General features: G+C 42.9%; 3 protein-coding genes and 2 pseudogenes across 8 annotated transcripts; 3 read left to right on the plus strand and 2 right to left on the minus strand.

Moving 5' to 3' along the window:
* Nucleotides 1-27501: 27501 nt before the first annotated feature.
* On the plus strand, nucleotides 27502-70699 carry FAM20B (FAM20B glycosaminoglycan xylosylkinase). Its single transcript, XM_080825131.1, has 9 exons — nucleotides 27502-27629; nucleotides 41347-41856; nucleotides 47177-47263; nucleotides 50414-50523; nucleotides 61517-61688; nucleotides 61997-62188; nucleotides 63907-63966; nucleotides 66921-67444; nucleotides 70153-70699. Exons 2-8 carry the CDS (start codon nucleotides 41480-41482, stop codon nucleotides 67150-67152), a joined length of 1230 nt encoding a protein of 409 aa, XP_080681257.1. The 5' UTR covers nucleotides 27502-27629; nucleotides 41347-41479; the 3' UTR covers nucleotides 67153-67444; nucleotides 70153-70699.
* A 3025-nt stretch (nucleotides 70700-73724) lies between these two features.
* Nucleotides 73725-91083, plus strand: TOR3A (torsin family 3 member A). The gene is made up of 6 exons (XM_080824657.1): nucleotides 73725-74257; nucleotides 75896-76009; nucleotides 76867-77132; nucleotides 78794-78972; nucleotides 89374-89498; nucleotides 89956-91083. Exons 1-6 carry the CDS (start codon nucleotides 74020-74022, stop codon nucleotides 90204-90206), a joined length of 1173 nt encoding a protein of 390 aa, XP_080680783.1. The 5' UTR covers nucleotides 73725-74019; the 3' UTR covers nucleotides 90207-91083.
* Nucleotides 91084-97661: 6578 nt separating this feature from the next.
* ABL2 (ABL proto-oncogene 2, non-receptor tyrosine kinase) lies at nucleotides 97662-212176 on the minus strand. 4 transcript variants are annotated; one of them, XM_080824188.1, is made up of 13 exons: nucleotides 211743-212176; nucleotides 122613-122675; nucleotides 121013-121183; nucleotides 115894-116189; nucleotides 112927-113199; nucleotides 111738-111822; nucleotides 110194-110371; nucleotides 109385-109569; nucleotides 108034-108186; nucleotides 106925-107014; nucleotides 104056-104229; nucleotides 103078-103311; nucleotides 97662-102768 (listed from the first exon to the last, which is right to left on the minus strand). In XM_080824188.1, exons 1-13 carry the CDS (start codon nucleotides 211897-211899, stop codon nucleotides 101588-101590), a joined length of 3240 nt encoding a protein of 1079 aa, XP_080680314.1. In that variant the 5' UTR covers nucleotides 211900-212176; the 3' UTR covers nucleotides 97662-101587. The 4 variants fall into 4 exon arrangements, with proteins under 4 accessions (XP_080680314.1, XP_080680316.1, XP_080680313.1 ...); XM_080824190.1 differs by lacking the exon at nucleotides 211743-212176 and adding an exon at nucleotides 128157-128289; XM_080824187.1 differs by having other exon boundaries at nucleotides 97662-103311; nucleotides 211743-212174.
* LOC308355747 (small ribosomal subunit protein eS24-like) lies at nucleotides 134978-135364 on the plus strand (annotated as a pseudogene). Its single transcript has one exon. The product of its transcript is annotated as a small ribosomal subunit protein eS24-like (transcript).
* Nucleotides 173330-174177, minus strand: LOC308355562 (small ribosomal subunit protein uS5-like; annotated as a pseudogene). The gene is made up of 2 exons: nucleotides 174144-174177; nucleotides 173330-174057 (listed from the first exon to the last, which is right to left on the minus strand). The product of its transcript is annotated as a small ribosomal subunit protein uS5-like (transcript).
* Nucleotides 212177-288358: the final 76182 nt, after the last annotated feature.

Consider the following 288358-nt stretch of genomic DNA (forward strand, 5'->3'; position numbering starts at 1 on the left):
TTGGCTGGGTTGTGAGTCTCTCATTGGCTGGGCTGTTGCCAGGGGAGGAGAAAAACCTTCCTCTTGCTGGGATGGTAAAGTAACAGCGTAAGTATTATCAATTTATAAGGCACCTCTCTTTTCACTGGGGCCGCAATTGATGAGTTGTAGGGTGCGAGAGTTCCCCCTTTTGGCCTCCCGCCTTCATTATAAATGAGGTTCCCTTTTATTAATTTTCACAGTTCAAAGTTGATGTAAGGCTTTTTTTTCCCCCCATAAAAAACAAGGCTTTCAACACTCAGCACAGACTCCTAGCAGATAAGAATAATTCTACTTGTTCAGTACAGGGGTGGTTGTTTTTAAATATAGTATTTTCTCGGCATTTCCCCTACAAGTTGAACTCAAGGCAAAGCTTGTGTTTGTTTGGCCCACCCACAATTTTCTCCCACCTTGATGACCCTGGGCTGTCTGTGGGTGGTTGTACGGGGGCATCTCTGAGCACAAGGACAGGGCGTGGGGACTGCATGCAGAGCTTCTCTACAGAGTGACCTGTTTGAGACTTGGGTTTTTTGATGGCAGGACCCAAACTTCAGTCGCTATAGGTCTCTTCTCTCAGGCTGGTCAGTTTTTTCCAGAGAAGAATCCTCCAGCTGCCCACCTGGAAGGTAGCAGCCGGCCTTGCTCAGATCAGAGTAGAGTCGAGTCCCCGGGGCCCCAGGACACAGGCTGGGGACTCGCACTCCATCGTCCTGACCTCAGCGTGTACCTTTCTCCCCCATCTGCTGGGCCTGGTGGCCTGGAATCTGGGTCTGGCTGGTCTGTCTCTGCAGAGTGAACTTCCTGTCTCCTTACCAGGGTGAGGGGAAGAAAGAAAGATGGGGTTTTAGGGTCCCTGTGTTCTCTGTGCCCCCTCTTCCCTGACCCCCTGAGGAAGCCGAAGCCCACGGCAGCCTCTTTGTCCCTGACTGGCCCGTTCCAATTATTTAGTCTACCAAGCAGCTGTGGACATCTCTTATCTTTGTCCTTGGTAGTGTACATGGTTGTGTTCCTTAAGAAAACCTCTTACATGCAGCGTGGGGATGGAAGGGAGATGTACAGACGTTTCCCATCCATTTGATTTAACTGAAAGTTTTCATTTTTCTTTTGTGACCTCCAGAGATTGTGCCTAGTAGGCACCAGCCCCCTTCCCCAATGCATTCTCGACTACCCAGTCACTTGCCTATCTAGTTATCTGACCGGGTTGGTTGGTTGGTTGGTTTCAGGACCTCACCCCAGCCGCGGAGCCTGGGGGACTACTCCTGTAAACAGACCAGTTAGAGGCCAGGGTGATAGAGCTCGTCGCTGACAGATGCGGGACTCAAATCTGGGTTTTGGGATCAGACCCAGAGCTCTTTCCACGCAGGAAGCCAAGTAACATATTCCTGAACAGACTTCCAAAACTCTGACCTGGGCAGGACACAAGAAACGTTATTTCCCGCAGGGAGAAGATGAGCACAGCCCTCCGCAGGGCCGGGAGCCGTGGGGAACATGGGGGTCGGGTAAGGAGACAAGGGTGAGTCGTTGCCCTTCATGGGTGTTCCACCAGCGTGAGGTCGCTGGAGAGCCCCTCAGATGCCTTCCAATCCCCGATTCCATGCCATCCACCAAGCCAAACACAAACAGGGCTGAGATCTCCCCCTGGAGCGATATGGACCCAAGAGACATTGACATAAACTTAACAGTTCCCCCACCAGTGTCCTGGCTCCCAAACCGTGACTCTCTCTCAGTCCCCTAGCTTGAAACTGGATCCTCACTGAGGCTGGAGTAGCGTTCACAAATTTTTGAACAGATGGTTAACGTCAGAACACAGGAATAAGAAATTGGAATCCCTGGGAATTCTTGGAAATTCCCCAAATCCCAATTTATTCTTCAAACACCTCCAACACTCTTCATACTCTTTACTCGTATGTATATCTTCACATTTTTGTTTAACACCTAAAAATCGCTAAAGTTCGTGGTACTCATGAAACACCACTGCCTAAGGCCGATATTCAAACCCTGGGAAGCCCCAGGGCACGTCGTTGGGGAGAATCTGGACATGCAACGGTCAGATCTTTTTTTTTTTTTTTTAAGATTTTATTTATTTATTTGACAGAGAGAGAGAGAGATCACAAGTAGGCAGAGAGGCAGACAGAGAGACAGGGGGAAGCAGGCTCCTTGCTGAGCAGAGAGCCTGATGTGGGGCTGGATCCCAGGACCCTGAGATCATGACCTGAGCCGAAGGCAGAGGCTTAACCCACTGAGCCACCCAGGTGCCTCAATGGTCAGATCTTTTAACAAAGCTAATAACACTACACACAATTGTGTGTTAAAATCTGCCAATTTAGGGATCTATTTTTGCTTTCAAATCTCGTTGGTTTTTTTTCTTGGAACACCGCTCATAAGATTTGTAAAGGGTATACTAAGTGTATAAACCTATTAATATTTATTTTGTTGACAATACAACTCAGCACCAGAACAGGGACACACACAGACACACACAGACACACACTACTAAAACAGCTACAAGCAAGACCGATGATATGATGAGCACATCTCTCCCATGTGTTCTTGTTCCTGTCCTCCAAACATCAACCTTAACCTTCAACTTGGCGTTGTTAGCACTTTCCACTCCTGGTTTCACTTGACGTCAATGGAATCCTTCAAACCTGTCATGTCTCTATGTTGATTGTTAAGCTTCAGTTCTCACAGGAGAATTATAGTATTTTTCCTGTTTTCCCAGTTGATTTTTCTCAGGACTCGTGGTTTGGAAAAACATGCGAATTTCCCAAGAAACTCTCAGAAGAAATCCCTGCAAAAAACAAAAATGCCAGGCCGTAAGTTGGTCTTTGCCTGATTTCTAAAGGAAGAACCTAGTTAAACAAAATAGCATCATAAATGAGAGCAGGCACCAAAGGAGGGGATGCAGAGGGCTTGGCCTGCTTACCTAGTTGCTGCCAGGTATGGGCAGTCCCCTGGCCTTCACAGACCCGTGGCCACTCACACCAGTGCAGTCTTTCTTATTGCCTCTGGGGCCACGTGGGAGCAGTCAGATCACGCAGCCCCACTTCGCTCTTCAAATTCAGCATTCATTGAGCACCAACTATGTACCAAGAACCATGCTAGGAGTAGGAGACGCAGCCTCTGCCCTCAGGAAGCCTGGTGTCATCCAGGGAACAGCTCAGGATGGGGTCTGATGGAGCCAAGTGGGGAGGTGGCCATGACCCCAGCCTTGGCCACCAGTTGCCCCGGCCTCTATCCTATTTGTCTACCTACAGAGCTTCAATCCTAACTCCAGGGATAAAAGCCCCGGGAGATCCTCAATCTGTTTTGCTTAGAAATATGGTTACTGACTTCATGCCTCCAATCACAGCTGGGGGTGCAGTGTAACACCTGTGTGTGACTTTGTCTCTCAGGGGCACGTTCGAAGAATCTGCTTTATTCCCTATGTCGATGGTCTCTAGCTATCAACTCAGTGGAAAGCTTAGAAGGGCTGTATGTTTAGTGGAAGGAAGGACAAGGCCCCAGAGAGGCTGGGGAGTGAGACCGGCTCTGCCTTCCACCTGGAAGGAAACGAATTCCTCCACCAGAAACAACACGAGTTGGGTGGAGAGAAAAAAGAAGACAAGGAGGAAAGTGTGATGGGTTCCAGACAAGGGTGAGTTTAGCTAATGAAGCTTAAGCTTTAAGACCCCTCATTTGCAAGGACCTCTTCCAAGTTCCTGGGCGAGACCCTTAGCAACGGCTTACAATTTAGAAAAGTGTGGTATATATGAACCATCATCAATTAAGACTCCAGTGTCCTCCCACTCTGACGTTCTTTGCTCACGCTTCCTTTCATGTTGGGTGGGGTTTGGAGTGGCTGTGACATTATTAAGTGTCCGGCTAAGGGGAAACTGAGTGAAGAGTGCATTTATATATATGATTTTCATCACTTCCTAGTACAGTTCAATGATTTCTAGCATCTTCCCCTGAGGTGAGAGTGGTTTCCAGAATATTCCTACTGTCTGCTGTACTGGCTCATGGTTGGTCACATGGCAGCAGGAATGTGACCTGGGGCCCCTGGCATCCGAAGCAGGTGGGAAGTGTAAGAGAAACAAGGCTCAGAACACCCAGGGTCAGAAGCGAGTTTGTGGGGAATTCTTTCAGTCATCATAAATGTAGAAGCAGGGTTTGTGCTCATTGATGCTTTGTCAAAGTTGTCTTCTGCCAGGAGGTTCTCCTCTCAGGAACAGGCTTCATAATGCAGCATATACAATTATAAACATGTCACATTTTTTTCCTCCTTGTTGGGATTGACAAAACAGAATGTACCAACGTCCTGAGTTTGTAAGCACAAACCTGTAACAATATTACACCAAATTTTGACCAACCACACCAGAGGAAAAGCTGGACTATCTTTCTATTCTCCGTATAGAAAATGATGTTACCAGGTTATTGGCAAATGAAGTGCTTATCAAAGAGCATGCAGCCAGGCACACCTGGAAAAATATCCTAGAAGTCCGTCAGGCAGTTAACAGAAATGAGATTTTTCTGGATTTTGTGATATCTGCACTACTTGCCCCCTTATAAAAATTTATATAATTTGATGTGATCTATTTTCTCATTCTAACTAAATATTTGCTTTTAGGCCAATTTAACAGTTGTAGTGTAGGGTTATATTATTTTTCTTGAAAAGATCCTCAGATGGCATAAGCTTCAGGCCCCTATAAAGCCTAGCTCTGGGCCTGGGCCTAGGTTTGGGGTTCAGGGGTTTATACCAGCCAGTCCTGGCCCTCAGAGTTCCTGGGGAGCCCTACCCCCCTCCAGCCCTGCCTCCAAGTCTCCACCCACACCTTCATCTCTTAGGTCCTGGGAGCCATCAGCAACCTGATGCCAAGGAACCCCTAGTCCGTCTGGGGAGTGGGAGGGTCCAGGAGTCAGTGAGATATGCATGTGCTGGCTTTGCTCTCCGGGGGCTTCCCCCCAGCAAAGCCCTGCCCAGCAGGATGGTTGGCCACCTGCCTGGTGTAGGGTGAGCCTCCTGGGTCTGTAGTCCTGAAACCCAGGACCAGCAGAGGTGCTCTGCAGAGGACAGGAACCACCAGATGTTCCTGAGTGGTGTGACCCCCTGTCTCTCCAAAGTCATATAACTCAGCCATCTCCCTGCTCTGGTAGATCTTCCTGCCCACCCCACACCCGTCCAGATGAGCGCTCACTGTTGGTGAATCAGAGAGCAGGGGCCAACGTGTGCAGGGCATCTGGGCAGGGCCCCATGCTGCCTCTTGGTGAAACAAGGTGACTGTGGAACTAATTTGCTGCTCTTCCTCCTCACCCAGACCGTGGGGTCCCTCTCCCCTCAGGGCCCACGTTGCTTCCAGGCTCAGTGAAGTTTTCTCCGTTTGCCAGAATTCTGCAGAACAGACTGTAGGGAGGCCACGGCCCAGCCTGGCTGCGCCAACCCAAGCATGAAAGCACAGTGACCCCGTGTGGCCACTTGTGGAGGTGCAGCACCCCAGGAGAACCCGTGGGGAGAGTTGGCACCAACGTGGTCCTCTGGCTCTTTGACCTCAGCGAGGACCCCTTCATGGCCTCGGTGATCAACCCAACTCTGTCCCTACTCACAGCACAGGACCCCCAAGGAGGGATCCGGCTTCCTCAGGACCTACTAACTGTCCCCCTCTGGTGACATGTCCCCGTGAGGCACTCAGCTTTGCGCTGTGTTGGGCCGTCACTCCACTGTCGACCCGAGCTCCTCTTGGGGGAGAGACGGTGTGCCACGGAGGGGTCGGGCATGAGCCCATAGAACAGGGAACATTTTGACAGGGGGAGGGGAGCAAAGTTCTGTATCTCACTCATGCTCGGGCCCCAAGGCGCGAGAGAACGGGCCTGAGCAGAGGCAGGCATGTTGGAACACACACGACGGCTGGCCAGCAAGCTGCCTCTCCATGAAGGCTCCGGGTGGCCGAGGGCCTGAGTGCTGCGGCCTGCGGAGGGGGACACATGGGTGTGGGACCCGGCAGCTGTAGCATTTCTGATTCCATTTGCATTCCTAATAGATCGAAATCAGGTTCTACTTCTAGATATTCATTCTTCATTGACACTGTGATCAAAGACCCCTAAAAAGAAGGTGCCATGCTTGGGGCAGCCAGGGGAGAGGCTCAGAAAATTTAAATACTTTGTCTCAAGGCAAAGCCACTCTGTAAGCGGCCACACCAGGGTTTGAACAACACTATAAAAATGCAGTACAGGCAAGGCTGTTGGGCTCCTGGGTCCATGCCCAGCCCCCACTGGCACCCTGTAGCTTCTAAGGGAACAAAAGCCTAACTAGGTAGTGTCTAGGGCTTCCATCCCCTGCCCCCAACCACCACTCCACTTTCTCCAGCCATAAAAAAGAATGAAATGTTGCCATCTGCAATGACATGGACAGAACTAGAAAGTATAACGCTAAGCCAAGTAAGTCTGTTAGAGAAAGACAAACACCGTATGATTGCACTCATATGTGGAATTTAAGAAATAAAACAGGGGCACCCAGGTGGCTCAGTTGGTTAAGCGTCCAACTCTTAATTTCAGCTCAGGTCATGATCTCAGGATCGTGAGATCGCGCCCCGTGTCAGGATCCACACTCGGTGTCTCCTTGTCCCTCTCTCTCTCCGCTCCTCCCCCTCCAGGCTCACTCAGGCTCTCTCTCTCAAATAATTTTTTAAAAAGAAACAAAACAAACAAGCAAAGGGGGGGGGGGAAGAAAGAGACAAACCAAGAAACAAACTCTTAACTGTAGAGAACAAACTGATGGTCACGGGCGGAGTGGGGGGGCGTGAAGCCGGTGATGGGGATGAAGGAGGACACTTGTCGTGATGAGGACTAGGTGATGTATGAAAGTCCGAATCACTATATTATACACCTGAAACTCATAGAAGATTGTATGCTAACTGGAATTAAAATTAAAACTTAAAAAAAAAAAACCACTCTCCCCATAGCCGCAGGTTTGCTGTCTAAAAGGCACATGTGATCACACCAGTCCCTGCTCAGAACATTCTGCAGCCCCTCTTGGAGCATTTGTCTTCACTCCTCACCTTGCCCCCCGCTCTGGCCACAGCTCTCCATCCTTCTCTCCTGCTGCAGGAGCCCTCAGGCTTCCCTATAACCCAGGGCCTCTCAGACCTCGATGTGCAAACCAGTCACCTGGAGATTTTGATTAAAATGCAGATTCTGATTCCTAGGCCTGAGTTGGGGCTCCGGCTCCTAAATTTCTAGCAAGCACCCAGGTCATGCCGCATCCGCTTGTTGACAGACCATAGGTGAGTGACGGGGGCTAAACACACCCTCTCCCCCTAACTTTTGACCTCTTACCTTTGACCTCTGCACAAACTGTTTTTTGGTCTCAAACCTTTCCCCCTTGCCCCCTCTCCTCCCCACTGTCACTTTGGACTGGCTGCTACTTCTCTTCCTTCTCCAGGCCTCAGTTTAGAGGCCACCTCCTCCAGGAAGCTTTCGAGCCTCCTCTGAGACTGGGTAGGGGCATGCCTCATTCTTTCTTTCTTTTTTTTTTTTTTAAAGATTTTATTTATTTATTTGACAGACAGAGATCACAAGTAGGCAGAGAGGCAGGCAGAGAGAGAGGAGGAAGCAGGGCTTGATTCCAGGACCCTGAGATCACGACCTGAGCTGAAGGCAGAGGCTTTAAACCACTGAGCCACCCAGGCGCCCCATGCCTCATTCTTTCAAGCAACAAACAGAAATCTGAAATAAGTGAATGATAGAGTATCTGGGATGGGTTTTTAAATACTCAAGAAAAAAAGTAGGGGCAAGAAATGAAATAAGAATGACAGAATATTGATAGTTGTTGAAACCAGGAGATGGATGGATATGTAAGGAGTCATTATACTGTTCTCTCAACATTTGCATATGTTTGGAAGTTTCCAAAAGAAAAGATTTTTAAAAAAACAAAACAAGGCCTGGGGCAGGAGTCTCTGCCACATGCCACCCCCATCCCCAGCCCAGTGCCTACCTCACTGCATGGGGTGTGTTCAAGGGCTGAGCCTGGCTGTGTTTTGTTCACTTTTGTACAATGGCCTCTAGCACATGAACTGGCACAGAGTCCATTTTCAATGTCTTTTTGTTGAATGAATGAAAATCCTGCCAGTTTGGACTCGTTGGCAGCAAAGAAGCAAATCCTTAAAAATACATGTAGCGACAAAACAATGCAACTTGCTCTGCCTACTTCGGGCCACGCTGCCTCTGCTCCCAGAATCCTCTGTGAAGGCCAGGAAAGGCACAAGAGCACTTGAGAGAAGCGATCTAAATGGTGACGAAGAAAGCAAATGTGGACACCAGACCCTTCAGCGTGGGTATGTGTTTCAGAGCTGCTGGAACATGAATAGCACAGATTCATCCGTTCAATCCCAGATACGAATTCAATGTCAGCGTGTCTGCATGTTGGACGCACCTTTTCTCCAAAGTACTTACTTGCATGAGTTTATATGAACGTAAGTATATATATATTTTTTTCAGCTGAGTAACTTTTGAAGATCTTCTTGGCATTATTCAGTGGTTCATGAGTCAGGCCGCATCTAACCCAGCAGATAGAAAGGAACTCCAAGGAGCTATACAACAGGAAAGGCTGTTAAAGGCAGGAGGGAGCAGGAATAAGGAAGTGACACTGGACAAAAAAGTGGATTGGTTATCTGGATGGCAGGGGTCTATCGGGCAGATTGCCCAAGTAGCACTGATCAGGCGAGTCCTGGTTGATTGAGTTAAGGTTCCATTTCTGGGAGAGCTGAAACCGTAGTCAAGTCTCAGTTTGAGACCTAGGGCTTGGCATGAGCAACTCCATTTTGAACCTGTTGTCTTGTGTTGTTTTTTTTTTAATTTTTTTTTAAGATTTATTTATTTACTTATTTGACAGAGATCACAAGTAGGCAGAGAAGCAGGTAGAGAGAGAGAGAGGAGGAAGCAGGCTCCCCGCTGAGTAGAGAGCCCAATGTGGGGCTCGATCCCCACATTGAGATCATGACTTGAGCTGAACGCAGAGGTTTAACCCACTGAGCCACCCAGGCGCCCCTGTTGTCTTGTTTTTAACAGAAGCTGGTGTTTAGGCCAAAAGAAAGAGGCAGAAGTGGGGGAGGTTTTGGAAGGCGGAGGGGTGTTTTGTGCAGGGGAACCTAAAAAGAAAGAAAAAGAAATGGGACAATGGCGGGGATGGTGAGACCTCTGGGCCACATTCCAGTTGAACGAAAGGAGTAAGTTAGGGCCAGAGATTAAAGACCCATCTTTGTAGGACCCGGGTGGTGCCACAGCTGATGAACCACTCTCCTCCACTCCATTTCTTATACCCACATGCTCAGACCCATGCTACTTTAATACTCGTGATTTCTGGCTTGAACAACAGGGTGAATAGTGATACCATTCAAAAGCACAAGAAACACAGTGGGAAGAGCGAGCTTGAAGGAAACATGGCAAGTTCATACATGGAGACCGTTTACCAGATGATCCCCCTTTCTGTGGGTGAGGGCAAAACTCAGGAGTTTGCCCAGTTCCATGACTCATCACCCTAAGAGGCAGGATCAGAGGCTGGAGCTACACACAGATTCACAAAAGGTGGTTAAGTCCAAGAGTCAGGGAGACGGAGCTCAGGGAAATTAGGAGGCTTCATGGCAAACTACAAACTTCTGAAGCAGACAGTAAGAAAGACACCAGAAAAGAAGACATCCAGTGGGCCAACACAGGTAGGACGAGACGCTCCACATCACTCGTCATCAGGGAAATGCAAATGAAAACCACAACGAGATATCACCTCACACCTGCAGAATGACTAGAATCAAAAAAAGATAAGAAATAACCATTGTTGATGAAGATGTGGAGAAAAGGAGAGCCTCATGCATTGTTGGTGGGAATGTAAATTGTACATCCACTTTGGGGAGAAGTATGCAAGATCCTAAAAAATTAAAAATAGAAATACCATGTGACTTAGTAACTCCACCACTGTTATTTACCCAAGGAAAATGAAGAACATTCATTCAAAAAGATACATGCACCCCTATGTTTATTGCAGCATTATTTACAAAAGCCAAGATACGGAAACAGCCTCCCTGTCCATTGAAAGATGAATGGACAAAGATGTTGTAGACACACACACACAGACTCATGCACATACACACTGGAATATTACTCAGTCATAAAAAAGATGAGATCTCACCATTTGTGACAACATAGATGTAACTAGAAGGTATTATGTTAAGCGAAATAAGTCAGAGAATGACAAACACCATATGATTTCACTTACGTGTAGAATCTAAAAAACAAAGCAAGTGAACAAATAAATAAAAACCAGAAACAGACCCATAAACACAGAGACAAACTGATGGTTGCCAGAGGAGGGGGGTGGGGGATGGGCAACCTGAGAGAAGAGGACTGGGAAGCACAGGCTTACCGCTACGGAATAAGTAAGTCACAGGGATGAATGGTGCAGCAGAGGGAATATGGTCAGTGGTATTGCACAATGTGTGGGGACAGATGACAGGTACACTTGCGATGAGCATGACATCAGGTATAGACTTGTCCAATCACTGTGTTGTATACCTGAAACTAATGTACATTGTGTGTCAACTATAATTCACTTGAAAAATGTATGTATTACATAAGTCATACAAAAAGAAGAAAGTGAACGGAGCCCTTTGACAGCGCCTCTTTGTCCCGGAGTGGCAAGACTTACACACTTAAGGGTCTCGTGTTCAGAAGCTGGCTGGCTTCCACAAAACCATGCAATTTTGAGGACGGTCCCAACGTCTTAGCCATTTCTGTACGACAAGCCCTCGCACGATGTCGACCTCAAAGGAGGTGCTGAGTCAACGTGAAAAATTAGCCAATGACCTGAGCGCGCTTGGCATGGTGTTGACTTTAGCTCCACCTCCAAGCTGGAAAGCTTCCTCGAGCTCCTATTCCTCGTTGTTGTTATTATCTTGGCTGCTGTGTTTGCACAGCATCGAACAACTGCCTTGGTCTCCCAAACTTCAGGGACATTGACGCGTCAGGAATGAGAGAAATCTTCACTTGATGGTTTCCTGTGGGAAGTCAGCCCAGCTCACGTCTGCTGGCCTGCGTGAATTCTCACTGCCAGTGGGGTTTTTGCGTTTGTCCTTCGGCCTCCTAGATCAAACCTTAAAGAAACAGACCGTCGTCTTTCCATTAAGAGGAAGTTTCGTCCCATCTAGACTCTGTCTTGCTTAGGGCCTGATTTTAGGTAGGCAGAGCAGAGAGAGGCACCTGCAGTTGGGGTCGGGCTGCTCCAGGGGGAGGGGAGGCCCGGAGGCTAGAAGGAGGAGTGGCCTTCACCTTGGAGACCCCACCTGTCTGGGTGGGGCTCTCAGATGTGGGCGTGGCTCCAGCCTCCCCAGCGGCTCCATTCTCTCTGCGTGTTCCCTGCTGGTCCTGATTTGCCCCCGTTCTTTGTTCTTCTCCGGACGTCTCTGCTGCTCGCTCATCTAGCTCCCAAGCACGTTCCTTCACTCTGCATCCGGGTTATGGACTTCAAATTTAGGAGCAGTTGCGACTCCTGCCCTTTGAACATTGTTCATTCATTCAACAACTACGTATTGAGACCCCAATGCGTACTGCTCTAGCAAGCACTGGGAATATAGCAGTAAACAGGGCAGATACATTCCCGCCCTCATGCGGTTTATATTCCAGTGGGGGGAATGCTATGTTATTGCTGAGCAAATGAACACGCCCCAAGCTTTCTGAAATGGGATGTGCTGAGAGGTGCATCCCTAAAAGGCGATCATTGACTCCACCCCCCCTTGCCAGCCACATTTAAATAGGTAAAGCCTGATCCACGTGAACCACTATGACAATGACCACCACAGCCACGGCTCACATTTGGCAGAGCTGGGATTTGAACCCAAGCAGTCTGGAGGCAGCACTCATGTGTTTGCCTTTCTGCTATACTTCCCAGGGGCAGGAAAGGAAAAGGAAAATGATCTCATCAAGAGACAATGCGCAATGCAGAAATGGCGAAAGAAAGGCTTTGGGGTCAGAGGAAAGTGAGAGGGTACAGATGGCCTGATTCCCTTCCATCCTAAACCACTGGTGTGTGTGTGTGTGTGTGTGTGTGCAGAAGCACAGATGTGCACACACATTCCTTGACTTACACCTAGAACTCACGGTCAGCACCATCTCCTTCACCATGGCCTTGGCTAATCCTTCTTCCTAAAGCTGGGAAGAAAACAGGGCACTCAGGTAACTGACTGATGAACAGGTCATTGAAACTAGTCTGCTTAGTGACACGTGTAGGGCTAGTGTTAGCTACTTGAAGCAACTATCGTATCCCTTCTAGAGTAATTTAAGTTGCTGTTTGTACTACTGGAAACCAACACTGAGCATTTACCATGTCCAAATCACTGGGCTGGGACACTTTAAATATGAATTATGTATTGCCTTCAGAAAAGGCCAACCTGACTTGAAAAGGTTCAAGAGAGCCTGCCAAGTCCTCAATCCAACTTCTTTAGCTATGTTCCTTGTAGCTGTGCTAAATTTATAAATTAAATTACAATTTCAAGGCCAGCACCCATTGGTAGGTGGAATTGCTAGATGATACCTAATTCAGGTGAGGTCGACCATGCCACAACTTTTGCATGGTGGAGAGAAGAGACCCAAGAAGATGAGGACCATGGGAGTGGCTTCTGAAATAGCTCCAGCCACCTTCCCCTGAGCCCCACCCCCACCTTCAGGAACCCTGTGTTGATGGAACTGGGTTGGTGTTCTGACACCTTCCCCCCACTAGTTGTCACAATTGCAATGTTTAAAAACCAGGATTCCCACCAGAATGGCTAAAGATTGGAAACTGACCACAGCAAGAGGATTGATAGGAACCCTCCTGAACTGCTGCTGACCGGAGTGGAAATGAGGACCGCCATTGTAACACTCTCGGGCAATCTTCACTAGGAATGGTGTTGGTGAGCATGGGTACACCTTATGAGCCAGCGATTCCACACCTCGGTCTACAGCCACACGGAGTGCATGAAATATGTGCCTCACGTGACATGCTCAAGAAGGTTCAGAATAGCACTTTCTGTAAGAACTCAACTGGAAACAACCCCCATGTCTGGCTACAGGAGGATAACGGCTCTGTGGCATAGTCCCTCCATGGAGGCTCTACAGCAAGAAGAAGAAACGGTCTACAACCGCACGCAATCACGTGGATGACTCAGTCAATGTCACGTTGAGTGAAAAGGTCGGACAGAAGAGAAACACAACTGCGTGATTCCACTTACCTATCCCTGCATATAAGGTTCAAAAACAGGCAAAATTCATCTATGCTGTTAAAAGCCAGGATAGTGGTTACTTTTGAGGAAGACCAAGGAGAGACAGGGAGACCCAGCCCCTGGGATGCTGGAAATGACCTGAGTGGTTGTTACCTGGGTGTGTTCAATTTGTGCTCTTTTTTTTTTTTTTTTAATCGTAAGCTTATGATTCTTAAACTTCTGGAAACATACTTCATTTCAATAAAAAAAAGTTTTCATGATTAGACTATATTCCTAAAAAGACAGATGATGTACATATAACTTACACAGTCAGATAGGGTCACAGGCCCAAGGGCATAAGCAAGTGAAGTCTTCCGGCTCTCCCGTAAGCCCCCTTGGACACAGGGCTAGAGGCCCCGGATGTTACAACTCGCTCAGGGGTGTCTCACTGCATTAGAGAAGCAATTATGTCACTGGATAGCAACCTGTCTCATTCTGCCCACCAGAGAGGTCCTTCCTCAATAAAGAGCTTGGCGGGTTGTGAAGAGCAGTCAGCACTGTGATCCAGGAGGAAAGGCCAGTCCCTCCCCAAATCCTACTCTCCCAGGATTTACCAAAGGGGTTTGCGGGAAAGGGACTCTGAGGACCTTTGAGGTGGGTAGGTCAACTATGCAGAACCTGCCAGTCCGTGCAAGTTTTCAGAGAGGACAGCTCCCCTCTCTCTTCTTCCCACTCACACCCCAAAAAGCACCATTTGCCCCTGGGCCAATGTCCATTTTCTCTCCGAGGAGATCACTAGCCAAGTTGACATACTTCCTACCGCTACCATTCTCCTGCGAAGAAAGGCCAACAGAAATAACTTAATTTTTATTTTTTCAAGATTTTGTTTATTTATTTGAGATAGAGCGAGGGAGAGAGAGAGCAGGAGGAGCAGAGGGAGGGGGAGAAGCAGACTCCCCACTGAACAGGGAGACCAATGCAGGACTCGATCCCGGACCCTGGGATCATGACCTGAACCGAAGGCAGACACTTAATGACTGAGCCAGCCCGGTGTCCGCAGGTAACTTAATTTTTCAAGTAGAGAAAATATCTAAACAGGCACCTCATGAAAGGGGAAAACATATCGAGGTGCTCAGCGTCACCAGGCATCAGGATAATGAGAATTAAAACCACGGTGAGATCCTGCTATCCCTGCCCCACAAAGTCTACAGTGAAGACCTAACAATGCCCAGTGTCAGGATGCAGACCATTCTTCCACATTCCTGCTGAGACCACAAACAGGTCCGCCCTTTGGAAGACAATTTGGCCTTTTCCACCAATACTACACACACCCAGTCATTCTACTCCTGGGTATTTACCCATCGGAAATGAGTGCTTGTGTCCACCAGAAATACAAAAATGTATAGACAAGAATATTCAGAGCAGCTTTATTCCTACCAGCCAAAACCTGGATCTGACCCAAGTGTCCGACACAGGAGAGTGTATAAAGGTGTTGAGGCATAGTCCTATAATGCAAATTACTCAGCAATATAAACAAGCTTGAGATGTTGCCCCACACATGGACCCCGGTGAATTTCACACAATGTTCAGCGAAGAGAAGGCAGACACCAGCATACACACCGTATGATCCCGTGTAAATGCAGTTGTCACACAAGCAGCGCTCACCTGTGGGGATGGAAGTCAGGAGAGCAATTCCTTTGTGGGACTGGGGGGCATTTACAGGGAGGAGGTGTTGGAAATGTTCCCTATGATCACCCAGGTGGTAGTTACGTGCGTGTAACCCTTTGTCTAGTTTTATACTGAAGATAGCACGTAAGTTCTGCTCCAGTGAAAATGTGAAAGAAAGAAAAGGCAAAGGAAGAAAGGAAGGTGAGTGGGAAAGAAGGGATGAATGAAGGAAGGGTCATCTGGACTCTGAAGGAACATCTGAACTCAACTGCAAAATGGTACAACCATTCTGGAACACAGTCACGTCCTTAATAAGTTAAACCGTTACCTCTCATGGGGCCCAACATCTCGCTTTCAGGCATTTATCCTAGAGAAATGGGAATTTATTTCACATCAAGCCCTATATGTGAATCTTTATAGCAGCATTATTCACGATGGCCAAATATTGGGGACAACAGAATCTCTCTCAGAGATGAGCGGGCAAACCGTTAGATCCCTACAACAAAATACTTCTCAGCAACGCAGAGAAACGGGCTACTGAGCACACAGCAACACGGGTGACTCTCCAGTGTCATGCTGAGGGAAAACCCAGCCTCAAGGATTCCATACTACTTGATTCCATTCACAGAACTTTCCGGAAAGACAAAAATGTAGGAATAGAGAACAGATCAGTCAGTACTTGTCAGAGTTTAGTTAGTTGTCAGAGTTTAAGGACAGGGGAAAGTTCTGACTACAAAAGGGGCAGCAGTGAGAGAAATCTCTAGGGTATTGGAAATGATCTGTATCCTGTCTGAGGTAGCAGTTATGAGAATCTGTATGTGGATAAAAATGCACAGACTGCACATCCCCATAAAAGTGACTTTGATTATTCACAAAGAAAACATGTTAGGAAAAGCCAAAAACAAACAGGAAAAGCCCACGACAAAACTCTGACCTCTCCTCATGGACCCTGGCCTTCACTCCCAGCTCAAAGAACAAGATGGCAGAGGCCTTCAGGGACTAGGGCAGGGCCTGACACAGAGCAGACAGACATTCACAAGCTTAATTTCCTTTCCTATACCATTCATACAGCTTAGGAATTACCACTGTCCTTTGAAATGCCATTAGCTCCCCGTCCATCCCCATGTGTTTCCTTTGTAATCCTTAGACCTGACCCCCCAGAAACAGCTAAGCTGCTGCCATGACTCCCTTGGGGAATTTCTTCTCTGAGATCATGGCGAACACAGAGTCCTTTTGGAGACACAGAGGAAAACATATCACCCTCTAGATCCACCTTACTCACAACGCAGGCCCCCTCCCAGCTGGGGGGGCCAGGCCATGAGCTGTTGTTACTTCTCCACACGGAGAGAACTGTGGGGCGGTTAGCCTTGGTCATCGGGCCTTCCCGCCATTCCCCTGAGGGCATGTCGTGTCACCCCCTCAGCGCTTGCCCTTCTGTCAGACCCCACCACAATGCCACCTCCCCCAGGAGGCCTCCCCTGACCACCATGCCCGCCTTCCATCTCCCAGGAACATTTCCTTGATTCAGCAAGTAGTGGCCACACACCCCTTTACTGGGCTTTAGGCCAGTGACCAGGCTGGATAAGGACCCTGCCCCTGGGTGATGACACAGACACGCACACCGTGGTTTCAGAATAACTGAGGTGCGGGGCTAGAGGATGGTCGCGGAGGCCTCACTGGGAGATGCCTCCTGGGCAGAAGCAGGGGCCCCAAGGAAGCCCTTCCCCCACTCCGTGCTCCTGAGCACTTTGCCTTCTTTATGGCCTCTCCTTGGGAGAGCTGCCAGACTTAGCAAATCAAATTACTGCATGGGACACACTTACACTAAAAGTGTGTGATTTGTTCATCTGAAATTCAAATGTAACTGGCTTCCCTGTCTTGTGTCAGGCAACCCAATGTCTAGGGTCTCGTACCCTCAGGACCCAGTCCTGGGGCCGGCTCACAGTGAGGACTCAGTAAACAATGAAAAAATGATCCAGCAAATGGATTCATGAGCAGCACTCGTTACCCAGTGTTGCATTTTTTATTTGCATAGTGGCTCCCCAGGACAAGGTAACCTCCTCCAGGGGGATGCGGCAGGGGACGGAGTGGGTGGGCACACAGTGTCAGATGGCATTCTCTGTTTCTAATGCAGGGCCTGGAGACCGGTAGCCCAAGGGGTGGCTTGTGCCTGCCTCCTGCAATCCCACCGATGCCTCCTCTACTTCCCCGCATAATAATAAGGAGGATATTCTTAAATGTGGTGACCTGTGTAATATGGAAAACTAACATTTTTTTCAGTCTGAGGCACATGAAAGCATCTTTGGAAATCTTTGCTCTATTTATTAGTGTCTGATCTAAGAAGACACTGTTCCATCCAGTTCCCTGGCTACCAGCTTCCAACCCCAGGGGCTCCCCCAAGCCCCTCCGCTGTGTGGAGAGTGTGCCGCTCGCAGAAATAGCTTGTGGGTAGATGTTTGTTCAAGGAGCAGGCAGCACGAACAGACCGTCTTGTGAGTCTGGGGGTCGAGGTCTGTCTCCCCACCGGACTGGTGCCCTCTGTCATTCCCAGGTCCAGCATATGGCAGCAGCTCAGGAAATGTGGGTTGAAAGGCTGACTCTCATGAGCCACAGATGAAAGGCAGCCACATTAAATCTTCCACCTCCGTGGGCGGCCACAGAGGAAGGTTACTTCACAAGCAAACCCCACGTTGCCCTCTGGAGGTCAGCGATCCTATCAAGGCCCAGCCTCAGCCCTGGGTACAGAGCAGCAGCCCACAAGGGTGTGGTCTAACTGCCCAGCATGTTCTATGTATGAATAAGCCCAGTCTTCACTCCTACTTCATGAAAGGGGCACTGTCCCAGTGCAGCCTCAGCCCCCGTTGGTTTCAACTCAGAAGGAGAATGTTGTTGCTTGAGCCTCTTCTGGGTTTTAGAAAGGACAAGGAGAGGCACTGTATAAAATGTTTTACTTCTGACTTTTTTCTTCACTACTCCAACCTGTTGGACGTTGAAAACCTTGCATTTACTTGTGAATTGCTGGTCTGTGTTTGTGTATGGAGGAGGGTAAGGACTGGAAGGGACAAACTTATTTTCATTTTTCTTGGAAGTTTCTCCATAACTTAAACTTTTAACTGAGCAGTCTATATTTATTTCTGCATAATTATGTCATTATTTGGTGCATTTTATACCTGGAGATGCTGAGAGCTGCTCTCCCCCACATGATGTGCTCGAGTCCGATGGGCCAAGATGGCGGGCGGCCCAGAAGTTAGAAGGGCCCGATTCATCCGTGGAAGACCATCCTGGATAAGCACAGTGATTTAGCCAGGAGAATGAGCACAGAAACATTGCACGGGATAGTGTCAACGACTAACTCAAAAACATTAACTTATTAGCACACCGTTTACTTGTGTGCAGGGAAGACAGTAATATATTTATTTCACATATTGAAGGCAAAATTAGGAGTTAAATGAGAAATAGAGTAGTAAGGGGAGAAGGAAAAACTGAAAACAAGTTGGAAATAAGGAACTCTGCCTTTTCTCAGGTACAGGCACCTAACTAAGAAGGCATTCGGGATGTTCTACCCTTGGTAGGTGGATGGGCCATTAAAGAAAATTCTAGTTGTTGGGCACCTGGGTGGCTCAGTGGGTTAAGCCACTGCCTTCGGCTCAGGTCATGATCTCAGGGTCCTGGGATCGAGTCCCGCATTGGGCTCTCTGCTCAGCAGGGAGCCTGCTTCCCTCTCTCTCTCTCTGCCTGCCTCTCTGCCTACTTGTGATCTCTCTGTCAAATAAATAAATAAAATCTTAAAAAAAAAAAAAAAAGAAAATTCTGGTTGTTTATGGATTCTCTGGAGCCCCAGGGAGTGTAATTGTACTGTGTGCGTGACAAGCTGCCTCTATGTTATCTGTCAGGGTCCTGGGTGAGCACCTCCATCTCTGTTATGCTCCACAACCCTCATAAAAGTTTCTCAGAACAATGCAAACAGCCCAAATATCCAACAAAGGTACTACCCTCTGCAGGGAATGCCAAAGACCTTTTAAAATATTACAATAATTTAAGGAAATGTTGTAGTAAAAGAATATGTAATAATGTGGGAAGCAGGTGGTGATATATTGATAAGTTAAAAATTTTAAAAAGTTGGGGCACCTGGGTGGCTCCGTGGGTTAAAGCCTCTGCCAGGGTCCTGGGATCAAGCCCCAAATCGGGCTCTCTGCTCAGCGGTGAGCCTGCTTCCCACTCTGCCTACTTGTGATCTCTGCCAAATAAATAAAATCTTAAAAAAAAATTTTTTTTTTAAGTTGACTTCAAAAATACATATACAAGGAATTCTGGGTAAAGACGGCACAAAAAACACACGCATGTGCTTTTTTTGGTTCCTCCCCAAACCCTACTAAATTAACAATATAAGGATTTTTCCCTAGATATAATAAGCTCTTTATCAGAACCTTAGCAATGAGATTAATAAACATAGATTCTATACAAAGGATAACAAGTAAGTGAAACTTTGCTTTAAAACAAGGCCAAAGGGGCACCTGGGTGGCTCAGTGGTTTAAAGCCTCTGCCTTCGGCTCAGGTCATGATCCCAGGGTCCTGGGATTGAGCCCCATATCGGGCTCTCTGCTCAGCAGGGAGCCTGCTTCCTCCTCTCTCTCTGCCTGCTTCTCTGTGATCTCCGTCTGTCAAATAAATAAATAAAATCTTTAAAAATAATAATAATAAACAAGGCCAAAGAAGCATAAATGTGGGTGTGTAAGGAAAGCCCCAAAGGGTATTTTGAAAAACATACATCTGTAAAGACAGGGATGAAGAAATAGACAAAAAAGATAAAATCTGGAAGCGTGTACATGAGTGCCCACACGGCAGGGAGATGCCCAACATGATGTGGAAGGCAGACCAGGGAAAGGGGGCAAAAAGGTGGTGTGGGAATGCACCCAAGAACTCCAAGAAAAGGTTTCTTAAGGCGAAAATGAGAATAACTAATATGCTTGTGTTTACAGAGATATGCTTGTGTTTACAGAGAGGAGATACAGTTTACTGGCTGACATATTTGGATTAAAATAATAATAGTAGGGAAAACTCAACAAAATGAAAAAATATATATCATTAACTCCCAAACCAAACCAAACCAAACAAAAAACAAAACCAGAAGCACACTCAGAAGAGGGTATATCCATCAGGGTCCAACCAGGGAGTAGAAACTTAGTAATTTGAACAGAGAAAGTCGGAGGCAAAGAATTATTCACTGCAGGAGTGGGTTAGAGTAAGGAGGGACTGGCTTGTAAGAAGCGAACAGAACTCTACAGAATACAAGAGAAGCAGCTACAAAGGGAAGCCGCCATCCTGCCCCGCGGAGCTAGAGCTCCAGGACAGCCCCTCCCCTCCCGAGGCTGGGATCCAGACTGCTGCAGAGGGCATAGCTGGGGCTCATTGGGGAGCAGCGGACAGACTATGGTGGTGCTGCAATGGAGGACTTGCTAGAAATCTCTAAACTTGTTGGAAACCCACACTCTCGGATGCTCAGGAAAGCCACTCATGCAGGCACCAGGAGGGGTACTGGGTGAAGCAGCAGGCCCCTGGGCTCTTTTGGAGTCTGGCTGTCGGAAGGCGATAGTGCCTCGCCAGCGCCCTCTACTGACAAAACTCAACACAGGGCAGGCAATGAAGGCTGTGGCTTGGAGCTGAGAGGCCACACGTTGATAATTGGCGCAAAGATCTCGAGATTGTTGTGAGGACAAAATGAGGTAATAGAGGTGCTGCTTTTAGCACAGGACTTGGCAAACAAAATGAGTTCTCAGTCAACGGTAGTTACTGTACTGGGTGATTCTGTGGCTGTTGGTAAAGAAGCCATTCAGTATACTCGGGCAGACAAATGAGTTATCAAAGAAAGAATTTCGGTTGTTTTGGGATTATCCAGAAGCCTCCAGAAGTTCAACTGAGAGGTGTATATGGCAGTTAATACTGCGAGTGTATGAGGGATAGACTGGAGTGGGAGAGCCCCAGAGGAGAACACCCAGGCGCAGAGCAAGCAATCGTCCAGGACAGAAATGAGGAAGACCTGGACAAGAGCTGGCAGGGGTAATGACAAGGAAGGAACCTATGTGCCACTCCCCAAGGAGACACGAAATCCCCGGCTCCGGAGAGGGTGGGTGAGACACATGTCAGAAAATGGTTGGCCTTTATTTCTGTTTTTATTTTTTTTTAAGATTTTATTTATTTATTTGACAGACAGAGATCACAAGTAGGCAGAGAGGCAGGCAGAGAGAGAGGGGGAAGCAGGCTCCCTGCTGAGCAGAGAACCCGATGCAGGGCTCGGACCCAGGACCCTGGGATCATGACCTGAGCTGAAGGCAGAGGCTTTAACCCACTGAACCACCCAGGTGCCCCAATGGTTGGCCTTTAAAGAGAAGATGCCTTTCAGGGCAAGTCTCCTGACTTGCCCTTGTAGAGTGCCTTAGCCAGGAAGCTCTGGGCTGCGCATAACAGAAACCAGCCATTGCTTGAACACTCAGGTTGGAAGTACACCGTTCCGGGTTCGGTTAATGCCGTGGCTTGGAGAGCACTGAGGGGGCAAGAATGTGGGACTACTGCCATTTGTACGCTGCTGATAGGGGTGTAAATTGGTTCCACTTTTTGGAAAACTGGCACTTTCTACTAATGCTGAACATGAGCATCCCCAGGGACCTAGCCCCTCCACTCCTAAGTAAACCCAAACATTCTTCATGGCAGAAAGAATGCTTAGGGCAACACCATTTGTAACAGCCAAAATCTGGAAACTACCCACATCTCTAATGAGAGTAAAAGTGGATAAATAAATTGTGACATATTCTCCCAACGGAATTTTCTTCAGCTGTAAGAATGATCTATAACTCTACAACAGGGATGGCCGGGAGGTGTTGGATCCTTTCTCCCTGGGCTCAGAGTCCTACTGTGTCAAATATCTTGTCCTCCCCTGTTCTGAGCCACCTCTCTGTGCCATGAACAGCCACCTTCTAGGACAAGGTCACAAGCTGCGGGCCCGAGTGCCAGGCTTCCTCCATCCATGTGATTTATTTGGCCTGCCTTATATTTAAGATTTATGCATTCATCAACGTACATGCCTATGAAAGAGGGACCAGACTCTCTTCGTCATATTCCCTCAAAACTTCTTGTCTCCCCCGTGGCCTGCTCCTCCCATTTCCCTCCCTGCACGGCAGCCACGGGCTGCTGAATGTTTCAGCTGCACTGGAAGGAGAGATGCAGGGGGGTCTGGTCCACGGAGCTGAAGCATCTTGACCATGTAGGTCATTGGCCTCCCAGTCCCATCTTTCTCACCCTCACACACTGCAGAGCAGGATTTTGGGGAGAAATGACTGGTTTCCTATGGAATACGTTCCAAAAGACCAACCTTTCCTCCCACCCAAAAATATAAACCAATTGCCTGAATATTAGATTGAATCATATGAAATTACCAATATTCAACCGGTTTTGCCCTCCAAAGATGGCAATTTCACATGGTTCAACATGATCTTGCCCTAGTGTCTGGTAGAACAGCGGTCCTCAGCCTGGGTTGCAAATGAGAATAAGCTGGGAGCTTTGTAAAAAAACAAAAAACCTGGCTAGGCCCTCCCCCTAAGACAATTAAACTCAAATCTTTGGGGGAGGGCAGGCATAGGGATCCAGACTGAAGACTGCAGCTTTAGCATATCCCCGGATCAGTCATGGGAGAGGCTCAAAGAGCCCTCAGCTTAACTCCTTGCACATTACTTGTGGGTGAGGGGAGCTGAATTTGAGGAACCCAGAACCTCCAGGTGGCTGTAATTACCTCATGCAGTAATTAATGCAATTACTTCATGCATTAAATTGAGCTAATAAAAATTAAACGGCTTCCATCACAACAAAAAGAAAAAAAGATGTGTATTAAATACCCATGTGCATGTGCTACTATGCCGAGCATATTACAAAATGACTGCCTGGTGGGAATTAGCAATCTGGAGTCGGCAATATTGTCTCTGCCAAACCCACTGAAGAGCCCATTGGCATGAGAGAAAGGCACAACAGACTGGAGTATGTTCCAAGACGTGGCCCCAGACGCTCACCCAGGAGCATATACCACAACAAAGTGTACATCTTGGAGTGGTTAATTAAATGACTACAGCCAGGCAACGGCAGCGAAGGGAAACAGCTTGGAGAGCTAGGATTCCTTTGCATTCTTCGTCATTCTAGGAGTTTCACTGTCCCCTTGAGGTATTTTTCTTCTTGGCTCTAATAAGCAAATTAAAAACAACAACAACAACACTAAACAAACAGATATATTTTCAGAAGAAAAGAAAATAGCTCAAATTACTTTTTTGGGGTGAGGGACACGTTCGAGACTCTGGTGATAATTGCTCAACTCCATACTTATACGAAAAACCACCAGACTGTCCAATTTAAACAGGTGAGTTTTATGGTATGTAAGTTATATCTCAATAAGGCTGCTTAAAAAAAATACTAGGATGGAGAGAAATATGAAGGATTGGCACCACTTTCAGATATATGCCTCCTGAACAACTCCTTGGCAGAGAGGCGGGGGTAGGAGGGTCTCCGGGGCTCGAGAGGCTCGCTCAGATGACAGACATGCCCCGCCGTGAAGGGTTAAGTGGGCAGTCCCAGTGCTGCAAGCAAGGGGTGGGCTAGCAGTAGCTCTGTAGAACCGGTGGCAAAGGGAGAGAGATAGGAGTTTGACCAGCTGGGAAAGAAATGCAAAAGCAGCAGTCCACAGAGAGCCCCATGCAGAGAACAATCCCGCTGCGAGGCAGAGGAGGCAGAGGACGAACTCCTGCTCCTGCTTCTGCAAGGGACACCTGCGTTCCTTCACTCAGTAATCCTTCCATTCCCGTCTCCCTCTCCCCGGCTCCTAGCACCCTGGACTGGCAAGAACTGGCCTCCAGCTCTCTTGGACTTTCCTGATGTAGTATTAATTCGTTTCAGTAGGACCCACCGTTGTGGGGGTATTCTCTTAAAAGGGGTGTGTGTGTGTGTGTGTGTTCTATTGGTGCTGCTGTATACAGGCACCTTCAGACACTACTCCCCTTATACCTTGGGATTGCTGGACTGTTATTTGAGTCCTGGGGCTTGACAAATTGGCAGAGACCTGGAAATTCTGAAGCCAGTTAAGGAAAACACAATGGTGAAGAGGCCAAGAAAGAAATCTCCCATGCTTCTGATGGCCCATGTCTATAAGGACCTGTTCTAAAACTTCTTTTCCAAGGGTTGCGTGTTCACCATGGCTCACGGACCCTGTTAGTGCTAAGAAAGATACAGATGGGAATAAAACACTGTCCTTGGCCCTGAAGGGTTTACAATGCAGTGGAAGGGGTCAGAAACATCCCCAAAGATACCAACAAACCATACTCCAAAAGAGGCAGGATGGACTGAGTCTTAGAAGGCCAGGAGTGCACGGACAGTTGCAAAGGTCAGGAAAGGCTTCATGGGCAAATGGTATTTGAAAGATGTATAACATTTCCACAAGAGGCCATGGGGGTGGGGTGCGGGTGGAGATCCAGAGGAAGATCTGTATGATCACAACTGTGGGTGCAGAAAAGGGGATGTTTCCAGAGCAAGTGAGTCCTTTAGGGTGGAAGGTAAGAAATTAGCAGAGTATGGGCCTGGAAAGGTGCCCTGGGCCTGGACATGCCAAGCAGAGGAGTTGCTGTTGAATTCTGCAGGCCATGGACAAGGCCCTGGAGGATTCTGCCCTGGGCTACTAACCAAGATTCTTCTACTAAGGACATATGTGCACCGCCCTTGGCTGGAGGGGGTCCCGCCAAGTTCCGGCTCTGATTTCAACTCAGGGCACCTCAACACATCAGGGAGGGGAAAGTACTCCACAAATGGAAATAAAGATGAAATAAAGTCAGTTTGTATCTTTAAGAGCCTTGCAGTTTGGAGAGAGGGAAGAGAGAGGCAAAGGGGGGAGATCAGACAAGGAGAGCTAGAACTACATTACAAGTTCTGAAAGAAGCATCCCAGCAGCTTTCGCAAAGTCGCAGGCCTTCCTAATGGGGGTTCTGCCTGACCTTCTGTTCTATTTCCCAAGACTAAACTGTCAGCTTGCCAAGGATGAGAACCAGGCTTTCTTTGGCCTTTCCATGGATGGGACCCAGCTCAGTATCTGGCACTGAGTAGACATTCACTGAAGGATGGAAGGAAGGAAGAAAATTCCCCCAGTCTCTATCATCAGATAAGGATGTCTGTCTTTAAGTTCACACGGCATGACCTAACTTCGGTTCACACTGTCCCTCTCTTCTCCCACCCGTATTTTGCTCACCTTAATCCTCCCTCACTGGTGACACCAGCCCACATTATCTTCCTGGACCCTGCTTCTTTCAGTGATCACAGCGTCTGTGCTGCAAAATTCAAGTCCCCTGTATCCCTTGCAGCTGCTTCCTGTGCGCCTGTCACGTAAACTCTTTGAAGGCAACATCCCCTTCTTAAAAGACTGCATCCCCCACAGTATCTAGAATATACTGACTGTCGATTGGTTGGGAAACAAGGCGCATTCCAGGAGGAGAAGGCAGAAAAGAACATGGTGGAGGGTCAGGACCGTGTTGGTGCTGCGTACACGTTCACAGAGAGCAGGAATCACGTGGCCCAGTGACGAGAAAACTGGGGGGACAGAAATTTTGCTGTCTGAAAGCAGGAAGGTCCTGAATCCCCAGCTTGCCATCTATAAAGACAGAAGAGGAGACAGAGTGACTCTTCTGCAGCCTGTGGGGTGGAAGGAAGGATCTGATGGATGTGAAATTAAGCCCTGGAATGGATTGCCCAGAGAAGCCGTGAACCCACCTCTCTCAATGTCCCTAGTGCCAGAAGGGGTCACCAGAAAGCTGACGCTGCAGACTATGCTGGCCTTCTCCTGAGCAGTGACTGTTCAACAGTCAACTACCCGTCAGAGTTCCAGGCAAGAAAAGAGGAGAGTCCCCCTTTCAGATAAAGGATCTTAGAGGAACTGGCCTTGCGCTGTTGGTTTACGATCTGATGTTGCGAACGAGCTTCAGGGAGATAAACCGATGGCAGTCAGACCAACGCTCCTATGCAGAGAAATCAGGTAGACTCTCATAGCTATCCAGCTTATTTTCCTAAACATTATGTATGCATGGTCCGAAAATGACCCCCAAGCCCCTTCAACTACATCCAGTAAAAAGCTGATACAACTCCTGTGTTTGACAGTGGACTCCTTCCAGGGACTGTTTTCTGCAGAGGGCTGCCTCCCTAACCAGACCGTCTGGGAATGGTATCAAGTCCAGTTATTTCTCTAGGTTCTTCCGATGGTAGGTGCTCAGTAAACACACATGTGCAAAATAACTCATGTATTATACAATAGGGCGAAAGTACTTTCCCCATGCATTTCCTAATTTGGACCTCACAACAACCCTGTGAAACAGGGACTATGATTAACTCTCATTTTGCAGATAAGGAAACCGATACTCTGAGTGGTTGGGTGGCACACCCAATATCACGCCACCAGTAAGGAGGCGTTCTATCCACTACACCCTACTGCTTAAATGAACTACGCAGCCTGAACAAAGTGTCAGCTCAGTCCACCACCCCCCCATCTTATCCCACAAAACAACGTGCGTTATATTTCAGGCATACACTAAGTCCAAGCTTAATATATGGTGCATTATACAGCAGTTGGGAGAAAGGAAGGAACTTCAGGGAAGGGAGACTTTCATGCAAACGGTTTACAGGGAGTCTACTGGGTGTGGGGCATTGGAGACTGGGACACGACTGTCCTGCCCTCCTGGGGCTTACAGTCCACTGCAAGAGACAGACATTAAAAAACTAAGAGTACAGGAGCGCCTGGGTGGCTCAGGGGGTTAAAGCCTCTGCCTTCCGCTCAGGTCATGATCCTGGGATCAAGCCCCACATCAGGCTCTCTGCTCCGCGGGGAGCCTGCTTCCTCCTCTCTCTGCCTGCCTCTCTGCCTACTTGTGATCTCTGTCAAATAAATAAATAAAATATTTAAAAAAAAAAACTAAGAGTACAGCAAACTAATCACAGTTTTGCGAAATGCTACTAATTGTAGCGGGGAGTTTGCTCTGGTCCCAAGGAAGAGCGACTTGTGCGCGCTGTAGGAAGGTTGGCCTCTTTTGGGTAAGGGAGATACACTTTGAAAGGCAGAAGCATCAGTCGAGGCAAATTAAGCGGACAGAAGGAGTAAGAAAATTGCTTCTAACGAGTAGACTTGGACCTAAAGAACCCCAACTCTCCAGTCCCGCTGCCTGGTCTCCTACCTGCTTACGAAAATCAGGAAAGGAAAAGCGAAAACAAGAGAGAAGTTCGAGGTCAGTTTCTGCAAGCGGGGAGGGCGTCAGGGAAGAGGAGGAGGAGCGACGGGAGCCGGCACCCAGGGAGTTAAACGGGGCCTGCCCGGGACGGGAAGGGTTAAGGGGGGCCGTCCAGAGCGAGGCGGGTAGGCCCGCCCACCGGAGGGCGGGGGCGGGGCCTCGCAGAGTGAGCCCTGGGATTGGTCGCGGGGAAGGCGTTACGCTAGGACGGTACCAACAGTGGGGCGCCGCGGAGGCGGGGGGGGGTGGGTGTGGGACCTCCGGCTCTGCGCGGGGAGAGTGGCCAGGGAATGGCCGGGCCGGGGGTGGGCGGGAGCCGCAGTGGCGGCGGCAGCGGCTGGGGGCGGTGAGCGCGGCGTGGGGCTGCCCCTCCCCGGAGGCGGCGGGGGCGGCCGGGCCGCGCCGCACCGCACCGCGCGGGCGGCCATGGAGCGAGCCTAGGGCCCAGCAGGTGAGCGGCGTGGGGGCGGGGAGGGCGCGCGACCCCCGCCCCCGGCGCGGCGGGCGGGAAAGTGCGGGCCGGCCCGCGGGCGGGGCGCGGTGCGTGGCGCGCGCCGGGCGGGGCGCCTCCCCGAGGGGCCGGGCGCCCGTACCCCGAGCGGTCCCCGAGCGGCCGCGGGCGGGTCCGGGATCCAGTCCGGCTGCCGCCTTGGAGACCGGCCCGAGCCGCGCGCCCCGCCTCGCTGGCCCCCCGGCGGGCTCCTGCGGGCGGGCGCGGCTGGAGGGGCGCCTCCTCGGCCCGCCTGAGGCGCGGCCTTACCTGGGGCCGCCCGGGGTCCTTCTAGTGAGCGCCCCTCGCGCCCAGGCGGCGTCTCCAGAGGCGACTGGCCCCGGTGCCGCCCTCGAGTCCCGCGGAGCGCCCGTTGCGGCGGCCCAGGGAGGATTGCGCGCCGGCGGGCCCACCTCGTGGCCGAGAAGCGCAAGTGACCACCAGGCCCGAGGCGGGAGGCGGGGTAACCGTGCCCGGGGTCCACGGTCTCTCGGGGTCGTGGACCCCGTACTTGCAGTCGGGCACAACTTAAGGAAGTGATACGGTAGTCCAAAGTGGGTTGCGCTTGAGATTTCATTTCCGGGTGTGATAGCCCCGCGATTAAAAGCGAGCCGAATCGTTGCCATTAATGATGAATGTGAGCACTTGTCAAGCTGCGCCCTTGATTGTGGGATCTGATTAGAGTTTCCTCCTAATCAGGCTTCTGTTGTCCTCAGGTCTTCTGGTAGGAAAACAAGGGGTGGAAGGATGTTGGAGGGAAAGTGGAGAGGACAGGGCATGATTGGTCGTTATGGAATTTTAGTCCTTTAAATGGCTCTATCATCGCTCGAATGGGTGAGGAGTTTATAATTTGGGAAAATTAGAGATGCTTGGTACCGCAACTTGTGGTTAGCTAGAACCAGGTATCAGGGTCCTCCCCTCCCCACACAGCCAGTTTCCCTCTGGAGATTGGATTTCTCACCTTGAAAAGAGGGAATAGAATGTGAGATCTTCTAGCTTTTAAACTGTAGGACTTTATACATTTGTACTTTGGTGATTAAGATTGATGTTTACTAACTATTCCCATTTTCCTGGTGTTATAAATTAATACATAAATTTCATTGGGGTTAATTTTTAAAATTGAGGTAGAGACCTCAGTGTGCCTTTTCCTTGAGTTTATGCAGGACTTTTGAGCAAAGCCTTAGAGACATATATTATTGATCATCAAGACGTGGCTTTGGGAAACTGTGGTACAGGTGTTAAGGATACTAAATTATTCCCCTAGACTCAGAGCGAAGGTAGATTTAAAATTAACGTTCTTTTTGAAGTTAATAACTTTTCTGAAGCTTATGAAGTCGTTGAACTTCAGTCCCTAGAACCCTGCAGTGGAATCAGTCAACAGGAGTGGATTCTGCATTTGAAAGTGCTTACCAAAGGAAAATAAAAAGGCACAAGCAAGTAATTGGGATTCTCAGCCTCACTCACAAGAAAGTGTGTGATAGAATGGATTGGACAAAAAATGGTCAGATCTTGGAGCCCACAGCTTCTCTTCAGTGTGGTTGGTGAAAATGCGGTGTGGATTTGTTCTGCTGTTTCTCTGAAGCCAATAGGCAATTAACTAAGATTTGGTTGAAGAGTGAAAACTTGAAAACACTTGCCCTGCTCGTCTTTCTGGGTACTTTGAATTAGGGAACAAACAAACAAATCACTGTCTGTACCGTCTAACCTGGTACGTCCTAGAATTATTTTATGTTGAGTTGATAACTCTTTGACTTTCAGTCCATTCTCTTCATTTCCATTTGTGGGCTCCAGCTCTCTCACAGAGCCTGAAAGCTTCTGCTTTCTGTCTTTTCTGAATTGTGAATTTCTAAATGAAGTTTGTTTGTTTACTTGCAGGGCAAACTTCAGCTTCCTACACTTTGTGTGACCATCATTTCCGCGGTGTGAGCCCTGAAGCCAGACACTTCAGGTCTTGAATTGATAACTTTTTAAAATAGCAGCCACAGTGGTTGTCTCATCCTTGGTGCTGTCTCATCATAGAGACAGAGGCCGCTCCCTCTATCCTGTGGCCGCAGTTGGAAGCAATAAAAAGGAGACAGTCTTCTGAAGCTGATGTCAGGTCACCCTGGGACTAAGTGCCATGTGGTTTTGTAGATTGAGGTAGGAAGTGTACTTCATGATAAGGCACTACAGTATGTTTTAATAGTGATGATAATTGGCCTGCTTTTCTCTCTGCACCTGAAATGCGGAGTGCATAGTAGGTGTGCAGGAAATGTTTGGTGGTTGAACGAATGAATGGAACACAGTATGAGGGAAGGGGAAATACTCTACTGCATGAATTGGCTAGTTCCTCTCTTCGTTAAGAAAAAAAAGGACAGGAAAACGTGTTGCAGATTACTGTTGAAAGTTGCCGTTGAGCTGGGTATCTGTATATTGCTTAAAGGGTAGAGTTGAAAGCTTACCAAATATTAATAATCAGATTCGATTTCATGCAAAAGCAGATATGATCCGGTGCTTTCCGTTTACTATAAAGTCTTTAAGAGTTAGAGCTATGTGCTGTTGTAACAGCCCCTTTGAACTGAAAACAATCTTGAAAATAGAAACATATAAAACATATAATGTAATAGAACAAAATAGCTAAATAGTCCTTAAAAAAAAAAAGGGGGTGGGCATCTGTCAAGGGTGTTCCATACTGGAGCTGCCTTGTGCTTTGATTCTGTGACTGTTTGGTATTCTAGCTGTCTGGGGGCAGCTCGTGGTGCCCTGGTCAGGCACAGCTTCACAGACTTGGCTCCTGGAGCCTTTTCTGCCTAGACTAATTGAGCAGTTGGATTGGTAGTCAATATTTTTGCCTTAAGAAAAGAACTGGAGTTCTTGGTAATGGCCACGCCATTATCACTGACCCCGATAGTGCATCTTTTCATCCCTTCTGTGGTGGGATGCGAAGGGAGAGCTGTCCCTCCCCGAAGTGCTGCTCTAGCAGCTCCTCATTCCAAACCTGTATAATCTCTCTCCCTCTTTTCCGTACTTGAGCTGCCTCTGTGACCCCCACCAAGGACTAATGAATTCACTCACCCACACCTAGGGTCCAGGAGACCTTACTTTGCAACTGACCAACTTAAAATATCACTGTGACTGCTTGAGCCATCTCGGAGAGAACATGATGCGGAGATCTCACTTGCGATTTTGTCTTGACTATTTAAAAGCAAAAGAGGGGGACGCCTGAGTGGCTCATTTGGTTAAGCGGCTGCCTTCGGCTCAGGTCATGATCCCAGCATCCTGGGATCGCGTCCCACATCGGGCTCCTTGCTTGGCAGGGAGCCTGCTTCTCCCTCTGCCTCTGCCTACCACTCTGTCTGCCTGTGCTCACTCTCTCTCTCTCTAACAAATTTTAAAAGCAAAAGAGGAAAGAAAGGCCTTGCTCCAGGCTTGATGAGTCTTGGGGGTGCATCTGTCATCCCGGGAGGAGATAAGAAATGGAGCTTGCTGCAGAAAAGAGCTTTGGTGTGTGTTTGGAGGTTTGTACTTTCTGACAAGGAAACAGCCCTAGAGAGGGGAGGGTGTATCATGTATCATGGGTACATGATAAAAGGAGGTCAAGGAATATGAAATGGCGAGTGTGTAACAGGGCATGTACAGGGCCAGCCTGTCCTACCATGCCCTCAAATACTTTCCACCCTCTGTCTGTGGCAGTGCCATCCCTCTTCTGTTTTTAGGGAGTAAGGTGTTAACGTGTGGAAATTCTTGTTTTGGCTATACTATTGTGGGAAAAAATTTCACAATGTATTCCGTGATTTGTTTGCTTCTCAAATAGTAGGGTTTCACCTTTCGCTCGTTGACTTGAGGCGGTGCTACTAGTTTCCGTTAGTGACTGTAATCGAGTAAAGCTTTGAAGCAATCGAAACATGCAGGCTGTGTGCCCCCTCTGCGTTTTGAATTCTTGAATCCGCTTTTAGTAGTCGGGCTCTTTTTCAGAGGTGGGAAAGCTGGACTTCTGCTGTTGGTAGTGTCCCTGCTGCCCTCTTTTAAATTGGCAGCGTCTGATCTTCGGTGGAGTAGCTGCCCAGATGACTGCTCCCCGCTCGAACGTAGAACAGGCAGGTGCGCTGGGCGAGGGTCTGCTGCCCTTCCCCATCAGCGGATGCGCTTGGTGACCACAGCTTTGGCTGCCCGAGAGCTTTTTCTTATTGGTTCCTCGTTTCTTATCCTTGGTTTAGATAGCGACCTTGCGCTCTGGGTACATTTGTGTTCCTGTGGGTCTTCTGTAGAACAGAGAAAATTATATAGAAGTACTAAGTGTCAGTTCGCATTTCAGAAAGCGTGGCCAGATTGAAGATCTGTTTCCAGCCCCGTCTTGTGTCATTCTTGGGCAGCGTCTTGGACCATCTCCAATCATCTTAGCATTTGCAGATCGTCTTCACTCCCAGTCCCAGTCAGCGGCAGGAACAAGGTTGGCAGTAGTCGCTGCTTTGAAGGGTGGAAGCAGGGTATACAGAGGCAGCAGTTTAAAATTGGATGAATAACATTGGTATATATGTTTGATATTTCTACGTGGTTTTTTTTTACTGTACCGTATATCTGAATTCATTACAGGACTTCGTTTCTCTTTGTAAAAGAGACCATCCTTAGACCAAGGAGCCGAAGAAACTTTTCTGACCTTAAAGCTTTCTCTCCCTTACTCTTCCCTCCTTTTCTTTAGTAGCATGTATCAAGCACTTCTCCTGCACCTTGCACTGTGCCAGCTTCTGTGGAGGTACGAAGAGAGTAAAATATATCCCCTGTCCTTGAGGAAGTCACGGAAGAGTAGAGGAGACAGGCATGCCCAAAACTGTATGTGTGTGTGTATTTTACATTCATATTTTAACAAAGGGATCATGCCTGGAGCCACTCAGCCTCAATTCAGCCCAGACCTGCGTAGGGCTTCTGCTGTTGCCGTTCCTAGAGTGACCTGTGGCCTGTCAGCTCGAGACACCTGGAACGTGAGGTTAATAATGTCAGGTGTTACTGTTGCATAAAGCTAATACACCTTTCCAAAAACTCTAGTAAACTGAAAAGTAAAGATGGCAAATAGGAAAATCTGAAGGAAAATGTTACATTTTTTGAAATTCTAATTTCTGCACTATATGGGAATTACATTCTATGCTACAGTCTTCCTTGGGGGTTATAAAGTGATGATTGAGCAGTGACATACCTAGAATGTGGGAAGGTTCCTTTTACCTGGCCCATTTGAAACAGAATGCAAATTCTTAGGCATTCCCACAGGGTTTCTAGATCAGTGACCACGGCCTCTGTTGGTTTTTTAGAACAAACCTCACTAGCAGTATGAGCTAAAGATTTTTCTTTTCATTTTTCAAGGAATAGGGTTAGAGAGTTGCCCTAAATCAAGGTTTAAATGGGACAGGTTGGGGCCTGGGTGGCTCCATTGGTTAAGCAACAGCCTTCGGCTCAGGTCACGATCCCAGGGTCGCTGGATCCAGTCCCACATAAGGCTCCCAGCTCTGTGGGAGTCTGCTTCTCCCTCTGACCTCTCTCTTCTCATGCGTGCTCTCTTTCTCGCTCTCAAATAAACAAATAAATAAATCTTTAAATGGGACAGGTTGCAGGAATTGAATTTTTTCAGAGGAAGCAAACACTCTTTATTGCCTGTTTCGTTTTTGCTCTCACACCCAGGAAGAAAGGCTACCTTAATGCCTCGTTAATGCCTAGTGATCATTTAGTTGGCCTCCTTCACAAGAAACTGTTAGAGGATTTCATGTAAGGCATTGTGAGTTTACAGATATGAATAAATGTTTAAGTGGAAGTGAAAACAATGAGGAACATGTAACACTTGGGGTAATTTGGACTATGGGAACTCAATTTTCTATACCTGTAGCTTTAAGTTACTCTTAAGGCATACCTTAAGAACTTTAGGACGGGGTGCCTGGGGGGCTCAGTCAGTTAAGCCTCCAACTCTTGGTTTCGGCACAGGTCATGATTTCACGGTCGTGGGAGTGAACCCCATGGAGGCTCTGTGATGAGTGGGGAGTCTGCTTGAAGATTCTCCCTCTTCTTATGCCCCTCCCCCACTTCCGTGCACACACATGCTTTCTCAAATAAATCTTTAAAGAGAGAGCTTTAGGACATGCAGTGCTGTCATCTTTAAGACAGCTAATTTTCCAAACTGAAGAAGGCATTTTATTTCAGCCTTTTTCATGGAATAGAAGAACCTAATGCTTTTCATCGTTGACGGCGATAGACTTGAACTTTGTAGAGAAGAGAAATAGGTTGGTCCAATTAGTGACATAGCCTCCCAGTGTTCTGCTTCACATGGTACCCATTTTGAAGATACCTACTGGCCTGCAGTCTTAGCTAGTCTTCTAGTTGAGGAAAGGATTGGTTCAGGAATAGAAGACCATGGAAACTTTCTGTAATGTGACTTGGGAATTTATCCCCTCACTCTGCACCCCAAAAGACAACATGACTGGGGAGGGTTATTTTCTTTGTCATTCTTTCTCCTTTCAGATGGTCGTCCTCTATGGGTTTGTGACCTGGTAATAATGACTGACAAGGGATCACTATGGGTTGTCCAGGCACTAATTTTAGCACAGTGTATATGGTAATGTCATTCATGTTTAGCAGCTCTGTGAGTTAGATGATAGTGTTCTTATTTTACTTTTCATATGAAAGAACTGAGGGTCAGGGAGGTTACACATTAAGTCACTTTTCCAAGTCCCACCGTAGGTGATAAAGTAGGCATTCTGAATCCAGAGCGCCCCTCTTAATGCTTCTGCCTTGGAAGAGTTTATATTTGGAATAAGCAGGTGAATTAACCTATTTCTTTTTTTTTTTTATTTTGATTCCAGTGTAGTTAATGTACAGTGTTATATTAGTTTCAAGTGTACAGCGTAGTGATTCAACAATTCTATACATTGCTCATTCCTCATCTTGGTAAGTGTACTCTTAATCCCCTCCACCCATGCTCCCGTCCACCTCCCCTCTGGTAACCACTAGTTTTCTATAGTTAAGAGTGTGTGGTTTTTTGGGTTTTTTTGGTTTGTTTCTTCCCCGCCCTTTGTTCTTTTGTTTTGTTTCTTAAATTCCACATATGAGTGAATCTTATGGTATTTGTCTTTAAGAAGCTATTTCTTTTTTTTTTTTTTAAGATTTTATTTATTTATTTGACAGAGATCACAAGTAGGCAGAGGCAGGCAGAGAGAGAGAGAGGGAGGGAGGCAGGCTCCCTGCCGAGCAGAGAACCAGACGCAGGGCTTGATCCCAGGACTCCAGGACCACGACCCAAGCCGAAGGCAGAGTCTTTTTTTTTTTTTTTAAAGATTTTATTTATTTATTTGACAGACAGAGATCACAAGTAGGTAGAGAGAGAGGAGGAAGCACGCTCCCCACTGAGCAGAGAGCCCGATGTGGGGTTTGATCCCAGGATCCTGGGATCATGACCTGAGCTGAAAGCAGAGGCTTTAACCCACTGAGCCACCCAGGAGCCCCTTTAAGAAGCTATTTCTTAAGCAAAGAATTAGCACAGAGGGAAAATTAATTAATATGGTATTTTTGTTTTAGTTGAAGACTCCTATTTGAAGATGAAAAAGAATGTGCTCTTGTGGTAGCAGTGGGCAGCAGTGCAGGAATGGGCTGGTTTTCTGGGCATACTCAGGATTTATTCAGGTGCTAAACACTTGATGCCCTTTGGTATTGGTGCTTTGACTTCTTATAAAGGAGAAGCATACAGTGCTAAGTGGGAAGATTTCTGAATGCTCTGATTTTAGAATTGCCAGTAACCATCAGGAGAAACTGCATTTATTTCTAGGGAACAGTTAATAATAATGTAGCATAATGTTCTGATGTCACTTCCAATTAAAAAACAAAAGGGCATTGTAACAGACTCAGCCCAGGGTAAAAGTATATGTTTCTCACTTTTTTTGTACTGAAAGGTTGTGATATTTGCTACTATTTATGCTTTGGCTAAAGGGTGAATGGTAGGTTTTATAAATCGGACGTGTGTATTTGTGTGAGGGTGCCGGGTTAGCCTTGATTGTTCTGAAGTATGTAAATGGACTTTGGTAAATGATCCAGGTGAGTATATTTTTTCATTGTGCTACCTTAAAAAGACCTTAATTATGTATCTTCCTAAGCATCTGCAATGAAGACAAAAAAGGTAGAAATGGTGTATAACTTTCATAATGAGCTTATCGCTCTGTAGAAGGCATTAATAATCATTTACAAATATAATCTAACAATTTATAATCCAATGTTTATTTATAGTTAATGGTTACTTTAACATTTCCCTTCTTCCTGAGAGAATTGTTTTCAGTGACATGACTTATTTCCCTGTGTCTTTTCCCTCAATATTTTTAATGTCTCCAAAATAGTTAATAAGGACAGACTAGACGTGAGAATGTTGGATTTTACAAGCCACCCCAAAATTTAGTAGCTTAAAATAGTGACTTGTTTTTTCTTACCATCATGTGGGTCAGCTGGGCTCAGCCTGTTGGTTCTTCTGCCCACATGGTTTATAGACTGGGATCACATGTATGACCTCATTCAACTGGGACCTCCGGTGGAACTGGGATGGCTTCTCTTCTGTGTCTGGCACCTCAGCTGGGGTTGGCCAGGCCTCTCTCTCCATCTAGGTCCCTCATCATTCAGTAGTCTAGCCCAAGCTGCTTTACGTAGTGGCTGGGTCCCAGCAGGAAGCTGCCAGGTCTTTTAAGGAGTAGGCCCAGACTTGGCACACAGTTGCTTCCACTGCATTCTGTTGGCCAAAGTCAGTTACAGAGACAGCCCAGGTTCCAGGGGAGGAAAAATAGATTCTACTTTTTTTTCTTTTTTCCTTAAGATTTTAACTATTTCTTCATTTGAGAGAGAAAGAGTGAGCACATGAGTGGGGAGAGGGGCAGAGAGAGTGAGAAGCAGACTCTCCACTGAGCAGGGAACCTGATGTGGGACTCGATCCCAGGACCTTGAGATCATGACCTGAGCCAAAGGCAGACGCTCAACCAACTGAGCCACCCAGGCACCCCTAGATTCTACCTCTTGATGGGAGGAATTGTTGGTGTCTGTCTTTGTAGATAATCAGCCAAAAACTCTTTTTTTTAAAATTTTATTTTATTTTTTTTTGACAGATAGAGATCGCAAGTAGGCAGAGAGGCAGGCAGAGAGAGGAGGAAGCAGGCTCCCTGCTGAGCAGAGAGCCCGATGTGGGGCTCGATCCCAGGACCCTGGGATCATGACCTGAGCCCAAGGCAGAGGCTTTAACCCACTGAGCCACCCAGGTGCCCCCAGCCAAAAACTCTTAAGTAAATTCGGGCATTACCTCTTCTTATACTCACCAGACCATCAGAGCTTTGCTGAAACCAATTGTTACTAAAGAAAGAAGTTTATAAAAGGGTCCTTGTGACTCCTATGCAAGATCAAGGGCACGGAGGTTATGTGAGCAAATGGGATTATATACTAGTTAAATAATAAATTCTACCTGCTGTGCCCCAAATCTCCTCTCTTAATAGCCTTCTGCATGGAGTATTTCCTCGTGGTACTTTATAGTCACAGACATCTACGTTCCATTTATGTGGAAAGAACTTGATTTTTCCATTGAACTGAAAGCACAAGAAAGGGTTAGTCCTGAAGCTTTCACTTTCAGTTAAACTCTGCAGAAAGGTGGGGATTTCTTCTCCATGACCTGAGGAGAAATTGTGTGAGGATGTCGCTTGATCAGAGGGAGAGTCAAGGGAGTACTGCTGCCAGCAAGACCCAGAACGTCACTGGTAGCTTGTGGGAGTCCCTAGTAAGGTAGTAAGTAAGGGGCCTGGTGTTCTCGTGTTCCTTGGCAGCCACAGGCGTTGTATTTTGTCACACAGTCACACAGACACAGACGTCGTATTTTGTCACACAGTGACTTAACCTGTGCACCGACAGGTTAAGGACTGAATGGAGGACTTCATACTAAGACCTCACTTTTGTTCTGTGGAATCTGTAGCTCTTCTCCCCAAGCAACGTAATAGTCCTAAGTTTGTCCTCATAAAACAACTGTCAGATGTGTAGGATGGTGTGTGTGTGTGAGAGAGAGAGAGTGTGAGTGTGAAGAATGAGCCGCCGTAGCAAGCCTCATTGAGCTGATGGAGCTGCGGGTGAAACCAGGGCTCAGGAGGAAAATTCTTCATAAAGAACTCCAACGTGAGAGCTTCTGCCAGCTTTTAGTACGAAAACTATCATCATTTGCATTGCCTTTTTTTGAGCTTGACATTTTTTGACTTGTCTTATCACCTTGAGTCTATTTGTTCTTTGAGGTAGGCTGTGTTCCACATAACAGAACCATTAAAATAAATGACCATAATATAAACTGGACAGTGTTAACACTGTTGGAAACATTTATGGGAGGAGGTGAAGACATGAAATAGAGCAGGCAGAGTCCTCTGGGAATGCAAGTGAAATTTTCCTGAAGAATTTGGAATATACTGAGTGTCCTGCTTTAATTTGCTTAGTGTCTGTAATGGGGTATCTTCTTAGAAACCCAGTTTGCAGAGTATATAACATGTATGCTGCTCTTTCCAACAATACAAGACTGTAACGCAGCGTGGAAACCGCATCCTGGGTATCCTCCCTTCTCGGGCATACAGGAGTGAAGGGGATCGTGATAGGGAGTAAGAAGTATACCATCACTGATATGATTCCGTATCATGCATCTCATACATTTTTCAGGAATAGAAGAGACTTTTTGCTAGAAATTCTACTATAATCTCTACAATGCTGATTTCTTAAAAATCTTTGTGCTTGCCCTGTGGGCTGAAGGAATAGCAGCTTTCCAGCTGAAAGAAAACCTCTTTTCTGAACTGGCAGTGTTTCTTCAGAAAAGGAGACTATACTCTGCACTAAACCGAGTAGTCAGAGCATCGGTAGAGAAGTAGACTGCCAAACGAAAGAAGACAGCTGATAAAGGAGAGCCAGCATGAAGATGCCACATGCTCGTGATCCTGCATATTGGAGGAAGTAAACACGAGTCCCAAAATACTTGTAGTGGTTTCTTCAGTTCTCTGCTGGGTACTGTAGGGATCGTGAAGACAGTTGAGATCACCAAGGAGCCAGGTTTCGGAGAGGGCAGTTGAAAACTACATACAAGAAGATACTTGGACAAGGCAGAATGTAGTTAAGCGCTGGTCTGAAGGATAAAGGCTACTGAAGGGTGTGGAGAGGGTACAGAAATGGCTTTGGGGATGGCCCTCAAAAAATAAATTAGGCTTTAAACAGGAGACAGTGGGGAAAAAAGGGTAGGAGCAAGAGGAATTTTGAGGACGTCCCAGGATGAAGACTGTCAAGGGCAGAGCTCAGCCCCACATATGACGGGGAGGGGAGTCGCCGTCCACTTGGTTGGCGCTGAGAAGACGGACGCCTGGGGAAGCAAAGCCATTTAGGGTAGGGCTTTTCCTGTCTTGCTGAGGAGTCTAGAAATCAGAAGTTGTGTGCGATCAGAACAGTGAGTGTGGTGTGTCATCTGGTCCACGGTGGAGAACCTGGAGGTCCAGAAGGCAGATCTTTTAGTGACTCAGTAGAAGGGCACTAAATGAAGTTGGTGGCTGTGGGAATGAAGGGCAGTTGTAGAGAACGATGCCAAATGGCTGTCTTCCTTGTTCTCCCAGGATGTGGTGACTAGTCACAAAAGACAACTTCTTTCGTCTCTTGCAACCTGCGCTCACTCCTAACCTACAGAGGTAAACAGTAAGATAATGCAACAGCTGAACTCTTCAGCTGACATCGTATTTGAGCGGGTGCATCGTTTGCAGCCCTGAATTGAGAAATGTGTTCTTCGGGGACCTAGTCAGAAGGTGGTGAGGTTTCGGAACTTAAAAGACTGCTGAATCAGACAGTGTGTTTTGTTTGAATTTTGGAGTTGCTGGAACTTCCTATTGCATTAGTGAAAAAAAAAAAACAAAAAAACCCTCAATCTCCCTAGCGTTTATGGTGAGTGTTAGGTATGATACGTTTCTGTAGCACAGGGGAGGAATTTATGCTAAACTATAGGTTAACCACACTTCAGTCCTGAAGAATGCTTTACAGGAGGAGGAGGGCCGCTCACCCTGCTTACCCCTCGGCTGCAGAATTGTCCCACTCCTGTCGCTCTCTGCAGCTGGAGGGGCTGAGAAAGGGACCACTGATACTGCGGCCACAGCCTGTCTGTTCAAACAGATTGTTGGAGGAGCTGTGTGGTTGAGATCGGGCTGGGATGAGCAGAAGCCTCTGAGATCCACTCTCCTAGCACGGCTCGTCCCTGTAATCGCACAGAACCCTTGTGCTGAGTTTCACACCAAACTCGCTACCCTCACGGTTACATTCTAGATGCGCTGGAATTACCATGGCTTCAGCTAAAAGTGTTATGTACTCCCTGGGAGATGAGGATGACACAAAACAGGTGGCTGGAGACCATTAGAATTCAAACTGGACTCTGACCTTCCGCCTCTTCCCGCAAATGGGGAAAGCGATGGATGAAGGATGAAGGGCCCGGCAGCACGCTCTCGGCCTAGAGGTGTTGCCCTTGGAACACGCGGTTGCCCTGGTCCTCTGGGTTTCCATGTGTTTCCAGCTGTTACCAGGAGAGCGGTCTCCATTTGGGCTGGGAGTCTGCCCTGTCGTTCGTAGTGGTGTTGTGTCTTCAGTTAATGGTTTGAGTTTTTAAAGGAATTGGGGAGTGAAGCTGCTCCCTCTTATTGTGCTGTCCCCTTTGTCTCGGCCCTGTGCTATGTCGTTGGTAGGCATACAGCACAGCAGGCTCGTGCGCGGAGCGGAAAGCCACCTGGCAGCATGCAAATGAGACTGAACCGTGTGTTCCTAATAGCCTTGCAGAAATCTTGTGTTTGAAATCTGTGAGCTTGAGATCTGACCGGAGTGTGGCCCGCTCCACACCGGAAGCAGGTGCTGCTTGACGTCTGTGGCATCGGTCCCTTTGTCATGTGCCCCACCAGTCCAGACTCCGTAGTGTTGCTACAGTACCAGGTTTCTTTCATTTCCTGGTCATATTCTACTAATAGCCAGGGGGGTAGGGCTAGGTTTTTCCTTTACTTAATTTATCCAGATTTGATTATCCCTATTTTACAGGGATTTTAATTTTGAAGAGTAATTAGTGGAAAACTGATGAAGTAGAGCTGTGCATGTGGGTGTTGCATTTAAATATGTGCACAGCACGCAAGACGCTTCCGGGGTGGCTGGGGATTGGGATTCGGAGGAGTTACTGCTGTCCTCTGGATCCTCCGTGGCATTTTTAGAAGTTCCTGACTTACAACGTGACATAAAACTTACATTTAGAGAAGATAAGAACTGGAAAGTTTCCAAATACTGGTGATTTTAGATGGTCAAAAGTCCTATATGGATTTTGAAAGGTAAAAATGAAAGTGAAGGAGTTAGGCGTCTCCTCGCATTGCTTTTGTCATGCTCTTTCTCCTGTGTTGGTGTTCTGTTCTGGAATTTGTAGCCAGTCCAGTGCCTCCTGGCTGACTCTGCACCCTATTAAAACAGGAGTATTTGCTTTAAATTTTTCCTTGTACCTGGTTCTTACCTATGAAGTCCTTCCCCACGCTGGTTTGTTTTAAACTATTGGGTCCTCTCAAGCATGGGATTAACAAGGATAAAAGAGTGAGTCAGATGTTGGAGGTTTGCAGAAGATTCGGGGTGGAAGGGACGGAATCTCTGACTGAACATTGCTCTGTCCTTGGGCTTGCAGGCGTTGTGGGAGGCGCTCCAGTGAAGAAATGGACCAGTGTGCGTAAGCATGGACTCTCCTTGCTGACCGTCACCACCTGCTCTCCTTGCTAAGTGAGAGACAGTGGGTCAGGGGAGAAGGAAAAGAGGTCAACATGAAGCTAAAGCAGCGAGTCGTGCTGTTAGCAATTCTTCTTGTCATCTTTATCTTCACCAAAGTTTTCCTGATTGACAACCTGGACACATCAGCTGCAAACCGAGAGGATCAGAGGGCTTTCCACAGAATGATGGCTGGCTTGAGGGTGGAGCTCGTGCCCAAGCTGGACCACACCTTGCAGTCCCCCTGGGAGATTGCTGCCCAGTGGGTGGTTCCCCGGGAAGTGTACCCAGAAGAGACACCAGAGCTGGGGGCAATCATGCATGCCATGGCCACCAAGAAAATCATTAAAGCTGACGTGGGTTATAAAGGGACACAACTGAAAGCCTTACTGATACTTGAAGGAGGACAGAAAGTCGTCTTCAAGCCTAAGCGGTAAGTCTTCATCTTGGGAATCCTCTGGGCGAGTTGGTTGATTCACGTAGCTTGTAATTTATATAAGACCGTTCCTCTCCTTCTCTTGGTATTCTCTTCAGTAAAATGAGAGGAGTAAACCACAAGATCTCTGAAGTCTTTTCTAGCTCCTGCTGTTCCATGATTCTTCGAGTAGGGGAAATTTATAGGAACGTGTCTTGGTTCTGTACAAGACTGAACAGAGCTCTCCTTGCTTTCTAAATGTATCACACTTGTGCTTTGTGCCAGTTGTAAGAGATTCAAAATGAATTGGTTGGGAAATAAGTGACTTGTCACCAAAAGTGTGCAGTTGGAGGCTGGATAAGTAACCACATGCCAGGGATAGAGCAGGAGCTCGCCAGAGCAGGAGTGGGTTCGGACAGTGACTGAAGTCCCTTTGAAGTACTAAAGCTGCGATTCTTTCACACGGGTTTTGTTCTAATTAATAAACTTTATTTTTTGGAGCAGTTTTAGGTTTCCAGAAAAATTGAGAGGAAAGTATAGAGTTCCCCCCATCTACCCCCAGGGTCCCCGTTATTAACATCTTCTGTTAGTGTGGCACATTTGTTACAGTTGATGGGCCAGTACTAGTTTATTAACTAAATTTCATTGTTTGCAGTAAGGGTCATGCTTTGTTTGGTACATTCTGTGGATTTTGATAAACATGTAATGACAAGTATCTACCATTACGATATCCTACAGAACAGCTTCCCTGCCCTAAAAATACCCCGTGTTCCACTTCCTGATCCCTCCGTCCCTCCCCTAAACCGCTGGCAACCACTGATCTTTTACTGTCTCCATAGTTTAGCCTTCTCCAGAGTGCTGTATAATTGGAATCATACCTCCCTGGCCTCTTCGGATTGGCTTCTCTCAGTTAGCAATAATGCATTTACGTTTCCTCCATGTCTTTTTCTGGATTGAGGCTCATTTCTTTTTATTACTGAATAATATTCCATTGTCTGGATGTACCACATTTTGTTTATCCATTTACCTGCTGAAGGACATCTTGGTTGCTTCCACATTTGGGCAATTATGAATAAAGCTGCTATAAACATTCAGGTGCACATTTTTTGTAGATGAAAGTTTTCAGCTCATTTGGTTAAATACCAAGCAGCATGATTGCTGGATCATATGGTGAGAGTATACTTAATTTTGAAAGAAGTTGCCAAACTGTCTTCCAGAGTAGCTGTACTGTTTTACATTCCCACCAGCAGTGAATGGGAGTTTCCGTTATTCCACATCCTCACCAGCATTTGGTGTTGTCAGTGTTTTGGATTTTAGCCATTCTGATAGATGCATAGTGATGCCTCATTGTTGTTCTACCTGTTTTGAGGAGAAAACTGAACCATTTTAGTTACCTCAGTCCAAAATCCGAGAAAATGAGCTGAATTGTATGTTGTTAGACAGTGATCCCTTGGGGACTTCTCTAAGGCTCTACAGAGATCATTTGTTTGGCAATTTTTTAAATAGTTTTCTGTGAGTGTATGAATTTGAAATAGGTTAACATGATGGTGATTCGTATTCTTTTGCCAGGAATTATTTACCAGTGAATTTTCTCAAAGTTGGAAATGTGTGTGAAATTTTCTGTGTACTAAACATTTTTTTCATTCCCTAATAGAGCTTTTGAGAGAATTATAGCACATACCTTTGGGTCTCTTGCTGGGGTGGGAGAAGAAATATGGGGTAAAGATGTACAAAATTCAGCTGTGATGAAAGTGGTTAGCTGTCTTCACAGCCCTACCATCAGTAGATAATAGGCAGCCGGAAAACAAATCTGTTGGGATCCTAGAAAGGGAAGAAGTCTGCATTTGCCTGGAACTGGGAGGTGTGATGTACGGAAGATACGGAAATTAGGAAAGTTAAATATACAGTATGCTTTTGGAGAATAGAAAAGTCTGATTGGCAGGTGATGTGGAAAAAGTGTGGTTATTTGGGCCTTGCGATACATTTTCCACTGGACACACACCGTTTGCCAGGCACCACACTAAGTGCTTTGTCTCTGTCCGTGCTTTCAGCCTCCATCACAGGTGTGGGCAGTTATACCTCTTGTGTCTAGAGTAAGAAACTGAGGCTGAGGGAGAATAACCAACTAGACAGGGTCATCCTGCCATAAGTGGCATTGGGATCTGAGTCTGAGCAGCCGGTGTTCTGCCACACACGTGTAATTCTCTTCGGTTTATCTACCTTCCCGTAAGTGTGAGGACATGCAGCACCCATCATCAGAAGTCGCTAGTTTAGTCTTGAAATGTAGCCCTTGACCTTGGTTGGTGGGCCTGGGTGAGCAGCAGTGTGAGCAGAGTGATGGAAAGAAGGCAAACGAGAAACAGAAATTAAACTCACGTACAGAGATGAGTTGTGGGCATTTGTTTCAAGAAGAGGATATCCCCTGCATAAGCACCATCTCTGCAGTGGGTCTGGGGGACAACTGGGCCAGCAGGAGGTGTCAGAAGGCAGGTACTCCGGGTAGTGCACCCTGTCAGGCCTAATCCAGGCACTTTGCAGGTGGCGCGGGGTCTTCGGACCAGGTAGAGGTAGAGGGCGGGGAGGCCCAGGAGGTGGAGAGCAGTGCAGCAGAGAACCGTACAGACCAACCCGGTCACTGTAGCTTCATCTCCTGTCTCTTTCCACCACCACATCCGTCCCCGTACCTTCCTCTCCCACACCCTCCTGTGGACCCCTTTTGTTCCCCCTCCATGTGCCCATGTGAGCCCTGGGTTCCCAGCTTGAAAACATCCAGGGACCTCGTGTTGCTCACCGGACAGAACCCAGCCTCCACAGCCTCATGGTCCAACCCTGGCAGTCTGGTCCTCCGTTCCACACCCTGCTCTTGATTCCTGTCCCACTGGTCCCTGCTCCCCCCATCCCCATGTCACTCCCAGCTCCAGGGGACTGTCCTGCCCCACCACCACCCCCCCAGCTGCAGGGGCCCTGCGGTGGGGGATCGCCCTCTTGGTCACGGCCCCTGGTGACCTGCGCTGGATACAGCCGGCACCGTCACTGGCTGTAGAGGCGGGGGGTCCACGTTTCAGTGCTTGTAGAAATTGACTCTGGCCCCGAGACGCCTAGCAAATTGCTATTCTGACCCTGGGGGCTTCCGAGGCTATTTAGTTCCAGTGTAAGCACAAATTAATGTCCTTGGTCAGATGCTGATGTCCTTCACCAGAAGGATAGGAGTGATTTATTGGCAGTTACTATATGAATTTTCCTGCTCTGTCAGTGACTTAAGATGGATCGCTCTCTGCTGAGAGGAGGCTCTGCGCCCCAGCTGCTGAGACGGCACGTGCACCCCTCTCTACGAGCCGCTCATGGTTTCTGGGCTTTGGAGCCCCAATGGCCGTGTCCTCCTGTCAGAGATAGGAGACGTGCATGGTGGGTGGAATTTATGGGCAGACAGTGATGCTTTTATTTGCATGTTTTTGCCTTAACATTAGAGAAGTGATTTTTTTTCCCCCTCAGTGTAGCTGTCGGCGTTCTGGAGGTAGATGGGTTTTCACAGGCCAAGACTAGTTACGGTGGGAAGACAACAAGATAGCAGTTTAGGCCTCAGAGGGGGAGAAGTAAGGGAGTGATCCTAGGATGTGCTAGAAGGGACCTTGGAGATTTGTCCGGCCGAGCCAGCTGCTCCTTTGAGCAGTGAGACACAGAGCTGGGGCTCGCCGCAGTTCACACTGTCCACAGGGAGCCAGGGAGGCCGCAGCTCTTTGGTTCTTATTCCTTCCCTCTTCTTTCCCTCCCTCCCCCTCCAGGCCACCCCCAACATCCCTGGATTCCTGTAGGGTTTAACATTTTACCCCGAGCTGCCTTTCGGGGTATTGGAAAGCTCTCAAACATTTCACTGGGTGGAGCGGACTGCACAGTGCACACATGTCCGTGTGGCTCCGCTGGAGCCCTGGCACAGAAAGTGTTCCAGGACTGTCCCCCAGCTCTACGGACAGCCCATAGCTGTGTTGGACAGAGACGCGCTCGAGTGGTGTCTGCTTTTACTGCAGTTCTATTTAAAAATTGAGGCTTTATCAGGAGGCAGCCAGTGGAATCCTAGGTAGTCTGAATAATGCTTTGACACTAGAAACGAGAAACGTCGTTGGAGTGTACTGACCATGCTAAGAAGAAACTGGCCTCTCAACCAGGGGGTGACGCACAGCTGTCTTCCGACAGAAGTGTTCTGTCACTTTGCCTTGATGATGTGTTTTGTGGGCATGGTTTGTTTCACTTTTGACTCCAGGGTCATTTACAGCGAAGCTCACAGCCTTTGACAGCACCGTCGCCCACTTCCTCGGTCCACGTGTCCCCAGTGGAGCAGCTCCTCTTCCCTCCAGCTTCTGTTCATTTCTATTTTACACTTGCCTGGAAAGCGTAATAGGTCTTCTGATTCAGGGAAATGCAGGCAAACAGTAGCGGGCATAGGCAGCTTTAGTGTCTTCTTTCTTCCCAATTAACCATTAAATGGTATCTTTCTTTATGATTGGTAGAAAGAAATATGCCAGTTTTGATTATCTTTTGTTGATGTCATGCATGTGATGGAAAAATCATCAGAGTAGAGTTCAAGAGGAAAGAGATCTTGGAAATTGCCCCCTAGTCCAGCCCCTAGTATGTTACAGAAGAAGAATCTAAGACCCAGAGAAGAAAACTGTTTTGCTCAAGGTTACCCAGACAGGTGATGACAGAACTATATGCCTAGCTCCCGTGCCAGTCCAGTATCCCTGCCACTATAGCATCATAAATGTAAACAGAGAAAAAGAGGGTGGTTTATCAAACAGCTTTTTTCAAATGCACCTTTGCCTACTCATTAAACAAACACTGAGGCATATCAAGACCGTTTATTTCCAAGAAATTTAAACTTCTCTTATAAGCCTTGCCATAGCCATTCTGGTAACAGAGACATTTTGATTATAGGATTCCCTTCATTTCTTCAGTTCAGTCTAATAAAAATGGTAGCAAACATTCATTAAGCACGAGCTGTAGGCTTAACATCATGATAGAGATACAGAGATAGTCCTTGTCTTCCAGAAAATGACCTTTGAGTTTTACTTAAACTACATGGAAAGTCTTTTAGAGGGGTAGAAATAATGTCTTGCGTGTTTTATTCATAGAGTGATTGCTGAGGCAGATAGAGAAATCTAGGTTCCTTCTCCACTTCATCTTTACCCCCTCTTCCAGATTCGTCCAAATCCACAGCCGTGCTCGGCTTTGGCAGGGAAGGCGTCCATAGGGCGGAGTCAGGCGTGCTTACGTTCTGTTGTGCTGTCACGTGTGGTGCCGATGTAATTCACGTCTCCATCTGTGCTTCCCGTTCACTCTGCAGGTATAACCGAGACTATGTGGTAGAAGGGGAGCCATATGCTGGTTATGATAGACACAATGCAGAGGTAGCAGCCTTTCATTTGGACAGGTATGTGTCATCCCGGAGGGTTACTTTGCTTTGTTTCCATTTAAAAACATCTTGGAGAGGATTTGTGGACTCCTTCCAAAGGGAGCAACACTAATAACTTTGACTTGGTACCTACTCGAGGTAGCTGATTGACGGATTCCATTAAAATTGCACAAGTCCTTCGTAATCTGGGTGGTTCTCGGAAAACCTGAGTAAATATCTTCACTCTATACTTTTTAAGATCATTTCCTTCTGGTATGCCCTCTGGCACCATGAGTGAAGATATTCTTGGTAAAGAAAATGGCAGGATGAAAACCAGAGCTGGAACTCAAGTCTCTAAACTGAACTGATCATTAATTGGGCCTGACAGTACTGGTTTTTTTGTTTTGCTTTTTTTTTTGTTTTAAGTAAGTAATACTTATCCTAGAAGCATACAGCATGACATATATAATGAATTTTATTATCCTTCACACAGGAGATGCTTGGCTTTAGTAACCAGAATAATTATAAAACAAAATGGATATAAATTCAACATATGTAAGCTCACTAGGAAAATTAGTATTTTTTCAGCACAGGGCTTGCCGAGAGCCTAGTAACTGGAGTGTCTGGTAACTCGCTTGCCCTTCTGAGCAGCTCCTTTGTTTGGGCATACTGACAGAGTTTAAAAGAATTATTCACAATAGTTGTTAAATGAATACATAAAGGAAACCAGAAGAAAATAAAGGTGATTTTTTTTCTTTTTCTGGATTAGGAAGGATTTTCTAGGCATAAAAGCAATAATTGAAAAATTGCAAAGAAAAAGCTATTCCAGCAGACACAGCTAAATACAGTTAACTCCAGTGTCAGGAAACATCAAATGAAATTTGAAAGCAAAGTAGGAGAAAATACTTGAATCTAATGTAATCCAAGCATTAACAACCTTAATATATAAATGTTTATACAAATCTGTATATATGCTAAAACTTTAATAGAAAATGATCTAAGGGCACAGTTGACTGAATAGAAATTATCAATTGCTAATAAATATGGCAGGGGGGGTTCATCCTCACCAGTAACAACAACAACAACAAATCCATTTGAAACAATGGGATACTATTTTCTTCTGCATAGAATGGCCAGGTTTAAAAAAAAAAAATAGTACTATATTGGAAGGAATGCATTGAGATTTGGATGCAGCTTGTGGCATTGTTCATCAGTTCAGTCTTTCTTTTTAAGAACTCTGGCATTATATATCGGAAACCTGAATGCTCCTGGCCTTTGGATGAGTAACTACCTTTTTAGGCCAATATCTAAGATATTTTTAAGAATGTATTTCTAGGAAGTACCCTGGAAAAATAATGGAATTCAGAGTTAACATATATCCAGGATCGTAGCCATGGCGTGAAATTTTCAGTAGTGAAAAACTAGGGGCAGTCTAAATATCCAGTGATAATGGAAAAGGTTAAATAAATGTTCACAATACCATGAATTTTTCACTGCCTCTTTTTAAGACCTAGCGATAGAGAATTGGGTAAATCTTGTTCCTCACTTAAAGGCCTGCTAGCATCAGTCTTTCCAAGAGCTCATTTGTTTCCTCGTTTTCTTCATTCCCAACCTGATGTCCCAGTTGACAGACACCAGCAGCGTGTGAAGATCGTTTTCCCCTACGGATACCGATATTTCATATACCAGTATTTCATCCAACACACGAATTTGTGTTCATCTAAGATATGTAAAGGGGTACCTCATTGTTAGTGATTTTTGGTTTTCCGCAGCCATTATTAGCAAAATTTAACATGTCCGTATCTTTTCACACCACAACACCTATTCGTTAACTCAGAGTGAAGTAGTCTTTATAGAAATCACTCCCTTTGATGTTAATTAAATCTACTAATGTTTCAGTTCATGACCTGTGCTCTGGGAGGTCTTGCGTTTCAAAGGGAAGCCTCCCTCAGAGTCTGAAAGTTCTTCTCTAGCCAGGTCCCCTACCCCTTTTGTTAACTGCCACCCCAGCCGGGCTCATATGCCCCCGCAACATGGCCCCTTGGCACTGGACTGGCTGCTAGTGGTTGGCCTGGTGGTGGTCAGTGGGGAGAAAAAGGACCTCCCCACTCTCTTTACCAGCCATGGCTCCTGCTCCTTTTCTGCTCTGGGTTGCTGTTTCTCCATTACATGAGGATTTAACCACCTTCTCTGACCACAGGAGGCTTTCTCGATCTTTATGTTATTTTGACCCATCTGTTGATCTACTTTTGTGGCTTTTCGAAGATTGAGTTTAAGACCGTCAGCAGCGCTGAACAATGCATTATTCCTTTATGCAGCTGTTTGGAAAGGTTTTATCACGACATGAGGAAAGGCTCATAATGAGTGAAAAGCAGGATACCCAACTGCGTTTGTATAATCTCAATTGTGTGTCTATACACAAGAGTGTGTGTGTGTGTGTTTACATACATGTGTAAAGGAAAAAAATGCTCATATACCAAAATGTCAGTAGTTATTTCTGGGCTGTGCAATTATGGATGATCTTTATTTTCTTCATCGTAACTTCTCTGTATGTTCCAAATCCTGCCCCCTCCAACTTTTCTTCAGTGAGTGTATTTTTTAGCCAGGAAATTTCATTTTTTAAAAAATGATTTTGCTCAACCATAAGGTTGATCTTTTAGACCTTTAGAGAGAAGCATCTTCAAATATATCTGTATTTAGTTGTTCTATGGGTTTATCTTTTTAGATTAATCTGTGTAGTTTTCTGCCAATGTGCTGTTTTATCCAAAGCTTTGAACACATGTATGGGTTTAAGCCCATTTTTTTAATGCTTTGTTAAAATTTGTTCAAAAGTTTTACTATGAAAAATTTCTAACGAATTAGAATAGTTTAATGAGCCCATATACCCATTCCCCAAGATTAGCAGTTGCTCTCATTTTGCTAGATTTGCCTCATCCTTTTTGCTGAAGTGCATATTAAAATATATTACATACATCTTGATGGCTCAGTCAGTAGAGCATGGGACTTGTGATTTTGGGGTTGTGAGTTCAAGCCCCACACCTGGGGGTAGAGATTACTTAAAAAAAATTTAAAACACGTATAAATAGAAATATACATATATATATATACCTACCAATCAGCAATATCTTTTCTTTATAAAATACACCCCCCAAAGATTTTTCTCTTCTGTTCTTCAACCTCCCAAACCAGGATTCTGGGTTTCCGTCGCGCCCCCTTGGTGGTTGGCAGATTTGTTAATCTACGGACAGAGATCAAGCCCGTTGCCACGGAGCAGCTCTTGAGCACCTTCCTAACCGTAGGTAAGATTATAGAGGACATTTAAATAGGGGAGTAGTTAATAAGTTAAGCGGGACATCATTGAGCAAGCTGGTTTGTGACTTTTAAGAATTGAAGAACTCAAGGGAATACAAAAACAAATCGGGCCACTTGTTTTTAGGTTACTGGGGGATATGGATCTAACGGTAGATAGGTGGCCAGAAAGTGAGAGTTTTCCCCAACATGTACTTGGCTGTGTGAAGGTAGGAAGTGAGGTCATTTACTGATAGTGTAAGTTTCCTTTTGCCTGATCTTTTTTTTTTTTTTTTTAGTACTTTATTCATTTAAGAGAGAACGCAAGCCTGAATGGGGGGGCTGCCCGATGAGCAGGGAGCCCGCTGCAGGGCTGGATCCCAGGACCTTGGGATCATGACCTGAGCCAAAGGCAGGCGCTTAACTGACTGAGGCACCCACCCCACCCGGCACCTCTCCTTCTGCCTGATCTTAAAGTAAATCTCAGACTCAGATTTTGGCCTGAATCCGTTACTGTATGTGTATCTTTGACTTGGTGGCTTTTTCATATACATGTACTTTCTTGGGAACTGTCTCCTTAGAATTGAGGGAACTATAAGGCAGCTCTGAAGGAGGGTCAGAAATGCCCTTGGAAGGTTGGCTTTGGGCCTGGAAGATGACCACTGCCTTCTAACCCGCAAGGGTCAGCCTGTAACCCACTGTGCATGGACTTGACTCTGGTCCCTGGCCTCTGTGCTCTGTTCTCTCACTCTGAAGTCAGGCATCTGAGCTAACATTCTCACTCCTGTTCTGCTCGTGGGCATGGTGAGAATGGGAAGAAGTGAGAGGTGCCATGGTCTCTTGTCTTAGCCTCATCATGGTGACATTCTCAATGACACGTGCTCCACGTTATGATATGACCGTTGAAACAGACATTGCCAAATGAATTTCACCTTGCTTTGCTAGAATGAATGAATTTATATTTGAAATGAGGTGAAATTGAATTTTTTGTTAAGATTTCATTTATTTATTTGGCAGACAGAGATCACAAGTAGGCAGAGAGGCGGGCAGAGAGAGGAGGAAGCAGGCTCCCTGCTGAGCAGAGAACTCCATGCGGGGCTCGATCCCAGGACCCTGGGATCATGACCTGAGCCGAAGGCAGAGGTTTTTACCCACTGAGCCACCCAGGTGCCCCTGAAATTGGATATATAAAGGACTTGTGACGGAGTCATCTTTCAGAATTTAAACCTACAGGGTTAAGGCTTAAGCTGTTCTTACAAATAACCCAAAGTGGACAGTGAGTGATTTGTTTCATGTTTTCTAATCACTTTTGCTGGTCCAATTTTGTGCTCTGGCAGACATGAATTCCTGATGGTTAAGAGGAGGTCAAGAAGAATAGGCCAGAGCCCCTGCTCTCTGGAGACTCACAGAAGGTTAACTCTCCTACGTGGTGCCGAGTGTGGGGGACGGAGAGGCCAGGATAAAGTTTGTAGAGGAGGCTATTAGCAACTAGACTGAGTATTGAAGAATCACTAAGAGCTACCCCGGCAGCACAAGGAAAGGGCATGAGGCAAAATAATAGGAAGTCATAATGGGAACGAGGGCCTAAAGACCTGGAAGTACAGAGGATTGGTGCCTTTGGGGAATGAGCTTCTGGATACAGCCTGCAGCACAGGGCAGTGTTTGAGTGTGGGCTGCCGTCACAAGACGTCATGGACGGTGTGGCTCAAACAGTAGAGACTTATTCCTCACAGTTCTGGAGGTGGGATATCGGGTCAGGGTGCCAGCACGCTTGGGTTCTGGTGAGGACCCTCTTCCTGGTTTATAGTCAGCCACTGTCTTGCTGTGTCTTGCAGAGAGAGAATGAGAGAGGAATCATTGCTCCTGTCTCTTCTTAGAAGGACACTAATCCCAACACGAGAGCTCCCCTCAAAAGTCCCACCTCTAGATACCACCACACTGGGATTAAGGGCTCAACATCTGAATTTGGGAGTATATAAAAATTCAGGCAGATAGAGGGATTGCACTGGAGATAGGTTTTAAAAAATGAGCTGACCTTAGCACAGTTTGGTTTTTTTTTTTAAATATTTATTTATTTGACAGAGATCACAAGTAGGCAGAGAGACAGGCGGAGAGAGAGAGGGGGACTCGGGCTCCCCGCCAAGCAGAGAGCCCGATGCGGGGCTCAATCCCAGGACCCTGAGATCATGATCTGAGCCAAAGGCAGAGGCTTAACCCACTGAGCCACCCAGGTGCCCCATCAGTTTTTAAAAATATTAAGTAACTTGATATAACAACCAAATTCTGCGTAACTCTTGCAACTTGACAAAGCACTTTCATACAGTTACCTTATGTTGATCCTCTTGACAAAAGAGTGCAGTGAGTAAGGGAGATTTACCCACGTAAATCAGCTCAGAAGAGTTGGAGGACTTTCCTGAGTCATGTAGCTACTCTTAGCCAGGATTCAGACCTGGATTTTCAGACTGTCTGTATTTCATCTGCTAATATTCTTCGAACACAATTTTATATCCCTTCTGTGTGGTGGGCTCTGAACTATCTAGAAATGAATGACACCTCCCTGCCCTCAAGGAGCTTCATTTGATGAGGAAGCCAGACATATACAGAGGGCCTGTGGCGGCATGGACGGAAAGGGGAGATGTGCAGGTCAGGGTGATGGTTCCTTGGTGAAGGTGGCGTTTCATCCAGGTCTTAAAGGGAGAGTAGCACTCCCTCAGGGAGGTACAGTGGGAAAGAATGTCTTAGGTATTGAGACTTTCAACCTTTTTTGTAGTATAGACTCTTGGCATGCTGGAGAAGCTTGGGTATCTTTCCTTAGAATAGTGTTTTTTAGGGGCGCCTGGGTGGCTCAGTGGGTTAAGCCTCTGCCTTCAGTTCAGGTCCTGATCTCAGGGTCCTGAGATCGAGCCCTGCATCAGGCTTTCTGCTCTGCAGGGAGCCTGCTTCCCCCTCTCTTCCTGCCTGCCTCTCTGCCTACTTGTGATCTCTGTCTCTGTCAAATAAATAAAATCTTAAAAAAAAAAAAAAAAGATTAGTGTTTTTTAAAGGTACACATTCAAATACATAGACTTACAGATGAAATCAATAATATTGAAATCTAGTTTCGTTATCAAAAATTCAAAGTTTGCAATCTATAGGCTTGTGCTTCGTTATTATTTCACACATTAAATAGCAGATCTAGCAGTGATCCAGTAACTCATAATTTCAGACAGTATAAATGATACTTTGCAACATCTGCAACAATGGTTGATATGATATGAAAAGTCTGTGGTTTCTTCCAGCGAAAGAGTCACAGGTAATGCTAATACCACCATGGTTTGCTTCCTACTGTCATAATTGAAGGAACGCTAAGTTTCACATAGAAGTTAATGAAAATAAAGGGGCGCCTGGGTGGCTCAGTCAGGTAAGCATCTGACTCTTGGTTTCAGCTCAGGTCATGATCTCAGGGTTGTAGGATTGAGTCCCATGTCAGGCCCCACATTCAGTGCAGAATCAGCTTAAGACTCTTTCTCCTCCTTGCTCTGCCCCTCTCCCCTGGCTCGTGCATGCGCCTCCGTGTGCTCTCTCTTTCCCAACTAAATAAATCTTTAAAATAAAACAGTTGTTAATGTAAATAATGTGACTTTGTTCCCATCCAGTGCACAGGCTCCTGAGTCAAGTCTGCTTCAGGTGGAGGACAGCACGTAGACAGGGGTCAGGAGAAGCAAGAGAAGCCTGTGGCAAGCTCAGGGGAGTTGAGCCGAGTGAAGGGAGGCACGGGGCTGGTGAAAGAGGAAGGCAGGTGGTCAGGACGGCGTCCAGCGGGCCTTGTGCACCAGGCTTAGAAGTGGAGACCTTTTCCTTAGACCCTTGGAGTCCATTAAAAGAGCTGAAGCATGGGAAAACCAGATTGGAATTTTGGAAAACCAGCCACGGCAGTGTCGTGGAGGCTGCACTGGGACGGGGGTGCGGTGAGAGCTGGGAGCGCGTGGTGGCCACTGTACTCTGAGCATGTACAGGACGAGTCATAGCTCGAGCACGGGCAGCGGGTAGGAAGCATTAAGGGACACTCAGCAATTAGAATGGAATGAATTTGGTGAACATTTGGGCTGAGTGGGACAACTGAGAGAGAAGGAAAAAATTAAGAATGACTCCCAGTTCCTGAATTGGATGACTCAGTGTATTACAAAGCTGTTAGCTGTCTTAGAAATGTATGAAGAGGAGGAAGATCATGAATCAAATTTTGGACATTTTGTTTTCTTATGTGAAACAACAAGAAAGATATATACCGGTCTCTGCCCCTGGTGCCTGATGGAGAGCTCAGAAAACCCTGGTAAATTCCTAAGCCATAAGAGCACGGGGAGTATCTCTTGTTCTAATGAGGAGGCTCTGTGTGGGCTGGTCACCAGAACGACAAGCCGTAACTGGAAGCCTGGAATTCTCAGCTCCCCGCCCCCCATTTTCCAGGGAGGGGAGAGGGATTGAGAATAGAGTTAATAATAGATCGTGCCTACTGGAGAAAGCCTCCATAAAAATCCCAATCGTATGGGGTTTGGGAGTTTCCAGGTTGGTGAAGCAGGATGCTTCCATGTGCCGCCGGCCAGGCCCCGAACTCCATGAGGACAGAAGCTCATTGGTCTGAGACCTTGCCCTGTGTGTGTCTTCATCGGGCTTTTGATATGTGTCCTCCGCAGTACACCAGTAACCAGTGAGTAAACTGGTTTCCTGAGTCCTGTGAGCCTCCCTGGCCATTTTTTTTTTTTTTAATTGAAGTGTGATTGACATTGAACACTTATCTTAGTCTCAGGTGTGCATCGTAATGACTTGAAATTTTGTTTATGGTGAAATGATCACCACAACGTCTGGTTAACACCTGTCATTATACATAGTTATGGGATTTTTTTCTTTTGATTAGAACTCTTATGATCTATTCACGTAGGAACTTTCGTTATGGTACTACTAACTTAATAAGTGTATTTCTGTACTTTACATCTCCGGACTAATTTTTCTTCTAACTGGAAGTTTGTGCCTTTTGACCCCTTCACCCATTTCACCCACCTCTGGGAGCTACCAGTCTGCTCTCTGTATCTAAGAACTTGGTTTTGGATTGGTTTTGGTTTTGTTTTTAGATTCTGCGTGTAATAAAACTATATGGTATTTGTCTTTTTCTGACTTGTTTCATTTAGCATAATGCCCTCAAAGTCCATCCATGTTGTTGCAAATGGCAAGATTTCATTCTTTTTATGGCTGAGTCATATTCCATTGTGCATATATGGCACATCCTCATTCACTCATCAGCAGACACTTAGGTTGTTTCCATGGCTTGGCTGTCAGAAATAATGCTGCGGTGAACATGGAGGCGCAGATAGGTTTTCAAGTTAAAGTGTTTTCTTTTTCTTTCTTTCTTTTTTTTCTTTCGGATACTTAGAAGTAGAGCTGCTGGATCGTGTGGGAGTTCCATTTTTTTAGTTTTTTGAGGAACCTCCATAGCGTTTACCATACTATGGTACATACCTTACTATGTCAATTCACATTCCCACCAGTGGTACCCAAGACTTGCCTTTTCTCCACATTCTCACCAGCACTTTTTGTCTGTATGTTTGATGGTATCTTGTTGTGGTTTTGATTTGGATTTCTCTGATGACCAGTGATGTGGAACATCTTTCATGCACCTGTTGGCACTTGTATATCTTTGGAAAGATGTGTATTCAGATCTTCTGCTCATTTTTAAATCAGATTGTTTTTTTGCCTTTGAGTTGTAGTTGTTTTTTTTTTTTTCGTATTTGGGTACTAGCCCCTTTTCATTTTGTCGATGGTCTCTTTGGCTGTGCAGAAGCTTTTTAGTTTGATGAAGTCATACTTGTTCATTTTCGCTTTTGTTGCTTTTGTTCTTGGAATCATATCCAAAAAATCATCACCTCATCACCCAGACTGACGTCGGGGAGTTTACTGCCTGTGTGTCCTAGGAGTTTTATGGTTTCAGGTCTGATGTTCACGTCTTCAGTCCATTTTGAATTAATGTCTGTCTGTGGTGTAAGATAGTTTTTGTTCTTCTGCATATACCGTCCAATGTTCCCAACAGCATTTACTGAAGAGACTGTCCTTTCCCCATTGTATATTCTTCTGCCCTAGCAAATCAAACCCCAAGATGGGGCTCATGGAAACCCCTGATTTATAAGCCACTCAGAAGAGCAGGTGACAACCCAGGCTTACAGCTGGCCTGTGAAGTGAGGCACAGTCTCGTGGGACTGAGTCTTCCACCGGTGGGACCGGTTCCTGACTCTGGGTAGACAGTGTCAGCATTGAGTAGAATTGTAGGGTGCCCAGCTGGAGTCGCAGAATGCAATTCTCCACAGTGAAATTGGGTACAGAGTCTTACCGTGACCGGAGCATCCAGAAGTGAATGGTGACGAGTCATTTAGGGGCTTTAGACAGTCTACAGCTTAGGAGAGAAGTCTGGGCTGGAGGGTTAGATTTGGTTATTAGAGGTAGTAGTTCATCCAAGAAGAGCACGGAGACCAAGGTGATCAGAAAGCCAGTTATAAAAGTTACAAAATCCAGGGTGCCTGGGTGGCTCAGTGGGTTAAAGCCTCTGCCTTCGGCTCGGGTTATGATCCCAGAGTCCTGGGATCGAGCCCCGCATCGGGCTCTCTGCTCAGCAGGGAGCCTGCTTCCTCCTCTCTCTCTGCCTGCCTCTCTGCCTACTTGTGATCTCTGTCTGTCAAATAAATAAATAAAAATCTTTAAAAAAAAAAAAAGTTACAAAATCCAGGAAATGATAAAAGATTCAGAGCCTAGGCAAATTAGATATTGAAGTCTGGAAAGAGATTGGAGTGAGATTATTAATAATAAATAGCTGGCATTGATTGGTCTCTGACACTGTGTCAGGCTTTGTGCTGAGCATTACTGTGGATTATCTTACTCCTCACAACCCAGTGGTAGGGGACTGATACCTATTTTACAGAGAAAGCTTAGAGAGTTAGGATCATGGGCCCAAAGTCTTATGTCTAATGACTGTTGAAGGTCCATATTTTAACCCCAGAAACCTGACCCTGCTTCCCACTCAACCATCACACATACTCCATTCACTTATGAAGGGTCTTACCAGACTCAGGAGTTCGGATTTTGTCACGTGGGCAGCAGGTTTCCTACACCAAGCAGGGTTTTGCTTTGTTTCCTAACTGTTTTTTGAATCAGTAATACATTCACCTAACTCAAAATTTTTAAACAATATTAGAAAGATTGCAGTGCAGAGTTTTCCTTTCTCCCTCTGTTCCGTCCTTCCTCCTGGTGGTCATCTCTATCGGTAATTTCTTTGTCCTTTTGGTACGAAATAGGAAGATATATTTTATTTAACTGCCATTCTGTGAAACGTATGTCACAATTTGCATACTTCTGCATCTCGTTCTTTCACCTCATCTTTTACCCAACAGATCTTGGAAATCTATTATCACATAAAGAGCGTCTTCATTCTTCTGTTGTGTCACCAGCTGCAAAATGCTGCGTCGTTTGGCTCTACCGCAGTTCATTTAACCAGACCTTTATTACATGTACAAGTGCCAATCCTTTTTTACAACCAGTGTTGCCCAGAATTAATGTGAACATATGTTACTTCAGACATGATCAAATATATCCAGAAGCGAAAGCGCTGGGTCAGAGGGCATATGTGTTTTTCCATGAATGTTCAACCAGTTCACATTGCCAGTGGTGACGTGGGAGAATGCCTCTGTTCCGCCAGCGGCACCAACGGTGTGTTTCCAAACTTTGGTTTTTGTCTGTTTCACATGTAGCAGCTTTTTATTTAAGAGCCCTTTGTATTTTTCTTTTACCTGTCTTTGTGTATCCTTTGTTCGTTTTCAGCTCTGCCTCTGGTCTTCTCAAGATATAGGAGCTCATACATAGGGAGAATAGTCCTTTGTGATATAAATATTTTTCCCCAGGTCTTTAATTCCTTTTGACTTTGCTAGTGGTATTTTTCCTTTTTTTCCCTTATAGACATTTTTGTTTGTTTTTAATGTAATCCATCTTTTCTTAAGAGACTTCCTGATTGTGAATCATAGCTTTGCTCACTCAAAGATTATGGAAGAATTCCACCTTTTTTATTTTGACTACTTTTATAGTTTTATTTTTCACATTTGAGTTTTTGATATAGTTTTAGAATTTATCCTAGTATGTGGGATGAAGTATGGCTCCAGCAGGTTGGGGATTTTTTCCCACTGAAATAAATTTTTGTTTCTATGTGTTTTAGTTTTTGGGTTTTCTGTTCTCTTATCTGTTACTGAGTTGATCTATGTTTTGATACCTGGTAAGATCAGTCCCCTATCTCTGCTATTTAAGAGTTTGCTAGCAGTTCTTTCTTATTCCTTGTAACCTTAAAAATCATCTTTTAGGGCGCCTGGGTGGCTCAGTGGGATAATCCTCTGCCTTCAGCTCAGGTCATGATCTCGGGGTCCTGGGATCAAGGCCCACATCGGGCTCTCTGCTCAGCAGGGAGCTTGCTTCCTCCTCTCTCTCTGCCTGCCTCTCCGCCTACTTGTGATCTCTCTCTCTCTCTGTCAAATAAATAAATAAAATCTTTAAAAAAAAAATCATCTTTTAAAAAAATGGCAGGGAGAAAAATAATAATAATAAAAATAAATTAATTGAAAAAGAAAACATCTTATCCAGGGGCATCTGGGTGGCTCAGTCGGTTAAGTGTCTTCCTTCAGCTCAGGTCCTGATCTCAGGGTCCTGGAATCGAGCCCCACATCAGGCTCCCTACCCTTTAAAAGATCTGTTGCTGTTTCTGCTGGGATCAAGTTAAATTTATAAGTTTATATTTTTATAATTATGAACATTATGTATGTGGTATATTGTTCCATTAGTTCAAATGTTCTTTACCTAGAAACGTTTTTAAGATGGAAGAGTGACAGAATCAGCTTTGCGGTTGGGTGTGGAGTGTGTGCTGTGCTGGGGTTAGAAATGAGCAGGCTTGAGGGCTGCTCGTCTCTACAGGGACACGTATGTGAGAACAGAACAGTCATTAAGGAGTATGTGAGGGGTTTACAGGTAGGAAATCCGCTCATTTGATGGCTGTATTTAATAGGGATGGAGCGCCAAAAAAGCATTACTTAAGCTTTTTCAATTGTTTTTGTTTTTTAAACTTTTTATTTTGAGATAATTTTGCATTTATATAAAAGTTGCAGAGATGGTTCAGAGTTCCCCAGATTCCTTAGTTGTTAATACCTTCGGACCATTTGAGAACAGTGTGCGACATGAATGCTCCTCACACAGGTGTGTGAAGACGTCAGTACCCCCAACCACCCGGACCCACGCCTCCACGCCCACATCCAGTCATCAGCAACGAGAGACCGACCGCGCACTGATGCAGCCCCGCATCGAACCCATGGGCCCTGGAGTGCGGATTTTGCCACTTGTCCCTGTAATGCCCTGTAGAAGTCCAGAACTCAGTCTAGGATCACATGTTGTGTTCGTAGTCATGTCGTTTTAGTCTCTGTCCATCTGGAACATTCCTCACTCTGCTTATTTTTTCATGACCTTGACGTTCGTAAGAGCACCAGTTGGTTACTTATATAGAGTATGCCTTTATTTGAGTGTGTCTGACATTTGCTTGTGATTTAAATGTGCTGGCGGGAATACCAGAGAAGTGCTCTTGTGCCCTTCTTGGCACATCCTGTCAGGAGGCACGCGGTGGGGGTTTGCTGCTGTGGCCCGTTACTGGTGATGTTAACTTGTATCCCTTGATTAAGATGGTAGGTCTCTGTAAGGTTTCTCCAGTGTCCAGTTAGTATTTTATTAACGGGGTACTTTGGAATGATATAGTCTAGAACTATGTAAATATTCCGTCTGCATCAAGCCTTTACCCACCAGTTTTAGCATTCATTGATGACTCTTGCCTGGATCAATTACTACTGTGATAGTTCTCAAATAGTTACTTGCTAGTTTTTCATTCCTTCTAGACTTAATAGTCACCAGTCTATTAAAGGGTAGAACTCTCCCCGTGTGACCCACATTTACGTAGTTATTTGTTTGTTTACATCACTATGAACTCTTAGACTCTTAATTGACTCAGAGTTATGATTTGCTATTATTTATTTTGATGCTCACTCTGTTCCAGATTTGATGAGCGGGAACTCCTACACGCTGTCTTGTAGATCCTTTGGAATGTTCCCATCATTCTCTTGAGTGCTTCCTTACCCTTGCATAGCAGTAAGACCCTTTCTCTGCCCCAGCCCTAGAGTCACCAGTTTCTCCAAGGAGCCCTGGATCCCTTTAATACAGTAGTAAAATGATATTTAGAAATTAATATGTGAGTGCTGGGTGTTTACTGCCTTTACTACCTGGTTATCATTGCTTCCAGGCTCTCTTGAGGGACAGAGGGAGGAAAGCTGTATCCACACACACACACACACACACACACACACACACACACATCTGTCTTTTTCTGTATCTCTGTTCCAACCAGTAGCTGCAGTCCAGTTCTAATTCAACACCACAAGATTTATTCTGGCTTTCTGCCTTTCTCTGTGTTAATCTCCCTTCTCCCTCTGTGAGAAACCTGGTTTCCGTTATCCTCAGTGTATTTATTTATTTGCTTGGCACTCCCCCCGCCCCCCCACAGTACCCACACTCCCAGCCCAGAGCCTGTCCCTGGATGGGCCCACTCTTCCCTCCCCTGGGTGCTCTGGCCAGTGTCAGCCCTGATAGAAGAGGAGAGGGCATGACTTTCCTGAGAGTTAGAGTTCAGAAAGATAGTGGTGATGCCGCTTGACTCCTGGGAGAGGGACTGGGGTAGCAGGGCCCCAAGGGCAAGGAGACTTTTATATACATCCTTTCCTGCCCTTTGACTTTTTTTTCACTGTGTGCTTTTTTATGACATGTATAGAAAATAAATAAATGTTTAAATATCATTCAGGATCATTGTTTTTGCAGGATCTGTTCACTTAGCTGCTCCCTTCTACATCGTTGGGGAGAATTTGGAGTTTTCCTTTTTTCCTTAAGTGTATTTGGCTCCTTTCTCTCCCGTAGGAAATAACACTTGTTTCTATGGGAAGTGTTATTACTGCCGAGAAACAGAGCCAGCTTGTGCTGATGGAGACACGATGGAGGGATCTGTCACGCTTTGGCTTCCAGATGTGTGGCCTCTGCAGAAACACCGACACCCGTGGGGCAGGACATACCGCGAGGGCAAACTGGCCAGGTGAGTGCTCCTGGGAGCAAACCTGCCAGTCAAGGACGTCTCTTCTCTGTGTTGTAAACAGGGCCAGCTACAGGGGCACCAGGTGGCTCCCTTGGTTATGCGTCCGACTCTTGATTTCGGCTCAGGTTGTAATCTCAGCGTCGTGAGATTGAGTCCCACATGGGGCTCCGTGCTGGGCACAGAGTCCGCTGGAGATTCGCTCTTTCCCTCTGCCCCTGCCCCACGCTTGCGTTCTCTCTCTCTCAAAACAAAACAAGCCAGGTACAGTGCTGGCACTCTGTAATGCTGGTGGTGCTCCTTGCCTCTAGGTGGGAGTATGACGAGAGCTACTGTGATGCTGTCAAGAAAACGTCCCCCTATGACTCGGGCCCCCGCCTCTTGGACATCATTGACACCGCTGTCTTTGATTACCTGATCGGCAATGCCGACCGCCATCACTATGAGAGTTTTCAAGATGACGAAGGCGCCAGTATGCTCATCCTTCTCGATAATGCCAAAAGGTAGGACCTTAGGACCATCCTCGTCAGTTGGGCTTTCTATGTATACAAGAAGGACATTTTCTAGGACATCCCTGGAAATCTCTAGGACACAGTGGATGGAAGGTGTCCTTCCCATTTCTGGTCAGGGTCTTTGCTTTTGGCACCCTTCCTTCCATCCTGCTCAGGGTTCGTACTCCCTCTGTCCTCAGGGTTCTGAGGACTTTAAAAAATGGAAAAGTGGGGTTTTTTTCCCCCAGGAGTCTAAGACGACTCTCAGCACAGACAGCTGGACACCAAGGTCTTTGATATATCACTACCTCTGTCATTCTTCCTTGACTATGGTGTCTAGAATCTTGAGAAATACATATTTAATAGAACATGAAATTTAATTCCTGTTAAATTGACTCTGTCCAAAGGTTCGTGTAGTTTAAATATCAGTTTGATAGGATGTTTTGCTATATTTATGGCAGTCTAGGCCCAGACTTCTTGTGATCGTGAGCAGAGCAGTTCCTTCTGATACATAAAAACAAGTTACTTTTATCTTGATTAAGACAGTCTTATTTATTTTGAATAAATGGATGGTCCTTAATTTTTTCGGCATGGGCTCTTTGAAGAGCGTATTATATTTTTCTTGTGCCCTCTGCATTCTCCATGATGCCTGATTCAGTATTTCATTTACAGAATTTCATTTCAGAATTTCATGCAGTTATATTTAATAAGTGCCAAATGGAACACTTCCTTGGAGCCCAGAATTGTCCAGGCTCTAGGTCGTTGGTCAACGTGGGTCAATCCCACATTGGTGCTGAGACTCAACCTGAGACCCAGGGGTCCTCAGCGAAGAACGCCCAAGCAGCGCTTGCCAGTGGTGCCCTGTGTTACCCCAAGCCCTGGGGCCTCGTGCTCCGTGAAGGGGGCTGCCACCTGCAGAGCGCAGGGGCCGGCACGCACAGCAGAGCGGGTGGAGGCCAGTGCTACATGCGTTCCTGAAAATTCATCTGGTTTATACAAATGATCTTTGTGTGTTTGTTTAATGATTGTGTGTGCTGTGGAAATAGTTGCCTTAGACGTTGATTATTTGAGGGCTGCGCTGTGCTCAGAGCTCCCAGACCTTCCAGCTAAGGCTGAGCTTCCAGGAGAGGAGTAGAAGATTGAGTTTTTCCAGAACCACTTCTTGTGTACCTCTGAATTACTGCTGAAGTCATTTTTATAGATGCTTTGAATCACTGTTTTCTCAGCCTCCATGAGCTGCTTGTCCTGTTTGAATCTGGCCATATACTTACTTGTAGGGAAAGGATAATCCTGCTCTTTTCTGATTGGTGATTTCAAGGTAGAACAACCTGTTACAAGTGACGACCATCTGTGTGTTAGTGGGAACTGTGGGGATGGCCTTTTTCCCCCCGCGCCCGTAAAACCTCCAGGGGTTCGGGTCCTCCCTGTGGCCCGTGGGCTCCACGCCGTGTGCCACGGTTCTGCTTCAGCACTGCCGTGCCATAGCCAGTGGGACACAGGAGGCTTGTACATGAGGACATTTGTTGTTTGATGCCACAGTACAGACTGTTAGGAATCCTGTGTCTGGTCACGCCCTGTTTATTTTTAATTTAAGTGATCTGAGCCGTGGGAGCATGAAATTATCTAGGATCACATTTGGGTCGTCTTAGAGAATTTGCTCGCGTTTTGATCCTAAGAAGGCAACTGGTGCCACTAAGTAATTCACTAAGTTTTTTAATCTTGATTTTCAGCTTTGGGAACCCATCACTGGATGAGAGAAGCATTCTCGCCCCCCTCTATCAGTGTTGCATGTAAGTTCCTCACAGCAAATACATTGGCCTGTGTCATCTTCCTTTCCAGGCTTACGTAACAGTACATCCATTTTCCAGGCCTTAAAACTTCCTAAGACCTGAGCAAATGCTTCTCATGCTTTTCCAGGCCAGAACCCCTGGAGCTCAAAAGTCATTTCAAATTTTGTATGAATAGAAATTTTCAGTCTATTCAATACACATTCGTGTTTGTTTTAATATCAGGATATGGTCCTCTCCCCACCAGGACTCTAGTGCAGTCTGCATCCCTGGCCCCTGTATCGTGTTCACCCTGGGGTTCGAAGTCCTCTCACTCCCCTCCACAGACCAGCTGGGGTTTGCAGATCTCAGTCTGAAAGTGTGTAAGCCAAAGGTAACTTTTTCGCAGGCATTTAGCCATGTATTTTTTTTAAAGTCTGTGTTTGAGAACAAAGAAATTAGAAGGTAAATCAAAATGAGATAAAAGAGCGGTCTCTAAGGAGCTCCTTTTCAAAGCATTATGGCTGGTATCGGTTTGAAGGGGAGTCTTAAGAATCTGCTGGGTTGCACGTTGCTGAGCCACACAAAAAAAGGAATGTGGGAGCACTGTGTCCTACCGGCTCACTGCCTGAGACCCTCAGATCCCATCCAACTGCCCCTCCTTGCAGCCAGGCTGTTTCTCTGGCCTCTGTTTTTAGTAGCAGCAGTACAATATTCTGCAGGAAGTGTTGACCCAAGAGCCCCTCAATTGTTTTCATCAATAGGAGGCAGTAGTATGGCCAGTCAAAAACCACATCTATGAAGGAAGATGTTTTTGTAATAATAGTAGTATCTGTCTGATCCAGTCAGAAGCTAGAAAAGACACAGTAGGCTAAATGGGAAAGTTAAAGCTGGTACAGCCTCTCTGGAAAACAGTATAGAGGTTCCTCAAGAAGTTGAAAATAGAGCTACCCTGTGCCTAGCAATTACACTACGGGGTATCTACCCCAAAGATACAAATGTAGTGATCTGAAGGGGCACCAGTACCCCAATGTTTATAGCATCAGTGTCCACCATAGCCAAACTATGAGAGCCCAGATGTCCATCAGCAGATGAATGGATAAAGAAGATGTGGTGTATATATACAGTGGAATACTATGCAGCCATCAAAAATGAAATTTTGCCATTTGCAGTGACATGGATGGAACTAGAGGGTATTATGCTAAGTGAAATAAGTCAAAGACAATTATATGATCTCACTGATATGTGGAATTTGAGAAACAAGGCAGAGGATCATAGGGGAAGGGAGGCAAAAATGAAACAAGATGAAACCAGAGAGGGAGACAAACCATAAGAGACTCTTAATCTCAGGAAACAAACTGAGGGCTGCTGGAGTGAAGGGGGTGGGATGGATGGGGTGGCTGGGTGATGGACTTCGGGGAGGGTATGTGCTATGGTGAGTACATGAATTGTGTAAGACCATTGATAAATCACAGACCTGTACCCCTGAAACAAAAAATACATTATATGTTAATAAAAATTTTTAAAAAATAAATTCAAAAAAATAAATGGGAAAGTTTATATAAAGAAGCTCTGATACAAGCATAACTATAAAAGGAAGCTTCGTAGGGCTGAGGGAGAGTACCCAAGGAAGGACAAACTTGGAAGGGAACCTTGTCGCCAAGGCTAGGGTGTGGGCCTCCATGGAGAAGGATAGTTCAGTTCACGGGATAGCAGAGAAGTTGGCTAGTTTGCAGGCCCTGCACGAGCAGGAAGCAGCCCTCTGGGATGCCCATTCAGGCAGTGACTTGCATTGGGGTCAGGGCAACAGAGGGAGGGACAGCTCAGGAGAAACCGCCTCGGCCACAGGCAGGGCACGAGTGAGGGCCTGTCTTCGGGGCTCGGGTTTCCATGTCAAGAGGGCCTGCTCGTTCTGGCAGTGTGGCCCGGGGCAGAGCGCCGTTTGATGACCCACTCTCCCTAACTACCGACCCACCTGTGCAGCAGCCCGAGGTGTCTGCACTTCCCTCCAGTGACCGCTTCGGAGAAAGCTGGACCGGAGAGATGCTTCCAGGAATTCTCCGTGTCATAGCAGGGCGTACATCTCTGGAGGATGGGTGTGGGGCTGAGATGCAGACAAGTGATGCCTTAGTTACACAGGGGAGGCTCTGATGCTGGGGGTGCTTGTCGTGGACTTGAGAATAGTAAAATCGTACCGCCTCTGTGCTTGTCTGCCCCTTCCATGCTTTGTCCAAAGGTCGCTCTTCCTTTGTCAGTAGATGCGGACCAGGCTGCCTCTTGCAGAGTCGGACTTCTGTGCCTACCTCGTAATCCTCACATTACCCACGGGAAGTGGGTAGGATTGTAATATTGATATTATAGTTTAATTATAATATTGCTGGTAGGAATTTTTTACATTCAGAAGCATAGAAAGAAGAGAGTTAAAATTACTTATTAAGATATAAAGCTAACTCCTATTAACATCATAGTGACTTCGTTCTAACCGTGTGTGTATGTCTGTCTGTGCATGTGTGTGTGTGTACATACACACACATTTTCTTTTCCCACAGATTTGGAGTAAAACTTTTTTCCCACCAGCTTTTTCCCCCCACCCAGTATTATATCATGGGCATTTTTCAAGCCATTAAATTTTCCAGAACTGTTTTTAATGGCTGCATGGTATTCCCTTGAATGGATAAGCCATGCCTTTAACTGTTTCTCAGTAGGTGAAATTTGGATTGTTTCACATTTTTCCTGTTACAAATTTAGTTGCACATTGGAATGAACATTTATAAATCTTTGCATATACCTCTAATTAATTACCTAGAAAAAAATCTCAAAATGTGGTAATGTAGAGGTCCTTTGGAAACAAGATTTTTTTTTTCTTAGTTGAAATGTTTTACATAATTATTTCTTGACTTTTGCCCACCGAGCAGGCTTTAAACTCCTCTTGACAGTAAGAGGTTTCACGTAATCTCCCTTACAACTCTCTCTTCCAGTATTCGGGTGTCTACCTGGAACAGACTAAACTACCTGAAGAACGGTGTGCTGAAGTCTGCCTTAAAGTCCGCCATGGCCCACGACCCCATCGCCCCCGTGCTGTCTGAGCCCCACCTGGACGCCGCCGAGCAGCGGCTCTTGAGCGTGCTGGCCACGGTGAAGCAGTGCACTGACCAGTTCGGGGCGGACACCGTGCTGGTGGAAGACAGGATGCCTCTCTCCCACTTGTAATCCGCTCCACAGAATAAGCGAGACTCCTTTTTACAAAGCTAGAGAAACAGCACAATCACTTCCGAACGGGATGAGGGGGATCGGAGACGGCCGGCAGCAAGCTCTGGTGACGGGGGCAGGGTGGCCTTGGATGCCTCTGGCGACTTCTGTAGGAGAAACAAAAGCAAAGACGACAGGTTTCAGACCGTGGGAGCGCTCCCGCCGACCCCCCGACTTCCCGGCGGCGGGCCTCCTGGTTGATCGGTCCTCACTCGCGTGCCACAGGACAGATAGAGGGGTGACGTGCGGAGAGGTGAATGCTGGGCCTGGTTCTGGAGTGTGTGGTTTGAGTTCATCCTTAGAATCCTTTCTCCATCCCAATGGAGTTTCTGAAAACCCTTGGCCATCTCTGGAGTCCTTTTCGCACCAGGACCGATCTGGCTGGGAATTTGACCGCCTCCTGTGGAGTGGCAGCCGAGGAAACCGGGCCTCTTGAGCCCAATAGCATGCTCTGTGGGCAGGGATACGTGTTTAGGATCGAATTAGCGGGAAAGACAAAAGCAGGAAGGATGCTTGGGCTTTTAAGCAATTGGCTGGTTGTGCTTTCCGTGAGCTCTTAGAGGAGGAAGAGACGGCACCGGAAGCGGGGAGACCCCCGGTATTTGAGCTCCACGAGTGTAGGGAAGCAGACATGACTTGAACCTCAGTGGATCTGTGTGCTCACAGTTGTATCCCAGTTAGCCCCCAAATTGTCCATGCAGGCTGCTCTCGTGGAGACTTTTCTTTTTCCCTTTGCCCAAAGCAGGCAAATCCTTTCTGAATTAACAAAGCAAACTGAGCTAACACCTTGATGAGAGCTAAGTTGCCTACCATCTCCGCCATCCCGATTTCTCATCTGAAATTATTTCCACCTCAGCCTTTAAGGCATTCGGTCACTGAAGCTGCTGCTCCCAAGAGATTGGCAGTCCTGTCTGTGCCTTTCTCGTGGGAAGAGCCAGCTCCCTCACTCAGCCGACTGCGCGTACTGCTGGCGGCCAGACCAGTCTTGTGATGTGGGCCATGCCAATGACTGGGAACAAAGAGTTGAAGCTCTCTGAGCCTCAAAATGAAGGGGGTTACCAGGAAGAGCCTTAAGCTTTTGATTTATGTCAAGCCCTAATTTCTTCGTTTAATTTCATCGGGCATTCAGAACTGGTGGTGGAGCGCCGGTGTCCCTGTCCCGGTAGCGACAGAAGGCTAGGCTCAGCTTGGTCTGTGTTCCTGCAGAGCCTCCCAGACCTGTAAGCCGTTGCATCCTGTCTAGGGGCCGGTCCAGCCTTGTGCTTCTGTCAGGCAGAGGCTGCTGTTTCAACGGTGTGAGGGAGCAAATGCCGTGCCAGCCTCTGGAGACCAGTATGGGGCAGCAGCCTTTCAAAAACTGCTTAGAATCTATGTCCTCGTTTTCTTGCATTGAAAGGCAGCTGGGCAGCATGTAACAGTTAACAACAGCGTGAGGTCAGGATGCTTTTGTACTTTGTATCTATGTTTTGAGACATCCACAAGAATGGGTTGAGTTCTAAAAGAAGGTATTGAGGAGCCAGGTGTTAGCACAAAACACTGAAACGGTATTAACAGAAGGAGGCCTTAGATTTCAATTGTAGGACCATTTATTGTGTGCATCGAGTAGATTCACAGCTGAGCTGGAGAATATCGTGGATGGTGCTCACCCAGAGTGTCAAGGAGCTGGCTGGAGGGAGACGGTGGGAGGCAGCGGGCTCGCTGGGTTTATGTTGGTTCAACCAAATGACGGCCCAGTGTCCTTGCAGACACATGGTACCTGTAGTGTGGCAGAGCGGAATGAATAAGACTTGTTCTCCAACTGGGAGCTTGCCTCATAATGTTGAAAGCAGAAGATATTGCTAAGGAAGCAAGCAGGAAGGAATATCCCATCCTTTTTTCAAAACATGGCAGAAAATGTATGAGTTCATTCTGTTTCCTGCTGTTACAAAATTCATGATCTTAAGAGGTGTTCAGATCTATCATGTTTAAAGTCGTTCGCTAATAGGGTGGTGTCACAGGACTCTTGGAACATAGATTTATGTTCTAATCAGGATTGGATTAAGCTAATCTTAGAGAAAACCAACCAAAAGCTTATAGCCCTGAAAGTCACAAAAACCAAATTCTGTTGGAAAAACAGAGGCTGATATCTTTTTTTTTTTTTTTTTTTAAGTTTTGTCACTGTGTCCTCTTTGTGGTTTCTTTAGCACCGTTATACTCAGACAAGTCATTAGAAGTGGTCTTGGTCAGTCCTAGGTTGGGTGTGCCTAGCCAACATCTAAAGGTAGAAGTGGATACATTTTAATACTATCAAACTAGGAAAATCAGAACTGAATGCCATTTCCTTACCTCCTCTCACTTCTTAAATATGTTTATTGCAGAGTTTGAATGGGGAAATATGGGTATAGAAGTTTTATTCTAAATTGTTCTTTAATATGAGGCTCTATTGTGGGTTTGGGTGTAAATAATTTTCTGTGCAAAACAAATTAATAGGATCTGTGATTTGCTCAGAGTATTGTTTGATAATATATTAATAAGGCATTTCTCCCTGTTGCACTCAGGATTAATATATCAAATGAAATTTAAGGAGGAAATGGAAGAATTCAGGTACATCTATTGCATATTATTTGGGGAAGGATGAATCCTATACATGTCAATTTTTCAGTGTCTCCTGAACAATAAGTTCTTCCAAGAAAATTCATCTTTTCTTTTCCTTAAAAAAAAAAAGAAAAGAAAAGAAAAAAGACTTTTGGCTTTCCCTTCCTATCCCCCATATTCCTTCAGCGTCCATTTGCAGTGGTACCTGTCTTATTTGACTATAAGTGACCACACCTCAGTGGCGATAAAAACCGCGTCTCTCAGTGAGCTGTCCTGTAGGAGTGATCTTGTGAGCTTGAGCTTCAGGAAACATGAGTAAAGGCATATGTATGTATATAGTCGTATCTGTATTGTAGCAAGAAAAAAAACGTATTTATTTTGACACAGGGAAACACTGACTTATGTTGCTGAAGAACTTGAAGCTAATGAATGGATCTCTCCTCAGTCTCTGCGAATGGCTCTGAAGTCACATAGAGACCATTCAGCCAGCGCCTTCTGGGCACCTCTGGAGAGCCAGCCGTGGCCAGGCACACGCGGGAGCCAGACAGACCTGACTTCGTGAAACCTATCGACCAGGGGAGGCCAGTTTCTCTCCCTTCCATGCATCCAGCCTGGGTTGAAAAGGCAGGGGCTGCGTACTCTACTGCCACAGGTTTTTAAGGAACTAAGGTGTTACTCACAGATACAAAACGTAACGGGGGGGAGCTGGGAGTAACTTACTGGGAAACTAATTTAGTTTGCTCAAAAGGGAGGTGTAGGAACCGCTACCCTCGATTTTGATCTGCCAAGGATTTCCTCTCAGAGCTGTCACACAGCAGGAGGTTGGGCTTGGTAAGACACCAAACAGGACAGATATGCACCCAAGTTTCTAATGTGTTCTATCGGTTTCAATTCTGGAAAAGAAGAAAAAAGTGAATAAAGATTTTAATAAGTACCGATGTATCATCTTTTCCTCTTATTCCTTTTTTTCCCTTCTTTGAAGCTATGTTCAATGTTCTCTTCTCCGGCTTCCTGTCTGTTTTGTTAGGGGACAGAAAAAGAGGAATCCTGCGCCTGCTTAAACCTCCACAGGGACTATTTCATGGTATCTGATGAGTAAGATCTTTGCACTTACTCACTGGCCTCCAAAAGGCCCATCCCAGGTTGTGACTCTACCAGAAGTTTCCATTGGATAATTCTTACATTCTTTTTGTGTACTTAGTAGTTCAGCCCATTCCTGCAGCTTCTTTAGAAGTAAAGCATTACAAATCTTGAAGAACTTACTGTCAGCCCAGTACTGTACAGATGTGGAGGAGACCAGGGACCTGATTATTCTTCTTCGGACAGCCAGTTTTTTAACCTTTGAAATAGAAATCCAGCATCCTAAACCCCAACTGGACAATGAAGCAGACTTCTTGAGTTTTTACTTGGTTTGTCGCATTTTTGTTTGTGCCACCTTTTGTCCTGCGCACTTGAGTACTGGTGGGAGGCTGCAGCCTCGTGTTCTTCAGTGATCCTTTTTCAGATACAATTCAGGCTTTGTTTGCTTTTCAAGCATATCAGAAGGACTGGTATTAAAGCTCGGAGAAGGCAGCTGGGAGTAGGGAGGGTTCATGTTTGGTCTTTAGTAAACATTTGGGCTTTGGGAGTCCCCTCAAGAATGGATGGTCCCAACAGAAGGAAACTGTGAAGCACCAAGTGTGTCAGGAATGATGTCAATGAATTACAGTAGAAATCAGAGCAGGAATGAATCCCGGGGTGTCAGGAGGGTGAGAGGTAGGCAGAACCCACACGGAAGAAGGGGAGAGAGTGAGCTAGGCCTGCCCTGTATGAAGAAGCCCGATTTCTGAAGTACGCAGCCTCCTGGGCCTGCGCCCTGTTTCATTCCTTCAGGGGTGTGGGAAACCATGGAAAGGTTTCCATCAGGCGTGCCCTGTGTCTTGAAAGGACCCTCTGAGTCCAGTGTGTTGTTTTAGTTGCTCCTTAGTGTAAACATTAAACAAAGGAGCCACCCGTGTATAGATGAGCTATGAAACATTGATTTTATGTTTTCAGAATTTACTTTTTACATGCCAAGTGTAATTGGAGATAAAGGCTTGATTTTTACTCAGAGATTGTTTTCAGGGGAAGGTTCCGTCTGCCTCCAGCCGGGTTGAGAAGAGGTTCGTGGCAAAGCTAGGTGCCATGTTGATGACCTCAGTATAGGTTTGTGTGCCCGTTTTTCTCTTAGACTTTGTTAAAATGCAGATTTTGATTGAGTGGGTTTGAGGCCTGAGATTCTGCCTTTCTAACAAGCTCCTGGACCACACTTCAGTAGCCTGAGAGGGGTTTGCCTGCTAAGGAGTCATGGCGGCCTGTAGTTTTCACAACAGCCTCTAGATGTCTCCATCGTCCATGAGATCTCATTCCTAGACTTGGAACCAACTGCCTCCAAGCCCTGAGAATGAAATGTTGTTTTATTGAAATCTGAGGTTTGTCTAAAAACTGGTGTTTGGATCCATTGTTTCTGTGTGGAACTGACAAAGGTGGAAAAAAACGCGTTTACCTTTACTCTTAGGAAAAAAATGTCCTCTTGAAATCAAGATGTTTGTCCAAGAACTTTCCAGCTGCCTACTTTATTTGCCACTCAGTGCTAAATTCAAATCAGAACACTTCAGAAATTAGCAGTTAGTCCTACATGAAAGTTAACAGTAGAGAGTGTTATTTTCACAGTCCTAAAACTTGGTTTTTTGTTGGTTTTTTTTTTTTAAGATTATTTATTTATTTATTTGACAGAGATCACAAGCAGAGAGGCAGGCAGAGAGAGAGAGAGAAGAGGAAGCAGGCTCCCCGCTGAGCAGAGAGCCCGATGTGGGACTCGATCCCAGGACCCTGGGATCATGACCTGAGCTGAAGGCAGAGGCTTTAACCCACTGAGCCACCCAGGCACCCTAAAACTTGGGTTTTTAAAAGAAACCAGTGTTACTATTAATTTTATCACCATAAATTCACTTGTAAACTGAATGAGCTCACTAACGCTCGTAGCCCCCAGTCAAGTGACTGTTTTATTATGCCATTTTCTAGGTGGGGCATCAGGCCTAGGGCAAATAATACCCAGGGTCGCACATAGGAAATGGGAGAGGCCCTACTGGGTTGGCATTCAGGCTCATTCACTGATTGAGTTCGTGTTTTCAATTTCCGGATATGCATAAAGGTGTGTTCCTTGTCAAGGGTCCGTGCCAGGTTTCCCGGGCTTGCCTGCACATGGAGCAGGGCTGGGGAAGCTGCCCTGTGGGAGGTTTGGGTTCAGTGTTGCCATCACTGAGTGGCTGAGACCTACAATGTGCAGCAGTGTAACTGTGGTGGTATCATCTCCGGTGATTTCTGCAGCTGTTCTGAGAGGGCAGATGTGGGGAGCTGTTGAGAAATGGCGCACGGTGCGCTGAGTGTGATCTGAGAGACGGACATTGTGAGGCCCGGCGTCGGGATTCACTTTACTGCCTGCAGAACCCAACCTCAAAGCCACCGAGCCTGTGCCGTTCGTGAGTCGAGTCCCGCGACCTCTAGACGGCACCTTGTTCAAGGGAGAGCCCCGTGAGGCCAGTGACTTCCGTCATTCGGGTGATTCTGAAAAATGCATTAAGGTCTTCTGAAATCCGACAAGCAGGTGGCAGGCTCATGCTGTGGAGACGGGGTCCCGGAGGAAAGGCGCCCTCAAGTCCTGCCAGTGCTCTCTGAGGAGCGGCTCGAGGTCACAAGCACTTGAAGGTTGCAAGCGTAGCCAAGAGAGCGCACACAGTGTCGCCGAACTTCCTTCAGTGGAGTGTCCCGGACGGGGGTTTCCAGAAGCCGAGCATCTCCAGTCTGGAGCCCTCGCGGACTCCCAGCTGTGGAGACCTGCTGCTGCCTGCAGCGGTTTCACTTCCCGGGGTGGAGGAGCTCCCCGCCTCCCCAGGGCCTCTCTCCACCCCTCCGCCCCGGCTCCGGCTCCCGGCGACACGGCCCGGGGCTCATCCGCCGCCGGGGCAGGGCCTAGACTGGGGCCCTTACCGGGCCGGCCTCCGCCGGGCCCCGGGGCTGCCGAGGGGACTCTCCGGGTGGCCGCCCCTCCTCAGGCTCCCCAGAATAACGCGCGGCCGGAAGCGAGCCCCGGCGGTGGGCGGTGCCTGCGGGCGGCCCCGCGGTGCGCTCGGGCCGCCCGCCTGGGCCTCGGTTCCCGCGGCGGTGCCCATCCACCCCCGGCCGCGCGCGCCCGCCCGCCGCCCCGGCACCACCGAGAGCGACGGCGGGAGAGCCATGCCGCGCCTGCGCCTGCCGCTGCTGCTGCTGCTGCTGCTGCTCCTGCCGCGCCCGGGCGCGCCGGACCCCGGTGACGACGCGAGCCCGCCGGACGGGGCCCATGAGCCCCTCCGCGGCCTGCGCGAGCGGCTGAGGGCGGCCGCGGCCCTCTCCCGACGGTACTGGGCGCTCCTGCGCTGCCGCGTGTGGCCCGAGGACTGTGAGCGCGCCGAGGAGGCTGGCGCAGGGCTCCTGGGTAAGAGCGGCCGCCGGGGCTCCTCCGGCCACGGCTCGGGGGCTGGGGGTTGAGGGTAGCGGGGGGATGTGTGCCGGCCCGGAAAGTGGGGCGCCGATGTCCCGGCCGTCGGGCCGTGGCCAGCAGGTAGGCGCCCTGGCTACCCGCCCTTCCGCCCCGCCAGGCCTCGGCCCAGGCGACAGGAGGACCGGGCCGCATCCCCGGCCAGTATCCATAACAAGGCCATCTCCTTCCCCCGCTCATGCACCCAGACGGGCCCGGGGCTGCCGAGGGGACTCGCGGGGTGGCTGCCCTGCCCTCGGAGCCCGTCTTTGACCCCTCCAGACAGCTCACACCATTGGGTCCCCAATGTTGGGTCCCCCAATAATGAGTCCATGGTCAAAGGAGCGAGACTGATACAAAGCGAAGGTCAAGCAAAGCTTTATTTCGTGCCAAGCATCAAGAATCAAACCGACCGTCAAACAGACCGGTGGGGGACGCCCCTTAGAGGATGACCCCTTTCTGCTTTCCAAACTAACTTTTATAGAGCAAAGGCCATGTGGTTGGGTGGTCACACACAGGTGGCTAATTGAATTACAATTCATCCCATAGTAGCTATGGAAACTAGCCCATCACCTTGGTAACTAGGAGACAGTATGCGCCCCCACTGATTGAATGTCTCCACCTGACCTGACCCACCCTTGTATTTGGGCTGTTACCTGGGACAGGTTTCCCGCACTTGCTTTTAAGTAAGTTCCCCTAAAAGGGGCAGGGTCAATTTAAGTTTTACTGCATAAACAACAAAATGGCTGTTCAACCGAGGTGGGGCTGCTCTGCCCAATTAGGCCCTTACAACACTTCCTTGAGTCTCCCAGCCCACCATCGAGCTGCTCTCTCCCGCCTTCTTCTGGGCTTTCAGCAGAGTCCCAGGCTGCACACGACCCTAGTCCCTTCTCTCTTCTGCTGCTGACGAGCCCCACACCTGTGTTCTGGTTCCCGCTGGTCAGTGACAAATTCTGTGCTGGGGTAATCTGTCACGTTACTGTTGTGGACCAGATGCTCTCTGAGGCTCCTTGCAGTCTGGGTCGAAAATTCTAGGTCCCTAATGCTATTCTAATGGTAGCCCTACAATGGTACTGTGAACATTTTTCATTGAAATCAAAAGATTTCGAAGTCCCAGTGGTTGGGCTTTGTTTCGTTGTGGTTTTGCTAGTGCTGGATATGTTCAAATTGACATTTGACAAAAGAATTGAGAGGCCCTTGGGGTTGGCTGTAATCACATCGCTTTGGAATTCACAGCAAGTAGGCAGAATGAGCATCACCAGCTGCTGTTGGTCTCCCTGCTAGACCGGCACGAACTCCTTGTGGGCAGCTCTGCCTTTCTTACATTTCTGGCGAAGGCGTTACGTGTTGAACAAATCGAACCTTTGCTGGAGCTGTATCCATAACAAGGCCATCGACTTCCTCCAAGCTGGGGGTGCCCCCTCCAGCTCATTCCCTGGCCAGGCACAAGCCAGGCCCATGGAAGAGCAGTGAGGAGCAGCTCTGGAGGGAGGACCGAGGACAAGAAGCACCGCTCTGCTTGGTTGCAGGGAGACCGTGTCTACCTTCCCTGTGGCCCTGGGCTCTGTCCCCGTCTCACAGCTCCCCCTTTTCCAGGCTGGAGCCTTCCCCTGTTGGGCCAGCAGTACCTGGACATCCTGACCTCGTGGTACTGCAGCCTCCAGGCCTGCTGCGACAGCGGGGACTGCAGGATCTCCAACAACTTCACAGGTAGCACCATGCATGGCCCTGAGGGGCTGGGGATCTTTGGGGAGGAGAGGCAGTCCAGGAGGAATGGCGAGGGTGCAAGGCACCCTTCATCATCCTGCCCACAGCTGGCAGTATAGCCTCCCTGTCTCTGCTGGGACTCCCAGAACCCCTCTCCACACCCTGTGATCTCGTGGCTGGAAGGAGGGCAGGCCTCACAGAGGACTTTGAACACACTGGCCACCCTCAATAGGTGTTTGCTGAACTGAATTTATTCACGTGAGGTTGTCTCCATAAAGCACTTAGGGGTTCCCGAAATCTCTGGGTGGGAGCAATCTCTTGGGCATGGGGATGGACTTTCTCCTCCAGACAGGACTCTGCCAACCATTCCTTTTTTTTTAAATTTTTTAATTTATGTATTGGAGAGAAAGAGCTCTTGTGCTTATGCGGGTGCACGCACAAGTGGGGAGAGGGGCAGAGGGAGAAGCAGACTTCCCTTTGAGCAGGGAGCCCCTAGGGGGCTTGGTCCCAGGACCCTGAGATCATGACCAGAGCTGAAGGCAGATGCTTAACTGACTGAGCCACCCAAGCGCCCTCTGTCAACCGTTCTGGGGTGTCTTCAGGACCTTCAGGAAGGGTGATTCCCTTCTCTCTCTGCATTCAATTTTGATTTCTCAAACTCTTCGAAAATGGCCCTTGAATCCCTTTGGGCTGCAAGGTGTGTGCAGTGGTTTCTTATTCTGAGGCCAGATGATCTCTGCTTCCCCCACCAGCACCCCGCTCAGAGATGTTCAGAGGTACTCAGTCTCCCTGCTGTCGTTGAGCCTAGGGGAGACCACATCTGTGCGACCTCACCATGGCTGCCTCTTTCCCCCTCACAGGCCTGGAATCGGACCTAAGTGTGCGACTGCACGGCCAGCATCTGGCTCGGGAGCTGGTCCTGACCACGGTGAAGGGCTACTTAGAGCTGCCCCGGCCAGGCAAGGCCCTGGCCCTGTCGTTCCACGGCTGGTCCGGCACAGGCAAGAACTTCGTGGCGCGGCTGCTAGCAGAGAACCTGTACCGGGATGGGCTGAAGAGCGACTGTGTCAAGACGTTCATCGCCACCCTGCACTTTCCTCACCCGAAGTACATGGACCTGTACAAGGTGAGGCCGGGCAGGGCTGGGGGCCTGGGCCGGAGGGACGGAAACGAGGCTCTGACAACCTGAGCAGCAGGCTTCTGGGATGGGATGGAAGGCCTGAAATCAGCCCTTCCCTGCAAGGAGGTGGCCTCAGAGAAGCCTGGCTGTGGGGGTTGGTGGCCCTGGTGACACCATTCCACAGAGATCAGGCTCTGAGCATGTGAAGGAAAGACTGATACTCAAACACCATGCGTCTTGAGCTCTGTCTCCTTATCAGCCGCACACTGAGCTTAAACCGAGGATCTAGTGATGGTTGTCTGTTCTTGAAGTACTGGGAATTTTGCAGGAAATGTGGAACAGACAAAAGCAAAAACTTTATCAGAATCTCCACACACAGACACAAGCACAGTTCACATTTTGTTGTGCTTCCTTCGGGTTTTATGTCATTGTGATTAACGTTGGACAGAAAGTTGCAGATCCTGCTTTTTTGGGAGGGTGGGGCACAGGGAGGGGAGAGGAACACTCTGGCATTGAGCCCATCACAGGGCTCGATCTCACAACCCTGAGATCATGACTTGAGCTGAAATCAAGAGTCAGATGCTTCACAGACTGAGCCACCCAGGTGCCCATATCCTGCCCCCCCGCCCTTTTCAAGGAGGCATATCATATAAGATTTTCCATGTCTTCCCCAAATCGCCAAGTAGTGGGACAAAAATTGTCCTTGCCGCTCTGCTCTTGTGGGTTTCTTCCATTTAGACATGTAGTATTTCAGATAAGCCAGATGATGAACAAAATGTCATGTCATTGCTGCATGACATCTGTCTTGGGTTTCAGTTCCACTCTTTGCAGTGTGTTAACCTGGGAAGATTACATAAGGTTCCAAGGATAGAGATGGCTGAGTCAGCTGCCGCTTCAGTGCATGTTGGAGGGCAGAGGTGAAGTACCCTAAGGTCTGTTGGCTGATGGCTAGTCTGCCAGGGCTTCTCAGAAAGAACAAACCGGCTTTGTGGCAGAACTGCTGTGACTCTCCGCTTACACACACACACGCACATTAGGGAGACAGGTCTGAGGTCAGAATCTGGGGAGGCCAGAGCTGGATGGAGGGGGGCTCTGCTGACAGACCCACCTGTTGTGGACACTGGCCCTTTTCTCCTGGTGAAGCCTGCAGAGGGCTTTCGACTCTCTGGCTGGGGGTGGGGTACCCCAAGGGCCAGTTGGCTGAGTCCCAGACAGGTCCCCCAGGTTTCTCCCTTGAGGTCTCAGTCTAGCCTGGGTACTAGTGAGCACCCGGGAGTTTAAGAAAGGGGACTTGGCCGCCTCTGGGCACGTGAACCTGCTGTGCCTGTCTCCCCGATATTAGAGCCTGACTCCTACCCCCAGAGAGGCTGACTGGTTCCTTCTGGGATGGGACCTCACCCTGGAACACAGGAAGCAGGTTGCAGACTGGGGCCTGTTTCCAAGGCCAGGCCAGCCCTCTTCCTCTCCACAAAGCTCAGGGTGCATGAGAATCACCTGGGAAGCTCATCAGAGGTGTGGGCCCTAGCCCCACCCCCAGAAGTGTGGATTGGCTGCTGGTGGGAGCCCGTGATGCATTGCAGACGCCAAAGCGCGGCCTTAGGGCTGGAGGATGAGTTTGGGCCTCCCCCTGCTCCCCAGTTCCCCGCAGCTCCCTGTATTCCGTGCAGGAGAAGCTAACAAGTGAGATCAAGGAGACACAGGAGCGCTGCCACCAGACCCTGTTCATCTTCGATGAGGCTGAAAAGCTACATCCGGGACTGCTAGAGGCCCTCGGGCCACACCTGGTGCACCAGACCCCCAAGAACCACAGGGTCGAGTCCCCGAAAACCATCTTTCTTTTTCTCAGGTAAGGTCTGAGGAAAAGTAGTCAGGAGGGCTGGAGGAGGGGAGGGAGGACTTGGCCCAGGTGCCGCTTGGGCCAAGCTTGGGAGTCAGCTGATGGGGGGAGGGGAGGCTTCCACGCTCCCCTGGGCCGCAGACCCTTCTCCACAAGGGAAACCAACACACACTCCAGCAGAGGAAACAGAAGCCTCGCTGCTTGGGTGGTAGCAACGGTGGGGGGCTGTAGTCTCCCGGGTCCTGTCCTGATTCCACCGCCGAAGCACCTGGAAAGACTCTGCCTCCCACCCCTCACCCACCACCGCCGGCACGGGTGATGAGGAAGAGCAGCTGTCCATCGTCTCTCCTCCCCACCCCGGCCCCCGTGGCTATCTTAGGGTGGTGAGGCTCTCCTCGGACTCCCTAGAATACGTAGCCTCCTCAGGGAGAGACAGCTCACACGCCAGGCCTCCCCTCCTAGAAGGGCATTTTGGGGATTTGGGGTCTTTTTTATTGACCTACAATTGACAGCATAGTTTCAGGCGTGCAACATGATTCACTAGTTGTATATACGTGTATTGCGCAATGATCGCAGTAAGTCTGGTTAACACCGTCATCATACATAAGTACACAACTTTTGTCCTGTGATGAGTACTGTGATCTGCTCCCTCGGCAGCTTTCACGTCTGCGATGCGGTGTGAACTACGGTAGCCCCGCTGTGCTCTGCACCCCGAACCTTACTCATTCCTCACCGCCACCGCCTCTGGCAACCAGCCGTCTGTTCTCCGTATCTGTGAGCTTGGTTCGCTGCTGGTCTTGTTGCCAAGAGTCCACATATAAGTGGGATCGTACAGAATTTGTCTTTCTCTGACTTACTTCATCTCATCTCACATGATGCTGTCAGGGTTGTTGTTGCAAATGGCAAGATTTCATCATGTTTTATGAAATTTTATGAATAATACTGTCTGTGTGTGTGTGTGTGTGTGTGTGTAGCACATTTTCATCATCCATCAGTGGGCACTGAGGTTGTTCCCATATTTTGGCTAATGTAAACAATGCTGCAAAGAACATGGAGACATGTATATTATCTTTTTGAGTATTTTCATTATCTTTGGATAAATCCCCAGAAGTGGAACTGCTAGATCATAGGGTAATTTTACCTTTAGCTCTGAGGAACCTCCATAGTATTTCCCACAGTGCCTGCACCAAGTTACGTTCCCATCCCAGGGCACAAGGGTTCCCTTTCCTCCACATCCTCAGTAACATTTGGTATTTCCGGTCTTTTGGTTGTAGCCGTTCTCACTCATGTGAGGTGGTATCTCATTGTGCTTTTGATTTGCATTTCCCTGATGACATTGTTGTTCAGTGCTTTTTCATCTACCTGTTGGCCATCTGTATGCCTCCTTTGGAAAAACGTCTATTCGGATCCTGTACCCATTTTTAATCAGATTATTTTTTGTTACTGAGTTATATGAGCTCTTTATATTTTTTGGATATTAACCCTTATCAGATATATGATTTGCAAATATTTTCTCCCATTCTGTAGGTTGCCTTTTCATTTCGTTGGTGTCCTTTGCTATGCAGAACTTTTTAGGATGTAGTCCCACTTGCTTATTTTTGCTTTTGGTTTCACATCCAAGAAATCATTGCCAAGACTGATGCCAGACAGCTTACTGCCTGTTTTCTTCTAAGACTTTTACGGTTTCAGGTCTTACATTTAAGACTAATCCATTTGGAGTTAATTTTTGTGTGGAGGTAGTGGTCCAGTTTAATTATTCGGTATGTGGCTGTTCAGTTTTCCCAACACCATTTATTGAAGAGACTGTCCTTTCCCCATTGTCTAGTCGTGGCTCCTTTGTCATAAACTAATTGACCATATGTGCATGGGTTTATTTCTGGGCTATTTTGTTCCACTGATCTATGTGTCTTTTTATGCCAGTACTGTACTGTGTTGATTATTGTGGTTTTGTAATATAGTTTGGAATATAACTCTCATACTGTGAGTCCCTTCTTAAAAGGGCGTTAAGTTTTCAAACCAACACATTTGTTGAAAAAAAAATTTTTTCCTCACTATAGAACATACCCTTCCCAGTGGCCATCAAGCCACCTATCCCTCCTCCCTCCACCCCCCAGCAACCCTCAGTTTGTTTCCTGAGATTAAGAGTCTCTTATGGTTTGTCTCCCTGTCTGGTTTTGTCTTGTTTCATTTTTCCCTCCCTTCCCCTATGATCCTCTGTCTTGTTTCTCAAATTCCTCATATCAGTGAGATCATATAATTGTCCTTTTCTGATTGACTTATTTCGCTTAGCATAATACCCTCTAGTTCCATCCATGTCGTTGCAAATGGCAAGATTTCAGTTTTTTGATGGCTGCACAGTATTCCTCTGTGTGTGTGTGTGTGTGTGTGTACGTACATACCACATCTTCTTTATCCATTCATCTGTCAGTGGACATCTGGGCTCTTTCCATAGTTTGGCAATTGTGGACATTGCTGCTAAAAACATTGGGGTGCAGGTGCCCCTTCGGATCACTACATTTGTATCTACAGGGTAAATACCCAGTAGTGCAATTGCTGAGTTGTAGGGTAGCTCTGTTTTCAACTTTTTGAGGAACCCCCATACTGTTTTCCAGAGTGGCTACACCACTTGCATTCCCACCAGCAGTGTAGGAGGGTTTCCCTTTCTCCACATCCTCGCCAACATCTGTCGTTTCCTGACTTGCTCATTTTAGCCATTCTGACTGGTGTGAGGTGGTATCTCACTGTGGTTTTGATTTGGATTTCCCTGATGCTGAGTGATGTGGAGCTCTTTTCCGTGGGTCTGTTAGCCATTTGGATGTCTTCTTTGCAGAAATGTCTGTTCGTGTCTTCTACCCATTTCTTTTTTTTTTTTTAAGATTTTATTTATTTATTTGACACACAGAGAAAGATCACAAGTAGACACAGAGGCAGGCAGAGAGAGGGGGAAGCAGGCTCCCCACTGAGCAGAAAGCCCAGTGTGGGGCTCAAACCCTGAGATCATGACCTGAGCTGAAGGCAGAGGCTTAACCCAGTGAGCCACACAGGGGCCCCTGCCCATTTCTTGATTGTATTATTTGTTCTTTGGGTGTTGAGTTTGATAAGTTCTTTATAGATTTTGGATACTAGCCCTTTATCTGACATGTCATTTGCAAATACCTTCTCCCATTCTGTTGGTTGTCTTTTGGTTTGGTTGACTGTTTCCTTTGCTGTACAAAAACCTTTGATCTTGATGAAGTCCCAGTAGTTCATTTTTGCCCTTGCTTCCCTTGCCTTTGGTGATGTTTTGAGGAAGAAGTTGCTGCAGCTGAGGTCGAAGAGGTTGCTGCCTGTATTCTCCTCAAGGATTTTGATTTTGATGGATTCTGATTTTGTTGGATTTTGATTTTGATGGATTCCTGTCTTTCATCCATTTTGAGTCTATTTTTGTGTGTGATGTAAGGAAATGGTCCAGTTTCATTTTTCTGCATGTGTCTGTCCAATCTTCACAGCACAATTTGTTGAAGAGACTCTTTTTTTTCCATTGGACATTCTTTCCTGCTTTGTCGAAGATTTGTTGACCATAGAGTTGAGGATCCATTTCTGAGCTCTCTGTTCTGTTTCATTGATCTATGTGTCTGTTTTTGTGCCAGTATCATACTGTCTTGATGATGACAGCTTTGTAATTGAAGTCTGGAATTGTGATGCCACTAACTTTGGTTTTCTTTCTTTTTTTTTTTTTTTAAGATTTTTATTTATTTATTTGACAGAGATCACAAGTAGGCAGAGAGGCAGGCAGAGGTGGGGGGGAAGCAGGCTCCCTGCTGAGCAGAGAGCCCGATGTGGGGCTCAATCCCAGGACCCTGAGATCATGACCTGAGCCGAAGGCAGAGGCTTTAACCCACTGAGCCACCCAGGCACCCCTCAACTTTGGTTTTCTTTTTCAACATTCCTCTCACTATTCGGGATCTTTCCTGGTTCCATACAAATTTTAGGATTAGTTATTCAATTTCTTTGGAAAAAATTGGTGGTATTTTGATAGGGATTGTATTAAATGTGTAGATTGCTTTAGGTAGCATAGACATTTGCACAATATTTCTTATTCTAGTCCATGAGCATGGAATGTTTTTCCATTTCTTTGTGTTTTCCTCAATTTCTTTCATGAGTATTTTAGTTTTCTGAGTACAGATTCTTTGCCTTTTTGTTTAGATATATTCCTAGGTAGCTTATGGCTTTGGATGCAACTGTAAATGGGATCGGCTGTTTAATTTCTCTACTGTCTTGTTGTTGGTGTATAGAAATGCAACTGATTTCTGTGCATTGGTTTTATATCCTGACACTTAATTCCTGTATGAGTTCTAGCAGTTTTAGAGTGGAGTCTTTTGGGTTTTCCACATAAAGTATCATATCATCTGCGAAGAGTGAGAGTTTGACTTCGCCAATTCAGATGCCTTTTGTTTCTTTTTGCTGTCTGATTGCTGAGGCCAGGACTTCTAGTACTATGTGGAATAGTAGTGGTGATAGTGGACAGCCCTGCCGTGTTCCTGACCACAGGGGGAAAGCTCTGTTTTTCCCCACTGAGAATGATACTCGCTGTGGGTTTTTCATAGATGACTTTTATGATACTGAGATATGTACCCTCTATCCCTACACTGTGAAGACTTTTGATCAAGAGAGGATGCTGTACTTTGTCAAATGCTTTTTCAGCGTCTATTGAGAGTATCATATGGTTCTTGTTTGTTCTTTTATTAATGTATTGTATCACATTGATTGATTTGCAGATGTTGAACCAACCTTGCAACCCAGGAATAAATCCACTTGGTCATGGTGAATAATCCTTTTAATGTACTGTTGGATCCTCTCAGCTAGTATTTGGTGAGAATTTTGCATCCATGTTCATCAGGGATATTGGTCTGTAATTCCCCTTTTTGATGAGGTCTTTGTTTGGCTTTGGGATCAAGGTCATGCTGGCCTCATAAAATGAGTTTGGAAGTTTTCCTTCCATTTCTGTTTTTTGTAACAGTTTCAGAATAGGTATGAATTCTTCTTTAAATGTTTGGTAGAATTCCCCTGGGAAGCCTTCTGGCCCAAGGCTCTTGTTGGGAGATTTTTGATTACTGCTTCAATTTCCTTGCTCGTTATGGGTCTGTTCAGGTTTTCTGTTTCTTCCTGGTTCAGGTTTGATAGTTCATACATCTCTAGGAATGCATCCATTTCTTCCTGGTTGTCAAATTTGCTGGTGTATAGTTGCTCATTCTTATAATTATTTGTATTTCTTTGGTGTTGTGATATCTCCTCTTTCATTCATGATTTTATTAATTTGGGTCCTTTCTCTTTTCTTTTTGATAAGTCTGGCCAGGGGTTTATCACTCTTACTAATTCTTTCAAAGAACCAGCTCCTAGTTTTGTTGATTTGTTCTATTGTTTTTTTGGTTTCTATTTCATTGATTTCTGCTCTGATCTTTATTATATCTCTTCTTCGGTTGGGTTTAGGCTTTATTTGGTGTTCTTTCTACAGCTTCCTTAGGTGTAGAGTTAGGTTGTATATTTGTTTCTTGAGAAAGGCTTATATTGCTATATACTTTCCTCTTAGGACTGCTTTTGCTGCATCCCAAAGATTTTGAACAGCTTTGTTTTCATTTTCATTCGTTTCCATGAATTTTTTAAATTCTTCCTTAATTCCCTGGTTGACCCATCCATAGCAGATTTTTGCTGCACCGCTCCTCCCGGAGGAGGAAGGTGAGTCTCCCCAGATCTGCTGCTACTTGTTGACTGTGCCTCAGATCATGGTTGATGGTAACCCCGAGCTGAGAGCTTACTCCTAGGCTCCATCTCGGCAGGCAGCTTCTTTGCTCCTATACCTGGGAGCTCTGTCACACTCGGACACCCCTGGTGTTTTAATGACCCCACAGGTCCTGAGACCACACTGTCCCTAAGAGGGCTCCACTCCCCACTTAGCCTCTGGAGCAACATCCTTCAGTGGAGCCAACTTCTAAAAGTTCCAATTTTGTGCTCTGCTGCTCTCCTGCTTGCCGGGAGCTGGCCCCTCCCCACCATGGTCTACCTTCCCATGTATCACCTCGGATTCACTACTCCGCATGTCCTACCTTCCAGAAAGTGTTCACTTTTCTATTCCTAGAATTGCCGCTCTTCTCCTCTTCCATCTCCTGTTGAGTTTGTAGGTGTTCAGAATGGCTTGCAACTATCTAGCTGGATTCCTGGGACCCGAAGAAATTTAGGTCTCCTACTCCTCCACCATCATCACATTTATTTAAAATTAAGTACAAACTATCCTTGAAAATTCCCAAGGTAGACCCCGTTGGAGGATGGTACCCCACTAAGTCCAAAATGGCCTATTCTTTCTCCAGCCTTGGAGGTCTGTTTCTTCTCTGATCACGAGAGGCAGTCACTGGCTCAATGTTTAGGGTATGATGCTCATGCTTTCACACCTGTGCTGAGATGCACCCTGATCATGCAGGACTCATCCCTTAGCCATTATATGTTACCTGTTTTGTTTGCCTGTACGCTCTGGAAGTGGATTTGTAAAGAATGACTTGAGAAATCAGCTTGTCCAATCCTATCTTTGTGGCGGCTCCAACTGGGATAGTCCTGACCAACATCTGTTAGAGGTCATGTTTGGGTTCCTGTTGGGCTCAGCCTGAAATGCTTCACAAGCAAGTTATTGCACTCAGAGTGGAAGGGTTACCCATTGCTTCCTCCCCCTCAAACTACTTCTCCTCCACAGGCACATACGTGCCAGCTAGGGGCTTTCATTCAGTTTTGTGTGCACCTTATGAAGGTAGAGAAATAGGGAATCTGGATTTCCATCCAGCTGGAACGTGTCAAGGTGCCAGGTGTGGAGGCAGAGCTTGTGTCACTGTGGACCCACAAGACAAGATGAAACCAGTTGAAACTTGGCCTGTTGGGATTTCAGTGTGGTGACGGCAAGCCCTTCCTGTTCTATGATTAAGGCTAATCGGACTCAACTGTGCACTGTGGAGGAGTGCAGTGCTGGGGGGTGGGGGCAGTGCTCCCAAGGGGATTTTATTTTTTTATTTTTTTAAAAAAATATTTGAGAGTGAGAGAGAGCACAAGCACGCTGAGGGACAAAGGGAGAAGCAGGCTTCCTACTGGGGAGGTTGCCCAACACCAGCTCCAGGACCATGACCTGAGCCAAAGGCAGACGTTTAACTGGCTGAGCCCCCCAGGCACCCCTCTCCCCAAAGGTGATTTATAAAAGAAAAGCAGAGAGAGAATCTGACCTTTCCCTGACTTGAGCTGTGATGCCAAGGTGCTGCCCTTCCTGCTCAGTTCTCAGCTTGGAAAGCCCTCACTTTTGCCAGGACCAGCATTTCCTAATGCGACCCAGGTGAACTTGTGCTCTCGGGGCAAACATTTGCCTTTGTACTATTTTAGTCATTGACCTGTGGGCAGTGCCCTAGTCCCCTCTAGCCCTGCCCTTTCCCCAAGTGATGTGGCCTCTGTGCACTGTCCGAAGCCAGGCAGTCACCAGGGAACAGACATGAGGCTGGGGGTGGTGGCTGTGGCTGGGGAGAGCCGCCCTGTGGGGCCCACACTTGCTAGGGATGGAGACGCTGTGCCAGCCCTCCAGGAGGAACCCCCTGGGGAGGATGCACACCTGTGACAGGACCCACGAGGACATGGTGTCCAGTTCTGGTGGCTTTGGGGCAGGCCTGGACCCGGCCTAGGAGAAGCAGTGGAGTTTGACAGGCCTGGGTGCCCCCACCCAGAGTCCTCAGGCTGGCCAGGCTGACTGTGCACCTCCACACCAGCCTCACCCCTGCCCCCATGTGTCCAGAAAGCAGCACTTTTAAGCCCTGAAGGTTTCCAGGTACAGACCTTCCTCAGTTTGCAGTGGGATTGTGGCCCAGTGAGCTTATTGTAAGTTGAAAATGTATTTAACACACCTAACCTACCAAACATTATGCTCAGCCTAGCCTACTTTAAATGTGCTCACAACATACACATTAGCCTGCAGGTGGGCAAAATCCTCCAACACAAAGCCTGTCTTCTAACCAAGTGTTAGAACTATCTCATGTCATTGGCTGAAAGTCACATGGACAGAAACAGCATGGTTGTGCAGGTGTCACTTGCCAGCCTCTGTGATTGCGTGTCTGCTGCCCGGCATCACAAGTCAGGATCGTACCGTGTGCATCGCTAGCCCAGAAGAAGATCGAAATTCAAAGTGAGATTTCTTCTGAATGCTTACTGCTTTTGCACCCTTGTCAAGTAGAACATTCCTAAGTTGGGGACTGTCTGTATCCTAGGGATGGGTCGGGGAAGACCGTATTTGAGTCTCTGGATTTGATGCCTGCACCCATGTGCTGAGTGCTTTTGTGTGTGAAAGGAAAGCAGGGCTGATTCAAACCATTGGTGAGAACAAGTCACATTTGTTTAAGGCCAGCAGTTTAATCCTGAGAGAACTCCTAACCGTGTTGCTTGCAGTGAGGTGCGAGGGGCATCGCAGTCTCCCCTGTGCTGGCATTAGTTGGAGCAGGGGAGTCCTGGGCGCCAGGCTTGAGGGCCTCCACTAACACAGAGGACTTTCACCTGTCCCTACCATTCTAGAAGATGTTCCTGGAATAGGGTTGTGGAACTCTGGAGATCAGTGCTCTGTCCTCAGTGAATCAGTACAGTGAAAGGGTGATTGATGTCTGTTCTCTTCGGGCTGTTGTCAGCAAAAGAAGAGGAAGGACTTTGAACAATTAAAAGAATATGAATGTAAATTGTTCATGGAATTGTAAATTCCAATTGTAAATCGTTCATGGTCCTGTAGAAATGTGTATTTGTTGACCAATGAACCTAAGGTGACGTAAGGGGGCAATCTGAAATTGGTCCAATTTCACAAATGAGGACACTGAGGCTGAGAGATTAGTAACAGAGTGTTTACATCTCTTCTTTAAGAAAGACTTAGCAATTAGGGTTGGGGTTTAAGAGTTCTGGAGCGGCCTTTGGAGTCCCCTTCCTTTGGAGTTTTAGGACTAAGGGCTGGGAGGAGAACCTGTTGTCCTGGCCGGGAGCCAGGGGATGGGCTGGGCTCCAGAGGAGCCTTCAGACCCCTCAGCAGCCTCGGACCTGGGATGATGTGGACAACAGAGGTGCTCCGGGAAGACCCCAGCTCTCTACCAGAGCAATCCTGGGGCCAGAGGGACAGTCCTGAGGAGCTGAAGACTAGGGCAGGTGAACAGAGAGGGGGCCCAGTGTCTGTCTGAGATAAAAGCCGTCCATTACAAAGAGAAAGAAGACATGGGCTGTGGGACAAAACAAGAAGAGAAATTGAGGCGAGAGATGGAAACGGTGTAGACAAATGTGCAGACACGGCAATTCGTTAAATAATGTTTACTGAGCAGCAAGCATGGCAGTCCCTGCTCCGGGGACTGGATAAGTGCCCCCCCCCCTCTCCTGGCTGCCTGCCCTCCAGCCAACCCGTGTCCACCTCCCCTTGCCCAAGGGGAATGCAGGGTGGGGCAACCCCTCGGCAGGGGACAGTGCTTGCCTCCGCTGATGGAATCGTGGCTGCCTGCAGCGTATGCGGGGAGGACCTGGCTAGGCCTTCCTAGCCTGTCCCTACCGTTCCCGTCAACATTCATACCACTTGTCAGCAGCTGGGGGACAGCGGGCAGCTCCCGACAGATGCTTGTGTGTTTTGATGACTTCCTTGCCCTCACTTCTCACATCCATCAGTCACAGGGGCCTGGCGGTTGGGCCTCCTAAACTAATTCTTCAGTCCTTCTCTCTACCTCTAAACATGGACTGCTGCAGAAAGCTCCCGCCTTGCTTTCTGTAATACCCTGCCTCTTCAATTCAACCTCTGTGGCTCTAGAATGACCTTCTTAGGAGGTAAAGCAAATCAGGTAACCCACCACCCTGCACTCCCACGTTCATACCCCTTCAGTGGTTATCTTCGGTTTATAAGCTAACTTCTGTGTGTGCGGCAGACGGTAGCCTCCACCTGCCTTCGGGGCTCTGCTGCTCCCGGCCCTGAAGCCGACAAGCCCTCTGGTCATCCAGGCCGGGACACACACGCTGCCTGGTCTGGAGATCACTGGCTGGTCTGCTTACACTCAGAAGCCTCATCCTCCCTCTTAAGTCATTGCCCTGGGCCTTAGGTGCTCCTCCATTAGCACCTGCCACTCAGTCCCGGAATCACAAGCCTCCCCTTCCCTACAGAGGTCAAGGGAAAGCCCCACATCATCCCATCGCTGTGCGCCCTGCCTGAGTGGCCTGTGTGTGTGTCAAAAGGGAGTGAGGCAGGAAGACAGTGTCTTCTGTGTGACTTTGGGTTGTGACAAGATCTCCTGGAAGAGAAGCCCCTTGACTTCCATTCTTCCAGTCACCAATGCACAGCCTCAGTGGTCCGTATAGCTAAATACAAAAAGAATAAAATGTGCTCCAAGCTCTTGTTTCTTTCAGTAACCTTGGAGGCAGTACCATCAATGCAGCTGTCCTGAATCTGCTTCAGGCCGGAGGGACCCGGGAAGAAATCAAGCTGGACCAGCTGGCGCTTCAGCTCCAGGCCGAGATTGCGGAGTCCACGGGTAAGTGGCTCCCAGCCTCTGGGGACGGCTTGGGCGTGAGGGCCTCTGGGCTAGGATGTGGGCTCCTGAGTGGGACAAGGCCCAGAGAATACACCCCACAACACCTCACTGTCAGCTCCAGAAAGACACATGAGACGGTCTAGGAAAGCTAAACTCCTTTTCCTGAGAAGGCTTTGACAGTAGTTGCCCCAGCCCTGGAAACCCAGGCAGTGGCCCTTGAGCAAGAGCGTCTGTGAGCTCAGTGGTTCGCACCAGCAGCTACCTCCTGCTTTCTGCTGTGAAACAAAACCGTAAACCTGCACGCAGTGATTTGGAGTTAGCGGGGCACGCTTTCCCTCAAAGGAGACGTGGCTCTGTAGTTCCTGACATGAGCTTTAGGGTTGGGGATGGACACCTTAAAACTCCAGCTGGGGTCAGCCCCAGGGTGGGCACCATGTAACTCTGGTCTCCGTTTCAGACACTGGCTTTGGCCACAGCAGTCTTGTCAAGGAAAACCTGATTGACTTCTTCATCCCCTTCCTGCCACTGGAGTACCGCCACGTGAGACTGTGCGCGCGCGACGCTTTCCTGAGCCAGGGACTCCCGTACACAGAAGCAGCCCTGGACCAAGTTGCCAAGATGATGGTGTATCTCCCCAAGGAGGAGCAACTCTTCTCTTCTCAGGGCTGCAAATCTATTTCTCAGAGAATTAATTATTTTCTCCCTTGAGGGCTAGAGGAGGACTTCCTGCAACTGCCTGTCTTTCACCAATGGGACCCTGGGGTGGGTCAGGGACTGTCAGGGACTCTAAGGGCAGCAAGGGTAGGCTGGCCTCCAGCCATCACTGACACACAAAACGTGTGTAAAAAGGAAGGCCTTAAGTCAGAAACAGAGCCAATACTTTTTATCACTTGGTGCCTTAAAGAGCCACATTCCAAAACGTGGGCCAGGTGGTTGGAGAAAGCCACAGGCCAGATTGAGTCCCAAGGCCTCGCTGGCATCTCCACTCTTGCCTGCAGCTGCCTGGACTTGGGCGTGAGGCCGGAGGTCACGGGGTCCTCCCTGACAGGGAAGGGAGAATCAGGTTCTGCTTGGCAGCGGCCAGGCTGCACCTCAGGTGTGCAGGCTGGGGTCTTAGCTTTCAAGTTGTTCCCAGAGGGGGGCTGAGCAGCTTCTGTCTGCAGATCAGCAGAGAGCCTCAGGCTGAAGAAAAAGTATACAGAGGAATAATTTTTTATAATTTATATGATGTCAGTGGAGGTTAAGACTTGCTCTCTTAGATTTAAAAGAAAAATTTAAGTAAGCGGCTTTGACATGGCTGTGTCATGTGTAAAGATTAAAAGTTTGTATTTTTCTAAAACCCTCGGCCTGCTTTCTTACTGAGACCTGGTCGTCATGCTCACTCACCAAAACTCTGGTGAGACCACGTCACTTCCCGTGGCCTCACGCAGCAGCCAAGCTATTACTTCAGCCTCTTACTGAAGAGCCTCTCACGGCATCGTGCTCCTGTACGCGGAAGCGCCACTCCCGGGCTCCCAGCTGTAAAAAGTTTTCATTTTTGAGGTTAGAATGGCCATGTATAAATGCGAACATTGTGTTTCTAGACACAGGGGATGTGCGTTTTGTCTTTTCCCTGCTCTTGGTTCTTTTGCTTTTCTGGAATCACACACAGGTCTTTCTCTTACTTTTGTCATCACCTCAAGTATTCCCTTATTTAAAGCCCTCCCCAACCCTCTTCCGTTTAGCCCTGGAAAAACAAAGCTTCGGGCTCTCTCCCACTGAGCACTTGACTGCATTCATTTACACACTGTCTCAAGGTCAGGGAGTTCCTGCAGCCTAAGCCACATTACCTTCTCAGTGTGCAAATAGGTGATTGAAGGTACTTCTTCTCACTAACCACGGGACAAAAGCTTGGCTTCACTCCACAATAACACGGGCTGGGTGTGTGGGGGGGGGCAGTGTTAGCCACTGGCTCGGTGTCTCAGTCTAGACTATTTTGGGAAGAAGACGCAGCCCACCTGATCCTGTTACAACCCCAGCTCCACACTCTGTAAATACGATTTTTTTTAGATTTTTTTTGCAAGGCAGCATGCAGGAGTCAGGGTGGTAGACAGAGAGGGAGAAGCAGGCTCCCTGTTGAGCAGGGAGCCGGCCCAAGACCTGATCCAAGGACAAATCCAGGAGCCTGGGATCGTGACCCGAAGGCAGACGCTCCACCGACTGGGCCAGCCGGGCACCCCCGTAATAGATACTTTACAAGGTATACTTTCTATCTTTCAGTCTCAGAGCCACACACCCGCTGCCATCCTTTAGCACCAGCTTACCACAGCTGATGGCATAAACAGAGGGTGTGACCTGCTTGCATGTGAGGGACGAAGGCAGGCAGCAGGACGCAGTGGCCTCGCACACTTCCCCGGTGCTCAGCTGCTTAGTGCCGTGAGACCACAGAAGGCCGCGGACCGCAGCCGAACCTTGCTTTCTGCCTCTGTCCCTGCACTTCGCTCGCAGAGCTGCTGTGAGGATCTCAAATCCATCTTTATAAAGTGCTCAGGACACAGAGCTTTGGTGTCTAGTAAAGGACAATCTAATAAAACTGCTGTCAGTTGGCACCATACTCCAAGCCAAGGCGGGACCTCCCCCTAACCCCCGGCCCCACTAGTCTGCACAACCCCAGCTGAAGTCTGCTGTCAGGAGCCAACACTTGAGGACCTCCCACGGGCCCTGCATGCCCTGTGCTGAGCACTTCAGAGCCATTTGTTCATGTCATCGTTAACGCTGACTTTGGTGATGAGGACATCGAGGCTCTGAGAGGTAAAAGATCGTGCACAAAGTCACAGAGCTAGTCAGTGGGCTGGAGGGGCTCAACCCAGGCAGTCTGCCTCCAGCTCCCTCGTTTTCATGACTTGTTCCTACAACAGATTTCCTCAGCTGTGTGGGATGTTACAAACAATACAAGAGAGGAAGAAAATCACAATGGGAGGTTCTCCTCCAGAAACTCTAAAACGGGATTTCCCAACTACACCAAAACTGGGCAGGAGGAAAGGACTGCAGGGGGAGCGCGACTGGTGTGCAAGGGGATGTTGAACAGCCCTTCCAACCGGACCTTAGGTGTGCGCGCCATGAATACAGCCTACTCCGACCTAATTACAGTGGTACTTCTAAATGCGATGAACGTTTTCAAAAAAAACTGAAGACCAAGTCAAGCTAGAGTAGAATGTTCCGACATTCTATACGTGCTTTATTAATGCTACTTTGGCTCAAAACTTTTTCAGAAACAAGGTGCCTGGGAGGCTCAGTTGGGTAAGTGGCTACCTTCAGCTTGGGTCATGATCCCAGGGTCCTGGAACCGAGCTCCGTGTCGGGCTCCCTGCTCAACGGGAGCCTGCTTCTCCCTCCCCCTCTGCCTGCTGCTCTACCTCTTGTGATCTGTCAAATGAATAAATGAAAAATCTTTTAAAAAAATACCTTTCTAAAAAAATAAATAGAAATAAATAAATTTAAAAAATTTAAAAATACCTAATAATACAATTGGCACTTGGATAATTAAAAACACACACACTTACACTTTTTCAGAACAGACTCTGAGAGAATTAAATCTCCCTTCACAGTCACCGTATGTTAGATACCCACGTGCACATACACACACTGCCCACTGTATGTACCTGTTAGGGTCCAGTGATGCCTTTGGCCATTTCCAAAAGGTGTACTCCGTCGAAGAATGAGCATTCACTCCCACAGAGGACAATCGAAACAATGTGCCAGAGGGACATCGCTAAAACCAGCTTCTTTACCTTACAGACTTCTATTTTGCTGTGGGGAAAGATACATCTTGCACAGAGTCCCTCTCAGTTAAAACTGTGGGAGAAACACTCCGATCAGAAGCCACTTTGCCAATAAAATATTGCAACCTTTATTTAAAATAAAACACAAGTTGGCAAGCCTTGTGAGACAACAGGCAGACAGCATTCCCCTTTCAAGGGCCTCATTTATTTACATCAAGTTTAACACTGTTAGCAGTTCACAGTCAGACAACAGGGTGAGAGAATTAAATTAGAAAAACAAAACACCTGAAAATATATTACAAGAACAAACACCTGACAACACTGGTAGTGTGACCCATGATTGATGTGTTTTCAATGACATCCCATATTGTCTCACTGTGTCCCCTCAGCGGTACACACAGTGCCAGGCCCTCCAGGCCTCACCCCCGTGCACCCACCACGCATACACCTGTGGAGTGTGACCTTTGGTATAAACGCTAAACAAGTTTTAAAGACTGAATCATGGGTTTTAGGACAAAGTTTTGTCAACCACCATAAAATGTTCAAACTTCTTTTTGACAAGCATAAAACTGGGTTTCTCCACTGATAGTCATTACAGAATCAGATTGCAAGAAGGAAAAGTGTGGGGTCTACCCAGGAGACGGGGGTTCTGAGGATGCATACACAGCTCAGTCAGCCTGGTTGTGGCCAACACACCAAACCAGGGCACAGTTTCTGTTCATCGCGGGGAAAGATCTGAGTAACCCCTCTTTCACCGACTCCCCTCATTTCTCAGCACAACAATGGTGCAGGTACAGAATGTGGACAGAACACGTACCCTCTACACAGATCTGAGAGATGAGCATTTTCAAACATATGCCCTAAAGAACTCTGAGTACCTCACTGTCTTTTCTAGTTTCTGAATACTAATTTCTCCCAAGGACAATCGCCCTAACCAAGGTGATTTCTTAAGATCACAGAATATTTCTCTCATAATGGAATTCCAACAGTGTCCACAGTGAAAAATGGCTTGTCAAAATGGAGGCAAGCTGGCTTACCTGGCCCTCGCCTACCAGAAAAATCTCAGTCTCCGGGCATTCTTGCCAACTCTCAATACATGGTATGGTGCTTCTGAATCGCGCAGAACAGTATTTGGGATTCAACAGTGAGGACCCTAAAGCCCTACAGGATCCTGCAAGATCTTCTGAATCAAAAAGAAATTTATTTGGCATATCTGTGTTACTGTTGTGTCACAACTGATGAAAGCTATCCTTACATGTGGAATTTTTATTAACTAGAAGAAGTCCCATTCTCCAACTGAAGTTTATGCTGCTTAATTACAGCATTTGAAACTCCTATCTTGAGGCTCAGAAAAAGAACTCAATAAGCAAGCTTCAATGATACGGACTATTTCCTTTCCTGAAGCCCACTAGTGTTGGACAGTTCATCGCCACCATGTCCTGAGGAACTGACTACAACACTCCCAGACCTCAAGCCCTGTGTGTACAGCTCAGCAACTTGGAGGGATATGCAGGACCCAGAAACTTGCTCCTCTGAGTAAAATGATGAACAAAGGTTTTCACAGAACACATACAGAGGGCATGTATGGGGTGTAGTCTGAGGACAAAGTGGAGGTTAGGCTTTCGACTTAAAGGAGACACACTTTCCTTCCGATGGTCTGCAGGTTAGATCTGTTCACACGCCATCTGTGACCTTGGGCCATTACCAGGGCCTTGCTACTGTGCTCAGTATGTGTACTCAACAATGGGAAAGTTAAAGGATGTAAGCTCTCTAACAGACGTGAACAGTTTCAGATTCATAACTGTACACAAGAGCAAAGATGTGCACTTGGAGGGAGGGAAGGGTGCAGTGAGAGCAGCCTTGCCCCAGCTCACCAAGTGGGCTGGAGAAAAGTGCAGTCTGTCACATCAGCATCCTGTGGCGGGGGGGTGGTTGGCGACAGCTCAAGCAGGGACTCTCACTGACTGCAGCACTGAGCCACCTAATCCGTTCTAGCTCACTAACTGTACACCATCAACCCAGCTTACACGTCCCTCCTCCACAAAATGCATAAAACTCATCTTTGAAGGCACAATCCTCAGAGTGACCTTTACCACTCCAAGTCATCCTAGAATCAGGATGACCTGCCTTGGCCTCCTCACCCAGGGAGAAGCATGCGGTCTTCCTACCCTATCATAGGGTGGAGCCTTCCCTAATGTCCTGCTCTTGGGCTCTAGGGTACAGACTCAGAAATGAAGGAAATACCACTTTACACATGTTATCTCAAGATAAAACCTACACCTCCGGTATGGCATGAGAAACAGCAGCCCCAGAGCAGGTAAACTTTTTTTGGACACTGCAGTAAACTTCAAGTGAGACAGACTTGGGTGCTGTCTTAGTCACCTGGGTAGACGCTCTGCACAGGTGGCCCATTGCACAGCCCGGAAATCCACCCACACTTCCTGGCAATACAGGAGGGCAGGGAGCAGCCGTGAAGTTCTGGCAGTACCAGGGCAGGTAACAACAATCATTGCTACTCCGGCCGCTTGCCCAAAAAAGAAAGCCTTGCATTTGAATTTTTAAATTCTGGTAGTTGCAAAAGTGGAATTCTGTCCAAAGATTTAACTATCCTGACTATTAAGAGTGGGACAAGCTTGAGAACCAGCCCCAGACCTCTCCTCTCTGACTAGTGAAGCTAATGGCCAGTGGCAATTTCCTGGGTTGTCACAGGCATCTGTAGGGCTGCCTTGGCCTACCTTTGTCAGAAGGGTAGAGGCTCCCCTGAAGCTGCCTTTCCCTCTCTCTTTCCTGCTCCCACACATCCCAAACCAAAGCATTTACAAAAACCTGAGCTACTGGCTTGACAGAGCTGAGACAGAGCTGTAGATAGCTGGGGGGCGGGGGGGGGGGTCTATTAATTCATTATTAGAAACATACATCCACCTACATAAGAAAACTGGTCATAACAAATGCTTAGGGCACAGAGATGGACCCAAATCCAGGTAGAACAAGTTAATGCCAAGCAAGATGATGAAACCCAAAAATCGTGACGAATAAAAACATAGACAACCCTGTCGGCCCAATGCAAACTCCTATAGAGGCAGAGCCTGATAGTAACAATGACATTAACAGCAAAACTGGAAGCGAGAGGTCAGAATGCAGTGTAGCTGTAACTCAAAAGTGGCCACCAATGCAATTTACTCTGGGGTATTTTATAATCTAATAGGCAAATTGTTTGGCTATTCATTTCAGAAACACGCGCGCACACACGCGCACACACACACACACACAAACACACACAGATGATGAATGTCAAGCTCATTTCTAACTGGCAGGAAATCCTAGAAAACTAATTCCCAAAGTGCACTGGTTCTACAGCCATCTGATCCCACCCCTCTCCTCCCCTCCCAAAGCCCCCAACAAAACCACACTGGACATCAGTTAAAAAAGACACTGTCAACATCAACAGGTACGAGTCTGCGCCCACCATGTCGGGATGCTGTCTGAACATGTTGTGGAAAAACGGTCAAGGAAAAGAGGGCCTCAATTCTTCCTGAGTCAAGGTCCCTGGAAGAGCTGCTGTATTCCGGAGTACTTTTTAATGATTACAATTGAACCAGAAAGTTGTGGGCACCTGGGTGGCTCCGTCAGTTAAGCGGCTGCCTTCGGCTCCGGTCCTGATCCTAGGGTCCTGGGATCGAGTCCCTCATTGGGCTCCCTGCTCAGCAGGGAGTCTGCTTCTACCTCAACCCCTCCCCTTGCTCTCTCTCTCTCTCTCAAATAAATAAATAAAATCTTTAAACCAGGAAGTTGGTCCGCAGTTTTCTGAAGTAATTCGGCTGAGCTACAATTTTAGCAAAACACTTACTATGCCTGCACATATTCATTTAATAGTTTCCTATTTACAAATGTGGTAAGTCATGGGGTGATTACTTATATATTTTCATTTTCCGGTCTCCCACAGGCAAAAGCCTATTAAGTCAATCAGCATCTAACCGACTGTTTGATCTCCTAAATATAGACAGTAATAATACAACCTTATAGTTAAATTACATTTGATACTTTTCTCAAAGTGCTTTCACATACATTACCTCATAGTCATTAAAATGATATGGAATAAAGTTTTATTTTTAAGAAAAAGGAATGTAGGACTAGGTTTTTTAAAACTCAAGTTGGTATTTCTTTATTACAAAGTGCAGACTACTGCTGTGTTGCCAGGGTCTGTCCAAAAGAATGGCCCCACACATTTTTCTAAATACTGAGTTATACTGAATGCCTCCTTCGCTGGTGTTGCCATGACTCAACATTCAAGCCCCTTAAGGTCAGAGAGTGCCAGGTGCATGTGCTTTAGAAAATGTGCAGCACTGTGCAGACTGATTGTCTATCTGAGCCACTTTTTTTTTTTTTTTTTTTTTTTGCAGTATCTCACAAGGCAGCAGGAAAAGGTGGAAAGACCCCACAACCAGAAAGTCCAGAGACCTGAACCCAATATAGCCTTGGCTCTGCCACTAACTAACTGAGACAGTGGGCAAGTAACTTCACCACGCTCTCTTCCAATTTCTGAAGCTGTGACCAAAAGGGCTGGGGTCCTGACAATGTTCAGACAGTGCTGGGTATCTAAAACACCTGGAGGGATTCTCAGCTGAGACCTCACCCCACTGGGAAGTCTGACCAAGGGTAAGCCAATGCATCAGACCATTTTAAATGCCAGGGATTTCGTTGCCCATCCCTGGCCAAGACTCACCAGACTGAGTGTTAATAACAGCAGGAGCAGCGCCCACTTACAGAGTGCTCGTTATGTGCCAGGCACTCAAGCTGAGCATCTTACATACATTATCTCACTGAATCCTTACAACAACCCTGAGGTAGTTACTATTATTATCCCTGTTTTCCAATGTGGAAACTAAGGCTCAGGAAGGTTAAATGACTTGCCTTCTAGACTGGCTTCGGAGTCTCAACTCTTAATCACTATCCTTTAAAACTCAAAAGCTCCATGACTTTAGTTAAATAAACATGGGCTATACCTTACCAAAGTCAGCATGTTTTGTTAACTGGGTACTATTTTACTAGCCAATTTTCAATTGCATTGTAAGAAAATTCTAATTTAAACCCCAAAATACAACTGGCAAAGGGTCTCTAATGATATCAATGAACAGGGGTTCATTTGGAAAAACACTGAATCAATTTCTTAGGGCCAACTTTTTTAAGGCTATATCTATGAAAATCACAATGGAAGTCTGTAGGAAAATACACACACTTTAATCTTACACAAAGCCTTTTAAGAAAATACTTCATGTAAAGCACAATCAAGATGTATTCTACACAAAACACTGCATTTTAAGGTAAGAAATCTAACTGAAACCCTATTATCCATAGGTGAAAGGACATAAGCGGTGCCAACCCAAAGGTATGCACATGTATCAACCACTTTAGAAAGTTGTCAACACTTGCAGAAGGCCTCGTGCTCCTGGCTTTGCTTTTAAAGAAGACTATGTTTTTAGTTTGGAGAAGCTGTTTTCTCTGCTGTGAATTCAAACTTTAAAATTTACATAAGATTATTTTAAAAATCTAATCCTTTTCTATTAGATAAAGGAGCAATCTAAATGATATTTTTAGAGTAAGTTGACAGTGCCTCTTTCACTTGACCCTGGAGTCCCACACAGTTCAAGCATCATGTGGATGGGCTGTGCTACAATCGTTCATGCTGCTCCTGACAGTGTTGAGAAAAAGCAAATTCATTTCATGAACTTATTGAGCACCTACTGCAGGCAAGACAGAGCCAGGTGCTGCCCCTGAGTAAGACACTGTCCCCGTCCTCAAGACTGTTCTGCCATGAGAAAACCAGGGAGCTTACACACACTCAGTAGTGTTCCTCCAAGGCTTATTTTCAGAGCTCTCAAGGAAAGATCCCTTGCTTAAAAAAAAAAAAAAAGTCCCCTGAAAAAAACACAATTATAATTAACCCATCAACTTGCACCCCACAATGACAGATAAACTTAAAAGCAGCATAATACCCTAAAGTTTTAGCTTTCCCTGTCCCACCCTTAAAAAAGGCTAATGGCTAAAACGATTTCAAGTTCACAGAAATGACTGCTGAAGGGGAGTGGCAGACAGGAAGGTGGGAGGACCACGGACCCGTGTCCAGGTTAAAGGGAACTCCGTCTCCTCGTCCACCTACCACAGGAAGCTCTGCGGGACCGCTAGCTGCCTGTGCTGCCTGTCAGTAACCTCTGGCCACGGCTTATCCACACCCTCCCAGGAAGGCCCGGGATTGTCTCCTCCCTTCTTACCCTGCTCCTGACCTGGGCCTCCTTTGGAGCAGTCACAGTAAGAATCAGGGTTTTCTGTCTAATGAAAACTGAATTTCCTCCTTGGTCAAAGATGACAAACTCTGTCCAAAACATAGTTTTTCCTCCTTAGTATTCTAGCCCAGTTAGCATCATCTCACCACTTCAACATTTCCATTACCTGCTACTGAGCAAAGAGAATGCAAATCATTCAACATAACAAGGCTGCACTGAAACAGCTCTCAAAGGGATAGCTATACACTTATTTGCAAATGGCCCTTAAGAAGATGTAGCATTACCTTCACTTAACAGATTAAGAGATGGGGCTGTGGCTTGACAGTGGATCGATGACAGAGCTAGGAAGAAAACTCACAGGTCATCAGTGTTCAATTCCTATCTTCCTAAGTTAATATTCCTTTGGGAGGAAAATAATGTATTTATTCTCTCGTATCAGGTTCTCCTTGGGCAGGTGTGGGAGGTGGTTGTAAAGCTTTAAAAAGAGAATGAAGTGTTAATTAAAATTAGACCTGATATCAAGAATATTAGTAATATCTAATTGATTAGGTTCAGTTCCATATGATCCTAATTAGCTTCCATAATAGTAACTGAACAGGAAAGGAAAAAGCCCATTTTTCAAGGCAAAACACATTTGGGGGTTAAGTCACTAGATTTCTAGGATTTAATCAGTGTTTCCTGGAAATGACCTGCCCCCTCAATTACGCATTTTTCAAGGAGAGGTGAAATGACAAAATAAATATCAAAGAGTGTTCCCAATAGGATATTTACAGACAAGCACAACAACAAGGGGGAGGGGGATATGTGAAAGGAGAGAAGCATAGGAGAATAATTTGGGGTGATTCACTTGAAATCCACAGAGAGTGAGAGAATGTTTCTCCTTATCCTCTACCTAGCCTGGGTCTAAGGTGATAAGGGAGGAGAAAGGTATAGAGAAACGGTGGTTGGGACCAAGTCAGTTTCTCGAAAACTCTGTCACAGACATCTGAACCTGGCTGCTGGATTCCAAGAAGAGACATCCCTCCCTGGTATTTTAGCTGATTAAAAAAATACAGAGCTGCTCAATTCCTTGGCCAGTATGTCAGTATGCAGGGACACCGTATCAGAAAAGGATTCCCAAGAGAACCTGTACGTGACCACTATTTTCAAAATCAGCATTGGTTAATGCCCAGAAAACTGCCGGAGATAAAGGAAGACAGCCTACCCAGCGCAGAGCAGAGAGGAACCACTAAGGAGACCCCTATGCCTATGATTTATAGATGGGCACCAGCAAGTAGAAACCCAATCCTGGTCCATTAGGAAATCACGAGACTGGGAGAAAGGACTTCTGCTCATCAGTGGAGAAGATGTGAGGAGGAGGTTTCAATCTCCCTGACTACTTCCTAGCATTCTTTTACTTCCTGCACCAACTAGCACACCACGGGGAAGAGGACGGGAGCACACCCAGCAATCTGATCTGTAGTTCCTACTACTGCAGGGAGCTCTGCAGAAACAGCTGCGCTCAGCAGCCTCAAAGAAAAGGTCCCTCGGTACATTCCCAGCTTTCCCTTCTTCTGTCCCACCCCATTCACTTGGCGAGGTGGCACGACATTACCGATAGTACCTACTGGAGCCGCAAGTCAACCCTCCTGTGTGAGATGCAGAGTGAGTGCCACAGGGTGAGTGCCACGGCCAGTCCCCGGGCAGGCGCGGGCCTGCAGCCTTGCCGAGAGCAGCCCCATGACACCGCCGCGCAGCATTCTGGGTAGGAGCGGCCTGGACTGGGTTCTTTGCGGCCTGACATACACACATTCCCTGGTGTTCCGGGGCACCTTCCAATTCTGTCCCCGACTGCTCCGTCCCCATCTCATTTCCCTGTCCTACGTGTTTTGCTTTTTGTTATTTTTGAGATGAACCTGTAAACGTGAGAACTCAGAGATCTGAGGTACTTCACATAAACACACTCAAGTATCAGTCTTTCATTTTTTGAAAACAAGAACACAGGAAAACAAGCCCCTCCCCCTCTCCCCTCAGAACTGTGAGCATCTTCCCACGAGGCTCACAGTGGCTACCTCTGCACCACGTCGCTGATCTCCTGCACACATGACAATAAGTTATTAAGGACAGGGTTCGCCCCGGGCACCCCGGCAGCGGCCGAAGACACCTGCAGCTCCTGCAGGCTGAGTTCCAGTTTGCTCACAGCCTCTCGGAAGGCAAATTTGTTGCGCGTTTGAGGGATGCAGTCCACATAGCCTGAGCAGTAGTCAAGGAGCTGGTGGCCAGTGTCCACCAGCTGGCTGTTGGGCACAGGTTCTGTGATGGCACTGGACAGTAGGTCAGCACATTCCAGCAGGGCCTCTTTGCTGATTTTGTCTGCTGAGATTTTCTCAGCCGCCTGTTTGGTTTTTCTCAGGGCCACTTTAGTACCTGCTGTGCCATTAGCCATTTTGGCTGGCGAGATGGAAGATGTGGGCAGAGGCACTTGAGGCGGAGGCATCACTGGCCTCCCGGCTTTCCCACCGCCAGGCACTGCCCCCGGAGCGGCCTTTTTCCCTCCTTCCTGTGTTTCTAGTGCGGGCTGTCCTGCAGTCGGGGCGGTCGGCTCTTCCGTGGGGTCTGAGCACAAGGACGGATGCTGCAGTAGTCTCATCACTGGGGGTGGGGGTGGGGCACACTTTGGTTTTACCCGTCGGGGTCGGTCCTTGTCTCCAGAGGATGTGACCTGATGCTCAGATAAGAGTTTGAATTTATTGCCCTGAGAGTCTGTGCCAATGAGCTGCACGTCAGCGGGAGTGTGCTTCAGAGTGGGTGAGATAAGGACTGGCACTTTGTGGTTGTGAGTGGTTGGGAGGGCTGCTGCAGCCTTGGCCGGAGAAGACCAGCCCGTCTGATCGCCGTCCTCTGGGACTCCAGCCATGCCGAGTCGCGCCCCACCATTCCTCTCCTTGCTCTTTGGGGCAGCTGCCACTCCGGCCACCCCCGCCCCTGGAGAGTCCTTCTCTGTAATGGCTGGATCCCCAGAGGGGGTTCTGAGAGGAAGAGCCGTGGCTCCTCTGGGCAAAAGTTTGGCTTTTGGTCTCTCCCTGCTTGGAGCAGCACCTTCCTCTGATTTTTTTGGAAGCATGTCATTGGCCCTGTCCACATTCTCTTCTGGCTGAGAAGAGGTGGACACTGTCCTTTCCAGCTGGAGTTTGGACCTCTGGCAGTTCCTGGGAAGGGTCATTGCCATCCTATCCTGCTCTGGAAGCCCTGAGGACATGGAAGACGTAGAGTTTGACCTTGGAAAAGGCTTGGAAGTGTCATCAATGGCTGTGGGTTTCCCCGCTCGTAAGCCCAGTGTCTTTTTGATTAAGCGTGGTGTAAAGAAGCCTGTGATGCCAGACCACCCGCCCCCAGCAGTGCCACTGCCCCCGCCCCCACCGCCATCGTCATTACAGAGGTTCCTCTGCGCAAAGCTCCCCCCATAGCACTTGGGTGGCACCAGATTCGCCTCTTGCTGGGCAGGAGTGAAAGAGAACCCATCAGCATGCTGCAGAGAAGCAACAGATGAGAAGTTACCCGTGAGCTCATATTTCTTGTGGGGCTGATTCTCCATTTCTCGGAAGGAGCTGCTGCGTTTGGGGGGTGTGGGAGCATTTCTCTTTTTCATGAAGGAGCTGAAGAAGCCTCCCTTCCTGTCTCTGGTGAAGCATGTCTCTTTGGCATCTTCCAAGAGGCTGCTGGGTGACTTGTCTCTTTGTTTTCGAGGCAGTGCTGGGGACCCAGTGGGGGCCTGTGCACCTCTAAGGAACCCTGATGAGAAACAGCCAGTCAGTAATGTGAAAGACAAACAGTGACTCCATTACACCTGAGTAACTAAGGTTACATTGTAAGAGTTTTTTCAGGATCTCTTAAATGTCAGGCATTAGCAAGACTCAGAGAAAACTAATAAATACAGTATCAATACTATTTCACACTTGGGGCGCCTGGGTAGCCCAGTGGGTTAAGCCTCTGCCTTCAGCTCAGGTCATGATCTCAGGGTCCTGGGATCGAGCCCCGCATCGGGCTCTCTGCTCAGCGGGGAGCCTGCTTCCCCCTCTTGCTCTCTGCCTACTTGTGATCTCTCTCTCTGTCAAATAAATAAATAAAAATCTTAAAAAAAAAAAATACTATTTCACACCGATGAGTGTCCCAAATACAACACAGGCTATAAATGCAAAGGAACAACCCACTGATTTTCACCTCGACATCTGACTTTTCTCTAAAAATGACAGCACGCCCTGACCTCATCTATCAGGCAGTTTTTGCCAGAATTATAAGGACAGTAAGCGGCTGGGATTCGGGAGCTGAGGAAAGAGAGCAGGAGGCTGAGCTGGGCAGCGGACGGAGAGATCGGGACTAACGCCAGCACTGCGGGGCTGAGCCCAAGAGCAGGAGCCGTTTCAATGCCAGCCGCTCTCTCCTCAGGGAAGACGGGCAGCACAGTGGAGATAAAGCATCATCCCCAAGGTTCTGGAAATGAAGACAGTTTCCTTCTACCCGCCTAGCGACCAGTACCTGGTGCTGAACTAGAAGCAGAATTTTCTGTGGCATCCTGTGCCCCTTCGATGTTCTCCTTGTTCTCCACCTGTTTCTTCAGCGTCCGCGTCTTGGAAGGAAGTATAGGCAGTCGGGGCAGGTATGGAACAACAGATGAGGAGGAGGCGGCTCTCCCAAGCTCCTCAGCTACCTCTGTGAGGACAAAGGGACTGATAAAAAACCGTTTCATGACACAGAAAAGGTTTTCTTCTCAGAAAAGATACACAACTGAGAAAAAAACTGGAAAAAAGAGCACTCAAATATGTAATGGAATCACAGAGTATGGACTCTTCTACACCAGGCTTCTGTGGCCCAACACTGCGCACAGCCTCATCCACGATGTGGCCTGTGGCGGGGGCTTTCTCTCATGGTGTATCGTTCAAATGTGTGACTCAACCAAAATTGAATCCATTTCTCTTTTGATGGGTATTTAGGCTGCTTCCAGTTTTGGCCTACTGTAAGTAGGCCACTAGGAACACCCGGCTACGTGTCTTTTGCTTCAGAATCACACGTATATGTCTGCTGGGTACATCCCTAGGAGCATGACTGGTGGGTTACAGGGCGCACAACACTCAGCTTCACTGGGTCCTGCCGAACTGTCTCCCAAGATGGCTGTACCAATCTATACTCCCACCCGCATTGTATAAAAGCTCTGGTTACTCTGCCTGCTTGCCAGAGTTTGATATTATCCGTTTTGGGGGGCTCGATTTTAATTTTAGCCATTCTGGTATTGGTATATAGTGGCATCTCACTGTTCTATTTTGGACTTCTCTGATGAGGAGTAATGTTAAGTAAGAATGGTTTCATGGGCTTTCAAATCATTTGGCTAGCCTTGTTTACTGAGTGCTTGCTCAGAGGCTGAACAAAGGCGACAGATTTCTGGAGTTATTTTCATTTTTAGGTTGCACCTTACACCAAGAAGGAGGGTAGATACATTTCATTTTATGCAAATGAAGCAAATGAGGCTCGTGAAGCATTTTGAACATGGCTATGTGTTTTGTGGCTCCTACTGGGGCAAAGACATACTTTGGTATTCATTCCAGAACAAAATGAACCAAGTGAGAGCAATTAAATTTTTGGGTAACTATTTCAAAACTCAGTGCCCTCACAAGAATGGGTACATGGCACATAACCCAAGCCATGCCAGCAAGACTCTTTTCCTACGCTGCTATATACAGCAGCTGGCAGAGAGACATAAACTATGAGGATATGACCTCAAGGATGCTAGCAACTGTGCCCCATGCCTCTTGGAAGATTCCGAGGATGACATCAATGCAGAGACAAAAGTAAAGTGATACTGGGTGGGAGAGGATGTGGAAGGAGGAAGTCCCAAAACTACTTGAGTCTGTGGCTTCTACTGACTTTGAACCAAACCAGGGTTTGGTTATGAGCAAATAAATCCTCCTTTTATTGCTTTAGAAAGCTTGGGTTAGGTTTTTTCCACTCACAACCAAACAATAAGTACATCCTTTTAAGGTAGGAACTGTGTCTTATCTCTGTGTCTTCAGTAATGTGCTTCCCACAGATTAAATGCTTAATAAAATGTGGGTTAAATATCATAAATTTGTTTAGCAATTTGGAATTGCAGTTACCTTTGAAAACGGTTTGAAAATGGTTGATTTTTTAAAAGGATAGAATATTTTCAAGAGAAAACAGAAATACTTAACTAAGGAATCAACAGAAGTTAAAAGTTGACACAGAAGCATCAAAGAAATGGAGCCTGTGATTTCTACCACTCGAACGCCACACGAAGTAAAGCACAAAGAGGAAAGAAGAGGGTCGTGAGGGGCAGCTGCTCAATCTGACCCAAAGGCTGATGTGCACAAGTTTCAGCTAGCAAAGAACTAGGAAGAAAATACTTTCCATTCAACTTCAGGGTTGTACTTTTCCCTTTCTTCTTATCTTTAATGATAAGTAGCTAATGGAAGACAACAAAATTCAACTTGCCTGATTTCCTCTTCTTATATTTTAAAACCTGAACTTAAGTCATAAGCTCTTATGCTCAATTAGGAAGGACAGAAGAAATTGGAAAAATATGTGCAAAATTCTGGAGCTATACTGGAGAATCCAATCAGCACACATAACTAAGAATTCTGTTTTTAGCTCTCTAGGAATAGGCTGTCTCTGTAACAAGTGTACTGTCTGACTTCAGCACATAATTGTTAGAGGCACTGTGATACCAATGTCGGAAGCCGCCTATATGTGCCCATACATTCGTTTTTCGGGTATGAAAAGGGTTCTCACTGTTCATAACTTAACATGCTCATTTTTAAACTATTTTCCATGTCAATATATCTAAGAACATCATTTTAAATATTCAATTATATGAATGTATCAATTAGCCCACTGGATTTTTAAATTGTTCATTTTTCAATATTACAAACTACATGCTGATGTAACATCTTTATAGCTAAATCTTTATTCATACCCTTAATTATTTCCTTAAGATCTATTTCCAGAAATGAAATTTCTGGATATTGCTTTTATGATTCGATTCTGTCTTTGTAGGTATGGTTCAGGGAGACGGAATATTCATTCCTATTCATTTTTAATTCCCTTCCATATATGGTTAAGTGTTGGTGGTTTAAGAACTACCCAACTTCTTCTCTATGACGAGATTGAATTTCTAATTAAAATACAATTTCAATGTTAGAAATGAGCTTGAGACATAGAGACACATTTAAAAATAGCAAAACAGAGGGCAAAATAAGAATAACGAAGGCCAAGAATTAATTCAGTCCTCTGAAATGGAGTCCCAAACTAGAGGAGTCTATCATTTTTGGAATGTTATTATGACCCCTACCACCACCCAGACCTGGCCACCACCAATAACCTGCCAGAGTCCCACCTTCGGAAATGCTGGAGTCATGGAACATGGTTTCAAAAGCCTGATGTGTTTCAGCAAAAGAGGGCCGGTCGGCAGGGCTCCACTTCCAGCCTGTGGAACAAAAGAAGGAAGTGCTGAAAGCTCCTTGCAGAAATTAAATACCCGGGGGCACACCTGCAAGGGAGGCTACTGAGGCGGAGGTACAGCAGGTTCACAGTGAGCGAGGCAGCTGCTTCTCAGTTCCAGACTCAGGTGTAATAAACCCACTTCCCAGGGCTGGTCCTTCTATGCAGCCCCAGCTTCTGTTCTTTCTACTATAGGGATAAAGAGGGGTAGAGAGATGGTTTACGACATGGAAAGTTGTTTTCTACTGGGAAAATGAAGGAAGTGATGAGACCTGTCTTCAAACTCATTCTAACCTTACAATCAGCTGTCCATGTTCAGAAATATAACAGGATATCAGAAAGGAGGAACTTAAGAGTTCACTTTGACAAAAACAGGACAGTAAGGAAAATAACAAGACATATGCTTAAACACAATGCAATTTAATTCCCTACTCACCTTCCAGCTTTCTCATCTGTAAGAAGTCAGATGCTTGTGTTTATTCCTGAGAGGCTACTTTCAAGTATTCTCCAGTCTTTAGCAATAATTTTTATCTGCTTGAAAGCAGCCTTCCCCTACCCAAACTCTAAACCCAATTTCTTATTATCTTTATTATACAAGTAGGTTGGGGAAATTTAGTCCATACATGGGCCATGGACGACTGTGTCCGGATTCCAATTAAACTTGATGGTTTATCATATATGCCAACTGGCTGATCAATGACCAACCTTTTCTTTTCTTTTTTTTTAAAGAATTTATTTATTTATTTGAGAGAGAAAGCATGAGTGAGGGTGATGGGGAAGGGCAGAGGGAGAAGCACAGAGGCTTGATCCCAGGACCCTGAGATCATGACCTGAGTTAAAGGGAGAAGCTTAACTGACTAAGCCACTCAGTGCCCGACCAATCCTTTATATGTCAGGAGGTTGGAGTCAATCTAACACTGAGAGGAAAACGGTTTCTTATTTCTTTAATCATCCTGAATCACTGACTTAAGTCTTCAAAATTAAAATATGAAAGAAAACACTCACATGCTCTCATAAGTTCATAAACCTTAGGGGGGCATCCTTCAGGTTGTTCCATTCGATAGCCTTTCTCCAATAGATCATACACCTGAGACAGGTCAATGCCTGGATACGGTGACATTCCATATGTAGCAATTTCCCACAACAGTACCCCAAAAGCTGCAAAAGGGATGTAAAAAAAAGCGGAATGTTTCTTCTGGTTTGTTATCTATTTTATACGATTAGGTAACTTCTCTTTCAAGTTTTGGATTAACATCCACACAGTTACAATATTAGTAAACTGTTCTAATTCTTATAGCATTCTAATTTTTACATCTGAACTTGTCCTAAGTTATCTGCTGCAAAATGATTCAGATATACCTCAAGACCATTTTCTATAAATTTCCCAATTTTTTTTTGAAGATTTTTTATTTGAGAAAGAGCACGCATGAGCACACTATACAGGAGCAGGGAGGGAGGGACAGAGGAGGGAAAGAGAATCCCAAGCAGACTCCCCACTGAGTGCGAGCAGGGTTTGATCTCTCATCACCGACACACCAAAATCACAAACCAAGCCAAAATCAAGAGTCCGGCGCTCAACCAACCGAGTTACCCAGGTGCCCCATTAATTTCCCAATTTTTAGATTTAACCGTAGTGAGGGAGAATAAATTATGACCATAAAAAGTCTGGGACAGAACCAAACTACTCTTAGAACAATCTATGATCTATTTAATGAGTTCCAGTTTTTCAGCTAATAGTGAAGGAGTAAAATAGAAAACGGACTCTCTTAAAGTCAGAGGGGGAAAAAATCACACTAGCAAAGAAAATTTGCTTGATTTTGTCACACATTATTTCTGAGTTTGAGATTTCTGTAAAAAGTGACTCGGCATCTTTCAACTATTTCTGTTGGCCTATAACCCAAATTTCTAGACTTGTTCAGTCCAAGAGCCTCTGCTAAATCAGACTGCTTTCCAGGGTAACAGAAACAAGATGAGTTAGTTACAAGGACAAACTCTAGGTACAATTCCATCATGCCTTCCTTGAAGAGAAGAGGCTACTCTGTGTCACAGTACTTCGAAAATGAGCAATAAATTTATGGAAACAGGGACAAGATCAGTAAAATTCCAATGCAATCCAAGATCTAGACTGTGAGCTCTTTGAAAGTGAGAACTTTTTCCCCCCACTTTCCTCTTTACACTTCTATGCTAAGTGCCTAACACAATGCCTGGCAGATAATAGGTATTTAATAAATCCTTGCTGAATGAAAGATGGGGGCCAAGGCAGAGTTTACTGATTACATAAATGAGAAGCTTTAAAGAATTAAGAACATTAAAAACCTAAAATGACAGACACAGAAAAAGTCCCTTCCAACCTTACCCCAGACATCAGATTTAATTGAGAAGGTATTGTAGGCAAGACTCTCTGGTGCTGTCCATTTAATAGGAAATTTGGCTCCAGCATGTGCAGTATAGGTGTCTCCCGTCATCAATCTACTTAAGCCGAAGTCGGCCACTTTCACCACATGGTTTTCTCCTACGAGGCAGTTACGGGCTGCGAGATCTCTGTGGAAAAGAGAAACCTAATGTGATTCCATTCAGATGTTGAGAAAAATGGCCATGAACAGTCTCTTCTTGGTCCTTTGTGCTGTAAGCAGAGTTGGTTAAGTCCATGCTGACAGATACAACAGCACCTGATGATAGCGGCTAACACAGTAGAAAGCCACTAATTATATATCACTTGTAGAGTCATCACCAAGAGGCAGTTATCTGATACTAGAATAAAGCAGACTTCAGAACATGGGTTCCTATTTACCAGTACACTGGGAGAAGTTTCAGAGGTGAGCAAAAGATGCTTTTCTACAAGGCTTTACTTTAAGTTCTTTACTAAAACAGAAAGCTATTTTTAAAATTAAGCCATTAGGTAGAGCAAAAGGTTCTTAGAAATGGTCCTGGGCAAAATAAAGAGCATTCTGTTTTAAGAATTAGCAAAGGCCCATTAATACTTTAACCAAAATACTGTAGGTTTATAAACTGGAAATGACATTACAGTGGGTGGGTCCTGTAAAAGAGAAAACTGCTTTTCTGGGTCATCTGGAAATTTCCAGTAAGGTTCTCACATTCTTTTATTTGCACATCAAGCAAGGTAGCTTCATGGTTTGTCACAGGCCACAATCAGGCTTTACACACCTATGGATGAAATTCTTCTTCTCTAGATACTCCATTGCAGAGGAGATCTGAGTGGCCATGTACAGCAGGACCACCGCAGTCACCTCTTCTCGGCTGCACTCTCGTAGATAATCGAGCAAGTTGCCATACGGCATGTACTCAGTCACGATGTAAAATGGTGGCTCCAAAGTACACACACCTGATAGTTGAAGAACAGAGCTTGTTTTATTAGAATATTTCCAGAAATTCCCAACCACTTCGACCAGATTAACAGACACATTTTAAAGTCTAGCTTAGCAGTAATCTTTTCCCTACCTGCCACCAAACTCTCCTAAAATAACACAGCAAAGTTCAGCTAAAAGTGGTTGATAAGGGAGTCCTGGCTTTCATTACATCATTCTTTGGAAATCCACAGGCATCTGAGTATCTGCCTGCTTGGGGAAAAGCATTAATTTCATAAAGGGTCAAGAAGACCAAAATGTCCTTAGTTCCATACATGCCCGTGATTCCCATCCACACCTGCACACTAACGTTTATCTTAAAGTAACAGCAATTGTGTGTATGTTGAGGACCAGATGAGCCCAGCCCGCATCATGCTTTGTAAAAAGACTGTTTCCACAGTTAAGGATTTCACTGATACATGGAAGACTCCTTGCAAAGAATCAAAAAGAAACTATTTCCTTTGGGACAGCGTGGCTCAAGGTGAACGAAGAAACTGGTCCTCCTTTAAGAAGGGCCGAGAGTTCAGTCACTAGTTTCTTCGTGACCTGAACGGGTGAGGAGCCGTTCTGCCACAGGACAGCACCTGCTGCTGAGGAAGGTAAACCAATGTGTGTGGCCACAATTTGGAATCTGCTTCTTTTCAACAGTTCTTTGTTTCATGTCTGTCTATTTTGTAAAAATATTTTTGACAATGTTTGGTGTGGTATCATTCTGAGTAATCTTGAACCTTGATTCTGAGGCAACTACCATATGTTGGCCAGTTTTATATATTATAATCAACTCAGGCCACTTTCCTCAGCAATTTTTATTAAAATTTTTTAAAATTAATTTATGTATGTATGTATATATGTGATCTCTACATTGAACTTGGGGCTCAAACTCATGGTCCCAAGATTAAGAGTAAGATGCTCTACTGAATGAGCAAGCCAGGGACCCCGTTTCAGGGCAATTTTTTTTTTTTTTAAGATTTTATTTATTTATTTGTCAGAGAGAGAGAGAGAGTGAGCACAGGCAGGCAGAGTGGCAGCAGAGGCAGAGGGAGAAGCAGGTTCCCCGCCGAGCAAGGAGCCCGACGTGGGACTCGATCCCAGGATGCTGGGATCATGACCTGAGCCGAAGGCAGCCGCTTAACCAACTGAGCCACCCAGGCATCCCTTCAGGGCAATTTTTAAACAGAGAGCCTGCTGACTAAAATTAAATGTCATTAAAAATGACAGCCACTTATTGAAGTAGATTTGTACCTAGAACTTCCACCATGGTTATACAAAAGCAGCATTTGGAAATAATGGGGTTGGGAGACAAGGACCTGTGAGGAAACCTATGGTTCAGGGAATCTTCCTCACCTAATAGTTGGACCAGATTAGGATGCTTGATTTCCTTCATCACTGCAGCTTCCTTCAGGAACTCTTCCACCTCCATGGTATCTTCCTGGAAAGGGGGAAAAATAAGAAAAAAAAAAAAAAAGAAAGAAAGAAACAGAATAGGGGACAAACCCCTATTTTAATCATTGGAGTCAACTTATAATCCTAAAACTACAGCTTTAAAAGGAGGTATCTTTTGAATATTCTAGCAGCTTACTTACAGAAATTTTATTAGAACCTAATAATAGGCTCCAGAGACATCCAATTAAGAAAGAAGAGTGTCTCTAAATTTATCCAATATTTGAAACTGGAGTGAAAACTAGCAGGGCAAGCAAAATTCAGCCATCATATCCCATCACAACTGAGGCCTGGGAGACCTGGATGGATAACTCAGTTCTCTGATAGTTTACATCCCTAGGTACCTCAGCCTTCCAAAGGGGAGACAGAAAAGTTAGTTGTTTACGCATTTGTCTTCCTGACAAATTCCGTAAGGAGCAATACATGTGTGCAAATCCATGTATACTGTCTCACACTCAAAATATGCTTAATAAATATTTGCTGACTGAAACTGATCACACTCAGGAAGCCGAAGAGCACCACTTACACGTGATTCACCAGAGCTACAAGGCATATGGGAGATCTTCAGAGAATGGAATGAATGACAACTTTGTAATTGAATACTAGGATGCTTAAAGAAGGCAGTGGCATCAGAAAGAAGATTCCTGTGACTATTAGGAGAAGAAGTGATCTAATCTCAGAGAGATGGGGGAGCACAAGGCAGAGAGCTCAAAGAGACAAGAGAGAACCCACAATTCTTGAGCACTGCATGAACAATGTCGTCCAGCAGGGGTCATTCTCAGGAAGCAAAACAGCTTGTTTGGCTTTTATAACTTCTTTAATCCGCTCCTAACCTTCCACTAAGACCTACATCAACAGCCTCCAGAGACCAACCTTCCCCACATGTGGGTTTCACTGTGTCGCAGTGAACAATCTGCCCCTGCACTGTCAGCAAGGGCACTGAGGTTACTCATCAATTTGCTGATGCGCTTGGCACCAGTGGGTGGCAAGTGTTCCAAAGTTAAAGAGGGGCGCACTCATATTTCCAAGTGATTCAGCACAAAAGGAAAAAAAAAAAAAAAAGGCCTGGAAACTGTAATTCTCAGCAACCCACCTTCAACGTCTTCACAGCAACCGTAAGGCTGTATTTCTTCCAGACGCCAACATAAACTTCTCCATACTGACCACCCCCAAGCTTGTGCTTCATGGTAATATCCGTTCGTTCCATTTCCCATTTGTCATGGATGGGGGACACACCATAGACTGTGGGCTTATTACACTTGGGCGCTGGGTAATGTAACGTTGTCACCAGCCCATCGGCCACTGTGGAGTGATGGTGCACGAGCTCTGCCAGGGTGCTAAAGCGGCTCTCCGCAGTGACGTACACCTGATGAGAAAGGCAGGAGAAAAGCTAGCAACTTGAAAATAGGTCTGAAAACCCATTTCAAAGTCCATTATTTCACTGGTCTGAAGATATGAAGATAGGAGGCTCTTTTACGGAGGTAAATGAAAGAATTAAGCGATGAGGAGAAAGGAAAACACAACTTCAGTTTAATCCTCTTTACACCACTCTTCCCAGGCAGAGTGGGGGGAACGGGATTTCCAAGCTATCTTTCTGGATCCTCAAGATCACTGGTCTTCGAATATGTTGAAGCAACAAGACTGTGAAACCCAAATTCATAAGACAAAGGCAGAAATTCTGATTTAAGTAGGAAAGGGGAGAGACCTGGTCTCTGAAAGGTCATGAAATCTTGCACAGAATCTTGCACAGAACATAACTTGAGAACCACTGACTTCCTTTTTTTTTTTTTAGTAGGAAGAGAGTATTTAAGGATCTTACAATTTTTACTTAATTAGGATGTGCTTTTGAGTGGTTAGGCCATTAAAAAAAGAGCCACAAAAAAAAAAAAAAAAAAGAGCCACAATTTTATTTCAGGGTTGTTAGCAAAACAGTAGTTAATCTGTGGCAAGTAATTAAAGTATAAAAGATGAGCAGTCTTTGAACCCTATGCCCCAAGGGAGCTAGCCTGTTTATTGTTTTCCGAAAAAGAGACTTGTGTTGTATACAGATACATATTACATACAGAATTGATGATTTTTATAAGGTGAACTCACCCACATAAACCTCTCCCACACCAAGAATTATAACATTACCGGCACCCTCCCAGCTAAGCTATTCACTCCTTCAAAGGTAACCACTCTCCTGACTTCTCACAACTTACATTAGCTTTGCCTGCTTCTGAACTTACACAAATGGAATCACACTACATGCACTGTTGTGCCTTTCTTCCATTCCACTTTTCTTTATTGTGAAAGAATTCACATACCATAATGCCCACCATTTTCAAGTATAAAATTCAGTGGCTTTCCCAAAGTTATCCAACCATCACCACTATGTAACTCCAGAACACTTACATCAGCCTTCATTATGAAGAAACCCCATATCCTCAGCAACCCTTGCCACTCCCCTCACACCCTCCCCACAATGACTAACCCCTTTTACTCAACTTTACATGGGTGTGAGACTCACCTACGACATGGGTCAACACACTTTTCTGCAGAAAGCCAGAGAGTAAATATTTCAGGCTTGTGGCCATGGTGCCTCTGTCCTAACTACTCAAAGCTGCTGTAAGAATGAGAAGGCAGCCATAGAAAATACATAAACAAGCGGATGTGGCTGTGTTCCAGTAAAAATTTATTTACAAAAGCAGGAAACAAGGCGGGTCACAGATTTTCCTCAGAATGTACACAGCAGTACCACACTCATTTTTTGTTGCTGTATGAGATTCTATTTTATGAATATACCACAATTTATTAATTCATTCTGTTGTTAAACAATTAAGTGTTTCTAGTTTGGGGCTATTACAAATAATGTGACTACAAACATCCTGGACATGTCTTCTGTACACACATGCACTCATTTCTGTTGGGTATGTAAGCAGAAGTAGAGCTGCTAGGTCTCTCCTACATTATCACTTAATCTGATTCTATGTGGTTTCATCAGACACAGTATGTCTGTAGGATGATGCAAAAGAGAAAGAGAATAATTATTTTCTACTTTGTACCAGCTATTATGTTTTAAGGAAATTATTTCATTTAATCCTCATGACAATCCAATAATGTGGGATGAGAAATTGAGGCTTATAGTAAGGTCACAAAGTTAACAAAGAGAAATGGTAGAGTTACCCAGCAAACCAGGTCTGCTTACTCTTGGAGTCTGTGTGCTTTCCCCTACTATGCAGATCACATAGAAGGAAAGAACAAATGATTCAATGTAAATTTACTGTTCAACAGAATGGACATAAATCTGTGCTTCACAGTTCAGAAAGTAAAACAGCTCCATTCTTACACTACCATTCTACAATGGTTGGTCTTTCTAACAGGTACATTGCTCAATGTCCAACTAATCTATCTATACTACCCAACAATCCCAGTCTCAGAAGCCCAAATTCTTACTCTGCGAACTTTCTGGTAGCGATTATTATAAGTTTCAAATATCCAAGGCTTAATTTGCCAATATTGGGGCGCCTGGGTGGCTCAGTGGGTTAAAGCCTCTGCCTTCAGCTCAGGTCATGATCTCAAGGTCCTAGAATCAAACCCTGCATCAGGCTCTCTGCTCAGCAGGGAGCCTGCTTCCCCCCTCTCTCTCTGCCTGCCTCTCTGCCTACTTGTGATCGCTGTCAAATAAATAAAATCTTTTTTAAAAAAAGGGTTAATTTGTCAATTCTGTACAATGTACTAGATGCACATATGTGTGTGTGTATATATGTGTGTGTGTATATATATATATATATATATATGTACCTGTATATGATGATTAGAACCACTAACTTATACAGCAGTTCCCTTTACTCACCTTCAATTCTATCTTATCATTAAACTATTAATGTAATACTGTTTTTAATTCCCATTACCATATTCTTTCGAAAAAAGTAAGCTTTCACATGCCAAATAACCCAAATTCACATCAGTGATTATTTCGTTTCATGTCTGACATAAAAACTATACTCTTTAGTCATTCTGAGTATTTTTTCTAAAGAACAACCAGTCCACACCTATAGGCAGTGCTGGCCCATCTTACCTTGCCATCCGTGGTCGTATTGATCCTGTAGTGATACACACGCCCCTCGTACCTGAGCGAGATCGACAGCTGCCCGGGGCTGCTCTCACTTTCTCGCACCAGGAAACTGCCATTGATTAGACTGCTGAGTAGATACTCTGCTGCACTGCGTGACACGGGTCCATGGTACCAGGAATGTTTTTCCAAGCTGTTCACTGGGGTGATGTAGTTGCTTGGCACCCAACCTTGTCCATTCTTGGAGCGAACTTCACTCCACTCACCATTCTGGTTATAACCAAGGACTCGAAGCTTTTCACCTAGCCATGAAGTCATCAGAGAAGAGAAGAGAAGGTGTTAGGACTTTATCTCAAGCAGCAGCAGGCTACTGTCAAACTCAGTGAAAAATCAATCAGGAACTCCTATGCCAACGGTTTTTTAAAAAATTAATGAAAACAAACTTGGCTGTTCATCATATCCTGATTGACCTCTTTAGCGTGTAGCTTAAACAGAAGCAGCATAGTTAGAAATAACCTGCTGGCATTTACTAATGGCTTTTACATCAACTAAAAAAATGTCTTCAGGCAACCCCATGTGTGGTATAGTACAGTGGCATATAAAGATAGAAAGGTTATGGACCCATAAATACAGAGAAGACACTGATGGTTGCCAGCGGGGAGAGGGAGGGACAATGGGCAAAATGGGTTAAGAGGAGTAGGAGATACAGGCTTAAAGCCCTTTAGAGAATGAATAAATCACCAGGATAAAAGGTACAGCAGCACAGAGAATATAGCTGATGGTATTATAACAGCATTGTGTGATGATAGATGGTAGCTACACTTGTGGTGAGCATAGCACAACGTCTAGAATAAATTACTATGTTGTATACCTGAAAGTAATGTAATATTGTGTGTCAACTGTACTTCAGTTTAAAAAAAAAAAAAGGCAGAAATGGAAAATGACACAGCCTCACTCCTCAAAAATAATTCGGTTTTTTTCTCATATAACAGTTTGTCAAGGAATATATCTTATATATGGTTCAATGTTAGTAACAATCAAGGCTTTGGTATGAGAACCATGAAATACAAAGTTAGGGAACGCCTGGGTGGCTCAGTTGGTTAAGCAGCTGCCTTCGGCTCAGGTCATGATCCCAGGGTCCTGGGATCGAATCCCACATCGGGCTCCTTGCTCAGCAGGGAGCCTGCTTCTCCCTCTGCCTCTGCCTGCCTCTCTGTCTGCCTGTGCTCACTCTCTCTGAAAAATAAATAAATAAAATCTTAAAAAAAATTTTATTAAAAAAAAAAAGAAACACAAAGTTACTTCTAAATTTCAGTTGGCACTGAGGCAACAAAACCATTTATGTAAAAAAAAACAAAAAAATAAACAAGAAAACAAAACAAAATAGAAGCAAACCAAAGGGCTTTGAGCAATGCTTTCAGAACAAAAACTGCTGGGAAGGGTGGGCAGGTAGAACTCCCAAAGCACATTCCAGGACTCAAGTTTTAACAGTTATAGTTTCCCAACTTCCCTCCCATTCCCCAAGAATATGAGTCAGTCCTATTCATTCCTCTAAAATTAGTGTGTGGGAAGGGAAGCTGACACTGAAGCTGGAACCCAAGACAAGTTACTCAGAATGCCTTTGCTTGCTATCGATGTCAATACCCTTGATTTCTGTTAAAGTTGTGAACTTTAAACTCACTAATATACATTTTGCCCCTAAACGTGCAACTCAGACAAAACAGGAAAGGTGATAGGTATCATTAGTAATAACTAATAACTTAAATCTTTTTTTTTGGCGGCGGGGGGGGGGGGGTTAATGGAAAAGGCCTTGGGCCCCTATCTCTGAGAGATGCAGACCTTCCTGCAGAGTTCACACCTACTTCTCAGTGTCGGCAGAAGAAAACCAAACCAATTAAAATCATATGGCCCACTAGCTGTCAGACATAGGCCACTGAGGAAAAGCTCAAAATCATTATTCTGGCAGTCATCATATTTTTCCAGCAACTCACAGAAATGTTTACCATAGGATAACTTTATTACTCCCTCACCATTGACACCTGGATGTGAGACATTTAATGACAAAAACCTAGGAGTATATACTCATACACTATACATATGTACAAAGGGACAGATAGGAGCGTGTGTCATGTGGCTGTGGAAATGCACCAGTACGCAGAGAAATACTCCCCACCCGTATCTGCAGGAAAACAAAAAACTCAATGCTACTAGAAAAGCTAAATAAAACTCGTTCCTGTGTAGCTTTCCTGTTGTACCACAAAAACCAGAAAAAGTAAACATCAAGTATATCGTTGTTTCTGGTAACAGCAAGTCATCATAAGTAGGATACAGTAAAAAATCCTAGGTTTTTGTTTTCCTCTCTTTTGGAAGTTAGGAGAATTTCCTACTCTGGAAGTTGTGAGTACCATGGAAATTGATGAGTATGACTAATGGGGATGTACACATCGGCTCTACTGACAGAGGAATGTTGGGAGAACTCTTGTTTTTTAATTCAAGCAAAAAACAATCTTCAAAGAAGGAAGTAAAGTAAGAATCATTATTTTTCAAATATATTTTCTTGTCCTTTAAAATAGTAAGATAGGGGCGCCTGGCTGGCTCCGCAGGGAGAGCGCGCCACTCCTGATCTCAGGGTCCTGAGTTCAAGCCCCACATTGGGTGACGAGTTTGCTTAAAATAAAATAGTAAGATAGCTTTAGCTTTAATAGCTTTAGCATGACATCACTTTATATCAATAAGACCCTGAGAGAAAAATCTGACATTTCAGGGGTTTTAAGACAAATCACTGTTCGCCATGAGAGAACAAGAATCCCAGCCCCTGAGCTGCACACCAGCAGCTGCCGTAACTGGTACTGAGGCAGCAACAGACCGTCTTGACTGATATTTCCTTGGTGACAGAGCTATCTTGGAAAACAGTGACATGAAAAGTGTATCTAGGAAAGAATATTCTGAGTCACTGCTTCACAAAACTTCTCCCCTGAAGTATCAATAAGGGTAAAAGAGTGTGTTGTAGCCCAAAGAGAGTATAAAATTCTTTGAAATCCTTTGTTTTATCCTAAAACTTTGTGTAAAATTTTCCCCTGATACATAAACCTCACACACACACAAATACTATCACCATCCCGTCACCAAAAACTACCCAAAGTCTTCAAGTAACTTGCAACTAGGAGATCACACATGTTTACTTTTTCTTCGCCTCTGACACCTCCTGGCACAAGTATGTATGTATGTGCCTCCCACCCACTCTGGAACACATCTATACGCCAGTTTGAGTTACAGGTTTCTGCTCTGGATTTAAAAAATAGATGCACATAAAAATTTTATAAAAGGGGGGTGCCTGGGTGGGTCAGTGGTTTGGGCCTCTGCCTTCAGCTCGGGTCATGATCTCAGGGTCCTGGGATCGAGCCCCGCATCAGGCTCTCTGTTCAGCGGGAGTCTACTTCCCCCTCTCTCTGTCTGCCTCTCTGCCTAGCTCTGATTTCTCTCTGTCAAATAAATAGAATCTTAAAAAAAAAAATAATTTTTATAAAAGGTAACATTCCCTGAATGGAGGCCTATCTTAATCTGGTATATTCACTCCCATTTATTACCTCATTCTGAACCTTATAAATAAAAGGCATGTGTCTGACAAATTATCACCTAAAGTACAATTTCATTTAAGTTAAAAATTATCCTGAGGGGCGCCTGGGTGGTTCAGTCCTTAAGTGTCTGCCTTCGGTTCAGGTCATGATCCCAGGGTCCTGGGATCAAGTTCCATATTGGGCTTCTTGCTCCGTAGGGAACCTGCTTCTCCCTCTGCCTGCCACTCCCCCTGCTTGTGCTCTTCTCTTTCTCTGGCAAATAAATAAAATCTTTAATAAAAAAAAATTATCCTTGGGACGCCTGGGTGGCTCAGCTGGCTAAGCATCTGCCTTTGTTCGGCTCGGGTCATGATCCCAAAGTCTTGGGATCAAGTCCCACATTGGGCGGGGGTCCTTGCTCAGCAAGGAGCCTGCTTCTCCCTCTGCCTATCGCTCCTCCTGCTTGTGATCTCGCTCTCTCTCACTGACAAATAAATAAATAAAATCTTTTTAAAAAATTATCCTGAAATATATTTTTTCCAGTAGGAGGCTTTCATAGGTTCAAAAGAACAAGCTTAGGCAGATTAGCATTCTAATCCAAGGACACAATGAGAATGGTCCATGCCTCTTTCTTTCTTTCATTCATTATTTTTTAAGTAATTTCTACACTCAACGAGGAGTTCAAACTCATGACCTCAAGATCAAGAGTCGCACACTCTACCAACTGAGACAGCCAGACGCTCTTTCTCATAAAAGTCCCACATTCTCTGTCGTTGTTCAAAAACACTAATAATGAATGATTTTACTTGGTCATATTCTTAATCCTCCCTTTTATAAGAATTTTCTACTGAAATAAACTACTGCTCTCTTGAGAGTATTACTACAACAGAAACCTTTCCTATGACCCCTTTCAGTAAGGCACTTTAACAGAGATGAGAGATGGTCTCCGCCAGTGCTACTCAAAGCAGGTCCACAATATGACATGACACTCGCACCGGCATATGGAATCACTAGACTACTTTCTTCTTGTTGACAAGTCCTGCTCCAAAAAAAAAAAAGAAAATGTCAGCTAAACTAAATAATAAGTAGTATACCTAGTGATGTAGTTGGTTAACATATTGGGAACAAGTTCTAAATCTTAACAATGAGGACTGGTAATGAACTGTTCTCAGACAGGCAGGCAGCCCAGGACGGCACTCCGAGTAGCAGCCGGCTCTGGCGGAATGACTCATGTTAGTCACAGCTCCATTAGAAGTGACCCTTACCGCCACATAAGATGAATGCTGGCCTATTATAGAGGGTAATGAATCCGGAGAGTGAGAAAAGTTTATGTATAGACTGTGTGGTGCTTTTTCTAAAGTACTTTATCTCCTCTTACCCTTAATAGGCCCGATAAAGGAGACACACTGACATTTTCCCTTACACAGGTTTTTTAAAAAACCAAACCAAACCAAGATAATGAGCCCTAAAGTATTGGGGCCCAAATCACCTAATTTTGGTCAGAGGCAGAATCTAGAACAGACCCCTTTATTTTTTAACCACTAATGAAACTGAAAAGTGAAGCTCACCTTTAGTGATGCTGAGTGTGTTATCACCACTGGCTACGAAATCGTAAAGTGCAACAAAGAGATTAGGGTCACTCTCAGTGGCTCCAAGTAAGTTCTCCTTGGAGCTCCACCTGATGGCTTCATTCAGTGCCTGGGGTTCAACATCACAACCATAGGGGCGGTGCAAGGCTTCTGAAAGACATAAAAAGAGAAAGGAATTCACAGTAAGTTCAACAGTTAAATTAAGTTCACTTGAATTCAGTACATACACAGTATTTTAGCTGCTGGCATGTGTATACTGATGGCTCCAGGGTGGAAAAGAACTGTATAATATGGAGCCATGAAGAATGAGCAAATGGCACTGTCTCCTAAACATGAGAGAAGTTTACTTGTTGAAAATGCAACAAGACAGAGAAGAGATCGCAAATGAGCATTCAGCTGTGATTCATATGCACTCAAACCAAAATCAGAAATAGAAAAAGCAGGGTTTCTCAAAATGGGGGGGAAAACCCCACACTCAAAAACATGGCAATTCGTTTTATAAAACATATAGGCTACTTTGTGGTGGTGGTGGTTTTAAATTCTGTTTTAAAAATCCTCCCAGGGGCACCTGGGTGGCTCAGTGGGTTAAGCCGCTGCCTTCGGCTCAGGTCATGATCTCAGGGTCCTGGGATCGAGTCCCGCATTGGGCTCTCTGCTCAACAGGGAGCCTGCTTCCCTCTCCCTCTCTCTCTGCCTGCCTCTCTGTCTACTTGTGATCTCTCTCGGTCAAATAAATAAATTAAAAAAAAAAAAAAAAAAAAAGTTTAAAAATCCTCCCAAACTACCCTTCTTCACTGACTCTCTCCACACAAAACAAATTGTGGAAAAGGTAACAGAAACTTTAAGAAATATGTACATACTGCATAAATCTGGATCCTCTGTCTACATACATGAAAATTATAGAAATAGTGCTTCCAGAAAAAAACAAAAATACTAAAATTATCTGTCAAACAATAGAAAAATGTTTTGGCTTAATACAAATATTCTTGGCACTACAAAATACCTTTGTATTAGTATGCACGGTCTACCATGTAACAGCTTCCAACTGTTGTTTTAAAAAGTTTTTACCTTATTTTCTTTTCCTAGGTAGTACATTTTTAAAAATATTTTGAGAACTTAATTGACGGCTCTAGAAAATATCACCAGCAATAGCCATTTGAGTATCTACAATGTGTAATGGTTGAAGCCTTCTAAGACCTGTTTTTTTTTTCCTCGAGGCTTTATGGGTTCCTAAATTTAGTCACACTACACAAATAGGTGATCCCTATAAAGATCACCTGCTTTTTGCAGTTCAGGTCATTTACACAAAAAATACACCATGCCTTCAGCAGTGATCTTCTCGATCACAGGAACTGTTTATAGCAGCTCTCTGCCACTCTCCAACTACCTACTGTGATGTAACACTTTACTATCCTCTCTCTCTCTCTCTCCTCCCTCCACTCATTTTTAATTTAAAATTGACTTTATTATATCTGAAGAAAAAAAACCTTGGATCTGTGGTTTCATTTCTTTTCAAACCCACACCCTCCTCTCCATCTCTACTGCCAACACCGCAGATCAGACCCCCACCATCTCTCACCTGGACTACTGCCTCCAGTCTTGTCTCCCTCAAAGCCATCCTCCACACAGCTGGCAAAGTGATCTATTTAAAACAAAAATTTGACCAGGTCACTCTTCTTAAAATTCTTTAATAGTTCACCATCAAGCTAAAATCTCTTTAATTGCCTTCAAGGTCTTTTATGATCAGGTCTCTACCTACTTCTCCAGCTTACCTTTCCCCCCTCCAAACTTCAAATTCTAAACTTTAACACACACCATGATGCTTCCTGCTTTTTTGTGCCTTTGCACACGTAGTCCTGGCTACATGGAATGGGATCTCAACCCACCCTTCTTTTGACTGGCTCACATCTCCTCATTTTGTAACACTCAGTGAGATGCATTTTAATCTTAAAACAGAATTAACTTGTTTTAAAAATGGCTTCATAACAGTCTACAGACATTCTTGCGGTAGGATGGATCGTAATTTTCCCAATAGTTTTAGAGTTCACTTCATCACATTCCTTCCTCCTCTTAAACACAATGTATCTTTACAGTTTCAGAGCTAATTAAATTTTGTTTCACATTAAGAATATTATGACTGGGGCGCCTGGGAGGCTCAGTCGTTAAGCGCCTGCCTTTGGCTCAGGTCATGATCCCAGGGTACTGGGATCGAGCCCTACATCAGGCTCCCTGCTCAGCGGAAAGCCTGCTTCTTCTCCCTTTCCCACTCCCTGTGCTTGTGTTCCCTCTCTTTGCCAAATAAACAAAATCTTAAAAAAAAAAAAAAAGATTATTATAACAAATCTGAAGGTATGCCCAGATGCCCTGAAAAGTTAATGTGAATCAGATGCTCCTTGTTTAAATGCAGTTACAAGGAATGGAAACAGCTGTATTATGTATTAAGATAACCAGTTAGGATTACCAAACAAAACACCATATTCTATGAAACATCCTCCAAAGAGATCACATGTACTGTTTTTCCTTATGCTTGAGAAAATATCCACTCTAGCAGAATTTCCATGAGACTACAAAATGCCAATCTTTTATTAAAATGAAAAAAAAAACAGCCAAAAAGTATAGAGAATATTTGTAATATATATTAGATTCTATACTGAGTATCACATGATCCTCACTAATAAATGTTTCTTGCCAATGATGGCGTTAACATTATAATGTTTTGTGATTATTACCCTGTTTAATGATTATCAAGCAGTTCAAGAACATTTTCTTCTTTTGCAATAGAAGTCCCCCTTGTTTGAGGTTATACAAATAACAAAAATCAAGGGTAATAAGAACTTCTGTACTATCACTGACAAAGTTAGAAACAATAATTAAACAGATATTGAAGCCAACTCTTAAATCCTAGCAGACCAAAACCAGCAATGCCATACAATTTTACCTTACTTTGTGAAACCCAATATATGAACACTTAAGGTTTACAAATCTAATAATTTTAGAGAACATCTACTATACATCGTCATTCTGAGTTTCCGAATATAAAAATTATAAATCACTAATATTTGGATTTAGAAAAAAACACTCTCTGTTCTGTCCCCAAATCTGTTTCTCCTCCACAATTCCCCATATCTTACTTAATGACAATTTCCTCTTTTCAGCTGCTCAGGCCAAAAACCTTGAATTTTAAATACAAACTTCTTGGGGCGCCTGGGTGACTCAGTGGGTTAAAGCCTCTACCTTCAGCTCGGGTCGTGATCTCGGGGTCCTGGGATCGAGTCCCGCATTGGGCTCTCTGCTCAGCGGGGAGCCTGCTTCCTCCTCTCTCTCTCTCTGCCTACTTGTGATCTCTGTCAAATAAATAAATAAAAATCTTTAATAAAAAAAAATACAAACTTCTCACTATAAGGGATGCCTGGGTGGCCAGCTGGTTAAGCATCAGCCTTTGGCTGGGGTCATGGTTCCAAGGTCCTGGGATCGAGTCCCACACTGGGCTCCGTGCTCACAGGGAGCCTGTTTCTGCCTCTGTCTGCCTCTCTCTCTTTCTCTCTCTGACAAATAAAATCTTAAAAAAAAAAAAAAAAAAAAGCTAATGGGGGCACCTGGGTGGCTCAGTGGGTTAAGCCTCTGCCTTTGGCTCAGATCATGATCTCAGGGTCCTGGGATCGAGCCCCACATCGGGCTCTCTGCTCAGCAGGGAGCCTGCTTCCCCCTCTCTCTCTGCCAGCCTTTCTGCCTACTTGTGATCTCTCTCTGTATCAAATAAATAAATAAAATTTAAAAATTTAAAAAACCTAATAATACATATGTTGGCTAATTGAAAATAATAAAAGAATTTCTTAAGAAAAATAAATACACAATTTATTTTTTAAAAGCTAGCTATAAGATGAGTTAAGTTCTGGGCATCTAACATATACCACAATGATTATAGTTAATAATACTGTATTATCTACTTGAAAATTGCTAGAGTAGATATTAAATGTTCTTACCACAAAAAAGGAGTAATTATGTGATGTGATGCAGGTATTAGCTAACGCTGTGGTGGTAATCATTATGAAATACCTAAGTATCAAATCAACACACTGTATACCTTAAATTTACACATCATGTCCATTGTATCAATACAGCTGGGGGCGGGGACCAAAAGTAAAATCCTTAGAATCACTCAGGACTCTTTTTTTTTTTTTTAAGATTTTATTTATTTATCTGACAGAGATCACAAGTAGGCAGAGAGGCCGAAAGAGGGAAATGGAGAAGCAGGCTCTCCACTGAGCAGAGTTCGACATGGGGCTCAATGCCAGGATCCTGGGATCACGACCTGAGCCAAAAGCAGCCACTTAACTGACTGAGCCACCCAGGTGCCCCTCAGGACTCCTTTTCTGCACTCACATACTACATCTAATCCATAAGGAAACCTTATTGGCATTGCCTTCAAAAACATACCCAGAATCTATTCATTTCTCACGCCCTTCACCACTACTACCCTGTTACCACCATCATCTCTCTCCTGGGTTTCACCACGCTCTTGATTTCCACACTTCTAGCCTCGTTCTCTGTCTATTCTCAACACACCAGCCAATTTTTAAAGCATAAGTCAGATCTTGTTACTCCTCTGCTCAAACTCTTTGATGGTTCCCTACCATAGAGTAAAAAGCAGAAGGCTTGTGAGAGCCTGCAAGGCTCTTCACAACTTGTCTTGCCCATATTTGTCTATACTCCTCCCCCGGTTTACCTCATTCTGGATACTGGCCTCCCTGCTATTACCTGAACAAGGCAGGCATGCTCCTGCCTCAAGATGTTTGTATTGGCTATTTCTTCTAAAACATTCCTTCCCCAAGACATTCACATGACACTTCACTCAAGTGTGTCCCTCCTGGTACAGCATTCTCTGACTATCCTATTTTAAAACGTGGCTATTCCTGACACCACTCCCACCTCCCCCCATGTCTCCTTCCCTATTTCTCTCCATAGCTCTTACTACCGCTAACGATATAATTTACTTATTATATTCATGTATCTTACCTAACTGCCCCCCAACTAGATTATCAATTTTATGAAGACAAGGATTTTTGCCTGCTTTGTTCACTGATAAGTTCCAAGCACCCAAAATAGTGCATGTATGTAAGAGTCTCTCAAAAAACATTTGTTGAATAATGAATCATGTGTAGTGTTATATTCACATGCTGTAGTGCTATGAGAGGACAGGACAGAAAACAAAACTCTGGATCAGAAAAGGTCTCAGAGAAGAGAAAGCATTTAAATTAGATGAGCAGGAATTGTGCACTGATGACACAGCTGACAGGCTGTCAACGTGTAAGGACATGTCTATGACATGTGATTCATCTGTACTGGAGACAAGCTCCATCAGCTCAAAGAAGGTTTGTTAAAGGCAAGTTCAGCTTAAAAAACACATTATTTGAAAAAAGGCAGGGGCGCCTGGGTGGCTCAGTGGGTTAAGCCTCTGCCTTTGGCTTGGGTCATGGTCTCAGGGTCCTGGGATCGAGCCCCACGTCGGGCTTTCTGCTCAGCAGGGAGCCTGCTTCCCCCTCTCTCTCTACCTGCCTCTCTGCCTACTTGTGATCTCTCTCTGTGTCAAATAAGTAAATAAAATCTTAAAAAAAAAAAAAAGGCAATAAGCACAATTTTATGTAAACTTAAAAAGATTATTATAGGCCAAACAATACTGTGCATTTATCAAATATACAAAAAATAAATACAGGATAAAAGTAATTTTTGAAGCCAAAGTACTAAAAGAACCATGACTTGGAAAACAATCCTTTTCATTTCCCACTCCCCTTCTTCCTATCTCTGCTTCTATGATCTTTTTGGTCAAGTCAAAGATCTTATTTCCTTCCTTTCTTCTTTCTTCCCACTCATGCTTTTGTTCTCATAGAACTAAGGGTCCATTTCCTGTACAATCCGTCTGCACAGGATATCCACTTAAACACCATCCTATCCGCTAGCACCAAACAAAAGGGAAAATGTTCTGAAGACAAAAAACATCCTAACATTTTCCTAAGACCAAGAATGAACATGTATTAAATCATGAAGAGTTAAAGAACTAAATGCAAGAGAACAAGCTAAGGAATAAGGGCAAAAACAAACAAACAAAAAACCCATAGGAAGGGCAAGTAAATGTCACCGTGTTATCCAGTGGGTCTCGTCTATGCCACTTTTCTCATCGGCTTAAAACAGACACAGCTGGATGATTCAGATGTACTGTGCCCTCACAAATCCAAGCATGAAGGTTGGGAATGGGTTTTGGGGTTTTTCTGTTCTTGTTTTTGTTTTTTAAAAACAATGTGAAGTGCCTACTATATATTAGGTGCCTTAGCGGGTTAATCTTTCATTAATCACTACTACCGAGGTAATCATAGACTTAAGATGAGACAATAGACTTGATTTTCACCTATGCAACACAGGACCCAGCTAGCAGAAATATGACTATTAGTAAAGGTAATTTTATTACTTTTTTCTGATAGACTTGCAGAAGACAATAAAAATAAGGCAAAAACATAGAAACAGCAGTCTGTACAAAGTAAATTATCAGGATTAAAGAAGTTAAAATCCAGAATAAGACTCAGACTCAAATTCAGAGACAATTCCTAAATTTAATGTTTAATTTTATTAAAAAACACTTTTACCAATTAGTCATTCAATAACTTTTATCATTTTAATTAGAAATTCGTCAGGTAAGTAACTGGAGAATTAAATACAAAAATTTTTCACTTGAGGCATTTATTTCCAAGCATTTACAAATCTGTATCTTGCCAGAATTCTACTTTATCTGATTGCTTATTCTCTAAGAAGCTACTACTTTTTAATATCTTTTAACAACTATGTAAGGTAGTTGGATAAATCATTCAACAGCTCTCAATATAGCTTAAGTTCTTCATATCAAGCAAGACATATCTTAACATCACAAAATATTACATATTATTCACTATTCTTTCTTTCAGTAAGTACTTACTGAGACCCTACCTATGAAATACCAGAAACAAAGCACATAAAACTTCCCTGGCCAACAATGAGGACAGTAACAGTAGAGAGAATTTTTCTGAAATCTCCATTCACGCTTGATTGCTGTGAATATCCACACCCCGCCCAAGCTATCACCTCTGAACCATACCTGTCAAGTTGGGTACAGCAGTGTCTGAGGCCTCACTACTACACAGGCAGCAAAGCGACGACGTGTCCTGATCCCTGCCATAACTATTGGGTGAAAGCAGGACTGTTCCAAGGACCATTCCTCTGACCAGAAGCACAAAAGTTAAACTGTTCTATGTAGAGGAAGTCTTAAAATTCCACTCCCTGACAAGCCATACCACATGCATGTGGCATTTACTCATGTACTCAGTGGCCACAGGGAACCAATAGGAGGGTAAGCATTTACAAGTCCCAAAGTGGGTGGAGAGTAACCTAAAGGAAAATGTCTAGTAATCAGCAAAGACTGAGTCACAACAGGGTTATTCAGAAGAACCTCTGGGAATGTTTTGAAGGAAAAAAAAAAATAAGTAAAATAAAAACCAACACACATAAGAGTAACAAATAATAAAATATGTAAGGATCAGTATATATAGATGGAATTTTGTTTCTAAATGGATGATGATGTAAGCTGTAGAGAAAAGTTCCCTTGGAGAAAACCTGTTTACAATAAAACACCAAATATACTTTTAAAAGAGGAAACGCCCTAAGGAGACTCATCTTTTGCGTCGCTTAAATTAGTTCAAGTAACCACAACTCCAAAGTCAAAGAAATAGTTACAATCTGATTCATGAGCACAGAAGCCAGGAAATAACTGCCTTCACTAACATTTTGGCTCTACAGCTTAATACAGTTAAAAATATGGCATAAAGGGGTGCCTGGGTGGCTCAGTGGGTTTATAAGCCTCTGCCTCCAGCTCAGTTCATGATCTCAGGATCCTGGGATCAAGCCCTGCAGTGGGCTCTCTGCTCAGTGGGGGGCCTGCACCTCCCCCCCCCCAACTTCTGCCTGCTGCTCTGCCTACTTGTGATCTCTGGCAAATAAATTTTAAAAATCTTTTAAAAAAATACAGCATGATTGAGACAACACAGATAGACCTAGAGGGTATTACATTAAGTGAAATTAGTGAAATTTTCAGACTGAGAAAGACAAATATCATATGATTTCATTTAAATGTGGAATCTAAAAAAGGAAACAAACAAATAAAACAAAAAGCAGAAACAGACCCATAATTATAGAGAACTGATGGCTGTCAGAGGAGAGGGGGAGTTGGGGAGATGGGCGGCTGACACAGGTTTCCAGTTATGGAATAAGTCACAGGGATGAAAGCTACAGTGTAGGGAATACAATCAATGGCACTGTGATAGCACTGTGTGATGACAGATGATAACTACACTTGTGGGGAGCACAGCATAGCATATAAACTTGTTCAATCACTGAAACTAATGCAACATTGGGTGTCAATTATATCTCAATTTAAAAAAATAAATAAAATTTTAGGGGCACCTGGCTGGCTCAGCTGGAAAAGCATGTGACTTTTTTTTTAAGATTTATTTATCCACTGGAGAAAGAACGAGCATGAGCAGGAGTGGCAGAGGGAGAGGAAATCTCAAGCAGACTCCATGCTACTCGTGGAGTGTAGAGCTGGAGGCAGGGCTTTTATCTCATGACACTGACTGACAGACAACAAGGTCCCAAGAACACAACCTGAGCTGAAACCAAGAGTCTGACACTTAACTGCCTATGCCATCCAGGTGCCCCAAAAGAGGCATCTTGATTTCAGGTGGTGAGTTTGAACCCACACTGGGTGTAGAGATTACTTAAATAAACTTAAACAAAATAAAATAAATAAACTTAAACAAAATAAAAATAAATTAAAAAAAAATGGGTCATGACAGTGTTGAAAATTTCTGAACATTAAAACGTGAAAAAGCAAATTTTATTAATATATAGGAACAAAGTTAAATAAAATGTAAAAATCTGAGATGAGAGTACCTTGTTGAGAATTAAACTAGTAAAATCTGCAAATAGTACACTAAATTATTTAATGGTATTATCTACAAAAATAACACAAGAATGTTTCTAACTGGGTGCCTGGGTGGCTCAGTCAGTTGAGCATCTGCCTTTGGCTCAGGTCATGACCACAGGGTCCTGGGGTCAAGTCCCCCATCAGGCTCCCTGCTCAGCGGGAAGTCTGCTTCTCCTTCTCCCTCTGCCTCTCACCCCTGCTTTACTCTCTCTCAAAAAAGAATAAAATCTTTTTTTTTTAAAGTGTTTCTAACTATACAGTTAAGAACACTCATTGATCAATATTTAATAAGCACCTATTATGTACTAGCCACTGTGCTAAGTTTCAGGTCCCTAAAGGAAACAGGTTAAAACTGTAATATACCAGGACTGAAACTGTTTTATAAAGTTGAAACAAAATTACAATGTAACCTTAGAGAAAGATTGTCTCTGAATTACTAACAGCTTAAAAACAAGGCTTATACTTTCAATGAAATTAACCTTTTATAAAGCCAGTATTGTTAACATCATGGGAAAAGCAAGAGTTAAATGACTAATAGTTACCTCAATTAATGACTCAGTGTTTCAAATACCAGGTTGATTTTCTCCTTCCCTAGATAATCTTTAAAAATATAACAGAAAGGGGCACCGGGGTGGCTCAGTGGGTTAAGCCTCTGCCTTCGGCTAGGGTCATGATCTCGGGGGTCCTGGGATAGAGCCCCGCATCAGGCTCTCTGCTCGGTGAGGAGCCTGCTTCCCTCTCTCTCTGCCTGCCTATTTATGATCGATCTCTCTCTCTCTCTCTCTCTGTCAAATAAATAAATAATATCTTTAAAAATATATAACAGAAAGGAGCTCCATAATCCATATTCTATATACACCTATATTCCATACCACATAATTTATTATTTAGCCAGAAAATCTGCTCTTCAAATTACTAATAATTAATAGCTACAACTCAGAAAATTAGAAAAATTAAGACACTACAAAAGTATAATATAAAGAAAATAAATACTTTTGTGATTCTACGCTGCTTTTAACTATCTAAACTATTTACTAACTTTTAAACATTTTAAATAAAATGAAAAAGAACACATGCAAAACTAATCACCAAAAAATGATATATGAAACCTAAGAAGATTAAACTCAACAAAACTATTAGAAAGACAAGTTCTTATTTTTAAAATTCTTTGTTTTCAGTTTATAAAAGTAACACATGCTTATTATAGAAAATCTGAAAACAACATATAAATAAAAAGACAACAGCACATCACCCACTTCTACAGCCCCATTTGTTATATCATTAAAATAACATTGATACCTTTGCATTTGGTCCTTTTAATCTGCATGTTTCATTCATTCAGCCAATTATTTCTTGAGTGGCTACTATGTGCAAAGCACTTCACTAGGCAGGAAATATCAGGTGCTAGGCAAGAAATAAAGTCCATAACAGATGAAGATAATGGGTTGGAGAGGGGAGGAATTTCACTACTTTAAAGAAGGTGAGGGGTGCTTGAGTGGCTCAGTCAGTTAAGGGTCTGCCTTTGGCTCAGGTCATGATCCCAGGGATTAAGCCCATGTCATGCTCCCTGCTCAGGAGGTGTCTGCTTCTCTCTCTCCCTCTGCTCCTCTCTCTTTACTCCTTCCCTGCTCATTCTCTCTCTCTCTAATAAATAAATAAAATCTTTATAAGAAGGAGGGGAGGGGGAGAGAAAGGAGGAGGAGGAGGAGGGGGAGGATACAGACATACAGCATACAGTGTAACGCCATCTGTAGGGACTTTTCAATGCATGTAGATATATGACAACTACATAACACAGTGAAAAGAAAAATCTGTATGATGGCAAGGTTCCCATATTTCACTTGAGGTGGCAAAATACTGAATTTAAGTAGTGTGAAAAGTTCAATATGTATACTGAAATTCCTATAGCAACTATAGGAAAACCTATCCAAGATACAGCCAGAAACTACAGGTAAGTGATATGGAATATTAAAAAGACATGTTAATAATCCAAGAGAAAGCAGAAAGGGGCAAAGAGAAGAAGTAACAGGAAAAAAAAAATTGTAGACCGAAATCCAAACGTATCAATGGTTAACATTAAATGAAAATGATCTAAATATAATTATAAGCTAGTTTGTCATAATAGATACGTATGATAAAACTACAGGCTATCTAAAAGAAACTCCCTTCAAATATAACCATGGAAGTAGGTTAAAAACAAAAGGATAAAAACATATGTCCACAGAAAAACCTGTATACAAACCTTCATAGCATTATTAATAATAGCCAAAAGTAGAAACAACCGAAAAGTCCCATCAGTTAATGAACGGATAAATAAAACAGCTCAGCAAAAAAAGGGAAGTACTAATACATGCTGTAACATAGACGAACCATGAAAACATGTCAAGTGAAAGAAGCCAGTCAAAATGAACACATGTTGGTGTGATTCCATTTAGATGAAAGGTCTAGAATTGGTAAATCCATAAGACAGAAAGTAGATTAGTGGTAGCCTAGGGTTGGGATGTGGGGAAGAATACAGAATGATTGCTAAAGGCTATGGGGTTTCTTTTTGGGGGGTTATGAAAAATTTTTTTTAAAGATTTATTTATTTGTCAGACAGAGATCACAAGTAGGTAGAGAGGCAGGCAGAGAGAGAGGAGGAAGCAGGCTCCCCGCAGAGCAGAGAGCCTGACGTGGGGCTCGATCCCAGAACCCTGGGATCACAACCCGCGCTGAAGGCAGAGGTTTTAACCCACTGAGCCACTCAGGCACCCCGGGAGTGATGAAATTATTATAAGAGTAAATTGTACTGATGGTTGAAGAACTTTGAATATACTAAAACCATTTAATCATATACTTTAAGTGGGTGGATCTATGTTTCATAAAGCATTAAAAACATTATGCTATGGGAAAAAGGGCCAGATTTAAAGTCTACATGTTGCATGATTCCATTCATATGAAATACCCTGAAAGAGCATGTATATAGAGACAGAAAGCAAATTAGGGATTACCTGGGACTAGAGGAGGAATGCTGACTGACTGTAAAATAGTACAAGGAACATTTTGGGTGATGGAAATATCCTAAAACTAGACTGTGGTGAGAGTTACAAAACTATGTACATTTTTCAAAAAAATCACTGAATTATATATCTTTTAAAACTTAAGTTTTATGAAATGTAAATCATAGCTCAATAAAGCTATTTTTCTTAAAGCATAAAAGGTAAAAAACAAATTCAGACTTTTGTTCTCTGAAATATATCATTAAAAGAACCAAATGATAAGCCATGGACAGGAGAAAATATTTGCAAGTTATATTTTCTAACAAAGGATATATCAAGAACTCTCAAACTCAACAGTATGAAAACAAACAAATTAAAAAATGGATAAAAATTCTCTTCAATAGAGGATGACAAATAAGATGTTCAACATCAGCAATCATTTAAAAATGCAAATTAAGGGACGCCTGGGTGGCTCAGTTGGTTGAGCGGCTGCCTTCGGCTCAGGTCATGATCCCAGCGTCCTGGGATCGAGTCTCACATCGGGCTCCTTGCTTGGTGGGGAGCCTGCTTCTCCCTCTGCCTCTGCCTGTGCTCGCTCTCTCTCTCTCTGACAAATAAATAAATAAAAAATCTTAAAAAAATAAAAATAAAAATGCAAATTAAAACCACAATGAGATACCACTACAGATGTGTTAGAGTGACTAACTTAAAAATACTAGTAATACTACAGATATAAGCCAACTGGAACTCTCCTAAGTTGCTGGGTGGAATGCCAAATGGCACAGCCACTCTAGAAAGCAATCTGGCAATTTCTTGTAAAACATCACGTATATGATCCAGCAATACCACACCTATGTATTTGTCCTGGAGAAATGAAAACTTACATTCAAACAAAACCCTGTAGATAAATGCTTGTGGCAGCTCTATTCCCAACCATCCCAAACTGGAAATTATCTGTGTGTCCTTGAATGGACAGATGAACTGCAGTACGTCCATACAAGGGAATACCACTCAGCAATAAAAAAGGAATAAACTACTGATACACACAACAACCTGAATGGATCTCAAAGGCATTATGTCGAGCTTCCCAAAGAAGCTGGCATCAAAAGCATACATTCTTCATTCAGACAAAACCACCGTGGTTGCCAGGGGTCAGGAGTAGGGAAGATATAACCACAAAGTGCGCACAATGGACATCTGGGGAAAATGATATGGCTATTCTGTTTCCTGAGAGTGGTGGTGCTTACACATATCTATGCATGGGCTAAAATTCACAGTACTTTACATGCCCCCAAAAAGTTGATTTTACTACATTAGTTTAAAATATTGAAGTTCAGGATCCAGTGCTAAGCCCTAAAGAACACCCACATTTAATTTTTAAGATTTTATTTTTTTGACAGAGACACAACAAGAGAGGCAACACAAGCAGGGGGAGTGGGAGAGGGAGAAGCAGGTGTTCCACCGAGCAAGGAGCCTGATGCGCGGCTGGATTCATGACCTGAGCCAAAGGCCAACGCTTAAGGACTGAGCCACTCAGGTGCTCCAAGAACACCCACATTTAGAGAGCAAACAGAAGAGGTGTCAGCAAAGGAGACTAAGACTAGTCAGCAAGGAAGGAAGAGAAAACATCAAAGGCTGGGAAGGGGAACTGTACACAGAAGGAGGAAAGAATCCAAAGCGTTAACTGCTGACATGTTGATAAATAAGTACATAAGAGTATTCATTGCTTTTATAAGCTATACATCAAAAATTTCCCCATATTCTTACAAATCATCAGAAGTCTTTTTAATGGTTATATGTATTTCCTCTTGCAGAGGCACCACCATTTCCAGTAACACTTACATGTACCAAGTTACAAGTCACCTAATAATACCTATATGCACTTCATACCCCCCAATTTTTCTGATTAACATGACCTCATTAAAACAAATTTTCTAGGCTTGAAGCTCAGCCGCCATCATGAATGACACAACAACTATCTGGACCAGAAAGTTCATGACCAACCGACTACTTCAGTGCAAACAAACGGTTATTGATGTCCTTTATCCTGGAAAGGCAACAGTACCTAAGACAGAAATTCGGGAAAAACTAGCCAAAATGTACAAGACCACACCAGATGTTTTTTTTTGGATTCAGAACCCATTTTGGTGGTGGCAGGACAACTGGCTTTGGCATGATTTATGATTCCTTGGATTATGCAAAGAAAAATGAACCCAAAGACAGACTTGCAAGACATGGTCTGTATGAGAAAAGGCCTCAAGAAAACAGCGAAAAAAACGCCGAGAACAGAAAGAAGAAAGTCGGTGGACTGCAAAAGCCAATGTTGGTGCTGGCAAAAGGAAATGAAGTGTCTAGCAGTAAGCTGGAGATTGAACAACAGAAGGAGTAAAGATGCTGCAGTGGCTTTATCTGTGGTGATTGCGCAGATTTTTCATGAGAGGATTAATAAACTAAGAATGTTAAAAACAAACAAACGAATTTTCTAGTCCAAGGACCTTTTCAACTCATGATACATATTTCCAAAAAATTTTACCACTTTACACTCATAACAATGTGTAGATGTTCATTTCACCAAGGTGTTTGTTCATATATATATATTTTTTAAAGGCAAACAAAAGTAACTTGCTTAAATTCACAATTCACTTCCCATTTCTTTGGCTAACTACACAGTAATTTATTCCTCGTGACATAAAATATTTTCTCATTTCTTTTGCTATTTTTTTCCTATTTTTCAAGCTGTTAAGAGGCACAAGAAGTAAATCAAAATCAATAAACAGGAGATATACAAATATGTAACTTCTAGTGGCTCTCTTCCCTCTAGATATGACAAAGAAAAAAATCTGATTCTTCCCTATGTAGGCCCTCAATTTCAAACAGTTCACCATTGGAGCTGTCATTTCTTTTCTTTCTTTCTTTCTTTTTTTTTTTTTTGGAGCTGTCATTTCTATACCAGCATGTATTCTTAGAGTGGACAGCCACACCAGATGAACTATCCCCAACAGGTCACCTATCCGTTTTTCTTATCAGCATCACACAGACAGCATTACACCATCCAATGCACAGAAAAGTACTTTCTAAGACAGGGGTCTTTTCAAGTAATATTTTGGGACGGAATGGTAGACCTCAAAACATGTTCAATTCCATTATTACTGAGTGAAGAAACAAAGCTAGTGTCAGAACCAAATGATCTCTAGCGTGGCAGGTGCCACAGTCCTGCCTGCTGCTCACCTTCGCCCCTCAACCTCCCAACACAGCAGCTGACTAGAATTCTAAGAAAGCAGAGCACCAATTCCATGCCATGCTACTTCACTCTTAGTGTTCACCACCTTATCTTTCCTTTTGTGAACTCAAGGCTTCAGGAACAAAAACTGGCCTCTATTACAAAAACCAATCCCTAATGTTAAGTTTTTGTTTTTTGTTTTCGTAATCCAAGACCTCAGGCTCTGTTGTAAGTAGCCCTGGGCTCTGCCATTCAAAACATGAGGCTTCAACTTGGTTAAGTTATTTACAATACCTGAGTGTACAGTTTTCATACATAAAACAGGAAAAAATGGTAAGTACTTTTATGTAGTCCTTAAATGAGATTAAACGGATATAAAGTGTTTAGGGGAAAACCTGACACCCTAACTTAAAACTTCAGTACCTTCTGTTCTAAAAGTACACCTTCCTGCCTGGAAAATACATCTATTAAAAGATAAGAATACATTTGTTGAGCTCGAGTTAGACGATGTGTATAGCTAAAAAGAAGTCAAAGGTACAGAAATAAAAGTAAGCAACTCTAAACTTTTTTGCAAAAGTAACCCTCTTAAGGTCAGTTAGTAGTTAGTAATAGTAGTTATAGATGATCTCCCAAGCTCTCATACACTCTCAATTTGAGTATATCACAAAAAGTCCCAAGAATCAAAACGCTATTTTATTTTTTTAAAGATTTTATTTATTTATTTGACAAACAGAGACCACAAGTAGGCAGAGAGGCAGGGAGAGAGAGAGGAGGAAGCAGGCTCCCTACTGAGCAGAAAGCCCGATGCGGAACTCGATCCCAGGACCCTGGGATCATGACCTCAGCCGAAGGCAGAGGCTTTAACCCACTGAGCCACCCAGGCGCCCCCAAAACGCTATTTTAATGAGGACCATACTTACCCTCCTCCTTTGTCTATTCAAATTCTGTGTTATCTTTCAAAATGTAGCTCAAGTTCACAGATTTCTCCCTGAACCCGACCTCTCTGACCATTTCTGATTAAGTAATCTCTGCCTTTGCCTAGAACAGCAACTGTCATACTATACTGGGACATCTTCTATAGTGTATTTACTATAATTTATTACTTCCTTTTTTTGTCTTTTTTTCATCCAGTAAGATTAAGTTTCTACAGGTATAGAACCATTATGTTTCTCTGTCCTATGAAACCCAGCAAAGTACTTTACTAATAAATAATGACCGGTAAAAAGGATTAACTCATTTAAAAAATTCAGTGAGACTTCTTGTTACAAAAATAAAACCTAGGGGCGCCTGGGTGGCTCAGTGGGTTAAAGCCTCTGCTTTCAGCTCAGGTCATGATCCCAGGGTCCTGGGATCGAGCCCCGCATCGGGCTCTCTGCTCAGCGGGGAGCCCGCTTCCTCCTCTCTCTCTCTCTGCCTGCTTCTCTGCCTACTTGTGATCTCCCTCTGTCAAATAAATAAATAAAATCTTTAAAAAAATAAAAAAATAAAACCTATTAACAGCATCTTTTCCCTTTTTCTACACTAGTGTTTCTCGAACTTTTTTTTTCAATTACCACTACTCTAAGGACTAAAATTACATTTAACTTAAATTAACTAAATAATTTAACTTTTTTTTAAAGATTTATTTATTTATTTGACAGACACAGATCATGTAGGCAGAGAGGCAGGCAGAGAGAAAGGGGGAAGCAGGCTACCCGCTGAGCAGAGAGTCCGATGTGGGGCTCGATCCCAGGACCCCGGGATCATGACCTGAGCCAAAAGCAGAGGCTTTAACCCACTGAGCCACCCAGGAGCCCCTAAATAATTTAACTTAATTCAATTTCTCCCTAACAAGAGAAAGTAAAAATTAAAAGGGTAAGATTTTGCAGGGTAGCACTGAGATTTGGAGGGTCACAAACCACTGTAAATACCTAAGTTATTATCAGCCCTGTTGAGAATGCATGCTCTATACTTAACCAAATCCTCCAAACACTTGAAGGTCTGAACAGGACTCATTTGTTCCTATTAGAGTTAAGAGTTTTCTCTAACTACAAAACCAAAGATGTCAACACACTTCGGACTCAAAGTTTTCTGTTACAGAGAAAGGAAGAACACATTTTTCTAAGCAGGGGGTAAGAACATAAACACACACGCATGCATGCACAACAAAAGCAGAGAAGAAAAAGCATTGAGCATTTTAAGTTTTACAAGACCAGACCAAGACATGTGGGAACCTGGGTAGGCTATTAATACAATTTCAAAACAACACTCCTTAAATGTGTACTCAACATTTACTCATCAAGAAGCCTGAAGTTTATGCTAAGGGAGAAGGGAAAACAAACAAAGAAGTGATCCGGGGGGCGCCTGGGTGGCTCAGGGGGTTAAGCCTCTGCCTTCAGCTCAGGTCATGATCTCAGGGTCCTGGGATCGAGCCCCACATCGGGCTCTCTCCTCAGCAGGGAGCCTGCTTCCCCTTTTCTCTCTGCCTGCCTCTCTGCCTACTTATGATTTCTTTCTGTCAAATAAATAAATAAAATCTTAAAAAAAAAAAAAAAAGAAGTGATCCGGAATAATTCATCTCTGGCCCTAAACTCAGGAGTCCTGACTCAGCAAGAGACCCTGCAGTTAACCAGAATTACCCACCTCAGCAGGCACTTTCCCATGCCCTTTGGTGGTCTAAGGCTCTAGCCCAAACAGCTTATGAAAATATTCCCCAACACCACAGATAATACTATTTATGAGAGGATTTTTAGAAGCCAATTTCTTCTCTTTATTTCACTTCCAGTGAACCTTCAGAAACTGACAATCTGCAGAGGAGCCCAGCTGGCCCAATCCTTAATCCAGCTCAGTGATTCTGCTGCATGAGAAACTTGGCCTGATTAGAAGAGACAAGAAGCCTGGAAATCTACGTGTCTTAGTCAAGTAATGGGAGATATTTGTGAGCCAAATGACACAGACAACCTTGAAAACCAGACAAAAGAAGAATTCAGACTATACTGAGATACAATAAGTAATCATTGTAGATTTGTGAGAAGTAGTAACACATTGACCGTGCTATTTAAAGAAGACTGGTCTAAGACACCCGGGTGGTTCTGTCAATTAAGGTTCTGGTTCTTGATCTCAGGGTCATGAGTTCACACCCTGGATTCAAACCAGACATGGAGCCTACTTGGGGTGGGGAGGAGGGGGGAACTGGGGCACCTAGGTGGCTCAATCAGTTAAGTGCCCAACTCTTGGTTTGGCTCAGGTCATAATCTCATGGAACTGAACCCGGTGTCAGGCTTCACACGCAGTGTGGAGTGTGCTTGAAGATGCTCTCCTCCTGCCCCTCCCCACACATGCATACAGAGTGAGTGAGTGAGTGTGTGTGTCTCTTGTAAATAAATTAATCTTTTTGTTTGTTTGTTTAAGATTTTACTTATTTGACAGAGAGAGACACAGTGAGAGAGGGAACACAAGCAGGGGGAGTGCGAGAGGGAGAAGCAGGCTTCCAGCTGAGCAGAAAGCCTGATGCAGGGCTCAACCCCAGGACCCTGGGATCATGACCCGAGCCAAAGGCAGACACTTAACGCCTGAGCTACCCAGGCACCCTAAATAAATCTTTTTTTTTTTTTTAAATAAGGGAAGAGGACTGCTCTATAATGCTCCTGATGGACCCCCTGCATTTACAGAGACTAAAAGTTTGCCGCAGAAAACTAAGCAGGGATAATAGCCTGTTCATGGCACAGACAATGACATATTCAAGAAGTCTTTTAAAGAAGGGAGTTGACAATTATCTAATAATAGAGGATATAGGAAAGGAAACTAATAAATCTCTCTCTGGTTTGGAGCAAAATGAATATAAAGTAACATCCAGATTTCAAAGCCAGAGTTATAAGACTAGAATATAAATGAGGTATATCCACTAAGGACATTACTTTAAGAGTTGTCAACATGGTTCAACATTTAATACAAAAGGCAATGGAAAGTAGAATTTCATCAAGACATTTTTTAATCAATTAAAAAAGTGGCAATAATCACAAGGACTGGTATCACTGGGACAAAATGGTGTTGACAAGGCCTCGGCCCCCTTTAGACACTCTAGGGAAGAATCCATCCCTGGCCCCTGCTAGTGTCTGGCTGCCACCAGCATCCCTTGGTTTGTGGCCACATCGCTCCAATCTTCAAAATCAGCATCTTCAGAGCTCTCTGCTCCAGCTTCATATCATGTATGTGACGTTTCCCTCTGTCTCCCTCTTACAGAGATACTGACTGCATTTAGGGCTCACTCAGGTAACGCAAGATAATCTCTCCATCTACAAAGACATCTCCCCTCCCCACTTTTTTGCCATGTAACATTTACAAATTCCAGGGATTAGGGCATGGATATCTTTTGAGGGGGCACTTTTCAGCCTACCATAGCTCTCAAATCCCACCAACCCCAAATCACTCTCCTGGTCAGCGGACTCCTAGAGCCTCTGAGTAAGTACACTCAGATATCCTAAAAGAACCAAAAACCCATTTTGTTCCTACTTCTGCTTTTATTTCTTTTTCAGTTTAGCATGTGTATGTCCGTGTGTGTTCTTGCTAATGGCATACCCATTCACCCAGGTATTTAATCCGGAAACCCCATCATCATTCTAGAATCCTCTTTCTTCCCTAATTCCTTCTAACACTATTATCCTACAGATTCCAGCTCCTAAATCTCTCTCAAATCCGTGAACTCTACTCCCTTACCACTTGTCCTCATTTAGGCCCTCTTTATTTCCGTGCCTGAGCTGCTACAACATTCATCCACCTGATTTTCTTGATTTCAGTTTCACTCTGCTCCAATCTAATATCCACATTGCCTCTAAACTGCAGTTTTGAAAGGGCAAGACCATCTAGAGTTATGTTCCTACTTAAAACCTTTAAGGTTTTAGGGGCTGCCGGGGGCGCACAGTCAGTTGAACACCTGACTCTTGGTTTCAACTCAGCTGGTGGTGAGAGTCCTAGGATTGAGCCTCGTGTCAGGCTCCACAGCAGAGTCTGCTTCAGTTTCTCTCTCGCTCTCTCTCTCTCTCCCTCTGCCCCTCTTCATCCACACTCCTGTGCCTGTGCTCTCTCTCCAATAAATAAATAAATCTTAAAAAAAAAAAATCTCTAAGGGTTTGGGCTCTCTACTGCACAGAGTTAAATTCCAAATTTCTCACCATGATATGAGAAAGATTAGCCATGATCTGGCACTTAGCCAGATCCTCAATCTTATGTTCCTCCATATACAACTCTGAATATATCAATTTGTTCAATCTTTGTTGCTAATTCTCTTCTCCTATAATCTTCCTTTCCAGTTACCTAGTGAACTCATTTAACACAATTCATATTCCTTCTGTTCAATGTTCTCAAAAGTATTTTCCCTCTCCCCTAAAATAAAGTTTGTAACTCTACACTTCATCATATGCACACAGATTTTAATTAGTAGTTATCTGTGGGGAGGAAATACTGCATAATACAGAAAAATGCAAGGTACTATTATTTACAATGTATGACTCCAGCCTTACCCCATGTAAGGAAAGGGATTATGTCTTATTCATATCTATTTGCCTAGGACAAGTATTCAATAAACACTTATTGACACATCATTTTTTCTCAAGTATAGAACAAGACTTGCTCATTTTTTTAGAAACTAAAAGACACAGTAATGAAGACAATTAAAAAGAGCCATGAATCCCCCCTGGGGATAAAAATACATATGTTTATTAAAATAAAAGTAAAAAAAAAAAAAGCCATGATTCCAACACCCAGAAATAATTACTGACAACAATGTTCATACATTTTAATACAGTATTTTCCTCATTTCCTTCCTAAAGATGTTCCCTTATATACTCTTACAGCAATTTTAGCCTTAAGGCTAACCTTAAGGCTAAAAAATAACCTACCAATTCCTGTAGGTTAAGGTTTAGAACTTGGCAATAGAAGGAATTTAGTCCACAGATTTGTTTGGGAAATGTGAAAATTTGATTCATCTCATTTAAATATCTAGATATTCAGATCCCTAAGATCTAAGATCTGTAGAAGTGTTATGGTTTTAAGAAATTTCAAAGCAAACTTCATCATTAGGTAGTTTTTATACATTTATAAAACAATTTTAATTTTCAAAGAGGAACAAAATTTAAAATAAAACACAAGATGTGATCCATTCCTGAAGTAGTTTACCCATTTTATGGCCAAAATACCAACTGCCCAAAAGTATATAGTCCTTACAGACTATCAAAATGAAACTGCAAAGTTTCCAAAGTGTTTCAGAGATTTGGTCTAATTAGCTTATAACTTTATTTTTAAATGGCATGCTTAATTACATACTGGTCTTTATGAAAGAGAAGTTGAAGGCTCCCCTCTCCCTTCCCAGATCTTCATTTCCTCACAAAGTTGAATCAGAAGCTTGGCTTCCAACTCAACCATCAAGGAGACGGAGGACTTGTGACTTACTATATTCGAGACAATGAGCAAGCCATATTTTCCCCCATCTCTTGTGTTTTCCTTTTTTTTCTTATTAGAAGGTATAGTCTTTTCATGCAGCTAGAAGTAAGATCTATAATTTGATCCTACCTAATTGTATTTCTTCAATGGGGTCCAAAGCCAAAACTCTTGCTAACAAAGTGTTATCCTGCCTTGCTTAGTTCCACATGCAAGCATCATTCTTGAAAGAGGATCTTGTATGAAGGGAGTGATATAATATGGGACTTAGGAATTCTTGTGTTATAAGAGCATCTCTTAGAACGTCTCCCTAACAGCACCCACTTCTCATTATTTCTTACATTACCATTTGCCCTCTTTCTGAAGGTATAGTTTTTTTGGAGGTATAGTTGCCTTGAGATAATATGAGGATATACACATTTGGGAAAGAATCACCTAGCCACAGATCAGACTCTTTAAACAGCTGTTTGCATTTAACAATATGATCACTAATTTTCTTCTGTATTAATCACTGCATCTTGCACATTATAGGCCTGCAAGAATTTTTAAATTAATGTTCACAAATCTCTACCAGCATGAAGTTTTTATGCAAACTAAAAATGACTCAAAGCAATTCTAGCCCTCTACAGTAGGAATATAATGACAGCTACCATTTATGGAGCACATATGTACAAGGCACTTTACACACTTTAACTGACGTATTATAATTTATAATATCATTACTTACAGCTCTGAAAGACAGGCATTACTATCACCAACACACAAATGCTCAGAAATGTTAGGTAACTCATTCAAGTTCCAAGAGCTGGTGAAGCCAGTATACAAAACCCTCGCTCTGGTCCTGCTCCAAAGCCCATGCTCCTTTCACAATTCCAGGATCCTCTCTCATTCAATAGAGTGGGAAACCAAAACTGAAAAAAGTCCTTTAACCTCCTGGAGAAGAATTTCACAACAGCTAGACTCCCCAAGTAAATGACTGATTCCTCTGTCCATATGTAAGAATGACATTTAATAATCAAACCTGAAAGACTAATCAGAATGATAAACACGTGCTTACCAACTAGTCCATTCCATCACAGAAAACTGAAAATCTCTGCCTCTTAATCCTGGCAGAATAATCACAAATTTTTCCAGAATTAATGCATAATGACTCAGGGAAGAGTTCTAAATATTTGTATAGGTCATGCCAAAGTCCAGAATGCATGCAAAAATATAACCTCTTCTCTAATTAACTGGACAACTTTCATCTCTTCTTTGAACAATCTTATTTAGACCAAAATGGAATAGACTGTGTCTTTTCTCTTGATTTGTCCTCAAAGAAAGGAGCTGAACAAAAGTCTTCCCTTAATATATGGCTCATCTCACAAACATCACACACAAAGAGTAATGTATATGTGGGTTTTCATTAGGAAATAATTCTTATTGTTCTTAAGGTTCTCTAACCTTATCTTTTAGGACACCTGTCACTGCTCTGCAGATAACTTAGTAACATAACAATCCTTTCATGCAATGCTGGGTGGGGGAGGTGTCAAAAAAGCTGTTTTTTTCCTTTTTCAGATCCATGGAGCTAGTTTTCTAGTGTCTCGAAAAGGCATGTGTATGTGCTTATAGTACACTCCCCGTACTTGGGTCCTGGCTACAAGCTACTTCCTGCTGAACTCAGATATTTCCCATTACCTTAACTAAGAGAAACAAAGACCTTATTCATAACCTTTATTTCAGCAGCTACTAGCTGTCCAAAGCAACAGAATCCTCCCTACAGCATGAATGTTAGAGGTAAGAAGAAAAAAAAAATAGTTGAAATTACAAAATTCTTTTGGTTTAGTACTCATATTAATATACACTTTTTGTGGGGCACCTGGGTGGCTCAGTGGGTTAAAGCCTCTGCCTTCAGCTCAGGTCATGATCCCAGGGTCCTGGGATCGAGCCCCGCATCGGGCTCTCTGCTCGGCGGGGAGCCTGCTTCCTCCTCTCTCTGTCTGCCTCTCTGCCTACTTGTGATCTCTGTCTGTCAAATAAATAAATAAAAAATCTTTAAAAAAAAAAAAAAATATACACTTTTTGTTCAAATAATCTATTTTTAAAAATGCCCAGGATTTAATTCCTATTGCAAAACTCTGTATTTATCTCAAACTTAAAACAAGACTATCATTGAAATTACAAAATTATTGAAAAATTTTAATGATATACCTTTGTTAATAAAGCTCTCTATTAAAGTTATTTTTATTTGGACATCTGTCAGCATCAAACTGTGAGTCCCTGGTATGCTAAGTGTGATGTGAATACTATGTATTCATGTGACTGTGCACAATAACTCATAGTAGAGTTGACTATTATCACTGGCTTAATTTATGATGCAAGGTAAAAACCCCAGGACAGCAGAAAAAAGTCTGCATTAACACTCCTACAACTACCAATAATGTCCTCCCAGACCAGTAGTCCAAATAATCAGTTGAGAGCCACAGAGAATTAAAAAAGAAAGAAAGTGAATACTTTAGAGGTATCTACAGATAAAAATACAGAATCCTTGGGGCGCCTGGGTGGCTCAGTGGTTTAAGCCGCTGCCTTCGGCTCAGGTCATGATCTCAGGGTCCTGGGATGGAGTCCCGCATCGGGCTCTCTGCTCGGCAGGGAGCCTGCTTCCCTCTCACTCTCTCTGCCTGCCTCTCTGCCTACTTGTGATCTCTCTCCGTCAAATAAATAAATAAAATCTTCAAAAAAAAAAAAATACAGAATTCTTAAGAGCAGGAGTCAGCTAAGTTTCTTCACCAAGATAGCCGGGCCCAGGTCAAGAAAGAACTGGCTTTGTATATTTGAACTATCCCAAAGGTATGACTAATTTCAATTTTCCTTTTCAGTTTTGCTAGATTTCCACTGATTCTATCCTGATGACAGAAGGGAAAATATTGTGCTCAGTAGCAATATCTATAGGTCCTAGAAAGAACGAAAATCAGACGTCAAAATTCTTCCTAAATGGTGAGCAGGATTGTGAGGAAAAAGGATAAGGGACAGAAAAAAATAATAAAAATATGGGAGGGTGGGGAGAAGCAATGTTATACCAACCCTATAGGAATAAAACTTGAAGTCTGGACTTTTTTTCTTAAAGATTTTATTTATTTGAGAGATAGAGGGCATAAGTACAAGCAGGAGGAGCAGCAGGTAGAGGGAGAAGTAGGCTCCCCACTGAGCAGGAAGCCTGACGGGGCGCTCCATCTCAGGACTCCAGGGAATTCTGACCTGAGTTGAAGTCAGACGCTTAACCGACTGAGCCACTTAAGCACTCAAAGTCGGGACTTTTGAGCACCATACCATCTAGTAGAGAATAGAAGACAGAGATAGAAAATTAAAATCTAAAAGTTGTTGAGTACTTGCTTATATAAGCCAGGGAATTTACCTATATTACCACTAATTCTCATCTTAATACTGATAGAAGAATACTATTCCCCTTTCTCAGATGACTAGCCATGTGCTCTAAAGCAGGAAGATAATTTAGTGGAATTTTTCAAAGATGTATTTATTTATTTATTTATTTAGAGAGTATGTGCACAAGTGGAGGGAGGGATTAAAGAACAGGGAGGGAGAGAATCTCAAGCAGAGCTTGAACTCATGATCCTGAGATTATGACCTGAGCCGAAATCAACAGTTGGACGCTTAACTGGCTAGCCACCCAGGTGCCCCTACCTACAGAGACAATTTTGGAGTAAGAGTTGAAATTCTGCCTCTAGCACATATGAGCCTTGAAACCTTAAATTACCATGGGCAATTAATAACTAAAAATACAGCCATCCTATTATCAGCAAGGCATAACAACCATAATAATCTTGCAAAAGCATATGTGCCTTATTAAATATCCTCCTGTGCCAGGGATCACTTGCCCTGGGCTGCCAAAGCCAGAATGTTTTAAAGGGCCCCGTAATTGCCTAATTATTTGGCTGTCTGTGCCTTATGTAGTGAAACTGACCTCTGACCTACAGCTAGAGATGGGTGAGAAAAATAAGGCCTCTTCCATGATGGGGGCAAAGAGAGTAGAGAAGGACTTCAAGAAAAGATAAAGCCAAAGATATCACAAGAAAAAAATATATAGAGAGACCAATATCCGTTATAAACATAGACGCAAGGGACGCCTGGGTGGCTCAGTCGGTTAAGCCGCTGCCTTCAGCTCAGGTCATGATCCCAGGGTCCTGGGATCGAGTTCCGCACTGGGCTCCTTGCTTGGCAGGAAGCTTGCTTCTCTCTCTGCCTCTGCCTGCCACTCTGCCTGCTTGTGCATGCTTGCTCTGACAAATAAATAAACAAATAAAATCTTTTAAGAAGGGGGGGGACGCCTGGGTGGCTCAGTGGGTTAAAGCCTCTGCCTTTAGCTCAGGTCATGATCCCAGGGTCCTGGGATCAAGCCCCAAATCGGGCTCTCTGTTCAGCAAGGAGCCTGTTTCCTCCTCTCTCTCTGCCTGTCTCCCTGCCTACTTGTGATCTCTGTCTGTCAAATAAATAAAATCTTAAAAAAAAAAATAGATGCAAAAATCCTCAATAAATTACTAGCAAACCAAATCTAGGAGTATATTAAAAGGATTAATCACCATACCATGTAGGATATATCCCAGGAATGCAAGGCTGGCTGAATATACAAAAACCAATCAAGCTAATACCCCATGTCAATAAAATAAAGGGGGGAAAGCATGTGGTTATCTCAATATAACTCCTTATTTAAAAAAAAAATTTAGGGCATCTGAGTGGCTCAGATCCTATCTGAGGATCCTGGAGGATCCTTCGGCTCAGGTCATGATCCTGTAATCCTGGGATCGAGTCCCACATCGGGCCCCCTGCTCGATGGGGAGTCTACTTCTCCCTCTGATCTCTCCCCTCTCACGCTTTCTGTCTCTCTCTCTCTCTCTCTCAAACAAATAAATAAATAAATCTTTTTTTTTAAAAAATTAAAGCATGAATTCCTGATTTAAATATATAATTTCTAGGGTTTTTTTTTTTAAAGAAATGTTTAAAAGTAACGCTTTGCAGAACTCTCCCTAGTTGTGTTTAACAAAATATATAATATCATCTCTCAGTTATTGAGTACATAACACATGTGAAGTGTTAGGTACATGAAGTTTGATTTAATTACAACCACCCTGCAAGGCAGCTGTTATAGAAGAGGCAGAACAGCCAGAACACAGTCAATAGTAACATAAACTGCAGAGCCAGATTCCCTGGGTCTGAATCCTAGTTCTATCACTTACTAACTACATGACCTTCATTAAATTAACATATCTGTGCCTCAGTTTCTTCATCCAAAAGAGTGTAATAGTAGTATTCCTCTAAAAATAAGAATTAAATGTTGCTTGTATGTAAAGACCATAAGACAGTGTCTGATATGAAGAGCTGTATAAAATGTTTTTTTAGTTGATGAAGAGAAAAAGGCTAAATAGAAGAAATGTACACCAAGCATTACCTTCAAACCTTAACAATAAAATTTCTGTCTAAGAGACTGCATGGGATGCCTGGATGAAAGCTGGTTTCCAATTTAATGTAGATAATATGCACACTCTAAGTACAGATAGTCTCTTTAATCTGGAATCCTTAGAACGTGATGTCCAAGGACAATTTTCTAGTTCACGGAGAGGGTTTATGCTAACCCCTTCATTTTTCACAAGGTAATACATGGTGAAACAGTCAAGAGGGTACATGATGATTATCACATCCTGCTGGTGAAGGAGTGGTCAGCAGTCCTAGAAAAGACTGTATTATGCTGACAGTTGTTTCATAAATTATCAGTAACAGATGTTTATAATGGAATTTCTGGCTCAGGTAATACCTTGATTTTCTGATCATAAATTTAAGAGATATCTGTTTTAGAAAGAGCTAGAAAATACAGTGTGAATAGTGCTTATCCTTTCAAAATTTTCTGATTCTGGTTGTTTTGGAAGGGATTATCATTGCCTTGCAGCCTTCCTGAAAATCTGATTAAAAGCTGTTAAATAGCTACACTTTTTTTATACTTGGCTAATACAGAATAGCATAGAATTATATTAATCTCTCAAATAATCTAGACTGGTATAATGTGTTTAAATGCAAGGTTCTCTGAAGTTGCTTGTATTGATACAAAATCATTTCTTATACAAGTACTCTACCTTCTGCACTGCTCCTATATATCTACATATTACTTAAACCAAATGAGGGTTTGAAAAATGTATCAAGATATATGTAATTATCGTATTAGTATGTATCTAATTGGTACATATCTAATTATCAAATTCTCATAATAATCCTATCAGGTAAAGAACTTAACCAGATTAAACAGATCTGCTCCAATTTCCTTTATCTTCCCTATATGCTATATTTTATGATAAAATTCATCTTTGAAAGATAATACTGAGACATAGGTCTTTTTAAAATACTTAAGATATGGGGCACTTCAATGGCTCAGCTGGTTAAGCGCCCGACTCTTGATTTCAGCTCTGGTCATGACACAGGGCGGCATGGGGATCCATGCCCAGCTTAGGGTGTGGATTCTCTCTCTCCCTCTCCCCACCTCCGCACTTGCTCTCTCTCAAAAAATTAAAATTAAAAACCAAAGTACTTAAATACAGTCTTTTTTTTTTTTTAAGATTGTATTTATTTATTTGAGAGAGAGAGAGAAAGCACCAGCCAGGGGAAGGGGCAGAGAAAGAGGGAGAAGGAGACTCCTCGCTGAGCAGGGATCCCAACGCAGCAGGCCAGATCCCAGGGCCCCAGAATCACAACCTGAGTCGAACACAGACGCCCAACTGACTGGGCCACCCAGGCACCCCTTAAATATTTCTTAATAAAAAATATTATGGGGGCACCTGGGTGGCTCAGTTGTTAAGTTTTTGCCTTTGGCTCAGGTCCTGATTCCTGGGATCGACCCCCACACTGGGCTCCCTGCTGGGCGGGAAGCTTGCTTCTCCCTCTCCCATTCCCCCTACTTGTGTTCCCTCTCTCGTTCTGTCTCTGTCAAATAAATATACAAAATCTTTAAAAAATATATTATGTACCTTATGACAGTTTGTAATTTTTCTAAATATAATCATTTAATCCAGGGTTTCTCAACCACGACCCTACGGACATTTGAGCCAGAGAGTTCTTTGTTTTGTGAAATGCTTAGCAGCATCCCTAGCCTCTCTACCCACTCAAAATCAGTAGTACCCTATCACCACTTGCAACAACCAAATATGTCTCCAAAGGTTGTCTAAAGTCTCTTGGAGGGCAAGCCAAGAACCCCTGATTTTATCTTTAGGACAATCCTATGATATACAAAGCTTTGATAAAAGCAATAACTGAGTGGTGTACAAGTTTTCAGACTCTGAATCCAGGGCTCCCTCCTCTACAACACATCTGCCTCCCCTTATATGCCCCCAAATCATAGCCACAGTAAAGAAAACATGTGACAGTGTGACACTCCACACCAACACATGCAAGTGAAATAACTCATAAAACATTTTTTAACACAGGTGATGCTCTCATGGTCTCCTTCCTTTCCCTCTGTATCTTCTCAACTGCTGGTGGCTTCCCACTGACTTAATTTCGCAACCTGCAATTGGAAAACTACTATCCAAGGCAAGAAAATGAGACAATCTGTTCTATTAGTGTTCTAATGCATTTTACAAAGTTTTTCAACATTAAGAGATAATACAGTAAGGTATTCTAGTTAATCCAAGTCACACCTAATTGACCTGAATCTTCTCAGATTTTTTTAAAATTTTATTTATTTATTTGACAGAGAAAGATCACAAGTAGGCAGAAAGGCAGGCAGAGGGAGAGGGGAAAGCAGGCTCCCTGCTGAGCAGAGAGCCCTGAATCTTCTCAGATTGTGTTGCTCTGACAACAAAACCCTGAACTGAATGATTCCCTAGAGTGAGTTCTGCAATCACCTGAAGGACCTGTTGGAAAACACAGATTACAAGGCATCATTTTGAGTTTCTGACTTGGTTGGCCTAGGGTAGGACCCAAGAATATGCTTTCCATTCTCACCCAGAACTGATATTGAGGCTAAGGGTCTATGAATCAAACTTTCAAACCATTGCCCAAAACTTTCTCAAAAAGGGGACAGGACACATATGAATAGATGAAGGGGATTAAGATGAAGGGTACACTTATTGTGATGAGCACTGAGTCACGTACAGAACTGCTGAAATCATTATGTTGTTCACCTGAAACTAACATCGTGTGTTAATTATACTGGAATTTTAAAAAAAGGAAATGAAGAAAAGGAATCATAAACAGAATATTCTAAAAAGAGGAAGATTATATTAATCTACATAACCCATCCCAAATTAAGAATTAATATATTTTTTAAAGATTTATTTATTTTAGAGAGAGCAAGAGAGCAGGGGGAGGGGCAGAAGGAGAGGGAGAGAGAGAATCTCAATAGAGCTCGATCTTACAACCCTGAGAGCACGTCCTCAGCCAAAATCAAGAGTTGGATGCTTACCCAACTGAGTCATCCAGGTACCCAACGAGTTAATATATTTTTAAATGCTATTTCAAGACTTAAACTAAATGAATCGTGTGTGTGTGTGTGTGTGTGTATAAATAATGAATATTTATGTTACCACGTACCACACTATTTGGGATAACATGCTAAGCCAGTATTCCCCAAAGTGTGTTCCATACAAGCAGGTTAAGTAGATGTCATAGGCCAAGTATTTCCACAGTTGAATAAAACTGGAAAATGCTAAATAAAAGTAGTTCTACAACAAAAAGAAAAGTCTAACTTATTAGAGCCAGTAATATACTCATGTTCATAGTATCTAGCCCTCCAAAAAGCAGCTATATCAAGTAACCTATCTCAGATTTCTTTTCACTGAGCATTTTAAAAGACTAGTATTCCAGGGAATGCACGCTAAGATCTGAATTGAGGGCAGAAAGAAAGGCTTAGATACAGCTATGTGCCAAGCACTTCATGTATATCAATTAAAATTTTCTAATTTTTTAAAAAGATTTAATTATTGACACACAGAGACAGCGAGAGAGGAAATACAAGCAGGGGGAGAGGAAGAAACAAGTTTTCCACTGAGCAGGAAGCCCATTGCGGGGCTTGATCCCAGGATCATGACCTGAACTGAAGGCAGACATTTAACAACTGAGCCACCCAGGCGCCCCCAAATTTTCTAATTTTCATAATAATCTTGTCAGGTAAATAATTTGTCCCAGACCACAAAGTGATTTACAGAGTAACCCACATTTAAAAGCCAGCTGTTGATCTGTTTCCAAAGTCCTGTGACACCGTCTTTTAATAAGAAAATAAGAAAAGTGATGGGAACAAGAAACATTACTTACTGGGGCACCTGGGTGGCTCAGTGGGTTAAGCCTCTGCCTTCGGCTCAGGTCATGACCCCAGGGTCCTGGGATCAACCTGCATCCCGCTCTCTGCTTGGCAGGGAGCCTGCTTCCCCCTCTCTCTCTGCCTGCCTCTCTGCCTACTTGTGATCTCTGTCAAATAAATAAATAAAATCTTTTTTTAAAAAAAGGAAACATTATTTACTGAGGATATACCAAGGTCAAACAAATATGGGTGAAGACACTAAGAAAACACATACACAGTAACAACAACAACAACAAAACCAGGAAAAACTCTACCAAAGAGGTTACATGAATGGCAAACAGGCACATGAAAAGATGCTGAACAGCAGCAGCCACTAAGGAAATGCAAATTAAAACCATGAAATACCACTACATGCCCATGAGAACAACTAATACAAAAACCACTGACAACATCAATACTGACAAGGATGCTGACCAAGTGGCTCTCTCACACTTCGCTAGGGAGGACATAAAACGATAGAGGCACTCTGGAAAACAGTTGGGCAGTTTTACTCATAAGTAAAACACACTTACCACATGACCCAGCAATCCCACTGGTGGGTATTTCACCATAGAAAAATGAAAATTTCTATTCACAAAAACCTGTATAGAAATGTTTATGGCAGAGCTATTTATGACTGCCCCAAACTGCAAACAACCTAATGTCCTTCAACAGATGAGTGGTACATCCACACAAGGGAACACAAGCAGCAATAAAAAAGGAATGAACTATTGACACACACAGCAACTTGGGTAAGTCTCAAAGACACCATGCTGAGTTTCCAACAGAAGCCAGTCTCAAGAAGTTAAATGCTGCATGGTCCTTTTTTAAGTGACATTCTGGAAAAGGCAAAACTATAGTGACAGAGAACAGATCAGCAGTTGCCAGGAATGATGAGGTAGAGAGAAGACAAGACTACAGAGGGAATGCACAACAAAGTTTTTAGGGATGGTGTAATTACTCTGCTGCTGATTGTGGGTTTAAACAAATCTATAGAGGTTAAAATTCATAGAACTGTACAGACATAAAAGTCAATCTTACTGTATAATTTGAAAAGTAGAGAAAAAAGGCAAAGAAATAAGTTGAAGCACATTTCACACCAGTTACATGAAAAAAATCAAAGCCATGTCATAAATATCAGATGAACAAAACACTAAAATTTAGCAACACCTACCTATGAGAATTTGCAGCTTAAGAATTTAAAATTTCCATACTTATTTTTAGATTTAAATACCCCTCTGTTAAGAATTGTGACAGAAGTTTGGAGGAAAGATCCTTCCTAAACACATGAAATTTGTGGAATTTAGCATTCCAAGATCTTTGCATCTTAGCAGTGACACATCATTGCCTATGTTGTTATGGCAAAAGATAATGAAATATCTAAGGGATGAAAGGAATGTGCCAATCCTCTTTCCCTCATGGAATTCCCAAAGTCAATGGAGCTGACACCTGGTATAATAACTTCAACGCAAGCTCAGAGCTGACATTCTAGGGAGGGACTCACAAATAAACCTAGATCATTCCTAAAGATCTACAATACAATCCTCTGTAATCCAAGCAGTCAGCTGTTTGAAACTATGGAAGTATGTAACAACTGCTTTTTTATACACACACACACACACACACACACACACACACACACACACTCTTTTCTGTGCATGGAATGTTTATGAATGTGTCTGTATACCCAGAAAGAAACAAAATAACTCAATCCACAGGAAATAATGCAAGGCCTAACTCTGAATAATTAATACATTGATGATTACTGAAATATTTACTGAAATATTTACTGAAATCCACTTTGAACCAAGCACTATCAACAAGCACCAGGAATATATCAGTAAGTGGAAAGATGAAATCCAGCTCTCACATATCACCTCTGGTTTAAAGACAAGTATTCTGTATCAACCATCTGAAGCAGGTAAAGTGAATGAAGATGAAGACATTCCAAGTAAAGTGTGATTAGTGATAATAAGCTGCATAGTATATTCTACAAACTGGGAAAGAAGAAAAAAAACAACAACAACAAAAAAAACAAGTGTGGCCCAAGGATTTGAGTGGGTGGAGGAGTGTGTGTGCATGAAATGAAGTGCTCAGAAAATTAAAACAGGAGAAATAAGCAAGGACTAGATCTTGGAGAACCTTGAATGCCACACCAAGTTGTTCAGATTTATTTTGTTGGCAATAAGAAGCCATTAAAGAGCAGTAAGAATTTCGAGAGTTTTTCTCTCAAACAGATGCTTTGAATTTTCTGGATTATGGAGGAAGGGGAAAATATTTAAACCAAGGAAATAAAAAACACACAATACACACTAGGTCAGAGATAATAGTGTTTCTCTATTTGAATGAATAAAATAATATTCATTTATTAACTCTTTTCCCAAGAAATTAAAACAAAGAACATCCTGCATAATATTAACAGTTGGCATTGTAGTAAACGTTACTATTTACAAAGCATTTTATTTTATTTTTTTTTAAAGATTTTATTTATTTATTTGACAGACAAGTAGGCAGAGAGGCAGGCAGAGAGAGAGGAGAGGAGGCAGGCTTCCTGCTGAGCAGAGAGCCCTATGTGGGGCTTGATCCCAGGACCCTGGGATCATGACCTGAGCCGAAGGCAGAGGCTTTAACCCACTGAGCCACCCAGGCACCCCTTACAAAGCATTTTAAACATACATTGTTAATAGTCACTGTTTTGTAAAATTAAAGACTGATGAAATGTAGTGAAAAGAAGGGGCACATGCACCCCAATGTTCGTAGCAGCAATGTCCACAACAGACAAACTGTGGAAGGAGCCGAGATGCCCTTCAACAGATGAACGAATAAAGCAGATGTGGTCCATATATACAATAGAATATTACTCAGCCACCAGAAAGGATGAATACCCACCATTTGCATCAACATGGGTGGGACCGGAGGGGATTATGCTATGTGAAATAAGTCAAGCAGAGAAAGACAATTATCATACGGTTTCACTCATATGTGGAACATAAGGAATAGAGCAGAGGACCACAGGGGAAGACAGGGAAAACTGGGGAAAATATCAGAGAGGGGGACAAACCGTAAGAGATTCTGGAATCCGGGAACCAAACTGAGGGTTACAGAAGGGAGGCGGGTGGAAGGAATGGGGTAACCAGGTGACGGTATTAAGGAGGGCACATGTTGTGACGAGCACTAAATGTTATATGCCACTAATTAATCACTGAACATTACATCAAAAACTAATGTACTATATGTTGGCTAACTAAACATAATAAAAAAAATACTGAAGACATATATCAATTGAAAAAATGCCCTTGTTCTAATATTCAAATTATACATAAATGAGAAAATGTGACCAATATACTCTTCGGCTAAAAACAGTTCGAATTAGTTCTCTGTCGCTTAACACCATCTCTTTCCAGCCCTAATTCTACTCCCTTAGTTTAGGCCACCTTCATTCCTCACCTAATTTCCTGCAATGATCTAATCACTGGTCTCTCAGACTCTGGTCTTCCCTAACAACATTCTAATGTGCATAAACAGTCAAAATGATTCTTTTTTTTCCTTGAGCACAAGAAAGTCTGACCACATCACTAGTCTATTTAAAACATTCCAATGACTTCCCTACTGCATTCAAGTTAAAGTCTAATCTCCCTCACATGGCATAAAAGGCTCTTTTGCAGTGACCAAAGCCTTAATCTCCTGCCCATTCTTTTTGATAAACACCTGGCCTCTCACCCTATGCTTTGGACATACTTAACTCTCTGGTTTCCCAAACTCTCTCTTACTTTGATAAATACTATTCCCTCAGCCCCAAATATTTTCTTCCCACTATCTCCACTGCCATTTTGCCTGGCTTAACTCCTACTGCTTCAGATCTCAATCAAGTGTCTCATTCTAATAAACGGTATCCACACACAAAGGAAAAAATACCTCTTTAAAGGATGCACAAAATAGGGGCAGCTGGGTGGCTCAGTGGGTTAAGCTTCTGCCTTCAGCTCAGGTCATGATCTCAGGGTCCTAGGATCGAGCCCTGCATCGGGCTCTCTGCTCAGCAGGGAGCCTGCTTCTCCCCATCCTCTCCTGCCTCTCTGCCTACTTGTGATCTCTCTTTCTCTGTCAAATAAATAAATAAAATATTTTAAAAACCAAAAAAATTAAAAAATAAAAAATGCACAAAATAAGTAAGATTATTGTTCCCAATTTTTCAGTTTCTCACTGTTACAGAATTATACATGCATATCTTTGGCCAAAGACTTTGCACCACCAGAATAGGCAAAATGTATTTCCCTTCCCCACTGATGCTGGGCTTGGTCATGTGACTTTCTCTGCCCAAGAGTATGGGCAATGTCCAGTTTTGAACTGGGGCTTTACCAGGCCTCGTGTGTGTTTGTTTCTTACCCTTCCTGTGCTCCTGCTATCTCTAGGAGATGAGTCTCCACTGAGACATGCAGAGCAGACCTGTGGGTGTGGAGCCAAGTCTAGCTGAAACTAGGCAAGCTAAGCTGGGATCAACCAAATCCCAGCTGACACAGAGACTTATGAGGAAAAAAAAGAAATGCTTTTTTAAGCTACTGAGATTCAGATTATTTATTACATAGCATTTTTGCACCAATGGCTGATATAATGCATTTCCAATAAAATTTTACTTTTAATTATCAAAATATATGCTTATATTGTCTTGATTATGTACTAAGAGGTTAAAATCTTAAACCAATCATAAAAATTTTAAACAGAGATACTGAAAAGAAAAATCTAACTTCAATTTATTTACCTATCTTAGGTGCAGAGAATTATGATATGGTATTTGGATAGTCAAAATACATTAGAATAAACTTCTCTGAAGGAAGTGGAATAGAAATACAAATCCAAAGAAAAACAGGAATAACTTACAACTTCCAGCTGTTAAAAAAGAGCCTATTCATGTACTTTGTAAAATGGATTATGATAATGATGAACTACTACAGTATTTAGATTCCTAGATACATTTTTTAAATGATGTCTTATTTTAAAATGTCATTATTTATAACATACCAAAAATTACATAATTTGCAATTTTTTAAACTTATGATGAAAACTTTTGTTATCACCCAAAACATGTGCAAGACAGTAGACAGCTACTTTCTTTCTCTTAGTGTACAGTTCTGTGAATTTCATGTAATCAATACCTATTTGTATAAGATACAGAACAATCATCCCTCGCCTGCTGTCCCTTCACAGTATATCCCTGTCCCTGTCACATCCTCTTCTCACCTAGATCTGTTTGAAGTTCTTGTAGGAAATATGTAAATAAAGAAGTTGAAGAACACTGCTATATGACACTAACGAGCATGATTTACTAGCCTGGTTACAGAAGCTGCAAATTTTTAGCAGAATTCAAGTTCCTTTAGCAACATTAATAACAGCCAAAACATCCAATAAGCAATAGTAAAATCTACTCAATGGGCAAAATAATATATCCAAGTCAGTATTGAGTTGGTTAATATACTTACTGACTCATAGTCCACTGCAGTCAAGACTTAAAGTTTCTCCACAATACTCACAAAGGATGCCTATTTTCATCTGGAAACTAGTATTTTTAAATACATCTGCTTGGTTATATCAGACCATATTAAAAAACCTCCGAGTCAGAATTTTCTTCCATTTCTGCTTGCTTTAATTTTACAGGAAGTTTAGACTTGGATAAATATCACTTTTAAAGAGCAATTCCAAATGAAAATCAAGGAAGTATAATACAAACGAAAAATAAACCCTTTCGCACACAAAAGGGTTTCAACCAGTCTTTCTCAAAACTACTAAGCATAACACCACTCGGAGAGACATCAAAAGTCAAAGCCAGGTGGGACCGCTTACATGGCTCAGTCAGTTAAGCATGGGACTCTTGATTTCAGCTCAAGATCCTACAGTTGTTGAGATTGACCCCTGAGACTTGGGATCCCTGCTCAGCATAGTTTGCTTGAGATTCTCTCTCCCCGCCCCTCCCTCTTAAGCGCACGCACACACTGCATGCGTTCTCTCTCTAAATATAATTAAAATCTTTTAAACAAAAAAATTAAAAGCAAAGGACTTCAAACAATTATGAAAACTATAAGCAAGTAAGGTCAAATATAGGACAAAACCTAAAGTGGTTCTTATTGAATTATTTAAGAACACTGATTTATTTCTAACTCTACAAAAAAAAATAAAAGAAAGAAAGAAAGAAAGACTGATAATAAAGATGGATTTAGTCATTAAGGCCAAAGAGTAAAAATCACTTTTTTCTAAAAAACAAAAAAACACAGTATAAACCCCAACACTGTTGTACTTGAGAATAACAAAGAATTAAATGGAAAGTAGGAACTTAATAATCTCTATTAGTATTAATACAAACAGAAATGCCCATTCACTCAAAAAATTCTGAACTTACTTTGCTCGAGAGACTACAGTTCTGATATACTATGACTGGTGACTGGCTCTCTGTCTATTGACCAACCATATTGGTAATCTTACTAACTTTCTCTCTCTTTTTTTTTTAAAGGTTTTATTTTTTTATTTACTTGACAGAGAGAGGGAGAGAGAGAGAGCACAAGTAGGCAGAGTGGCTGGCAGAGGGAGAGGGAGAAGCAGGCTCTCTGCTGAGCAGGGAGCCCGATGCGGGGCTCGATCCCAGGACTCTGGGATTATGACCTGAGCCGAAGGCAGCCCCTTAACCAACTGAGCCTCCCAGGCACTCCAATTGTAGTAACTTTAATTATATACCACATTTTCAGGGCTCCTGGGTGGCTCAGTCTGTTGGGTGTCTGCCTTCTGCTCAGGTCATGATCTCCAGGTTCTGGGACTGAGCCCCTGTCAGGCTCCTGGCTCAGCAGGGGGTGGGGCCTGCTTCTCCCTCTTCCTTTCCCGTCCCACTACTTGTGCTTTCTCTGCCTCTCTCTCTCAAATGAATAAAGAGAATCTTTAAAAAATATATACCACAGGGGCGCCTGGGTGGCTCAGTGGATTAAAGCCTCTGCCTTCAGCTCGGGTCATGATCCCAGGATTCTGGGATCGAGCCCCGCATTGGGCTCTCTGCTCAGCGGGGAGCCTGCTTCCCCCTCTATCTCTCCCTGCCTCTCTGCCTGCTTGTGATCTCTCTCTGTGTCAAATAAATAAATAAAATCTTTAAAAAATATATATATATATATACACCACATTTTGGACCCCACTTACAATAGGGTTCTGTTACTTAGATACTAGGAGGTACAAAGATGAAAGATATAGACACTACACTCAAGAAGCTTGATGTCTGAGAGATTCGGTTAGAATAAATTCATTTTACACTTAGGAAATAAAGAACAACATGTACTTAATTATTCTACACCTAACTACAATGAAACAGAAATACAATTCTATAAGGAGTTCCATGACACTTCAAAGAATGGGTTTTCATGTTCATGTTTTCATATGTCCAGAAAAGTCCTGCATAATTTATGTTCTCATTTCTTTTAAAAAAGAACAATAAAAATCATCAAACCTAAGTACCAATGATCACAAATGTCCCTTATTGGTTGCTATGTTATCTCCCCAAGAAAAAAGAATCCCAGCAGAAACCACAAATACTTTTCTCCTTACTAAAACTGATCACAGAGTTAGAACTTAAAAGAATTCATGACAAAGTGAAAAAACAAATTAATTTACCTCAAAAGAAAAAATAGGTAATCATTTTCAAATGGCAGACTAGAATTAAAAGCTGGTGTATGCACTACTTCAAGATACAGTAACTCCTTAATTTATCCCAGAGAAGATGGTAAAGTTGGCCTTGACAGGCAGGTACCCTCCTTTCCTAACCTCTCTTTCTATTTTCCAAGGCCTTTAACCCCTCGAGATAAACACTCCTACCTGGATGCACATACAAACTGCCCCAAGTCAGTCTTTCTATCTAAAGAGCTGAAGTTATTTTATGTTGTTTTTTTTTTTAAATTTGTTTTTAGCAGACCCCAATGGAGGCCTTGATCTCACAACCTTGAGATCAAGACCTAAGCTGAAATCAAAGATCAGATGCTCAAAAGACGGAACCACTGAAGCACTCCTATTTATCTTTGACTGGAGTGTAGTAATGGGAGGAAGAGAGGGGATTCCACTTATCTTAATAAAGATCTAAAGGTATTTACTCCTCTAAGGTCTCCAGAACGACTGTGCTCTAGAACCTTAGAATTGAAAGATAATCTATGACATTTAAAGATATCTTCATAAGAAACATTTACAAAGTATAACGGTACTGAATCCCCCCCCCCAACTCCCCCACACAACCAGCCACTGCAATAATATTTACACCTTAATAGGTTAGGCAGTTAAAACAGAGCTAGCCCATATGTATTTCTAGCAGGGACAGAACAAGCTTTACGGCATGATTTGAGGAAAACCAGCAGTTTCTCCCTGCCTACTTGTTAATGATTAAAATTATTTCTTTGGGGAATTTTCTTTTATTAACAAGCAAATCTCCACTGAAGATACTAAATTAACAGGGTCAAACAAATGCCCACCCAGAATATTATGAGGAAATTTGTAGTATAAAATATGGATATAATATGCCCCGTCTGGATATTTAGAAGAAAAGTTTTACTTTAAGAAAAATTTCCAGGTGCCTGGGTGGCTCAGTTGGTTAAGCGGCTGCCTTTGGCTCAGGTCTTGATCCTGGAGTCCCAGGATCAAGTCCCGCATTGGACTCCCAGCTGCACGGGAGTCTGTTTCCTCCCTCTGATCTTCTCCCCTCTCATACTCTCTCTCTCTCTCTCAAATAAATAAATAAAATCTTAAAAAAAAAAAAAAAAGAAAGAAAGAAAATTTCCATATGCACTCTTCTAAAACCATTAAAGAAATATTTTGGAAGCATGTTCTAGGAAATAGCTGATATAATTAGAATAATGAACAGCAAATTTTAAAGCTACAAAAGGCTTTAATGGCTTTTTTTTTAAAGATTTTATTTATTTATTTGGGGCACCTGGGTGGCTCAGTGTAAAGCCTCTGCCTTCGGCTCGGGTCATGATCTCAGGGTCCTGGGATCGAGCCCGGCATCTGGCTCTCTGCTCAGCAGGGAGCCTGCTTCCCCATCCTCTCTCTCTACCTGCCTCTTTGCCTACTTGTAATCTCTGTCTGTCAAATGAATAAATAAAAATCTTAAAAAAAAAAAAAAAAGGTTAAAAAAATTCTTAAAAAAAAAAAAAAGATTTTATTTATTTATTTGACAGACAGAGATCACAAGTAGGCAGAGGCAGGCAGAGAGAAAGGAGGAAGCAGGAAGCAGGCTCCCTGCTGAGGAGAGAGCCTGATGTGGGGCTCTCTCCCAGGATCCTGGGATCATGACCTGAGCTGAAGGCAGAGGCTTTAACCCACTGAGCCACCCAGGTGCCCCTCTTTAGTGGCTTTTTAAAGATTTATTTATCTATTTTTGCAAGAGAATGCAAGCAGGGGGAGGGGCAGAGGGAGAAGCGGACTCCCCGCTAAGCAGGGAACGTGATGCAGGCTCTAGGGGCCTGAGCCAAAGGCAGACACTTAACCAACTCAGCCACCCAGGTGCCCCGCAAAAGGTTTTAATGGTTTTTTAGAAGTAACAGCCCCTTCCTTAGTGCACAAGGAAGAATGACGGGCAGAGAACCTACAGATCAGAGATCTGAGATACCTATGAATTGTATTAGATACATCATTAAATAATTCTATCAATTATTAAATATATCACTGTGACAAACAGGTCTTGCCTGGATAGTAATTCACATAAGCTGAAAAACAATGACATTTGAACACTAAATGATTATGGGACTATAGCAAAACAAATAAGTATTTTTTTAAAAAGTATAAATTACCACGGTGCCTGTCAAAAAAACCCTGAAGCATGATATTGTTATTTGCAAGAAAAAAAAATTCAAATGAACTGGCAAACCAGCATTATTACAGTTTTCCCTTATTATTGTGCTTGTATTCATATCAAATTTAATGTGAAGAAAAACATTTGCATTTTTTATATGCTGGCCCTACATATAATGCCCTAAAAGCAGCTACAGAGCCTCCCTCCTTTGCCCCATCAGGTTCTCTTCGTTTCCCTCTTAATGTTCCGTCACCCTCCCCTGCATGTCCTGGCAACATATGATGCTCCCTTCTCCTATGTCCTCACTTTAGGCTAGGAATAAGAAGCTTATCCTACTACGGTCCTTATAGACATGAAATGCAAAACCTTTCTAGTTACTAGAGTTCCTCTTTGATATTGCCCACTGCAATTCCCACATCTGTATGTACACTTGAAAATAAGTCTGAAATACTTTCAATATATATGTGTATATACATATATATGAATATTACTTCATTTAGTCCAGTGTAGTCTTTAAACCTTCTACAATTTCATACCCCTCAACTTTTCTACTGATTCTAAGCAAAAAAGAGAAGTCTTTTAAATATAAAAGGGAGATTATCCCCTGTTGTTCCTTTAGTGTCTTTACCTTTTGTTACTCCCTGTGAAATTTCTTAAGAGTATTTTTTATCTCAGTAAGAGGAGAAAAGATAGGGGCGCCTGGGTGGTTCAGTGGATTGAGCCTCTGCCTTCAGCTTGGGTTGTGATCTCAGGGTCCTTGGATCAAGCCCCGCGTCGGGCTCTCTGTTCGGTGGGGAGCCTGCTTCCCCCTCTCTCTCTGCCTGCCTCTCTGCCTATTTGTGATCTCTGTCAAATCAATAAATAAAATCTTTGAAAAAAAAAAAAAAGGGAGAAAAGATAGAGGAGATGGATTTTTTTGTTTTTGTTTTTGGCACAGACTGGCAAAGCAGAAAATCCACATGGCCACAGCAGCAAGAAAGCTAGGGATACCAAAGCCAGGGACAGAAAATAAAAATGGACAGGATGTTAGTCCAGGCTGAAAGATGTTCGGCTAGCTATTCCCTGGACCCAGTGAATTGGCCTTCTGTCCCCTGTCCAACTCAGAAAAGAAAAGTCACTGCCAGAGACCAGACTCCTGCTAAGGCTGTTTCACAATAGCAGAAGCTTAATAAATATTTGGTGACGTATTTAGAACATTAGAACAGACAAGTGTGAAGCACCTAAAAGAAATAAACTAGCTATTTGAGGAGTGGGGTAAGAAGGGGAGGAACTACTCTCCTTAAATGGATGTCCTTAAGGAATAAACATCTAGCTCTTAATTTTAGTCTCTTAGCAGACAGATATCCTAGGAAGTTTTACTACTGTCTGGCATGCCACTATCTTGTAAGTCCAATAAATGGGAATGTGAGCTCATGCCCTAGGCAGTAACACATAAACGCTGATGAAAGGGAATGATGAAGCAAATTAATACAGGAGATCACAGGCTAGACAAATTCCTACCACAGTCTCTACAATCAAAAGAAGTTATAACAAATTAATGAAAATCAATAATCACTCCTTTTAATTATATGCGTAAAAGAATTTTTAAAGTTCTAAGAGTATTACACTTGGGAAATAAAGGCAAGTATCTAGGACAGTGAAGTGCTATTCAAGAAAACAAAAATAATAAGGCTATTATTAATAGCTAGTTTTAATTTTTAGTGTTGTTACATTTTCCTATCCTGAGAAAAATAAAACAGAAGCAAGTCAGCATTTTTTAGTAGTAAAATGGATTTTGAGGATCCAAGCTTAGGAGTCAGTATGCCAACAGAAACAATGAACTAATTTCACACACCAGCCCAGGTGGAAGAGATGGACTAGTAAGGAGGCTCCTGTTCAAGAAGAAAAGGATTAAAACCACAGTAATGAGATTAAAAACTAATCAATCAAACAAACAAAAAACACAATAAGAGGACTGAGCCCTGATTGCTGATTGCAAGCCGGGCTGCTACACTAAGCATGTTGATTATTCCAAAGATGCCCTGAGATCCAACCCACCCTTCTGGCTTCTGCCAGAGAAGCACAGTTAACAGCCAAGTCAAGTTCCAAGAATAGTCATGACATACCATCCCGTTCTAACTACAGTTATCCGCAGGGAGACTGCCGATCTTGGGAACTAGATTGTCCTGGGACTAAAGGCACAATCACTGAAACCCAAATAAAGAGAAACCTTAAATTTAATAGCAATTCATTCATTTAATAGCAATTACTTCATGTAATGTACTGGAGGTGGAGAGAATAAGCTACAACTGTTATCTCTTTCACAAATCTTACTTTCAGGGGCCATCTGGAAAGCAATTAACTACTAAAATCAACTTTGAAAATACTTAAGTAACAAGGTGGTCCTTTCACTGCAATGTTGGGGTAGACTGTTACATATTAACAGGTTACATAACCAGTTTAAAACTGGCTTTTAGGGAAGAAGAACTATTCACAGTGTTCTCCCAGTTCATGCATCATAGCCAAGGGAAAAATTTCTGCTAAAACTTCTTCTCCGTAACCCGTTAGGACCTTACTGGGGCATCATGGCCTTCTAAAAGGATGCCTGTAACACAAGATACTAGATACACAAGACTTCCAGCCTCCCGACTCATTGTACCTATAATGTATTTTGGTATGAAATTTAGGTGCCATGCAAATATACTTAGTTACATATCATCATCATATAATTACACAGGATGGAATACAATCTTGGCAACAAAAGGTTCAAGTTCCAACATGCCACTGAGAGCAACAACTGTACAAGCTGATACTGACTTAAGTTCTTGCTCGTATGTCAACTAAATATACTTCTATTTCAAAATTCCACTTTTTTTTATTTTATTTATTTGACAGATCACAAGTAGGCAGAGAGGCAGGCAGAGAGAGAGAGTGGAGGAAACAGGCTCCCTGCTGAGCAGAGAGCTGGATGTGGAGATCGATCCCAGAACCCTGGGATCATGACCTGAGCCGAAGGCAGAGGCTTTAACCTACTGAGCCACCCAGGCGCCCCACAAAATTTCCATTTTTTATTATGAGAACTACTTTTCTTTCAGGTTTGAAATTTGCAGTTCACCTTGATTCCTTTCTCGCCTTTATTTCAAGTTTTCATTAAGCATCTAGAGATAATTACCTTTATGCAAATTGTTCTATACTCTTAAAAATAACCTTTCTTATAATTATTTTATTATACTATTCTAAATATATTATGTAACATCTATAATATATGTACTTACATATGTAAATCATATAACATAATTACATATAAATTATATATAAATACAGTACATATTTTCATATATATCACTAGTGTAGACTAGTGGATAGCAAAACTTTTTGTGACATAAATTGGGCAAAAAACAAATTTTCATCCAAGTTATGGTTTTTATATCCATACAGTGCAAATTAATAAAAGCTTATGATATTTCAATGTAGACGTACCTTAAAAAGTCTTTGATAAACTCTGTAAAGTGGTTCATATATAATGGAATAAAAATTAAAATGTATTTGGAGATTTGCATACACTTGTATCACCAGGCATATAAAGGTGCTGCCTCCCACTATACAGTCAAATTGCTCGTTAAAAATGGGGGAGAGAGGGGTGCCTGGGTGGCTCAGTGGGTTAAGCCTCTGCCTTCAGCTCAGGTCATGATCCCAGGGTCCTGGAATCGAGCCCCGCATCGGGCTCTCTGCTCAGCAGGGAGCCTGCTTCACCCCCCCCTTCTGTTGCTCTGCCTACTTGCGACCTCTCTCTGTCAAATGAATAAATAAAATATTTTTTTAAAAAATTTTTAAAAAAATGGGGGAGAGAAAAACTAAAGAACTGCAAATCAGGGGCACCTGGGTGATTCAGTCATTAAGCGTCTGCCTTCAGCTCAAGTCATGATCCCAGGGTCCTGGGATTGAGCCCTGCATTGGGCTCCCTGCTCCACAGGAAGTGTGCTTCTCCCTTTCCCACTCCCCCTGCTTCTGTTCCCTCTCTCGCTATGTCTCTCTCTGTAAAATAAATAAATAAAATCTTTTAAAAAATGAAGAACTACAAATCATGGCAATTCATTATAGTATCATAGAATTTTAGAGATAGAAGACATGATTATCTAATTCAAGCTCCAGTTTTAACAATGAGGTAACTGAAATACAAAAATAGGTTAAAAGAGATTCATCCAAGGTATACATAACTAGATAAAGATGTTGTAGGCAGAATTCCCTTTTAAGATTCCCAGGACACTGCAGATAGGAATGTAAAATAGTACAGTCCTTGTGGAAAAGTTTGGTGATTTCTCAAAAACTAAACACAGAATTATCAAATGACCCAACAATTCCACTCCCAGATACATACTCAAAAGAACCCAGAAAAGAGATTCAAACAGAAGCTAACATGCTAATGTTCACTGTAGCACTATTCCCAATAATCAAAAGGTGGAAACAACCCAAGTGTCCACGGAGAAATGAATAAACTCTTGTCTATTCAGACAATAGAATATTATTCAGCCATAAAAAGGAATGAAGTTCTAGGGCGCCTGACTGGCTCAGTCAGAAAAGCATGTGATGCTTGATCTCAGGGCTGTGAGCTGGAGCCCCACACTGGATGTAGAGATTACTTAAAATAAAACTTAAGGGGCACTTGGGTAGCTCAGTCAGTTATGGGTCTGCCTTTGGCTCAGGAGCCAGAGGTCAGGCTCCCTGCTCAGCAGGGAGTCTACTTGTCCCTATCCCTCCGATGCTCCCCCTTGCTTGTGCACACTGGCTCTCTCTCTCTCCCTGTCAAATAAACAAATAAAATCTTTAAAAAAAAATAATAGGGGCACCTGGGTGGCTCAGGAGGTCAAGCCTCTGTCTTCGGCTCAGGTCATGATCTCAGGGTCCTGAGATCGAGCCCTGCATCGGGCTCTCTGCTCAGCGGGGAGCCTGCTTCCCCCTCTCTCTCTGCCTGACTCTCTGCCTACTTGTGATCTCTCTGTCAAATAAATAAAATATTTTAAAAAAAATAATTTAAAAACTTTAAATTTAAAAATTTAAAAATTTAAAAAACTTTGAATTTAAAAAAGGACAAAGTTCTGGTACATGCCATTACATAGTGAACCTTGAAAATTGTGCTAGTCAAAACTAGTTTTTAGTCAAAAACTAAAGACATTTATGTGAAATAACTAGAATAGGCAAATTCTTAGAGACAAAAAGTAGATTCAAGGTTCCCAGAGACTGGGAGGAGAGACGAATGGGGAGACATTTTGTTTGGATTGCTTGAAAAGGTTTGCAAATAGATAGTGGTGATGGTTGCATTAATTGTAAACATCCTTAATGCCAGTCAATTGTATACTTAAAAATGATTAAAATGGAGAATTTTTTGTTATATATATTTTAAAACAATACAAAAATGTTTTAAAAGAGTAAGTCCCATAAAACCTTATCTGCTGTAGGCAGGTAGCTCTAGCACGGAAAAGTGAGCCTACATCAGGAAAAAAAACTTACTAGAAATGTCTTCAATGCCACATGCTAATCTTAATTTTTTTTTTAAAGGTTTTATTTATTTATTTGACAGAGAGAGAGAGAGAGAGATTACAAGCAGGCACAGCAGCAGGCAGAGAGAGAGAAGCAGGCTCCCTGCTGAGCAGAGAGCCCGATGTGGGGCTCGATCCCAGGACCCTGAGATCATGACCTGAGCCGAAGGCAGAGGCTTAACCCACTGAGCCACCCAGGCGTCCCGCTAATTTTAATTTTTAAAAATTATTTAAATACATCTCAATAAACTGGGGGTTTCCCACATTGCTATTTACATAATAAATCTCTCTTGTACTTAGGTTCATGCCAAAAAAATCCAAGACATGTTTAGTATGCCTGCAGTTTCCTTGACTATTGTTTCACCTAAATGATTTCCCACTAAAATTAGGAACACAGAAAGTGAAACTTACAGTAAAATGACTAAGATTCTGGAAGCTAAATAGGAAGAACATCTAAAATAAAGCCGCCTCATACAAACAAATAATGTGTCACCCACTAAGTCATTAATTCTAAGGAATACACAAATCACACAACTTTTGATGTCAAGAGTAAGAAAAGGGGCATCTGGGTGGCTCAGTCAGTTTAGCGCCCAACTGTTGATTTCAGCTCAGGTCATGATCTCAGGGTCATGAGATCAAGTCCCACCTCAGGCTCTCTGCTCAGCACAGAGTCTGCTTAAGATTCTCTCTCCTTCTCTCACTCCCCCTGACTTGGACACTTAACTTTCTCTCTGTAAAATAAATAAATCTTTAGAATAAGAAAGAAAAGCAATAGTGATAAAAGAGATAGTGGAAATTAGGAAACAGAAATGCATTAACAACAGTTACATCTTAAGTAGGAACAATTTAACAGGTCACCAATTTAAAAAGTGCAAACTCACTTCAAGATAAAAACCTTTTTGCACAACAAAGGAAACAGTCAACAAAGCCAAAAGACAACGGACAAAATGGGAGAGGATACTGCAACCAAAATCTATAAAGAACTTCTCAGGGGCACCTGGGCGGCTCAGTTGGTTAAGCCACTGCCTTTGGCTCGGGTCGTGATCCCAGAGTGCAGGGATCAGGATCGAGTCCCACATTGGGCTCCCAGCTCCATGGTAAGTCTGCTTCTCCCTCTGATCTTCTCCTCTCTCATGCTCTCTCTCACTCTCTCTCAAATAAATAAATAAAATCTTTTTAAAAATTAAAAAAATAAAAAAACTTATCAAACTCAACATCCAAAGAACAAATAATCCAATCAAGAAATGGGCAGATGACATGAATAGACATTTCTGCAAAGAAGACATATAAATGGCCAACAGACACATGAAAAAATGCTCAATATCACTCAGCATCAGGAAAATCCAAATCAAAACCACAATGCCACATGCTAATACCAATCAGTATGGCTAAATAAAATCAGAATGGCTAAAATAAATAAGTCAGGAAACGACAGATACTGGTAAGGATGCGGAAAAAGGAGAACTCTCCTATACTGTTGGTGGGAATGCAAGCTGGTATAGCCACTCTGGAAAACAGTATGGAGGTTCCTCAAAAGTTGAAAATAGAGCTACCCTGTGCCTAGCAATTGCACTACTGGGTATTTACCCCAAAGAAACAGATGCAGTGATCTGACGGGTTACCTGCACCCTAATGTTTATAGCAGCAATGTCCACAATAGCCAAACTATGGAAAGAGCCCAGATGTCCACTGACAGATGAACGGATAAAGAAGATGTGGTATGTACATGCGCTGTGTGCGCAAGCATGCAAGAATATTATGCAGCCGTCAAACAAATGAAATCTTGGGGCACCTGGGTGGCTCAATGGGTTAAGCCTCTGCCTTCAGCTCAGGTCATGATCTCAGGGTCTTGGGATCCAGCCCTGCATCGGGCTCTCTGCTCAGCAGGGAGCCTGCTTCCTCCTCTCACTCTGCCTGCCTCTCCGCCTACTTGTGATCTCTGTCAAATAAATAAATAAAATCTTTAACAAAAAATGAAATCTTGCCATTTGCAACAACATGGATGGAATGGGGGGATTATGCTAAGTGAAATGAGTCAATCAGCAAAAGACAATTATCATATGATCTCACTGATAGGCAGAATTTAAGAAATAGGGCAGAGGATCATAGGGGAAGAGAGGAAAAAAATGAAACAAGACAAAACCAGAGAGGGAGACATACCATAAGAGACCCTTAATCTTAGGAAACAAACAGAGAGTTGCTGGAGGGGGAGCTGGGTGATGGACACTGGGGAGGGTATGTGTTGTGGTGAGTACTGTGAATTGTGTAAGACTGACGAATCATAGATCTGTGCCCCTGAAACAAAGAATACGTTAAATATTAATAAAAAATATCAAAAAAGAAAAGAAAATGTGCAAACTCAAATGTACTGATCTAGAAAGGTATCTTGTCCAGCTATTTAAGCGCTCAAATACTTCCTCTATAGGAAATTAAGTGTGAAATTCTAATTTTTGTACCCAACATCCCAATCGCCCAATAAGCAAAACCATGATGTATGATGTATGATATATACTCATTAAAATACTGATTATTTCACAAGTTAAGTGTCCATGTAATTTTCACTTAGGAAGGCCAAAAAAAAAGAAATAAAAAGGGCAGGAATACTGAACACATAACATTACATAATGTAAACATCAGGAAACAAGAATATCAGCTAACTTAAAGACTTATTTTAATAATAGAAGATGCCTATGAAGAACAGGCCAAGAGCTATGGGGTACTAAGGAAAATAACACATGGTCCCTGGCCTTCAAGCATGTCATACACTTATGAGAGAAACAAAGAAGTCAATCAGCTACCATATACAGAGATGTGGCCTGAATGTTTTGATATCACAGAACAAGAGTGCTTACTAGCATAAACAAAAGCAGAGAAGGCCTCTTGATAAAGGATTCTTGGCCTGAGTCTTAAAGAGTTAGCCATGGAATAAAAGTTAGCCTGTAAAAAACTACAGCTTCAAGATACAGACACAGATAGAGACAGAGAGAGAGAGAGAGATTCATTCTCTCCAGAAGTATTTCTGGACCATGTACGTGCCAGGCACAGATCATACTGATGGAACTAAACGGATTTTAGTGCGGCTGGAACCTAGAGAGCATGCACGAGACAAGACAGGCACCAGATCATCAGAGCCTTGGATGGCTCTCTGCTAAGGAGTTTAGACATCACCCTTAAGATGGTAAGAAATGAAAGCTTTTTTTTTTTTTTAAGATCTTTATTTCTTTGACAGAGAGAGAGAGAGAGACAGTGAGAGACGGAATACAAGCAGGAGGAGTGGGAGAGGAAGAAGCAGGCTCCCCGCTGAGCAAGGAGCCCAACTCGGGGCTCAATTCCAGGACCCAGAGATAACGACCCGAGCTGAAGGCAGACGCCTAACAACTGAGCCACCCAGGTGCCCCAGAAATGAAAGCTCTTAAGGAAGTAACAAGCTCAAAGCTGTACCACTCAGACTCTGACTCGGGCTTTCTTATACATTCTCTCCAAGGAGCTGGCACAAAGTCTCCAGGGAGAGGGAGGAAACAAGCAGATACAATCCCCATTTCACAGATATTGTAGGAGGGAACATCAGCTGCTAAGGTTTACCATTTCCCTACCCTCCCGTTCTGTCATGAGACTCCATTCTAGGGAGGTGAAAGGTTTCAGTACCAGTAGCAGGCAGGAGACAGAAAGTGGTAACAGATAAGAAAGGGGAGTTCTTCTGACCAAAGTGAATTTAAGGATCATCCATAGGAAACTATTCCTATTTTAAACAGAGTATTATAGGAACAAAATATATATAATCTAAAGCATGTTAAAACATTATCTGAGAAGATGAGGAGTTTGATGTCGTGTGTATTTACCACAATTAAAACAACTTTTAAGAAAAGAAAAAAAGGGGCGCCTGGGTGGCTCAGTGGGTTAAAAGCCTCCGCCTTCGGCTCACTTCATGATCTCAGGGTCCTGAGAGCGACACACACCCCCCCATCGGCCTCTCTGCTCAGCAGGGAGCCTGCTTCCCTTCCTCTCCCTCTGCCTGCCTCTCTGCCTGCTTGTGATCTGTCTATCAAATAAATAAATAAAATCTTTAAAAATATATTAAAAAAAAAAGAAAGAAAAAAAGCCTGAAATTTAGGCAACCTATTTTCATACTCTGGCAAACATTAAAAATGGTAAGTTCATATTATATTTAATTACAATTCTTTCATTCTTCCTTCACATTTAAAGAACTCTTCAAAATCTACCCCAAACACAAAACTAAATGTGTGAGAACACAAAGAAAAAGAATAATTACTATCTTACTGGGGGACAGAAGACAATCATATCCCAAACGGATGTTATCTAAGAGCCGACTATGCTTTCCAAGAGATGTTGCAATGGTGCAAATTGCCTCCATAAAGAATGCACATGAATTTGGGCAGACACATTTGACAGCACAGCTGTCTGTCCAGGCACACTGCTGAAAGAATAGTACACTCCTACTTGTCCTGTCCTCTACGCACCTTAAGTCTCCTTACAAAAGGAGGTTTAAACAAAACTATCATATTTAAGCCTCTAATGTGTGTGTGTGTGTGTGTGTGTGTGTTCAGTAAGGTCAGTTAGATAATATCAGAAGCAATAAACCCTTTAACATCACCCTTACCCTAAAGTTAGTCTCTGAATACTTCTGAACAAAATAATTTTGTTCATGTACATTTATTAACTCTTGATTTGAGGTTGCCCTCTAGTTTCAAAGGGAAGGTAATAAGCCACTAGCTTTCAGAAAACTGATACAGTATGGTAGAGGAGTGCATATTGAGAATCAGAGTAACAGAGTATGAGTCCTAACTTTGTGACCTTGGGGCAACTGTCCAACCTCTCTGAGCTTCAGTTTTTCATCAAACATGAATAATGATGCTTACACTAGTTACATTACAGAGTTGCTTGAAGATCAAAGAACTAAATGTAACCTTACCTTATCCACACACTGCAATGCACCCTTCTCAGCAATTTCAATTTCATGCAACCACTTCTGAATACATCTTCTATCCTATTAGCTCATTCCTTCTCGTACAGGAGCTCCTGCCATCATCCGATCCCAGCAGAACCTCAAATCTACTGACCCAACCATCTTTTCACTCTCCCTCCCCACTGGAAGTCCTCTCTTCTCTCCTTACCCAGTTTAAATTCCATGATGCATCACTATGATCATTCACTCCTCTCTCACTTGGACATACTCACTTTGCAGAACCACAATCCTGTTTAAATTCAATTCTCTGTTCTCCTACTACTCAAGGAGAGTACTGGAGCAAAAAAGCACACAACCAAGCTGAATGGCCTCTTTTAACTCATGACCTTTAACCTCAACTGAGTCCTGAGTTCTGCCTGGTAATCATAATCTATTTCCCTAGCCCATGCACTCTCCCACTTCTCTAAACACTTACATGCTCTCTCCTCTTCTCAAACTTCTAGTATCTTCTTCCATGCCCTTTCCCACTCTCAGCTGATGACTTGCTTAGAAAATTAAAGCAGTCAGAAGAGGATTTCCAGGAATTATCATCGCACCCACCCACAGTACCAGCATCTATCTGCACCCATATGTTCTGCCTTCCTTCTTGTTATGATAAATGAGCTACTATATCTTTTCTCTATCTAACCCCTTCCCTCCTGTACAAGCTCCAATCCCTACCACCAGCAATTCTCCTCCTCTTCTGTATCATCAGCTTTTTTCCTTCCCTTTTTCCCCTCTCTACCACATCACTTCCATGAGCATACAAAATACCTATGAAAATGCCATAACTCCTATCACAAAAACCATACGAGCAGAAACAATGCCAGGTAGAACTAAAAAGAAACACAAAGCAAAATGGAAACAGGCCTCTGGATCCCCACATCTCTGAGCAGGAAACTGGCTGAAAGAAAAAAAATGACTCCATTGCAAACATGGGCTTCCTTCAGGGAAGACTAAAGAGGACTGAACAAAGGAAGCTAAGAAGGGCTACATAACTTTTACAATATCATACAACTAAGTAAGTGGCAGAATTAGGATATGAACTCAGAAAGGCTACATTCTTTCCCCCTCCCGGCTTTAATTCTCTTTATTTTTCTTATATAAAACTATAGCGGTGGCCACAGCAGGAGCCTGGGTCCTCTACACCCTCTAGTGTAAGTCTTTACAAGCTGGTTGGTGAATCCCCGATAGGGAGATTTGGTGAACACAGTCTCTTTCAGAGGTTGGGGGGGGGGGGATGTGAGACAGCTGTAGGTCTTGGAAATGGCATCCAAAGTGGCCTTGGCAAAGTCGCCCAAAGTGACAGTGCAGCCCCCGGCCAAGGTGCAGGAGCTGTCAGTATTGGCCTTCATCAGGAGTTCCTCCGGCACATGGGCTGAGACAATGCCAGCGCCTTTGGAGGCAGGGATGAGGTGCACAAGCAGAGCCACAGTGGCCGGTCACCTTGTGAGGGACAGTGTGAGGCTGGATAATCTTGTTCCCCTCGTAGTTTCACAGCACAAGGACAACGGAGAGTTTAGCCAGGATGATGGCCCCATGGATGGCAGTGGCTACCTCCCTGGAGCACTTAACACCCAGACTCTTCGATGGCAACAAATGCCTAGAACCTGGTCCGCAGGGCAGCAGGCATCTGCTTCTACACAGGCATAATCTTCAAAACCTCATCCTTGAGGGATGCCCCAAGGAAAGAGTCAGTGATCTCAGATTCCCTGACGGGCTGGGAGAAGAGATCTCCAGGGACTTGATCTTCATGTTCTTGAACAGGTGGCCCAGACTGGTGACCCAGAACCACTCCTTGACCTTGGCTAGGCCTCAGCCCCACCCCACCCACAGCCAAGACTCATCCTGGATGCCGTTCCATCGGCCTCCCACTGCAGCCCCCCACACCCACCCTGGGTCTCTGGGTCCTTCTGCAGTACCAGCATCATCCACAGATTGGTGTTTTCTAGGAGAAGAAAAGGTCTACATTCTTAACACACATTATCTCATTAAACCTTTACAATGCTGTGACATAAACACTGTTATTACTCCCATTTTACAAATGGGGAAACTGACTTAGTGATTTAATATACATTTAATACTCAGTGATTTAATACACATCCAGAATGTATTTAACAACTACACTATGTTCAGAATTGAGGTAAAACTTTCAAAACAAAAAGATACACAGGACATATATTCACAGTCCTCTTAAGTATGCTTTTACAAAAAAATTACTCCATCAAAATTTTATTCTTAAGGGCCTCATTACCTCAAAGCTTTGGAAACTAAATATTTTATTGGGAGTTAATAAAATTTGTTTCTACAAATCTGTAAAAATTTGGCTTGCTAAATATTCACGTCAAAAAGAGTTTAAGGATAAAGTTACTTAAAATTGCAAAGTTAGTTGTAAAGACACTTTCTCTATTTAATTTAAACTATTAAACAAATTAAAATGGTACTAAAAACATCCTTAGCTGTATGTTAAAATCAAGTGTCCCAAAGATTTTTACCAGCAAGACCATAATGATCTACTTCCAGTTATTTGTACCTCAAAAAATAGCAACAAATGCCCTAAAATTTTCCATAAATCAGATACCCTATAAAGCCAAACTGGTTCTTCATACTAAAATTGGTAAGGTTCGGGGGCACCTGGGTGGCTCGGTTGGTTAAGCTTCTGCCTTTTGCTCAGGTCCTGATCCCAGGATCCTGGGACTAATAAGCCAATTATGGCGCTCCCTAATCAGCGGGGGGAGTCTGCTTTTCCCTCTGCCCTTCCCCTTATCAATGTGCACTTGTGCTCTGTCTCAAATACAAAAAATCTTTAAAAAATAAAAATAAAATTGGTAAGGTTCTAGAAGCCTTTAACAGATAAGTTGCCACTTATACTTTGCATACTTAACTCTTCTAAATAAATTTAACTATGAAAAATACTAATTCAAATCAAAATATATAAGGAAGCAATAAACAGTCATAAAGCTGGCAATTAAGACTGAAAGTTTAGGGGCACCTGGGTGGCTCAGTGGGTGAAGCCTCTGCCTTCGCTGGGGTCATGATCCCAGGGTCCTAGGATTGAGTCCCACATCGGGCTCTCTGCGGGGGGCCTGCTTCCCCTCCCCCCCACTGCCTGCTTCTTTCCCTACTTGTGATCTCTCTCTCTCTCTGTCAAATAAATAAATAAAATCTTTTATAAAAAAAAAAAAGACTGAAAGTTTAGATAATGTATTCCTACAAAATACAGGTTGACTTTCACTAACAAGACTGTTACTTGTTTTGGTAACAAGACTGTTACCTTCTTAACAATTTAACAACAACAACAAAATTCCTGTCTTTGTTAATATACAACTAAAATAGTCAAAAAACTGTAACTCAAAAACAAACGTAAGGCAAAACACTGTGGAAGAGCACTGAACTGGAAGTCAGAAGACCTAAGTTCCAATCTTTCCTCCATCATAACTGGATATGAAAATTTACCACTGTGTTTCTACTTCTCCAACCTGTAAAAACAAGGGGCAGGGGAAGAGATCACTCTAAGGTTATTTTCAGCTCAAAAATCTTTTGACTCCATGAACCAAACTAAGGGATATATTTTGTTTTCATATTTTAGGAACTCTAGAGAAGCGATCAAATTAACAGAAATCAAGAATAAATAATCGATGCCCTTTTAGAATATAACTATAATTATGTAGTATGCCTAAGTTGTACAAGATAGCTTTGGTATTCATTCTCAGAGTTCTTTTGGAGTGTATACGTTAAATCATTTTAACTCTCTCTCTGAACTTGACTGGATCCAGCAATTTCTTATTTAAAAGTTTTCCTAAACTCTCAATATGCTAGGCTCTCCCTTTAACTTTCATTTTCTATTCCTCTTCTCCTTCCAACACTATTTACATTTCAGTATGCTTCACAGTGACCATTTTGCTCATCTTCTTCCTATACCTTTACCATTCCTGGTTTTTAATGCCTCCCTTATCCATGATTTCATTTTTCTTTTTAAGACACAGTACACCTGAACACATGCAAGGGGATGGGAGAGGGTCAGGGAGAAGGAGACAGAGAATCCCAAGCAGGCTCCACACCTAGTGAGGAGGTGGGGCTCAATGTCAGGACCCTGAGATCATGACCCTATGATCATGCCCTGAGCCATGCCGTGAGCCACGATCAAGGGTCAAGTGAGCCACCAGGCAGCCCCATTTTTTTATTCAATGTGTCCCTATGTCCCCCCCCAAAGGGGGGGGGCTCTACTGACCAGTTAGATATTAAGAGTTCTGAGATCCTCAAATTTCAGATTTATTTCCTATGATGCAACTCCTTTCCACACTATCAGACATAGCAGGTTTGCTAGCAAATTCACACATATTATTCAATCATTCAGAAGTTTAAATTTTACATGTTGACATTTTTATATTCCATTTGTTTTCATCACTAGCAACCTGCTTGCTTAAAGTCTAAGAATTTTGACTTTTAAATACTTCTCAGCATACTGATACATGCTGGAGAAACCAAAGCAGTTTCAAATTTGAAATGTTACCTAGTAAAAGTAGAGAGGAAAAAATAGCACCCAATATTTAATTTCTCAAAACTCTACCGCTCAGCCTTTTTTGGAAGGCCTAAGGAATAAAAATTTATTTCATGCTATAACTATAAAATGTACTGAAGATTCTTTTAGGAATCTTACATTTCTTCAAGATCCAAGTGATACATAGGGGATCTAATCAAATTTAAATCACTCTGGAGTTTTAACTATAATTCCTAAAGTTACTATTTGAAAATATAAACACTTACTATGAATTCACTTTTATTTCATACCCTGTCTTCAATGGTGGAAAGTCACATCCCAGAGAGAAATGATACCTAACTAAATTTGATAAAACCCACTGTATCTAGTACAGTGCTACATATTTGATGGCTATTTTAGACTCATGTGTCTCTCTGCCTTCATCCCTGTCCCCACGAATTTATTCTCCACAAAGCAGTGAGACTGAAACTTTAAATATAACCCCCATGGCCCAAGATTCCCATCCTACTCAGAATAAAGTCCTAATTCCTTACGATGGTATGCAAGCCTTCTATAAACTGGCCCTCAGCAGTCTCCCTCATCCCACATGCAACTTTTACCTTCTTTCTCCTTCTACAGATTATCTCCCAGCATTCTCCCACCAAGTCAGTCCTCTCTAGCCACTCCGCCTCTACCACTCCAGAAGGATACCTCTGCCTTGAAAATGTTCTCCAAAAAATGTCCTTGATGGTCCTGTCCCTGGAATACTTATCTCCTGAAAGCCCTAAGTCTCATTCCTTCTGATCATTCAATTCTCTGCTGAAAAATCACCCTCTCAGCCAGAGGCTTTCTCTCACCATCCTATCATCAACAGTAGCACCCTTGGGTCTGCTCTTTTACTCAGCTGTATTTTTCTCCTCGACCTCCTCACCACAGATAGTTAATAAATGTTTAGTGCCTGTCTCCACCCACTACCACTTACCACAAAGGCAGGGAGTTTCATTTGTTCACTAACATACTCCCAGTGCCAAGAAAGTGCGTGGTAGGTGCTCAATAACGGTTAAATACAGGAAAATCTGAAATGCCTGACTCAGGAAGTCATGCTGTCATTATTATTCAAGCATACTAAAAAAGTCCCTTAAATAATACTTAAAGTGTTATTTAAACTAGGAATGTTGCTTGCCTCTAAGGAAGAGAACCAGGTAGCTGAAGCAGAAAGATGCAGGGCAATTAAATGTATATACCTCTGGGGAGCCTGGGTGGCCCAGGTCAGGTAAGCATCTGCCTTTGGCTCAGGTCATGATCCCAGGGTCCTGGGATGGAGCCCTCCATCGGGCTCCCTGCTCAGCAGGGAGTCTGCTTCTCTCTCTGCCTCTGCCTCTCCCCCTGCTTGTGTGCATGCTCTCTGACAAATAAAATCTTACAAAAAAAAACTAAAGATAAATGTATACCTCTTATAATCTTGAACTGTCTTAATGTGTTAACACTGTATTAATGTGCTAACTTCATTAACTGTATTAATATGTTAACTTAAATCTTGAACTGGACCAATGTGTGATTCTTCTTAATATTAATAAAATTTTAAATTTAATAGTAATATTGTTGCTTGACTTATATAAACACCCCAGTTCAATCCTGCATTTTCAAGATATGGAATACTGGGGTGCCTGGGTGGCTCAGTCATTAAGCATCTGCCTTCTGCTAAGGTCATGATCCCAGGGTCCTGGGTCCAAGCCCTGCCCCTGCTTGGCGGGAGGCCTGCTTCTCCTTCTCCTACTCCCCCTGCTTGTGTTCCCTCTCTTGCTGTGTCTCTCTCTGCCAAATAAATAAAACCTTTAAGGAAAAAAAAAAAAAGATATGGAATACTACTTGCAAAAATACGGCATTCTTTATGTTGTTCTGGGATGTTTTAATATGATTCTTCAAGAATTTCTCAGAGCATGGGCACCTGGTGGCTCAGTGGGTTAAGACCTCTGCCTTTGGCTCGGGTCATGATCCCGGGGTCCTGGGATCGAGCCCCGCATCGGGCTCTCTGCTCAGCGGGGAGCCTGCTTCCTCATCTCTCTCTGCCTGCCTCTCTGCCTACTTGTGATCTCTGTCAAGTAAATAAAGTCTTAAAAAAAAAAAAAAAAAAGAAACTCCAGGGACAATACTCTAGAGTCCCCTCCCTCTTTGGGAGCTTTATACTATCATATCACACAATAAAATGTTGCTTTGCTGCCCACAAAAAAAAATAATAATAATTTCTCAGAGCACAAGAAGTTTTATGCTCCTTCTTTAATGCTCCCTTTAGTCTTATATTAACTAGTAATCATCTGGTCACTAGGAATTTGTTAGCTACATTCACTAGTTCACTAGTAAACAAGAAAAGCAGTATGATAATGCCTTTACTAATTATAGGGTTGTGTGCCAATGGTACTATCAGAAACTCTGTCATTAAAGAGAGCAGTAACAAAGACCATTCCAGGACAGACTCTAGTGTATCAGGAAGGCAAAGTCTTAGCTCTGGTAATGAGACTGGATGGGAAGAATATTGGAAAAGGAGAAGTGGAAGCAGCTACTGTCACTCCCCTTATCATCACAGCTAATCCACTAGTTCGCCAGAAAGTCCCTCCCAGTTCTCTTGAAAACAGTGCTCCTCTCAATAGGACAGGAAGGACACATGAAGAAGGTTACTTACAAAAGAGGAAACCCAGCAAGACAGTGATAAACTCCTTCAAGGGCCAATATTAAATCTAACAGCCTTCCAAGTACTTTCTACGTGTATTATATCACAAAGGATGAGAATTATAAAACCAACTTGGAAAGAATAAACACTGATTTCTGCCAGCCATACGGTAACAGACTATTAAACTTCTTAATTTTCAAATTCAGATAGTACTGTATACTTTTCCAACTCCTGTATATTAAGACATTAGGTATTACATGGTAGTATGACAAGCATAATCTTTCTGTATTTAATCACTTAAACTATATACACCTACTTCCCCATTATTTAAATAATCTCTACTATCATTACTAAAAAAAAAAAAAACTTCTCCCCCTGAAATTATTAAGTAACAGTCTACATAGTGTTATATGAAAGACAGAACCATTAATTACTCCCTAAACTGAAATTAGAGAAAAAAGTTTATCAATCAACTGGAGGGGTGCCTGGGTGGCTCAGTGGGTTAAGCCTCTGCCTTCGGCTCCGGTCATGATCTCAGGGTCCTGAGATCGAGCCCTGCATCGGGGGAGCCTGCTTCCCCCCCCCACAACCTGTCTCTCTGCCTACTTGTGATCTCTGTCAAATAAATAAATAAAATCTTAAAAAAAAAAATCAACTGGAATCTGTCATATAAAACTAAGTTCAACCATAATTTAAATAAATAAGTAAAGTTTGGACCTAAACAAAAGCACCATAAATGGTCTTTAGTTTCCCTTAAACACACACACACACACACACACACACACACACACACAATTTTACTGCAAACAAAAACATAAAAACAAAAGAGCAAAACAAAAACAAAACAAAACAAAACAAAAAAAAAGAGCAGGGGCGCCTGGGTGGCTCAGTGGGTTGAAGCCCCTGCCTTCGGCTCGGGTCGTGGTCCCGGGGTCCTGGGATGGAGCCCCGAGTCGGGCTCTCTGCTCGGCGGGGAGCCTGCTTCCCCCTCTGTCTCTGCCTATCTGCCTACTTGTGATCTCTGTCAAATAAATAAATAAATAAAATCTTTAAAAAAAAAAAAAAAGAGCAACTGTAATACTCTGGACATTTTGCCTTTCCTCTAGAGCCAAAATATAACAAAACATTAACCAGTCATAGTTCAATGTATTGATCAGCCACTGTATACAAGAGGGAGCTTACTAATCAGACTTAGTAGTTACAGAACTAATTAAGAAAAATGGCTCATAGGACTAGTCTGGCTCTCATTATACCACAAGTATGTACAGCTAGCATCAAGGTCATGCCAGTCAATCTATCCAGAAGCACAACCAAAAAGCTGTATTATCCCAACATTCCCTAGCTCCTTCCCCATTTTGCTAGGGAAGGAGAGATAAAACAAAAAAATATGGAATCAGAATGTCAAATAAAATGCTTCCAGCCAACACTGTTATTTCTATAATACCCTGTAAATGTATCACCCAAACTCTAATCAAAACAAACTTACTGAATAATTCCTTCACTGCTTTATTTTCTGAGCGAAAATAAATATACTTGTTCTTTTTTTTTTTTTAAGATTTTATTTATTTGTCAGAGAGAGAGGGAGAGAGCACAAGCAGGGAAAGTGGCAGGTACAGGGACAAGTGGGCTCCCTGCTGAGCAAGAAGCCTGATGTGGGACTTGATCCCAGAATCCTGGAATCAGGACACAAGTCAGACAAATGCTTGACCGACTGAGCCACCCAGGTGTCCCGAAATATACTTGTTCTTATCCCAGCCTGCCTTTCCATTTTCTAAATCATGCTGTCATGATGGCACATGATTTCACCCATTTGTTGGGTTTATAAATAGTAGAAATCAGGTAAATTGAAGAGTTAAATCAGAAAAGTCACTTAACCTAAAGATATTTGTGTGCACAGAGAAGTCATGTACATCCTATGCAGAAAATGTGTACAATCCTGTAATAGACAAAATTTTTAAAATGAATCCAGAAAAAACAATAAAATTTTGGTTAGCTGAAGTACTTTCTGAAACATTAAATCTGATAATCTTTTCCTAATTCAAGAGACTAAATTTTTTGAGACTAAATTTCTTGAAACTTTGCTTTTTTTTAATTTTTTAATTAACATATAATGTATTATTAGCCCCAGGGGTACAGGCCTGTGAATTGTCAGTAAACTTTGCTATTTTAAAACTAGAACTCAATTTTTTACATTTTTCTTGAGAGTATTAAATAATTGCACTGTGTATACTTAAATTACCAGAGAGAAATCAAGATAATACTAAATTCTGTTGAATGCCTTTAATAGCAGCACCAATGGTCCTGTGTTACGTGTAACTAAGGTCATTTTTCATTTTTCTAAGTTAAGTGATTAAAAGATCACAGATCATACAATGGAGAAAATTTTAACAAACTCAAACCAAATAACACCTTTTTTGCCTTTCCAAGGAAAAGCACAATTTGAAAGTAAATGAGAAAACTTTCCTGTACTAAGAAATAAAAATAAGCAGTTTTTTCTAAAGTGCTCAAAGAATTAGGTTTAAGGGACTACCATCAGAAAAACTGGCCAATGAATCACACTGAGTTTCCACACTTTAAAAATGCAGCAAATTCCAAAAAAAAAAAAAAAAAAAAAAAAAGGCAGCAAATTCCATTATCTCATTTATATGTGGACTCTAAAATAGTCAAACTCAGAAACAAAGAGTAGAATGATGTTTGTTCTGGGGAGAGGAAGGGAATGAGGACATGCTGGTCAAAGGGTACAAAGTTTCAGTTATGCGAAATGAATAAATTCTGGAGAACTGTTGTCTAGCATAGTGACTATGTTTAATAAAATGTGTCATATACCCAAAATTTGCTGAGAGGTCTTAAGAGTTCTCACCATACCAAGAAATAAAAAAAGAAAATGATTAGCTTGTGTTCACTTCACAATATATATGTATATCAAAATACCATGTTGTATCGTCAGCATACATCAAAATATAAACATACAACTTGATACTTTATTTATTTGAGAGAGAATGAGCATGTGGGCGCATGAACAGGGGGAGGGGAAGAGTGAGAGAGACAAGCAGACTCCCTGCTGAGCATCCATCCAGGATCCAGGGATCACAGCCTGAGCTGAAGGCAGACACTTAACCGACTGAGCCACCCAGACGCCCACAACTGGATGTTCTAATCAAATGTATACAATTCCTATTTGTCAATTATACCTTTAAAAAGTTGGAAAAATGCTGCAAACTCTTCCACAGGTGACTATTACTGTTAAATCAATAGCCCAAACCAGACCGAAAAGTCTTTTTTTTTTCCATATAAGCAAATAGGAAAGTAGTAATTTTTATAAAGAGTAGGTAATTTTAAAGATTTGTTTTTTAATTTATTTATTTGACAGAAAGAGACACAGGGAACACAAGCAGGGTGGATGGGAGAGGGAGAACCAGACTTCCCGCCAAGCAGGGAGACCGATGTAAGGCTCGACCCTAGGACCCCAGGATCATGACCTGAGCTGAAGGCAGATGCTTAACGACTGAGCCACCCAGGCACCCCAAACAGGAGATAATTTTAAAACTTTGTATAGTGGCAACTGGATTTTCTTTCTAAGTCCTGGAGTATCCCCTAGTGGACTGGTAAGGAACAGGTTTTTTTTGCTTATTAAGTTGAACTTTAAGTCTCTGATAGTAACAAATTCAGTAACAGTACTGATTCCCCAAAGTATGTATTTTTCCAATCTTCTATAATAATTTCCTAATAATTTAAAACAAAGGAAATTATTTTGGAAGTTACTCATACCATCTCACTGATCTAGAGGTCAACAATGAAATTATGAATATCAAGTAGAGTGTTTCCCAAAGAGCCAGAGGTTACCAGAAATGAATTTGAGAAACTATGAAAGGGGTTTGAAAATGATTCTTTTACATACTATGTAATTTCTGAAAACATATGGAAATTTGAAGAACGACTAAAAAATAATTTTTAAGGCATCAACAACCTATACACAAATAAAAACAAAACAATGACTATTTCATGTTTTTGCAAGCAAGCAAAATCTACTAAAGAATACAAAGTACACAAAATCTTTCAATCATACTTGAACGCACTGAAAACAATGCTATCCTCCTTCTTCCATCCACACCATCTTTACACATTCTGTTCCCCCTATCTAAGACACTCTTCCCCACTCTGACCCATAGACCTAATTAATGGCTACCCACCCTTCAAACCTCAACTAAATCAACACTAACCTCCCTGACTAGATACAATTCTATTACTGCTTCTTATAACATTATGTACCTTAACTTTTACTGATTTATTTAAGTAATGTCTGCTTGTTTTATTACAGGGTTATTTAGAGAGTCTATTATCTTACAGGGCTGTTGGGACAATTTAGTAACACCTCTGTAAACCACCTTTTAACAATGCCAGCCATCGTGTAAACACTATTAGTACTGGCCCCATTAAACCTGTCAGAAATAAAATGTGCTTCTGTCATTTAAGATTATTCCTTAGAATTTTATTCTGTTGTTAAAAACCACTTTATTGGGCACGTGGTTGGCTCAGTCAGTTAAGCCTCTGCCTTCAGTGCAGGTCATGATCTCAAGGTCCTGGGATCAAGTCCCACATCCGGCTCTCTGCTCAGTGGACAGCCTGCTTCTCCCTCTACCTTGCTTGTACTCTTATGCTCTCTCCAGCTCTTGTGCTCTCTCTCTGGAAAATAAATAAAATCTTTAAGAAAAAGACAAGAAAACAGTATGACAGCTCCTCAAAAGATTAAAATACAATTACTATGCGATCCAACAATTCCACTCTGGATATATAACCCAAAGAAATTAAAGCAGGGCTCAAAGAGACATTTGTATACATTATGTTCACAGCAGCATTATTCACAGTAGTCAAAACATGGAAGTAACCCAAATGGTCCATTGATAGATGAATAAATAAAATGTGGTACACGCATACAATGAAATATCATTAAGCCATAAAAAGGAAATTTTGAACATGCTACAACATGGATGAACACTGAGGACATCATGTTAAATGAAATAAGCCAATCACAAAGGGACTAATATTGTATAATTCCACTTTATGGTACTTAGTGTAGTCAAATTCATAGTGGTTGCCAAGGGCCAGAAGAAGGGGCAATAGGGAGTTATTTTATTTAAAAGGTACAGAGTTTCAGTTTTTTAAGAAGGAAAGAGTTCTGGGGATGGATGGTGGTGATGGTTATACCATGTGAATATAATAATGCCCTCAAATGTGTATTTTTAAATGGTTAAAATGGTAAATTTTATGTGTATTTCACAATTTTTTTAAAAAGCCAGACATTTAAGGAGAATCAGACAGAACTTGCAGAAATGCAAAATATATTAACTAAAATGAGAAGTTAAATGGATAAACAGCAGATCAGACCAGCTAAAGGCCACTCTGAAGAAATACACAAAATGCAGCACAGTGATACAACAAATGAAAACATGGGACAGCAGTTAAGCAACACGAGGACAAAACAAAAAGTCCAACATAGGTCTAAACAATATTCAAGAAAAGAGTAGAGAAAATGGGAAGGAGGCAATATTTGAAGATATAATTGCCGAGACTTCTCCAGAATTGAAGTTTTAGGAAGTACAAATAACCACTAGTAGGATAAACAGTAAGAAATCTATACCTAGTTACTTGGCAGTAAAAATGCAGAATATTAAGGACAAAAAGATTTGTAAAACCACAGCATAGAAATGACACTGTCTCCAAGAAGGATAATTATACTGACAGCTAAATTCTCAACAGCAATAATGGAACCCAGAGGGTAATAACATAATATACTGAAAAGGATGAACACTAAATCAGACAAGTTTCACAGTTGTGCAATTTAGCCTACATGACTCTGAGAGCTCCTCTGGCCCAACAGAAAGAAAAGAAACTCTCATCACCATATTGTAATAAACTACAGACCTTCCTCAACTTACGATGGGGTTACATCCCAACAAAACCATCATAAGTGGAAATACTGTAAGATGAAAATGACTTAATACACTTAACCTACCAAACATCACAGCTTAGCCTAGGCTACCTTAAACATGCTCAGAATACTTACATTAGCCTACAGTTAGGAAAAATCATCCAACACAAAGCCTATTTTATAATAAAGTGTTGAGCAACTCATGCAATTTACGGAATAATGAATGTACTCAAAGTGACAAATAGGCTATATGGGTACAGAATGGTTGTAAGGGTACCATCAACTGTTTACCCTCCTGATTACATCTCTGTAATCAGAGATGTAATCTGTGAACTCTGTGGCTCGGCTCACTGCCACTGCCCAGCATCCAAAAAGTATCATACTGCATATCAAATTCAAAATTTGCAGTATGGTCTCTACTGAATGGTATCATTTTCACACCATGGTGAAGTTGAAAATCATAAGTCAAGTCATCATTAAATCAAGGATCATCTGTAATTCTTCACCTGATGAGCATATCCAAATCACAAGGGAGGTTGATTCTTCTTCAGAATACACCTGTTTGGTCCAGCAGGAACAATTTTTTTTACTATTCTAGAGGTCATTTTATATATACTCCTCGTTAAGGAATGAGAAGAGAAAGAGAAAAAGGAGAGAGAGGAAATATGATAAAAACAAATGAGACAAAGTATTAACAATTGGGGAATCCGGGCAAAGAGTAAATGAGGGTTCTTGTTTTTCTTTCAACTCTTCTATGATCTTGGAACTTTCAAAGTAAGTTATTTTATTTTTTAATTTTTTTTTTAAGTAAGCTCCACACCCACCAATGTGGGGCTTGAACTCACAACCCTAAGATCAACAGTTGCGTGCTACACCAATTGAGCCAGTGAAGCACCCCTAAAAGTTATTTAAAAAAACACAGATGCAGTACCAGAATTATACAATTCTGGGGGGTTTTTTGTTTTTTTATTTTTCTGTTTTTTAAAGATTTTATTTATTTATTTGACAGAGATCACAAGTAGGCAGAGAGGCAGACAGAGAGAGAGGAAGGGAAACAGGCTCCCTGCTGAGCAGAGAGCCCGATTCGGGGCTCGATTCCAGGACCCTGGGATCATGACCTGAGCCGAAGGCAGAGGCTTAACCCACTGAGCTACCAAGGCACCCTTACAATTCTGTTTTAAAATGCCACTATCTTTGGAGCGCATGGGTGGGCTCAGTAGGTTAAGCCTCTGCCTTGGGCTCAGGTCATGGTCTCAGGGTCCTGGGATTGAGTCCCGCATCCGGCTCTCTGCTCAGCAGGGGGCCTGCTTCACCCCCCCCTCCAAGCCCCACCTCTGCCTGCTTCTCTGCCTACTTGTGATCTCGAGTGCGCGCTCGCTCTCTCTCTCTCTCTCTCTCTGTCAAATTAAAAAAAAAAAAATGCCACTATCTTTATAAACACTGATTCTAAAAATTCTAATAAGGTAATATGCCCATAAATTAATCCGAATTGTCCATTACCTGGAAGAATTCATGGTAAGAAAAGAGAGATTATATGTGTTTAGTCAGTTATTAAAACACACTAACACACAGCTGTCAACTAATTCATGACAACCTCACCATAAAGGTATGGAAAACATTCATAATGTTTCTGTACTTCTCAGCCCCTTCTTTATTTTGTACTTTCGATATTCTTAGTTTTTTTTCAAGTTTTTAATTCCAGTTAGTTAACATACAGTGTTATATTAGTTTCAGGTGTACAATACAGTAATTTTACTGTTCCATACAACACTGTGCTCATCACCTGAAATTCTTAGTTCTTAAAATACTCATAGCTTAAAAAACTAAAAAAATAAATAATATAAAATAAAATAAAATACTCATAGCTCTAAATATATATATATGTATATATATATATATATTCATAGCTCTTAAAATAAACCAGGAAAAGTTCCACTGGGCAATTTCAGAGATAAATTTAAAATGGATAGATTAATCTAAAATTTAATGTTCTAAACTTTAAACTTCTAGATGTCTAAAACTTCCTTTACTCACTAACCTTGCTACACAACCTCATGTTAAACCAATTAAAAGAGAAACACAAACTTCAGCTTCTCTTTCTCCTGCTTAAACTTCAATATCTCCACATCTTGGAATAGCAGAAAAAGAATACTAACAATTTTTTAGTCATTTTGTGCAAGACATAATGGCAGCTTTATATACATTATCTTATTTCTCAAATCACCCTATACAGCAGGTATTATCCTCACTTTATAACGCAATAAAATAAGTTCAATCAGTTCAACAGACTTCTAACCAAAATCTGCCTAGTTCCAAAACCTTGTACTTCTACATCATAGAGCTTTCTAGAGTCACATTTGTCATTTTCAGTTCTCCTTGCAGAACACAGTTCTATAAATTACAAGAAACTTAGCAGAGAACCTGACACTAAGATCCAGTTTCACAAAAACAGAACCTTAGAAAGAAGTTTCTCAGTTACAAATTAAGAACTTTTTTCCCTCTCTTACAGACCCCAAACTTATTTTTAGTATCATTTGTTCTATTACCCTATTCAGACACATCTTAAGCCCCCAAAAATGTCATCTACCTACATTAGAGACTTCTGTGTCCAGAGGCTTTATATGAGCAAAGTGACTCCAGTTACAAAGTTATCTGATCTACTGTTGTATCAAGGGAAGGGGGTTCTATTCAACCCCCAGCTTCTGACGATTCACTAGGAAGACTCAGAGGACTCAGCAGATTGTCATACTCATTATTAAAGCAAAAGGAAACAAAGCAAAAGCAGCAAAAAGAAAAGGCAGATAGTATAGAAGAAATCAAACACAAGTTTCCAAGAGTCTTTTCCCATGAGAGTCATACCGGATACACTTAACTCCTCCAGAAATGTTAAGTATAACACATGTAAAATATTGTCTACAGGGTAAGTTCATTAGAGATTCAGCAAAGTTTTGCCTGGTTTTTCCTCTGTCTACCATGGACCAAAATTCTAGACTGCTAGATGGAAAGCAGGTGTTTCACAAAAACCACACTGTACAGTTTAGGCACAGTGAGCCACTCTTCACAGTTCAGAACTGTGAATTTCTCTTAAAATCCAAGTTCCCAAAATTAGCCAAGAGCCAGCCTTATTGTAAGCAGACCATTCTAAGGATAGCAGTCTCAAGTCCACTATGTTAACATTTTCTGCACAACTGAGATGTTCCCTTTAGAAATAACATTTAGTGGGATGCCTGGGTGGCTCAGTAGGTTAAGCGTCTGCCTTTGGCTCAGGTCATGCTCTCAGGGTCCTGGAACTGAGTGCTTCTTCCTCTGCCTGCTCTGCCGGCCGCTCCCCCTGCTTCTGCATACTCTCTGACAAATAAATCTTTAAAAAAAAAAAAAAAAACACAAACACACACACATTTTGTTTTTAGCAGTCTTTTTTCTATACAAAATGGGTCCCCATTTCTTGTCATTTTTCTGAGATTTGTATTTTTTTTTCTAATTTATCAGCTACTCATGCCCAAGTTTTAAAACTCTTTTACAAGCCATGGTATGATTAATTTCTGTATCTATCCTTGAGGAGAATACCTGTGAGGAAAAAAATCCTTTTAAATTTTAAAGACAGTAAAAAAAATTAATCTTAACCACTGGAATATATATATCATTTGATACAACTTAATACATATTACTGATCATCTATACTGTAACAGACTCAGTAACCATAAACACTCTTTAAAAAAAGTTTTTTTGGGGGGGTGGCACCTGGGTGGCTCAGTGGGTTGAGCCTCTGCCTTCGGCTCAGGTCATTATCTCAGGGTCCTGGGATCAAGCCCCGAATTGGGCTCTCTGCTCAGCAGGGGACCTGCTTCCCCCTCTCTCTCTGCCTGCCTCTCTGCCTGCTTGTGACTTCTCGCTCTGTCTAATGAATAAATAAAATCTTGAAAAAAAAATTTTTTTTTAAGTAGGTCTCAGCCCCAGGAGATTTTTACATATTACCAGTTAATATGTACATTTACAAATTAGCTGTTAATATTGTGGGAGTGATATTCTTTTATAAATCACCACCTAAAAACTAGACAGTAAACCCACACTTTCCTCTTTTTTTTTTTTTTAAAGATTTTATTTATTTATTTGACAGAGAGATCACAAGCAGGCAGAGAGGCAGGCAGAGAGAGAGGAAGAAGCAGGCTCCCTGCTGAGCAGAGAGCCCAATGCGGGGCTCGATCCCAGGACCCTGAGATCATGACCTGAGCTAAAGGCAGAAGCTTAACCCACTGAGCCACCCAAGTGCCCCTCCACACTTTCCTCTTAGAAGAGATTGAACAATTCATGACGTTTAAAAGAAATAAAACATAACCCTACTATCCTCATTTTATTTTCAAGAGAGTTGATTCCTCAGACTAAGTATGCTCTGTTCAAAGGAGCATATTATAAAAAACTATAATCACAGGAATACTTTAGCTTTAAAAAAGGGAAGGATTTTGGCGGGAGGGGCGGGGCAGGCTGCGGGAGGGGCGGGGAGGGGCGGGGCGGGGCGGGGCGGGTGGTAGAAAAAAAAAAAAAAAAAAAGGGAAGGATTTTAAATATATGTGCACAAATTTGTAGTTTCTGGTTGTATCAGCAAATTGAACAATGCTGGACTGTAAGTGATTTAGTGATTGATCTATACCCTGAAATAATTGATGAAATGTCTTCTACTTGTTTCCCTACAATCTCTTCCATTAATGTACATCCTGTCCTTAAATTAACTTAATATGAGCTCAGCAAAATGAAAAATACAGAAACCTCCAAGGAGCTTAATCTAACTGAGGAAACAGGAATAACAATAAAAATTGCAAGGCAAAAGTATGGATATTAAACAGTGTGAGAAGTAAATACAGAAGTCCTAAAAAGAGGACCCAAGGAGTGCCTGGGTGCCTCAGTTGTTAAGCGTCTGCCTTTGGCTCAGGTCCTGGAATGGAGCCTCACATGCGGCTCGCTGCTTGGTGGGAAGCCTGCTTCTCCCTCTCCCTCTCTCTCTGCCTGCATTCCCTTTCTTGCTATCTCTTTCTCTGCCAAATAAAGACTTAAAAAAAAAAAAAAAAGAGGACCCAAAAAAACCCTTCCTCCTTTAAGATTTATAAGGTTCAAAATATATATAGTTGACTTTTGAAAGACATGGGACTGAACTGCATGGGTGCACTTATACACGGATTCTTTTCAATAAATACAGCAAATTACTATGAAATGTATTTTCCGCGCGCTGGGTGTCTGCCTTTGGCTCAGGTCATGATCCTGGAGTCCCGAGATCAAGCCCTGCATCAGGCTCCCCGCCAAGCTTCTCCTTCTCCCGCTCTCACTGCTTGTGTTCCCTCTCTCTTGTGTCTCCCTCTGTTAAATAAAATCTTTAAAAAAAAATTGTAAAATGTATTTTCCTTAGGATCTTAATTTTTTTAAGATAGTTGACACAAGGGGCACCTGGGTGGCTCAGTGGGTTAAGCTGCTGCCTTCAGCTCAGGTCATGATCCCAGGGTCCCGGGATCAAGCCCCACATTGGGCTCTCTGCTCAGCGGGGAGCCTGCTTCCTCCTCTCTCTCTGCCTGCCTCTCTACCTACTTGTGATCTCTGTCTGTCAAATAAATAAATAAAATTTAAAAAAAAAAAGATAGTTGACACAAAATGTTACATTTGTTTCAGGTATACAACAGTGATTTAAAAACTCCATACACTATGCTGTGCTCACCACAATTAGCTACCACTTGTCACCATGTAACACTATCATAGTATCACTAACTATATTCTCTACACTATGCCTTTTACTCCAGTGACTTATTCCATAACAGGAGCCTACACATTCACCCATTTTGCCCATCCTCCCATTTCCCCTACAGTCTGGCAACCATATGTTTATTCTCTGTATTTATCTCTGCTTTTTGTTTATTCACTGCTTTGGGTTTTTAGAGTCCACATTAAGTGAAATAATATTTATCTTTCTCAGTATGATTTATTTTACTTAGCTTAAAACCCTCTAGGTCCATCCACATTATCACAAACAGCAAGATATCATCCTTTTAATGGCTGCATAATATTCCATTTTGTACATATACCACATCTTCCTTACCCATTCATCTTATATGGACATTTAGGTTGCTTCCATACCTTAGCTATTATAAATATGGTTTTTTTAACATTTTATTTTCTCTATTTTAAGTGTACAGTATGTAATATGTGTAACACAAAATATGTATTAATTGACAGTTTATGTCATTAGTAAGGCTTCAGGTCAACAGTAAGCTATTAGTAGTTAAGTTTTTGGGAAGTCAAAAGTTATACATGGATTTTTAACTGCTGGGGGATTGGTACCCTTAATCCCCAAGGATCAAGTGTAAAGTGAAAAAAGTACCATGAAAGACTACGGACTCCGGGAAACAAATTGAAGTTTTAGAAGAAAGAGGGGTGGGGGGATGGGTGAGCCTGGTGATGGGTATTAAGGAGGGCACAGATTGCATGGAGCCCTGGGTGTTATACGCAAACAATGTATCATGGAACACTATATCAAAAACTAATGATGTACTGTATGATGACTAACATAACACACAATAAAAATTTTTTTAAAAAAAGAAAAAAGTAATAAAAAATTACATGTTTTGTACACACTTTGGTTAACAATACAAATTATATGCATAAAGAGGGTTTCAAAGGATACATACCAAAACTTTAATGATTGTTGTCTCTAAATAGGAAGGTGGGTTTTGAGGTTTCATTTGCTTTTACTTTTTTTTTTAATGTACTTTTTTTCCTGTTAGGAAATATATGCTTTTGTAATGAGAAAAAGTTATTTCCCGGGGCACCTGGGTGGCTCAGTGGGTTAAAGCCTCTGCCTTCGGCTCAAGTCGTGATCCCAGGGTCCTGGGATGGAGCCCCCCATCGGGCTCTCTGTTCAGCAGGGAGCCTGCTTCCCTTCCTCTCTCTCTGCCTACCTCTCTGCCTACCTGTGATCTCTGTCTGTCAAATAAAAAAAAAAGAAAAAAGAAAAAGTTACTTTCCTTTCTGTTTAAAGAAATAAAGAGTAGTAAATTAGCTCTTTCCCCTTTCTTCTAATTTAAAAGATGAAGCAAGGAATTTATAATCTTTTTAAAAGAGTTTATTTGAGAGAGAGAGAGAAAGAGAGCATGTGTGCAGGTGGGGGAAAGGAGAAGGGAAGGGAAAGGTAAAGAATCTCAAGCAGACTCCAAGCTGAGTGCAGACCCCGACACAGGACTCAATCCCACAAGACCATGACCTGAGCAGAAACCAAGACTTGAACTAAGGCAGCGAGGTGCCCAACAAGGGATTTGTATTTAATAAACATGTTATACTTGGATAAATAACGATATAAAACACAAACATGCTACACTTGGTCATTCTGCTGGCTTTGTAAACTGCCCCTTAAAACTCAGTCAAATATAAAACTAAATGCCCCAGGAAAGATCTTCATGCCAGAAAACAGTTAATATGCACCATCACCCTCCCTGTTAGTACAGACTGCCCTCTCTCATAGGTCTTCAAGGTAACTCTAAATCGTTCTTCACTTCACCTCTATTATTTTCCCAAAAATCATCTTCTTCAAAGTAAACAGTTTTCTATGTTCACTGCAAGTAACAAAAGCATCTACACTGTCTTTAGAAAGCTATACACAAAAGCCCATGCATTAAAAGAGGCATCTTGGGGCGCCTGGGTGGGTCAGTGGGTTAAAGCCTCTGCCTTTGGCTCAGGTCATGATCCCAGGGTCCTGGGATCGAGCCCCGCATCGGGCTCTCTGCTTACCGGCAAGCCTGCTTCCTCCTCTCTCTCTGCCTGCCTGTCTGCCTACTTGTGATCTCTGTCAAACAAATAAATAAAATGCTAAAAAAAATTAAAAAATAGGGGCGCCTGGGTGGCTTGGTGGGTTAAAGCCTCTGCCTTCAGCTCAGGTCATGATCTCAGGATCCGGGATCGAGCCCCACATCAGGCTCTCTGCTCAGCAGAGAGCCTGCTTCCTCCTCTCTCTCTCTATGCCTGCCTCTCTGCCTACTTATAATCTCTGTCTGTCAAATAAATAAATAAAATCTTTAAAAATAAATAAATAAAAATTTTTTAAAAAGGTAATAAAAGAGGTATCTTGTTTTACTAGAAAGCACAGTAGGGGCGCCTGGGTGGCTCAGTTGGTTAAGCGACTGCCTTCAGCTCAGGTCGTGATCCCGGAGTCCCGGGATTGAGTCCCATATTGGGCTCCCAGCTCTGCAGGGAGTCTGCTTCTCCCTCTGACCTTCTCCCCTCTCATGCTCTCTCTCTCTCTCTCTCTCTCTCTCTCAAATAAATAAATAAAATCTTTAAGAAAAAAAAAGGCACAGTGGGTCAGAGCCTTATATTACATACCAGTTCAGGTTGTGCCACTTATTATGCATTACTTAATTTAGTATGAATAGGAAATCAGACGATCCTTTGTGACAGGTTGTGTTAACATTTCTCGTTACACAACATATATTCACCATGAAAAAGAAATTCAAATAATATAAACATATGCAGGGGCACCTGGGTGGCTCAGTGGGTTAAGCCTCTGCCTCCAGCTCAGGTCATGATCTCAGGGTCCTGGGATCAAGCCCCACATTGGGCTCTCTGCTCAGCGGGGAGCCTGCTTCCTCCCTCTCTCTGCCTGCCTCTTTGCCTACTTGTGATCTCTGCCTGTCAAATAAATAAATAAAATCTTAAAAAATATATATATATATATATACACACAGACATATGCAGAGTTAAAAATGAAAGTTCCCTTTACATCTCCACTCCCACCACCCACCAAGGAGCCTAAGAAAATACTAACAAAATGTTGTTGTTGTGGTTAAAAAAACCAGCTAACTGACCTGTTTCATTCACAGCTATCTGGACCCAGAGAAACCTCTTCTGAATCTAACATCACTCAGATTCTAGAGTTTGAACTCAGCATAGTTACTAGATAGAAATTAGGGTTTTTTAAGGTTGGGGGTTAGTGTGTTGCATATAACACAAACAGTTACTCAATATTTAGCAAACAGTATAGCAAACTAGGGTAATCATCACTGCTCTCCACTAAATATTCTAGCTGCCTTCCCAGGCACAGGCAAAACTGCACCTTCCCCATCCCTGTGACATGACTTAAGGCCATGCAATTTGCTCTGGCCAATGAAATAGAAGAAGTAGTGATGGGGACACCTGGGTGGCTCAGTCATAAGTGTCTGCTCTTGATCTCAGGGTCATGAGTTCAAACCCTGCACTGGGTTCCACACTGGGTGAGGAGCCTACGTTTAAAAAAAAAAAAAAAAAGGGTGATATATGTCTCTTCCAACTTTTAAAGTTTCCACTAGTACTTGATTCCTCATTCCTCTTCCCCATGCAATGGCATCTGCCAACTTTCCAGCCTGGGCGTCTGGTTACAAAAGATGGGCACAGCCCCTCTCCTACCTCTCGCCAAGCCCTTCCAACCAACATACATGCAATGATCCACATTGAACATGTAGTGTGAGTGACAAACTTTTGATGGGTTATTCCACTAAGATCGGGGGGGGGGCGCTATTGTTACCAACCCATAATCTAGTCTACCCTAACCAGACAAACCAACTTGATTCTAAAGTTAATGTAAAAAAATAGGCAAGAAAGAAGACCCAGGAATATTCTGAAAATGAAGAGCAATGAAGAACCAGCCCTACTAGTTAGCAGCAATAATAAACTGTTAAAACGATAATACTAACTATATACCAAACACTGTTCTAAGAACCTTACATACATGAACTCATTTACACCTTATAACAACCTAATCAAATAGGTATTATCATCATCTCCAATTTACAAATAAGGACACAAAACTACAGGGATGTTAAGTAACTTGGCAAAGGACACACAGCTAAGAAGTGGTAAAGACAAGATTTTAAAGCAAAGCAGGTTAGCACAAGTCCATATTCTTAACCACCATGCTATCCCACACATTACAGAAAGTACCACAGTTAGGAGGGACCTGAGTGGCTCAGTCAACTGGAACATCCAACCCTTGGTTTCGGCTCAGATCATGATCTCAGGGTCATGAGACTGAGTCCCACATGGGCTCCATGTCTGCTTCAGATGCTTTCTCCTTTTCATTCCCCTTATGCCCCTCCCTGCTCACACACGCACTCTCTCTCAAATAAAATCTTTAAAAAAAAAAAAAAAAAAGGATACAAAATTAAAACAGCATGTACTGGCACATAATTAGGCAAATCATCAGAACAGAAAATCCAAAAATAGAATTAAATGTGCACAGGATTTTAGTATACAAAAAGGTGAATAAAAGATAGTTTATTCGGGGTGCCTGGGTGGCTCAGTTAAATGTGTGTCTTCAGCTCAGGTCATGATCCAAAGGTCCTAGGATTGAGCCCCACATCAGGTTCCCTGCTTTGCAGGGAGTCTGCTTCTTCCTCTGCCTGTCGCTCCCCTTGCTTGTGCTCTCTCTCTCACACTCTGCCAAATAAATAAATAAAATCTTTTTTAAAAAAAAGATATTTTATTCAATAAGTGGTTATTATGAAATATCCATATCCTTTCTTGTCATCAAGTTCAATTCAAGGCACTTATCCTATAGCTACACTAACATGTTTGAAAAAAAAATAAGGCTTTTCACTGCAGCGCTGTTTGAAAACAACCTAATTATATAATTCATCCCTATAATGAAATGCTATGCATGCATTAAAAAAAAAAGCAAGTTCTTTATTTACTAACATGAAAGAATCCCCAAGATAAATTAAGTTGAAAAAGCCAAGGTGCAAAACAATGCATATATGTTTCCACTGGTCTTAAAAAAAAAAAAAAAGGATTGGAGTGATATACAGGCATACACATACACATATACTATATCTCTGGAAGTATACACAAGACGCTGGTGAATGGATTGCCAAAATTTGAGTGGCCAGGGGAAAGGAAGTGGCAGGAACATTTCTGTACCATATGAATTTTAAACCATGCAAAGGTACTGACCATTCAATAAATAGACAAATTATTTAAATTTTAAAGAGTAAGACTGAGCCATTTAACAGCAAGGATTAATGCCAAAAGAATATATTGAGAGTTTTCACGATAAAGAGAAGCTCACAGCCATTACACTCCATATACAAGCTAAAACCGAGAAAGGCAGCTGGAAGAAAAGGAAAACTGAACAGATGTACACAGCAAAAAAGATGCCAAAACCTTGCAGCCTCAAGAGAAGGATGGAGCATGCAGTCTCAATTTCTAGTTGCTTACCAGCTCCAGTTTCCATAAGGACCAGCTGCACGATGATTCCTATCTATGGAGTGTCATGATCCCCAGGGCACCCACATACAACTCTCCCTTCTACCACCTTCTGGAGTTAGCACCACTGGTTCGCCATTCCTTTTTACCTTAGAGCCCCTAGCTAGCTCTTCTACCTATATGAATGAGAAAGTACTTTAGGATGATTTCCAAATGCCCCCTGTAGAGAAGAAAGATTATGATTTACCTAAGTGCTAGAGATAACTAATCAGAATGCTGATGATTGTATCAAAACAGAATAAAACTACATACTACACTTACCTATATATCCAGAAGCACTGAAATCTGGTAACTAAACGGAGGCACAGAACAAGTCTAAGTACAATATACTACCTTGTATTAAGGCCTCAACATGGTCATGATTGTTATTTAAATCATTTAGAACTTATAAAACTAAAGTATATTAACCAATAAAAATACTAGCCATTTTTGTTAAGTTGCTTTTCTACCACTTTTTTTATTCCTATCACTTTGTTGCTTTTTTATCATTTTTTGAGCACTTTTATCATTCACCATGCATTCTCTGGGAATTTTACACATAATCATTTTCACAACAACTCTATAAAGTAGGTACTATTAGCATGACTATTTTACAGATGAAGAAACAGAGAAAATAAGGAACTTGTCCAGAAATACCATTTCCAAGGTCTCCCAGGGTTCTAAATTTGTCAAACCTTTGTCAAGATACCAAAGTCACAAATGTAATCCAGGCTTTAAACCCACATAGTCTAACACCAGAATCCTTGCTGTTAACAGCATGCTTAAAAATGGCTGCAATTCTGACTGATGTTTACAACTGAAAGCACTCAACTAGGGAACCCAAATGCTTCAAGAATTCCAAGTGTAAAAAATCTGTTCACATCAAGATCAGAGAGCAAACACAGTCACTCTTGGTAGATCAGTAATCTCTTAAGTATAATATATATATTTTTTTAGATTTTATTTATTTATTTGACAGACAGAAATCACAAGGAGGCAGAGAGGCAGGCAGAGAGAGAGGAGGAAGCAGGCTCCCTGCTGAGCAGAGAGTCCAATGCAGGGCTCGATCCCAGGACGCTGGGATCATGACCTGAGCCGAAGGCAGAGGCTTTAACCCACTGAGCCACCCAGATGCCCCCATAAGAGATTCTTAATCTCACAAAACAAACTTAAGGGTTGCTGGGGGGTGCGAGGTAGGGATAGGGTGGCTGGGTTATGGACATTGGGGAGGGTACGTGCTATGGTGAGTGCTGTGAAATGTGTAAGCCTGATGATTCACAGACCTGTACCCTGGGGCAAATAATACATTATATGTTAACATTAAAAAAAAATCGCTATAGCCAAGGTGGGGCTTGAACTCATGACCCTGAGATCAAGAGTCACATGCTCTACTGACTGAGCCAGCCAGGGGAAAAAAAATTTTTTTAAGTAAGCTCTATGCCCAGCTTGGTGCCCAACACATACCTTGAACTCACAACCCTGAAAGCAAGACCCGAGCTGACATCAAGAGTTGGGACACTTAATTGACTGAGCCACTTATAAGGGAAACCTAAAAATACTTAAAAAGTGCTAAATTTATAGTTGCTACCAAAAATACTTATCGAATGTTTTGAGTACCTAGCTCACAATGACTCTCCTGAAAAGTCCTTCTCATACATGGTATGCCCACAGCAGCCAAACACATTCTAGGTCAGAAGTTTTCCACCAGAGGTAATTTACCCCCAGAAGGACACTGGCAATATCTACAGACATGTTTTGGTCATCACAATTAGAAGGTGAGTGCTACTGACATTTAGTTATTAGGAGCCAGAGATGCTGCTAAACATCCTACAATGCACATGACAGTCCCCACTACCACCACAACAAAATCCAGCCCCAAGTGTCAATATTATGGAGACTGAGAAATCCTATTATGGGTGAAATGACCACCAATCACAGTGACTGTCCAGGGAGTTTAGAAATGAGACTAAGAAATGAAAGTTCACTATAAACCATCCTCTTGATCAAAGAAATTTTAGAGAATTGGAAAGTGTGATATGAATTGAATGTCTAAGAGGGAAGAATCAAGTGAGTAAATAGTCAAAACAAAAATGAGCAAATAAATATTGCCTGAGTTTCTAGCAGCCTTTCACTTCCTGTTTCTGGACCAGTCTAGCTGCATTCCTGTACTGGAGCAGTCAATGTCCCCATATAAATTTTCTATAGATTACATAATCTAGAATTGGTCTCTATTACTATTTTTTTTTTTTTTTTTAGTCTCTATTACTTTTAACCAAGAGTTCTACTCACACATATCACCCAAAGAAAACTGCTAAGGTAGAGAAGACTTGACTACAGTACACAATAGTTCGACACTGTTAAATCAGAAATAAATAAGTAAATCAAATCAATTTGGTGAAATTTTATAATAATGGAAACCAATGGTGAGATATAGAAAAAAGATCAATGACTACTAATCTATAAATATATGGATAGCAGAGGAAAGAGATTAGGCAAATAATGTGAAAACCAGGAAAACAGTCAAAAAATCCTAAACTAGCTAGGGGGTTAGGAGAGATGGGGTGGCTGGGTGATGGGTGAGTGTTGTGAACTGATGAATCACAGACCTGTACCCCTGAAACAAATAATGCATTATATGTTAATAATAAAAAAAAAACTTCCTAAATTAACAAGACAACCAAAATCCAAAGATATAGGTGGTACATTACGTAAAGATTCAGAAATAATCCTTGAAGACAGTTTTCTCAAAGATCTACCTACTAAGCTCTTGAGCTTTAAAAGGAAAATTTTTATATAACTCAATAGCACAAAAATCCTATTAAAAAATGGGCAGAGAAAAAAAAAAGGGCAGAGGAGAGGCACCTCTACCTTCGGCTCAGGTCACGATCCCAGGATTCTGGGATCGAGCCCTGCATCGGGCTCTCTGCTCAGCAGGAAGCCTGCTTCCTCTCTCTCTGCCTGTCTCTCTGCCTACTTGTGATCTCTGTCTGTCAAATAAATAAATAAAAAATCTTAAAAAAAAATTTTTTTTTTAAACGGGCAGAGGAAATGAACATCTTTCCAAAGACACACAATGAGCCAACAAGGGTATGTTTCATATCCTTGTGCTGAAAAATCACTAATCAGAAAAATGTCAGTCAAAAACCACAATGAGATATCATCTCACACCTGTTAGAATAGCTATAACCAAAAAAGATGAGATGACCACTGTTATCACCCTTGTGCATTGTTGGTGGGAATGTAAACTGGTAGAGCCACTATGGAAAACAGTATGAAGGTTCCTCAAAAAAATTAAAAAATAGAACTACCATATGAGCCAGCAATCCCACTTCTAAGTTTGTACCCAAAAAATGACACTTAAAATTACAACAAAAATTATAAAATGCCCACAAATAAGCCTAACAAGAAATATCCAAAAACAGTAACTGAAAACTTTTTTACTTAACGACAATTTTTACTTATAGGCAAAAGGATACCACACTCTTTGAATTAAGTACACAATGATGCAACAGTGTCAATTTGCCTGCAAATTAACCAATAATTTAATAAAATTATTATCCAAATCCCATCAAGATTTCTAAATCTTAACAATCTAAATAAATCCTAGTGATCTTTGAAGGTCATAATAATAATATCCAAATACATTTTGAAAAAGAACACAATGATGGGGAGCTACCCAAATAAACACATATGCTTTAAGCTTATAATCAAATTATTATAACTAAAATAATATGTAAAACAATGTGTAGGAAGAGAAAGATGAACGGAATCATGGAGATAATTTCTCAAAGGTGTGTACATTTGAGATTTTGACATATGAGAAATATGGCTCTTCAAAGCAGTGGGAACTGATAAGCTATTCTGTTAGTATTAGTACAATGGAAAAATATTAAGTTGGTTCCAACCAACCAACCAACCAACCATCAATGAATGAATGGATGGATAGATGGATAGATGAATATTTCATATAAGTTCAAGTTGGTAATGTAAAGGGAAAAAATACCAGAAGAGAAAAACAGGAGATCTTTGATAATCTTGTAAACAAATATCATCAACTTAAAAAAATGGCTAATATCTAAACAAAATGGTTATTTTATGTATCTAAATCATGCAAAACTACAAAGCTGTTGAAAAGAATGGTAGATTGACACATACTGGCATAGAAAGGTCTTCCAAATACATTAAATACAAAAAAACAAATCCAGGAGAAAAAAATTCATACAGTACAATGCTATTTATGAAATGGCCAGAGAACTATAAATATGTACACTTTTATACATGTAAATATATACAAAGTTCTGGGAAATACAAATCAAACCATGAACAACAGTACTTACCTCTAACAACAGAACAGGAGAATGATGGGAATATCAAAGAGAACTTTTAGTCTTGGTTATATGCTTCTGTATTAATTTGGTCTTTTTATACTGAGATACCTCTTCATAGGTTTATATACAATTAAAAATACAATCTCAAAACAAAAAGAAAGCTACTTAACAAAAACTTCATGTATCAACCTTTCTTTCCTATAAGAAACACGTAAGTGGGGGTGCCTGGGTGGCTCTGTGGGTAACCATTCAACTCTTGGTTTTAGCTCAGGTCATGATCTCAGGGTTATGCGATCAAGCCCTGTGTCCGGCTCTGTGTTCAGCATGGAGTCTGCTTGTCTCTTTCCCTCTGCTCCTTCCTCTCTCTCAAATGAATAAATAAAATCTTGAAAGAAACAAAGAAAGAAAGAAAAAGGGACTCCTAGGTGGCTCAGTCAGTTAATATCTGCCCTCCGCTCAGATCCTGATCCTGGGGTCCTGGGATCAGGTCCCGCATCATCATGGGGCTCTTTGCTCAGCAGGGGAGCCGACTTTTCCCTGACTGCTGCTCCCCCTGCTTGTGCTCTCTTTCTGACAAATGAATAAAATCTTAAAAAAGAAAGAAACAAACAAACAAACAGATGGGTGATACCAACTGTGCCTGTTAGTATGCTAGTTTTAGGAAAATGTTTTCTTAGTAATTATCTAGAACCACAAAATGCTAAGTGGCAATCTTTAGTCCTAACTCAGTATTGTTATTTTAATTTGCTGGAATTAGCATAGAGAGAGGAACAGGCTAACAGACTGTATGCATACATACTATATATTAGATGAAGCCACAGATCATTTTCTTTGACCCTGACCACATCAAGAGGAAGGTTTCTGAAACCCCCCTGTCTTTGGAAAGCAAACCAAGGAATATAAATTGCCTGGGCCTGTGGAGCTTTGTGTCCTGCTAGATCAAAACCCCATACTGGCAGAGTTCACCATGGAGAAGCCAGCAATTCCACCACCACAGACTCAGCACATTTACAGCATGAAGCAAAGAGGCACAGGGAGGGCTTAACAGATTCCTAAGGTTTTAGCAACCAAAATGAAATGTGGCATAGTACTGTATTTAATGTGTATCAACCTATGTATTTGAGTGAAAGTTTAAGCAAAACAATACTGAGAAATTTTTCTAACTAGTGTAATAATCATAAATTTACATACTGAAATTATGCACTCAACTCAAAAAGGCAGGATTAGCAACCAAGGGTTACTGTATACAATATTACACTTCCACACATGCAGACACACAAACCAGTAAGGATGTTCACCAACATCTATTTAAGCAGCATCAGTCTCTTGGACAGCTATTCTAAATTACACCTGATCATGATCCCAGTGTCCTGGGATTGAGCCCACACCAGGCTCTCTGCTCAACAGGGAGCCTGCTTCCCCTCCTCTCTCTCTGCCTGCCTCTCTGCCTACTTGTGATCTCTGTCAAATGAATAAATAAAATCTTTAAAGAATAAATAAATAAATAAATAAATAAATAACACCTGAAAAATTCTCTCAGAGGCATTAAAACAGGCAATTACTGGGGACACCTGGGTGGCTCAGACGGTAAAGCATCTGCCATGGGCTCAGGTCATGATCTTGGGGTCCTGGAATGGATCCCCATATCCGGCTCCCTGCTCAGTGGGGAGTCTGCTTCTCCCTCTCCCTCTGCCCCCTATTTGTTCTAATAAATAAGTAAAATCTTAAAAATCTTAATTTCTAAAAAGCAAAGAGAGAGAGTTGTAATCTATAAGAGGGAGAAAGTATAAAATTATATAAAATGACACATATTAATATATTAATATAAGTCCCACGTTAAATTATATAAAACATAAAATTTTAAGGGGTGCCTGTGTGGTTCAGTTGGTTAAGCATCTGCCTTCGACTCAAGTCATGATCCCAGGGTCCTGGGATCAAGCCCCATGTCAGGCTCTCTGTTCAGCAGGGAGTGTGCTTCTCCCTCTCCCTCTCCCTGCTGTTTCATCTGCTTGTGTTCTCATTCTCTGTCAAATACATAAAATCTTTAAATATATATATTTTTATATATAAATATATAAATGTACATACTACACAAACACACACACACGGTTTTAAGTATGAAATATCAGTAACACTAAGCCTAGAAGTTAGGACCATAGTTCCACATTACAGTGAGATTCCAAATAGCATCATGAGTACTTACTGCTCCCTTTGTTCTATCATAATATTGGAGTCTCAATTCATAGCCACAGAATATACAGACCCAACTCTGGCCTACCACTCTGAAAACCTCATCACTGGTCTCAAGAGAGATTTTAAAAAACTAAAACTCACAGATACAGATGTACATGGACACATCCTCCAAAAGGCCCAACATATACCAAAAATATAGTTAGAAATAGGTATCCCAGTATCATTGGGCTCTCATCTCTTTCAGCTGGCAAGCAGGGGTTTACAGGTTTAAATGAAAAAACATTATGCCTGGCACATAGCAGTCAATAGGTGGCAATTCTTCTTCATCACTTCTTCTAAAAACCGAGGCCCACCCTAAATCTGTCAACAGAACCCTGTGTCCTACCTTCCTTCTCCCTAATACTCTAGATTCTTTCAAAAGTAAGTCTCTCAACAGACCTCCAAACATACGAACTTTCAGAGATCAAAAAAAGCTGAGGCCAAAGCAAAAAGACATCTCTCCCTGTGCCACCAAAAGATGGTGTAAGATGGTGGACGCTTGCATGCAGACACACTCGACTTGGAACAAATGGACTTTTGTACCAGTTTTAAGTAGAACGGAATCAATACATTAGATTTTCTGACACAAATGACAATCTTTGAATAAACCCAATTCATTACTATTCTTAATTTCACATCACTCAAAGTGTTCTCTTAGTTCTCAAAGTGTTGCCCCCAACAAGAAGCATCAGCAATACCTGGAAATTTGTCAGAAATGCAAATTCTTAAATCCCACCTCCGACTTGAATCAGAACCACTGGGGATGGGACCCAGCAATCTGTATTTAACAAGCTCCCCACACTAAAGTTTGAGAACTATTCTATATAATCTGGTGAAGAATCTACAGTGAAACTCCAAATTTACCTATTCCAAAAGAAATCCGTTAACATTGATAAGGTTAACATTCTCAAGTATTCTGAAATCTCCTACGTGTAGTATATGATAAAAAGCCCATCTGACTCACAAAATCAATATAAAAGTCCTACTAAAACATGCTTTTAAAAAGAAATTTTACAATGAGAGGTAAAAATAATGCAGGGAAGCACAAAAAGGTCTCAAAGGATATCAGATGAAGGAAGTTATATTATGAAGTCATTAAATATTAACCAGAAAACAAATGTGCCAGCTCCGAATGAGGTCTCTACCTAAACATTACATTTGCATTGGCCTGTGTTTCTGGTTCACCTTCTCCGAAAAAAAAAAAAAAAAACATTCTTATAAAAAGAGTGAGTGAAAAAGAACCATGGACTACGTGTCCTTTGACTGACACCCAGCCCCTAAGAGAAATCATTCTAAGAGAATAACACTTAAAACACTAATTCAGGGGCACCTGGGTGGCTCAGTGGGTTAGGGCCTCTGCCTCTGGCTCAGATCGTGATCCCAGGGTCCTGGGATCGAGCCCCACATCGGGCTCTCTGCCCGGTGGGGAGACTTCCTCCTCTCTCTCTGCCTGCCTCTCTGCCTACATGTGATTTGTCTGTCAAATAAATAAATAAAATCTTCTTAAAAAAAATAAAATAAAATAAAACACTAATTCAGGGGCGCCTGGGTGGCTCAGTGGTTTAAGCCTCTGCCTTCGGCCCGGGTCATGATCTCAGGGTCCTGGGATGGAGCCCTGCATCAGGCTCCGTGCTTGGCATGAAGTCTCCTTCTCCCTCTCCCTCTGTTGCTCCCCCTGCTCATGGTCTCTCTCTCTCAAGTAAATAAATAAAATCTTAAAAAATAAAAAAATAGGGCGCCTGGGTGGCTCAGTGGGTTAAGCCTCTGCCTTCGGCTCGGGTCATGATCTCAGGGTCCTGGGATCGAGTCCTGCATCGGGCTCCCTGCTCGGCGGGGAGCCTGCTTCCCTCTCTCTCTGTCTGCCTGCCTCTCTGCCTGCTTGTGATCTCTGTCTGTCAAATAAATAAATAAAATCTTTAAAAAAATAAAAATAAAAAATAAATTAAATTAAAAAATAAATATGTGCACCCCTATGTTTACTGCAGCATCATGTACAGTAGCCAAGATATGGAAGCAGCCCAAGTGTCCAACCACAGATGAATGGATAAATATGTGGTGTACACACACACACACACATACACCCAACTAGAGTACTACTCAGCCATAGAAAAAGATAAGATCTTGCCATTTGCGCCAACATGGATGGACCTGGAAGATATTATGCTAGGTGACAAACAAATACCATATGATTTCACTTACATATAGAATCTAAAAAACAAACGAATGAACAAGAAGCAGAATCAAACCTATAAACAGAACTGATGGTTGCCAGAGCAGAAGAAGTGGGGGGAAGGATGAGCAAAATAGGTGAAAGGGTGCGGGAGATACAGGCTTCCAGTTATGGACGTCACAGGAATAAAAAGCACAGCATGAGGAGTATATTCACTGGTCCTGTCATAGTGCTGTACGGTGACAGATGGTAGTTACACATGTGGTGAGCATAGCATAATGTATATAATTGTTGAATCTCTACGTTGTACTCCTGAAACTAATGTAACATTGTGTACTAACTATAATTCAAATTGGAAGAAAGGAAAAAAAGAGGGTAACATTTACTTTCAGAGAAAGTAAGGCCTAATGTGAATTCAGGTCCCCAAAATTTCCCTACCTTTTTGATGCTTTCTCAAAGTCAAGAGTCACCTCAGAGGAAAAAAACTCAGAGAAAAATAGAGACTTAAAATATAAGTGGTAAGACAATGCTATGCTTTAGCATGCCCTCAAAATGACAACAGCAGTGTTTTAGTTTACAAAACATGTTCACATACAACTGACACAATCTCTACAACCATCTCAAGATAAATAACAACACTGCTACTTATCAAGTACTTAGTACATAATTTTATGAGGCTGGGAGCTGTAACTCTTTAGCAATGTCAGAAGACAAGATGTGAATGCAATTCTACTTCTAAAAACCATGTTCTCTAAATCTCTTCACGAGAGCAAAATTTGGAGGCAAAGGCATGAGTTTCAGGTCCATAATTTAACAGTTATGTGACCTTAGGAAGTCATTTAATTCCTTAACTCCTCACCATCTATAAAACAGGAAGATCAATACCTACCCCTACCTATTTCAGAGTAAACAATAGTTTTAAAGATCAAATGAGATAAAGGACATAAAATGTCTTCATAAACTCTAAACATACATACACAAATATAATTATCACCATTATTCCTGATTTTGGTAAAGAATGGACAGGAGAAAAGAGAACAGTGAAAGGGGGTTGCAGGATGGTTTTGTTTGGCTTTGCCTTCTTTTTAAGCATGCTAAAGACCTTTAAGAAGGATCTTCAGACTTCATAATTTACTTAGGACCTTACTGTCAATTGGGCTGTGAGAACAGAATCTGTTATTATTTTGTCACTTTGCTCTAAGTACAGACACAGTTATATATTTGTAACTTCTGCACACTTCAAGGTTAATAAAAATGTAACAGCTTATTTCTTTTTAAAAGTTTAGTTTCTCATAAGAATCAGGTGACCATGGAGCACCTGGATGGCTCAGTTGGTTAAGCATCTGCCTTTGGCTCAGGTCATGATCCCAGGGTCCTGGGATTGAGAGCCATTTCCGGCTCCCTGCTCAGCAGCGAGAAGCAGACTTTTTCCTCTCTCACCCTCACCCTCTAGCTCTCTCTCGCTCATTCTCTCTTTCTCTCAAATAAATAAATAAATACAATCTTTGGGGGGGGGGGAAGAATCAGTGAACACATTGGGGTGCCTGGCCGGCTCCGTCAGAAGAATATGCAACTCTTGATCTTAGAGCCCTGATTTCAAGCCCCACACTGGGTGTAGAAATTACTTAAAGTGGAAAAAAAAAAAAAAATTAGTGACCACTGTACTAGGCCACCAAAACTACAATTAAAATTCTCTTGCAACAGCCTTCCTATTCTTTTCTACAGTATCATTTTCAACCCTGGGTGCCTACATCTTTCATTCTGCAAAGATTAAAACATTAAGTATAGATCAAAAATAAACAAATAAGTAAATCAGTCCATTTAAAATGATGAAACTGATTTAAGGGGAATTATTCAAAACTTCACAATTTAGGGGCACCTGGGTGGCTCAGTGGGTTAAGGCCTCTGCCTTCGGCCCAGGTCATGATCCCAGGGTCCTGGGATCGAGCCCCGTGTCGGGCTCTCTGCTCAGCGGGGAACCTGCTTCCCCCACTCTCTCTCTACCTGCCTCCCTGCCTACTTGTGATCTCTGTCTGTCAAATAAATAAAATCTTTAAAAAAAAAACTTCACAATTTAAGGTTCATTTTTAATAGTACTTTCAGCAAATGAGAGAAGCTGAAGTGAAATCACTCAACTGTTGCAAGGTCTGTCAGTTATAAAAAAAAAAGTATTCAACCCCAGATTACTAGTGACAAAACAGCAACTCACCAAAAAGGTTCAATAGCTGAGTTCAGAGAAGTCATACAGCACTCACTCCTTTCGTACCAAAGCCAGCCCTATTATTTTTATTCCTTTGCAATTATTTTCATAAAAATCACTTCTGGAGAGGCAAATTATTATAACTTTCCCATATATTAACAAAAAATACTACGTCTTTCTACAGAAAAATCATGGACTCAAAGCCACTTCTATAACATCTATACATTTTTACTGATTAACTACAAACAATATTTGATCTATATCTAAACCCACATGTAAGTTCAAAAGTCTGCCAGACCTAATAATTTCCTATATGAAATTATGTGCTAATATCTCAATTCTGAAAGACCACTATTTGTACACTACTTCCAGGATTCAGTTTTACGTAAATGTCAAATGACAGGTTCAGAAGCTTTTGAATCTGACTCATTTAGTCATTCAATTCATAATCTACCAGGTTTTGTTGTTGCTTTTTTTTTTAATTTTACTTATTTTAGAGAGAGTGAGCGAGAGAGAGAGATCACAGAACAGAGCAGAGGGCTGAGCAGGGAGTGGGACTCCCAAGACCACTGAGCCCAGGACCTGAGCCCAAGGAAGACGCTTAACCAGCGGAGCCACCCAGGCGCCCCTCTACATTTTCCTAAGCAGCAGTTCTCAACTAGGAGCAATTTTGCTAAATGTCCCCTGGTGTGAGGTGGGGGGCAATGTCTGCAAACATTTCTGGTTGTCACAACTGGAGGCAAGGGTTGCCAGAAAGAGGTTCTACGGGCATCTAGTGAGTAGAGGCCAGGATGCTGCTAAACATCCTACAAACCATAGGATACCCCACCCCCCAACAAGGAACCATCCATACCAAAATATCGATAGTGCCAAGGCTGAGACACTGATCTATAGAAAAGTTTATTAACACTTTGGAGCACCTGGGCAGCTCAGCCGGTTAAACATCTGCTTTCAGCTTAGATCATGATCCTGGAGCCCCAAGATCAAGCCCCTCAACAGGCTCTATGCTCAGCGGGGAGTCTGCTTCTCTCTCTGCTCCTCACCCTGCTTATGCACCCACAGGTGCTCTTTCTTTCTCTCTGTCACACTCTTTCTCTCTCAAATAAAGTAAAATCTTTAAAAAATAATAATAATAAACTAAGTAGCAGAAAATTTTCTAAGAAGTTTATAAACACTCAACTGTCTAAAAACAGTACTCCATCTTTATTTCCTATGTTATCTGCTAATGACAGTCTTTTCATACTAAACTTCAGCAACAAACTTACCCTGTTCCATCCTTTCGATCTGCTTCTGACTTCCAAAATTGTTAATAGAGTAATTATTACTTAAGCCAATTTCAAAACCTCATAGTCTGACTCACCCCTATTTTTATAATAGTAGTGGTAGTAATCACAGCAGTTAACAGATATTAGCTCTTACTATGGGTCAGGCAATAAGTGCCTTATGAATATTAACTAATTTAGTCTTGGTACTATTATTATTGGTGCTCTTATCCCCATTTTACCAATGGAGTCCAAGGCATGAAAAGTTAAGTAACTTGCCCAGAATCACACAAATAAACAGGTGAGGCAGGTTTCAAATCCAGGCAGAATGGCCCCAGAGTTCATGCCCTTAATAAATACTCCAAAGTGATCTCTCTTCTTTCATCCTCTATACTGAATCACAAAGTCCTTCAAGTTCTACAAGGGACAGGGACTTTTGTTATGTCCACAGCAACATTCCCAGAGCCCAGTTAGATAACAGGTAGTCAAAAAAACTTTTGTTTATTGAATGAAATATCCCTCAAACTTACTCCTATTTCCTTTGCCTCCAATTAAGGCCAGTCTTTCAGCATTACACACCTGGGTTTGTTGATATACCCTATGAATTAGCCAATCATGTAAACTGATATAAACTCCTCTGCCACATTTTCCATCACCCAGGCCCAATCAAACATATCCAAAGCTTTCTTGCCATCACTTCAATCAGAATCATAAAATCTTAAAGTCAGAAGGTACCTTAGGGATCATCCAGTCCTACATTTTGCAGATAAAGAAACCCAAAGATGGCAAGTAACTAAATCACGCAGCCAGGTGGAGCCAGGACCAGAACTTGATTCCTGCAGTTTTTGCTCTAGGATTCACTCCTGGAGAACTTGCTTCATTCCCGACAGATGTCTCCTCACTACCCCACCAAGAAATCATGTTAATTCCCACTGTTTATACTCAAGTTGTCTCTCCTGCCCAGCCTGCCCTCTTTTCCTTGCTCCACAGATCCAAATCCTTCCACCCTTCGAAATCTCTTCCTATTCTGTTCTTCATGACATTCCTTCTTCTCTGAAAAGTTTGTCTTCAGTAAGACGCTGAAGGAAGAAAATCACTGTTGCCTGCTGGGCCAAGTTTAATGAATTCTAACACTTACCATTAAAGCTAGGCTACTTGGATGATCTTCCTTCAAAGTGTGTTATCCATTCCTCCATTGTTCTACAAAGTCATTTTAATAAAGACTAACTCACATATAGCCCCTGCATAAAATGTGCATATATATGGAAGAGAAGCTCACTCACATCTTTAACAGTAGACATGTAACACCTGAATGGCCCCAAATCACTTGTTATCTTCTCCATTTAGAAACAACTCAGCATATTCACAAAGTCCAAACCCAAAGCTCTCTGATACAACTCAGTTGGCAGCCACAGTTCCTTGGGATCATCGCTCTCTGCATACTACCATCTATCATTACTTCCTCCAAAACTCCCATTTCTAACAAATAGTTCACACTTCTTTTTCTTCCTCCTCTTCCATACCTTGTGCAATTTGGACACCCTCTTTTATTCTTTATTATTAGTGAAACTCGTTTGCTACCCCTCATCCAACCTCAACTATCCAGTCCTTTATATAATAAGTCATATCTATCTCTTCAGCCTGAGGTCGTATGGTATCCCAACCCCATGAAGGTCAATTTGTTTTTCCCCCTCCCCACTCTTCCTTCCTCTAGAAAAGTGGTCCCAAAAGTAGTGTGGGTGAAGCTCAGAGGAAGCACAAAAGGATCTACTTGGCTGCAGAAAAAAATATATTAGAATTCTCATTATAGGGGCACCCGGGTGGCTCAGTGGGTTAAGCCTCTGCCTTCGGCTCAGGTCATGACCCCAGGGTCCTGGGATTGAGCCCCACATGGGGCTCTCTGCTCAGCAGGGAGCCTACTTCCCCCCCTCTCTCTGCCTGACTCTCTGCCTACTTGTGATCTCTTTCTGTCAAATAAATGAATAAAATCTTTTAGAAAAAAAGCTCTCATTATACTTATTGTTTTCATCTCATCCCTTCCTAAATTCTGTTTCTGAGTGCATTTATAAGTTACATAACATATTGATACAGAACAAGTACATATATAATTAACAGATAACAAATTCTTGGGAGTATGTGCTCTTTTACTGATAAGAGAATATGATCAAAAGAGCTGGGAGACAACCATTCTAAAAATACCTTGATAACGAGGCCAAAGTAATAGGTCCCAAACTATACAGAAGATTTATGTACATATGCACACACTGTAGGAAGAAAACTCTTGTGCATATCCAAAGTCCTAACCATGCCCACCAACCTCTAACCCCTGCCGGGTTCTCAGAATCTCAAGTACTACCCAAAAGAGAACGTAGGACAGTCTGGCAATGCCTTTCATTTCCAGTTTGGGCTGGGGGGTGGAAATCCCAAAAGCGCTGAGATACTACCCTTATCTTTGCCTTATCAGAGTATTTCAAGTCACTGCTCACTATTCTGACACTGTTCACAGTCTGACTTATACATGTATATACTTTATACGCCCCCAGCTCCTGAGATTCAGTTCCTATTTCCAAATCCCTCGAGGCACAACCGGTTCCCTTCGCTAACGACCAATTTACACTAACACCTACTGGACTGAGCTCACACCTCCCAGCATCTTTGCCTCCCCAGGGGATACTACCCACCGTCTTCCCCGAGCCACACAGTCTGTCCCAGGGTAGAGGACAGTCCATCCACCGCCCCTCAGACCACTTCTCTTCCCTTCTCCGCCCCCAGAAGCTGCCAGCCAGGCTGGAGACGGGAGGGGGGAGGGGTGTGACTCGCCTCCCGCGACTGGCCCAGATGGCAGCGGATTCCGCCCCCACTCTCAGGCACCCCGCCACCCCTAGACCCCTCAGAGCTGCCTGTCTCCTTCCCACCCCGCCCCAACCCCACCCCCGGCCTCCCCCACGCCCTCACGCCAGCTCCCACACACACTCACCATGCTGGGTGAAGATATTGAAGCCGGCCTCTGTGGTGCGCCCCGCCAGGTCCCGCCTGCGGCCGGAGGGCCTGGCTGCACTGCTGACCCGGATCCCGCGAGGCTGCGGCTGCTGAAGCCCCGGAGCCTCCCCAACGCGGCCCACCTGCTGCCCCATCCCTGCGCTCGCGTACTCCCGCGCCCCCGCCGACCCCAGGTCACATTCCTACTCGGCTTCGGCCTCAGGCTCCCGGCGCTGCTCCGGCCTCTCCTTCCCAGCCCAGGCCCCGGCCCCAAGCGGTAGGGCCGTCGGCGGTTCCGCACGCGGACTCCTCAAAGCAGCCGCCGCGCTGCCTCTCGGCGACTCACAGATTCTCCTTCTCGCTCCTCCCGCGGCTCCGCGCCCCCAAAGCCGCCGCCGCCGCCGCCGCCATCTTTAAACCACCGAGCGCTGGGAGAGCGTGGGACAGAGCGTCTCCCGCCCCCCACCCGACCAGTCACCTCCGCTACTCGGAGGGAGGGCTTCCCGGCGGCCCCGCCCCGCCCCGGCCCCACCCGCCCGCGCCGCCCCCGCCTCCTCGCCGGGCGGGTCCCCCCAGTGCCCACCTCGTCCGCACGTCCACCGCTCCTTCAGGTCTTTCGGTCCCCGTGTGCCTTCGCGCCTCCTGGGCCTCCCAGGTCTGACTTCGTCTTAGCCGACCCCTCCCAGCTCCGGCTCTACATTGCTACCTACCGCCTTTTGGAGCTGGACGGTCTAAAGCTTTCCCTGTCCCACCTCCACCTGTCAAATGAGTCCGTTGCGCTGAGCCCCCCAGGTAGCCCTGCTAAAGAGGAGGCACAGTTGAAACAGGAAAGCACAAGGCATTTGCTGCTTGCCATCCAGGTGAGGATCCCTGAAACGCCCAGGAGAATCCCTTCCAACTCCATTGTCAGCAGCAGGCCTAGAGTCGAAGATTATACAAAATTTACATGAAGGTAGTAAAAAGGTACATTATTATTTTATAGTAATTTTTTGAAATTATTTCATGATGTTAAATTGCAGTCGCCTCCGTTGTCTGCACTCTGCCGTCTCATTGGAGAAGCAGTTGTGGCCCCATTCCTCGTAATATATTACCATGAATTTCTCTTGACCGCCTTCACCGTCTAACCACACGTGTGTTTCTGTTACCCTTACAATGCTTGACAGTAAAGCTAATCTTCGCACTGGTGTGATTTGTATACAGTGCTCGTGGTCAGGTCTTCTTTTGATGACAAAGGGGAAAAAGAAAATTTCTCTTTGACCCTGCTTCTGAGTCAGATCTTACTCATCATTAATTTATATTGCCTAAAGAGAGTGACGCCAACAGCTGTTTTTTATACATGCACACACATATATATGTACAAATATTCACTAATCATTGCCCCTTTGCACATTCTGCATCTTAATATTGACCCGGTTTTGTGTTTTGTTTTTTTTTTTAATTCTCAAGGAACTTCATAGCTGTCCTCTTAGTATTCCTTTCACTCCCTTATTTCGCTGATAAGTATCAGTTATTACAGGTAACACACTGAAAACTTGCTTAAAATTAAAGCAGACAGGATGGGAGACATTGCAAAGAAGCAACAAAACACCCACTGGGAAGATAGGTTTGGGGGAAAGGTGGATGCAGCTCTTTTTTACACATCTTTCATAGAACCAGGGTGATCTTAGATGAACCATTCACTGACATTGATACTACTATGGGAGCGCTATAGAATTATTCCATTGCTATCCAGGGTGTAACCAGAAAATCTGAAATCTACCCCCCTAAAAATGGGAACAGAAACACTATGCTTTGGCACTAGATAGAATATGAATTTTCCATTTGGATCAAAGTTTTCCTGCCATTAAAGTATTTTTTTCCTTTTAATTCCCAAGTGTTTGCAACTACTAGGGGAAAATCGTTTATAAGGGATAGAGGTTATCATAGAGCTAGAACTTGGTTTGTTATTTGGTTTTTATTATCTGAAAGAATATTAATTTGAGGATAACAGTCTGGCTTCTCTGCTAATTCACACATGGTATGTAATAGATCAGTATTAGGACAGTAGTTAAGGCCAGGGACTCAGAAGCCAGACTGAGTTCAAAACCAGGCTCTGATACTTATTAGGTATTTGCTCCTGGGCAAATATTTAACCTTCTGTGTGTCAGTTCTTTTATCCATGAAGCGATGGTTATAACAATAATACCTATAGGGCTGTTGTTAGAATTAAATTGGTTAACATTTAAAAATAATAATAATAAATGAATAAATAAATTGGTTAACATGAAGCTCTTAAAACAGTATTTGACATTTAATGAGTGTCATAGAAGTATTAGTTCAAAAAAATTAATGTTTTCAGAAGTCCATCAGATTTTCCAAGCCTAATTTTTTCAAGTGGTACAACTTAGATTATGGAACGAATGCTACAGTATTTATTCAGGTGAGCCCCCCCTCCACTTGCCACCAGCTAACAACAAAAGCACCAACCAATTAAAACATGTAGAATCAAATATCACTTTATTAGTCATTCCTACATGGTTATGCACACATGGACTATATTATATAATCCATGATAATTGTATCACATATATTATATATATATAATGATATATGTGATATATATATATGTACACATATATATATATCATGGACTGTAGTCCATGATTATTCCTACATGATTATGCACACATGGACTATATTATATAATTCTTATTTTGCATATGAGGATTCCTCTACCATTGATTCTTAGGATCCTTTCTAAACTAAAGCAAATATTCTGTAAGTGGAGATTAGGATATATGCATTATCTTGCAGATATATTCCATTCTTTCATTTCACAGTGAATTGGGAACTTTAAGAACGAACCTTTAAGAATGGGAACTTTATAGACTAGGTAGAAACCTATTTCATTAGGCATGGGAAATTATTTCATCTCAATATAACCAAAGCAAGATGGCTTACCTGAGGACAACATTTAAACAATCCCAAGTAGTATCATCTCAAATTGAACTGAGGGGCAGCTGTGAGCTCCAGGCAGGGGAAGAAACCAGATGAAAAAAAGTAGCAGGGATGATACACAGTAGCCTGGGGACAACCTCAACCAACCGATAGCCCGGGTCTGGCATGAAAGAGCAGACAGACCCATCACCAACATTAACAAGGCACACTGAAGACATAGATGCTTATCATCTTTACCTTCCATGTAATAGGAGCTATACCACTATTTCCAGAAGCAAGGGACTTGTGAGCAATGCTTCACTGAACCCTTTCTTTACCACTCTGCGTTTCCAGGCTATCGTCACATTCTTACACTGTCTTTCATATCTACTTCTTTCTCTACCTCCGTATGAACACAGTGTTCATTTAGACTCAGGTCATCTCTGCTGGATTCTTCTGCTATTATAAGCCTTTCCTTCCTAACTTCCTGACCTTTAGTACCAAGCAACTCATGAAGACAAAAATATTTCTTCCTCTCATCACTTGGACAATGTTTCCCCTGCCCTTCATTACGTGCAATGCCCAAATTTTTCACCTGTTTCAAAATTATTTTCCAGAACACCCTGGATTATAATTGTTTAATGTATATCATCTCTTGGTCCTCAAACCCCCATCCCTCCTATGGCATGCATGGGTGTTTCATCCAATTAGCTTATTTCATGATGTCTCCTTTCTTAGCTATGACTTTTGCAATAATCATATTCTCCCCAATATGGCTCCCAAGTGACTCCTCTTATAGTAGTCGGGATTCTACTCAGATCCTGCCTCCTTCATAAGAGAATCCCAGACACATCCACAGACACTTAATTTCCCTGGATTCTACCAGTCCATACCTAAAACAACCACAGCTGGTAACAATTCTCTGCCTTAACATTCAATTACCTTCCTCTAACGTAATTGGAGGGAGGGGAGTGTTGCAATGCTGCACTGATCCCTGTCTTTACCAGCCTGCATTTCCAGGCTGGTAAATGTGTTTAATTTTGACATGGGGCTCAGCATCACAGGGTTGGAAAAAACCTTAGAGGTCACCTAGGCGAATCTGGAATTCCCTCGACAATAACTTCAGTGACGGAACTCATTTATTTTGAAGAGTTCTTTTGTTTCTGTTTTTGTTTTTGTTTTTTAAGAGAGTCCGGGGCACCTGGGTGGCCCAGTCCGTTGAGTGTCTGTCTTTGGGTATTCAGATCCCTGCTCAGTGGGGAGTCTGCTTCTCCCTCTCTCTGCCCCTACTCATGCTCTCTCTCTCTATCTCAAATAAATACATAAAATCTTTAAAAATAGAACAGAGAGGGGTGCCTGGGTGGCTCAGTGGGTTAAAGCCTCTGCCTTCCGCTCAGGTCATGATCTCAGGGTCCTGGGATCGAACCCCGCATCGGGCTCTCTGCTCAGCAGGAAGCCTGCTTCCCTTCCTCTCTCTCTGCCTGCCTCTCTGCCTGCTTGTGATCTCTCTCTGTCAAATAAATAAATAAAATCTTTTAAAAAAATAAAAAATAAAAATAAAACAGAGAGCAGGCAGAGGGGGGTGGAGAAGAAGCCTCCCAGCAAAACAGGGAGCCAGATGCCCGTTGGGTTTAGTCCCAGAACTCTGAGATCATGACCTGAGCTGAAGGCAGACACTCAGCCAACTGAGAAACCCAGGCGCCCTTAAGGAGTTCTAATTGCTAAAAAGTTCATCCTAAAGATAAACTGACACCTGCCTCCTTGAAACTTCTACCTGTTTCACCCTGGTCCTAGTTCTACCCAGTAGCTGAACAAAACAAATCTAACATTTCTTCTACACAACCACGTGCCCCAAATCTTTTCTTTTACTACTTGTATACGTGTATATGCTTGTTTAGTTATGTTTATCTCTGTTTATATTATCTACATGAGCTAAAAATATTTAGGTAGATAAATTGGAGGAAAAAAATGTCATTTTATACATAGCCTTTTTCTTTTTCTCCCCAGCTTTATTGAAATGTAATTGACATACAACATGCGGTTTAAGTTGTACAACGTGGTGATTTGATACACATATTTTGCAAAATGATTACCACTGTTGCTTTAGTAAACACCTCCACCACATCATATAATAACCATTCTGTTTTTGTGGTGAGAACATTTAAGATCTACTCTTATAGCAACTCCCAAGTATATAATACAGTATTATTAGGTATAATCACCATGCTGTACATTAGATCCCCAGAGCTTATCCCCAAATTAGATGTTTGTATCCTTTGGCCAATGTCTCTCCATTTCCCCTACCCCGCCCCTGCTAACCATTCTAGTTTCTGTTTCTATGAGTTTAACTTTTTTATTTTTATTTCATTATTTCTCAAAGGTTTTATTTTTAAGTAATCTCTATACCCAACACAGGGCTCGAACTCACAACCCCTAAATCAAGGACTGAGCCAGTGAGTACCTCGAGTTTGACTTTTTTAGATTCCACATTGAAGTGACACACAGTATTTGTCCTTGTCTGTCTGACTTATTTCACTTAGCACAATGCCCTCAATGTCAATTTATGTTGTTGCAAATGACAGGATCTTATCTTTCTCATGGCTGAATGATATTCCCGTGTGTGTGTGTGTGTGTGTGTGTGTGACATCTTTTTTATCCATTCCTTTTAAGCTGTGCATGCTGTACTTTAGATTTGTTTATGTGTGATTTGTCTCTGCATTGTTCTTGTATTAAATCTTTAAAGGCCTGTACAGTGCCAAATACAGTTCCATTTATAGATCGATATTTTAAAAGTTTTTTTGGATGACAATGAAGAGGAGGAGGATTCTTATCTGGCTGGGATAGAGTAAGTCATTCTCTCTGAAGATAAGGAGTTGAATTAAATGACCTCTTGTTTTTTTTAGCCCCAAGGGTCTATGATTCAATATTTCTTTGATTACAAAACTTTATAAATTATTAAAGATACTCTTTCAAACAATTAGCAAAGTGCTATATAAAACGTTACAAGTTGCAGTAATAACATCTATTCATTGTAAATTAATAAATTAGTACTCACTCCTTTTCTGTGGTAACAATGACAAGCTGACTAAACAATCCATTTGACATAGCCCATCAGTAAATGTAGTGTAGTGGAACTGGGCCTAGTTTGTAACTTATGTGTCACTATACACATTGTTTCCATTAGGTCCTGGATCCCAAGACCCTGAGATCATGACCTGAGCCAAAGGCAGACGCTCAACTGCTCATACACTTTGTTAATTTTTTTCAAGATTTTATTCATTTGAGAGAGAGACAGACATAGTAGCAGAGATAGCAAGAGAGAGCACAAGAGGGAAGAAGAAGGAGAAGCAGGCTCCCCACCGAGCAGAGAGCCTGACTCAGGGCTCAATCCCAGGACCCCAGGATCATGACCTGACACGATGGCAGACCCTTAACCAGCTGAGCCACCCAGGTGACCCTACATACATGTTGTTTCAATTGCATAACAAACCATCCCCAAACCTAGGACTTAAAAGGACAGTGATTTATTACTCCCTGCAATTCTACAGATGGCTGGACAGTTCTGCTGAGGGCACCTCAGCTCACTCATGTGACAGCATTTGGAGGAAGGGTCAGCTGAGCTGGAAGGTTCACAATGGCCTCATTCACATATCTGGCAGTTGGTGCTGCTGTCAGTTCAAGTGTCTCGGTTCTCCTCCATCTGGCCTCTCATGGGCTGAACTGTGCCTTCCCCCAAATTCATAGGTTGAAGTTTATGACTCTATTTGAAGATAGGATCTTTAAAGAGGTGATTAAGTTAAAATAAGTTCATTGTGGGGTGCCTGGGCGGCTCATTGGGTTAAGCCTCTGCCTCCGGCTCAGGTTATAATCCCAGGGTCCTGGGATCGAGCCCCGCATCATGCTCTCTGCTCCGCAGGGAGCCTGCTTCCTCCTCTCTCTGCTTACCTCTCTGCCTACTTGTGATCTCTCTCTCTCTCTCTGTCAAATAAATAAATAAAAATCTTTAAATAAAAGATAATAATAATAATAATGAGGTCACTAGGGTGAACCCTAATCCAATATGACCAGTGTTCTTATAAGAAGAGGAAGTTGGGACACAGCCCACACCGGAGAAGATCACATGAAGACTCGGAGAGAGAAGATGGCTATCTACACACCAAGGAGAGGTCTTGGAAGAAACCAACCCTACCGAAATCTTCATCTCATATTTCCAGTCTCCTGAACTTTGACAAAATTAATGTCTGTTGTTTAACTCGCCCAGTCTGAAGTACTTTGTTATGGCAACACTAGCAAACTGAGACAAACAATCTAACCTTAGGGAGTCACAGGTGTATTGGTTTGCTAGGGCTGCCATAACAACACACCACAGCCACGGTGACTTACACGACAGAAATTCGTTTTCTCACAGTTCGGCAGCCTGGAAATCTGAGGCCTCAACGTCAACAGGGCTGATTCTGAAGGCTGTGAGAAAGAATCTGTTCTCTGTCTGTCTCCTCGCTCCTGGCAATTTGCTAGTGATCTCTGGTGTGGAGAAGCAGCATCCCATCTCTGCCTATCTTCACATGTTTGCTGCTCTTTCTGTCTAAATTTCCCGCCATTTGGGGGTGCCTGGGTGGCTCATTTGGTTAAGCATCTGTCTTCTGCTCAGGTCATGATCCCAGAGTCCTGGGATCGGGTCCCGCATTGGGCTCCCTGCTCAGCGGGGAACCTGCTTCTCCCTCTCCCTCTGCCTGCTGCTCTGCCTACTTGTGATCTCTCTCTACCTCTCTGTCAGATAAATAAATAAAATCTTTAAAAATAAATAAATAAATAAATTTCCCCCCTTTTAAGGACCTTGGTCCTATTGGATTAGGGCCTATCCTAATGACCTGATTTCAACCTGACTGCCTCCCTACAGACTCTATCTCCAAATACATTCAGATTGTGAGGTACTGGGAGTAAAGACTTTACCATACAAACTTTGGGGAAAATATTCAACCCCTAACACAGAGCTTCCTCATAGCAGGGTGGCTGGTCTCAGGATTCTAAGACAGCAAGAGTGGAAGCTGCAAGATCTCCTGAGGCTTAGGCTCCAAGACTCTCAAAACACCCTTTCCACCGCATTCCATTAATCAAAGTAAGTCACAAAACCAGCCCAGACTTAGTAGAATGGGGAAAGAGACCCCATGCCTTAATGGGAAGATCAGCAGAATATTATAGCCATGTTTTCAAGCTTCCATGGGGTCTTATCCTTTTTTACAATTAACTCTATGAACATAGGCTAATCATAAAAGCATAGATTCTCAGAATTGGAAGGGACTGAGGCCAATCTTATTTCCACTAACGTATATATTTCCTCTGCCCCTTTCTTATTCCCATGCTCCCCTTCTCTGTCCATTCTATGGGCTATTCCCACATGAACTCATCAAGCCTCTGTGTCTGAGCTTATGTTGTTACCTCTGCCTCGAAAGTCAATTTCCCCTTCCCTTATTTCCATCTTTTTATTGAAGCATAATCTTTATATAGGAAAGTGCACACATACGCATACTGCTTGATGAGTTTCATAAAAAAAACACATCCCTGTCATCAACATCCAAATCCAAAAGCATAACACTAACAGCACCCCAGAAGCACTCTCATGCCCTCTCCCAGTCTTTACTCATACCCTCCCACACCACAAAGGTAACAACTGTTCTGACTTTAATAACATACGTTAATTTTTTCATGTTTTTGTGCTATTTTATATAATGGTAACATACAATATGTAACCTTTTGTGTTTGATACCTTTTCCCCAAAATAATGTATGTGTGATTCATTTCTATTTTTGTTCATACTTGTAGGTTTTGTCTTTTTTTTTTTAAGATTTTATTTATTTATTTGACAGACAGAGATCACAAGGAGGCAGAGAGGCAGGCAGAGAGAGAGGAGGAAGCAGGCTCCCCGCGGAGCAGAAAGCCTGATGTGGGGCTCGATCCCAGGACTCTGGGATCATGATCTGAGCCGAAGGCAGAGGCTTTAACCCACTGAGCCACCCAGGTGCCCCTGTTTGTTTGTTTTTTTAAGAAAGCTCTAGGCCCAACCTGGACCTTGAACCCATGACCCCAAGATCAAAAGTTGCATGCTCTTCCCACTGAGCCAGCCAGGCACCCCATATACTTGTAAGTTATTTTCATTGCTGTATAATATTCCACTATATGAGGCTATGTTATACTTCATTTATCCATTCCACTACTGATGAACATTTGGGTAGTTTTCATTTGGGGCTCTTATAAATACTGCTGTTATTAATACCCTAGTACGTGTTTTCTGATGACCACAGATAAGCATTTTCTTAGATAGTTACCTAGAACTTAGAGTTAGAACTAAGTTAGAACTAGATACTATCTGATATTCCAAAGTGCTTTTACCAATTTATACTCCTGCAAATTGTGTGAAAGAATTTTAGTTGTTCCAGATCATTATTCACCTCCATCCTTTAAGATTTTAACCCAGTTTATACTTCTTTTGCTGCCTAACTCCTGTTCGTTTTTTTAAAACTCAGCTTAGGAGTCACCTTCTCTAACCTGACCAACATCCTGGATTAGAAGTCATTCTCTGGGCCAACAGTCACCATCATCTGTACCCTAGTTGTTTGTTTCTTCGTTTTAAGAATTTATTTATTTGAGAGAGAAAGAGAGAGAGAATGAGTAGAAGCAGGGGGAAGGGCAGAGAGAGAGGAAGAAGCAGACTCCCTGCTGAGCAGGGAGCCCAATGTGGGACTCGACCCCAAGACCCTGAGATCATGACCTAGGCCACAGGCAGATGCTTAACCGACTGAGCACCCAGGTGCCCCTCTGTACCCTAGTTTTTAGAAGCTATCTGTTTAGAGTTGTTGAGGTTAGTGTGAAGAATGACCAATAGGCCCATGTTTGAACAGTAACACATCTTTGGTGAGCAACTTACCAGAATCTATTATTATATGCACTCAGTATATATACACAGTATATCAATTCATACATTCTTGTATCTAATAATTCCTACAAATTACTTTTATAGGTACACAAAGATACATGTTCAAGTACAGTTGCAGTATTGTTTGTTTGTTTTTTTAAAAGATTTTATCTATTTATTTGTCAGAGAGAGAGAAGAAGAGAGAGAGAGCCCAGGCAGGGGAAGCAGCAGGCAGAGGGAGAAGCAGGCTCCCTGCTGAGCAAGGAGCCGGATGCAGGACTTGATCCCAAGACCCTGGGACCATGACCTGAGCTGAAGGCAAATGCTTAACCAACTGAGCCCCCCAGGCATCCCACAATATTGTTTTTAATAGTGAAAAATTGAAAGCAACTAACTAACTAACTAACCATATTTCCAATATGGAAATAGTTAATGTAATGCCAAGCCCTGGTTTATTTGTTTGTTTGTTTAAAGGAGGTTGAAATAGGTACATGTGTAAGGGCTTAGGAAGATCCAAAGTATATTGGAAAAAAAAAAAAAAAAAGCAAACAAACACCCCAGCAAGTCACAGAACAATATGAAAGCCTCTCCAGGCGCAGTATTTGGGAACAGTTCCCAGAAGAAGGGGGGGTAGTGTTGATAACCAGTCCTGCTACCATCTTGTTTGGACAAACTGCAGCATTTGCTATTATGTTAATGCCTCCTTCTGAAAACTCTTTCAGTTTCTTTACCTATAATATGAGGCTAATAATAACATCTATCTTCAAGAGTTGGATGAGGAGTTAATATATGTGAAGCTCCTAGAACAGCCATGGGAGATGGGTCTAAGGGAAGTCAGCTGACCCAAGCTTGACCGATTACAGTCCTTCCCCCCAAAATTTGACATTGAAATTGAGAGACCAGCCCCTCTTTGAGAACCTGGCCCCTGAGCTGTAAAGAACAAAATATTTTGGTAGCCGTGTTTCCTCTATTTGGAGTAGAGAAGAAGAGGGAACTGGCATGCAGGGAGAAAACCAAGCATTTATCTTTATAATCTATTTTTTGCTTCAACCAGCATAAGCTGATTTTCTGCCATAATCTTCACCAATACAATCAATGCAAATGCTCTGCTATAACCATTTTTCTAAATTTTTTTTAAGATTTTATTTATTTATTTGACAGAGAGAGATCACAAGTAGGCAAAGAGGCAGGCAGAGAGAGATGGGGAAGAAGCAGGCTCCCTGCTGAGCAGAGAGCCCAATGTGGGACTCCATCCCAGGACCCTGAGATCATGACCTGAGTTGAAGGCAGAGGCTTAACCCACTGAGCCACCCAGGTGCCTCAATGGTCAGATCTTTTAACAAAACTAATAACACTACACACAATTGTGTGTTAAAATCTGCCAATTTAGGGATCTATTTTTGCTTTCAAATCTCGTTGGTTTTTTTTCTTGGAACACCGCTCATAAGATTTGTAAAGGGTATACTAAGTGTATAAACCTATTAATATTTATTTTGTTGACAATATACTTGTCAACTCCTCATTGACAATATACTTGTTGAAATATACTTGTTGACAATATACTTGTGCCGTTCACACTCCCCATTCTACCCAACTCTTTAAAGATTTTATTTATTTATTTGACAGACAGATCACAAGTAGGCAGAGAGGCAGGAAGAGAGAGAAGGGAGGAAGCAGGCTCCCTGCTGAGCAGAGAGCCCAATGCGGGACTCGATCCCGGGACCCTGAGATCATGACCTGAGCTGAAGGCAGAGGCTTAACCCACGGAGCCACCCAGGCACCCTGCTATAACCATTTTTATTTGATGCAAATTACTTGTACACAAATGGAAAATTGGAGAACAATATCAGTAAAGCAAATAAGTTGTGCAGTGTCATTCAGACCTTCCCCAGCATGTTAATGTTTTGACGTGATCAGTAATAACCTTCCTCACAATTAAAGAGAAAGTTTCAGCAATAAAGGAAGACTTAAAAACAAAAATTAAAGTGAAAAAAAAAAAAGCTGAAAATCCCGCAGTTCTTTATTGTAAATATAAATGCCTTCCTTTATAAGTGCTTTCCTTTAGGGGGCAAGTGGGTAGTTTATTGGCTTCAAGAATTGCTGTATTTTCCACTGAGCTATCTAGAAAAGCTCCAAGTGCTGATAAAGGAGCTACAAAGAGGTTTTCGCGCGTTTCCCTCAGGATGCCTTGCCAGGCCTTCCTGTGCCTCCTTGCTTCCTTTCCAGTTTCATAACTATATCTCTTGAGACTCTGCTTTCTGCTAAAGAAGCAAGCTGAATTTATTTCTCAATGTTCCCTCTGCTAAAATGCAGTTCCCTTTCCAGGTTGCCTGGCTAATTTTTATTTAGCTGGTCGCCCCAGTCTTCCCCTGGGAGGACGTCCCAACCCCTAGTCTAGGGGGCTGTGTGCTTTCGTAGCAACTCCTTATCCCCTACCAACATCCCACATTATTGTAATGACTTGTTTATTATCTGTCTTCCTCACTAGATTCTCAGCTTTATGAAGGGGAAGAGGTGGTCGGTCTCATTCACCAGTCACATGCGCCAGCAACTAGTACAGTGCCTACTGTACACAAAGCACTCATTAAATATTTATTAAATAAAATAGAACATTAGAAATCTCTATTTTGGGGGCGTCTGGGTGGCTCAATTGGTTAAGCAGTTGCCTTCTGCTCGGGTCATGATTCCAGGGTCCTGGGATCGAGCCCCACATCGGGCTCCCTACTTAGCGGAGAGCCTGCTTCTCTCTCTCCCTCTGCCTGCCACTCTGCTTATTGTGCTATCTCTCTGTCAAATAAATAAATAAAAATCTTTAAAAAAAGAAATCTCTATTTTCTATATTGTCTACAAATAACTTTTCAAATATATTTCTTTTTTTTTAAGATTTTATTTTTTTTTAAGATTTTATTTATTTATTTGATAGATAGAGACCACAAGTAGTCAGAGAGGCAGGCAGAGAGAGAGGAGGAAGCAGGCTCCCTGCCCAGCAGAGAGCCCGATGCGGGGCTCGATCTCAAGGACCCTGAGACCATGACCTGAGCCGAAGGCAGAGGCTTTAGCCCACTGAGCCACCCAGGCGCCCCTTAAGATTTTATTTTTAAGTAATCTCTACACCCAACATGAGGCTCAGATTTACAACCCTGAGATCAAGAGTCTCGTGCTCTACCAACTGAGCCAGCGGGGTGCCCTCTCAATTATATTTCTTTTGAAAAGTTAAGTGGAAATCTATCAGAGTAATAAATTTTCATTTTAGGAGATTTGGAAAATTATAAAGAAGAATGACAATGTTTTCTATAATCTTACCATTCAGATATAAATATTTTTGGTGGTTTTCCTTTTGGGTTTTCCTTTGTGCCTATATATGCATGCGTTTAAGTTTTTGTTATTTTGTTATTTTTTAAAATATTTTTAAATGTATTTGACAGAGAGACAGTGAGAGACAGAACACAAGCAGGGGGAGCAGGAGGAGAGAGAAGCAGGCTCCCCACTGGGCTCAATCAGTTGCTTATTTTGATGCTCAAATTTCCCAGATTCGGAAATGAGAGCACATGTGAGCGAGTCCTTGTGCTCTGTTGACATGTCTCATCATTCTCTGAGCATTTCTCTGCCCTCTGGCACAGCCCCAGAGTCAACTCTTTCCTGCTCCAAATCCGTTTCAGACTATTTTTCCAAGGAGCTCTGGTTGCCTTCGGTAGAGGATGGTATTCAGAAGCCAAAATCTAAGCACTAGAGGTACTACTACTTTTGGTGTGTTGCTAATCTCACATATTTTCATGAATAAAAGTAGGGAATATTATATATTTTAAATTACATATCACATTTCATAATTGTAAATAAATATAGATGTACATTTCTATCTCTATAGATAGAAAAACCATGAAAACATCTGAGGCTATCTTCAGGGCCATCAGACCTGTAGTCACACAGAACTCTGCACTTAGAAGGACCCTAAGATTGGTTTAATAAAAACTCGGCTCTCTGGGGCACCTGGGTGGCTCAGTGGGTTAAGGCCTCTGCTTTCGGCTCAGGTCATGATCCCAGGGTCCTGGGATCGAGCCCCGCATCAGGCTCTCTGCTCCGCAGGGAGCCTGCTTCCTCCTCTCTCTGCCTGCCTCTCTGCCTACTTGTGATCTTTGTCTGTGGAATAAATAAATAAAATCTTTCAAAAAAAAAAACAAACAAACAAACTCGGCTCTCACCATCTTGAAAGTCTTCTATTTATATGTTTATTTATTTATTTTTAATTTTTTAAACTTTTTTATTTCGTTTTTAAATTTTATTTATTTATTTTAAGTAATCTCCACACCCAACGTGGGGCTCGAACTCATGACCCCAAGATCAAGAGTTGCATGCTCTACTGACTGAGACAGCCAGGTGCCCTTGAGGGTTCCTTTTTCTCCCCATCTCTGCCAACATTTTTCAATTCTTGTCATTTTGATTCTAGCCATTCTGACAGGTGGGTGGTGATATCTCGTTGGGTGGTTTTGATTTGTATTTCCCTGATGATCTGTGATGTTGAGCATCTTTTCATGTGTCTTTTGGCTATCAACATACCTTCTTGGGAAAAATGTTTATTCAGGTCTTCTGACCATTTTTTTTTAAGATTTTATTTGTTTATTTGACAGAGAGAGAGATCACAAGTAGACAGAGAGGCAGGCAGAGAGAGAGGGAGAAGCAGGCCTCCTGATGAGCAGAGAGCCCGATGCGGGGCTCGATCCCAGGACCCTGGGATCATGACCTGAGCTGAAGGTAGAGGCTTAACCCCTTGAGCCACCCAGGTGCTCCTCCTCTGCCCATTTTTAATCAGATTATTATTATTACTACTATTTGGTGTTGAGTTGTATAAGTTCTTTACCATTTTTGGATATTAACCCCTTACCAGGTATGTCATTTGCAAATATCCTGTGCCACTCAAAAGGTTGTCTTTTAGTTTTGTTGGTGGTTTCTTTTGCTATGACAAAGCTTTTATTTTGGTGTAGTTGGTATGGTCCTAATAGTTTATTTTTGCTTTTGTTTCCTTTGCCTGAGGAGACACATCCATAACTATGTTGCTAAGGCTAACCATCTTGAAATCCTTAATTTTTTTTTTTAAAGATTTTATTTATTTGACAGAGATCACAAGTAGGCAGAGAGGCAGGCAGAGAGAGAGAGGAAGGGAAGCAGGCTCCCTGCTGAGCAGAGAGCCCAATGTGGGGCTCGATCCCAGGACCCTGAGATCATGACCCGAGTCGAAGGCAGAGGCTTTAACCCACTGAACCACCCAGGCACCCCGAAATCCTTAATTTTTAACAAGGGACCCCCACATTTCCATTTTGCATAGGACCTCCTCCTAAATGAAGTAGTCTGTTCTGAATATACTAAAAACTTCCATTAGAAGGCAACACTCTATAGGCTTCCTTTAAGCTCCTTCCCTTTCCATAACAGGTAAGTCCATTCTCTGCTAATAAGAAACCTGGCTGATTTTCTGACTAAATTTATTTCTTTGATCATGCCTCTTGTATGCAATAGATCTTCCATGAGTGCCACTGCTTCCTCCCTTATGTGGATACTCTCCTCGTGACCTTTAGGCTCTGTCATCTCAAACTGGGCCACCCGTTCCACACAGTTGCTCATCGTATGCTATTCGGGTCCTGACAGTTCATGCAAGGCTTTGCTCCACAGAAATGCTGTCCTTACCCCACCTGAACTCTGACATACCCCCTCCCCACTGGCTGGCTGTTCCCCCACCATTCTCCTTCTACCCTGCCTGGCTCTGACAGCCCATCCTGAGTCACCTCTCTAGCACCATAGTGCTTAAACAAACAAAAATGGATATAGCCCAGACTAGACTAGAAAATATGAGTATATTATAAGAGTAAGTAGTGTTTCCTGAATTTTTTTTATTTTAATCATGTATCAGTGTATGTGTGCAGGCACACATGGGCATGTATGTGGGTATATAACTGGATTGTAACATAAAATACTTTTTTTTTTACTACAGAGTGAAGTAAAACAAAATTCAAAAACCATATATACACATTATGATGGCAATGTTGCTTTATTTTTTTGTTTTATTTTTATTTTTATTTTATTTATTTATTTTTTTTAGATGTTATTTATTTATTCGACAGACAGAGATCACGAGTAGGCAGAGAGGCAGGCAGAGAGAGAGGAAGGGAAGCAGGCTCCCTGCCAAGCAGAGAGACCGATGTGGGGCTTGATCCCTGGACCCTGAGATCATGACCTGAGCCGACCGCAGAGGCTTTAACCCACTGAGCCACCCAGGTGCCCCTATTTTATTTTTTTCAAGATTTTTACACACAGAATTACTCCACCTTTTTTTTTTTTTAATTATTTATTTGACAGATTGAGAGAGCACAAGCAGAGGGAGAAGTAGGCTCCCCACGAGCAAGGAGCCCACTGTGCTGGGCTTGATCCAGTCCTGGGTTCATGACCTTAGCCGAAGGCAGACGCTTAACTGCCTGAGACACCCAGCCGCCCTCAATGCTGGCTTTTTAAATTTTTTTTTTTTAAGATTTTTTTAATTTATTTGACAGAGAGAGATCACAAGTAGGCAGAGAGGCAGGCAGAGAGAGAGGGGGAATCTGGCTCCCCACTGAGCAGAGAGCCCAATGTGGGACTCCATCCCAGGACCCTGAGATCATGACCTGAGTTGAAGGCAGAGGCTTAACCCACTGAGCCACCCAGGCACCCCAATGTTGCTTTTTTTAAAAAGGACCACACACTTGTGGTGCCTGGATGGCTCAGTTATTAAGCCCCTGCCTTTGGCTCAGGTTTGTGGTCCCTGGGTCCTAGAATCAAGTTCCTGTATTGGGCTCTGCATGGCAGGAAACCTCCTTCTCCCTCTCACACTCTGTTCCCCTCTCAACTTCTGTTCCCTCTTGCTGAGTCTCTCTCTGTCAAATAAATAAATAAAATCTTTTAAAAAATAAAGATCACACACACACACACAAGGAGCAGGAACTACGTGAAGTGATGGACGTGTGTGTGTTTATGGATGTGTTAACTAACCTTATTGCGGTGGTTGTTTCACAATATATACATAAATCAAATCATCACTTTTAACAATTGGGAGCAGAGTTAAAGGACAACTTTCACTTTTTAATCTATGTTCTTTAATATTTTAATTCTTAGGATGGAGTAAGTTGCATACTATTTGCTGAAAAAAAAAAAAAATATGGGACACCTGGGTGGCTCAGTTGGTTAAGCATCTGTCTTTGGCTCAGATCATGATCTCAGGGTCCTGGGAACAAGTCCCACATTGGCCTCCCAACTTAGTGGGGAGTCTGCTTCTCCCTCTCACTCTTCCTTTGCGCTCTCCCTCTCTCTCTCTCAAAAAATAAATAAAACCTTCAAAAAATAAAAAAATATAAGCAATTTTGAAAAAAGTAAATATATTCAGGATAATGGGATCCAGGTTTCTCACTATCAGAGAAGGATGTTACAGACATGGAAAGGGAGAAAACCGATGAATAAAATAAGGGATCCTAAGTCCATGCTGATAGAAATCAATATATAAATAATTCAAAACTTGAAGTCACAAGTTATGTATATGTTTCAAAGTACCTCCCCACAAAATATGTATTTATAGGTACTTACTAATGAAGAGACACTTTACAATGGAGAAAACTGACAGACACCACCTTAATCAGGTTATTGAAGTAAACATCACTGTGGGACTAATGAACATCGTGCCCCAGCCAATAGCTTGCAGGGAGAACATGGATCTTCCTACCAAAAATGAGTCATCGGAATCTAATCATTAGAAACCCCCAACTGAGGGGTGCATGGGTGGCTCAATGGGTTAAAGCCTCTGCCTTCAGCTCAGGTCATGATCCCAGGGTCCTGGGATCGAGCCCCGCATCGGGCTCTCTGCTCAGCGGCAAGCCTGCTTCCTCCTTTCTCTCTGCTTGCCTCTCTGCCTACTTGTGATCTCTGTCAAATAAATTAAGAAAAAAAAAAAAAAAGATAAGAAAGAAACCCAAAACTGCAACCCACTGAAATCCCAAATGAGAGACATTCTACAAAATATCCTGAAATCTGCAAAAGTGTATCATGAAAGTCAAAGAAAAGACTGGGGAACTATTTCAGAATAAAAGGCCTAAATACTAAAGAGACATTGCAATGTAAAGATCCTGGTCAGATCTATTTATTACAAGGGATGCTGGGCAAAATTTGAATGCGATCTGAAGTAAAAGCTACCAGTATATGAGTGTTAATTAATTGTGATTATATAGGTATATGTTTATAGAAAATGCACACTAGGGGCACCTGGGTGGCTCAGTGGGTTGGGCCTCTGCCTTCGGCTCAGGTCATGATCTCAGGGTCCTGAGATCCAGCCCCGTGTCGGTCTCTCTGCTTGGCTGGGAGCCTGCTTCCCCCCTCTCTCTGCCTGCCTCTCTGCCTACTTGTGATCTCTGTCTGTCAAATAAATGAATAAAATCTTTAAAAAAAAATGCACACTAATGTAGTGAGGAATAAAGGCACATCAAATTGGCAACTCAGTCCCAGATGCCTCTCCACCCCCAAAACAAGATATATGGGTCTCTAATATTCCCCTCATTGACTAATCTAGTAATCTTTAGGAAGAAAGAAAGAAAGAAAGTTACCTCAGAATGACTTATTTTTAATGAACACTGGATATCTGTTTGTTGCAGGGTTGTGGAGCTCAAAGGCCAAGAAAGAATTCTTGAGACATTGTACAGTGCAACTTGTTAAGTTTATTTAAGTAGCACAGGGACAGGACCCATGGGCAGAAAGGCTACACTTTTGCCTTATGAAGCTGGTGGGTATTTGCTTAGTGCTCAAGAGAGAAGGGACAAGCAGGGATGGTTAAATCATAGAGGGTCTCTTCGAATTTCTACTCGTAAAACTACTTCTTCAAGATTTCTGTGGTGCTTATCATCCAGCTGGATATTAACTATCAGTGAAGTATACAGGTAGTCATGAGACCCTTTAAGAATGTAGCAACCAGGGATGCCTGGGTGGCCCAGTTAGTTAATCATTTGTCTGCCTTTGGCTCAGGTCATTATCTCAGGGTCTTGGGGTGGAGTCCTACATCCTCGGGCTCCTTGCTCCGTGGGGAGCCTGCTTGTGCTCTTCTCTCTCTCTCTCTCTCTCTCCCTCTGACAAATATATAAATAGGGGTGCCTGGGTGGCTCAGTCATTGGGCATCAGCCTTGGTCTCCAGTCACGATCCCAGTGTCCTAGGATCCAGCCCCACATCGGGTTTCCCGCTCTGCGGGAAGCCTGCTTCTCCCTCTCCCACTTCTCCTGCTTGTATTCCCTCTCTCACGGTCTCTCTCTCTCTCTGTGTCAAATAAACAAAATCTCTAAAAAAAATCTTTAAAAAAAAATGTAGCAATGGGGCGTGCCTGGCTGGCTCAGTAGGAAGGGCATGCAATGCTTGATCTTGGGGGCATCAATTCAAGCCCTGTCCTGCGTGTAGAGACTACTCAAAAAACAAAGTAAATTTTAAAAAAAGGATGTAGCAACAAGCACATGTTTGTCCTTTATTGAAACCAAGCTATGCAGGCTATAGGTCAACCTCCTGGGCTAAAGGTAAACATTTTTCTGTTTCTATCTCTCATGTCTGTAGTGGTTATTGGATGTGTGTGTGTGTGTAGGTGTGCGTATTCTGACAAATTATCTATTAATTAGCATTTGGTCAAGGACTGGGATTACAGTCTCAGAGGGACATATTTCTGAAAATTTCTCATCGCTAGTCTCATCACCATGTCTCTGCTATTCTAGGGATTGCCGCTCATGCTAGAGCAAATCAGGCTTCCCAGTTTGCTGGGGATTGTCCCAGTTCTAGCACTGAAAATCCCACTTACTTGGAAACCCCTTGTGGGGACATGAAAAGTGTCAGTTGTTCCCCACTTTCTAGGGAAAGGTGCAAAAGCCATGGGGCAGCCCACAAAAATAGAGGCTGAAAGCATCTGGTGCCTAATGACTTGGACACAAATTATCCACCTTCTGTAGTCCCTGGTTGCTGTTTTTCCCCTGAGGCTGATGTTGACAATCTTGATTAACCACATTTACAGTAACAGATCATCCATTGTTGCCTGACCCCTCGGGTTGTAATTTAAATGGAAAATTTACATGCTTTGGGTAACAATCTGGTTTTGGTTTTGCTTGTGCTTTAACTTTTGTGCTTTGTATCAAGGTGGAGTGCATTTAATTTTTTACACTGTGAATATTGTGACCATGCTTTCTAAGAATTGAGTAATGAAAAACAATTGTAGTACCTACACGAGCGAGACCTACACATGGCTGAAAAGGAAAGCTCCCCAACTGCATTATTTTAATGCAAGGTGGGTAGGAGGGCCCATATCATAGAATTAAGGAGGTAAGTAACCAAAACAGGGTGTACTGCACGATCTGCAGAAAAGAATTTGGGGATTGAACCTGGCGAAGAGCAAAGGAAAGGACTGACTTTGACAATCTCACAAGTTCAGGATAAGAAAGGCAAGTACTTCTATGACAATACAAGTTTTCCATCTCCTCAAAAGACACCCTGACTCATGTAAATATTTGCTGTTTAATTAGCTTGGGTGCGCCAAACTAACGTGGGATGAACATAGCTATTGTATGTTTCCTTGATTGTTTTATGAAACTGGATAAAGTTATATTTCTTAATTCAGAGCAACTAAATGTCTTGTTGGGGCACCTGGGTGGCTCCGTTGGTTGAGCCTCTGCCTTTAGCTCCCATTGTGATCCCAGGGTCCTGGAATCAAGCCCCAGGTTGGGCTCCCTGCTCAGGGAAGAGCCTGCTTTTCCTTCACCCCCGCCCCCGGCTTGTTACCTCTCTCTCTCTCTAGCATAAATAAATAAATAAAATCTTTTACAAAATGTATCTTATTGGCAAACAAAAGGAAAATTTTTGATGACAGATATTTGGCCCCTTAGAATGTAGAGTGATTCTGACAGGCCCAACCAACAATCATGCTTTCTGCAGTGTACCAACGGATACCTAAATCACAGAAACAACAAAACAGTCTCCCTAGCCCTTAGGCATTTGGATTTTTAAAAAGGAGTTTCAAAAGATCTTCCTGATTTGGCTGAAGATTTTATTGAAGCAGCATAATACCTAAAATAAAAGATTGCTTATATCTTGTCTAAATGCAAACGACACTTTGGTCATCTACCTGTACATTCAGCAGACAGTGTAAATGTACATGCTGGCAAATTCCATTTGGTTTATAAACTTCTTACCGAAGAAAATGAAAAGAAGTTCATCTGTTAAATATCCTGCATTGCATACCTTGTACACAATACTGCTTTTAAAGACGTGATTTTTTTATCTGTGTTATTGAAGTTTTTACAAAAAAGTATCTGGTGACTCAAGTTTCCTTCAAACATGCAGAAGCACTTAATGAGATATTTAACTTTATAGAAATGTAAAGTGATAATATCCTTGAAACATATGCCTTCAAGATGACTATCATTGTTGTCTGCCATAGAAAAGATGTTGGCCCACTATAACATCATATTTTCAAAATGTGGGACAAGAAGAATGGCCTCCTCTACTTTGCAAATACATTGAGGATGAGAATGGAGAAAGGGATTATAGTAAAATAGGGATTTGTATCCCGTTTCTCCAAAACTGTTTATTTGTAAACGGGGCATAAGAGGCCTTTAAAAAAAAAAAAAAAAAGATAAATTGACCACCCTGAGTTGTTCACTGTTATGTGTAAGTTGCAACAAAAACAACAAAATCACACAGTAGGAAAAAAAAAAAAAAAGACAATTTGTTTTGGGGAATAAGACTGCTTCAGAATGACAAGAAAAGTCACCATTTGAAAAGGAGAGCCAAGTTAAATAAGACTGTCAATTTCACTAGTAAAACTGTAACTGATTTGGAATCGGACTTTAATTCCTCAAGTTCAAATTTAATCATTTCCTTGATTAATACAATTAACATAATAACATATATTAATATATAGAAATCTCATATTGAAATATAGAATGAAGGGGCGCCTGGGTGGCTCAGTTGGTTGAGCGACAGCCTTTGGGCTCAGGTCATGATCCTGGACTTCCAGGATCGAGTCCCTCATCGGGCTCCCAGCTCCTTGGGGAGTCTGCTTCTCCCTCTGACCTTCTCCTCTCTCATGCTCTCTCTCACTCTCACTCATTCTCTCTCAAATAACTAAATAAAATCTTTTTTTTTAACTAAATAAAATCTTAAAAAAAAAAATATATATATATATAGAATGAAGACAATGATAAGGAAATAAGTGCTATAATCCTAAAAAGTTGATGAGTTAGACAGCAAAGAAAAAGGGACTGCTGAATGCTAATAATTCATTTTCTTTTCTTTTTTTGGGGGGGCAGGGGCAGAAGGAGAGGAAGAGAGAGAATCTTAAGCAGGGTTCCACACCCAGTGTGGAACCCGTCATGGGGCATGATCTTTGACCCAGAGATCATCACCAGTGCCCAAAAACCAAGAATGCATGTTAACCCGCTGAGGCACCCAGGTACCCCATCATTTTATTTTTCTGATACAATTACAGATATAAAATGAGAATCATTTAAATTTTTTCCAACATGTTAATTACCTTGATTATGGTAACTATTCTATAATGTATATGTATGTCAAAACATCATGTTGTAGGGCGCCTATGTGGCGCAGTTGGTTAAGCAGCCGACTCTTGGTTTTGGCTCAGATCATGATCTCAGGGTTGTGAGATAGAGCCCCAAGTCAGGCTTAGAGCTCAGCTCGGAGTCTGCTCTCTCACTCTCCTTCTGCCACTGCCCCCCCACCCCACCCCACTCATCCACACTCATATGCATGCTCTCTCTAAGTAAAGAAATAAAATCTTTTAAAAAAACCCATCATGTTGTTTGCCTTAAATATATATAATTTTTATTTGTTAATTGTATCTCAACAAAGCTGGAAAAAAATTATGCATAATTGGCATATAGTGCCAAGGTGATATGGAACTGTAAGACCTTTAGGTATTAGTTTCAATGAGACTCAGTTTCTTGCACTATAAAATGAGATAGGTTGGATAAATTTGTGTATATATATACATATATACATATGTATATATATCATTGGAAAGTTTAACTACAATCCTGACTATCAGTACCAAAAAGTACCCCCTTTTTTAAAAGATTTTGTTTATTGAGGGGTGCCTGGGTGGTTCAGTGAGTTAGAGTCTCTGCCTTCAGCTCAGGTCATGATCCCAGGGTCCTGGGATTGAGTCCCGCATCGAGCTCTCTGCTCAGCAGGGAGCTTGCTTCCCTTCCTTTCTCTCTGCCTGCCTCTCTGCCTACTTGTGATCTCTGTCTGTCAAATAAATAAATAAAATCTTAAAAAAAAAAAAAAAGGTTTTGTTTATTGGGACACCTGGGTGGCTCAGTGGGTTAAGCCTCTGTCTTCAGCTCAGGTCATGATCTCAGGGTCCTGGGCTCTCTGTTCAGCAGGGAGACTGCTCCCCCCCCCCCAACTCTGCCTGCCTCTCTGCCTACTTGTGATCTCTCTCTGTCAAACAAATAAATAAAAATTTTTAAAAAAGGATTTTGTTTATTTATTTGGCAGAGAGAGACACAGCAAGAGAGTGAAAACAAGCAGAGGGAGTGGGAGAGGGAGAAGCAGACTTCCGGCCGAGTGGGGAGCCCAATGCGGGACTCGATCCCAGGACGCTGGGATCAGGACATGAGCCTGACCTGAGCCAAAGGCAGACACTTAACGAGTGAGCCACCCAGGCGCCCCCCAAAAAAGTACCTGTCAAAGTATGAGAAAGAGAAATGCATGATCATGTGCTTTAGGAAAAAGAACAACATGAGCTGGGGATCTAGAGACTCATAAAACTTTCCTCCCTTACTCTGAAGGTTTGTGTATGTCAGTTTGAAGACCATTCTTCTGGGTAATGTCATAGGAAAATGGAATGGCATAAATATCGGGAAACTGATTATCTGCATCTCGGATTGTAAATTTAGAAACCTTGAGGTGCTCAATTAAAGTTTCAGAATTGATGCCGCAAGTTAAACTGGCTTACATCTGAGTAAGGGTACACAAACGTAGCAGCTTGCCTTTACAGGAGTGTTAACAAGTTTGAAATAGAATTGCAGATAAAGAAAGAAATATATACATATGCATACATATGTATGTATATGAAATAAGTTGATCAGAAATATATTAAGTGGGAAGTAAGTGGAAAACTATAATTAAGAATACAAAGGAGTGCCTAGTGGCTCAGTTGGTAGAGCATGTGACTCTCTTGATCTTTGGGTAATGAAGTTAAGCCCCACGTTGGGCATAGCGCTTGCTTTAAAAAAAATTTTTTTTCAAAAAATGTTTTATTTATCTATTTGACAGACAGAGATCACAAGTAGGCAGAGAGGCAGGCGGAGGGGGGGGGGAAGCAGGCTCCCTGCTGAGCAGAGAGCCCGATGTGGGGCTCAATCCCAGGACCCTGAGATCATGCCCTGAGCCTAAGGCAGAGGCTTAACCCACTGAGCCAACCAGGCGCCCCCCAATTTTTTTTTAATTAAAAAAATGAAAAAAGGGATATCTGGGTGGCCCAGTGGGTTAAGCATCTACCTTTGGCTTAGGTCATGATCTCAGGACACTGGGATCAAGTCCTGCATTGGGCTCCCTTTTCAGCGGGAAGCCTGCTTCTACCTCTACCGGCTGCTCCCCTGCTTGTGCTCTCTCTCCCTCTGACAAATAAATAAAATCTTTAAAAAAAAAATTTTAAAAATGAAAAGAATATAAAGATTAACTAATAAGTAGAAAATTCTTCCTGAGAAGAAAGAGTTAGTATTATAAATTATAACTTTTTTTTTAAAGATTTTATTTATTTATTTGACAGAGACAACAGGTAGGCAGAGAAGCAGGCAGAGAGAGAGGAGGAAGCAGGCTCCCTGCTGAGCAGAGAACCCCATGCGGGGCTCGATCCCAGGACCTTGGGATCATGACCTGAGCCAAAGGCAGAGGCTTTAACCCACTGAGCCACCCAGGTGCCCCTAAATTATAACTTCTTTCTAAGAAATTGTTTTACCACAATTTTAACAAAAATCCTTTGATATAAAATAAACACCTATTTTTAATATTTTCTATCAATTGAAGAGCACATATGTGTATAATTTTTAAATACACACACACGCACACACGCACGCACATATATCGAGGGAAAGAGGGAGTATGATATGGCTTATATTCCAGTTTGGCTCTCTAAAAAGTTGGTCACCCTATATTGGGCATTCATTCACTAAATATTTATTAAGTTCTTACTATGGGCCAGAGGCTGTGTCAAAGACTAAGGACTAAGGTTACAGCTGTAAAAAGGTGAACAAAATTCCCTTCTCAAGAAGACCATATAGTTTAATGGGTACTCAGTTGAGATAACAGACATTATAATACTATTTGGTAAGTGTTAAGGCAGGGGAAATGATCTAGGAGCACAGAGGCAGGTCAAGGAAGGCCTCCCCTAGGATGGGAAACTGGAGGATGAATATGAGTCAGCCAGGGGAAGCTGGGGGTTGGGGAAAGGGCACAAGGAAACACCCTTCAGGCCCTAAATAAGGCCAGTGAGATCATGGCACAAGCGGGGAGCTATGAAACTTTCTATCATGTTTTTTAACCCAGCATCAGCGAATAATTGTGTTTTCTGTGTGCCCAATGAGAAATGCAAAGGGCAGCCCATAATCACAGAGTGATTACAATATGGTGGGCATGTATGAGATAAAGTGAAATTTCGGTGGAGGAACATCACAGCATAGGAAATGTCACAACTATTGAGATACAAATTCAGTTTACATTGAGGGGTGCCTGGGTGGCTCAGTCAGTTAAGCGGCTGACTTCGGCTCAGGTCATAATCTCAGGATCCTGGGATCGAGCCCAGCATTAGGCTCCCCGCTCAGCAGTGAACTGGCATCTTCCTCTACCTCTCCCCCTCCTTATGTGCGCTTTCTCTCTCTCTCTAATAAAATCTTTTTAAAAAAATTCAGTTAACATTGTAAATTACTTAGGTCAATGCTTTCACATTCCAATTTGTTTATTTTGAACAATCTCTCCCTCCCTACCTAGATTCACCAGCTACTAACACCTTACCATACCTGCTTCCTCTCTCTCCATATGTGTACACACACTTTCCTTTTGCCAAAACAGCTGAAGGTAGGTTGCCCACATCCTCCTATGTTAGCCTTGAATATGTTATCCTGAATATCCTAAGAACAGAAACATTCTTCCATATAAGCACAATGCCCTAACTACACCTAAGAAAATCAACACAAACTCAATCACAACAACCAACACATAGAGTGAACACGCTAAGTTCCCCAACTGTCCCCAAAATGTCCCCTTCTTAATCGTTCCACCCACCTATTACATTTAAAAAGTTCTTCTTGGGGCACCTGGGTGGCTCAGTCGGTTAAGCTTCTGACTTGATCTCAGCTCAGGTCTTGATCTCAGGGTCGTTAAGTTCAAATCCTGCATTGGGCTCCACGTTGGGCTTGGAGCCCACTTAAAAAGAACAAAGTTTTTCTGTATTTGTGATGTACTTCTGTTCCTAGAAAGTGAATATAACCTCTGTAGGTCTGTTTCCTCCCCTATATGATTAGCTATACATTAGTGTTTATTCTATCCGGGCTTATTGGATCTATGATTTATGACAGGATCCGTGAGGAAAACAATTTGGAAAACACTTCAGAATAGGCTTCCAGATCACAAATAGCCTCTAGGTGTCCTCCTTGGATAGAGGAAACCTGTAGCTTGTTGCTACAGAGGACTATCCCAGAGCAGTCACCGCTTGAAGAAATAACCTTTTTCTCTTGTCAGTGTAGGTCAGAGAGTCTCACAAATGTCTCAGCACAAAAATAAACTCACTTCATCCGGTTCTCCACACGTTTGGCATGCTTGACCCGGGCGACGAAGTGAGAGTGTGAGGATAATAAAGTGACAGAACAAAAATAAACCAGGTTAAGTAGTGACCGACTTGTTTCCCCACTTCTGTGCTTTTTTAAAAGGACCTTTTTTATTGCCGGGTATTGTGCCCTTGTGAGACCCCTCAGTTAAATGGATAGAGAAATAGACTAGAACGAGCCTAAGTAAGAAGGCCTAGGGGAGGGCTCCTGGCTGGCTCAGGGGACGAGCTTGAGACTCTTGATCTGGGGGTTGTGTGAGTTCGAGCCCCCCACTGGGTGTGGAGATTACTTAAAAATAAAGTCATAAAAATAAAAAATAAAAATAAAAAAATAAAGTCATAAAGGGGCACCTGGGTGGCTTAGTCGGTTAAGCATCTGCCTTCTGCTCAGGTTATGATCTCAGGGTCCTGGCATAGATCCCACCAGCTACGAGCCCAGTGGGGAGTCTGCATCTCCCTCTCCCTCTGCCCCTCCCACCCCCCTTCCACAGGCACTCTCTCTCTCAAATGAATAAGTAAAATAAAATAAAATCTTAAAAAAAAAAAAAAAGGGAGCCGTAGAGGAGATGTCTGTCAGGAGTGGTTCAGGAGGAGAGAAGAAGGGACCAAGAAAGGGTGGGAACTTCTGAAAAAGAAAGAAAAAAGGACTTGCGACCTCTCACCCTCCCTCTCTTCCCCTTTCTCTCAAAAACAAGGCACTGTAGGTTGCCCACTTCTATTCTTTGGAAGAACAGCAGCAGTGAGAAAATGGCCAACATTTCCATGTATGATTCAGAGAACTGCGTTCCCCACCGTTGGAATAAACTTCTCACCCAGTAGGGTAGGCAAATAATGCCCCTCTCCCCAAAGATAGTCAGGCCATAGTTTCTGGGACCTTACAAGGTAAAGAAGATTTTGCAGGTGTGATTAAATTAAGTGTGCCAAGATGGGGAAATGTTCCATGACTATCCAAATCGGCCCCAAATCAACACAAAGGTCTTGTAAGGGAGTGGCAGGAGAGTCAGAGATGTGCTGATGGAAGGTGAAATTGGAAAAATGAGGGTCTCCAAGCCAAAGAATTCGGGCAGCCTCTAGAAGACGGAAGAGGCCAGAACAGATTCTCAGCCAAAGCCTCTAGAATTGGTGTCAGCAGCCACAGGAAGCTAATAGGCCCAACGTGGGGACGCACAAAATCCATCCGGCAGACTCACGGTCTCACTTAAAGCAAAGTCAACTCCTTGTTCACAGGAAACCCAATCCAAACCCAGTCCAAGCCCAGCCTGATGTGGGGGAATGGGGGTAGGGAGTGGGGGATGGGCAGAGTTCTCAAGGAGGCCAACTCCTCCACAGGCAGGGGAAAGGAGAGTCCCCTACATCTGTAGTAATGCTAAAAATTCATACAGTTCTTATCCTGCACCAGGCATGTTCTAAGAGGTTGTGCCCATTACAGCATTGAATTCTCACAGCAGATGAGGAAAGTGAAGCCCAGAGAGAGCAAATTCTCTGCGCCCCTGAACGCCTGCTTTATTTTTCTCCTTAACACTTAACTTTATCCTGGGATCTCTGGAAAACAGAGGGAATGATTAAGTGGCCATGCTTTCCCTCAGAGAAGGGAAGCCAGGGCAGCCATCCGCAGAAGAAGGGAAAGTGAAAATGTGAGGAAATGTGAAGTAATGCAGGACGACTGACGTCTCACTTCTTGCTCTGGAGACCTAGCGGGTCCCTTGGCCCAAGATCAGCCAGCTGGGCCGCCGTGAAGGGATGTGAATTGGTTGTCCGGCTCTGGAGACCTGATAGATGATTGTTTTGCCCTACATCGTCTCTCTTGGAAAAAAAAATCCTTAAATATCACTTCCTCTTTTTCTTTTTTTGGTTGCTCTCAGGGTTCTGGAATTCTCCTGTTCTATCTGCTTTGTAACTTCCAGGGTCCTTGGGGAAAGGAGGAGACTCCGACAAGATCACAGGTCACACGGGGTCAGTACTTGTTTATTTCATTGCTGTTGGCTGAGGAAGCACACATTTTTTTTTTAAATATTTTATTTATTTATTTGAGAGAGACAGAGATAGTGAGAGAGAACATGAGCAGGAAGAAGGCAGAGAAGCAGACTTCCCGCTGAGCAGGGAGCCCAACCTGGGGATTGATCTCAGGACCCCGGGATTATGACCTGAACTGAAGGCAGACACTCAACCAACTGAGCCACCCAGGCACCCCTGTCCCACGTATTTTTCTTTTATGTTAATTATGTGCCCATAGTCAGTAATCAGAAGTGTTGTAAGGTTGGTTTTTTTTTTTAAATATTTTATTTATTTATTTGTCAGAGAGAGAGAGAGAGAGAGAGCACAAGTGGGGGGAGCAGCAGGCAGAGAGGGAGAAGCAGGCTCCCAGCCAGGCAGGGAGCCCAATGCGGAACGGGATCGATCACAGGACCCTGAGATCATGACCTGAGCCCAAGGCAGCCGCTCAAAGGCCAGAGCCACCCAAGCACCCCAGTATTATGTTTTTAAGAATGGTTTTTATTAACAATCTCCTTCTACTTAATTGTTATGCATAAACAATGTTTCACGTTCTTCAGCTGTAAATGCCTTTACAAGTGTGGGATGGTCATGGAACAGAATCACAGGGTGTGAGAGAAGCCCTGGGATCCCAGGGTGACTCCTGGCCTGATCTTCTTGTGGAAGTCCCCTCTTTCAGGCTCTCACACATCTAAATTATTAGGAATTTAGGGTTTTCTATTCTGCTTCTAAAAACGCCCACAAAAGGGTATTTAATCCATGGTAGTGATTTGAATTTTTAGCTTTGCAATGTAGTAAGTATTTATACAGGGTTTATGAGTGCCAGGCAGTATTCAAACTATTTTACAAATATTAATTTGTTTAATCCTTGTAACAACCTTATAGGGTATGTACTACTATTATTATCCCTGTTTTGCAGATAAAGAAATGGAGGCCCAGAGAGATGAAATTACTTGCCCAAAGGTTATATACCTAGTAAGTAACACAGCTGGGATTGGAACACAGAGTCTTTGACTCAAGAGTCCATGGACTTGGGCACCTGGGTGGCTCAGTGGGTTAAGCCACTGCCTTCGGCTCGGGTCATGATCTCAGGGTCCTGGGATCGAGTCCCACATCGGGCTCTCTGCTCAATGGGGAGCCTGCTTCCCTCTCTCTCTCTCTGTCTGCCTCTCTGCCTACTTGTGATCTCTGTCAAATAAATAAAATCTTTAAAAAAAAAAAAAAAAAAAAAAAAAAAAAAAAAAAAAAAAAAAAAGAGTCCATGGACTTGACCAGCTGGTAATGATGCTTGCCAGGCCAATAAAGAGCTCATCTTCAAATGGCATCATTTTTTTTTTTTTTAAATAATGCAGAGGGATGCTTAGAATAACAAAGTCATAATGCAGGAATAAAACAGTATGGGAGGTCACTTAATCCTCAAGTACTGGATGAATTCGATCAATTTACATGCATTTTAAATTTTTCTTTCCAAAATTGGTAAAATGTCATGTGACTGTCTACACGCCTGAGCATTAAGGTTCTTACTGAAAGTACAATTGATTTGGGTGCCTGGGTGGCTCAGTCAGTTAAGCATCTGCCTTTGGATCAGGTCATGATTCCAGGGTCCTGGGATCGAGCTCTGGGTCCTGGGATCAAACTCTGGGTCCTGGGATCAAGCTCTGCGTCCTGGGATCAAGCTCTGCATCAGGCTCCCTGTTCAGCAGGGACCCTGCTTTCTCCTTCTCCCTCTGCCCCTCCACCCTGCTTGTGTACGTTCTCTCTCTCTCAAATAAATAAATAAAATCTTAAAAAAAAAAAAAAGTACATTTGATCCCCAAATCTGACGCTGGCTCTGGGACCAGCCCCAGCTTTTTAATGAGCTTGAATCAGGCAGGATCTAAGACCTCGTCAGTGCTCTGTACTAGCTCACTAAGGGAAAGGACTCCAGGGAAGTAGGAAGGAAGGGGCTTGGAATGAGGCAGAGTTGGTTGAGTTGCCATTTACCAGCCTGAATTCATCCCTTTGCTAATGAAAATATTCCAAAGTCCCAAAGTAAAAGTTAAATTTACTTCCTATACAATCAAAGTAAAATAAATTACTTTGATCTCGATTTGTGTTTTAGAGAAAAAGAGGATAGGTAGCCTTCAGGACTGGATCAGTTTTAATTCTTATCCCCATCCCTTCTGCACACATCTCTCACTTAGGTGATGGTCCTTTTTGTTTCTAGAACATCTAAGCATGACACAGAATTATCTTTTTCCTGGAGAAAGGATATCTGCATCCAGTATTTACAGGATGTGAACAGTCATATGGACATTTTCATTCCACACTTAAAACTGCCAATGCTTTCATTCACTCATTCAAGAAATATTTATTGTTTGATTAATGTGTGCCAGGCACTGTTCAAAGCAGCTGGGACACAACAGTAAAGAAAACAAAGATCCCGCTTTCGCAGAATCTGTATGTTGTTTCAGGAGTTCTACTTACATTTCTGAGCCCCTGTCATTCAAACAATTTTTCTCTGGTTGTTTATTTAAAGATTTTTTAAAAATTTATTTATTGGACAGATAGAGATCACAAGTGGGGGGGGTAGCAGTCTCTGCACTGAGCAGACAGCCCGATGGGGGGGGGGGGGACGGACTCCATCTCAGGACCCCAGGATCATGACCCAGCCGAAGGCAGGGGCTTTAACCCACTGAGCCACCCATGCACCCTCTCTGGTTGTTTATTTAAAGTATATCTGGAAAACATGTCTTTATTAATAGATGTATCAAAATGTTTCTCTAGCAGGTGACATTAAATTGTACTTGGTTTTATTTTTATCTATGGCTTTCATAACCATTTCCAGTCTTGTTCTAAAGTAGTGATCTTGGGATGCCTGGGTGGCTCAGTTGGTTGAGCAGCTGCCTTTGGCTCGGGTCATGATCCCGGCGTCCTGGGATCGAGTCCCACATCGGGCTCCTTGCTCAGCAGGGAGCCTGCTTCTCTCTCTGTCTCTGCCTGCCATTCTGTCTGCCTGTGCTCTCGTGCTCTCTCCCTCTCTCTCTCTGACAAATAAATAAATAAAATCTTAAAAAAAAAATCTTGATCTTAAAAAATAAATAAATGAATAAATAAATAAAGTAGTGATCTTGGGACACCTGGGTGGCTCAGTTGGTTAAGCATCTGCCTTCCAAACAGGTCATGGTCTCAAGGTCCTGGGATCAAGCCCCAGGTCTGGCTTCCTACTTGGTGGATAGCTGGCTTTTCCCTCTCCTTCTGCTGCTCTCCTGCTTGTGTTCTCTCCCTCTCTGTCAAATAAATCAATCTTCAAACAAAAAAAAAAATTAAAAAAAAAATAAAGTAGTGATCCATAGCTGGGGAGCACTACTGTTCTCAGGTAGGTTTCTCAGATTTAGCAAATAAAAATACAGGATGTCCAATTAAATTTGGGTTTCAGATAAATAATTTTTTTTTAGTATAAGTATGTCTCACATATTGCATATATCCTACACACTGTAGTTTTTCTGGCAACCCTATTGATGTGGGAGCAGGACTTGCTGGATTAGCAAAGCTGATTCCGGGCAAACCCCCCCCCCCACCTTGGGTGGGACAAGTGTGCCATTCTTCCAGCAATCTCCCAACTATCTTAATGTTAATGCCTTGCTGGAGGGGGGATAAAACAACCTTAACCTGACAATAGCAAGTCTATGTATCTTATAGGTCCTCTTTAGCATATGAAAGTTCTCTTGAAATCTCCCTTTTTCCATACCTCCCCCAACCCCAGAGTATGTAATCAGCCACCCTCTCCACCACCTTTTTGCACCAAAGACATCTCAAGAATTCTTTCTTGGTGATCAGTCTCTCTCCCCACTGAACCCCACCTGTATTCCAGAACTACATCACTGCCCACAAATGCCTGGAGACATTTTTGGTTCTCAATGCTGGGGGTATGGTGCTGTAGGCATCTAGGGGGTAGAGAGACCAGGGACACTGCTAACCATCCCAAAACACACAGGGCAGGCCCCACAGAGAAGAATGATTAGGCCGGAAATGGCTGAGAAACCCTGCACAAAAATGATTTCCAAAAGAAACAGGACAGCTCAAAATCACCTGAGAAGTTTTTTCAAAATGTACCTCACTACCCCTCCCCAACCTGGGATATATCGGGGAGGTGTGTACTTCCAAAAAATAAAAAAATCCCCCCACTTTAGAGATGCACCCCAGGCCCACCTTTGAAAACCAGTGTTCTGAGTGAGTCCTAAGGAAATTAAGGAATATAAGGGCCTATTTAGCCAGAGCGATTCCATCTTGGATTAAACAGTCATTTTGTTGTTTATGCAGTAAAACTTAAAACTGTCCCTGACCCCCTTCCCCCCAGTGGTGAAGTTCTAGAACCTAAGTGAGGTTCGGAGGGCTGAGGTCTGGAGCTGATGACCAAGAAAGAATTCTTGAGACATCATTGGTGCAAAATGGTGGTTTATTAAAGCACAGGGACAGGACCCGTGGGCAGGAAGAGCTGCTGCCCCCGGGTTGTGAGGGATGGCAGGTTATGTACCCTGCGGTTGGGGGAAGGTGAGGGAAAGGGAGGTTTCAACGGAGCTTTCATATGCTAAAGAAGGCCTACAAGGTTGGGGGAAGGCGAGGGTAATGGAGGTTTGAACGGAGTTTTCATATGCTAAAGAGGGCCTACAAGGTGCAGGGATACCGGAGGCTTGATCCATGTTGTCTTTTGGCAAGCCATTAACATCAAGATAGTTGGGAGATTCCTGTCTTGCAGGATTGTGATCTCTGCAAGTTAACTATTTGTTTCTCATTTATGGCGGTCAGGGGTGCCTGAGGAATGCTGCACTTATCACCGAGGGGAGCGGATGGAGAGGGGGTGCAAGGTGCCAGCTTTTGCTTTGTCCTCAGCCAGCCTCCTGCTCCCTCATCACCAGGGGACTTACTTAAAAACAAGTCCCAGAGGGACGCCTGGGTGGCGCAGTCGGTTAAGCCACTACCTTCTGCTCAGGTCATGATCCCAGAGTCCTAGGATCGAGTCCCACATCGGGCTCCTTGCTCAGTGGGGAGCCTGCTTCTCTCTCCCTCTGCCTGCCACTCTGCCTGCCACTCTGCCTGCTTGTGCTCTCTCTCTCTGACAAATAAGTAAACAAATAAATAAAATCTTAAAAAAATAAAATTAAAAACAAACAAACAAACAAACAAAAACAAGTCCCAGAAACCAGTCCCAGATAACAACGCCCAAATACAAGGGTGGGTCAGGCCAGGGGGAGACATCCAATCACGGGGGGGGGGGGGGAGGGGGGGAGGGCGGTGCATACTGTCTCCCTAGTTACCAAGGAGTATGGGCCCCGCCCTTTGGGCGCCTTTTGGGCACCAATTCTGACCAAGGTGATAGGCTAGTTCAAATATCTACTAGGGTAAATTGTAATTCAATTGGTCACTTATGTGTGACCTAGCATGACTGTGCAGCTTTTTCTGTGTGTTACAATTTCATTGGCCACCTGTCCATGGCCAGGCCCAACCGCATGGCCTTTGCCCTTAAAAGCTAGTCTGTAAAGCAGAGAGGGATCGCCCTCTCTGTAAGAGGCATGGCCCCGGCCGGTCGGTTTGATTCTTGATGCTTGGCAGGGAATAAAGCTTTGCTTGACCTTCGCTTTGTATCAGTCTCGCTCCTTTAATCACGGACCCATTAGTGGGGGACCTTTCAGGAAAAAGGAAATCCTTTTCTTTTCCTTTTCCTGGACTGCATGTTATTCATACCACAGATAATGTTTTACTTGGCATTATAAAGTTGGGGTACATAGCATATCCTCTACCAGCCTTAAATATGTAAGAAATGTTTAATTGGAAAATGTGGGTCCCTGACCCTCCTCTCTCCCTTTACTGAAGTAGGTGCTAGAAAGTTACCTTGGTCCCTTGTATCCATTAATCCTGAAAGTGACCTCTCCTCCCCTCATCACACACGCATAAAAGGGGATGTGCAGCAACACCGGGAGGCAAGCTGGGCAAGTAGGTCAATTACCTGGGAAAGGTAGTGTAATTAGGACTTCTGTGTTTGGGAGTTGAAAATAAAATGTTGCTTAACCTGTTGAGCAGTGGATCACACTTGTGAGAGAAAAGGCTCTGGGTCACAAGTGATGAACATTTCAGCCCACACTGACTAAGGTGATGAAACATCCCAGACAGCCTGAGACTAGAAGAGGGACTTTCAATGCTCAAACTAGGAAAGTCCCAGACAGACGAAGACAGTCGACGATCCCACCTACCACCCGACCCGGTGCTCCTGTGGTGTCTGGCCTGTGGGATGATGGATCCGATAACACCAGGCACCAATAGAACCCCTTTGGAAAATAAGCTCAGGGGTGCCTGGTTGGCTCAGTTGGTTGGGCATATGCCTTCAGCCCAGGTCATAATACCAGGGTCCTGGGACTGAATCCTCGATCGGGCTCTCTGCTTCCTCCCTCTCCCTCTGCTGCTCCCTGCTGCTTGTGCTCTGTCTCCCTCCCTCCACCACCCCCCATCTCTCTCTCTTTCTTCCTGTCAAATAAATAATACCTTTTAAAAAAACAAAAAATGAAAACAAAAGAAACCAAGAGAAACAACCTCAGATGAGCTTATCATTAAGTGAAAAGGCTCATCCTCCTTCAAGGTTCTACCAGGGCCTGTGCTGAGATCAGCGTCAGGAGTCTACCAGTATCTTCTCTCAGTAGAGTTAGAGCAGAGGTCAATACCATCACCTTGTATCAGTGAGAAACACTAGGAACAGTAGACTGGTCAACTTTAGAGGCTCCCCACTCAACTGTTTTATTAGTTCAGCTAATGCTAGCTGTTTCTCTAGATCAATGGTTGTCCAACTTCACTGTGCATCAGGATACCCTGAAAGCCTTGCTGGGCCCCACCCCCAGAGCTCTGGTCTAGGGGGGGTCACACAGAATTTGGATTCCTTCCTCCCTTCCTTTCTTTCCTTTCTTGAAAAGCTGGATTTCTAACAAAGTGCCAGGTGATACTGAGGCTGCTGGTCCAGAGCCAACTTTGAGAGCCACTGACTTAGATGAGTCCTCAAAATCTCAGTGGTTTGATATAATTGTCATTCACCCCAACAGTCCAAAGTGTGTGTTTGTGGTTAGGTGGCTGTCTTGGGCAGCTCTCATCGGAATGGTGATTCAAGTGCCCAGCTTCCTTCACGTTGGTTCTGCCGTCCTCAGTGTGTCCCCAAGGTGGCTAGAGGAATCATCTTCTAGTCATCTGGAAGGGGGAGAAACATAAAGGGTTGTAAGGGCCTATTTAGCCGGAGGAGCTCCATCTCAGTTGAACAGCCATTTTGTTGTTTATGCAGTAAAACTTACACTGCCCCTGCCCCCTCCCCCCCCACCTCAGAGGAACTTAGAAGCAAGTTGGGGAAACCAGTAAACTGTGGTCAACCAGTCCCTGATCACAGAGCCCAAATACAAGGGCAGGTCAGGTCAGGTGGAGACAACAGAGCCCGGATGAAGGGATGAGTCGGGCCAGGTGGAGACATCCAATCAGTGGGGTGGGCGTACTGTCTCCCCAGCTACCAAGGAGTGGGGACCCCGCCTTTTGGGCGCCTCTTGGAGGCCAATTCTGACCAAGGTGATAGGCTAGTTCAAATAGCTACTATGGGGTGAACTGTAATTCAATTGGCCACCCGTGTGTGACGTAGCATGACTGTGCAGCTTTCTCTGTATGTTACAATCTCATTGGCCACCTGTGCGTGGCCAGGCCCAACCACATGGCCTTTGCCCTTAAAAGCTAGTCTATGAAACAGAGAAAGGTCGCCCTCTCTGTAAGAGGCAGCCCTGAAGGGTCGGTTTGATTCTCGATGCTTGGTGGGAAATAAAGCTTTGCTTGACCTTCGCTTTGTATCAGTCTCGCTCCTTTGATCACAGACCTCTCTGGGTCACTTCTGGGAAGTCTTCATGGACCAGGCCTAGAAGTCACTATATTGCTGAGACATATGGCCACACCTAACTGCAAAGAAGCCTGGGAAATGTTGTCCAGCCACGTGCGAGGAAGAAGAGAATATAGATTAGATCTCTGCCGTAGTCCACTTTTCTGGTCATCAAATATCCATTTCATCCTTTTCACTATACATAGAGTACAATCCTCTTTCTCCACCAAGAGAAACAATCTGGTCTTTTTTAGTCATCACACCAAGCTGGAAACTGAGGATCTCTGGGAGACACCGTCTTCCCCATTATGTTTGGATCTAGCTCCTCATGATCTAATCACTCTTGAATTAGGAAAAACGTTTTCTCTAAATTGCCCCTCTCCCCTCTTGTAGATACGATGGTAGAGCTAGGACATACTGTCCACAATGCAACAAACAAAAGGAAAAGTTAGGAAAAGGAAGAACAGGAGATAGTCTAACCTTGGATGTTTCTGCGATGCCTGGGTGGCTCAATCAAGTGAAGCATCTACCTTCGGATCAGGTCATGATCCCAGGGTCCCGGAACCGAGTCCCACATCAGGCTCCTTGCTCAGGGGGGAGCCTGCTTCTCCCTCTTGCCCTGTTTGTGCTCTCTCTCCCCCTCTCTCTGACAAATAAATAAATAATATCTTAAAAAAAAAAAAAAAACTTGGATGTTTCTGACCTATTTGCTTTCAGAAAGACTCAAGCGCTAGTAACTACTCCCAAAGTTATTTTCTAGATGTAGGATTACCAGAAAAATTATTGGGCATTCCGTATTTTTATTGGCTACATTTTTTTTTTTAAAGATTTTGTTTATTTATTTGACAGACAGAGATCACAAGCAGGCAGAGAGGCAGGCAGAGAGAGAGGGAGAAACAGGCTCCCCGCTGAGCAGAGAGCCCGATGCGGGGCTCGATCCCAGGACCCTGGGATCATGACCTGAGCCGAAGGCAGAGGTTTTAACCTACTGAGCCACCCAGGCGCCCCTATTGGCTACATTTTTTTAAAAGATTTTAATTATTTATTTGACAGATCACAAGGAGGCAAAGAGGCAGGCAGAGAGAGAGGAGGAAGCAGGCTCCCTGCTGAGCAGAGAGCCGGATGTGGGGCTCAATCCCAGGACCCTGAGATCATGACCTGAGCGGAAGGTAGAGGCTTAAACCCACTGAGCCACCCAGGCGCCCCATATTGGCTACATTAAAAAAAAAAAAAAAGATTTTATTTATTTGTCAGAAAGAGAGAGGGCAGGCGGAGGGAGAAGCAGGCTCCTTGCTGAGCAAAGAGCCCAATGTGGGGTTCGGTCCCAGGACCCCGAGATCATAACCCAAGCTGAAGGCAGTCACCTAACCAACTGAGCCACCCAAGGATCCCTTATTGGCTAAATTTGACAATTATATCAAGGTCCGGTTCTAAAGGCTGTCTTACTTCTTTGCTTCTTTCCCCCATGATTTACTCTTTCACCTAAAAGATGGTTGATTACCTGAAGGCTTGGCAGACAAAGGAATATCCTTAATCTAATTGCCACACAGCTGTTATTTTGTTTACTTAGTAATCCTACCTTGAGCCTTTGTCACTCAAGGCTTTTACTATCTAATTCCTTAATTTTGGATTCTAGAAGCGGTAGGATTTTCCAGCCCTCTGAAGCTCATGATCTCTGGGTTTGCTTCATCCTCTCCAATCTCTGATTAAATTGAGTCTAGCTCAATGGTAGCCTGTGTTTCTCCCTCTTCGATAGTAACTTGCTGAAGAGCAGAAAGTTAAACCTCAAGCACGCCAGCACTCAAATTCTTTCCAACCACTTCCCCTAGAACAGGGATTCTTTTTTTTTTTTTTAAAGATTTTATTTATTTATTCGACAAAGATCACAAGTAGGCAGAGAGGCAGGCAGAGAGAGGAGGAAGCAGGCTCCCTGCGGAGCAGAGAGCCAGATGCGGGGCTCGACCCCAGGACCCTGAGATCAGGACCTGAGCCGAAAGCAGAGGCTTTAACCCACTGAGCCACCCAGGCACCCCTAAAACAGGGATTCCTGAAGAAAGGGTTGTATAACTTGGATGGTGTATTAAGTCAAGTTTTCTGGAAGCAGACCCTGAAATGAGGCTTCGTGTGCAAGTGGTTTAAGGACCGAACAGGAATGAGGGAAAAGCAGGATATTGATAGGATGCAATTTTAGGCAAATTCCCAAGCTCACCACCCTCATCCCAATGTAGGAAGCTGGGTTTTCATATATGCTCACCAGTCAGTCATTGGCTATGGGTTGCCCTTTGCCACGTAAACACCCATGCACTTCCAACTTTCTGATCAAAGGTTTGCAGTAGCCCAAGGGCAGGCCTCTGAAGTAAGTCTCAGGTGAGAGCTGATTAAAAAAAAAAAAAAAGGTAATAGAAGCTGTAGGATTAGCACATGGAGTCCCTAAAAAGGATCTGAGGGGATCAGGCAGACTACCAACAGTGTTCACCAGTATGGGGGATAAATTACTTCTTTGTTTTCACCAAACCCCCAACTGAAATGTAGCATTTACTTCACTCAGTTTTGAATGAAGGCAACAAATCACAGTAGTATTAGCTGTTCCTGCGAATTATAAGTCACAGGTATTGTCGTCATAGTAGTTGCACACATGTTGCAACATCTCTCAAGATATCGTTTACACTCGGGGCGCCTGGGTGGCTCAGTGGGTTAAAGCCTCTGCCTTCAGCTCAGGTCATGATCTCAGGTCCTGGGATAGAGCCCCACATCCTGCTCCCTGTTCAGCAGGGACCCTGCTTCCTCCCCCCTCTCTCTCTCTGTCTACTTGTGATCTGTCTGTCAAATAAATAAATAAAATCTTAAAAAAAAAAAAGATATCGTTTACACTCATCGCTCATCACTACTTTGAAACCGTGTTAGTCCCAAGATCTGTAGTTAGCAAACTGAAGACCTCGGAGAGCTGGTGGTGTTGTTGTATCTCAGCCCGATGGCCTTGATGTGGTTTTGGAATGTCGGTAAGGTCCGGATCTGACAACTGGGAAAGAGTTCTTGAGACATCTTTGGTGCAAAAAAATGATTTTACTAAAGCATGGGGACAGGACCCGTGGGCAGAAAGAGCCGCTGCACTGGGGTTGGGAGGAATGGCTGATGATATACTTGGGAGTTGGGGGAGGTAAGACTGTTGAACTGCTTAAGGCCCTAAGTTAATTGCAAATTCAGGGAGGGAAGGAAGTCTGTACAGGGAGATTCTAGACTTCCTGATTCATGGCATTGAGACTAATGCAATTTACTCGGGGAGATAAAGAGATGAGACAATGTTTGTATCATGTATTCCAAAGGGAATAAGTTACATTACCAAGGGTCTTATCCTAGGGTATTTACGAAATTTCCATCCTGTACATGCTTCTTTTACGGACTATGGAAACTCAGGGCGCCTGGGTGGCTCAGTGGGTTAAGCCTCTGCCTTCAGCTCAGGTCATGGTCTCAGGTCCTGGGATAGAGCCCCGCATGCACTGGGCTCTCTGCTCAGCGGGGAGCCTGCTCCCCGCCCCTGCCCCCACCCCCGGTCTATTTGTGATCTATCTCTGTCAAATAAATAAATAAAATAAAATAAAATAAAATAAAATAAAATAAAATAAAAAAAGGACTACGGAAACTCCCCAAATGGGAAGTATTTGATATTTTTTAGACAGTGGCTATGATGCTGCAGACAGGCTAGAACACATGGATGGGTGTAGATACTTAAAAGTCTCTGCTAATGTAGGGGACAGACACTAGTGGTCTGTGGCAAACCAGGATTCTGCACTACACTTTCAAACCAGGCAGGTTAGAATGGTTGGTGATGTATTTTTTTAACTGTAGAAGAGGTCTGGAGCTGACAGCCAAGAAAAAAATTCTCGACACATCTTTGGGGTGAAAAAGTGGTTTTACTGAAGCACAGGGACAGAACCCGTGGGCAGAAACAGCTGTTGTACTGGGGTGAGGAATGGCTGATGATATGCTTGGCAGTTGAGGGTAGGAAAAAAGGGAGGTTTTCAAAAGAACTTTCACATGCTAAAGAGGACCCTATAAGATATTGGAGGCCTTGTCATTGTCAAGTTAAGGTTGTTTTTCCCCAGCAAAGCATTAACATTAAGATAGTTGGGAGTTTTCTTCTGAAAGTTAGACTCTTGATAAGAATCCTTTTTTCTTGTAAATCACTGATATTTGTAAACTGGGAGAGGCTCCTGTTCCGCGGGATTGTGTTGTCTATAAGTTAACCCTTTGTTTCTCCTTCCCTTCGCTTCAGGGCAGCTAGGACTGTCTGAGGAATGTCCCATATTTCCCACCTGGAAGCAGGGACTGTAGGGTATAGTTTGCGCTTTGCCCTCAACTTGCCTTTTGCTTCCTCATCAGTTGGCAGAGAATGCAGGAGAGAAGACCTGATGATATAAATTTTTTTGTTTGTAATCCCTATCCCTAGAGAATTTTGCATAAGGTAGCTAAATAGAAGGTAGTTTCCAGAACTCGTAACTCAGACTCTACAAGTTCTAAAAATACCAGCACTCTTCCTTAAAGCAGGAACTGTGGCAACTCTTGGTGTACAAAAAAACCTTTATTACCTCAAGCCTGCCTGAACAAGTCAAAGACATGACCAACACGTTCTGTTGCAGTGGTGGGAGCAGGTGGGAGCCATTCACCCTCTGACAGAAATAATGTTTCCCAGAATCTGAGGGAATGACCTTTACATCCCCAGAAAAGAAACAAAATTTTTAATTAGGACATATTGTTGAAGGCCTATAAAAGAGGCAGATAATAAAAGATATTAGAAGTTAGGACAGGGATGCCTGGTGGCTCAGTGGGTTATAGCCTCCGCCTTTGGCTCAGATCATGATCTCAGGGTCCTGGGATCGAGCCCCGCATCGGGCTCTCTGCTCAGTGGGGAGCCTGCTTCCCCTCTCTCTCTGCCGGCCTCTCTGCCTACTTGTGATCTGTCTGTCAAATAAATAATAAATAAATAAATAAATAAATAAGCAAATATTTATATTAAATATAAATAAATATATTTATATAAATACATATAAATATATTTATTTATATATATAAATATATATAAAATATATAATATAAATATATTATATTATGCATAATATATCAATATAAGATATAAAAATAAAAATAAATAAATAAATAAAAAATCTTAAAAAAAGGTTAGGACAAATTGCAGAAGTCCTGCAAAAGAGACAGATATCAACACAGTGCTTCAGTGGGGGTGCCCTGAAAGTTACTGATGACCCTTTGATAGAAAATACCTTTATGGCTGTGCAAAGTATTTGGAGGTCCTTAAAAATATTTGGGCAAAATAGTTTTTTCCATTTTTATAAAAAGCATGATTTTTATGTACAGTAAAACTCGCTCTTTATCAAAACTGTACATGAGCTATAGTTCCGTGAGTTTTGAGTCATTTAACATCCACCCAAATCAAGATATGTAAGTAATATTTCCATCTCCCCAAATCACTGCCCTTTGTAATCACCCTCTCCGCCTAGCCCCAGTCTGTGGCATCCACTGACCTCTTTTCTGACGCTCTGGTTTCGCCTTTTTCAGGATGCACATCAATGGAATCATATAGTATGTAACCTTGTGAATCTGACTTGTTTCACTGAAGAGGACACTTTTGAGATTCATTCCTGTTGTTGCAGGTATTAGGAGTTGAGACCTTAAAACTTAAAAAAAATTTTTTTTCTTAGAATATAAAGAATCATCAGACATTTATTTATTTATTTATTTTTAAGGATTTTATTTATTTATTTATTTATTTTTAAGGATTTTATTTATTTATTTATTTATTTTTAAGGATTTTATTTATTTTATTTTATTTATTTATTTGAGAGAGAGAGCGTGACAGTGCAAGAACGGGGCGGGGGGGGGGCAGACTCCCTGCTGAGCAGGGAGCCCAAAGTGGGGCTCCATCCCAGGACGCTGGGATCATGACCTGAGCCGAAGGCAGATGCTTCACCAACTGAGCCAATACCCAACTGATGGGTATTCATAGAGGGCTGCACAAAGGAGAACCATAAAAGATAAGCCATGTTTTGGAGTTTTCAGAAAGCAAGGGTAAAGAGAAAGGAGGATCCCAAAGCTGATACCAGCTTTCCCTCCCTCCATAGGTAGCAAAGGATCCAAAACAGAGTGAAGGCAGAGGCTCGAATGTTCACAAAATAATAGAAAGTATGGGAGCTGGCCACATCCAAGCTAGATCCCCTCTTATTTTGCTGCCGGAATGGTAGTTACTACCCATTCTTTGAATCCCATGGCAGGAACCAAGAAAAGTCTGGGAAAGAGTGCCCATTAATATAAAGAAGGAGCTGTATCTTCCCTTCTGTGGGGCCCACAGACTTAGGGGGTGGTCATAACTCTGAAGATAAAGAAGGCTTGGCTGGATAGTCAGGCTAGAAAATCAATGTATCTTTCTGTTTAGAGGTGAGTTTGAAAGTAATGTGCCAGGTTCCCAAAGAGGAAAAGAGAACAATTAGCCAGAGCCTTAGGTTCATGAGGTGGCAGGTACCAGAATACATCCCGATTCTGGGTCTAAGGCCAGTTTACTGTTTATAAGGCAGTAGTGCACAAGGATGGAGGAGATTTTTATAAACAGGCATCGTACCCGTGCCTTAGCAGAAGCCAGCACAAAGCCCAGCACTCTGCATAGGCCTGCTGCCTTTTTATTGTCAGTATTCTACTTTTTGATAGCATAAGAAAGTCTGTGTACTATGAAAAAATGTTCATCATCACTAGCCATCAGGGAGATTCAAATTAAAACCATACTGAGATACCACCTTACGCCAGTTAGAATGGCCAAAATTAGCAAGACAGGAAACAACGTGTGTTGGAGAGGATGTGGAGAAAGAGGAACCCTCTTACACTGTTGGTGGGAATGCACGTTGGTGCAGCCACTTTGGAGAACAGTGTGGAGATTCCTCAAGAAATTAAAAATAGAGCTTCCCTATGACCCTGCAATTGCACTACTGGGTATTTACCCCAAAGATACAGATGTAGTGAAAAGAAGGGCCATCTGTACTCCAATGTTCATAGCAGCAATGGCCACAGTCACCAAACTGTGGAAAGAACCAAGATGCCCTTCAACGGATGAATGGATAAGGAAGATGTGGTCCATATACACTATGGAATATTATGCCCCCATCAGAAAGGATGAATACCCAACTTTTGTAGCAACATGGACGGGACTGGAGGAGATTATGCTGAGTGAAATAAATCAAGCAGAGAGAGTCAATTATCATATGGTTTCACTTATTTGTGGAGCATAACAACATGGAGGACAAGGGGAGATGGAGAGGAGAAGGGAGTTGAGGGAAATTGGAAGGGGAAGTGAACCATGAGAGACTACGGACTCTGAAAAACAACCTGAGGGTTTTGAAGGGGCGGGGGGTGGGAGGTTAGGGGAACCAGGTGGCGGGTATTAGGGAGGGCACGGATTGCATGGAACACTGGGTGTGGTGCAAAAACAATGAATACTGTTATGCTGAAAAGAAAAAAAAATTAAAAAAAGAAAAGAAAAGAAAAGAAAGTCTGTGTACTGATTAATCTGGATTCTCCAAGAGTCCTAGATTACAGGAACCCAGGGTGCACACTACGGGGAAAAGCTAGGGCTTGAGTAAACCCCAGTCTTGGAGACTAGGAGAACAGAGTCTCTGATTACACACACTGTTGTTGTTGTTTTAAGATTTATTTATTTTTAGGTGGGGGAGGAGGAGAGGGAGAGAATCTCCAGCGGATTCCCCACTGAGTGTGGAGCCAGACAAGGGGCTCCTGGGCCTGATCCCGTGACCCTGAGATCATAACCTGAGCCGAAACCAAGAGTCAGATGCTTAACCGACTGGGCCACTCAGGTGCCCCTGGTTACATATACTTTCACAAAACTTTGTCATACATAACTCTGCATCCCTCACAACGCTTTTTAAAGTTATTCATTTAATTAAATGTTTACTGAGTGCCTATTATGTACAAAGGTCTGTTAGGGAAGTCAAGTTCACCTATCAATCCCCTTTGCCCTGGTGACTTGAAACACTGATCCTCTCGGTAGATACACTTATGAAGTACTAATCACAATGATCTGTTCAATAAACCGTTCCATAATTTCTTTAAGAATTATTCAAAAAGGGGAGCCTGGGTGGCTCAGTGGGTTAAAGCCTCTGCCTTCGGCTCAGGTCATGATCCCAGGGTCCTGGGGTCAACCTGCATCGGGCTCTCTGCTTGGCAGGGAGCCTGCTTCCTTCCTCTCTCTCTGCCTGCCTCTCTGTCTACTTGTGATCTCTGTCTGTCAAATAAACAAAATCTTAAAAAAAAAAAAAAAAGGATTTGGAAGAGGATGCAAATTTGGTCTCAGGTTGGTAAGTTCAAGCCCCACACTGGGTATACAGGAAGTATAGAATAAATCCCTTCAGTGTGAGAGCCAGACCATAGCATGTTGAAATCTGTGAGGTTTTCCTTTTTAAATAACCAGCAGATATTTCTACCAGAATATCTTCAAATATAGTCATTTGGTAAATGAACAAATATTTACCAAGTATTTACCATAGGCCAAACACACTGTGTTACATAGTTTCAAATGTGCATGTGTATATTTTCTTATTCTTACTGTATCATTTTTTAAAAAGATTTTATTTATTTATTTGACAGAGAGAGACACAGCTATACTTTCTCATTCTTTAAGTTTACTTTTTTGAAAGATTTTATTTATTTATTTGACAGAGAGAGAGAGCACAAACAGGGGGAGTAACAGGCAGAGGGAGAAGGATAAGCAGGCTCCCCGCTGAGCGGAGAGCCCAATGCGGGACTCGATCCCAGGACCCTGGGATCATGACCTGAGCCAAAGGCAGAGGCTTAACCAACTGACCCATCGAGGTGCTGCTATACTTTCTCATTCTTGACCTGTAAAAAGGCGATATGCTCTCAGAAAGGAGAATTCTCATTTCCTTTTATAGTTATGGGGAAAACGTTTTGTAGAGGCAATTAAGTAAGGGTCTATGTGGTGAGATTTCTTTGAGCGCTGCCTGCTCCAAGACATCCTGATCATTTCAAGACATCCTGATCACTTCCGGTAGGATCCTGACTTTGGATAAGATACGGCTTCAAAAAGTTCCCAGAGTGTAATTCTCCTAAAGAACATATTGATAAATCCAGACCTGTTAAAACATTAACAAGGATTAGTTTATCAGACCAATTTACAAGACAAATATCTCTGAAGTGCTAAGTTGGGAAAATGACAGACCTTTGGGTTGGAAGGAGATACGAAAGACAAAACACATCTATTCCATGGTTTGGTTTCAGGGAGGCTCCATTACTGAGGGAGGAAAAGGCACTATGTAAGGTTTATTAAAAAAAAATTAGTACTGCAGATGCTCTTTCTTGCAATGCAACAGTATTTGAAGCTTGGGTTGATTTTTCTTTTTTCCCCATAAGGAATTTGAATGAATGGAAAAATGCATCTTTCTCTCTTAATTCTTTTTTTCTAAAAAACCATAGCCAAAAGATATTTCAGGCTCTGAATGTTATTTTAACAAACAGATGGGTTAAAATGTAGTTTAAGTGAATTACTGACAGTAAAAAGACCACCTTTTCTTGTCTCCCTGACTGCCAAAAAGTTTGAAGTCAAATTTTATTTTCAGGGATACTGGTTACTACAGATGTGTAAATCAGATTTGATACTGGCTAAATCAAAGGTGTTCGTGTTCATTTTTTTGTTCCTGAGGCTCTACTTCTATTGTATAGATTATTACTGTTATTTAATATGTTTCTGATATAAAGTTACCATAAATTCTTCACTTAATAACATGAATGAACGAATAAGAAAACAATGAATAAATATATAAACAAAACATTGCTCTGTATTTGTTGGGACAACTGGATGAGCATGTGCAAAAGAATGAAGTTGGACCCTTTACCTCACACCATAGACAAAAATTAACTCAAAATCGATCAAAGACCTAAATATACGGGGCACCTGGGTGGCTCAGTGGGTTAAGCCTCTGCCTTTGGCTCAGGTCACGATCTCATGGTCCCGGGATCGAGCCCGGAATTGGGCTCTCTGCTCGGCAGGGAGCCTGCTTCCTCCTCTCTCTCTGCCTGCCTCTCTGCCTACTTGTGATCTCTCTGTCAAATAAATAAATAAAACCTTAAAAAAAAAAAAGACCTAAAAAAGACCAAAATATACAAGCTAAAACTATAAAACTTTTTAGAAAAAACATAGGAATACATCTTCATGACCATGAATTTGGCAATGGCTTCTTAGATATAGCACTAAAAACACATGCAACAAAAGAAAAGAAATAGATACATTGGACTTCATCAAAATTGGAAACATTTGTGTATCAAAGGATACTATTGAAGAGTGAAAAGAGAACCCAGAAAAGAGGAGAAAATATTTTCAAATCCTGTACCTTATAAAGACTTCTATCCAGATATGTAAAGACTACTTACTACTCCAAAACAAAAGACAAACAGCTTAACTTAAAACTGAGCAAGGACTTGAATAGATATTTCTCCAAAGAAAATATACAAGTGGCTAATAAGTACATGAAAAGATTCTCCATGTCATTAGGAAAATGCAAACCACAACCACATTGAGATATGACTTCAGACCACTCAGAACACTTAAAAACAACAATGACAACAAGGAGAATAACAAGTTTGGGTGAAGATGTGGAGAAATTGAAATCTTCATACATTGCTGGTAGGAATATAAAATGGTGTCATTTCTGTGGAAAAAAGTTTGGCAGTTCATCCATAAGTTGAACATTGGATTCCATGTGACACACCAATTCCACTCCTAGTTATATACCCCAAAAACTGAAAACAGGTGTTCAAATAAAAGCTTACACAAGAATGCTCCTAGTAGGGCGCCAGGGTGGCTCAGTGGGTTAAGCCTCTGCCTTCACCTCAAGTCTTGATCTCAGGGTCCTGGGATCGAGTCCCACATCGGGCTCTCTGCTCGGCAGGGAGCCTGCTTCCTCCTCTCTCTTTCTCTCTCTCTGCCTCTCTGCCTATTTGTGATATCTCTCTGTCAAATAAATAAATTCTTTAAAAAAAAAAAAGAATGCTCCTAGTAGCACAGTTTATAAGAGTCAAAAGGTAGAAGTAATCAAATGTCCATCAACTGGTGAACAGATAAATGAAATGCGGTATCTTCATATAATGGTAAGAAAGGAACAAAGTACTGATACATACTACAACATAGATAGAGCCTGGAAACATTATGCTAAGTCAAATAAGCCAGACACAGAAAGTCACATCTTGTATAATTTCATTTGTATAAAACATCAAAAATAGGCAAATTCATGGAAATACAAAGCAGATTTCTGATTATGAGGGGCCATGGGGAGCAAGGAATGGGGAGTGACTGCCTAATGGGTACAGGGTTTCCTTTGGGGTGGTGAAGATGTTCTGGAATTAGATAATAGTGATTGTTGCAGGACACTGTGAATTTAATACTTTACATTTTAAGTATTAAATGGCACTTAATCGTACACTTTATAATGATTAAAATGTATATGTATACTTACATGTGTGCATATATTTACCACAATTAAACAAAAAGTAATCTATGAACTTGTGAAAGGTTATACAAACTGGGACATATTCATACACAAAATATATATATACTGGGTAATAAAATGGAATGAACGGATATAGGAAAACAATATCGATTAATCTCAGGAGTATTTTATAATGTTAAAAAAAAACGTCATTTATAAGACATTCTAGATAAAGAGAAACTATAGATACAGAAATCAGATCAGCAGTTGCCAGGGCTTGGGGTGGAGGATCGACTGCAAAGGGGAAGGAGGGTTTGTTTGAAAGCTGTAGACTAGTTTGTATTTCTATTGTGGTGGGGATTATTCTTTGGGTTTCTCACAGTGCATCACACTCTACACCCAAAAAGGGCAAGTTTTGCTGTATATAAAAAAAATCTCGGGGCACCTGGGTGGCTCAGTGGGTTAAAGCCTCTGCCTTCGGCTCAGGTCATGATCCCAGAGTCCTGGGATCGAGCCCCACATCGGGCTTTCTGTTCGGCAGGGAGCCTGCTTCCTCCTCTCTCTCTCTGCCTGCCTCTCTGCCTACTTGTGATCTCTGTCTGTCAAATGAATAAATAAAATCTTAAAAAAAAACTCATAAAACTGACTTAAAATTTCAACATAGAGAAATTATACCCAAACTTTTAGAGAGATTCAGAAGATTATAAAATAAATTTTCTTGAGCTAGGAAAAAGAAGAAACAAGCTTTGAAAATCAAGAATGGGGCGCCTGGATGGCTCAGTTGATTAAGTGTCCAACTGGAGATTTCAGCTCAGGTCATGACCGCGTGGTATCAAGCCCCTTGTAGGGCTCTATGCTCAGCGCGGAGTCTGCTTCTCCCTCTCTCCTCTGCCCCTCCCCCTGCAAAATAAATGAACCTGGGCATGGAGCCCGCTTAGGATTCTCGCTCTCCTCCGACTTTCCCTCCACCCTCCCATTCTCTCTCTTCCTCTCTAAAAAAACAAAACAAGAACATTACTTTGGCTTTATCTAATGCCTTTCTTCTGAGAAATGAATGTAGATGTTTCTATTATCCTGACCCATCAGCCTCTAAGGTAATCTATTTTTAAAAATATGCAGTATAAACATGAATCCTGAAGGCATTAAAATCGCCATCCAGAAGTATTCCAAATAAAATTCCACTGAATAGGGTACTAAAAAGAAAGTCCTGGGGCGCCTGGGTGGCTCAGTGGGTTAAGCCTCTGCCTTTGGCTCAGGTCATGATCTCAGGGTCCTGGGATAGAGCCCCACATCGGGCTCTCTGCTCAGCAGGGGGCCTGCTTTCCCCTCCCCCTCTGCCTGCCTCTCTGCCTTCTTGTGATCTCTCTCTCTCTGTCAAATAAATAAATATTTTTAAAAAAAGAAAAGAAAAGAAAGTCCTGCTGGCATCACATAAACCTCACTATTCTATTTGAGGAACTCCTGTAAAAAGATACGCTCTTGTTTTCAGAAAAGAGCACCTAATATTTTGCATTTAGGTTATAGGTGAACTCTAGTGAACTCTGCTTGATTACCCAAGAACTAACCTTCGGGCACAAGTACCTGGTTTACAGCCAAACCTTGCAAGAAGTAGGTAGATAAAGAACATCAGGAACATCAAACACCTGTATTCTTAAATTTTCACTTTGGCGTGGCTTTATCTATATGATCTGATTTCCCAGAATTTATCTTCTTATTCTCAATGGACGTCACAAGTAATTAAATCTAGCCAGAAAACAAATACTGTAACTTTAAAAAATTTTTAATTTCAATTCAATTTAATTAACATATACTGTATTATTGGTTTCAGAGGTGGAATTTAGTGATTCATCGGTTGCATGTAACACCCAGTGCTCATGGCTCCAAGGGCCCTCCACAAATACCATAAGTTTAAAAAGATCTATTTTCTATTTTCTCTTCACTGGGACTCCTACATTTAGATGTTATTTCCAAACTAGCTTCTTACATCACTTACACGTACTATTGTAACCCCAGCTATCTAATTGCTTTTCCGGTCTCCTTTTGGGGCTGTCAAAGGACAGTAGCTCTTTTATGCCCTGGCTATACCTTATCTGTATTAAATTAACCAATTTGAAGTGATGATGTTACAATATTGACTTTTACCCTCTATTCATATTACAGTAAACTCTCCAGGCTTATTAACATACTATGGACATTCTTTAGATGAGGATGGAAAAAAAAATCTATTCTCTAGTTACATATATATTCTACAATGTATTTATTTCACATTTAGCAAAGAAATGCAACATAAAGATCATGCATGATCATGGCTCATTACAGGATTTGTTCTGTGATCTTGATGGGGTAGCAGCAAGCCTGGGCTGCTGGGCTGCTTCCAGTCTCTTCTCATCATTCAGTAGCCAGCCTGAGCTTTCTTACATAGCCCCCTTGTTCCAGAAGAACAAAGGCAGAAGCAGCAAGCATCCGAAAGCATAGGCTCCAGAACTCTCGTGTCATTTCCACTGTGTTCTATTGGTCAGAGCAAGTCACAAGGTCTGTTCAGATTCTAGCGGGTAAAATGAGACTCTGCCTTTTGGTGGAAGGGAAAGCAACACCACTTTGCAAAGGGCTATGAAGACAGGGACTCATGATACCATGGGGGCCATTATTATAATGCTCTACTCAGTTGGGGAGCGCAAATTATTTTGCTACATAGGGATTTGATCAAAAGTTCTTTCTTTTTTCCTTTTGAATTATTCAGGGAAAATCTTTAGGATAAATCCCATGTATTCAATCAGCATTAAATATATTCCTGAACCATTTTCAATGTACCTGGAAAGCAAAACTGATAGTTCACTTAGAAATCGGCAAGAACTCTACATTTTTCTTTTCCGTTTGAACTCTATGTCTGAAGCGTAGGATTCCCGGGGTTTGGACTCTCTGAACTACAAGCACTACTTAAATACTGATTAAAGGGAGCACTTACCGAAGAGAGGAAAGAAGTTATTTTTATCCTGTATAAGGCAAGAATAAAATGAATTTCTAAACACGATGAATGCTCTTCAAATCTGTTCTTTTCTACATTTTTTTAAAGAACCAGACTCTTTTTTTATATATCTTTTTTTTAAAGATTTTATTTATTTATTTGAGAGAGAGACAGTGAGAAAGAGCATGAGCAAGGAGAGGGTGAGAGGGAGAAGCAGACTCCCCGTGGAGTTGGGAGCCTGATGCGGGACTCGATCCCAGGACTCCGGGATCATGACCTGAGCTGAAGGCAGTTGCTTAACCACTGAGCCACCCAGGCGCCCTACTTTTTTTTTTTTTTTTAAGATTTTATTTATTTATTTGACGGACAGAGATCACAAGTAGGCAGAGGGGCAGGCAGAGAGAGAGAGGGAAGTAGGCTTCCTGCTGAGCAGAGAGCCTGACATGGGGCTCGATCCTAGGACCCTGAGATCATGACCTGACCTGAAGGCAGAGGCTCAATCCATTGAGCCACTCAGGCACCCCAATCTTTTTTAGTTTTTATTGAACACTTTGGCTCATCCTATGCTTTGTGATTTCTTAGGAAACAATACATTTATCTGTATTGAGATGGTGAATTTCAAGGTGAACAATACTTAAGCTTCTCTTCTTACTTGCCCCAGCACCTGCACATGCATATGATGATTTTCTTTATTTATGCTCCATTTAAGCTACCGTGAGGCACCATGGAGTCCTGTATAGCAAATTCAGTTTTAAGGTATATTAACTCAGCTGAAGCTAAATTCCAAAAAAGACTGAAAAGGGGGTTGCCTGGGTGGCTCAGTCAGTTCAGCATCTGCCTTCAGCTCAGGTCATGATCTCAGGGTCCTGGGATCGAGCCCCACGTTGGGCTCCCTGATCAGTGGGGAGTCTGCTTCTCCCTCTCCCTCTGCACACACTCCCCCCAACCCCGCTTCTATGTTCTCTCTCAAATAAATTTTAAAAATATATTTAAGAAAAAGAGACTGAAGATGGTCTTTGCAATTAAATGGGTATAAAATGATCTGGAAATTTATAGGGTGAAAAGGATTATAGAGAAGTAACATGGTATACAACAGGATTATAGAAAACGATATAAAAAAGGATTATAGGAGGCGAGCCTGGTGGCTCAGTGGGTTAAAGCCTCTGCGTTCAGCTCAGGTCATGATCTCAGGGTCCTGGGATCCGAGCCCCGCATCAGGCTCCCTGCTCACTGGGGAGCCTGCTTCCCTTCCTCTCTCTCTGCCTACTTGTGATCTCTGTCAAATAAATAAATAAAATCTTTTTAAAAAAAAGGATTATAGGAAAGTAGACAAGGAATACAATAACTAAAATATTTCTCTGGGTTCTGACTTCTTTTTCTCTCTTATGGTTTCTGTAGATTTTACTTTTTCCCCCTTTATTTTATTAATGGTAGCTCATTACATGTATGAGAACATAAGGATTAATTTCCTCATCTATAAAATGCAAGTTTATATTAGATAATCTCTACGATTCTGTGATTTTTTTCTTTTTATTTGTTAGAAAGAGAGCGAGAGAGCAAGCACAGGCAGACAGAGTGGTAGGCCGAGGCAGAGAGAGAAGTAGGCCGCCTGCCGAGCAAGGAGCCCGATGTGGGACTCGATCCCAGGACGCTGGGATCATGACCTGAGCCGAAGGCAGCCACTTAACCAACTGAGCCACCCGGGCGTCCCTGAGTCTGTGATTTTATTTGCCATCATGGGAAACATTCATGACTCATTCAGGCTGGCTTTGATTCTGATATTGACACCAAAGGATGTTTTGTGAGCAGATTTCTTTCCTAACTTCAACTGTAAGAAGATGATACGATTCTGAGATTTTAATTTAATTCTCTCAGGTAAGTCTTTTTTTTTTTTTTTTAAATTCTTTATTTTATTTTATTTATTTATTTGACAGAGATCCCAAGCAGGCAGAAAGGCAGGCAGAGAGAGAAGGGAGGAAGCAGGCTCCCCACCGAGCAGAGAGCCCGATGCGGGGCTCGATCCCAGGACCCTGGGATCATGACCTGAGCCGAAGGCAGAGGCTTTAACCCACTGAGCCACCCAGGTGCCCCACTCTCAGGTAAGTCTTTAAAATATCATGAAGTAAACTTTCTTTTAAGTTATCCAAGAATACTCATTATTTTTATTTTTATTTTATTTATTTTTTTTTTAAGATTTTATTTATTTATTTGACAGAGAGAGAGAGAGAGAGAGAGATCACAGGTGGGCAGAGGAGCAGGCAGAGAGAGAGGAGGAAGCAGGCTCCCCGCTGAGCAGAGAGCCCGATGCAGGGCTCGATCCCAGGACCCTGAGATCATGACCCGGGCAGAAGGCAGAGGCTTAACCCACTGAGCCACCCAGGGGCCCCTATTTTTATTTTTTTAAGAGATTTTATTTCTTTGTTTGACAGAGAGAGACGAAGAGCACTAGCAGGGGGCAGCAGGAGGGAAAGGGGGAGAGAGAAGCACGCTCTTTACTAACCAAGGAGCCCAGCGTGGGACTCAATCCCAGGACCCTGGGACCATGACTCGAGCTGAAGGCAGATGCTTCACTGCCTGAGCCACCCCCCAACTTGTTTTAGAAAATGCAGTAAGTTGAGTTAAAATTCACATGCAAGTGTTAAAGTCTGATATCATAATGCTTTATTTTTTTTAAAGATTTTTATTTATTTATTTGACAGACAGAGATCACAAGTAGGCAGAGAGAGGAGGAAGCAGGCTCCCCACTGAGCAGAGAGCCCGATGTGGGGCTTGATCCCAGGAACCTGGGATCATGACCTGAGCCAAAGGCAGAGGCTTTAACCCACTGAGCCACCCAGGCGCCCCTCATAATGCCTTTTTAAAAATTTTTTATTTTACTTTATTTTTTTCAGTATTCCAAAATTCATTGTTTATGCACCACACCCAGTGCTCCATGCAATACGTGCCCTCCACAAGACCCACCACCAGGCTCACCCAACCCCCTACCCCCCTCCCCTCCAAAACCCTCAGTTTGTTTCTCAGAGTCCACAGTCTCTCATGGTTTGTCTTCCCCTCCGATTTCCCCCCACTCACTTCTCTCCATCTCCCAATGTCTTCTGTGTTATTCCTTATGCTCCCTATATACAATGGAGTATTATGCCTCCATCAGAAAGGATGAATACCCAACTTTTGTATCAACATGGACGGGAGTGGAAGAGATTATGCTGAGTGAAATAAGTCAGGCAGAGAGAGTCAATTATCTTACGGTTTCTCTTCTTGTGGAACATAATGCCTTTTTTTTTTTTTTTAAAGATTTTATTTACTTATTTGACAGATGGAGATCACAGAGAGGCAGGCAGAGAGAGAGGAGGAAGCAGGCTCCCTGCTGAGCAGAGAGCCCAATGCGGGGCTCAATCCCAGGACCGTGGGATCATGACCTGAGCCGAAGGCAGAGGCTTTAACCCACTGAGCCACCCAGGCGCCCAACATAATGCCTTTTTGATAAGGGGCAATATGGAGCTTGGGGAAGTAACATATTAGTTTGTGTCATTTCTGGTAGTACATTTCACTGTTTTCTAATCTTCATGGTGAAATAGTCTTACCTTTCATTTGTTAATATTTACTTTTCAAAAGCTTCAAGGTGTGTCCTGGCCAAGTAGCCCAAACTGATAGGTGGAATAATGTCAGGGGTCAGGACTTACAAGTATATCTCATTTGGCTCTAATTCACATCTACTTTGCCATCCCAATCCAGTTGTGGAGTGTGTGGCTAGCAGGTGGGGAAATGTCAGAAGGAAACGAGGCTTATTTTCAGGAAAGGAATATAGGTTTCATTGTTTTATCGAAAAAACAGTGCTTGGTGACACCTGGAATATGTTCAGAAAATAAATGGATTTATCTCAGTTTGAGCCTTATATAAAGAATTGTAGGGGCCCCGGGGAGGGGGGCTCAGTTGTTTGTGCATTCAACCCTTGATCTCGGAGTGGTGTGATTGAGCCCTGTGTCAGGCTCTGTGCTCAGCGCTGTGTCTGCTTGTCCCTCTTCTTCTGTTCCTCCCCTACTCATGCTGTCTTTCTCAAATAAATAAAAATCTTTAAAAAAAAAAAGAAGAAGAGATCGTATGGGTCTCCTAGTAATGAAAATAGACCCCACTAAAAAAGAATGGAACCCTTACACAAGGATTTATAAACAAAGAAAGAAGGAAAGGAGAAGAAAATATAAAGGACAAATTATGGGCGCCTGGGTGGCTCAGTGGGTTAAGCCTCTGCCTTGGGCTCGGGTCATGCTCTCAGGGTCCTGGGATCGAGCCCCCCATCGGCTTCTCAGCTCCACGGGGAGCCTGCTTCCTCCCTCTCTCTCTGCCTGCCTCTCTACCTACTTGTGATCTCTCTCTCTCTGTCAAACAAATAAATAAAATCTTTTTTTTAAAAAAGGACAAATTAGAAAGTAGAGAAAGAAAAAAGGAAATTAGTCAAATTTAGTTGAAGCATCAAATGCAAGATCATTAAACACAAAAATGCATCTTTATTATTTTTTTAAAAGATTTGTTTATTTATTTGTCAGAGAGAGAGAGAGCACAAGCAGGGGGAGTAGCAGGCAGAGGGAGAAGCAGGCTCCCCGTTGAGCAGGGAGCCCAATGTGGGACTCGATTCCAGGACTCTGGGATCATGACCTAAGCTGAAGGCAGATGCTTAACTCACTGAGCCACCCTGGCATCCCAAAAAAATGCATCGTTACATTAAAAAAAAAAAAAAAAGAACTTACTGGAGCACCTGGAGGGTTCAGTTTGTTATCCGACTCCTGATTTGGGCTCAGGTAATGATCTCAGGGTCATTGGCTGGAGCCATGTGATGGGCTCTGAACTCAATGTGGAGTCTGCTTGAGATTCTCCCTCTCCCTCTGTACCCCCTGCTCATGCACTCTGTCTCTCTCTCTCTCAAATAAAAAACAAAAACAAAAACTTACTGAAATTAAACTGCGAAGCCTTTAGAGAAATGTTCACCTGGGTTTTCCACTAATAAATAGTATTACAGAAAGCACTTGGTTAAAAATCAAAAGAGTCCCAGTATTCAAAACCAGGGTCTTTCATCAACAACCTGAAAGAAACTGAGCAAGCTAATTAAACTTGTTTATTTTCAGTTTCCTCATAGAGTTAAAATAAACAGGGATCTCTGATTCATTCAAGCGCTATCGTTCTGTGTTGTTGGTTATGGGTCACATCTTTAGCTGTGAATTCCATGTTGGAGTCTTTGATATTGATTGAAGACATTTCCTACCCTCTTGACCAACACAGGCAATTAACAAGAGGACTTCTTGCATTTCACAACGGCGGCGGACACAGTGAATCATACTGACCACAGATGTCACGCTATCTTTCTATGATAGTTTAACTATCTTTAATAGGATCATGTTTCCTCAGACTGGCCTGAAGTGTGGCTTTTAAAACCATGAGGTTTGTTATCGGGAGCCTCTCACCTCCTTTTCTTCACCTCCTCCTACTAGTGTTGCCTTTGGCCTGACCCCAGGGGTTCCCATTTTCACAATTACTCTGCAGCTGCCAACGCCTACCTAACCTCCTCTTCCTCACCTTCTCATGCCCTGCCTGTGAGTTTATCCTTTAATACAATACCCAATTATTAAAATTTTGTCATATTTACCCACAAAAACTACATCCGCTCTTAATGTCCCTAATTCAGTGGATACACTGCGGAAAACTATCTGAATGAAAGAAAGAATCAAGGGGCGCCTGGGTGGCTCAGTGGGTTAAAGCCTCTGGCTACGGCTCAGGTCATGATCCCGGGGTCCTGGGATCGGGCCCACATCGGGCTCTTTGCTCAGCGGGGAGCCTGCTTCCCCCTCTCTATCTGCCTGCCTCTCTGCCTACTTGTGATTTCTGTCAAATAAATAAATAAAATCTTTTAAAAAGAAAGAAAGAAAGAATCAAGGGGTGCCTGGGTGGCTCAGTTGGTTAAGCATCTGCTTTCAGCTCAGTTCATGATCCCAGGGTTCCAGGATCGAGTCCGGCATCGGGCACCCTGCTCAGTGGAGAGTCTGCTTCTTTCTCTCCCTCTGCCCCTGTCCCCCAAACATACTCTCCCTATTTCAAATAAATAAATAAAATCTTGGAGGAAAAGAAAAAAAGGAAGAGTCAATATTAAGTTATACATAAATCTGCAACTTGTTTAAGAAGAGTATAGTTGGTGGAATTTCAGATTCGGCAGCAAAATAAAAGAATTTTAGGGAATGGAGGGAAATTTGGGAACATACAAGTGGCAGAAAGGGTGACGTATAGTCCTAGAAGCACTGGCAATAGAATCCACTGGGAGCTTGTTGGAAACGCAGACTCTCAGGCCCTCTCCACCCTTCTAGTCAGGCTCTGGGAGAGGTGGTGGTAGTTCACATGCACAGTACGGTTTATAAACACGGTTTATAATATTCCACATAGGTGAACACCGTGTCCCTTCTCTACTGTAAAGTTGACCAACTACTGCTTCATTCAAATGAAGACCCGTTTTCTATTTCTCTTTAGCCTTCCTTCTGATTATTGACCCAAAGACATTACTGCCACAAATACAGATTCCATTGTAATCTAATACATTTGGAGAGGAGTAGACATTACAGAAAGCTCTCATTTAACACAGTATTGGAAGGAAAGATAGAAACCAGAAATTAGGAAACCAGGTAGGATACTCAAGTTGGAGTAGCGAAAGTGGAAGCCAATGGTTGACTAAAAGATCTCGATCCATATGGCAGTCCAAACAAGGTATTCCCAGGAACACAATCATGACACAGTTGCTAGGACTGCTATTGGCTAGAGAGGAGAAGACGTTGAGCTCTTATGTATGTTACAGGTATCAATTGAAGAAGGCAGCCAATCCAATCCGACTAATTTTTTTTTAAGATTTTATTTATTCAGGGGCACCTGGGTGGCTCAGAGGGTTAAGCCTCTGCCTTCGGCTCAGGTCATGATCTCAGGGTCCTGGGATCGAGCCCCACATCGGGCTCTCTGCTCAGCAGGGAGCCTGCTTCCTCCCTTCTCTCTCTTCCTGCCTCTCTGCCTACTTGTGATCTGTCTGTCAAATAAATAAATAAAATCTTTAAAGAGTTGGGTAGAATGGGGAGTGTGAACGGCACAAGTATATTTTGTCAGATTTTTTTCATTTGGGGTCTTATGGCAGATTAATAGTCTAGAGAAATCCCGGTATGGCATACCTAAAAACACTAAAGCACACATATATACACACACATTTGTGAATGTGTGTGTGTGTGTGTGTGTGTGTGCGTGTATAGCTTTAAAATGTATGGCTGAATTGGTTGAAAACCTTGAAATCATCAATGCAGTCAGATGTCGGTATTTATTCTAGGGGCATCTGTCTACACAGGTGGCCTAATGTTTGAGTTCTAAAAGGTGTAGTGAGCAAGGGGAGAAAATTAAGACTTGCCCTGTTACGATGGAACGTTGGTTAGAAACCCTCCCATGGGGGCACCTGGGTGGCTCAGTGGGTTCAGCCTCTGCCTTCGGCTCAGGTCATGATCTCAGGGTCCTGGGATCGAGCCCCACATCGGGCTCTCTGCTCAGCAGGGAGCCTGCTTCCTCCCCCCTCTCTCTCTGTGCCTGCCTCTCTGCCTACTTGTGACCTCTGTCTGTCAAATAAATGAATAAAATCTTTAAAAAAAAAAAAAAAAAGAAACCCTCCCATGAATGCGGAAATCCCCTCAACGCTACTTTTCTTTAGCATGTAAACCAGGAAAAAAAATACCACAGAGGGTTTGTCAGTGACTCTTGTCGATCTCCACCTAAGTGTTGTCAGAGGAAATACATGACTCTTGAGGATTCCCCAACCATTCAAAAAACAAAATAAACAAGACTCTAACTAAAAATGTAGTTAAAACTGGTCTCAGATTGTCACTGCTTCACTTGGCAGAAGCACTTGGCAGAGTCCATTTAAATACTCCCAGGAAGGGGCGCCTGGGTGGCTCAGTGGGTTAAAGCCTCTGCCTTCCGCTCAGGTCTCTGCTCCGTGGAGAGCCTGCTTTCTCCTCTCTGCCTGCCTGCCTCTCTGCCTACTTGTGATCTGTCTGTCAAATAAATAAATAAAATCTTAAAAAACAAAACAAAACAAAACAAAAACCCTCCCAGGAAGGACGCACTTTAAACCGGGGCCTCAAAAACAAAAGACAAAAACAAAGGAAATAAACCAGGGCCTCCAAGACTTCCCAAAGAATATGAGTTATACCTGTGGTAACTCTAAGTTTAACTTTTTGGGGAAACTGACAAACTGTTTTCCAAAGGGGCTACACCACATTACAATCCTTTGAACAATGTGGCAGGATGCCAGTTCCTCTGTATCTTTGCCAACACCTGTTGTTGTGGTTGTTGTTATTATTATTTTAAATTATAGACACCTTAGTCAGTGTAAATAGTATCACATTGTGGTTTTCATTTGCATTAGTCCGTAATGACTAATGATGTTGGGCATCTTTTCATGTGGTGTTGGCTGTTTATTTGGCTTTGGGGAAGTGTCTATTCAAATCCTTGGCCTATTTTTAAGTTAGGTTATTTTTCTTCTTATGTTGCATCAAAAGTTCTTTAGATATTCTAAAAATGATTACTTTCTGATAAAGTACAGTTTACCCTTTTTTTCCTTTTTTTTAAAAAAAATATTTTATTTACTTGACAGAGAGAGAGAGAGGGACAGAGAGAGAGGGAACACAAGCAGGGGGAGTGGGAGAGGGAGAAGCAGGTTTCCCCACCTAGCAGGGAGCCCGATGTGGGGCTCGATTCCAGGACCCTGGGATCATGACCTGAGCTGAAGGCAGACGCTTAATGACTGAGCCACCCAGGTGCCCCTATCCATTTTTTTTCTATTGCTGCTTGTGCTTTTGGTGCCTTTTTAAAGAAACCATGGCAGAATGTAAGGTCACCAAGATTTAGGCCCCTGTTTATTTCTAGGATTTGTACAGTTTTCGCTCTTACATTGGGTTTTGATCCATTTTGAGCTGTGTTTTGTGTGATTGATGTGAAGTAGATGTTCAGCTTCATTCTTTTGCATGTGGGTGTCCAGTTGTCTCAGCATCATATGTTGAAAAAGACTACTCCTTGGGGTGCCTGGCTGGTTCACTCAGTAGAGCATCCAACTCTTGATCTTGAGATTGGGTGTAGAGGTTACTTAATAAAAAATTATAAAAACACTAAAAGGGAAAAAAAAGAATATTTAATGATAAATTTTTAAAGAAGGAAGAAAAGAAAAGGACCATTCCTTTCTCACTTAAATGATTTGGCACCCTTCTTGAGACCAACTGTTCATAAATGTAAAGTTTATGTTTGGACTCTCAGTTTTATTCCATTGACTTATATATCTAAATTTATGTCATAGGATCTTTAATAATGTCATCTAATGGCATATTATCACTTCTGCCGTGTTCTATTGATTATGCTGATCATCCCTGGTACAGTATGGGAAAAACCATGTAAGGGTGTGAATAACAGGAGACAAAAATAATTTGGGGCCATCTTGGAGGCTAAGTACCATATAGCAATAACCATATAATTACCCAGACACATACAGAAAAAAATATGCTCTTAGCAATTTAGTAACATAAGAGCACCTTTTTTTTTTTAAACAGATTTTTTTTTAATTTTTATTTTTTATTTTTTTTAAAGATTTTATTTATTTATTTGACAGAGAGAGACACAGCGAGAGAGGGAACACAGCAGAGGGAATAGGAGAGGGAGAAGCAGGCCTCCCACCAAGCAGGAAGCCCGAAGTGGGACTCGATCCCAGGACCCTGGGATCATGGCGTGAGCCAAAGGCAGATGCTTAATGACTGAGCCATCCAGGCGCCCCATAAGAGCACTTTTAAATCTGAAAAAAAGTTAGTTTCAAAATACCCTAAATATATAGGGTGCCTGGGTGGCTCAGATGGTTAAGCATCTGCCTTTGCCTGAGCTCATGATCCCAGGGTACTTGGGATCGAGCCCCACATCAGGCTCCCTGCTCAGTGGGAAGCCTGCTTCTCCCTCTCCCACTCCCCCTGCTTGCATTCCCTCTCTCGCTGTCTCTCTCTCTGTCAAATAAATAAATAAAATCTTAAAAAAAATACCCTAAATATCACATTCAATGGTGAAACACTAGAAGTCTTCCCTTTAAAACCAGGAATAGGCAGAAATGTCCTCTTTGCCCATTCTTTTTTTTTTTTTTTTAAATATTTTATTTATTTATTTGACAGAGAGAGAGATTACAAACGGGCAGAGAGGCAGGCAGAGATGGGGAGGCAGGCTCCCTGCCGAGCAGAGAACCCGACGCGTGCCTCGATCCCAGGAACCTGAGACCATGACCCGAGCCGAAGGCAGAGGCTTGAACCCACTGAGCTACCCAAGCGCCCCCTCTTCGCCCATTCTTACTCACTGTTGTATTATCGGCTTTAGCTAGTGTAACAAGGCAAGGCAAGAAATAAAGTATGTAAGAATTTGAAAGGAAGATATGACTATAATTCTTTGGAGTTAATTATATGAGGGACATCTGGGTGGCTCAGTCGGTTAAGCAACTGCTGTTTGATTTCTGCTCAGGTTGTGATCTCAGTGTTCTGAGACTGAGCTCCCCCTGTCAGGCTCTGTGCTCAGCATGGAGACTGCTTAAGATTCTCTCTCTCAGGGTTCCTGGGTAGCTCAGTCAGTTGAGCGTCTGACTCTTGATTTTGGTCCAGGTTGTGATCTCGGGGTCATGGGATTGAGCCCGGGTTTGGGCTTCACTCTCTGCAGGAAGTCTGCTCAGGATTCTCTCTCTATTAGGAAGGACTTATGACTATTATCATTGTAACAACAAAAAAAGTGTAAAATATTGAGGAATAAACCTGGCAAAAATGCACAAGATTTTCGTAGAGCAATTTATAGACAAAATAAATAGGGAGGGGCACCTGGGTGGCTCAGTGTGTTGAGCCTCTGCCTCTGGCTCAGGTGATGATCTCCGGGTCCTGGGATGAAGCCCTGCATTCGGCTCTCTGCTCAGCAGGGAGCCTGCTTCTCCTCCACCCCCGCACCCCCCCCTTCCCGCCTCTCTGCCTACTTATGATCTCTGCCTGTCAAATAAATAAATAAATAAATAGGGAGACATAGCCTATCATGAATAAGAAAAATCAGATAATAGTGTCATGGCCTACTAGATTAAAAATATATATATGTGTGTGTGTGTGTGTGTGTGTGCATAAAATTCAGGAGTAATAATTGAAACAATGTGGTACTGAAAAAAGGATTAACAAACTAATGGAATTGACAAGAAAGCACAGAAACAGGGTCACCTGGCTGGTTCAGTCCATGTGTCACATCTCCATGTGTCACAGCTCGGAGCTGTGAGCTCAAGCCCCACACTGGGTGTAGAGATTACCTAAAAAAAAAAAAAAAAATTTAAAATCACAAGAGAAAGATATATATAGGGGTGTCTGGGTGGATCAGTCCAATAAGCGGCTGCCTTCAGCTCAGGTCATGATTCCCGTGTCCTGGGATTGAACCCTGAATCAGGCTCCCTGCTCAGTGGGAAGCCTGCTTCTCCCTTTCTCTGCTTTTGTGCTCTCACTTGCCCTCTCTCTCTCTCAAATAAAAGAAATCTTTAAAAGAAAAAAGAGAGAACGAAAAAGGTGTATATATTTATATATATATTTTATATATATCATACATATTTATACATTTGTATATATATTTATATATTTATAAAAGATGTGTGTGTGTGTGTGTGTGTGTGTGTGTGTGTGTATAGGCACAGAAACAGACCATACAATGGCAACTTGATATACAATAGGGCTTTCGGTTGAGAAAAGATCCTCAATGAGGCTTATTTTTACGAATTTACCTCACATTAGGGTAACTGGCTGGCTGAGTCAGTAGAGTATGTGACTCTTGATGTTGGAGTTGTGAGTTTTAGCCCCATGTGTGGTGTAGTGTTTACTTAAAATTAAAAAAAAGATTAAAAGTTTACCTCATATCAAACAAAATTAAATTCCAAGTGTATGATTAAAGACTTAAATATGAAAAACAAAACTTGTAAAACTTCTAGGATAAATTATAGGAAAACTTCTCTGTGATTTTATGATGGAAACATTTAAGACAAAATGCTCAAAGCATTAAGGAAAATACTGCTAGCTCCTGCTCATCAAAATATGATATCAAAAGAGTGAAAAGGACAAGAAACACCAGAAGTGATACTTGTAATATATATGACTGACAAAGTGTTAGTATGCATAATATTTTTTATTAAGTTTTTAATTTTAATTCTAATATAGTTAACATAAAGTGTTATGTTAGTTTCAGGTGTATGATATAGTGATTCCATAATTCTATACATTACTTAGTGCCCATTATGGTAAGTATACTCTTTCATTCCCATCACCTATTTCACCCATCTACCCGCTGACCTCCCCTCTGGTAACCTTCAATTTGTTCTCTGTAGTTAAATGTCTTGGTTTGTCTCGTTTCCACCTGCCCCCTTTGTTTATTTGTTTTGTTTCTTAAATTCCACATATGAATCATACGGTATTCATCTTTCTCTGACTGACTTATTTCACTTAGCATATACTCTCTAGCTCCATCCATGTTGTTGCAAATGGCAAGATTTCATTCATTTTTATGGCTGAGGAATATTCCATTGTATATATATACCACATTTTCTTTATCTGTTTGTCTCTCAGTGGACATGAGGGCTGCTTCCATAATTTGGCTATTGTAAAAATGGTACAATAAACATGTACGTTCATGCATCCCTTTAAATTAGTGTTTTTGTACTTTAAGGGTAAATACCCAGTAGTGCAATTACTGGATCTTAGGATAGGTCTTCTTATTGTTTTAAACAGTGACTGTATTAGTTTGCATTCCCACCAACAATGTGTAAGACTTCCTTTTTCTCTACATCCTCAACAACACTTATTGTTGTTTGGGTTTTTGATTTGAGTCATTCTGACAGGTGTAAGGTGATATCTTATTGTGGTTTTGATTTGCATTTCCCTAATGATGAGTGATGGTGAGCATCTTTTCATGTGTCTATTGGCTATCTGTCTGTCTCCTTCAGAGAAATATCTGTTCATGTCTTCTGCTCATTTTTAAATTGGATTATTTATGTTTTGGGTGTTGAGTTGTATAAGTTCTTTATGTATCTTGGATACTAATCCTTTATTGGATATGTAATTTGCAAATCTCTGCTCCCTTTCAGTAGATTGTCTTTTAGTTTTGTTGATTGTTTCCAGTACTGATAATATATATTTTTTAATTCTTACAAAGAAAATTTAACAGAAATATAAACAAAAGCCTTGATGTTATGATAGAAAAAACATAGATGGCCACTAAATAGATGAAAATGCTCAAATTCTCTGGTAATTACAGAAATTTAAACTAACCGTAATCATATGTCATATCACATGTCCTAGAGATGCAAAAACTGAAGCCTCGGGAAGATGTAGAAAAGATACTCTCATTAACTGCTAGTATAGATTGGTATAACCACTCTGGAAGATAATTTGTTATTTTTCTGGTGTTCCATTGCTGCATATGAACCACTACAAACTTAGTGACTTAAAATAACGTTCCAAAGGTTCTATGGGTCGTCAAATTGGAAAGGTCTTGGCTGGGCAGCTCTGAAATCATTCTTTCAGTTACAGTGAAACATCTGGGGACTGGGGCTGCTGGCGGCTGGCTAGGTTATCTCTTCATGTTGTCTGAGGTCCCCTCCTTATGGTCTCTACACATGGGTTGCTTGGTTGAGCTCAGAGCATGGTGACCTTTGGCCCTATGCCTATAAGGAAGCTAAAGTCTTTTAAGAGTTAGTATTTGAGCTAACAATTTAAATACTAGACTCCAAGTCATGTACAGTAACTTCTTTTTTCTTTTTTTTTTTTTTAAGATTTTATTTATTTATTTGTCAGAAAGAGAGAGAGCAGCAGCAGGCAGAGGGAGAAGCAGGCTCCATGCTTGAGCAAGGGCCCAATGCAGGACTTGATCCCAAGACTCTGGGATCATGATCTGAGCCAAAGACAGATGCTTAACTGACTGAGCTACTCATAAATAGTAACTTCTGCCCTACTCTGTTGTTTGAAACAGTTACAAAACCTCACCCACTAACAAAGGGAGGGGACATAGACTACGTCCTAATGGGAGGTATGTCAAGCTCACATTATAAAAAGAACATGTGGACGGAAGTTTTTTTTTTTTTTTTTTTTTTTTTAAGATATCATTTTAAAGTAAACTCTATACCCAAAGTGGGGTTCAAACTCACAACCTTGAGATCAAGAGCTGCACACTCCACTGAGTGAGCCAGCCAGGGGCCTCAAATGGAAGATATTTTTGTAGGCACCTTTAGAAAATACTGCCTTCTGGGGGCGCCTGGGTGGCTCAGTGGGTTAAAGCCTCTGACTTTGCCTCATGTCATGATCTCAGGGTCCTGGGATCGAGCCCCACATCGCGCTCTCTGCTCACCAGGGAGCCTGCTTCCTCTCTCTCTGCCTTCCTCTCTGCCTGCTTGTGATCTCTGTCTGTCAAATAAATAAAATCTTAAAAAAAAAAAAGAAAAAAGAAAATACTGTCTTTCATAGGCACTATTTACTGAAATGGAGGATGTGTATACCTTATGATTCACAATTTCACTCCTGGATATTTACCCCATAGAAATTCCTTTCCATGTGTATCTGGAGACACATCACTTTGTAATTATAGAAAACTGAAAATAATCAAAATGCCTGGCAACACTGGAATGGATACATAAAAAAAGATATTTTTTGTAAGTGAAAATGTATGAACTTTAGCAACACAATTGATATGGACAAATCCCAAAAAGCATTGTGGAACTGAAAAAGCAAATTCTAGAATACATATATCGTTTATATTACGGTCACAAATAAACAAAGCTGCTTATGCTACTTTGTTATACTATTTAGGAATACCTACATTTGTGTTAAGCTAGCAAATTACAGAAAAAAACAGAGGAAGTGATTAACATAAAAGTCAAGATAGTGGTTTCAGGAATAGAGAACAAGCAGGAGAAGCAATCTGGACGGGGCATATTAGAAGCCTTAAGATTCTGGGATATTTCATTTCTTAAGTTAGTGGTAGTTATTTAGTGTTTGATTTATTATTATTCTTTATTTTTTTAAAGAGTGGTTTTTTTTTTTTTAAAGACTTTATTTATTTGACACACAGAGAGAGAAATCACAAGTAGGCAGAGAGGCAGGCAGAGAGAGAGGGGGAAGCAGGCTCCCCGCTGAGCAGAGAGCCCAGTGCGGGGCTCGACCCCAGGACCCTGAGATCATGACCTGAGCCGAAGGCAGAGGCTTAACCCACTGAGCCACCCAGGTGCCCCTTATTACTCTTTATTTTTAAAGATTTCTTTATGTATCTGAGAGAGAGAGAGAAAGAGAGACAGAGCATGAGAGGGAGGGGCGGAGGGTGAGGGAGAGAATCTCAAGCAGACTCTTCACTGAGCCTGGAGCCAGACTAAAGGATCAATCCCACAACCATGAAGATCAGGACCTGAGCCAAAACCAAGAGTTGGACCTTAGTAAACTGTGCCACCCAGACACCCTGGTTTATTATTAATCTTTAAAACATAAGCATATACTGAATACACATTTGTAGTTGAGATCATTCTCACAAAATTTGAAAAATATGCATTTATATAAAAGGCTTTGTCATATTTAGGATGGAGTAAAGCCAGTAGGAACCTATTTTTCCAAGGAAGTCTATTTGCCAAGGATAGAAATAGGAATCTTGTTTTCCCTCTAGCAAGAGATCTTTAAAATACTATTTTTTAAAAGATTATATTTATTCATTTGAGACAGAGAGATAAAAGAGAAAGAGAGATAGAGCATGAGCATGGGGAGAGAGAGAAGCAGACTCCCTGCTGAGCTGGGAGCTGGACGTGGGGCTCTATCCCAAGACGTGGAGCTCATGACCTGAGCTGAAGGCAGGTGCTCAACCTACCAAGCCACCCAGGCATCCTGCCTTCATTTTAAAGATAAAACATAAGACATCAAAGACATTGGATGGAGATATGGGGACAAATGCTTAGATTTCTTGGCAAGTGGGGCATTCAAGTTTATTTTTTCTCTGTAAGAAGATATTTTGACAAAAAGGTTTTAAAAGCACTGGGTCTCCTGGCCAAAGTGATTACTCATTATTTCAACATATACTGTCTCTTCTAACTTCTATGCTTTTGCTCCTGCCATCATCTCCAACATATACCTTTCAAGTCACAAAATTACTCGGTGAGATGGAGGAGAGCCAACTTGCCCTTGCCCAGACTCAGCACAATTTTAATTTACATTCTATGTACCCACAGAAGAGAGACAATCCTCTAATGTTTGAGCAAGTCTGCCTTCTGACCTGAAACGTAAAGACCTGCATTCATTGTTGCATGCTAATCCTGCAACAGCATGAAATGAGAGCTGTTTGGCGAAATTAACTGTTGCTTCACCTTATTTTCATTATTTAAAATGAGATCAGCCTCAGGGCGCGTGGCTGGCTCAGTTGGTAGAATGTGTGGCTCTTGATCTCGGGATCGTGAGTTCAAGCTCCACATTAGGTGTATAGAGATTACTTTAAAAAATAATTTTTAAAGAAGATTTTATTTATTTGACACACACACAGTGTGAGCACAAGCAGGGGAAACTGCAGAGGAAGAGGGAGAAGCAGGCTCCCCGCTGAGCTGGAAGACTAACAGGGGACTTGATCCCAGGACCCTGAGATCATGACCTGAGCCAAAGAGAGATGCTTAACCGACTGAGCGACCCGTGCCCCCCCCCCAAAAAAAACAAGTAAAATTAATTCAGCCCCAACAACCTAGTAGGAAATTTAGTCAAATTTGTAGCAGATAGCTATTCACTATGTTGCTAAAACCACTACAATTATTACTTGAATTTTTACTGGTAATTTCTACAGAGTTAGATTCCTGTGAAAATAAAAGCTGGGTAGTTAAAAAATTGCATAGAGGATCTTATATAGAGAGAGTGGTTTTTTTTGGTTTTGTTTTTGGCTTTGTTTTTTCCTGAGCATGAGGTTTAATGTTTTCCTGCCTCTCTTTCTAAAGCAACATACCAAGAAGACATACGTCTCATTACTGCTCATTGGCCAGCCCAACTCTGGGTCAGTGAACTTTTCTCCCGTAGAAGGTATTCACTGTGCCAAAGGATGCGCGGTAGTGACTTGGATTGGGTAAACTTGTTCTCTATTGCTTATACTTTACATGTCCTGAGGGCAAAAGACTTGACTTTTCATACCTATCACTCCCTCCTGGTTTTGGATTTCTTAAATCCACCATATCTAGAGAAATCTCTTGAAGTATACCTCCTACTTCCAATACATGTGATTCAGTTAAATTCAAAACCTACTTATTGGTGCCTACAGTCCCTGTGATAGACACTATACAGGGGAATCAAGCATTGGTAATACTATTTCTGTTCTTCAGAAGCAATACAGAATTGTGTGTGTGTGTACATGTGTGTATGGTATTCATGGGAATTTGGAGAAGGTAGTTAAAAAGTATATAGATATCTGTAAACAAGGCTGCCATATGTAGGCCCACCAGTACCATTTGTAGGAGTGAGGACAAAAGAACAAATTGAAGCTCACATGCCTTAAGTTTAATCCTTCAAAAGCTATAAATCAAGTTTACACAGACTATCAAAATCTATCCTCCTACTTTTATAAGAATCAAATAAGAGAATACATGTGATGCTATGAGTTTTTATGTGTGTGAAGGCCAAAAATGACAATCTAAGTATCATTGCATTTGTCTAGACTTTTGGCTAATGATCTAATGATGTTTGGATGAGGGATAAAATTAAAATATATGCTACTTATGTATCATCATGTATTTATTCCATAACTTTTATCTTGCTATTATTTGAATAAAATCATTAATTATTAGAAATAATTACCATTGAAGATTTTCATGTATTTGTGTTCTATCTGCTGTAGTGATCTAAAGTATTAGTACACAAGTGTAGCAGTATTTAAAAGTGTATGCGGCGGGGGCAGGGGCGCCTGGGTGGCTCAGTGGGTTAAGCCTCTGCCTTTGGCTCAGGTCATGATCTCGGGGTCCTGGGATTGAGCCCCGAATGGGGCTCTTTGCTCAGCAGGGAGCCTGCTCCCCTCTCCACTCGCCTGCCTCTCTGCCTACTTGTGATCTCTCTCTCTGTCCGATAAATAAATAAAATCTTAAAAAAAAAAAAAAAAGGTGTATGCAGGGGTGTCTGCGTGTCTCTGGCTTCAGCACCTGCCTTTGGTTCAGGTCATGATCCCAGGGTCCTGGGATGGAGCCCCAGGTTGGGCTCCCTGCTTATCAGGAAGCCTGCCTCTCCCTCTCCAACCTCCCCTGCTTGTGTTCCCTCTCTCGCTGTGTCTCTCCCTGTCAAATAAATAAAATCTTAAAATAAATAAATAAATAAATAAAAGTATGCAAATTGAATGTGTTGAATATAGTTTCACTAAGAAAGCAAATGTAGGGGCACTTGGTTGCCTCAGTTGGTTAAGGGTCAGACTCTTGATCTTAGCTCAGGTCTTGATCCCAGGGTTGTGAATTCGAGCCCTGCAAAAAAAAAAAAAAGGAAAGTAAATGTATAAAAATTAATATAGGTTTTTAAATGTCATAGGAAATGTAATTAATTAATATTATATTTTAAGTCAAAATTATGTAAATAAAGATGACTTTTAAAAATGGTTTTCTCATTGTTTAGGTATTATATGAAGTACACAAATCCTAAGTATACCGTTTGAAAAACTTTCACATTTGTGTACACCATGTAATCATTACCCTGATTAGGATATTACACATTTCTTTTTTTTTTTTTAAGATTTTATTTATTTATTAGAGAAAGAGAGAGTGACAGAGAGCACAAGCAGGGGGAGCAGCAGAGGGAAAGGAGAAGTAGGCTCCCCACTGAGCAGAAAGCCAGACATGGAGCTCCATCCCAGGACCATCATGAGCTGAGCCAAAGGCAGATGTGTCACTGGCTGAGCCACCCGGTTGCCCCGATATTAACCATTTCTAATACATCTGAAGGCTCCCTCATGCTTTCTTTTAACTGATAACATAGCAAAAGGTAACCACCGTTCAGACCTCTAAATTAGTGTGGGCTGTTTTTAAAAATAAGTTTTTTTGAGATATAACCCACATATCTCACAATCCAGCCAGTTAAAGTATACAATTCAATGGTTTTTAGTGTATTCATACAGCTGAGCACCCATCACCACAATTAATTTAATTTTTAAAAAGATTTTATTTATTTATTTGAGAGAGGATGAGAGAGAGCAAGCATGAGAGGGGAAAGGTCAGAGGGAGGGAGAAACAGACCCCCTGCTGAGCAGGGAGCCCGATGTGGAATTTGATGCGGGGACTCCAGGATCATGCCCTGAGCTAAAAGCAGTTGCTCAACCAACTGAGCCACCCAGGTGCTTACCACAATTAATTTTAATACATTTTTATCACCCCCCTCAAGGAAACTCTGTATCTATTAGCAGTTATTCTGGTTTTTCTTTTTTAAAGAAAACTCTATTCCTAATGTGGGGCTTGAACTTACAACTCACAGATCAAGAGTTTCATGTTCCACACATTGGGACAGACAGGTGCCCTTATTAGCCCCTTAATTTCCCTCCAGTTCTTCCAGCTGCATGTAACCACCAAACTGCTTTTTGTCTCTATGGATTTACCTATTCTGCACATTTCATATGAACGGAATCATATAATATGTGCTCCTTTGTGACAGCCTTTTTTTTCCTTAGTAGAATGTTTTCTAGTTTAATCCAAGTCATAGCATGTATCAGCACTTTCTTTCTTTTTTTTTTTTTTTAAGTTTTGATTTATTTACTTCACAGAGAGAGAGAGAGAGAGAGAGGGTGAGCAGCACAAGCATAGGGGAAAGGGCAGAGGGAGAGGGAGATGCAGGCTCCCTGCTGAACAGGAAGACTGATGTCAGGCTCGATCCCAGGACGTGCGATCATGACCCTAGCTGAAGGCAGATACCCAACTGACTGAGCCACCCAGGTGCCCTGTACTTCATTTCTTTTTATGGCTCAATAATATTCCATTATATGGATATATCACATTTTATTTATCTATTCGTTAGTGGGTGATCATTCAAGTTGTTTTCACTTTTTAGCCATTATTATTCATAATAATAATGCTGTTATGAACATTTTTGGACAAGTTTTTTATGGAGGTAGGTTTCCATTTCTCTTGGGTCTATACCTAGGAGTAGAATTGCTGGGTTGTATGTTTACTCTGTTACAGGATTTCCTTCTCTTTGGTGCCCATGTTTCTTGGTCATGCCACTTTGAAGAATGAAGAGGTAGACCAAATGAAGAGTGGTGGGCTGCAAAGCAAAGTTTATTGAGCCATAATAAAGTTGTAGTACAGAGCTCCCGAAGAGGGAAGGGACCCGAGGGAGTTTCCACCGGTGTGTCTAAGTCTAGGGGGGTTTTAAGGGCTTGTGGGTGGGCTGTTTTAATCTAATAAACCCCCCCTGCACCTCTCACCCAATCAGGTTTTTGTCATCTATCTATAGAAAGGGTGGAGGGCTCCTTCCCCAGGGGGCGTAAAATCCTTTTATGTGTGGTTTCCTCTTAGGGTGGTGGGAGCTCTTGTTCCTGTCTGCCTTCCAAATGCCGTTCATCAACCCTGTTTAACTTTCAGACTGTCTTGCTAAGTGGTACGGCATTTAAGCAATTTTTTTTTTTAAGATTTTATTCATCCGTTTGACAGAGATCTCAAGTAGGCAGAGAGGCAGGCAAGAGAGAGAGGAGGAAGCAGGCTCCCCGCCAAGCAGAGAGCCCGAAGTGGGGCTCGATTCCAGGACCCCGGGACCATGACCTGAGCTGAAGGCAGAGGCTTAACCCACTGAGCCACCCAGGAGCCCCTAGCATTTTTGCCTTCAAGTTCATTTTGTCTGATATTAACACAGACACTTACACTTCCTTATGGTTGCTTTTTGCATGATACATCTTTTTCCATTTTAAAAATTTCAACCTATGTGTATCCTTGAATCTAAAGAGTGTCTCCTAGGGCACCTGGGTGGCTCAGTCCTTAAGCATCTGCCTTCGGCTCAGGCCATGGTCCCAGAGTCCTGGAATCGAACCCTGCAGTGGGCTCCCTGTCTGCTTCTCCCTCTGTCCCTCCCCCAACTCATTCTCCCTCTCAAATAAATAAATGAAATCTTTTAAAAAAAGGAGTATCTCCTTAAGATAGCATACAGCTGGATCTTATTTATTGATGTTTATTAATGACAATCTACATTGGATTGCTCAGTTCATTCACTTTTAATGTTGCTGCTATCGATGTAGTTGAACTTAACGTCTGCCATTTAAATTTTTCTTTTCTATGTCTCACATCCTTTTTGTTTTCTTCTTTGTTTTTTTTTGTTTGTTTTCATTACCTGAATATTTTCTAGTGTACCACTTTTTTTTAAAGATTTTATTTATTTATTTGCCAGAGAGAGCGAGAGTGAGAGAGTGAACTTTTTAAAAAAGATTTATTTGTCAGAGAAAAAGAGAGCACATGCAGGGGGAGCTGCAGGCAGAGGGAGAAGTAGTCTCCCCACTGAGCAGGGAGCTTGATGTGGGACTTGATCCCAGGACCATGGGATCATGACCCAAGCTGTAGACAAACACCCAACTGACTGAGTCACCCAGGCATCCCTCTAGTGTAACAGTTAAATTCTTTTACTTTTTTTCACTTTTTTAAAGATTTTATTTATTTGACAGAGACACAGAGAGAGGGAACACAAGCAGGGGGAGTTGGGAGAAGGAGAAGCAGGGTTCCTGCTAAGCAGGGAGCCCGATGTGGGGCTCAATCCCAGAACCCTGGAATCATGACTGGAGCCAAAGGCAGACGTTTAAGGACTGAGCCACCCAGTGGCCCAGCCACTCAGGTGCCCCTTTTCACTTTTTTTAGAGTTATTTTCTTAGTGATTCCTTTAGGGCTTACCATATTATCCTAAAAGTTCATAATCTTCTTTAGATTTATACCCACTTAATTTCAGTGAGATAAAAAAAATAATCTGTGGTGATTCAGGAACTCTTGAGGGTGTTTCCTCGAACTATATATCCCTCGAACTATTATTATATTTGTGGCAGCGCCTAAAATGTGCTTTGCTATTTTGATATAGAGAGAATCAACAAAGTCAAGTTGACTGCCTGTTTAATTGGGGTAGATGATGCTCACCTTTTATACACAAACACTTCTGTTTGTAGAAAAACAAGTGATGATGACATAGCGTGGAAGATGACTGAAACACGGAGAGAAAGAATGAAATTGTGCCTGGCATCTATTTTGTTTGGGATCTGCCTCACAATCTAGGGACTTACGCCTTCCGTTGGCTTTATTAACCCATTCGGTGTATTTATCTGGTGGTTCTTGCGTACTGTGCTGGATGCTTCTGGAATACATTAATAAAGCAGGGTTCCAGCTCTCCCAGCGTTTTCAGGGACATAGCAATCTAGGTCGTTCTGATTTACACTCTTGACTCATTGTCCTTAGTGCTTAGTCACAAAACTTCAACTCCAGCTGAGTCTAACTCTCTTTCGCTAGGCTGAAGTGCCAAGGAAGAAATTACACGAACTTGGGCTGGGATATTTATTGCTTGTTTGGTATCAGTCAGGGAGATGTGAACCTTTGAAGAACTGAGATGTCTGTATTTTATTTTATTATTTATTTGTTTAGAGAGAGAGAAAGAGAGAGCAAGGGAGAGAGCACAAGTAGGAGGGCTAGAGGGAGAGGGAGAGGGAGAGAGAGAATCTCAACAGATCCTGCCGAGCATGGAGCCCAATGCAGGGCTTGATCCCACGGCTCTGAAATTGCGACTCCAGCTGAAACCAAGAGTCGAATGCTCAACTGATTGCACTATCCAGGTGCCCCGAGATGTTTGTATTTTAAACCCTGGTGTGGTTCCTTTTCAGTCTCCCTTTCTGGTTCCCCATAGAACCCAGTGCCTTCTTGTGACTGAGCTCAGTCCCAGGCTCAGGCCATTGTTCTCTTCCTTCCCCACATCAAAATTTAGGTGGATCTCTGGGTGGTAGGGAATTAGATGGCTTTTACCTGTGACCTGTTCAACCTTTGATTTTATTTCCTGCAGTAAGTGTACAATATCAACACAACCAGAAAAACAACAACAACAACACGTTAAAGCGATTTTATTCTGAAACCAAAACAAAACTTGATTGCTTCTTGTTCAGTTTCTTTAGGTGTCAGTAAGAGATGGATGAGTTCAGCTGATATGGCTAGTAAAGTTATTCTTGCTCTTTGTCCAGGATATATTTTCTTACCTCACTTAGCATCAACTTGCCAAACTCATTAACTTAGCCATTCAGGGGCATCTGGGTGGCTCAGCTGGTTAAGCGTCTGTCTTTAGCTCAGGTCATGATCCCAGGCTCCTGGAATTGAGTCCTGTATTGGGCTCCTGGCTCAGCAGGGAGCCTGCTTCCCCCTCTGTCTGCTGCTCCCCCTGCTTGTTGCTCTCTTTCTCTCTGACAAGTAAATAAATAAAATCTTTTTTTAAAAAATTAAAAAAAACCCCAGCCATTCAGTTTGCTAAGCTAGATATCCTAGCTACATTCTTAATCCCCACATCCAAACACTTACTAATTCTGTCAATTGTCCTTTTAAATATCTCTCAAATATGTCCTCTTATTCTCACCCCACTTGCTGCTACCTTAGTTTAAGCATTTGTCATCCCTCATCTATGTTACTGTAATGCCCTCCTAATTGAGCTCAAGTGCAGTTGCATTTCCCTCAAGTTCAGTCTCCTAAATAGTGACTCTTCTCTATGGAACATCCTTCACTGGCTCTTCTGGGGGAGTCTATGTCAGATTGTCCCAGCATGGCCTACATGCTTCTTAAGCACTGACACCAACTGCATCTCCTGCTGCTTCTTGTTCAACAACACTCAAACCACCTTCTTTCCTAGATGGCTCTGGTTCCCTCTTATCCGTTGGCCTTTGATTTTGTTTTTCCTTTGGTCAGAATGTCCCTCTTCCCTTGCCTGCCAACTAAAGTCCTCCCCTACTGGTTCGGAAGCTGGAGTCAGCCCTTCTCCATTCAGCCTTCCCTCTCATAGAGCGCAGGCTGTGATAATCATCCCATCTCCTCCCACTGTATCCAGAAGATAGCAACATCAACAGTGATGATGAATCTCGGGGTAAAAAGTGTAAAATAACTGTTGATGTTTATTGAACACTTCTATATGCCAGTATCTGTGCTTGGGGCTTCTTAGGTATTAACAATGCATTTAATCCTCACAATGACCCTGCTAGGTAGGCCTTTTTATCACCTCATTTTATTATAACACTTGGCCCGTTGTCTTTTTTCATTTATTCATTTGAGAGAGAGTGCGAGTTGGAGGAGGGACAGAGGAGAAGGGAGAGGGACAAGCCAACCCCGTGCTGAGTGTGGAGCCCAATGTGACACTGGATCCCAGGACCCCGAGACCATGCCTGAGCTGAAAGCAAGAGCCATTGGCTTTAACTGACTAAGCCACCCAGGTGCCTCCACACTCATCCCATTGTTTTGAAATGGCTTAGTTATTATTTATCTCCCTAATAGATAGTTGTTCTTATTCATCTTTATATCCTTAGCAACTAGAACAAGTTCTGTACACATATTATTTGGAATATGGTGAAACCAACATTCACATTTAACCAAGCTTTAATATCAAGGATTGAGTGATGTAAGATTATCAGGCCAGTGGGGGAAGAGGATTGGAGTTTGGGCATAGGGTTTCTTTCCAATCAAATTAAATAGTTTTCCCCCTTGAACTAAATGGCATTGCCATCTTTCTACTTGCTTAAGAAAACAACCTGGTAGTCACCTTGTTTACTGTATTTCTTTACACCTGCACCTCAGAAAAATATCTTGAAATTTTTCTACTTCTATTTCCATAGCAACTACCCGAATTCAGATCACCATCATCTATTCCACGAATTTGTGCTGTAGCTTCCTATCATTCTCTGGCTTTTCCCTGTTCCATTTCTGTTCCCTTCCAAGTCATACTCTACAAGACAGGTTGATTTAAAAAACAAGATGGTGTGTGTATGTGCATGTGTGTGCGCGTGCATACCCACATGGTTTAGTAGGTTGAATGTCCGACTCTTGGTTTTGGCTCAGGTTATGATCTCAGGGTTGTGAGACTGAGCCCAGAGTCGGGTTCCATGCTCAGAGGGGAGTCTGCTTGAGATTCTCTCCCTTCCCCTCTGCCCCTCCCCTGTTCATGCATGCTCTCTCTCCCTTACCCTAAAATAAATAATGCATCTTAAAACAAAACAAAACAAAACAAAACAACAAGATAGGGCACCTGGGTGGCTCAGTCAGTTAAGCATTCGATTCGGCTCAGATCATGATCTCTAGGTCATGAGATTAAGCCCCTATGCTGGGTTCCACGCTGGGGATGGAACCTGCTTAAGATTCTCTCTCTTCCTCTCCCTCTGCCCTGCCACCCCCAACATGTGTGTGCTCTCTTTCTCTCTAAAAAAGAAATAAAAATTAAAAAACAAGATAAGACTTAACAACATAAAGTCCACACAGCATGGTTAACTCTCCTACCTCACCCTCCAACCTGTCTCATACC

This window comes from Martes martes (assembly GCF_963455335.1).
Source record: "Martes martes genome assembly, chromosome: 15".
In the NCBI taxonomy this organism is placed as follows: Eukaryota; Metazoa; Chordata; class Mammalia; order Carnivora; family Mustelidae; genus Martes; species Martes martes.

Bases quoted from the DNA above. Each gene is read 5' to 3' on its own strand.
- FAM20B (XM_080825131.1), top strand. From the start codon at position 41,480: ATGAAGCTAAAGCAGCGAGTCGTGCTGTTAGCAATTCTTCTTGTCATC. The intron at 61,689-61,996 runs GTGAGTGCTCCT...CCTTGCCTCTAG, and splicing joins CGCGAGGGCAAACTGGCCAG to GTGGGAGTATGACGAGAGCT. The intron at 62,189-63,906 runs GTAGGACCTTAG...CTTGATTTTCAG, and splicing joins CTTCTCGATAATGCCAAAAG to CTTTGGGAACCCATCACTGG.
- TOR3A (XM_080824657.1), top strand. From the start codon at position 74,020: ATGCCGCGCCTGCGCCTGCCGCTGCTGCTGCTGCTGCTGCTGCTCCTG. The intron at 76,010-76,866 runs GTAGCACCATGC...TCCCCCTCACAG, and splicing joins GATCTCCAACAACTTCACAG to GCCTGGAATCGGACCTAAGT. The intron at 89,499-89,955 runs GTAAGTGGCTCC...TCTCCGTTTCAG, and splicing joins CGAGATTGCGGAGTCCACGG to ACACTGGCTTTGGCCACAGC.
- ABL2 (XM_080824187.1), bottom strand. From the start codon at position 211,899: ATGGGGCAGCAGGTGGGCCGCGTTGGGGAGGCTCCGGGGCTTCAGCAG. The intron at 111,823-112,926 runs GTGGGTTGCTGA...CCCCCTTTCCAG, and splicing joins TTGCTGTGAAGACGTTGAAG to GAAGATACCATGGAGGTGGA. The intron at 108,187-109,384 runs GTAAGGTTGGAA...TCCCTTTTGCAG, and splicing joins AATTAAATCTGATGTCTGGG to CTTTTGGGGTACTGTTGTGG.